The sequence below is a fragment of the Pholcus phalangioides genome, unplaced genomic scaffold (genome assembly GCF_987345545.1).
Source record: "Pholcus phalangioides strain wild (caught in Gottingen) unplaced genomic scaffold, Ppha-v1.0 ptg000007l_1, whole genome shotgun sequence".
In the NCBI taxonomy this organism is placed as follows: Eukaryota; Metazoa; Arthropoda; class Arachnida; order Araneae; family Pholcidae; genus Pholcus; species Pholcus phalangioides.
This window is the reverse complement of record NW_028301600.1, coordinates 62,187,947-62,476,304: the sequence shown is the minus strand read 5'-3', so window position 1 is coordinate 62,476,304 and position 288,358 is coordinate 62,187,947. Positions and strand designations below refer to the sequence as shown.

At 34.7% G+C, this 288,358-nt stretch overlaps 2 protein-coding genes and 1 non-coding gene across 5 annotated transcripts; all 3 read left to right on the top strand.

Annotated features, from left to right (window-relative positions):
* The first annotated feature begins 14,998 nt into the window (after positions 1-14,998).
* LOC149085604 (5S ribosomal RNA) lies at positions 14,999-15,117 on the top strand. Its single transcript, XR_016192895.1, has one exon. It is a non-coding gene; the product is annotated as a 5S ribosomal RNA (ribosomal RNA).
* A 36,053-nt stretch (positions 15,118-51,170) lies between these two features.
* Positions 51,171-196,628, top strand: LOC149085603 (uncharacterized). 2 transcript variants are annotated; one of them, XM_089233741.1, is made up of 3 exons: positions 51,171-53,284; positions 168,969-169,091; positions 195,971-196,628. In XM_089233741.1, exon 1 carries the CDS (start codon positions 51,682-51,684, stop codon positions 53,029-53,031), a length of 1,350 nt encoding a protein of 449 aa, XP_089089867.1. In that variant the 5' UTR covers positions 51,171-51,681; the 3' UTR covers positions 53,032-53,284; positions 168,969-169,091; positions 195,971-196,628. The 2 variants fall into 2 exon arrangements, with proteins under 2 accessions (XP_089089867.1, XP_089089868.1); XM_089233742.1 differs by lacking the exon at positions 168,969-169,091.
* A 65,900-nt stretch (positions 196,629-262,528) lies between these two features.
* On the top strand, positions 262,529-269,196 carry LOC149085602 (uncharacterized). 2 transcript variants are annotated; one of them, XM_089233740.1, is made up of 2 exons: positions 262,529-262,663; positions 265,585-269,196. In XM_089233740.1, the coding sequence occupies exon 2, from the start codon at positions 265,594-265,596 to the stop codon at positions 267,925-267,927; it is 2,334 nt and encodes a 777-aa protein (XP_089089866.1). In that variant the 5' UTR covers positions 262,529-262,663; positions 265,585-265,593; the 3' UTR covers positions 267,928-269,196. The 2 variants fall into 2 exon arrangements, with proteins under 2 accessions (XP_089089866.1, XP_089089865.1); XM_089233739.1 differs by having other exon boundaries at positions 262,529-262,764.
* The last annotated feature ends 19,162 nt before the right edge of the window (positions 269,197-288,358 follow it).

The window sequence follows — 288,358 nt, the reverse complement described above, 5'->3', positions numbered from 1 at the left end:
TAAGACGCAGCGAGATATAATACTCAGTAAGAAATTCCGATGTTTCTGTAACGTATAAACGCTGTAGCGAAAAAACGCTACTGAAACAACAGTAAACACACAAGCTCACAATTTCAATGCCATGTCAAGTCCTTAAGTTTTATGTGAATTTTCATTTATAGTCGGCGTAGTTTCTGCAATATTTTTTATACGCCAATTTTTCTCGTATTTAACAATTTTTGTTTCAGGTGTGCATTGAATGCTTGTTGACGTTTTCTTCAAAGTGCCCCACAGTCGGCTGAAGATTTTTTTTTTTAAATGAGATAGCAAAAGCATGGTGACATATTAGTCATTCTTACTGAATATAAATGTGCACAGTCAGGAATTTCAGCTACTCATTCATGTTGCAAGGGTTGTAATGTTATTAAAATAAAATAAACTTTTAATACGGACATCCTGTGCTCAAAAATCCGATTCAAAAGTTATTGCCCTGTCTTTCCTGATGATAATAATAAAATTTTCACCTTTCTAAGTGCAATATTTACCGAGATATTCAAATTCGAAAAACGGAGGTAAGTTGGGAAAGAACAACACACACACAAAAACACTAACAAACAACGCCTTTTCCCCAACTTTTCTCAGCTTTTTGAATTCAGATATTTCTGCGAATCTTGCACTTAGAAACGTAGAATTTTTTTTTTGGCATCAGGAGAAACGGGGCAACAACTTTCTAACTGGGCTTTTGGGCACAGGGTGTCCGTATAAAAGGGTTTTTTATTTTTATTTTAATAACATTACAACCTCTTGCAACATGAATGACGTAGCTGAAATTCTTGACTTCGCAATGGTATTCCACAAGAATGACTTTAATATCTTTCACCGTTTTCATGTTATCCCATTTTGAAAACCATCAGTCGATTGCAGGACACTTTGTACTTCAAAAACCATATACTAACTTAATAAATACGTTATTAGTTGTAATTTTGATTTGCTAGTGTATATTGTCAGTAGAATGGCAAAAATACACGAGCGCGGTACATCCCAGGTTGATAAGATCTCGCCTAAAGTACCAAAGGATGTTTAAGGGTGCCGCGAGTTCGATACCCGGTTCGTCCTTGTCAGAAAACTTTTCTGACACAGGGGTACAACAGAAACGGTGACGTGACCGCAGAAAAAATTGCTACCGTAGGGAGTGCCCCATCGAGGGGTTAGCGCACTAACCTCTCGATGAGTATAAAAACAAGCCTGCCGTTCGGAATCGGCAATAAATTGTAGGTCCCGATCTAAAATTAGCCGTCGTATGCAGAAAATGACCGTGGTGCGACAAAAATGGGCAAAAATACAAAATTTTGATTGAAACTTGAAAAAAAATTGTTCGCATTGGTGACATCATATTATGAGAGAAAAGGAGTAACTGTGTGAGGATTGAATGGATATTTTTTTATGAGCACGTAAGAGCACGTGCTTGAGTATTTGTTTTCTGAACTCAATTTCGAGTTAAAAACTGTTTCTTAATTATACTTGCGTGCTTGAATGACATCGTAATGAATGGCTATTTAACATTTTTGTACCTCATACAGAAGCATACGATTATTACATTATTGGTCTGGAATTACCTAAATATGTTACTTCACATTTGAGAGTGATAAAATAACATCATTTTATATAAAAAAAGATTTATGCCAGTTTATTTAATAGTTTGTTTACACCTTCCACCCCTGGAGGTTACAATATCTTTAGCCCGAGTTGAATGAAGAGTTTCGCCCACGGATATCATATAATATTTTGAATTTGTATTGCGCTAAAATTTTTATTCGTAGTTGCTTGATTCAGATAAAGTTCAAAAAATTAGTTATATCCATAAACTATATTGTAGAACACATTAATTTACGGTAGAAACTGTACACATATTTATCTTTTATATATAAGCGTGTGAATATAGAATGAAATTATATCTGACATGGTACATTATGAAATTTTTCTTTTGAAATAATTAAAAACCTTGCATTATTTACCGAGGATTAAGAATCAAAATTGAAAGAAAATGTTACTATTGTCAGTAGCGTTTTCTTTCCATAAAAATCTCTCGGTATTGTTTGAGACTTTATTTTAACGAGATCGATTTGAACGTCGTTCCATTTTCTCGAAACTTAATTATTATATTTATGTTAAATAATTTTTTGAAGAACCGGCAGACAAACAACGATGGACGGATCTTTAAGAAAGCTGGAAACCAAGAAGTAGAATCAAAAATCAAAACAAAAGTGTAACTCAATTTCCTTTCGTATTATCTGCGTTTGTTAGAATTAATAGCAAATCATTTCAACACGAATGAAACTACGAAAAGTCCGTAATATCTCATTTTCTCGGAAATTTTATTCATTTGTCTGAGTAGTGAAGTGGAAGAAGAATATCTCGATTGTTGTTTCAGTTACCTTCTCTCTCGCTTGTTTTCTAATGAAGCGAATTATCTAGCTTTGTTACCATTTTCTTGGAAGAAAATATCATTCAATTTTCCCCTCTTACGTTGATGCAATCTCTAAAATAATCTTGATTCTATTCATTCATTTATTCCATTTATAAGTAAAATTTTTTGTAATAGTCTCTTGTTGTGTGTGTTAAGTTTGTGTTTGTGAGATTTCATTTTAAAGAAAAGTTTTTGCACTGAAATCAGAAAATTAAAGCAAAAACGTTGCTTTACTTTTACTTTATATCACAGCAAAAACTCTGCCGTGATATAGGCAATAAAAATGGCATTGCGGGAGAAAAAGTAGTTTATTCATCTACACACACACAGGCTTTTGGTTTTTGGCGTGTAACAGTGTTTTAAATGAACGCATAGTAATGTCCTTATACAACTATGTATTTTTCATTTGCAGGTAGCTGGTGAGGTCTGGGCTCGAATAACTGGTAAAAGGTATGAAAATAGAGCTGCGTGTCACAATGCAGCAAAAAAATGCAAACTACGTATGACACGTTCGAACAATTCACGAGTACACGCATTAATTTAGAAACATTTTATACACAGCCCTTTAGAAAAGACGAAATGCGGATTTAACCATCAGTGTCTCGTGCCAGCCACAATATGTGGTTGTAGATAACTTATCGATGAAGAGCGATTTATTTACATTTCATACGGGGTTCACATCAATAAAAGACCACAGAAATAACGTGATTAAAAACATATTATTTTATTTATTTATTTTTATTCCAATTAATGTAGAACGCATATTAATCAGACACGGTACTTATTTTGAGGAAACAAACAACATTAGATGAAATATTTTTGGAGTTATTCTTTATGTACGGCTTTATCGAATATTTAAAATATGACCTAAATTTTGAATTCTCAAACATGGCATGAGCTGCCAGAGAAACAAGGGCGTTGGATTGAAACTAAATTAAACACACACACACACAGTTGCTGACAGCACACCTACGAAGGTTATACGATTGAAATACCTCGTTCCAACACTTCACATTTCACGTCTCTTCTTGAAAGAATTTAATTAAAAATTTTCGACTGTCGAGCTTCCAACCTGTTTTCGTTGATGCAGTTTAATTCCAGTATCACATCATTTGCGTCTTGTGTTCCATCTGCATAAGATTCCCTTGAATGAACCAAAATGGTTGTTTCTGCTTAGCTGAGAAATGGGTTGTCGGATTCGAACTGTTCCTTAAAAATTTAAATACGAAATTAAATTGGAATGTAATTTTGAGTGAAGACTTTTAATTGAAGAATTATTAGCAATGGAACCAAACCTCTTCACTTATTTGTCATTAACACGTAGTTATTAGCATTTTTCATTATAGAATGAAGGGCTGTTCATGGGAAGTAAAATGATCAAATGCAAATGTTTTAGAGATTAATCCCGCTTTAACGAACTTCAAGGAACCAAAGATTTAGTCCGCGGACTTTCTTCTCTCCCTGATTAACGAAATGTGTTAAAATCTAGTATGCTGTGGGTGGAATTATTAATAAATAAATTAGTAAACGGTAAGTTTATTATCTTCTAACCCCACCGTTGCCACAGTGGTGGTCGGCTGATGTTGGTTTTCTGTGGTTCTCAACTTCGATCTCCCCATTAAAAAGTCTTGCAACAGAGAGCAACAAGCCAACAATGGTACAAATATTCAGTCATTGCAATTCACTTCTGAAATATAGATGGCAGCACTGAAAAATTAGACACAACAATATACAGGGTGGTAACTGTCAATCGCTCAATCATTACACACGTAATTCCTTGTTAAAAACCTAATACGGAAAAGTGTTCTGTTTTTCGGGACCAGACGAATATTCAATGAGTTATATTATTCACGTGTGGTTTTGAATTTTTGTGACGTGTTACTTTTGTAACGGTTAGTTACGCGCCAAACAACCAGCGAAAGTAAAATTCTTCCACAGCAGAGGGTTGCAGACTTCTTCAAAATGAACTGAAATTTGCAATTCGTTGGAAGCCAAGATCAGTTATTTCCTTTCACGATTGGCGCCTTTTTCTCTTCGTGTAGAGGGATGTTAACATTGTTATGGCGTGTTACATTCGCCCCACCATATTGGCAAATGTATCACCAGATTTGCACAGCGTTAGCAAAACGAGACCTATTGGAATTTTTTTTTCCCCAAAATCAACGCTTTTTTTTGCAAGAATGTGGTAATTTGTTCTCAATTTGTTTGTTCTCTCCTTCAGTATCAACACAAATTTTTTGGAGGGAAGATGCATACAGGGCATAGTGTTTACTGCGCAATCGGTTTTTTTTCCGTTGTCGTTTTAATCAGATTATATGTTGATCAATAGCACGACAATATTTTTTTGAGTTATTTCAAAATTTCATCTAAACTATTACGCTTGGAAAGCTTCAATGAAGAATGTAAAAATAGTAACTTGACGAAGTTACTATTTATCGTAAAAATTTTAAACTGTATTTGTGTTAGACTTCATGGCAATCGATCGATTTCATTCAACAAGCATATTGTGTTAATCAAGTTAATTATATTGCAGAATTAGAATCAAAAGCGGTGGGGCAACCTCGCCCACACATCTAGAGCAGGGTCCCCGGACTGGGATCTTTATCGAGCCCCAAGCCAGAATTTTCACGGACCCTTCTATAGTGAATTTACAGCATGGAAAAAAAATGATAATTTTCTCGGGCCCACTCTTGCAGAAAGCCATGGATGCAGGATCATCTAAAGAGCACTATGAGCCCCTGGGCCAAGGGATTTTTCTGAGACCCTACCAGGCAAATTTGCATGCATATTCCTCCAAAATTTCAACTATATTCCATTTTTGTGAGGGCCCCACTTCTCTTGAGTGTCCGGGTGACCCCATGCGTTAAGACGGCACTGCATGGATGCAACATGTAAACCTTCGGAAACTTCGAATTTGGAATTGGAAAAGAAAATTTCATTTTAAATTTGTTAGCAAGACTATTCATTTAAACGAGACAAATCAAATGATCACAGAAGTGGTGAAACAAAAAACTGGTTTGATTTTTCTCGATTTCTCTTTAGGGTTATATATACCAATTTTATCCAGTTTCAAAAACACCAAGTTATACGTTTGGTGTACGGTCAGTGAATTTTGGAAGGATTTTGAAGTGACGTCATCAATCTTTAAAGCGTTATAGCTCATTAATTATAGGTCAAACCAAAAGAACTAAAACACTTTTCCATATCAGTTTTTCACAAGCAATCGCCTGTGTAATTATTAGGCGGTCGATAGTTACCTACCTGTATACGCACTCAAACTGTTCGGTACACACACTCCCACTTCCGGCACAACTCGGTAGTAAATTGCACATGGCGATAGACCGGGGGTTGTGCTTGGTTTGAAACTATATATCTCTTAATTTCGTACTTGTTTGATCTCTTTCTCTGAAAACACCCCCTGTCTAAAATTTCGCTCTTTAACCGAAATGATAATGAAATGTTCTTTTGGATACTGCGGCTTGCCTATGAGGACTTTGATCTGAAAACAGAAATTAAATGAAAAGTGGAGAAACGTAAAAAGGTATTGTCATATCAATTTTATTCAATACCTAAACAGTGATGGTTTTTCTGAGTTGAAAATTTTCAGCTGGGTGTAGGAAATTTACAAAAACCATTGAGCCTAAGACATCAGTAAACCTCGTTATATCACAATTTTTTGCAAATTTTGGGTAACGCTGTATCCAAATACAGTAGCATTTACGTGTATAGGAATTTTGACAGACCAAAAAAATCATTCAGCGCACCTGGGAGATTCAGTATTAGAGAGATTTTGCTATATAGCGAGATTTAATTGAAGATATAGTCTACCAAATGATTATACATTATTCGCACTACAATATTTAATATTTACGATGTTTTCATGTCTTTATAGAAATTTTCTAATCGCATATTATCATTTTTACTAATTACAGCTCAATTAGGAATGCTTTGAATGTATCGAAGAATAATTTTTGTGGTTCCGTGAGAACTTTCTCAGCACAATCTTTAATTTTGTATATACGATTAAATAAGGCATTTATCAGTCGATCACGCAAGATGAATTTTTATCATTATTCCAACAAAAAACAAGTCGTTCTATTATTAGAAAGTGACTTCGAGAAAATCATGTTCAATCAAGAAGTTCCTATCACACACACACATACCGTGTACGCCATCAAACTGTACGATGATCACGTATATAATTCTTACTTGAATAATTCAACACCAGCTATATTCTATCTCTGTACGGGAAGAATGAACTCGACATCATACCTTAACCTCATGTGGGTGACATCTCTAACAACTAACAACTCTAAGCAAGATTTTTGTGATTTTTATTTTTAGGCATCAACATCGTGGAAAAATCTTGCCGTCTCATAATCCAGAAGAAAAAAAAGATATTCCTGAAAAGCCAATAGTTCTTCTTTTACGTAACTTGCAGTTTTTACTTGAAGCAAAATTGGGGAAAAGCCATTATTTCTATGTTTCATGGACAGAACAACGTATCGTGAATGTAATTTCAGAGGAAATTCTCAAACTATTTTCGTCTTGAACCACTGATAAAAAATTTTCAAAAACTAATATATAATTCATTTCAGTTTTTTTTTATCATGTCTTCCATATTGTATAGTTTAGTTGAAATAGTCACTATCCAAAGAAAAAAACATTTATTCCCGTCCACAATAGCGAATGATTGTTCGAGCTACAATAGTTCAAGACAATAAATGAAGTTTACCATTCCAAATATAAATCGCTATATCTATACGCATTCTTTATCAGAAATGGATTGAAATATAAAAGCAGAAAATAAATTGAAATTCAAACTTCATTCGACAAATGAAGTATTGGTTTCTTTCTCCGTACATTCATTTATTCCAAAATAAATACATATAAGAAATCACTGTCAATTTATAACCGACTTCTATCCATTCGTGCTTGAGAAAAAAATCTTTTGATATAGTCTCTTCGATTTTTCCGTTTCAATGATTGTTGGTTTTGAATGGATACACAAAATAATGGAATGCAATAGTATGATATTAAATTCATCCCCATTAAATGGACGTAAACGGAATTCAAAAAACCTATTTAAGTATAGATTTATTGAACATTTCAATTATTATTTGATTTTTAATCGTGTGGTAGAATAATTGACAAATTTTGTTTCAGTAGTGGATACAAATATTGATACTTTAATATTATCAGAAATAAATGTTCGATTTCAAAGCAAGTATAAATACCGATAAATAAAATTTCCGTTCCCTGTATTACATTGACTGTATTTTACTCCTCAACGTTTAAATGAAAAATTCTCAAAATATTGAATAGTTGAACTTCTTTGGTTTCTGTCATTCTTTTCGAAACTTAGTCATTTCGTCGTGTAAAAATTGACAAAAATCAACGATTTCAACCATCGATATCTCAACACTCTCATTCAAACGTTACGAGGTCAATTTCTTTTACTATAGTATTATAATAAACAAATTAAAAATATTTAAATTGTAACTTTCATATTTCCCTATAAATTATCATTCTGTGGGATTGAAATCATATATAATTCGATTTCTCTGTTTTTGCTGATAATATTTAATTGTAAAATAACCCATAGAATTTCTAGTCCTTTTGCAACTCTTCGTTAAATTCTCTGTATACACTTTTATTCAATATATGACTCAAATAATAGCATCAAAGATACAATTTACATTGAATTTTATCATTTTACTAGCATTACTATGTTTCCGTATAGCCAAAAAAATATACCAGTCGGGGGGGGGGGGTAATATTAACTGGAGCACTATTTTGAATTGAGTCAGTTTCGAAAGATTAAATTCTGAATTTCGTATGACAATTTTGTTAAGTTTACCTACTTTATTATTCTTTTATATTCGCTAAGAAAACATGCGGTATAAATATTTATTATAGAACACATATATATAGTAGCATTTTTTTTTCATTTCTTTTATGTTGGTATAAAAATATGAGAGCAATATGTATTCGAACCATTTTAATGTTTTTCTTCTAGGTTTTGTTTTTCTTCTTTCCTGGTGTAATATATTATGTTTTGTAGCGAAACAACCCCCAATGCTCCGTTACTCTATTTGTTTCCCTTTCTCTATACGTTCTTTCAGTTTTTGTTTCCTCTTAAAGCAACGTGTATATAAATGGTTTTCTTTCTTTCAAAATATCATATCCACACGATACCCATTAGTCTTTTCAGTGTGTTGTGCTTCTATTCATCCAACCCTAGACATGTTTTCACACTCAAACGTTTTTCTTTCCCATGTATTTTCAATCCCAGGAATCCTGGAATTTGATGTACGATTAATTGCTGGAACTTGATAAAAAAAAAAAAACCTCCGTTACGTTCAAAGTTTATTGTGTAGAATTTATTTATTAAAATTTATGTTCTTTTAATTCGTCAAAATAACCTTCCGAGAAAAAAATGGTATTCCGTCCTGAATTGCTCACCTTAGTTTACGGAAAGACTTGATATCAGATTCCATGTACATTCTCTTAAGTTCATTATTATACAGCGTGTTCGAGCTAAAGTTATCCAAAAGTGTAAAGGCTTATAGTGAGAGAACCACACATGACTACTTATAAATTTAAGTTGCGGCAAAAGTTTGCCTCCTCAAGTTATGCTGCTTAGATTGAGCTTTATTAAGTGGATCCGCACAGTATTCGATCTCTTGCCAACATTAAACCAACTGCTGCAAACGCAATTTCAAATCATGTAGGAGGCTTTATATTCCACTCAATTCATACACGGCATTTAACATGCGTTACTGATTTAAATTCAGCTAGCCTAAGCACGCACTGAATCTTATGTTGTGGCATCCACATGCTACTACTACTACTAAATCATACATGCATCTCGTAAATATCGGATTGTTCGAAAGCATAAGGATGCAATTCGGATTGTGCAACGCTTCCGCAACCTTTCAGAGATTCATCGATGAGGTGACCAGAGGACTTCCTGGAGTTTTCGCCTTCATCAACGACATCCTGATTGCATTAAAAGATCCTGATGAACACATCCGTCGTCTGAAATTTCTCTTCAACAGACTTCAAGAATATGGACTCTACCGAAGTTGCACTTGGAGACATTCACGCAAAGTGACCATTGACTTCCTAGGATTCCGGCTATCTGCAAGCGGCATCGAACCTCTGACTGATCGAGTTCAGTGTAGTTTGGATTATCCACAGTCAACGACCTTGACACAACTTCAAAGATTTCTTGGTATGTACAATTTTTATCGACGTTTAATTCCGAAAGCGGTCGATTTTTTATATCCGCTAATACAATTTCTTGAAGGTCATAAAAATAAAAAATCATCTCGTTCTGCTCGTGCCAATTATCAACTCGCATGGACCGATGAAGCAACAAAGTCGTTCACTTTGGCCAAAAATGCCATGGCAAATGCTACACTCTTGAGACATCCAATCCATGTAGCTAAATTAAGATTTTGGGTAGATGTCGTAGTGAGTGGTGCTCTCATGCAATTAGCTGGCAAATAGGAACCCATCGCATTTTTCTGTATGAAGTTGTCTTGAAGTCAAAACAAATGGTCCGCGTACGACCGGGAACTGTTTGCAATTTATTCATCTATAAAACAAACATGCTCGAAGGCAAGGAGTTCATTATCTCTACAGATCAGAGGCCCCTGATTTATGCCTTCAAGCAGAATCCAAACAGATGTTCGCCACTACAACTTCGTCATTTGGACTTGATATCCCAGTATTTAAACAATATCCGTCACGTCCAAATCTCTCAAAATTATATCGCATATGCACTGTGGAGAATCTCAATCGACAAAATAACTGGTTTCAAGGACATTAATTTCAAAGAATTTAGGGAATGTCAAACAAGTAACCCGGAACTGATGGAATATTGAAGGGGAACAACACATCTCTACAGCTACTGGCCATATCGCTATATTGCAATTTACTGCCATTAGTGAGATGGGTTGGAAGTGAAGGCGCTGTCTATCGGCGGTCGCCTCGAGTTCGTTAGGGAAAATATCTTATCGATATCCTTCCTTGGGTTCGAACCCGGGACCCTGACGACAACCTTCACGATGGTAGACGAGCATCTTACCACCATACCACTCGGGCACCACATCTCTACAGCTGGAACTGAAACCATGTCATCTAACATGGTGAAATTATGGTGTAACATTTCAACTGGCTCACCCAGACCTTTCGTTCCAGACTCGTATCGCAAGCTGATTTTTAACCACCTTCACAATCTATCGCATCCCAGAATCACTGTAACGAAAAACCTCATTTGCTCACAATATGTGTGGCCAAACATGAACAAAAACATCACAACTTGGGTTCGCTGCTGCCAATCATGCCAGCGATTGCAAATCCAGAAGCACACAAAATCTCATCTGAGCACCTTCGCTCTTCCCGACGCTCGTTTTTCTCATGTGCACGTTGACATTATAGGTCCTTATCCACCATCAAACGGGAACATCTACTGTCTCACCATGATAGACAGATTTACAAAATGGCCCGAAGTGACACCGATACCAGACATACGCGCCGAAACCATCTGCAAAGCATTTTTTGATTCATGGATCAGTCGGTTTGGTTGTCCATCAACAATGACCGCAGATCGTGGAACTCAATTTGAATCTCATCTCTTCTAGCATCTCACAGCTCTACTAGGAACAGATCGCATACTTACCACTGCATACCATCCGTATGCCAATGGTCTGGGCGAGCGACTTCATCGCACCCTAAAAAGCGCCATCATTGCTCATCATTTCGCTCGCTCACTGGGGGGATAGTCTGTGGCGTCGCAGCCGACACGTCTGGGAAACGAAAGCCACTTCCCCAGAGCGATGATTGATGTACACACTCGAATCGCCATCGTGTGATTATTCGAGTCATACTCAGTTCGTTTCTTGTCCTGTACGTATTATGTTGTGAAAATAAAGTCCGTCCCTTCGTATAAGATAAAATGCACGTCTGTCTTGAATTTAACTCGCTCAACCGTCCAACACACTTCTAACATGCGTTCAAGAAGGGCCGTTATCTGTCTTTTGAATTTGGAAGCAAACATTTTGACAATTTATTTTGCCTGTATCATGTAGTATGGGCGAATTTTAAATGTTGTAAGACTGATTGTTTTGTCTGTGTGTGTATGTGTTTGGGAGAGCTTTTTTTATGAGAGATGGGCTTGAATTTTCACCCTGAAATTGGAAAACCGTAGAGGACCAACTGCAGCTTTCCATGGCGTCCCCATGCTAGCAGTCAGCGCAAATGTTGAGAAAAAACGTCTCAAACCAGCTGCCGACAGTGCACATGTGCGACATTGCTAGAAAACTTGCATAAAAAACTTGGAGCAATCCGCTATCGACGATGCAGCACTTTCATAACTAAATATGAGTGGTTCTCTGAATTACGAAATACTAAGAACTTTCAAAAGTCCTTACACTTGGACACCTTTAACCCGGACACTCTGTACATCAACAAACTTTACGAGTAAAATATTTTTTATTCTGTTAAGTGCAATAAAAATTGCACCAAGTCTCCCAATAGCTTTGCAGTGTGGGACCTATTATTTTTTAATAAATGATATTCATGTTTAAATTTAACACCAACCTCGATTTTTTGATTAGCCACCTCGTTGGGCATTTTGCCTGTTGTGGCCTTGTATTAGTATTAGGTAGAAATTAATAGCGTTTCATTGAGGTCATGGAATCATACGTGGATAAAAATTCGAAACAATGATAAATTATGAATGAACGTTCAGATTTCAGTCTGCTTAGTCCTTGACCAAATTTTTCCTCACGGAGAGATCACATTAATTCGACTATCCTAAAAATGTCTTCGTATCAAGTGATTACCAGAAAAATAAGTTATAAGAACTGTAGGCAATACATCCAAGTAGCCCTTTATATAAATTGACTTGATACAGCAAAAGAGATCAAACTAGTAGTTGATGCTTTAGAATGATGCTTTTGGACCTGCTCCACTTTGCCGTTGCTGGATTTGTGACTTGCCTGCAATGTGTTATTGCGGTCATGCGGAACACATACTGCTGTAATAAACGACTTGGAGGCATTCTGTTCGTTATTTGCGTATCTTTTCTTTGACTTGTGTACGTCAGCGCCACCTACCGGCTGTCTTAAAAAAATTCCCGTGACCTATAGTCCGTTTCAGGTTAACTTTGCAGTGGAGAGAAAGGTAGAGAGTGTATTCCTTCGCCGCAAAATAAAGTTCCCATAAATCGTAGTTTTATGATGATCATTTATGCAGAATATTTCAAGTTTTTTAATGATTTTGAAAAAATAATGAAAAAATATCGTTTTGAACCGATGTTTCTTCGTTTGAAATTTTTAAATTAGAAAAAATATTTTTTACTCTTATCTAAAAATCTATAGCAACCACAACGACATTTTGGTGCGATACCCTACAAATCGTCCATACCTTACCGAGGCCGCGTATCGATACATTGGTTAAGAGGCTTTTTTTGCCATAGCAACGAGTGATGAGGTTCCCTCGTAGCTTCCTCTTCACTGCAAAGTTAACTTGAAACGGACTATAGCGATGCTAACCCTGCGAACCGTTTTTTTATTTCGGTTATTTTTTCTGTTTTTATGAATTTTTAAAGTTTCTACTGACTTTTTGCCCACCCTTTATATGCCGATGACACACAAAATACAGAAGGTTATAATTTGTAATAAAACTAACGGGATTGACCTGTGACGCGAGAGTGTTCTGTGAAAAGAAAACGATTATGATGTCAGTTAGGGTGTGATTATATTAGGGTGTGAACACATAGTGCGTCCGTATTTCCAATTCTGGAAACCCGCGTCGTCTCCGATTGGTTAAAAACCCAAATTTTAAGCTAAAAAAAAAGTTGAAATTCGGGTTTTTAACCAATCGGAGACGACGCGGGTTTCCAGAATCGGAAATACGGACGCACCATGTTCACACCCTAAGACGACTCTAATGCTATTTTTTTGCTCATTTGATTTTATTTTTGTACAAACGCAGGTCGTCATGTTCAACTAGTCGTATTGATGGTTTTTTACAACTGTTAATTAATTTTTGTTACGCAAATATGTTCTTAGTTTAAATTGAAAAAAAAACTAATTATTAATAGAGTGCTGCACATTGCTTCAAAACGTATATTCTTTACCAATTCAAAATTGCCATAAAATTGAAATTTTTCGACGCAACAGGGCTCTGAAATTCTAAAGTTTCGTCCGTAGAAAATCTGCTGATTTGACGAAACCGCGACGTTGCTATTTCCCTGCAATATAACTCATCCTTTTTACCAATAACTTCATTTTCACGAAAAAAAGGTTTATCCACATGATACTCAGACGAAATTATAGCAATTTTAGGGAATGAATTTTTAAAAAATTCTGTTTCTATCCTATTCACTAAAATACGCTTTTAAGCACTTCGAGATCAATACTTCACTAGTTGGTAATTGCTTCGGAAAAGCTAAAAGCTTTGAAAGTTTTTGAAGTCTCGGAGGTTTAACAGGGATTGAAAAGTGTTTTGATGTCGCTTTCTCTCTAGTGCTGAGAGATATATCTTTAACCAATAAGCATTGTTTGGTAAATATTAGGAGAATTTGTGAAATTAATTTTCTCAACAAACTTGAAGGATGTGATGTTTTCTAAAATCACTTTTTTTAGTACCCGAGAAAGGGAAAAAAATTAATAATAGTTACTCAATTTTCATTTCACGAGAGCCTGAACTTAGTTTCTTTTCTAAGCTATTGATTGTGAACGATCTACGAAGCAGTTCATTTTCAGCATTTTGCATGTATCCCAAGATTCAAAAATGTTCAGGTTACGAAGATCAGTTTGCATCGGAATGTTCTCTGATATTTCATGCTGTTTTATGAAATAAATTGTGCACTTTATTAAATTGGGAAGTAGAAATGATGGAATCTTAGTATTTCAGTTTGAATTTTCATCGAAAATTGAGGATTTTCAAGCTCTAATCTAAAAAAGTGAAAGTTTCTGAATAACGGAAATTTTCATCGAATCAAATCAAGCTTTCTTTGAACACATGATAGTACAGATTGCTTCAATCGAATACAGATAACAGACTGTTTCAGTTTTGCAAGGTTTTTTTTCCTCTACGGTGCTGAATTTTTTGAAATTGTTCAACGATGGCAAACGAAATAAAAAATAAACGTAACTTTAATTTCCCAGAAACAAACAACTCTAAACTTTCTGCAGGTATTCCTTTGAACACTCAAAGCTGACAATCGCTTTGATTTTCTGAAATACAAGATGGCTATAAATAAACTGACATTACTCAGACGTATGTAGCGCCCATTCCGGTGGAGGTATTTTCATGAAACTTGGTATATAGGATATATATGAACTATGGAGTCAAGAAAGAATCAATTAGAAAAAAAGTTTAAAATTTTTGATCACTAGATGAAAAAAGTAGTGCTTTTTATCGCAGTTGTCTCTTTTTCCCCCATGGTCCAAATAACATATACCAAGTTTCAATGAAATACGTCCATCACAACGGGTGCTACATAGGTCGGAGAAGTACCGGTATAATTAAGCAGCCAACGGCCATACCATGCTGAAAACACCGGTTCTCGTACGATCACCGAAGTTAAGCAGCATCGGGTGCGGTCAGTACTTGGGAGGGTGACCACCTGGGAACACCGCGTGCTGTTGGCATCATTTTTTAGCGCCCGAGTGGAACAGTGGTAAGATGCTCGTCTTCCACTATGAAAGTTACCGTCAAGGTCCGCGGGTTCGAATCCAAGCATAGAACGTCAGAAGGACGTTCTTTACCTATCGAAACTGGGGCGACCACCGATTAATGGAGCCTTCACTTCCCACCCAGCTCCACTGGTTGGAAATTGCCGTATGGCGATATATGACCGGAGATGATGTGCGGTGAGGTAGTATAATTAAGCTGAGTAGTGTCAGTTGAATTATGCTGACACTACCCTGATCTGTGTACCACCCGTCGTGATGCACGTATTTCATTGAAACTTGGTATATACTTTATTTGGTTCATCGGAAAATGATAACTGCGGTAAAAAAAGTACCACTTTTTCATTTGGTGGTGAAAAGTTGAATTTTTTTTATTAAATCTTTTTCCCCTATAGTACATATATCCTATGTACCAAGTTTCATCAAAATACCTCTATCGCAATGGGTGGGCGCTATATACGTCTGAGTAGTGTCAGTTTACTTATAACCCCGCTGTAAATGACCGAAATTTTTATCATACTGTAGAAATTTCTTTTATTCCTCTCACCACATCAAATAAACAAAGTCGACATTCAGAATAATGAAAACTTGCGTATTTTTGCGTATCTGAAAACAAATTGTTATTTATTATTCATTCACTTAGTTAATGATAATCACAACAGTACTGACGGGGAATTACCCACCTCTGACTTGGATGGCTTCTCGATTGACAACAAACCACCGGGCAAATTAAAATGTGTGTTAATAAATGCCAGGAGCTTGGGTAACAAGAAAGATTTTTTAGAAACTATGATAGTTGTGGAGGACTTGGATCTTATAGCCATTACAGAATCTTGGGCAAACGATGGGGATGAATCTTTCTTACACATCTCCGGATACGATACTTTTTTGAGAAATAGATCTGATAGGAAAGGGGGTGGAGTGTTGATATACGTGAAATCATGTTTGAAGGCTAGAGAGTGTAACGTGCAGAGAAGTGATATTGAAACCATATGGGTTGAACTTGAGAACAAAAGACGTCATAAGCTTATTGTTGGGGTTTGTTACAATCCACCGAATAGGGATCAAAATTATATCGCCAAAATGCATGATGAAATTTCCTACATGTGTAAGCGAAAGAGGGTTCTCATACTAGGGGATTTCAATTACCCGGGTATTGATTGGGAGAACCTTTCATCTGGAAATCAGTATGAAAGAGACTTTCTTAAGTTGGTGATCGAAAATTTTTTGTATCAGCATGTATCAGAAGCCACTAGGGGTACTGCTATTTTGGATTTAGTTCTTACTAGTTCTGAGGATCTAGTTGAACATGTTTCGGTGGGGGAAGAGTTTTCTTCCAGTGATCATCGTATCGTCAGATTTCTCTGTAACTTTTCCTCGGGTAAGGTTGATAACAAAAGACTGGTTCCTTGTTTTCGGAGAACTAACTTTGATGTTTTGCGAAGAAGGTTAGCGGAAGTTTTCAAAGACCGGTTGGAATCAGTAGGGGTGGTAAGTCAATGGGAAGAATTTAGTACGAAGCTGTCCTCTGTTTTGCACGACGTCATACCCTTTGTTCGAAAAAAGCGTGTTTGTACATCACACCCTCTATGGTTCACGGATAGCGTGCGGAACCTTTATCTTGAAAAGAAAAGAGCATTCAGAGAGTATAAAAGTGGACGAGGTGACCTATCATTGTTTACTGATAAAAGAAGACTGTTGAAGAAAGCGATAAGGGATAGTAAAAAGCAAGTTGAATCTAGGTTGGCAGATAACATTGGCTCTGACCCAAAATCATTTTTTCGATACGTCAATAATGGATGTAAGGGGACAGTTGGCCCCCTCTCGATAGGAGGCTCAAAAGTAGAGAGCAATGTAGGCATGTGTAGTGCTTTCAATGACTTTTTCGCGTCGGTTTTTAATGGAGATAATGATATTCGATATACGGGTGTTGCATGGGGTAATAAAACGCTCAACGATATTCAAGTGGAAGACGTGGAGGTCCTAAATCTTCTAAGAAATGTATGTGCAAGCAAAGCACCAGGACCAGATGATATCTATCCCAGGGTTCTCAGGGAAGGTGCTAATGAATTGTTGGGGCCAGTCGCACAGATATACAGGAGTAGTGTTGCTGAGGGTATCGTCCCGAGAGATTGGAAACTGGCTAACGTTGTTCCTATATTTAAGAAGGGTATTAGAGAAGTGGTGTCTAATTATCGTCCAGTGAGTTTGACGAGCTCCCTCTCGAAAATTTTGGAAATTATCATCAAAAGGCAGTTTGTGAAGTGGATAGACGAGAATAATGTATTGTCGGATAATCAGCATGGGTTCAGGAAGGGGAAGTCATGTGTAACTAACCTCCTTTGCTTCTATGATTACGTGACTAAGGCTTTGGGTAAGAGCAAAAATGTCGACGTGGTTTACCTTGATTTCCAGAAGGCATTCGATCGGGTCCAACATGGCAAACTCTTGAAGCGTTTACACGAGATTGGAATAGGGGGCAACTTGCTGAATTGGATAGAATCGTGGTTAAGAGATAGGTCGCAACGAGTTATGGTGAACGGGGAATTCTCTGGTTGGACAGACGTCACAAGTGGAGTTCCTCAGGGAAGTGTCCTTGGCCCCATACTTTTTTCACTTTTTATCGATAAACTCGATCAGGGTATCGATGGAATTACTAGCAAATTCGCAGATGATGTGAAGCTAATGGGGGTAATCGGGAATGAAAGCGATAGGGAGTTGCTCCAGACCAACTTAAACAAGATTGCAGCATGGGCAAATGAATGGAGCATGACGTTTAGCGTAGATAAGTGCATGGTCGCTCATTTTGGTTCGAACAACCCACGGTTCTCTTACGAGTTGAATGGTGTCACTATCCCGGATGCAACTAGAGTCACCGATTTGGGAATTCTCATTGACGAGCGACTTAAGTTTTCTGAACATTGTTCAGCGGTTGTCAAAAAATCGAATAGAATGCTTGGTCTCATTTTCAAAAAGGTCTCTTCGCGTTCTCCTAAAGTCATTCTTCCGCTTTTTCGAGGCTTAGTTCGTCCTGGACTGGAGTATGCTGTAAGGTTTTGGAGACCATACCTACAGAGGGACATAGACTTGGTTGAAGGGGTGCAGAGAAGAGCTACGCGTGTCCTTATTGGCACACAGGGCTTGAGTTATGAAGAAAGACTTCATTTTTTGAATATGTTTACATTGGATGAACGCAGGTGTCGAGGAGATATGATCGAAGTGTTCAAAATTTTCAATGGGATGGATAGGATGGACCATGAACTTTTAGTACACCGCCAATCGACTGCTTTTACAAGGGGACACCAGTATCGATTGGTGAGGGACAATGCAAGGTTATGGTGTCGCAGGGAATTTTTCTCCAATAGGGTTGTTAATAGATGGAATAGCTTACCCCCGGAGGTAGTAAATTGTAACACAATTGACACGTTTAAAAAGAAATACGATAAACATGTTGGGGTAAATCGGGAAGCTATCCATTCTTAGAATAAGACAACCATAAGTATTCTTTATGGGCATTGTATAATATTTTATCATGTGTATATATTGTTTGTAATTTGTGTTAATTGCATTTTTAATTGGGTTGCTGTATTTTTGAAACATATGACAACCATATTTTTATGGGCATCTTTTTATCAGCCACCTCGTTGGGCATTTTGCCTGTTGTGGTGTTGTATTTGTATTTGTATTTGTATTTGTATAACTGTTCATTTCGCGTAATGTATAGGACAATATTTTATAACAAATATAGCAGACAAATTCGAACGAGAAATTGAGAAATGAAATGAATTCACTTTAAAACAGCTCATTCTACATTATTTTAGAGCCCATTTTAGCGATGTTTCTCTCTAAATTTCATGCATATTCAGGTTTTTACAATGTAACCATGGCATCAATGCTTATTCGGCAAACACACGACGATTTAAACTGAGAACTGGCTCTAATCTACCGCGTGCCACGCAAAGCAACAGCTCGAAGATGAAAGCGGCATGTTAGTTACACTTACAAAGCACTATGGGTTCTTAATTAAGCTCGAGAATTCTACTCGTTCGATAACAGTTGCAGTTGAAGTTCATAATTGGAAGACATTGATCATCGAAGAGGAACTTCGCAAGAGTTGTTCCATCCACATTCATTCAAGAAATGTTTTCATTAACTGAATTTTGATTACTTTGGCGGAGTATTGAAACGGGGAAACGGTTTGAATGATTAAAAACTGCTATTTAGACAGTATATGTATAAGCTCACCCTCTTCACAATACATAATGATACCGATATATTAAATTTAACGGGATATTCTTCGTACGATTGTTTTTTTTTCTCTCTTGAATATTATCTGCCTGTAATTGTCTTTTAGCTATAACGAAAATAGTCTTTCATTTATTATGAAAATGTATTCAAAATCCAACTCATATCAAATGAACGTAAATTCCAAATGGTTCTATGCCGACTAGTAATATGTCTGTTTGAAGTTTTTGAATCGTAAAAATTTTCTTCATCTAATTTTAACAATTAACATTTAAAAAATACCAATTTACGCTCATTATATTTCCTGAAAGTTAATTTTCCTAATTAAAAACTATGGAGTTAATGAAAACATAATGCTCCAACTTGCATTAATGATATTTTCCATTCATAAAAAAGTACGAATAATCCTAATCTCTAGTAGTTAATTTCTATTTTGTTCAGTATACGAGTATGTATAGGGATTAGTAACCAATTTTAAGATAATGATGGCATTTTAAGATAATGAGCCCATTTGATAATGATGACGTCATATCAGCAGTAGCACGCAGAAGTCGAGAAAACACCCTAGCTGCAGATGCATATGTAGTAACTAAACTTGTACGATAGTTATTATATTAGCTACAGCAACAAAAGAGTCAGTTTCCTGTAATTATTTCCTGTAAAATAGCGCAGACTATTTTTTATCAAATTGAATGGAAGTACACATCGAAAACTTTCATGGATACTGTGCACAATTAACTTAATAATGCTACATCTGCAACAATAGCAGCATTGTGTTCAATATGAATATGTGTACAATGTCAAAATTAAATCAACCATCATGCACAGAAAATGACTGTTGCGACAAAAGTTCAAAAGTTTGACAAGGCTGCGCGTTTTATGATTAACAAATACGTGGTAATTTTTTAACCACTTTACGATCGAGAACGTAATATTGCGTCCAAACACCAGTGGAATAAATTCAAACAAGTACGCTCTCTTTTCCTTCCTCTCGACTCGTCATCGCGAATTCTTTTTACCTCCGTTTATCTCTATACTCTGATTTGTGATTTTTTTTCTCCAAATATGATGTATCCTTCTACCATATACATATAAGAGGGAAAGAGAAAAGGAAAGGTCACCATGAAAAGAGATATCTACTTCGTACGTACTCTCTTATCTACTTATCTAGTAGGGTGGATTCACATCTACAGACACTAACTGTGTAATGTATGCCAGACCAGGCATACATTCTTTTTTAACATAAATAACTTTTTTAACATGTCTGTCTGCGCGTGCTCGGCCACGATACGATAGATATAAATACTTTCATTGGTTTTATGTTAAAGATTGTTTGCCGTGTCTGTAGATATGAACCCACCCTTATACTGTTTTCCTTTTCTTCTTTTTTTCCTTCTCCTTTTCTTGTTTCTAACGTGTGGTTAGCTTCAGACAAGGTTACTATATTTATCGCCGATTTGTCAAGTAGAGATAACCCTAATCTCTTGCCAATAGCTTCTAAGCGAAGGGGTTAATATGCGAGAATCGTTGATCGAATCCAACATTGCCTTTTATTTAGACATTAAACTGAAAACAATTAAAACTGGGGGTGGGGAGGAGCCTCTTCTGAGTAAAATGGCGTGTTCACGAAATCTAGCGTATTTGCGAAGTGGCTGGTGTCTGAAGCCTGGGCCATATGTGGCAACGCTAGAAGTCGCATTGGATTGTAACGTGAATACTATACAGAGTGTCCTGTAAGTCCTAATGCGGCTTTTAAATCATCAACCGTTTGTCGTAGAGGTATGGTTCTAATTAAAAAAAAAATACTCAAAATATATGTTCCAGCGAGGTGCCTTTCTCAGCCACCTCGCTGGGCATTTTGCCTGTTGTGGTGTTGTATTTGTATTTATTTGAAAATCACCACCTACGATTTTTGAGAGTGAAAATACAGTTGCCAAAAATAGAAAATGTAAATATTCATACATTTTTCTCCCGTTTTCTAATTTTCAATTAGAAATTTATCGCCCTGTTTCTTCTGAGGCAACAAAAAAATTTTCCACGTTTTTAACAAGGATAGGGTCCAAACGTGTCATCCTCAAAAGTTTTCTAAAAAATTACCACTAATTCTACTCATTAAAATATGCACAAAAATAAAAAAAATACGGCAGAATTATTGAGTCACTTAAAAAAAGTAACTATTAAAATATTTTGAACACCAATAGAGGCAAATAATGAATTTCAAAATCCCACAAATCTAGTTATACAGTGACGTCATTCAAGCAACACATGATTAGTTACAACAAAAACAATGGAAGAAAGAGAAATAACAGTTTCTGGGGTAAAAAGTTATACAAGAAAGAAAAGTTTTCTTTTATAGATATCGCCAAGAAACGCGAGTGGTGATAAGTAGCCTATTGTTTTCATTTTTAACAACTTTTTTGTAGCTATATGGGTTTCTCGGTGAGATGAATGTACTTGAATTTTTTCATAATTTTTTGAGCATGACACCTTTGGACCCTTTCCTTGTATGTGCAATATTCGCTGAGATATTCAAATTCTGAAATCGGAAAAAAAGTTATGAAAGAACCTCGAAAATGAGGGAAAGAAGCGTTGTCTGTTAGTTTATGCTGTCCTTTCCAGACTTTCCTCCTATTTTTTGAATTCAAATATCTCGGCGAATATTGCTGTTAAAAACATGGTATTGCATTGTTGGGCTCAGAAGAGACAGAGAAATAACTTTCTAATTGGAAGTTAGAGCCCAGCGGGGACCGTATGAAAATTAAATTTTTATTTATTTTATGTCACACTCTGTATTTTCACTTTGGTATAGAGTGATTCTCGGAACATATTTCGAGCATTCTTTAAATTGGGTCAGTACTCCTACGACGAACGGTTGATGAGATAAAATCCGCATTAGGACTTACAGGACATGTAAGTCCTTGTATATTTATTTACTTGTGATGTGCGCGAGCTCAAATTATTTGGATATTTGAAGGTTTTCAACAAACCAAAAAAGTTGATGAAAATCTTTGAAATACACCATGCAAAGTACACACATTTATAAAACACTTGACTGAGCATTTGGGTTTATTTAGTAATACGTAATACAGAGTATGAAGCAGATTTTCCACAGAATGAGTGTGAAAAATTATCTATTTGTACTTTCATTTTTCATTTTGCGTGTAGAAAATAACGGAAAATTCCACCTTTGAAGCAGCTCTATTGATCCATTCAAGCATCGGTTTATTGATTCCAGCTTATGCTAGCTTATTCTAGAAACCGACCGCCATAGAATATGACGCGAGTACTAATTGGAAGTAATTATTGCTTACACTCGACCGAACTTCCAGTTTATCGATTGATATTTTTCCAAAAGCTTTATTGGGAAACGATCCTTATGTAAAAGAGCATATACACCCCTTTCCCTCTCTATATGCTAAAGGATGAAAATTTCAAGGTGTTCATTGTTTTAAGTATCTGCTGCTCCTTCGATCAGTTATAGTTGCTTGCGAAGTACAAAATGAATGATGATCTGAGAAACGAAAATACACAGTGTTAATAACGATAAGGCCTTTATAAAGTAGATGTTCGTTATAAGAAAACCTACAATCAAACAAAAACCTGCCATTATAACGGGCTTCTCGTTATAAACGAATTTTGATTTCTTTTTATTCTATCAGTTTGTAAATTGTAGAAAATTTCTGCTTTACATGCATCATAATCGTCTTTTTAGATATTTTCGTTCTAGTAATTGCGCAGTGGTTTTTACCCGGGTTGTGTTCGCATCCCCAGCGGTACGTGAGAGCATTTTTGAGGGTGCGAGATGGAAAAAATAACACAACTTGCTAACATATTAATAGACGGCTTTTTCTCGGCCCAATATATCAAGAAAACATATATTTTCTGGATTTTATGCCGAGATGAGCTCGGAAAGAAAAGTAATCTGGTTTCCGCCGGAATTCGAGCCCGGGCATTCTTGCATTCCGGGCTATTGCGTGCTACCGTCTACATCACTGGAGACACAACCCTGCCTTCCTTATTTCACGCACTGTGGCGTGAAGCGATGAAGTAGAGGCATTAGTAGCCTCTCTTAACTTCAGCAAATGACCCCCAGGTGGGACGGTAGAGATAGAAAAGAACTTTTCTTTCTCTTCGAGTTCACCTTGGCATAAAATCCAGAAAATATCTGTTTCCTTGATATATTGGGCTGAGAAGGAGAGCCGTCTATATCTATTAATAGGTTAGCAGATTGTGTTATTTTTCCATCTCGCACCCACCAAAAATTCTATCCCTCACCCTTAGGAATGCGAACATCTCCGGTTAAGAACCACTGTACTATTACTAGAACGAAAATATCTAAAAGACGATTATGATGCATGTAAAGCAGAAATTTACTACAATTTATAAACTGACAGAATAAAAAAAATCTAAATTCGCTTATAACGAGAAGTCTGTTATAATGGCAGGTTTTTCTTTGGTTGTAGGTTTCATTATAACGAACGTCTATTTTATAGCCTTAGCATTATTAACACTGTGTATTTTCGTTTCTTAGATCATCATTTATTTTATACTCCGCAAGAAACTAAAACTGTTCGGGGGAATTGAAATGACGATAAAAGTTTCGTTTTTCAGTTCTCAAAAAATATGAATCACACAGATACTTTGACAATTCATCAATTAACTAACGCTTCGAGAAATGTGGACAGGAAATTTGCGTTGCAAAAATTTCTTTTTCGATTAGCGATTGTAATTATTCTCCATTTTCATTCATAGAAAATACGATTAATACCTAGAATATTTTGCAGTTGTTTACATTTGTAACTCGTGTTATTAGCATGATGCGCTTAGATTTGATACTGTTGTGAGCATGACTCAAGAAAAGTTAATCAAATGCTAAACGAGTATTTACAACTGGTATATTATAATTTTGTTCCGGCTGGAATCAATTAGTGGAGAATTCATTGAATCTTTTTTTCCGCATCTCGAAAAATTTTGAGAATAGTACATTTTTTGTTTAACTTCATTTTTGAGTTAATTAAAAAAAACAAGAAGCCAAAATTAAATATTACCCATAACTGGAAAGGGAATTAAGTAACTAAAACATTTTATAAAAATTAATTGATAGTTAATGCAAAAAACTATTTAAAAGTAATTACAAAAAAATAAATTTTCTAATAGATATAAAATGCATTATCTAAGGGGGTCCGGAATGGAAAAAGGGTTAAGAACCCCACTTAGCGAATGAAGAGGACTCTCCAATCGTAAAATTGGTTTGTATCTCACAGCAGTTGTCTAAGACATTTCTGCATTGAATTCCGTATTGTTATTGCGACTCAGCCGACTGACCAAACAACTAAAATTCCCATTTATTATGTCACTGCTCAATTCCACACATATTTGTTTTAAATATATTCATTTTTATAAATATGACCAGCCAGAGCGAGTCAACTCAAACAACAAAAAGACTGAAGCTAATCGTTAGCTAAGGTTCTCTTCTGGTAATCCGCCATTTAAACTATATTCCCACATTGCTCACCAAAATACGTGTTAAGTGAGGTGACTCTCTCGGCCTAGTAGTTATATAACAAATGTGTGTATATTCATGTGCATGTGTGTACACTGAAGAGCCAAAAAAACTGGTACACCTGTCTAATATCGTGTAGGGCCCCCGCGAGCCCGCAGAAGTGCCGCAACACGACGTGGCATGGACTCGACTAATGTCTGAAGTAGTGCTGGAGGTAATTGACACCATGAATCCTGCAGGGCTGTCCATAAATCCGTAGGAGTAAGAGGGAGTGGAGATCTCTTCTGAACAGCACGTTGCAAGGCATCCCAGATGTGTCAAATAATGTTCATGTCTGGGGATTTAGGTGGCCAGCGGAAGTGTCTAAAGTCAGAAGAGTGTTCCTGGAGCCACTCCAGGAACACTCTTCTGTAGCAATTTTTAGCAATTCTGGTTTAGCAATCAACGCAGCTTTGTAGCAATTCTGGACGTGTGGGGTGTCGCATTGTCCTGCTGAAATTGTCCAAGTCCGTCGGAATGCACAATGGACATGAATGGGTGCAGGTGATCAGACAGGATGCTTACGTACCTGTCACCTGTCCGAGTCGTTTTTCGGCCCTCAGTTTTTTTGGCTCTTCAGTTTATATTCATGTATGCGTATATATGTACGGTTGATCCTGCTTATAACGTTCTCTCTTAGAACGACTTACTTTCGTAGTCCCAACTTTTACTAACACTCATCAAGATACCCCGTTTAAAAGGTTCACCTATTTACAACATTACCCCTTGCAACATTTCTTTTGACGGTTTTCTCATTTTTTGAGGAGCGTTGTGGGCGGGATCCACTTTATATGCCTGCGTACTTGTGCATCGCTTTTTTTCAATTTTCGATACATTTCATGTACACAACACCCTCGCGTGCAAACTCACATTGTCGTATGATGCTCACCGAAATGAAGGTGCTAAGCGAGATGGCCCGGTTATCCCTAATTGTATATACAGTCAAATCTCGTTTTAATGAATACCGTTATAGTGAAAATCTGGTTGTAACTAAAACTTGTCTAATCCTCAAATAAAACTACAAAAAAAACTATGTTGCAAATTCCGATATTACGGAATGAAAAATCCGTTATAACCAGTGCCTGGATGTTGATAATATTTAAATTTTTTTGTATTTTTTACATTTTTCAATGCTTTTTCACTTTTAAGGTATTAGGATATTTTTCACTTTTGATTTTTTTTTCAGTTGTAGTAAAGTGGGATAAAAAAGTTTTTAAACAAAAAAAAACATTACTTTTATCGCTTAACTTGTATCTTCCTTTATAAAAATGACAAAGTTCATATAGAATAAATTCCAGGTAAATTTAGTATTCATCAAAAATTCCATTGGCCACAATGAAACAGTTGCTTGGTTCTAATCCAGAAATTAGTTTTGAGTTTTTGAATTTTTTAATTCAATGCACAGTCAGAACTGTTTAAAACACAGTGTGAAAGTTCCATAGAGAGATATATGTCAAGAACTTTTCAAAATAAGTTTTTCATGAAGTGAAAAAACAAAACAAAAAACAAATCTTCAGAAAACGCTTTTAAAGAGATTTCATTTTCAAACTAGATCATTAAACAAATCTTTTAACAGCTGGCTCATGCGAAGATATATTTAGGAAGAGAGAAAATTCAACTGCCCTTGCGGGGAATCGAACCCACGTACTTTTACTTGCGATTCCCGCGAGGACGCAGTCGAATTTTCTCTTTTCTAAATAAGCTTCGCATCAGCCAGCTGTTAAAAACCTTCATATACGGATAGCGGAGAGTGACATCATTCTCTGATAGATCATGAAAGTTGTTCAACTTTATTGGCAATAACTTCGCTTCTAGTTATTGCAGAGATTATTATTCCCCCATATATTTGATTGTATATGCTATCCTATGTTAGTAAATGCTAATATGCTCTCCTAAGCTGTTTTTAATGCATTTTTTCGAAAATTTGTAAAACATTGTGATGTAGATAAGTAAAATTGTGTACTGGTATAAGGATAGCACCCACACAATCAAATATATGTGGTAACAATTTGAAATAAATAAATTTATAAATAACTTTTTTAATAATGTATATTTCTACATAAGAATGTTGTTTACCATGTTAAACGGTAGGAACCTTACATCGTTCGAAATCATTGGTGGTCCACTGGTCCGAGACCACTGATCAAACAATCGGACCACCGAGAGAAAAATTGTGGTGGTCAAGGGGACTAATAGCGGAAAACTTTGCACTCCTCTCCCCGTGGTGATACATTGATCGCGGAAAAAATTTCCTATGGGAGTATCACCGATCTGCAGTGGATTTTTATGGCTTTTTGCACCCCGTTGGTGGTATATCACTCTTCTACGTAAATGCTAATGTATTTGGGAAATTTAATTATTATTTAAAACAGATTTTGTTTAGCGGATCAGTCTTGATATCTACGGACCAGTAGGTTATCGTATTCACTGGTTCGTGGGACCAGTGACTTTTATTTTTTAATCCTAACGCTGGCTTTAAGTTAAATTCTTGAGGAGAGAGAGAGAAAGAAAAACTGGCGTGTGTTTTCGAGAATTTCGTTGACATTAAAGCGAAAGTTTCTTAATTTTCTACTCAATATGATAACATCATAATTTTAGTATCTTCGTCATCAGCTCTTTGACAATCACGTCCAAACCACCTTTTATAGCGAGATCTTCGTTATACAATGGAACTTCTTTTAACGGACACTTTTCTGATTCCCGGTCCCGTGGAATAGGGCTTTAATGTATTAAAGGGGTAAATCGAGAAGCTATCCATACTTAGAGAGAATAAGACAACCATAAATACATTACGGGCATTGTATAATATTTTATCATGTGTATATATTGTTTATAATTTTAGTTTTTAATTGGGTTGCTGTATTTTTGAAATATATGACATCCATATTTGTTATGGACATCTTTTTCTCAGCCACCTCGTTGGGCACTTTGCCTGTTGTGGCGTTGTATTTGTATTTGCATTATTTGTATTTCACTCCCCGTTAGCGGACAGTAAAATTAGGACAACTCTAATTTTTTTCAAAACCCTAATTTATTAATTTTTGTCATAAACCAAGATTTATCACATTCAACTAAGGTTATGTTTCACCCCCACTCCCAAGCTCGTGTTGGTAAATATGACAAATCGTCAATTAATTACTTATTTAACTTAACATGACTATGGTCCAAGATGATGAATTCGAATGATGATGTGTTGGTTTTTTTATTGATACGTGTGAAGAGCCAACATTACAAGAATGATATGTTGTTATGAATGCTTTTTTTTTTCTCTATCTGTTCTTTATAGTTATTTTAATTTAATTTAATTTTTGTCGCAAAATATGTGTAGTGCCCGTATCATGCACAGGTAAAAATTATTTATTAGTTTAATGAAGAGAAGAAATATAAAATTTTTCCATATATTTATCAGACTTTCCAACTTTATTTAATAATTTTACATAATCATTAATAAAAGTGATAAATGTGCTGAAATTTAATCAAACATTCTTTATCGAGACAATTGGCGATTATGCATAACCACCGTTGTATTACTTTTACAGTAGCATATAGGAATCAATTGCGACCGAAGCCAAAAGTCGTATAAACGAGGTTCCATTGTGTATCATACCTCCACCACAGCGGACACTCCCCGTTAGCTGACAAATTTTTTTGATCCCATGGGTGTCCGTTATGGACACCTACAGGTTCTACTGTATGAGACTTTCACTGTATCAACATAAAATGTTGCACGCTGCACTATAAATGGTTAGAATTGATTTTTGTAAGAAATTTAAAAGAAATCGCCTTTTACAACTACTGTCATTTTTTCTTGGTAGTAGTTGTTTACCTGAGAAGGTATACAAATTACTAAGAGAGCTTAAGAAATGTCTACTTTGTTGGAAGTAAAGCAACTTGCAAGAAATAAGGTGAGCAAAAAATCTGAGAGAAGAAAAAGATAAATAGAGTAGAGAAAACATTTTAATCTGCTTGTTCCTGGTTATGCGCCAACTTTCCGTCAGTTCCGTGTTGCTACCAGTTGATATTAAAGTGTTTTGCAACTTCATTCAGCGAAACCATTTCGATTCACTTTTTTAGTTTGTATACTCATCTTACATAATTAACTAATTTTTTCTGAAAATTTCACCTGATTTCTTCATAATCTAAAAAAAAACTATATGCATTCGAGGTTTGTACACTGAAATAGATGAGAAGTTAATCTTTAAAAATTATCACTATTTCTCTTTAATTTGATTACGTAGTATCAAAAGAAGTAGTTATTTAAAGAAACAACATTATAATAATTCTTTAACCATTTTTTACGAATTAATATTGGTAATATTTTTCTTATTTCAGCAATCAATATTAATTAATTTAAATTAAATTATCGTTCATAAGTAAAATGATATTTTTTTAGCAGCTCGTTGCTAAAAAATCTGTTTTGAAAATAATAATTGAATGCATATATTCTAAAATAAGTTCCAATAACGCAAGCATAATTCGGTACTTTTCACGAGAACAAGAATATCACATTTTCTCAGGTAACTACTGAAAGAAAAAGTTTAGTTTTTAATTAGTTTCATCAAAAAAATTTAAAGAGAGTCACTTCCTTTCGTTTGCTCAAGGATCACATCATTATTCGAGGAATTATTGTTTGAAAACTCCAAAGTTCTGTGCGTAGCTGCAAATTTTCATGAAGTGCCTTTTCCTTTCTATGTGAAACAATGGTATATTATTCAGCGATATGAAACTTAAGTGAAGTTTATTACATTAAAATCGACCTTTTCTACGTCGATTTTTCTTGACACTTTTTAAACACGCGAATGAACGTACTTTCATAACACATAGATCACGAAGGATGAATAAATGGTATCAGTAGTTTCATACGCAAAATATTTAGCTAATAAACTTGAGTAAACCATGTTCTTTACAAAAGTTTCGAACAATTGAACAAGATACTCGTAATAACATTGAAAAAAATAGCAGTCGCATTCTAAATTAAATACATTCTTTGCATTTCTTAAAAATATCTAATTTGTACAATTTTTTGTTCATCAGTCAAAAAATAAGTAAGAATATAAAGACAGAAAAAAATGTTCACCAAGGAAAGTTGAAATAATGGAGTTTATCCGCATCTTCCGAGATTGATATTAATCGGACTGTTAAAGATGTGAAATTGTCATGTGAAAAGTGAACTGTCACTTCACTGTTTCCTCCGAGTGAATGATCAAGAATTCTGCAGTGGGAGTCGTCATGATCTTTAACTGATGTCTCGCTCGCTGAACATTTCTTTCTGAACGTTAAATGAAAAGTGGCATATACTGTTTATCTGGATGCCCGGGAAAATCTTTTATCTATCTCACAATTTTCGCAATTTTTATGAAACAAATTTCTCTCGTAAAGTTGAATCAAGTTCTATAGATAACAGTTTTCGTAAGAAACAGATGGAACTATGGATTTAAATTTGATGTGTTAAACTAATTGAAACAAAAGAATTGTTCTTTCTATCGAAATTTTGCTCTAAAATTTCTAAATATATAATTCAGTTTGACAATAGTTTTTAGATATTGTAATTTTATGCAGTTATCGCCAAACCTGTAAACCAAATCATTTTATAATAGTAAAAAGGATATTTTCATCTTTAGTTTGAAAACAAAGAAATAGCTCTATCATATAGTTTCGCAAAAATCATCATAAATGGAATTCGGATATGAATTGAACTATTTTGTTTCTATCAAGTTCTTTTTTTGCTACGAAATTCAATCGATTATGAGAGAAATGAGAATGAACAATGAACAATTCACATAATATGCAAATACGTTTTGAATTAAAACTATTAAATTGCCTTCATTCCGTGAAACACATGGGGAGAAACTTTTTATACAATACTAATTTCAATGTGAAAAGAAAAACTGTTTCATGAATTTTGAGTTATTATGTATATGTGGAAATATATTTTGTTATACTATATAAAAATAAGAGTCCGATGTGTGTGTGTGTGTGAAGGTGGTGGAATCAAAACCTTACAGAAAAATCTGATTTTTTTTAAAAATGCATCTCCCAAGATGAAAAGATTTCTAAGGATGTTGAAGCAAAGACACACGTAGACAATAAACAAAACGAACCTCATTAAACGACTGTTCCCGAAAAAGTCGTAAATGGATTTGAGGTTAGTATTTTTTGAGTGGAATACATAAGAGAAAACCATTTGACTTCCTTTTTCAGAAATTTACTTGCAAAAGAATTATTCTCACCATATCAGTTTTTACATTTATTAGAATTTTCTGTTGTGAATTCATCACTTTCAAATTATGCCATTTTTTTATTGTGTAGTTTTTTTAACCTAAGCCTTTCATTAGAGCGGCTCTCATGAAATCTGGGAATGCATGAGGATTTTTCTATTTTAGAATTGTAATTTCACGATGAATTTTTTGTATGTATACAACGAATATTTATGCAGCATTTCTGTTTTCGTAGAAATTAAAATCTCATAAAAAATATTTAATGCAGACAAAAAAACAAATTAGAACGAAATTGATTGAACGTATTTTGATGGAAAAATGCTACATTCACGGTGATTTTTGCAGTTGATAATACACTGCTGTGAAGCAGATTTAAACGTAACTGAGATGTACACGTGAAACTTCATGGAGTATGGTAATGTTTAAGAGGTATGCCGTACAAATTTTGACGTGAATACGTATTTCAAATCGACTCCCGGCAGCATCGACTGGATTTTCAAAACAAAAGAGACCATAACGTAACGAAAACAAATCATACTATGAATGCTTATATCTCAGAAAGTATACGACACGTGCGAAAGCTGAGGGTGTCTACGTATACATCTTGTTTAAATCCAACTATATACATGGTGTCCCGGTACCAGAGCTAGAAACTTCTATAACTTCTACAAGGAACTTCTTTATAGGACGGGTAAGGGGTGTACTCACACACAGGCGACGGAATCACATAGTAATGCGTGGTTGAAGATGCTTTCCCAACGTGGTAGTTTACACAGAAAATACCAGAAGTGAAAGGACGCCACTTCAGTAAATATGCGTTTTAGTTAATGTACATCAACAAAAGTAACAGGTTGAAGATGTTCAAAGGGAAAAACAAGCACGCATTGGACCCTGTAAACAGGGGTAGAATATTTCATAGGGTTACAACGTTCTCTATTAATTCAAAAAAATCGTTGAAATGACCAAGGCATTTTGTATGACTAAAAATTCAAATACTGTACTTCCAAAGAATCATCGATTGTATTCAATTTATAATGTCAATTCAATTTATAATTTTGACAGTGTTGTGCGAGAAAAAAAAATCCAATGAATCAAGTCGGAAAGTTTCGGCCAATGACATAAAATAGTTTTTGAAGGCCTATATCATCTGAAAAATATGTAATATACATACACTAGTAAAACAATATGTCACAAGAGAATAACCCTTCTTTTGACTGTTTATGGTCACCTCAACTTTACGATCGATTGGAGAGAACTCAAATGTAAAGAATAAAAAAAAACGTGAATATATTCGCAACAGAAAACAATATGGTGTGACTTTTATTCCCCAAAAGTAAGTTTTATATACATATTTGAAGAGCTGAAAAATATTACTAACTCCACTTTCACTGTCGCTATGTTTCTTTGAAATGTACTCTTAGAAAGGTTGATGAAAATGCCATAGATACTTTTAAAAGAAAAGTTCAATGTTTATTATTATTGTTATTAATAATATTATTATTATTAATATTTTTTTGAATGCTTAGAAATATAGATGGTGTAGAGAATTAGGTAGCAATACACGTAGTAATAAAAATTTTGCTAAATGTCTTCACAAAAACAACCTGACATACATCTTTCGTTTTAAACGAAAAGCGTTGCTTGATATAGAGTTTATAAATATTCTATTCATTATAAATTTAACAGGTGACTCTGCGTTGATATAAAATCAATATACTAGCCTGTTAGAGAATGTCTAATGGAATTTTCTTAGAAACAAAAAAATATACTTTTTAGCGTAAAAAATTGCAGCATCAAACCTTTTTTTTAAATTTGAAAAATAAACTTTTGAGACATTCCTTCAATTTTTTAGAAAATGTCTGAAAAAAAAATTACACTATAAAAACATTCTTTTGATCATTAATTTGTCTTTGTTTCTCATTTACATATATGCGAATATAATACAGTATTCGGGAAATACACTTCAGTTTTTATTTCGTTTGAAATTTTCTTTTTAGAATACATAAAAGAATTTTTGTTCTATGTGTAAAATACAAATTTTAGAATAATTTCTTTCATTCTTTTTTTAGAAAGAGTAAAAGTTTTTCCTCAGTTATTTTTACGTTCGAACAGATTTTGTTTCTGGATGAGCGAGGCATTTTACAGAATCAAGTTTCATCCTAGATATATGAGAGTTAAAGTGGAATGGAATTTCATTTGTGCCCCAATAGAAAACCATGCGGAAGTATTCGCAATTTCGTACAGAAAAAATATTAATAATAAAAAGTAAGAAAAAATGAATTCGTGAAACATATTAAAAATGGATGGAATGTGCGAGACATTGCGTTTTGCTGTTCTTCGACGCTAAAACATCTCTTACCAAGAAAGCTAAGCTTTAGTTTCCTATAAATATTATTCGTTATACAACTTTTTCTCAATTGAATTCTATATTTTTGACAAAACCAAACAATAAGAAAAAAAGACTAATTTAGAGATGTGAAAATAGTCAAGAGAGAAATTCAGAATATATATATATTCTATTTCCAATGTGTTGTTACCTTTGAAAGAAATATTGAGAATTTCAAATAGATTATTTTCAATTATTCTTTTGAAACAGAATGGCATTGAATAACAAAACTGTAGTCTCCGTAGTATCTGTAGATGGAACATTTTGATTTCTCTCTCAATTTTATTGTATTTTTTTAAATGTACAGTTAATAACAAATAAACGCCTATACAAATTCCTCCATTTCTCGAAGCATTCAATAGCTTTAGACTCATTTCTTGTATACCTCTGTATAAACAGGAAAGACGTACATATTTCATATCAAATTGTTAGGCTGTAACGATATTAAAACAAGAAGTGAATGCGTATTGCTACGGGTAGACATTTTTCAACGCTCCGCTTAGTGAAATATTCTTCTGCTTTGTAAGTCTAAATTATATTCGAAGCTTACGATCCACTTTGGATTACAAGGTAGGGTCTATGAACGGTAGTTGATCGACAAATTGACTTTAGGAGATATTCCGCAACAATTTTTTTTTATAAAGTCAAACTGCCTCGAGTTCATAACTTAGTTACTATAATTCTTTCTCGTTTCAGGAGTAGCTTTATGGAGCTCTATCAAGTTCTTTCCATGTATAACCCAAATAACCACCGCATCTCGTAACTGGTTTAACTTCGAAGAGCAGCACATTTCTCACTTAAAACTAATTACTGTAATTCGGGGCTATTTATTGCGTCCTGAACTTAGAAAGCGAACTCAGTAGCTATGGTATTTAGTACGTACTAAATAAAAAGTTTATTTCATATACCCCTTTATTTAAATACACCTAGACAATATGTATTTCATTCCAAAAACATAATATATCCTAAAAAACCAGTAATAAAGGAATAAATTTAAAAATATCAATAGTTGAGATATACAGGGTGCATAGCTAACATCTGGCACCACAAATTACTGGCGAACCGTTTATCCTAGAAGCATACTTTCAATCAGAAAATATATCCAAATAATGTGTGGACCTCAGATACGTCATTTATGTTGCAAGGTGTTGTACAGTTATTAAAATAAAAAAAAATACTTTTTATACGAGCACTCTTTCCTCAAAAACCAAATGGAAAACGTTGTTGCCCTGTCTCTCCTAAGGCCAAACAAAAAAAATTCCACGTTTCGAAGTGCAATATTCGCTGAAATATATGAGCTCAAAAATTGGAGAAAAGTTGAGGAAAAAAACAACAGAGCATAAACCAACTTAGAAACGTGGAATTTTTTTTGTTGGCCTTAGGGAAAACGGGGCAACAACTTTTTAATTAGGTATTTGAGCACAGGGAGTCCGTATAAAATGTAATTTTTTTTATTTCAGTAACTATATAACCCTTTGCAACATAAATAGCATATTTGAGTACTACATATTATTTGAATACTACATCTAATTGGAAGTATGCCTCTAGGATCAACGGTTTTCTAGTAATTTGCGGTGCGAAGCGGTTCATTGATAAAAGTGGAAATTTAACTGAAAAAGTAGAATGAGTTTTTCTTTTGTTCTTTCTTTATTTTCCTATAAAAATTTTCTTGGTGTGCTAGTGACTCTTAGACGGTAACAAGGAGACTTCATAAGGAGAATTTAGGCTTGTGATCACGTTGTTACACCTGTTGTGCCCTCTACATTGCAACTATTTCTGAAAATTCAATTTGATCTAATATCGATATTTCGATATCCTCTCTCATTATTTAGTCTGTCATTTTAATATAATCTTGATATTTCTTCAGGGAGAATAGGAATTGCAGAAGTTAAACTCTACCAGCGTTTTTCCTGTGATGGGGCAAGTGGAACCCAATGAACATATGCTAACCTTGTACCTACTTGCATTGAATTGGCGTTGTATTTGTATATTTGTATATTTGTATATTGTATATTGAATTTATCAACTGCTGTATGTAACTCTAAAGAAAAAGATAAAGCTCCTGAGTCAGCACAGATAGACCTAAAAAATGCGTGTCGAGAAATAGAGGAGGGATAAAATTTCATAGATATAGTGTTGAAACTATTCCAGAAGCAAAGGTTGGTGACCGAGTTCTTGTTAAATTCACAAAAAAAAGTCACTGATTATATTTGTTGGGCAACTAACCCAAGTTAAAACTCGTCGGAAAGTAAAATTTAGAAAGAAGAATCCGTACTACATTCACTTTTCAATGGTTCAACACTCAAGGCAAAAGTATGATAAAAAGTGATGAAATTTGTTGTTTCCTTCACCTCTCAAGTTTGATAGGAAAATTCACATTTCCCTTCTTATGTGCCTCCAATGTCAATTAATATTTACGAGGGGGGTGGGGAGAATTTTATTTGACAAGGATCGTCTCGAGGTGCTATGGTTAATGAACACTAAGTTATGAAGCACCTGAGCCAAACTAAATCGAAGTCAAGTCGTTTTGTCTGGTCAGATGAGTAACGTTCTTGGCACTTTACAGAAGATAGTTGTGTTCGTGCATGAATGAAACCACGAAAATCAATGAATAAGGAGTTACACAAGCTGGTAAAGATTATATAACCGTAGTGCGGAATTTCTTTTGTTCGAGCTCACAAGAATCATTAGCGAGACAGATGCGATACGTATTAATTAATTTACGTTCCATTTACACCGCTTTTTGCTCGCTAGGTTCTTCAATCAGAATGTTTTGTTGTTTAAAACAATTTCATTTGATTGCATGAAATTGATTCAATGAAATACCCCGCTGATGTCTAGTAACAGGATGCCACCAGATTCAAACAATGCTGAAGGATTTTGAGAGGCTGTTCGAACTTCATTTCATGCCTCACTTATCGAATATATTAAACTAAATAGAAATAATATACAGCCATTCATACGCATCTTGATTAAAATGCTTATGTTATAAGTTAAACAGTTCATTTATTCTGGGCCACATAAAAGTGGATGCATAGAATGGTTGTAAACAAATCGGGAAAAATGATAACAACAAGATATGACACCTAATAGCTAATGAAAATTAAAAAGTCAGGAATCAAATGATGGTATTTGCGAGACTTTATGTATAAACACATATTATCAATAGTATATATATTCACTTTTTTTTTCAAATTATTGTTATCCCCCTTCAGCCTGCAATTCTATTTCAAGCACTCTGAAAATATTACGCGTTGGGCACACAGTAAATAAAATTATCAGATTTTTTTAATGCTCAGTTTCCTCTTGACGAGTTGTGTGATAGCTAAAGTTTTCACGCTTCAAAGGGCTTGCCACAATTACCTCTGTGAAATGGATGAAGTTAAATGCTGTAATTTTGTGCCCGATGAAACATTAATCATTTCCTCTCCAGTGGATTTGTTACTTGAAATCATCCAGGCTTTCTAGATAAGCATTGGGAAACTGTTGAGCGTGAGTATTGATTCTACATACTTCGAGAGTGAAGGTGAATTATTTCGAAAGGAACATAGCATCTAGTGGTAGTCCGATAAAACGCATTAAAATTTGAAAAGCCTTTTCGTATTAAACTCGAATGCTTTCAAAGTCGGAATTACCAATTTACTCTTGAATTTAAAAAAAAGTAGTGCTCATTTAACTATCACTCATCATTGCAGAGCCTAATAACAAATATTATCACATGGAAAATTGCGTGTGCTATTAAAAACAAATTCCGAGATGCGCGATCCTATCAGGTTAAGCAGAACTGCAAATAACAAATACGATTGTGAATGGAAACAATGAATTTAAAACATAAGTATTAGTATCGAACCAAAGATACAATGTAACATATTATCAATGCATATTTTGTTTGAGAGTGTTTCAATTATATTCTAAAAAAAGCACATTTTAATTTTCAGAGAAGCTAATGTAAAAAATGAAACGAACAACACAAGTTTGCATCGATCCATAAAACTGAATAAGAACGGAAAGAGAGTATTTATAATTTATATGTATAGAAAATATGATGAAATTTTTTTCAATGCTTAGAAAAAGTAACATTGAGAAATTAATTAAAATTTCAAAAATACGTCAACTATATGAGAGTTAAGTGTGTATAATCTGTAAACCCGTTAGAATATCGGCATTCTGCTTTAAAAATGAGGGACGTCAGAATATTTCATTATTTGCATATAGTTATCAGGCAACGAAGTTACTATGTATCGATCATACAACCCATAAAGATTTTGAAGTTCATCTATAACAATTCACAGCTAAAATCTCTCCATTGTTGAACGATTACTCTTATCCTGGTCAAGTTTCAATATAAAAGGAAACATTACTCAAAACATGTATTCCAAACATGATTTTTAACCCCTTAGATTTAAAAATTACATGGTGCAGTGACATTTGCAAATTTCACTCAAACGCATAGTGTTCTATGCCGTTATTTCATATTCTCAATGTATAGGGTGATTCAGAAAGAATCATCAGATTTCAAAAAATGAAATGCTTCTTTTTAATTCACGACAGAGGTAAATAATACATAAATACAGAGGAAAATTTGTTTTTTTTATATAAATGTCCAATATGACTTCCTTTGGTCACGTGTAATGTCAAGGCGGTATGAAAAAGTCTTATAAAACAGTAAAACACGTTCCGATGGAGGTCAGATGCGAAAATTGTCAACCTCTATAGCCTCTTGCGTGTAAAGACAGAATGTCAGTCGTTTTCGCTCATCGTTAATACTTGTACGTTATTGCATTATATATAAATGGTGCATAATAAACAGGGGGTATGGCATTTCACTGGCGAATCGTTGATCCTAGAGGTATACTTCTAGTTGGAAAAAGTTTCCAAATAACGTGTAGTATTCAGATATTTCATTCATGTTTCAAGGGGTTGTATAGTTATTGAAATAAAGAAATTTACTTGTTATACAGTCTCCGTATGCCCCAAAACTCAATCAGGAAGTTGCTGCCCTATCTCTCTTGATACCAACAAAGAAAAATTCCACGTGTGTAAATGCAATACTCACACTGACATATTCAAATTCGAAAAACGGAGGAAATTTAAGAAATTTAAACAGCATTAACCGTGGATAAAACGGATTTTTCGCATTTACAGCTGGTTTTTTTTCCAACTTTCCTCCTTTGTTTGAATTTGAATATGGGAATGAATATTGCACTAAGGCCGGGCGGTCGCATTTTCTAGAATGTAACTAATAAAACCTTATTGGTTAGATTTTTAAAGTTTTATAAAAGGACTTTTATCAATTTATTATGGTGTAATCCCAGCCTAAGAAACATGGAATTTTTTTGTTGGCATCAGGAGAGACAGCGCAACAACCTTTTTATTGGGTTTTGGGGAACACGGGGATTGTATAAAAATTTAATTTTTTTATTTTAATAACTTTCTACCCCTTGAAAACATGAATGACATATCTGAGTGTACTACATGTTATTTTAAAACTTTTTTCTAATTGGGAGTAAATCTCTAGGATCTCTACGGTTCCCCAGTAAAATGGCATGCCCTTTTTGCTATGCACTTTGTATAATTGTTACTGCCAAAGCCCAAAGTGCGGCGAATTCGCGAATTGGCCAAGAGTTTTGGACATAGTCCGAATTGCAGAAATGATTTGGACTTTGACCGGCCATTTCACGAAATGGCAGGAGATCCCTGGTCAAAGCTCGTTGTGCTTATGTAAGACGGCTCTGTAGGAGACAAATCCATTTTCTTTAATCGCCAACGTGTGGTACATATGTCTATACCGGGTGTCCCATCAAGACCGTCCAAACTCTGCACAGCCAGATTCCTTGCTTGGAATACATAAAAAAAAAAACGCCCAAACTATCTGTATGACCCATAGTTTTCGAGAAAAATGCGAAAGAAGAGTAGGACGTCATATATCCGGTGCAAGAAAAAAACTTAATTGGAAACTGAACATCGGCATTTGCATATGTTTACTTAGGAAGATGTTCAAAATGTCCACCGTGCATATCGAGACATGCATGCGCGCACCGTGGAATGACTGACTGCACACGTTGCAGCAGCGTGGTTCCCCGTGGTGCAGCAGCGTCCACCAAAGCTGCATGAAGACGAGCAACTAAGTCACTGTCTATAGTAACTAGGTCTCGATGGACAAACTCCTTCAGATGACCCCATAGGAAGAAATCTAAAAGTGTCAGATCTGGCGATCGTGGAGGCCATAAACCCGGACCCCTTCGTCCAATCCAGCGGCCAGGGTATTCCATATCCAGCCAATCACGTACAGGAACGCTGAAATGCGCCGAAGCTCCATCATGCTGGAACCATAAGCCATGTATTGCCGCAAAGGGTATGTCATATAGGAAATAGGTTAATACATCACGGAGAAATACCAAGTATGAATGTCCTATGAGCCGTTCAGGCAGCAGATATGGTCCAATCATGCGATTGCCTAGTATGCCGGCCCACACATTTACAGACCAGCGGACCTGATGTCTCTGCGGGCGGATTGCGTGAGGATTAGACTGGCCACATATGGCTGTTGTGACTGTTGAAGACCCCCATCACGTGTGAATCACGCTTCATTCGTCCACAAGATATGTGCAATGAAAGCATTATCGGCTTCATGTTGTTGCGATAGCCATTCACAAAAGTCAGTGCGTCGCTGAAAGTCATCTGGACGTAGACCTTGCACGGTTGTGTAGCGAAATGGGTATAGTCCCTCAGACCGTAATAGCTTGTTCACAACACAGCTACTCGCATTCAGCTCCCTGGCTAGTGCGAGTGTGCTCGACTCGGGAGTTTCTCGGGAACCGCCGAAGTATTGCATCTTCCTGTGCTGGCGTAAGCGCGCCGTGGCTTCTTCTACCAACATCGTGGAGATTTTGTGTCGGGTCGACACTTCCAGTATTTCTGTCTATCGTCCCACCTGCGGATGACTTTGGCATCGGGCGGACGGCGTGATGGATAGTGACAGGCATACTCCTTAGCAGTTCGTATGGCCATTACATGTAATTACCATTACATTGATCGAAGAGAAAGTAAATGCCGTAATATTCACGAACGGAATACATTATCACCATGCGAAGATTACCGGTAGTTACTAGATGCAGCCTTGTAAATACGATTCAAACGACGGCTTGACGTCATTCCACGGCAAGCGCATGCATGCCTCGATATGCGCGGTGGATATTTTGAACATCTTCCTATGTAAACATATGCAAATACCGATGTTCATGTTTCCAAAAGTTTTTTTTTCCTGCAACCGGATATGACGTCGTACTTTTCTTTCGCATTTTTCTCGAAAACTATGGGTCGTACAGGTACAGTTCTTTGGGCATTTTTTATGTATTCCAAGCGAGGAATCTGGCTGTGCCGAGTTTAGGCGGTCTTGATGGGACACCCTGTATATAGTAGCTGTATTGGATTAGCTCCATGTGACGAGTGAAAAAACTCTAAAAAATATATATAATTATATATATAAACGTATATTTTTCCGACAAATTTCACAGAACAAAATGATTATCGCGTCGTGACTGCGGTTTGATGGGTTGCTATAACTAACGTGGACATAATTACCCCGAAGAAATACGCCAACTGGACGATGATCCCGAATCATGTCTTTTGTTATCGGACTTTGGCCAGGAATCACCGACCGATTCGTGAAGTGGCCGGCCCCATCGCGAATTGGCCAACTTCGGGCTTGAACATATATACAGGGTGCATAGGTAATAAGGAGTACGGCATTTGACTGATGAACCGTTGATCCTAGAGGCATACTTCCAATGTGAAAAGTATCCAAATAACTTGTAGTACCTACTCAGATATTCCATTTATATTGCAAGGGGTTGTATATCTATTAAAATAAAAAAATTACATTTTATACGGACACCCTGAAATTCCACGTTTCCAAGTGCAATATCACTGAGGTATTTTTGAATTAAAACAGAAAAACAGGGAAAAGTTGAAAAAACAGTATAAATGAGGGAGAAGAGAGAGAAAGAGCATTTTTTTCCATTGGTTTATGCTGTTTTTTCTCAACTTTTCTCCAATTTTTGAACTCAAACATTTCAGAAAATATTGCACTTAGAAACGTGGAATATTTTTTGTTTGGCCTCATTAAAGAAAGGGCAACTTTTTAATTTTGTTTTTGGGGAAAGTCTCCGTATGAAAGTTAATTTTTTTTTATTTCAATAACTATACAACCCCTTGCAACATAAATGACGTACCTGAGGTCTACACATTATTTTTATATATTTTCTGATTAAAAGTATTCCTCTAGCATCAACTGTTCACCAGTAAAATTCCACACGCCCTTTTACCAAGCACCTCAGATATGGCTTGTAACTAATTTTTTTTTCAACTTACGCCAAACAGTAGGCTGAGCTAGAGTGCCTTGACATCCCAGGCTGACCGACCTATCCGATATCTTTGAGCGAAGTATGACGTCAGTGTTATCGCTATAGCCTGTTCCTTATCCTGCTTTTTTTAACCTAACGATCACACGTCACTTTGAGCAAAACAGATTTTGCCACTCCAAGATGGAGGACAATGAGTCAACTTTGTTATACAGGCATATTAAGCTGAGAAACACTCTGAATGGTGAGATTACCGGCTGACATCCTGCAAACATAAGAACTCGGAAAGCTTATATATGTGCCATTTTACTTCATCAAAAGAGCTTTATAAATGCAAATAGAAATGGAAATATTTGTATTTGTGTATAACAACACTGTTTGTTGGTACAACACATTGCAACACAACACAATTTTGTAAACAACACTTTAGCATCACTGATTCTTCAAAATCTGCCTTAGATTTTTTTTCCCTTTATATCAATGTATGTTATACCATTCTGTGTTTTTAATTTTTAAAAGATACAGTAAAAAAACTCGATACAAAGGTACTTTGTAGACCAAGAAAAAATGTCGTTGTATAGAGGGATTATCTTTATATTGAGAGGCAACATTATTATCACGTGCCATCAAATTTATGCTGCTGTTGGCATATTTTCCGAATCAGCGTTGTCATTACCACCGAAAAAGGAACACTCTTGTGAGTATTAATTCGCTACAAAAAACTTTTAATTGTTTAGTTGATAAATAAAATTCAGTTATTTGTATTGCCCCTGTAAAGAGGTTTGTGGCAATATACTTTGATGTATCACACACAAAAAATAGCGCGATACCGAAAAACTTCAACACTTTTAGTGCTCAGATGGTGCCTAATACCGATATTATTAGACGTCCTCCGAAAGAACTGAAATATATGGCGTGTTAGAAAATATATTGTAACGAGATATATTCGAAAAGCAGAAATGTATATAAAAAAATATCGTTAGATTAACGGTTCCAAAATCTCCTAAAAATATTCCCCTAATATCCTCTCCTACTAATATCGTTGTAGAGGGATTTATCGTTATATCAAGTATCGTTTTAACGAGGTTTCGCCGTACAGTAAAGCCTCGATGTAACTATACTCTGCGGACGGAGAAAAATATCGTAGAGTGGTTACTCTTATATTGAGAGGTAGCATCAGGTGTGGCCAAATTTATGCTGTTGGCATTTCTTTTGAATTGGCGTAGTAAAATGCATAATGATGACATAAAATAAGTATTTATAAGCATTTATTCGGCATCGAAAAATTCCAATTAATAAGTTGATCAATAAAACTCAATTGTTTCACCCTGTAAAGTAGCTTACTGCACAGCTCTTTTGTGTAAATTTTGGAAGAAAAAATACTGATGAAAAATATAAAAATATATTTAAGGTGATTTTCACAGGGAAATGTAGAGAGTATCGTGGTAGCCGTTTCGTTTATAGTGGAAAATATCGTTATAGTGGAATTTATTGTAGAAAAGGATATCGTTGTATCAAGTGGAGTTTAACATTAGACTTTTGGCAATTCTAAACAAGATTTGAAAAATCGTAGAAGGACTTATCGTTATATTGAGTATCGTTGTAGCGATGTTTTACTGCATATAAGTTTGAAATCGGACGATTCTTTCTGAATCATCCTTTACTATTGCAGCAAGAGTTGAGGAACTCCTACTCTAAAAACGCTTTGTGACGAAAACATCGGAGTGTGCGATAGAGTTCGTTCCTAACTAGATTTTACTCGATTTGGCGCTTAAAACTCTCTACGAATCTTGTTACCTGTATCAGATGGTCGTCAACAGAACCAATCAATCATCTTTTGATGAAGTAAATTTTCGTGTGTAAAAATTTATTAACGTATTATCGGTAATAGTGGATATTTCTTTAAAGCAAAATGTCATGAGGGGAAAAGGTCAACGAGCCAGAGCGTACACTTTTAGGTATCGATTGTTCCTCAAGGTCCTAACTTCCTGTATGCGGGAAACGCCAGAATTTTTCCTCTTGTGTTCTGCTATCTCAGACGTATGGAGAATGGAGGGAAGGAATCGCTCGCTTTGCCGTGCGCCCAAAAATCAATCCTGAGGCGCGAAACTTCAATATCCCGGCAGTAACTGGCCCCCCTTTGCCTCATACCTTTTTTATTCCATTCTCCTCTGCTCTTCTCACATTTCTCTTCGGCATTATTTGCTCCACCACACTTTTCTATCGGAACGTTCCAGTGTTTCCTTAGAACCCCCTTGAGAATCCAATAGTCTTCAATACCCGTGGTAACAGTATTGTTATACTTTTCCAATGCATGCTGTAACGTAACCCTTATAGGAAAAGACTGCATCATTTTGCATCGTAACACCAGATATTGTCTTCAGACGTGGAAGTGAAACATCTTCTTCGTCACGAAAACGATCTCAATATATATTTTCTAGCGTCTCTCATCTGATATAAAACGAATATTTATATTGGAAAATAAACTGTGAACTAAGTAATTTAAGAGTAATATTATTACACAGCGAATTGATATCGATTGAAAACGAAACTCATTTGTAGTCATCATTTCAAAGGATACTGATGTGAATTGTTGTCCACCAAGAAATTTCCCATCATATTACAAAAGTTCACGTCACGTTTTTAATTTTGCAAATTCACCATCCGAGACAAAAAAAATATCTGAGCTGCTATAAACTTTTGGGAAACATGTCTAGAGAAACAAATACTGTCAAGGTAAGAAGACGTACGAAGACCGAGATGAGACAGATCATCTAAGGCTGTGTTTTTCACCTGGTGAAAGCAGCGAAATTGAATTCACGATCCTTTCTTTTCTAAACATTCTTCAATGAAAAAATAAATCAGGAGTTCTTAGCCATTACTCATGGGATGGTTTATTTTTTCGAAATGAGTGAAAAAAGTGACGCATTAGTGCATTTATAACAGGACTGTGGATTTGTGGGACCAATCTCGGAAGCCCATGCGAATTAAGTCTGGATCGTGGCCCATATGTTAAAGACCTTTGAACTAAATAGTTTATTGTCACCAGTGCTGCTTACAACATATTATTTCAATCTTACAGTAGTCAAAAATCACACAAAAGAATGAACAAACTTCCTAGACTCCTAGAAAGAATCAAGGATTTCTCTAGCTAAAACTCAATGCTGAATTCAATAGTAAAATAATGAATTTTACGTAGAATTTCTTATAATCAGAAGTCGATTTAAGAGGTCAGCATAAATAAATTTAATTGTATTTATTTGTGTTGTGTGTTATCAACAAGATTTATTTCACCCACTATAACTGATTGCTTCATATTTACGAAAACTATAGAATAACATTCTGTAAATACGAATACAAATACAAGGCCACAACAGGCAAAATGCTGAACGAGGTGGCTGAGAAAAAGATGCCCATAACGAATACATATGTCATATTTCTAAAATACAGCAATCCAATTAAAATGCAATTAGCTGTAGCATCAAATAAGAGATTTTAATTGATACGAGATAAATTATATTTTCTAATGAAGATTCTTAGACAGTAACTGATGAAGCGTCTCGTTACATTTTGATCTCTGCGCGGAATAGCCCATAAAAGATAAAAAGTCAGCCGTTCAGGATGTAAATAAATTTAATTTGTAAATTAGTTAACCACACAATTAGTTCGTAATCATATAAATAATGTGCAATTATTATTGTAATTAATTGTTTATTATTACTAGCTGTTACCCGTGGTTTCACTTGCGTGGATTCGGTAAGCTGAAAATTTCTCGGTGATTTCCCCCGTATAACATTTGAAACCCCTCATAACCCCCTTGGAGGGTTCGAATGTCCAGTCTTAGCGAGTGTCTGCATCATAAAATATAATACTGACCGAATTTCGTAGTTATAGTTTCAGCGGTTTGGGCTCAGCGATGATTGTCCATATAACCCTTGAATCCCCTCACCTTAAGGTGTATATACATTAGCGCACCGACCGTACCACCCTCTGCCACGGTTCTAATCCATTCGCGGGTAGAAAAACTTCCTTTGTGTTCGTTGAAAAAAATCGATTCCAGGTCAAATAGCTCAAGAATCGTTCACAACACCGTACAAATTATTGAACACCCAATTGTGAATGCTCACATTGCTTGATCATCCGCGCACTAATGTATGACGCCTATAGAGGTAGAATTCTGAAAAATCTCTCGTTAGTGAGTCTCAACATTACAAAGTAAAACTGATGATAAAATTTAATATTTATAGCTTCAACGGTTTCGACTCTATATAGCCTTTGAAACTCCTTATGACCACCTTAGGTGTTGAATTTTGAAAAATCCCTTCTTAGTGAGTCTTTACATTAATAAATGAAACTACTGAAAATTTCATATTTATAGTTTCAGCGGATTTTGCTCGGCATGATTTCTCTATATAAAATTTGAACCCCAATTAGGGTCGAATTTCGAAAAAAAAAACCTTGAGTCATCATAGGATTACGTCATAAAATAAAAATACTGACCAAATTTCATATTTATAACTTCAACGGTTCCGACTCGGTGATGATGAATCAATCAGGCAGGCAGTCAATCAAAACATGTTACTTTACGTACAGGGTACAGAGGTAACAGGGCGTGTGATATTTTACTGGTGAATCGTTGATCCTAAAGGCATACTTCCAATTAGAAAATAAACGTGTAGTACTCAGATATGTCACTCTGTCTCTTCTGATGCCAATTAAAAATTCCACGTTTCTAAGTGCAATATTTGCTGAGATATTCTAATTCGTAAAACGGAAGAAAGTAGGGGAAAAAATAACATAAAAATGCGGGGAAAACTGTTTACCCGCGTTTAATGCTGTTTTATCCCAACTTTCTTCCGTATATCGAATATCCTTCGAAAATCATATTCAATATTTCACTTAGAAACGTTAAATTTTTCGTTGACATCAGGAGAGAAAGGGAAATAGCTTTCTATTTGGGTTTTCGGGCACACGGGGATGGTATAAAAAGTCAATTTTTTATTTTAATAACTATACAACCCCTTGAAATATGAAGTACCTAAAGACCACACATAATTTGGATACTTTTTCTAATTGGAAGTATGCCGTTAGAATCAACGATTCGCCAGTAAAATGACATACGCCCTCTTACCTATACACCGTGTATATAGATTGCCTAATGAATAAGTAAACATTTACGGGATCTAACCCTCGACTCACAGAGACAATTTACAGGGCCGCGATCTGAAAAGATTCCCAAAGTAGTTTCATGAATTTCAGCAATGGCAATAGCTAGTCTTGCAGTAACGTGCATAATCTCTGGTAAGCCTATCATTTTTGTGTGGACAGTGTTTCTGGATATTCTTTCCTCTGTATATATTTCAATGCTCCAAAGTTTTTACAAAAGGTTTGGAACGGTTAACTGCTCGGTACCTGAGTACTGCACGTCTTTATGCCCTGAAAACAGTCTCTCTGATGAGAATAAACATGCATAAATACACTTTTTGTGTAAATATGATTTTATTATTCTCATTTTTTATTCGACAGCGTCATAATCATAAAAACTGGGTCATCGATCCAAAACATGGCAATATAAAAATCACTAGCCCGAACTTTACTAATTTCTTGTTTCTATTTACTGTAATCGAAAACTTCATTCTTGGCAAATTTCTTGCCGGGGAAAAGCTCAAATACATTTATTAAACGATTGGAAGAAAAGAAAAGTAAAACAGCTGAAAAATAGAAGTAAAAATTAATTTAAAGTGGCATCGAATTTCTGTGTTTTGATATTAAATATATTTTTATACGGACGAATTTTGCAAATACAGTACATTCTGAGGTGATAAAATAAAGAAATTACGTAAATAAAATGAATCTTTTCAACAACTAAATTTTTATTGCATTTAATGAATAGGCAAAAAAGTTTTCTTTGGAATTATAAAATTTACATCAATCATAATAAAAATGATTAAATAATTCTTTGGTACCAGAATCTCAATGTAACAGAAAGTCTAATTTATATTTAGAGCTAATACCGAATAATCTCAAATCAAACATATAAAGGCTACAATATAAATTTATTTTATCTTTCTCATAAAACATCGGATATTTAAATTAATAGCAAATTAATTTGTCTTATGTGAGTTTGAAAAAATGAAGATAATTTCATATCTGTTTGCGTTCCGCTTCTAAGAATGCAAACAGTATACATTTATTTTTTTGCTTTATATCAGATATCACGCATCATCATATCTCTGATATCATGAGAATTAATCGATTCAATTTCATATTTTATTACTGCATATTGCCGAAGAAGCCATTAAAACAACTTGAATGAAACGATTACACCAATGTTTACATAGATAATGGACGGCTCATTTGAGTTATAACTCTTGTTGATCGATGATGGGTATTCAATTTCACATTTTTTTCCCTTCACTATATGAGCCCGAGTCCAATATTATCTCTATTTAGATTTTTAAAGTTTCTTTTAGATAGCCTTGTGTTGCAATAGACTTGGATATCTATTTAGATCATTCATTGAATCATTTGGTAATACAGCGAAGCCCCTCTTTGCGGTCAGTTGTGGGACAAATAAAATTGTCCGTAAAAGAGAGATGAACGTATAGAGTGTTTTTTATTGAAGCCTTTAAATTAAAACTTAATTAATATTTGACCGTAAAAGAGGAGTGACCATTAACCCTCTGTGACCCCAGTGTATACAGTTGAACCGAGTTATAGCGCCAACCCCGCTTAGCACCACAAATTTTCAGTGAACAAGTCTTCCATATAGGATTATAATGTAAAAAAAACTCGTTTTAGCACCAACTCTTTATAACACCAACTATTGTTTGTATGTATACAAAGTCTATGTATCATTTTCCAAGAATTTCCACATTTTCTTCTTCCATTATATATTTTGCTTTTTTTTAATAGGAGTTGAGGATTTATCTTTTTCATCCCACTGTTATTATTCATCAGCATAACAACAGTTTAGAGCAAATGACTTAAAGAATAATGATATATGACAACCATATTTTTATGGGCATCTTTTTATCAGCCACCTCGTTGGGCATTTTGTCTGTTGTGGCGTTGTATTTGTATAAAGAATAGTGTGGTCAGGGGGTCTTAGAAAGCATATTGAGAATACCTGAACGTGTGTAGGGAATTTAGAGCTAAGCAACCAATGTATTCAAAGAGATGGATTTATTGATAAGAGAAAGTGTACAATTAAGGCGACTTGATAAGGACCTAGAAGAGTTGATCCACTTTGCCCAAGAATATTTAGAAGACACCAACATAAATAAATATTGATAAGGACCCTTATTCTTGTGGCTATATGTGCAATGAGCGTACTGCACTAGTTCGTTCAAGGTTGCCAAGAAAAGTTTTCAACAGAGCATGTTTTCACACTCGCTAGTCATTGCATTTCCAGTGGTATCATCTCCCTCGCATTTGCTCCGTTCAATAATGCCAACATGAATTGTTCTTTTAATGTCTGAAAAACCGGAAATTAGTGGTTATCAAACCAACCCGGACTAAAATCATTGCCGTCATTATTTCCCTTTGTCTATTTTGTTGTTGTATTTATAAAATGCGTCGCTAAATTTATACAGAATTAAAATAATTTCTAACGTAAATGTATGTTTTTCTGTTAAGTTTTATATCAAGAAATATTTAACTATACAGTGTTTACAATTTTACGAATTTTTACTTTTACAACTTAAAATTGAATGCGTATAAAATAAGTTATTCTATGGAGTAACACTAGTAAGTCACTGTGTGATATAGTGGTTCATAATAAACACGTGCATTTATGTAATAGCTTTTCTGAAGCACTATTCCAGCCATAGAACGATATAACGCCAAACTCGTTATAGCACCAAAATTCTTTGGACTGATGGTGACGTTACAACGGGGTTTGACTGTATTTGAATATACATGACAAATACATGTAAGTATAATGAGTATATTTTACCTAATTTATTTTCTCAATTTTTTTGGTATTCTAGAAAGTATATATTTTAGTGCCACATTTAATGTAACACATTTTTTTTTTTATCTAGAAAGAGTTTTTTCTGTCATTTTTTGAGAGTTGCTGAAATTTTAAGTGTTCAGAAATTTAAGATAACGCACCAAACTGTGAGAGGATTGGAAATGATATTCATGATGAAAATTATTCAACTTCGCTGAGCAAGATTTTATCTGTTTCTGATGATATTAAAATCCAGGTGAACTGTATTACCCCGTATTTTACTCTTAATTAGCCCACTCTAATTAATTAAATTGTTGAATTTATGTATTGTTTCAACTAAAATATATGATAACACCATTCATTTACATCCACTTCTGTGAGAAAAAAATTTTAGTACGTTTTTATGGGGGTGAACTATAAAGGGTTAAGAGTGGTTTCACTGTATTAGCATGATTTTCATAATAGTAATTTCCATCATCAAATAAGGTATAGATTTTTTCTTGTTCCGATGAATGTGACTCACGTTGATAATCAGGGGTAATTTATTTTAATGCGTCTTCTTTTAGTATTGTTTATATCATTTAAATTTTAAGATTGAGTTTTTGTATATTAAACATTTCAATGCATGCCAACATTGATAGTAGGCACAAGAAGCGTTTGGCACAAACAATTCGTTATCGATCGGCCACCCCAGGCAGTATGCACCTCCTTTTCCCGTCGCGAACTCTATTTCTTTTTTCTTTTTTTTAAGCTTAAGTTTCTTCTGACAGCACGTGTTTTTGTGTGTGCATTTGAGACCGTAATCCAGTTCTTATCCTGTGTTAATTGAATAAATACTACATAAAGAATCCACAGAGAGATGGAGTGAGAGAGAGAGTGAAAGATACACACACACGCAGAGGCAGACCCACACACACTCACAAGCAGAAGCTTTGCTACCGTCCGGACGACAAGATGCACTCATCGAACTCGAAATGTACCTACGCGACGACGGACGGCCTCAGCCAAGTTGCTCTCTTTCTTTATTTTCGAAGTTTTCGTCGAAGTTGACGGACCCTCCTTCCCACGACAATTGCATCACAAGGCTTTTCCTTTCTTTTCCCGCCGCTTCTTGTGCTGCTGCTCGTTGTTCATACAGCAGAAGATTCAGTGGCGGTGGCGGCAGCGAAAAAGAGCGCAGGACAGAGAGAGAGAGAGAGAGAGAGAGAGAGAGCACAGAGAAACGAGTAAATGTGCGCATGAGCAGGAACCTCAAGATCGTCCACCGACGAGTCGATTCAGAACCTCAGTTTACGTTCTGCCTTTGCGGCACATGTGGCGAAAAACCGCCGGTGTTTGTTCCAGGACACACGCATTTTCCCACATTTAGGAGACCCAATGATGTCACCGCTTCAAACTTCCTTTAACTCAAGTTTCTTCCTCGGAGGCTTCGACATTCGTCTTTCTGGTAACGATATTGTCCAATTCTGCTGGCTTCGTCCCGGATACGTATTTGCCTAAGGGTTTTCGACGTGAAACTGGAACTACTTCGGGTGGGACAAAAAATGACACATTCATGGATGAGGAGCTGGTGTCGAAAAAAAGGTCGGGAGTGAATAGAGGAAGACGTGGACGTTGCCGAGGAAAGTCGAGCAGATGTGACGGAGTAGGGTTCTCTTATGGGACCTTTTAGTTTAATGCAGTTATAGAGGTTCTAGTGAATAGGAATACAGGAGCTTTCTGTTAGTTGGCAGGATCTCTTTATTGTTTTGCGGCTAGATAGGTTGAAATAGAAACAGTTTGAGTGTAAGAGGTTTAGTATTTGAGGTCGTAAGATGAACAGCGCAGCGGTAATCGGTCGGCAGCTACGACAGCAAAACACAGGAAGAGGTCCCCCTCTGCCTGGCAAAGGACGCCCTAGAGCTTTATCCCATCAACCCCTATGTACACCCCAACAGCAGCAGCAACTGCAAGGTAAAGGCGGTAAAGACGACGAAAAAGAAAAAGTCGGTTGCATACAAAGCATAAGAAATAAGGTAACAATCGAGTGCTTGTGGCTGACGTGCAAGGCACTCAGTGGCGGCATGATACTTTTGATAATTGGCACGACCATGTCAGTTGTGGGCTTTTACGCTGACAGCCTCTCTACGGAGTTAGTCGAGACAGGCAACTCTACAGTTGAGGTAACTGACGAAGATCGGCACTACCATCTTCATAATTTAACATATGTTGGGCCTGTGTTCATGGGTCTAGGTGGTTTTGTTATCGTAGCCGCTTTTGTAATGACATTTGATGGGCACGATTCTACTGCCAAAGTCGTTCCCATTAAAGACGACAGAGCAACCGCTGATGGTGCTCTACTTACGAGCTTACTCGTAGATGATCATTTAACTAGAGATAAACAAAATGGTCCGTCAACTAGTGGACCGTATCTCTGCGTACCCAACCCCTACGACATACCTGCCGAATTGCGGAAACCTTCCGTCACACTGGCAGGCGAATCGAAAACGGGGGCAAGCGGTAGCGGAAGTGCGAAATCTAATAAGAGAGACCACGCCAAAGAGAAATCTAGTTCTACCACTAGCAACACAGGAACTAGAAGAAAAGATTCTTCCCAAGTATTTCAGGTGATGGTTCCCAACGGTCCGAGCAAAGAGGTGAAGCCACCGCCAAATTTGTCATTGGCCAAAACGAATTCACCATCTCTCTCTGAAATTCAGCAGAAGAACAGGGAGCGTATGATGATACAGTTGTGTTTAGGCGACTTTGTACCTTCGCCTCAAGATATCGAGATCATAGATCCAGATGGTTGTGATACACCTGTCCGTAATTCGACATCTTCTATGGACATGGAAGTGTACGTCTCGAACTGTCCCATCACAGTGCGAGTTCAAGTCGAGCCTCGTCATCTGGCTTCTATGGAAAGCGACGGTTTATCGGATAGTGATATATCGGACCCAGGAGAACTTGCGCGAATCTCGCGTCGAGATTTTGACTTTCCAGAGCAAGAGATGCCGCTTCTTGGCCGTTGCAGCCCGGCGTTCTCTTCCCCGGAGCCCCGTCGTGCTGAAACAGGACTCCAGCTTTTCAAGCGAGACAGCAACCGCAGGTTCCCGCTTTTAAGGCAAGGGGCATTGGACGCAAATCGAGTTCTGGATGGTCACAGCGAAGCCACTCTTACATAGAACCCTCGTCATATGTATACTTGTTCAAATTGTTCTTGTTTTGTGTCCGAATCTGGTTTTGCTCTCTGTCCTTTCTAAAAAAATAACCTACGCTCCAAAGAGCTGCTTTTTGAAACTGATCCCTCTGCTCGTAATATCCGCTTGAAGCAAGTTGTTCACGCCGTGTGCTTGTTTGTCATCGTTAGATGTTGTGTTCGTGAGGCTCATATGTTCATGTCAATACCAATGACGACGTTTGAACGCCGTTACCAAGGTAAAAACTATTTTTTTCAAATCATATAACTGCATGTGAAGTATATTTAAACTGATTTCTGAATTTGTTGTGCATTCATTGGTTCTTATATAATTTTTTTTTTTAATTTTTGAATAATGAACCAATCTGGTGATCAATAAATATTTTCTAATATTACTTCTGATGTATTATGCGAAATATGTGCAGACATTTTAAAGTTCTTAGAAACATTTTAAAGTTCTAGACATTTTAAAGTTATAAAAGATGCATTCGCATTATCTCACGTACTTACATATATTAGCTACTTATTTTCATACATTGCTGAAGCACTTACGGGTCTCGAACTGACCACATCACTGAATTCAATTCCAAATCCTTTAAAAAAATGTTGTTTTAATAGAAATATTGCTTTGATCAAAAATTTATAGCATTTGAAAATATATCTTGTTTTTACGGTGTTTTATAGTCACACTTTTTGTAGAGTATAAACTTCCTTATCTGATGAATCACTTATTGAAAAAACAACGCTTTCGCTAGGTGTAGTTACAGTGAATATTCATATTGACGTTATACCATTTATTTAAAATCAGTTCAACAACTTATGAATAAGTACCAATATAAAAACAGCAATTTTTTATAATATTAGCCTTTTAAGCCTTCAATTTATGAATTTGAAGTATCAGACAGTCACACATTTCGATCAAAACAGGATAGTTGGAATAAAAATAATTTTTTTAGCTTCTAATTTGTATTTCAATTCCTTCAGTTTTGTATGAAATTGATATGAAACATACGACAAATCCAATATTGACCATCAAGTTCAGGAAGACTTTTAAAAGTGACTTATTCGAAAATATATCATTTTGTGCCAGAAAATTACGAACTGAGTAATTACCAGAGTAAACTTCCATATTTTAAAAGTCAAATTTCATATTAACGTAAAATTTAATGGTTGAAAAACCTACATATATATCAGGAGAGCAAAAATTACAGACGTTCCAATTGTTTAAGAAAACTTTTTTTAAATGCAATGCGAATTTATCAAAATTACAGTTATTATAACATATAATGTTTGTGTTCTTATTAAAAATAAATAACACAGGTGTATCTGTAAACCTTAATAGACATAACTCAAACATAAAATATGTATATGTAAAAACAAACTAATATTTAGTAAATTTTTACATGGATTGAAATGGTTCATAAAGTATGTACGATGTATTAAAAACGTCTTTTTCAAAGCAATAGAAGTCTTTATTATTGTAAATTGAAAAATAATGGTTTCTCAAGAATTAAATTTCTTTCTCTTGGATTTTTTTTCTTCTGAAAGAAACATTGTCACGAGATAAAAACCTGGAAACGGTTTCTCGAGAGTTAAGATCTCCAATGTCTCTCGAAATATAGTGGTTTTATATAAGAGCTCGAATTTTCAGAAAGAAAATTTCAAACGTTCTATTTTTCGAATTTTTCCTCAGCCATTCATCATCGGTTGACATCTATTCGGGTTTTCGAAATGGATAATATGAACTGTAGGATATATTCGTGGACACAAAATATTTCCAATGCCGTAAAAGATGAAAGATTCTTCAAAACTTTAAGTACATGAAAGTCTTGTTTTGAAAACATTTTCTATAGGAAAATGTTTATAATTTCATGTCCTAATTTCAATGATCTTATAATTTACATGTTCCAGCATGTTTTCCCCATAGCTTAATAGTTTTAATTTATGTACTTTGTGTGAGGGGGAAATTGATATTTTGAAACATCTGAATCATGAACTTTTCGATTAGAAAACAAAAACAAGAAAGGATTTTTTCAATCTAAGAAATATGATCGTAAATTATAAATTATATTTTATTTTTTGTAGAAATCAAAAAGGAAAATAAAAGTGCACGCAAGAAGATTATGGGCACTTTTGTTATATGCCAACTCACTTTTAGTCAGAGATGGATGAAAAAAAATGACTTATCTTCTTTGGGTGTGGCACCAAAGTGATATTCTCATTAAAGAGGAAGCTAATAGATCCTATGTCAGCGAATGGGAGAGTACAAAAAATACTTGCACATATTATGTTAATAGTGGGCTTTTATTTCTTTCATAAGAATTGAAACATATCTAATCTTAAAAGGATTATAAATGAAACAAAATACTTATATTTTGAATTTAAAGTCATTTAATAAGAGAGAGAAAACTGACATCTCTTTTTTTTTATAAGGGAAATGGATGCTTTGAAAATAAGTTATGACAACGTTGTGAGGTTCTTCCTATATAAGAATCGTCTTAAAACGTAATTGCTTTACGTGAAAACTCTATCGAAGTAGAAATGAAAAGAGTTGTTATAGGAATAGAAACAAGGTAATATTATGCAGATTGATTCTAAATTCATTGGACAAACATTAAGAGGTGATATAAGACGCATAAAGAAGCATTTTCTGATTATAGAAGGTACGGTCGAATCGCAATAGCACAGGTGATATAGGGTGTTTTTAGAGACTGCTTAACAGCACTTCACCAAAAACAAATACTGTATATTTTTCCGACGGATTTGCTGCGATATGTGCCATTAACCATTCGAGGGCGCATTTTGGGTTTCTTTTTTATTGGTGCATGAACCATCAAGGTTATGCTGCTCCAAACAATGATCAAATGGTATGAGTGCTGGTAGAATTTGCGTTAGCTAGATTGCACCATGGGATGGCCTACCACATTACAATACCCTGCACCCTCGAATGGTTGATTGCACATATTTCAGCAAATCCGTTTGAAAAATATGATATTTGCTTTTGGTGAAGTGCTGTTGTGCACTCTCTAAAAACATCCTCTACCGGATAAGTTTCGTTAGAATCTAAACAAGATAATCTCAATAGTCTTAAACTTTATTTAAGTTCCTTCTGGTCCAATACATGTTTCACAAACCCTCTCTCTCTTTTATTTAATCATAAATATTTTCTTATTACAGTATATACTTTTTCTAGATATGACTAGTATTTCTAAAACTTGTCGAACGCGATTTAGCTTCTATTATTAATTGAACTGTGGAATGGTTTCTTATGTTCCTTTGTCCTCCCTAAAGACATTTTATGATAAGGATTTGTCGTTTGTAATGAACCATGATAAGTTAGGTTTTCATGCCCCACCCTGAATTTTAGCCCACAACTTATATATATATTCGAAAGCTTATGCACTAATTATCTTACTCTCAAGGTAGCTATGAAAACCAAAATATAGTCTGTGAATGCGTAGTATAATAATCTTCTCCCGAGGGAGAAAGCGATTTTTTTTTTCACTAGATATAACTTTGCATAGTACTTCGAAATACTGATATAAACGGGAAAAAGTTATTCACGCAACACTTGTACTTCTTGAATATAAAGAACTTATGGGAGTGATTAGGAAATGAATGTAATAAAACAACCTCAATTTCACTGAAGCGAACCAAACAGTACAGTAAACATAGAAGTAATATAAAATGCAAGTAATCATAACAATGAATTCTAGACTTTGACTTTTTAGTTTCATGGCAGATTTCCCCCCAAAGAAAATAGTGTTTCAAATGAAACCAAAAAGCCTGATGCAAGTTTGCCATTAAACCGCCCTCGATAATTATCTTTGTAGCACACCCAATGGTAACATTAAGGTTTGTTTTCGGAACTTTTATTTTCTTACTAGACTGTAATACGTCTCTTAGGGAAATGATGAAACGTGTGCAACAGGATAAATAAAAATCAAAATGCCAAAAAGGTTTCTAGAAAATGTTTAATTCGTTATATTTAACTCGTATTTATCCAGATTTTATTTTCAAAGTACGCTTTTCTCCACATGTTGTCATGAGAATAAGCTGTTGGTTTTTCCAGATTGCAGACTTATTTCGATTGCAACATACTGTATATTTACTTGCTCTAGGCAATGAAGTTTCAGACTAAGTTTGCGTCTTCAAAATATAATATGCTAAAGGTGAAAATGATAACAGAAAACTAAAATATTATATAAAAATTAAAAATCAGTGTAAGAATTGTAAAAAGAGTCTCAGTTGGATTTTCAAATATAAATAGTTAATCAATTTCTTTTATTCGTGCAATAAAGTCGAAAATTCCCATTTCATTCAATTTATAAGTGAAAAATGTATTTATCATATAGCTCATGTATATGCACTCAAAGAAAATTTTTATATCATAACTAGTATTATATTTAGTTACCTTTAATGAAGTTGAGAAAAGATTGAAAATTAATTTTTTTTTCAATCATAAGTAAACTTGGCCTATAAAATTCAGAATCATTATGTCAAAGTTTTTCACTTTTCTGGGTATGTATAGGTATTTTGTGATAAGCCAAATTTTATTTTAATTCCAATTTTTTTTCTTTTGTAAATAATTTTACTTATCTCTCTGATGAGAGATAAGTAAGTGGATGCTTTTTATGGAGCTTATACATGTGATATATTTTATACCAAGTGATACATTCTCACTTACGAGGTTGATAGTAAAACCATTCCAGATGCGATTAGGCCCACCGTTTTGGGGAATTTCACATTGATTGACTTTGGTTTTCTGAACATTCTTCTACGGTGGCCAAAAAAAGCAAATAGGATATTCGGCTTCATTCTCAGAAAGGTCTTTCCGTGTTCTCCTAAACTCATTCTTTCACTTTTCCGTAGTTACTGGTCTAGAGCAGTGGTTCTCAACCTGTTTTTACCCATGGCCCCCCTTCAACCATTTTTCATTCCTGTGGCCCCCTTCACGATCATGATTGATTTCCTATCCCCTACCCCCCTCCCGCTTTTTCATTAGAAGATAGTTATTTAGATTTTCTTTGCAGTATAAACATGCGTTTGCTTTTAATTAATTTTTAATTTATGAAAATAATATAAAAAGCAAAATAACCATACATACATTCATTCCAGAAAAATCCTACACTCAGTAATAAAACTGTTCATTTGGAAAAAAATGAGTTTAAATAATTTGTGCACATATATAATGATTCATTATCAGAATTTTAAACCCATCAGAAATTATAATTAATCGGATTTCAAATGCGAAATTATCGGTTTGTTGACTAATTTTGATACGGTGAGATTCACATTCATCGAGAAAATCTGATGTCTCGTTGGATGACAAGCTACCTCTAAGTGGCTTTTTGGTTCTCTCTCTTGCAAGCTAACGAAACAACGTGTGAGTTCGCTTAAACACAACACAATATTCCACATAATACATAAGTTCGTACTATAGTAAATGTTTAGGATTTTATATCCTAATTTCAATGATCTTATAATTTAGATGTTCCAGCATGTTTTCCCATAGCCTATAGTTTTAATTTATGTACTTTGTATGAGGGGAATTGATATTTTGAAACATCTGAATCATGTCCGTACTATATTTAATATACAGGGCGACCATAATTAAAAGATCCTATTTTAAAGTAGGCTACAGGCGAAACCAGTCAGCAGAAAATTGTGAAATTTTGTGGAGGACTTCATGAAATGATGGAAATTTGTTTCAGAGGGGGGGGGGGAGTTAGTTGAAAATATCGCCACCAGAGGGCGTTTCACTTTGAATACCTATAGTAAACATATAAATTTATATGATGTCACGTAGCAGCTGTTATAAAACCTAGAAACATTCGCGGAGATCTTGTTTCTCAATGTGTTTGCTGCTCACAATGACGATAAGTTTACGAGATCGCGCTTTCTTGGCCAAATTGCTTTACCAAAACAGTAATTGCGCAGTAACTGCTTTACGGAAATGTCGGACTTGGAAGAGGATTCGAAAAGTTCCAATGAATGTTAAAAACCTTCGGAGTATGATAACGAAATTTGAAACCACAGGATCGTTGGCTGTTCATCCCGGAAGAGGAAGGAAACCCGTTTCTATAGACGCAGTACAGGAGGTTTCGCTTCAGGTGGAAGAGGACAGACCTTCAAATTCTCGTGGTAGCACTAGTGTCAGGCATGTAGCAGAGGCGTTGGATAGGCCACGTTCAACTGTTCATAAGATCATGCGGAATATCCTCTGATATTATCCGCACAAACTTTCACTTGTGCAGCGGTTGCTTCCACATGGTTATGACGTTCGACTCCGGTTCTCACTCCAGTTTCTAGCTCACGTTGAGGTCGATTCAGAATGGCCTTGGAATATCCTCTGGACAGAGGAAGCGTATTTTCACTTGGATGGTGCAGTCAATACTCACAACTGCCGAATTTGGGAACCAGAAATCCGCATTCTATCTTTGAGGTTCCGTTGCATTCACCAAAAGTGACGGTATGGTGTGGATTTACTGCATCATTTATTCTCGGTCCCTACTTCTACGAGGAGTTTCGTTCTACAAGTCCAGTCACATGTTTGATCACCTGGAAGCGATATGCATTGCTGTTACAGAATGAAATTGTTCCGGCTCTGCAAGCACGTTACTGCCTTGCAGATACAATCTTTATGTAAGACGGAGTTCCCACACACATTACAGTGTGTATTTGTTAAGAATGTTCTTAAAACACATTTTACAGAAGAACGTGTCATCAGCCGGCACTTCCCTAATCAATGGCCTGCCTCCCCGGACCTTAATCCATGCGATTCTTTTTTGCTTCGGGGGCATTTGAAACGTCTGGTAAGTCGCGACAATCCAAGAACTACCTGACCTTAAAGGCAGCGTTTCACGCCACGTGCTGAGTATTTCCCCGCACACACACTTCGGTCAATTGTGGAACATGTTATCTTGTGATTTCACATGGTATCTGAAAATGATGGCCATCATGTGGAACATGTTTTGTTGCAGTAAAAATTGCAAAAGAGTTAACAATTATTAAAATTTTAAACGTTTGGTTTATACACGTAAAACCAAACCAGTGTATACACGAAAAAAGTGATTTCAGATGAAATATTAAGAAAAGATTTGACATTTTTGCTCTAAAGTTGTTGAACTTCAACAATTTGATGTGGAAACAAATAAAAGGGACTCTTATAACTTTAGGAAGGAAATAAAAGAAAGAAAGGGGTTAGGGGGAAAAATGGCCAAACCTCGGTTGTGCATAAATGCCTTCGAATTCCACTTGTGCGTAAAAGGATCCTCGGTGAGACCCTATTTATAAGTCTCAGTTACATGACTTTCACATTTATGAGACGTTTGACTTCGGTCATTTATGGAGCTTATGTAACTTTCAACGTTAAAATGCTTCATTTATGAGACGCACAATTTCAGTTTCAGTCTTTGGAATCTATGAACATCATTTCCAACGATTAAATCCGCCCAATTTTTGCAGCTTGTGAAAACGCGTCGCTGAACTAGTTTTGCAAGCATATTATCAACGCAAAAACCATGAACTTCAGGTTGACAGATACGAACAGACGCATTGAGACGGTTATGGACATTTCAAAGTGAATTTTAATGAAGTGAAATTAAATTTTTTTTTTGGTCGCTCTTTTTACAAATTTCTTCGTGGTCCCGTTATCAGTGAGCCGTGGCTCCCGTTTTGCGAGATTTTGATCAGTGAACCACGTGGAATATTCTTGGGCCTCCTGGGGAAAACATGGCCCCGGCTGAGAACCACTGGTCTAGAGTATGCCTTAAGGTTTTGGAGAGTATGCCTTAAGGTTTTGGAGACCGCACCTACATACGGACATAGACTTAGTCGAGGGGGTGAAACGAAGAGCTGCGCGAACTCTTGTTGGTACATGGGTTTAACACTGGAACGACGGAAATTCCGAACTATCTAAAACGATGGAAGCGGTCATTTTGACCGCAATAGGAAAAAATTAACATAAATTATTTTTCTTTACTGAAACTTTTTAAAACATTATCTTTTCAGTCTGTTTGACTTAAAATTTTGGACAAAATGGCTTGTTATCACAAAGGCTAATCCTGTGTTTTGTTACTTTAAAAAAAGATTCACACTATGATTTTTTGAGCTCTTTTAATTCGTGACTTCATTTTAACTTGGCAGTTCACTGACAAGGCTTGAAGTATAATACAATTGAGAAATTTGCGAAGAGATTCATGTGCAAAATGAAAAAACGTGAATAGCCACCAAATTCTGAGTAATGTAAAATACATACATAAGACATCTTCTCGATGCCAATCGCATTGTGCACTGAATGAGTTGATTGTGTTGAAAACATCGACGACAATCATTAGTAGAGCAATAAAATTTCATAATTTCTCGCAGAAATTTCCTTTGTCCGCGATTTCAATTTTGCGTGTACATGGCACTCAAGACCTAGATTATGTCTGCTTACTAACTACAAAATTATTTTCTGCTCAGTCGAAAGCATGATACGTGGTAAAAACAATGGCTTTCCAGACCATCCAGCAGTACCTTAGGCAGGGATATTTAGTGGAGTCCCCGGGGCTTCTCTTTAGTGAATTTATCGTGTGAAGAAACAAAAAATGATAAGAATCGTCTCGGCCCCCGAGATGGAGCTCTGTGCATGGGTAAAATCATGAAAAATGAAGATTCTTTTCACCCTGTGGCATTGTACCAGCGAATTCAGTGCAGTAAAACTTCAAAGATTCATAGAAATGCTAACGTACGGCGACGAGCTTTTTCAAAGGTGTAACTCTGAATGGTACAAAATGAATATTGGAGAAAAGAAAACACCATGATATAAATATATTCCCTCAATATAAATGTTCGCATAAGAATACTAACCATTTCAACATATCTTGCAATCATTTTAGTTAAATATATCTATAGATGCCAAAATAACAGCTACAGTCGTTCTAGGTAGAACTTAATTTTACCACTACTCTATGAAACCAACCTAGAACGTTCATATTTTAGAATTTTAAGAGCCTTAATAAGGTGAGAAAAGTCGTGAAATTTCAACAACCTCAGATAAACCGTTTGGGTATAATCTCATGTCAAAGTATCTTTGCTGTCAAAATGACCGCTTCCGTCGTTCTAATGCTAAGCTGTGAACAGAGACTTGATTTTTTGAACCTGTTTGCATTCGAAGAACGTAGGTATCGGGTGAAAATTAACGGTCGTCAATCACCACGTGCCGACTGGACATTTGTGTGAGAGTGGAGACCGAGATTTTTTGCTCTAGTCACCACTAATTTTCCTACAGTGTCACACTAGAAGAGAAAAAAATCAAATGAGCAGAAATGATTTCGTGGGTTATACCATTTTATAGTGGCAAAAATAGAGAAAAGTTTTTTTGGAGTGCCCTGGAAAATTAACGTGTTCGTATGGTACTTAAATTAAATACCCTCATGTTCCCTCAGTCAGACGGAGTGTTGCAACAGTATTGAAACAGTGAAATAAATGTGCCAATTATTTGGTATTCTTGAAGAAAGATCGCATTCCTAGTGGCAAATGCTCAGAAACATAATATACACAAATTTTAAATCATCAATATCTTTGGAAACACTGTTAGAGATGATTTCTTCAAAGTTCACTAGATGAGAATGATATTGCAAATTCTATTGAAGATTCCAACAAACAGGGTTTCCATAAAAAATGCTAAAATACCGCTAGAGGACTTGAATCTTGAAGAAAGCGTCAGTTGTGGTTGCAGGATTCCATTCGAAGCAGGCGTCCGTACATTAAAGATATGACTGTGTGGTATATTTCAATTAATGTGTATGTTACGGTAAATGTGATAAATCGGTTATTATAGATATTAACGCTAGGTTTACCGGGCGGGTCATTTTGACCTATTTCGATATGGTAAGCGATAGGTATATAAGAAATGTTGGTAAAGCTAGTGTTAACCGGTTTTTGTGCATACTTACCAATTGTCTTGGTAAGTTTGATAAATTTATCACTTTTACCAGCGAATATGCATAATATCCAATTGTCGTTGATAAATAATAAGAAAGTTATCACTTTTTTTTTTAACTGGAGATTATGCATTAAATTTGCTAGTAAATTTGAGTAATCGGAGTGAATTTGATAAATACTTTTAAATTTATCACCTTTATCTGTGATCATGCAGTGATCATCACCTTGGTGTAATTGTTGAATTCGGGAAATATTAAAAATATTTCCAAGTGAGTTCAATATAGTCGGACCCCGATGTACGATAACTAATATCACGATCGTACCCCGATATGATGATATAATACATGTATGGTGTATGATACACTGTATCATATAGTGTATCATGTTCAGCAACGACGCGACGCTTGGGTATTATGCATAATCACCGGACAAAGGTGATTTAGAAAATTTACCAACGACACTTGGGTAGTATACATAATCGCTGGTAAAAGTGATAAATTTAGGGAAATGTATCGAACTTACCAAAATGCTCGGCGATTATACATAATAATCGGTAATTATTATGTATAACCGTATTTATCACATTTACCGTAACATATATACTGACTAAAAATAAATGATAGATGATAAAAAATAGATGAGTGAAATCATTTTTATTTTGTTTGACGTGTTCAATATGAAAGTAATATCTGAGTGGGGTTCAGCCAAGATTGAAGTTATTGTTGTTGTTTTTTTTCGCTCGCGTTCGTGAGTGGCCACTGGCCAGTAGTATCGGTTGGAGGGGATATGATCGAAGTGTTTAAAATTTGCAACGGGATGTATAGGATGGACCGTGAGTGGAGTTGAGTTATATTAATACACCGTCAATCGAGTTGCTTCAGCAAGAGACGCCATCGGTTAGGCAAAATTCCAGCTTGTGGTGTATGTCTCAGGGAATTTTTCTCTAGCAGGGTTTCAAATAAATGGAATAGTTTACCATCGGATGTCGTGAGTTCTATCACAATTGACACGTTTTTAAAAAAGTACGATAACCATATTGGGATAAATCGAGAAGCTATCCATACTTCGATGCAGACCACCATAAATTATTATAGACAGTGTATTATACTTTTCTCATAGTTATTAGTATTTTCATGAAAACTGCTTTTTTGTGTTGCTGAATTTTTAAAGGTAATTGTCATCCATATTTTTCATGCGATTTTTTTTCAGCCATCTCGTTGGGCAATTTGCCCTTTTTTGGCCTTTGTTTTTGTATTTATGTAAAGTAAAATTTAAAAAAAAGGAAAAGAGTAGATAAGGAAGGTAATCTGACCATATAATTATTTCTTCATTTGATTTTCTATTTGAAAAAAACATTTTAAGGGCTAGTTATAAAACCCGATATTAAATTGTTTTATTGCTTGCAGTTTTGTGAATTTCGTGAAGGCGGTGAAAATGAAAAAAAACCCATTGTAACACACCAAGTAGCAATCTTCCTATCTCTGTGACAATGAAAATATTGATCTAACTCAAAAAAAAATGTTGACCCTTTCACTACTTACGATACTACCAAAGTGAAGTACACTATATATACGGGGTGATTATAAAAAAACTATCCCGCCATATGGGCCCCTAACTATCATACCATTCACAGAAACTGAATGAAATTTTGGCATAAGGTATTTTGAGGTATGCGCTCAAGAATGATATGGTAAACAACAGTGTCACTCTAACAGTTACGGTTACAGTGAGAAAATTTCGAAAATATCAAATGGCAACACCAAGTTTTTTGTATTGGAATGCGATCTCCATACTGAAAAACACTAAATAGCGTTGGAATGGCACCTGTAGCACGAAAATCCCCGGAGCTAGGCAAGGAAAAAGTAAAAAGGACTTTGCCGTGCACCAGAGCATTAATGTTCGTTTCATTCGTCACACCGTTTCTTCGGCTGAGATCCCAGCCTGATTAGTCCTCCACAAGGTCATGTGGAAAATTTGTGAAACACAATAAAATGCTTTATTTTATGCTGCTTCTCTGTCCTTATTGGTTGTCCTCACTTTTAGCCTATCTACCGCCGGTGATTTTCATGCTACAGTTGCCGTTCGAACGCTATTTAGGGTTTTTCACAATGGAGATGACATTCCAATACAAAAAACTTGGTGTTGCCATTTGATATTTTCGAAATTTTCTCACTGTAACCGTAACTGTTAGAGTGACACTGTTGTTTTCCATATCATTCTTGAGCGCATACATCAAAATACCTTATGCCAAAATTTCATTCAGTTTCTATGAATGGTGTGATAGTTAGGGGCCCATATGTCGGGATAGTTTTTTTTATAATCACCCTGTATATATGTATATATATAGGGTGATTATACTGGTGCATTTGCAAAAAGTTTCATAATGAAATAAGTTGAACGCTCATATCTCAAGAAGTATTCAGAATATAATAGTGTTTATATATATAAATAAATAAAATTATGTTTCCGGGTAGATCTCTTGTTAACATAAATCTAAGGATGCCAAGCTGGATTTAATACCTCTTCTGGTCTGGGCACCAAGCTCGTGGCCCGCTTTCGTAACGAAAATGTTTTACTCTATATATCGAGAGGTTCGCAACGTAAATAAAAGCCAGTGGTGTCGTCTATGGATGTTAATACGTCTGCCGGTCTGTGCCCGCAGCTCGCATTCGTAACGGAATTCTTTTACGCTATATCTCGAGAAGTTAGCAACGCAAATAGACAACATTGGTATAGTCTGTTAGCTATCCCAAAGTTAAATCCAATGATAGCAACTTCATTATGTCGGTACCTACCACGCGACTCAAAGCACAAAGAACGTATTCACGTCAAAATTTGCGGTCGTGTTTATGATCTAGTCTATCCCAAAAAAAAAATTTGTAATTATAATCCTATAGTGCTGATGAAACTTTCAAGTACCAGGTTAATTAATTCATTGTGTACTAAATAATTTTTCGGAAATTTTTCTCTTGTTTTTAGACTATAGTTAGAACTAAAATGAGCTTCTCCAAAAATTTACATGATAATTATTTTTATTTCATTTTATCATAACGTGGTAGTGAAAGGGGTAAGCAAAATCTTTCAGCTGCGTACCATCAAAAGTAGCTTTCAGCAAAGAAAAGATTTTCACGATACTTTTCCGAGTTACGATGTTTTCCTCTGTGAGCTTTCCGTAAGGTAATTGTCGGAAAAAAGCTTAACGAAAGAAAGAAAAAGGTTCTATGAGGCTAACCCAAGATGGACTTTTGAAAGGAGATGGTAGTTCTTCCCTCAGGAAATCCTTTATTGTGCTATAAGGAAGAATCGTGATTTGTTGTTGGTCGAGAAAAAATGCTTTGCTGCAATTTTAGGAATCGTTTGGTTTCGACGTGATTGATGTGTAAAAATGCACATTAGGAAAGTAAGCTTTATTGTAACAGCCATTATTCGTGTTTATTTAGGTCTCCAACGAACCTTCATATGAGTATCTATAGCTTGAAGCTAATGAACGGAAATGCGCTTGCTTCGAGATAGGATTAAACTGTTTCAGTTTTTAAGCATCATTAATGTTTGAATAATTTGGGTGGATAATAATGTAAAAAATAAAATAATGAACGTTTCACCATGTCAGCTGAAGACCATTAAATTTATTACGATAGGTTCGTTGATTATCATGTAACCATTAAAAAAGGAAGCATGTCAAAAATTCTATTCAAGGTATGCTATGTCGTGAGAAGTGAAATAAAAAGATCACTGGTGTCCCTGACGGTCAAATATATGTACTGGTTAGTTGTAGCTGCTTTGGATTTGAAGGCAGTGGTGTCGCTAATGGGTATTGGGTTGTAAAAGCAACAAATTATCTACGATTTTCGTTATCTCAAGGGTTGGAGGATAATACCAATTCTTTCAGATGTTTCTTTAAGAGAGGAAAAAGCAAAAAAAAAAAGTCACTTGGCTTCAAGGTCGGAGTGGCGTGGTGGGTGTTCTAGTAATTCCCAGTGAAATTTGACGAGAAAATTGGTTGTTTGAACATGTGGGTGGACATTATTGTGGAAATGAAGCCCCACAATCAACATCCCAGAACGTTTGTTCTTTATGAAACGATGATGCTGTTGCAATCTTAAAGCACACCTGGCTGTTGACGGGGGTTCTACGTTGAAAGAACTGTTGGCTTTCATCTTTATTGATCTGCTTCGATAACCAAAGACCAGGGCCGTCTTAAAAGTATCATGGGCCCCCGAGTCAAGTGATTTTTCAGAGGCCCTACCTAGCAAAGTTACATGCTTACACTCGAAAATTTCCGGATCTCATTTTTGTGAGGCCCCCGGGTCGTGCCTGGGTGAGTGCATGCGTTAAGACGGCACTTCCAAAGATCACTGCTTATTGAGTTCCTTGGTCATTGAAGAATGATCAAGCTGAAGTTAAGAAAGTGAGCTGGGTGGTCAGCCCACTAGTACTGCTTCTTATTAAACATTTCTCTCTCCAAAAACATAATGCCATACTGATGTAATGCGAGCATAACATCCTTTACATTGCGTGGTGCAAAACACTCCATTACGCTTCGGCCATATACTTTTATAAGTGAATTTCAACCTGTTGCTCTTGGACACTATGATGCTCCAAAGTTTGGGGGCAAGATGCTTTTTCTCGATTTTGTATACACGAAGTATTGATCGACAACAACCTATAACACCTACAACAACCTATAACACCTACTAAGGTGTATTTATTCATTTTGATAATTTGAGTTTGAGCATATATAAGAACTACCATACGGATGCTCTTCTTTTAATGATGGGCATTGGCAGTGCTCTAGCAATTTGGAAAAAAAAAATATTTTCTTAAACTGTGAAACCATTCCGTCACATTTTAAAGATAAAAAAAATCAATTTTCTAAAAATGATAAAAGTTTGCAGCGTAATTTCCATTCGTATATACTCTCATAGAAATTTTTCTTTACATCGTAACAAAACCCTTTCTCTCATCCTTCAGTGAGAAAATATTTCACTTTTTTTAGTTCCATCGGTTTCCCATTTTCCGTCTATTGTCAAATAGATGGAACGAATTTCTTAGAACTGCGGAAATAATGAAATAAAAAAAAGAAAAGTACCAACATAGGCAGTATTCAGCAGTAGATGAAGAATATTTTTGTACCATCTGTTTGAAAAGCCTCGAACGTTACTTCTTCTCATTTCCTCTCCACGCTCAGATTAAACTTTAGGGGGGAAAAATTGTAATTCGAGTATTTTCAGAGTTTTCCATTGCATCAGAAAATGATTCAAATTTTTCATAATGTTGGTGTGGTTTTGATTTTTTTTTTATTTCTCTCACAGTTGACTATAAGAAAAAAAATAAGTTTCAAAAACTTCTATTATTCACGGTTTTTCTATGAAAAAGCGCATCTTTATATACGTGTACATAAATATTATGAAATATAATACAACATAAATTTGTGGGAAGAGTGGGAAATTATTCTTTGAGCTGGTTGGCATATAGAAATATACAAAAAATACAGCTTATATATCTTAGATATTTTTATCTACATGTGCGGTCTACAGATACTGCTCATTGAAATTATCCCAATATATTTTAAAAAAACGATGAATCTAATTTCGATTTGTTTAATTTGATAATAAAATGGCATCGCCTGGTTGATTAATCCAACAATCTCCTCAACAGGTATGGGTTCGAAGCGGACTATGAGTAAAAATAAGCCTCTGAAATTCTTAGTGCAGATTATAGACCACTGCGTATTATCGGCTGCAATTTTCCAAAAGGTTGGGGGTAAAAATTAATATTTTTTAAAAATAATCTACAAAAATATTCTTTTAATATAACCGATGGCGTACAGATGCGAGTATAAAACAATCAATATTTTTCACCCTTAAAAATCCCTCTCACTGGTATTCACGAGACACCTCGCCTTCTTATTTATATAGCCTTTTATTTCCGCTATGACAAGCCGAAATAACTCGTAAAGCCAATTTGTCAAAGAAGTACATTTCCCTAATCCCTCTTAATTTGTCCCTTCTTAAAGTCAGAAGAAAGCCTGCTTCATAAAAAATATATGTGGCAATTCACGGGGGTTTAGGGGTTTCTGCTACACCGCAGAAATGTTAAGGAACGTGACCCACTATCTATTCCAATGGTTCTCAAACTTTTGTCATCCGCGGCTCCCTTGCAAAATTCATAGTTGACCTGTGGCTCCCCGGAATAATTTAATAGATATTTTCTCATATAAAATAACCACTTCAAGGCGTAAATAGGCACACAAATCAATGTCTCCAGCTCGCTGACAAAGGCTGGCAACACCCCCTAGGAGCCGAGACGCACACGTTGAGAAACATTGACTTATTTCTAAAGATTTCATTATGCATATGCGGATTATACGATGACATTTCTCCTTTAAAGTAGAGAAATTCGCATCTTCGCATTGTGCGCAGGAAATTACGATAAGTACTAATAATTTGAAAAACATTTAATAAAGTGTAACAATACAGGATATGTGTGCGAAATGTTGTTTAGAATATATAGTTCATTGCTACTTTAACTTTCGCTGAAATAATCAGTGTGTAACTCCCTGTAGACTATATATAATTATAAAGAATGTAAATTATATAAATGGAATTAGTAAAAGAAGGAGTCAGATATAAATAATAGATTGCAGAAATACCGCATATCAATTCCCTTCTTCAGTTTCAATTTTTTATGTCAGTAATATAGAGCTTCACAAAAAGAACGATAATTTATCCCTTTTTCTAATGACAGGATTGATGTATGTTAAAATGTTTTAACGAAATGTATAAAAAGCATCAGTTGTTTTATGGATATCCTGAGAGGTGTATTAAAATTTTACAAATGCAAGAAAAAGACGTAAAGCGTAGGAATGTGGGAGTTTTCATTTTGCTAAATGTGTTTATTCTAATGTTTTGGTGAAATCAGAAATCAGTTATTAACACTTTTTGTTTCGGCATGTACAAAACATTTATCAAGAACTAGCGTATTCAGAGTACGAGCTAAACATGTTCCCAGGGTAGAGTGTAGGTCACGCGGAACGTAGATGAGCGTATGATTAATTATTAATCGTAACTGGAATGACCGATTTCTAAACGTAGAACTGTAGGAAGAGAATAAAAAAAAGAAAGTGGTGGTAAGGGATTATTTCGACCAAAGTCTTGGCTTTTACATAGCTCGTTTAGATTTGCGCATCTTCTCTGAGCTAAACGGTGCGTGCTTGCCTCAGTCGCGATTAATTTTTCATGGAAATTGCTGCTGCTCGTCCCCATGGAGAGAAGGGAAAGATTCTTCTACTTTTATTATTCTACATTTTTTTTCAGGTGGAAATTTCTGATTTTTTTTTTCAGAATAAAGTCAAATTGCTAGAAGAGTGCTAGTGCAGGTATCGTTGTGGTATAACACAGAGCAACACATTCTCGTAAACTCTGAAGCGATCAAACTACAAAATCCCTAGAGTCACGATAGCGTATGAGATGAAATGGAAAATCACTAGTGGAATATATTAAGAACTAGACGTAAATAGAAGATCATTATCCTATCGATGCGCATACTCATTACTCCCATATTGAGCAATATTGAGATATATTTACAGAGAATGCCACGTGCTGGTACCTAATAAAAAGAACCGTCAGAAAAGGGAAATAACGCTTTAATATTGCTGGAAAAGCATCCAAAAGTTAACCATTCTTATTTGGTTAACATAAAATTAATTATACGATTTCTGTGGGTGATTATTATTTTTGTTACATTTAAAAAGAAGAAAGGAAAAAAGAGAGAAGATCCTATTTTAATATATTTTCTTGATTCAGATTTGCTGCAAATTGAGTCACATGAAAACCATATTGAATTTTAGACTCTTTTTCAATTTTTTAGGACTAAATTAAATATCATTACATTAAACCTATAGCCGTTTTTTTTAAAGCTCATCATTTTTTCATGTTGGTATACATTATCTGATTCCCCATAAATTCTTGTATGGATTTAAAAAGTGAATGCAGTCGTCCATCGCTTTATGCGATTAATTGGTTCCACAAAATGATCACAAGACGAAATCGCGTAAAGAGAGTTGAATTTAATGTGGGTAAGATAGGGATAGTGGTTTTTTTTTTCAGAAGTAGAAGGGAAAAAAAAAACCCAACTTCCACAGCGGCAAAATAATTTTATTTTGAATGAATTAATTATTAAAAATTATAAATAAATTGCATTAATCTGGGCAATATGAATACATTTAATTAATACTTTTTACTTCCCTCTCGCTGTCTTCAGTACTTCTGATTGATTTTAGTGAATGTGGACGTTTCCTTTCTTGCAGATAATGTAATAGGCTGGAAACTTTTTTAATGAAAACAGTCAAGATTCAGCTGACAAGCAGTATTCTTCGTCGCTTTATAAAAACTTTAGAAGCAAATCTCGAGAACTATGAATATCATTTTCAAATATGACATTAGGATTGTTTTCTTCGATTAAAGTTTAATCGCATTGTCGATGTGTTACCAGAAGTTGCTCATTAGTAAGATCTAGTGAGATGGATTTGATCGTTTTTCACATATTTGTCTCATCTACATCAATAAATCCCACGGATTTTTTCATTTTAATTATGTCATACTTCTAATTTGCAAGCCCGTTTTTCAGGACTAAAATCAAACTACAGACAAACTTCGCGGGTCGCAGTTAATGGTAGTTCTATATATGCCGTATGGTAGTTCTTATATATGCTCAAACTCAAATTTTCAAAATGAATAAATACACCTTAGTAGGTGTTATAGGTTGTAGGTGTTATAGGTTGTAGGTGTTATAGGTTGTTGTCGATCAATACTTCGTGCATACAAAATCGAGAAAAAGCATCTTGCCCCCGAACTTTGGAGCATCATAGTGTCCAAGAGCAACAGGTTGAAATTCACTTATAAAAGTATATGGCCGAAGCGTAATGGAGTGTTTTGCACCACGCAATGTAAAGGATGTTATGCTCGCATTACATCAGTATGGCATTATGTTTTTGGAGAGAGAAATGTTTAATAAGAAGCAGTACTAGTGGGCTGGCCACCCAGCTCACTTTCTTAACTTCAGATTGATCATTCTTCAATGACCAAGGAACTCAATAAGCAGTGATCTTTGAAAGTGCCGTCTTAACGCATGCACCCACCGAGGCACGACCCGGGGGCCTCACAAAAATGATATCCGGAAATTTTCGAGAGTAAGCATGTAACTATGCTAGGTAGGGCCTCTGAAAAATCTCGTTAAAGCGAAGGATACCTGTACAGTATTCCCAAGAACGAATTTATCTAAAGCAATTACTTTGTCAGTAACATCTCAATAATAGTTGAGAAATATATTGAAGGAGTGGAAATTTTTTTTCAAAATAAACTTTACATTTCCAGGGGGCACGCTTAGGGAGAATTTTACCAGAAACTTTATTGTCTACATTGACCCGGTAATTTATATGAATTGCAATTATAATAAAATTCTTACATACGTTTGTTAAGATATGTTTGAGTTCTTGCTCTTGAATACTAAAATAAATTTAAGAAATATTCAACAAAAATCCCATTATCCAATTCTCAGTCTTTACGCTTCTTTATCATAATCTGATTGTAAAACCTCTCGAGATAATACACTCCCAAGCAATTTATTCAAATTTTCATGCCGAGAAACTTGAAATTAATCATTTATTTAACGGAAGATGACGGGGCATTTTCTTTACAAGATTTAGGTATTTTTTTCATTTTTTTATTCTTTTTTTCGGAAAGAACAGATCACCACAATCAAGAAGGAAATATGCTGAGGAACGAAGAAAATACTTTTCCTTATATCTTCTTCTTTTATTTTACTCGTAAATTTTATTTTTTCCCCACTTTCATTCGGAAATTGTGATAAAAAAAAAAAAAAACCTTGAGGTATTGCGATCTTTAGTTCACACCGTATCGATTCAAAAAATTTCCAGTGAACTCAGAAACAGAACTTTATTACAAAATAAGAGATAGGTGAAAAACTTAACAAAAAAAGGTACAAAAAATCTTGCAAATGTCAGGTCGAAGCTTACGGTTACTTCACTCGTCAAACAGATACATTTCATTCAAACTCTCGCTTCAGTTCACATTCTTACTAGTATAACGGCAAAACTTCTTTGAGATTTATAGCTTGATGGAAAAAAAATCCGCTAGATTAAATCCAGCGACATATTTCGCACGGAAATTACTTTCGACGTCCCAAAAAAAAAAAGGGGGAATAAGAAAAAAAAAGATTACTTTCCAACAGCGCGTCTCAAAGGACGGCTCTTGGAAGGATTTATTGATGACAAGTTTTGCGAAACTCATTTTCGTTCCCTCAGGAATTCAAATAAGTGCCTTGAATTCAATATAAAAACGTTTTTCGGCAATGGTTTCGTTCAGTTTCTTTCATTTACGTCCTTTCAAGTGTTTGGTTTCAGGGTGACGATATAAGCAAAAGAAAATTATTTAAATGAGCTTATTTTTTATACACATGACCATTATATTATTTGATCTTAAGACAAATAATGATTTTAACTTTTATTTTATTTCCCCTAATTAAGCCTCTCCAGTTTAGTGTTTTTACTGTGATGTGTCCCAGTTCCGGCATCGCTGTGGTTGACCAATATGTATATTTTCATATGACTATAAATAGTCATATGGAAATTAATCGTAAACGTCAGGTATTTCTCGAGTTTTCGAATGTATGTCTTGTAATAAGGAATTATGAGGATCTTATATTTGAACACAAGAAGACGCATTTGGGACTAAGATTTTGTAAAAGAGACCGAGTTATTGGAATGGGACATCCAATGGTCATGTCACGAAAAATCACCTGACACTTGAGCCGTTCTGACCAGACTATTTAAAGGGAGGGGGTAGATTATATTCAGGGCAAGCTCCCTATCATGAGCCTTGAACAAAGCTACCTGATAAGGCCTCGTATTTAGCTGAAAATAAATAATTACGTATTTACATATTTACTCTCGGAAATCCTTGTGCCATATCTCATAATGTAGGCTTCTATAGACATGAGACCCCGGGATATGATTAGATGGGCTATATCCCTCGTTCTGTGGACAGTTCTGAATTCTAAAGGTAGCCTGGGAACCATTATATACGACAGCTGGCCAATTTTAGTCGACCATGGTCCAAGAGACAATAACAGCACAGCGTTCATGACATCCTTTTCTTAATTTTTTTTTATTGAACTGAACACAACACATAAAACATTCAATCAAAACAATCGAAAAAAACCCCACAAAAAATGACATTACAATAGCACAGACACTGTGACCCCAAGGGACTACAAGTCCTTCCAGTGGGTCAATATAAATTAGATTCGAGAGTTACATGGATTATGCAACAGCCTTGTTAATGTACTAATTGGTTAAATATTTTATAAAGTCGTATTTATATTTTTAGTTTTTTTTCCATTTTTAGCTGAACAGAAAAAACATACATATATATAGGGGCCATTCAAGTATTACGTAAACAGATTTTCAGCCATTGTTGACCCCCTCCCCCCCCCCTTGTCAGCAAAAGTCAGCAAAACACTAACCCCCCCCCCCCCCTCGTCAGCAAAATTTCGTCAGCAGCTTAGAATATTTCATATCTTCAAAAAGGGGTGATTGATGACGTAAGCAACCTTCAAACCCCCTCTCCCCTTGTCATCAAAAGTCAGCAAATCCGAAACTCCCTCCCCCCCTCGATGGTGACGTAATACTTGAATGATTCCATATCTGTAAATACAAACATAAAAAATTAATCAGTTGGCATACACAGAATTCACGTATGGTCATATAATCACGTGTATTTTTCAATTGATAGCAGGAATGGTTATATTTTTGAATTTTTCCCCTTTTTTTAGAGCAGCCTACAGCCACTTATGTTGCTTTCTCTGTCAGATCATGTAGAGGCATTTTCTAACAAGACGATACTCTTCCGCTCATAGTGAGGATGTCACAATTATGTCTCGACTAGGTTGCCATATTTCATTGAAATGTCTTGCCATCTCCAATAGAACATATGTGGGGACCATGTGAGATGCCAACTTTGACAGCCTATGAGTTTGCTCGATCTAGAAATCTGGTTATATCGGCTGTGGGGAAGTGATAGCATACAGCAAATTTGTGCTTAAGTTCCAACCCACATCCCACCTTGTATCCTGCCTAAAAGTGGACAACAGTCTGCTAGATGGGGTTTGGAACATAGTTGTACAGGACTCTCGGTTGCTCAACCCCCCATTAGGAAAACGATACGGTCGTCGTATTCAAAATTCTATAGAGAGATTTACAAAAAAGAAGGAATCTCTCTCTTCCTCTCAACTCAAACCTGCGGCAACCACAGGTATCTTATTTTCCAATTCACAAATGTAAGATGGTTCCTCAACAAGATTTCATCGCGAAGTCCTACCTTCCACATAAAAGATCCGAAGCCCTAATTTTGGCTACAATAACACGGAAACACAAATTGACGGGTGCACAAGTATCACCCCATCTGAAATTTCTTAAGCCTTGAGCTATTGGCATTCCATTGGGGTTATACCATACTACTTTTGCCGAAAGGCTAGGTCTGGGAGAAGAAAACAATTTCTATTTACGCGTGTACACAAAAAAATGTCTTCGCAACGAAACATAGGTCGAATAAAGAAATATATCTTCAAAAAATGAGATAAATTTTGAATCGCTTTCACAACAACTCAACTTTCCATCTAATCCGCCTTCAATACACGAAACCAAAATAGGCAGAGAAAAACGGTGAAATGATTGAAAACTACATCGGAAAAATTCGAAAGGGAAAAGTATAAGATAGGTTAAGAAAAGGAAAAATGGGAGTTGGCTTTTTTTCCTTGCGCTTTTCTAACAAATGCACAAAAGGTCGTTTTTCAAGATATTTCTTCAACATATTTTTTTTCCCTCCAAGCATACTTCCTCCCTGCGCTTCTTATTGAGAGGTTTGAAAGAAATCGATACTTTATTCAGAGTTTCGCTTCCAGAATGGCTGCCTCAGGCCAATGGCTGACCGGAAATAGGCTGTCTGAAGGAAAAGGAATTATCTGCGAAACCATCTGCTGCGAGTAAATCCGGCATCTGCCTGCTTAAAGCAGAAGGTATTTGAAGAGATAGCTTCAATTACTTAAGGTATCTTCAAATTATATGTCACGCCGACAAAGCATGTCCTATTTGTAACTATTTGCTACAGTATTGTTGTCGCAGAAAAAGAATAGGAACTAAAACAATTCTCGATTTACTAAACTATTCCTTAAAAAAATATCGCTTGTGTTTGATCCATCGCGACACAGTTATTTTTTGAACATAACGATTAATTAGACATTTATTGTTCGAAGTGAAATTTAAAAGCTTCCAATTTATAAACTCAGACATGTGAAACTGAAGCCTGGTGCGCTAATGAGATGCTTTAGTGACTTGAAAATACTTATTTCATATTAGTATAAATTTTATACGACGAAGTTAAGCATAAAAATTGAAATATAAGTTTATAAAACATTCAAGTGTTGCTCCACGTATGAATCATTGGTAAATATAGTTGGACTTCTTAAATCCGGACTCTTCGGGATGTAAGTGATTCCGGATTATGATCAACTTTTGTTTGTTTCCCAATTGTTATATTTAAAGCTCTCACAGCATACCTCTTTGAGCACTTGGATTCTCATTTTCCTTTAAAAATATAATAAAACAACATACAGGGTGATTCCATAATTCCACTTGCCACATTTTACTGGTTAACCATTGATCCTAGAGTCGTACTTTCAAGTAGAAAAATCATCCAAATAACGTGTAGAACTCAGATATGTCATAAAAAGATTAACTTTATTTTTGGGGTCCCTTATACATAGTGTTCTTTGAGACAGGGGGTGGAGCGGGAGACCCGTGCCTATAATGCAAAAGGCAGTCAATTTCAGCACCCTGGAAATTTGTGGGCAGGGTACTCCATTCGCCAATGCAAGAAACAGTCCCTGCCCAAGCCAAGAGTGCACGCGGTTTTGATGCTCCGGACACTGGACAAAAAAGAGCCGTGAATTTTCACTCTACTCTACACTTCACTCATTTTCTAACTACACGGGGAGGGGGGGGGGAAGAATTTGCAAAATGCATGCTTGCCTCAGCTGAAAGAGTATTTAGTTGAAACTCTATGCCAGTGTTTCCCAAAATGGGTAATATCGCTTCCTGCTGGGCAATAGTATGGTCCAGGGGGCCGATAGAAGCTACGGATTTAACATAGGATACAATGGGTTCACTTGAGTTGGGGGGCGATGAGAGAAAAAGATTTCTGATGAAGGGGGGCGATGGAACAAGAAGTTTGGGAAACTATGCTCTAGGCAGATATCGTTGTGGGGCTACAGATATTGTAGACATGGTACCCACATTTTGGCAGTGTTATTAGCATAGGCACCCAAACCTGGGGACTGAGGTTGTTTCAGCCCCCTAAAGGATCGAAAAAATAATTTCGGTGGGCCGCAAAGCTGTTTACGCACCGGGCCGCGAAATATTTTATGCCGTCCCTGCTTTTACCTGCCACATCACTTAACGTTTGCGGTACGTTTGGAAATTCACTTAGATAATCAAAGAAAAACATAGAACGCTGGACAAGTTCTAAAACACTAAGGTTAAGTGTATTACGCAGAGAAATGAAATGAAGACAAGTGTTTTTTTTTCTTCTGATCAAAGCTGTGACTTTATGACTAATCACATTCAGTGAGACGCATAGTTGCCATCATTTCAAAAAAAAGAATTAAAATACCAGATGTATTAGAAGGAGCCGAAACAAAATGTAGGTAAAGAAAAGTATCTAATTCCCCGGTTATTAAAATTTGGCAGAAGTGTTCGGCTTATAGGTTTCCGGATTTGTGAGGTCCTACTGTGTAACACTGTAAATAGCCAAATACAGTATAACCTGTTACTTTGAACACCTCTATATACTAGACACTCCCAATATATGACAGTTTTGAATGGAACCGGCTATAGTCCTGTATCAAACTATATCAAAGCATATATCCACGATACTCTATATCAGCGGTTCTCAACCGGTGCTCCGCGCACTCGAGGCAAATGAAATAAATTAGCAAATTTGATAAGTAAATTAAAAAAAGGCTTACAGGGTTTCACTATAAAAACTATTCACAAAAGGGCTCGAGTTAAGCAGGGCTCCGCGAATCAAAAAAGGTTGAGAACCACTGCTCTATATCTTGGACAGGTGCAGGTCATTCTCTGCTGATTATCTGATCAGTTGACCTACACAGGCGACCTGGAGGAAATGGTTTCTTCACTCGGAATATATAACAGCGTGTGTATGAGCTATCAGGTATAACTCCGCAGTTGCCCCCCCCCCCCTTTCGTACTGATAACGAAATTGGACAATGTTAACTCAGTAATTTGTTTTGGAGATGACTGCCGTTCAGAAGAAATTTTTTCTAATGGCGTAATTTTCACGATATTTCTTTATATATATATATATATATATATATATATATATATATATATATATATATAAATAAAATTTTAGAAATGTTTCTACTATTGTTCAAATTCGCAGTTTTGTCTCTAAAATTAGTCTATTTTCAATAAATTTGCCCGAAATCATGCACTAAAACATATATAAACTCTATATTCTAATAATGTTCTATGACAATTGTTTACTTATTATTTATAGAACGGGTTCTTAATCAGGAGTCTTTGGAGAGATTTCAGGGGCCAGTTAGGATGTAAAAAAAATTAACTCATTGTTTTACATAGCCTATATCTATATACTGTAGTTTATTGCTTTGAATGGCTTCTCACTTCTTCAATCCTCTCAGTAATTGAAGAAAACCAGGGCAGCGCCGGGTATTGTAGCTAGTACTGAATATTATTGGTGGTGTTATATTGTTAACGGAGTTGTACCATCAAATTTATTTTACAGGCACAAAGGGTCTGTGAAACACAAAAGGTTAAGAACCCCTGATTCCATTTTATTAATTGTAATTTCCTGGCCGTGGTCTGAAAAGATGTAGAACCAGCACACTAATACTAATTTACTTTAAATTTACTTTACTAATACACTTTAAAAAGCCCTTATAAAAAAACTAAATAATGTTTTTTGTTTTTTTTTACTCGTTTCCACATGCTGACAACAAACAAATCAGCTCAACTGTGAGAAAATTTCATTTACCTTCAATACGTGTTGTGTAGGCTTACAGATAAGTAAATGAATAGAAGAACTCAGTATCTACTTAGGTGTTATTTACAATGTGTTCGAAGATTTCTGAGAAACGGTTTATTGACTAAAAGTGAATACACTTATCAGACCTTATCTTTCTCTCAATAAACGGATAATCACGGATACGAATTCACAAAGGTTTTTTCAATTTAAAGGAATTTACTCATCCGGATTATTCTCGGAATCCGGAATGTACTTCAACAACAGTCATAAAAAGAACATGTAGAGGGGCAATCGGGACACTCCACCAGAGTTTAGTTGAGAGTTGTTTTTTCTTCATTAAAAAGTTTTAAAGCCAATAACCAATCTAACCACACCCAAAACATCATCTGTGGAAGTCATGCTAGAAAATTTTGAACTTTAAAGCGTTCGTATGAAAAAATCCGAATAGAAAGACCGCTGAAGACTAAATAACGCCCCCCCCCCCGATCACCTATAGAACCGGTTTAAGAAACTTCACCTGCACAGATATAACTGAATGGTGTGGATGCACTGAACTGTTCAGTTATACCTGTGCAGTTACACCTGTACAGGCGTAACTGTGCAAGTATAACTGAGCGTGTGTAGGGGCCTTAAATGTTGAATACCTGACAGTGTATATGAAGTTGTTTGGAGAGTAGATTTCCCCACTTCTCAGGCAGATTTAAAAAGCTGATTTATTTATGTATCTGACGTATCATTTTAGACTTCCTGCAAGTGTGAAAGTAAATTTTAACTTTGCATTGTGAGTAAAAGAAAGTTAGTGGAATTGGCCATTGAAAAGAAAAAAGAAGTTATTATTTAATTTAATTGTCACATTTAATTACTGCATTTAAATTTCTTAATTGTAAGATATTGTTATTAATCAAAGATATATTTTGTCACAATTATTTCCTAACGCCTATTAAAAATTAATGCTTAAAAGTAGTTATTTTTTTGTCAAATTCGACTAGTTAGAACCTTTTAATATTGCCGTAAAATATTTCTTTGTACCTCTATATCTTGGACACCTCTCTAACTTTTGCAGATTTCAATGGAACCGTAGGTGTCCAACTTGGACAGGTTTTACTGTAGTTTTTTCTTACTTTTTGAGTGGGTGATTCAGCGTTGCTCAGTAGATATGTACCGGTTTCGAATTCCTCATGAATTTATATATCTGTATGAAGATCAACTAGTTTTATCAACAATTTTAATATCTTATCAGTATGGTGCTTGTATCTTAAACAGTTTGCTCTGTAATATCTTTATAAAAGAATCCACAGTTGAATTTAAAAACAATGATTTTATCCGAGATTGATCGCTTTAGCTTGTTTGTTTCGGATCGAGTAAGATTAATGGTTCCAAAAGTTTTGATTTTCTTTCTTCTATCCGAATGGTTACGTTTCATTTTGTTGGTTTAGGATTTCTGCACTTAATACTTGACAAAAAAACCCTTTCTGTTCTCTACATGTTTTTTCTGCTTCTGAACAGAAAAACAAAGTTAGCACTTTCTTTTTCAGAGCTTCCTATTTCTTAAAATCAAGTGATATGTATTTTATTTCCCGTTTTATGATTTAAAGCCAAAATTTTCCTTTGGTATTTGATGCGTGCAAATTTTTAGGTATATTTTTCCCAATCAATGAATATTTTGAAGAAAATCCCATCTGACTATTTTGCATTTATCTGTACAGGGTGGTTATAAATAAACTGACACTACTCAAACGTATGTAACGTCCATTCTGATGGAGGTATTTTGATGAAACTTGATATATAGTATTTATAGACCATCGGGAAAGGAAGATTCATTAAAAAAATAGTTCAATTTTACCTTTTTCTCATGGTCCAAGTAACGTATAAGGATCGTTCAAGTGAAACATAGACTGGTGTCGGAAAAATTACTGATACTTTATTGCGAAATGAGAAATGAAGAAGCATAGTAATTAGGCTTCAAGAGCCTACACATAATCACTCACATTGCACACGCAAGTGTCCCGACGTGGTACAAGTTTTACGATACCTTCCGTTACGAAGGACGAAAGCTAATGATGGAACCATTCCTCCACAGCATCACGCACCACTTGATTGCAGGTGAAGCGCTGACCTTTCAGAGCCTTCTTTAATGAACCAAACACGTTTTAATCGCAAGATAATAAATCCGGACGGTAAGGCGGGTGATCCAACATTTCTTAGTGGAAAGCACGCTGAGTGTTCTTTGTTGCTTTGGTAGTGTGCGGCCTTGCGCTATCTTGAAGCAAAATCACACCTCGTGACAATTTGTCTAGCCGCTTGCTTTTAATGGCTCTAAGAAGGTTATACAATGTGTTGCAATAGCGTTGATTGTGGCCGTAATGCGCATCCACTCCAACATCAATGGTCCTGTTTTGTGCAACACCTTCTTTGCACAAAAATTGAATAACAACACGCTGTACTTGCGCGGACGTATCCATCACATACCTCCGCTGTTACAAATGGTTGCTGTACGTAGCGAGGTTGTCTATTGAAATTCACAATTTCCGCTCAGTATTGTCACATTGCCAGCTTCCTTATGCTGCCATCTAGTGGCCGCATAACAAATATTCCTGATCTTACAAGTTTTGTTTATGTTTACTGCATAAGGGTTTGGAAAACCATTATACAGGGTGAATCCGACATCTGTCAAACGAAACGGGGTTATAGACGAGCCAAGTGGATAATGAAACACCCCACCAACCCTGTCCTATCTCCGTTTTCGAGTTATGGTGGATAATAGGTTAGGGATAAAATATGTGTCAAGTCTAAAAAAACTGTATTTGTGACGTTTTTGAAAGAACTACACGCAAATATTAAGCAATCGTATAAGATGACATAATTTTCATCGAAATATCTGGATTTATTGGCAAGGCTACAAGCCCTGAAAGTTGGCAAAGTTCAAAATCGAATTGCCGCTAAAATTTTTCATCGTCAATTGCGCAAACACCCTTCTGGTTACAATCGGTCAAATTTACCAAAAACTTATCCATTGCACTAGCTTTCAAAAGAGACTACAATAAATCATATTGGTTGAGGTGAAATTCATCCTTTTGTTCGCAACACATCACTGAAATCCGCGTTCGTCGAAGTAATTTTAGTAGGTTTTGGCGACAATTCGATTTTTCACTTCACCAGTCTCTCAGCGATTGAAGCTCGCCATTAAATACAGATATCCTGTAAATGTCGATGATCCTGTAATGTCACCTCATATGATTTTTTCTTCAAAATCAATTTTATTGTTTTAGTTCCAAAATCTGTAACCTTCAATTCCGAATTTTCGTCGAACATCTGCTTCGACTAACATTTCAGTGATACATTACGAACAAAAGGCTAAATTTCTTCTGAACCAGAGCACCGATATAGTTTATTATAGACTCTTTTGAAAGCTGGTGCAATGCATAAGTTTTTCGTAAATTTGATCGATTGTAACTAGAAGGGTGTTTGCGTAATTGGCGATGAAAAATTTTGGCGACAATTCCATTTTGAACTTTTCCAGACTTTCAGGTAGCTCACCAATAAATCCAGATATTTCGATGAAAAGGATGTCATATACGATTTTTTCCGTTCTCTCCAAATATGCGCTTAGTTTCTTGTAGGTCTCTCAGAAACTTCACAAATGCAGTTTTTATAGACTTGATTAATATTTATTTTTTCCATGATCGATTATCCACCATAACTCGCAAACGATTTGAGATAGAACAGGGTTGGTGGGGGTGTTTCATGATCGATCCACTTGGGCTCGTCTATCACCCCCTTTCGTTTGGTAGAATAGGTCGGATTCACCCTGTATATATAACAAGTTTCAATGAAATACGTCCACCACAGCGGGCGCTGCATAGGTCGAAGTGGTACCAGTATAATTAAGCTGAGTAGTATCAGTTGAATTATACTGACACTACTCCAACTTATGTAGCGCCCATTGTGGTGAACGTATTCAATTGAAATACGTATATACAGAACGCTAGTTGGACCATGCGAAAAATATAACTGATAAAAAGCGCCACTTTTTCACCTAATGGTTAAAAATTGAATTATTTTTTTAGTGACTCTTTCTTCTCCGCATAGTCTATGTACAAAGACAAATGCGAATACAAAGGACACATCAGGCAAATTGTCCAACGAGGTGGCTGAAAAAATTATGCCCACAAAAAATGTGGATGTCAAATATAACCAAAATATCCGATATAAAAGCATATATCATCAAAACAAAATTAATAATACGTTACCCATAAAAAAGATTATGGTTGTCTTATACTAAGTGGGATTACTTTCTCGATTTATTCCACTATGACTATCGTACTTCCTTTTAAACGTATCAACTGTATCAGAATTCACGACCTCACGGAGGTAAGCTATTTCATTTAAAATACATCCTATATACCAAGTTTCATCGAAATATCTCCATCAGAATGGGCGCTACATATGTCTGAGTAGTGGCAGTTTATTTATAACCACCCTGTAGAATAACATTGTGTTACAATTTTAATTTTTCTCAATGGCTTTTATGTTGAAAATTCCTTTTCTTTAATTCTAATCACTTCAGAAACTAAGAAAAACTGCCTGCAGCTTAGAGGGGAAAAAAACACAAATCAAAACTATAATGGAGGTTATATATCTGTTTATGATTTAAACTTATGATGAAATAAACGTTAGATTTGCAATCTTTGAATGAGTAACCAATATGGTATTTTTTTCTTTTTCGAGTTATTTTTACCATATAGAAAAAACTCTATTTCAATAATTTTTTTCAATTACGTTCAATGTAGATAATAACATTTATTTATTTCATTTATGACCAACTTCGACATAAGCAGAGTATTAATGCCGATTATTATCTTTGATTAGAAAGTTAGAAAAGAATTATATGAATAAAATGAATATATATCTTGACTCTCCTCAGATCCTTTCAAAATGAATAAGAATGGAGTACGGTGAAGACAATTAATTAGCAGTGGCGCATGTCTCGAAGCGAAAAAAGATTTCTAATAAGGGTTTTCCTAACAAGTCACACGACGCTAGGCATCATAGACAATAAGAATTGACTCCGGAAGCGGTAAATGTGTTGCTTTTGCAGTCAGTGAAGCGCATGAAATTATTTGCATTTAAATTGTTGCTCGTACCTTGAGGCCGCTTTTGTGAAAAAAATCTAATTACTTCGTCGGAATCGAAATGATCTATCAAAAATTGAAAACAGAGAATAAATTCTCCGAATTATTTTTTTTAACGTTTGTGTATCCTATCTAACTTAATTTCAATCAAAAGTTTCATCAGCGAAACCTGATCTTTTCAAAACAAGTAGCTTTGATTGAATTTCTCTATAATTTTACCTTGTATTTTTTGGATTTTCTCACGCTTAGGAAGCGTATTCACTTTGACATTTCGTTCACGCTTTTATCTATTTATTGTTTGTTTTCCACGACTATTAACTACAAGTAGAGTCTTCAAACGAGGTTTGTTCAAAAATTATCGGATCATTATTTTTCGTGCTTGAATCAATAACTCTAGGGAGACGTGATTTGCTGTGCGTATTTAGGCAATCCTAGAGCTCACGCTTTGATTTTTACCTGCGTACCGAAGCTGCACGTCGCTTGCCGACCACCGATGAGTGAGGAAGTGTAAGTGAGCACCTTCGTATTTTTTGAAAAAACGGCAGGAAACACATAAACAACGCTACCTTCAAATATGAAGAAATGGGTAACACACCGATAAAGTAGTGGTAAAACCGCTTCAAAGATGGGCGCACATCAACTGATAGTAAAACATGGTCTGGTAAGCCCTCAACATCCAGAAATGAAATCGTTATTGACTAAGTGAGGACTCTGGTGATGCAGAATCATCATATCCCGATCAGAGAACTTTCAGACGAAGAGAGCATTAGCATTGGATCCGTTCATTCTATTTTGACTGACAATTTGGCTTTCAGGACATGCAATGTCAAAGTAATGCTGACCATCTTTTTTGACTCCACTAGCGTGGTTCATCACGAGTGCTCACCATACGGCACAACCATCACCATCGATTACTACCAAGAGGTTCTGCATCGCAATTGACAGCTCCATCACGATTAATGTAGTAGTGTTGTTTCCGTTTTTCCTGCCATTTTGTCAAAAATGAAAAAATGCGAAGGCGCTCTCTTGAGATGATGGAAAAAATTTAAGGAAAACTGAAAAATCGTCATACCTCAAAAACTTGTGGATGCAGATATATGAAAATTTTAGAGCGATAATTACTCGTAGAACTGAATATTTTCCAATGAAAATAATTTTGATGAGTGCTGAGCTGCTCCAGAAAAATGTTTAAATTATAGTAAAGGTCAAAACCTGGAGAAAAGTATAAGGACACGCGTGTTGTCTGACGTCGGAGAAAGAAATTCGCATTTTCTCTCATGGTGGCTGAACAGCCGAGTTTATTTTGGTCAGTCATGTGCTGTGGAATTGTTTTTTTTTTTCTGAAAGTATGAAGATGGCCAAAGATAACATATTTATTGAATATTGAAAAGGCAACATACTGCCTTTCAGAGAAACTGCGATGTCTAGTCATAAAACAAGAATTAAGAGATGAAGACTGTTGTGTTTTCATAAATGGGCTCGAGCATTATGGTCTAAAAGCTTGCACAAAAAGACTTCTTTCTTTCACCGTTCGTCAAAAAATAATATTCACAATTTTACGAGAACTCTGTGTGATTCAGAAGAAATACAACCTTCATTGCACACGTCGAACTGTGCCTAATGTGATAAAAAAATTCAAATGTCTGGTATGCAAAATTCGAAGTATTCGATGAAATACCTCCATCAGAACGGCGCTTCATAGGTCTAAGTAATGTCAGTATACTGACAAGCGCTGCATAGGTCTTAGCAGAAACTACCCAGACCAATGCAGCGCCGGTTCTGGTAGACGTATTCCATCGAAACTTGGTATATACGGTATACAGACCATGGGAAAAAAGAAAATGTAATAAAAAACTCCACTTATTCACCTGGTGGTCAAAAAGTGAAGTATTTTTATTGCATAAATCTCTCTCCCTTGCTCTCATTAAGATATCCTGGAAATTTGGCTGTATTCAGATAAATATTTGTAGAGAAAAATTACTCGGAGAGTACGGGAACTTTAATTATAATCACCCTATATGTGTATAGCATGTCCTGTAAATGCTAGCATGGCCTTTATCAGATCAACCGTCCGTCGTAGAGGTATGATTCCAATTTAAAAAAAGCTCAACATGCGTTCAAAAATTATCCTGTACCGATTTTGAGAGTGAAGTTATAGTGTAGCAAAATAAAAAATCTAAATTTTTAAACGGTCCCCCCTGTGTTCTAACTTGTTCTACCCTGTGTAATTAGAAAGTTCTTGCCCTGTCTCTCCTGATGCCAAAAAAAACAATTCTATGTTTCTAAGTGCAATTTTCACAGAGATATTCGAATTCGATAAACGGAGGAAATTTGGGAAAGAACAGCGTTAACTGCGGGTAGAACGGTTTTTTCCGCATTTAACGCTGTTCTTTTCCGAATTTCCTTCGTTTTTCGAATTCGAATATTTCTGAATATTGCACTTAAAAACATCCCATGTTTCTAAGTGCAATATTCTCAGAGATATTCAAAGGGGAATATCTCTGGATTGGTTAGAGCACGGGAGGGGGCAAATAAAAATTTAGATTTTTTTATTTTGTGACACACTGTATTTTCACACTCAAAACTGGTAAAAGGTAATTCTTGAACGCCTTTTGTGCATTTCTTAAATTGGAATCCTTCTTCTACGACGGACGGTTGATGAGATAAAGACCGTGCTAGCACTTACAGAAAACCCTGTATATATCAAGCTTAAATTTTGGTTTTTTCGGATGCTGCTGAATTCTTTTGCCTCAGATGAGCAAAATTGCATCCATGGTTGATTACAAATTTTCAAAGCCTACAATACGTTTTTCTCATTAAGAGATTTTAGACAAATTTTGTAATCGTCCAAGAGCTAGCTACCCAGCCATCAAATAGAAATACGCCCTTCGATAAACACACCTGAATATTTATTTTCAGAAATATAATAGTTTTGCACTGTTATGCTGTGAAAAGTTTTGTTTTTTGGAAACAAATTCATCATATGAGCGTGCTTCGATACAAATGAAACAAAAAAAAAACATGAAACGTCAATTCAAAAGGAACTTTACTCAGAGATGACACGAATGAAATCTTTTCACGTAAAAAAAGATATAAATATATATTAACATAAGATCTTCGAAAATACTATTGATATATATTTCGTTTTACAAACTTGAAATCGCGTGATCTAAAACTAACGAGTTTCCATTACATCAATCGACTGTTTTGTTTAAAAAAACATCTCACGCGAATCTCACGATTGGAAATCATTTTTGAGGTGCATTATTAAAACACCTGCGTTAGTGTTCAAATAAAGAGAAGAAGCTGATTTTTGAATGCAAAAAGTGTCACGCAAACGATTACGAATGATCAGAAATGAGAAATCATCGAAAAAAGAGCCCTTCTTTCCTATTTTCTATTCATTCTAACATTCCCAACTCGTTTTTCTACGCGAAAATGATTGGAATATAACATTGTTACATCAAACTTTTATCGTATTTTAAGAAATTTTAGTCGCACTAATTCTATTAAATAAATTTACATAAATTAGTTAATTAATCTTAAACTTATCCATTTATCGCCTTATGAGTAAAATATTTAGATGTTGAATCTCATAAAATAATTCAAAATCAAAGTTTCCTTGATGTTCCTGTAACAATGTTTAGATAATTATTGATCGCAGTTTATGCAGGTGTTGCTCGCGAATGGTTAATTTAACTGAATCCTCAAAGAGGCTACAAAATCTTTAATTATCCATACCTGATACATTTTAACCTGCAACATTTTAATAGTACTAGACATATTTTAATATATATACGCATATCCTCGAAATATAATATACTGCGGGTAAAAATCTTTGCATAAATGTTGTCGTAGTTATTTTTAATTCTCATGTCTATGCATTTTATAACATTTAATAAAATGTAAATTGGAAAACCAAAATCTTCATCGTGAATGATAAAACATTATATTCCAAATTTTGTGTGTGTTAGTATCTAAGTTTTTTACTCAGTTCTACAAATCACTGTCGAATTTTGTGAATTATATATAAATTATATATATACAGGGCGCAAGGTAACAGAGCGTATGACATTTTACTGGCTAGCTGTTGATCCTTGAGGCATAGTTGCAATTAAAAAAAGTACCCAAATAACGTGTAGTACTAACGTGTATATCTGAGTAGGCCTACTACACGTTATTTGGATACTTTTCCAATTAGAACTACGCCTCTAGAACCAACGGTTCGCCACTAATATGTCGTACGCCCTGTTACCTATGCACTCTGCATAAACTATGAATCCTCACTTCAAAAAGTTTATTTTTTGTTTCAAAACTTGCCGATTTTAGTATTTAAATTATTCAGGAATTATATTTCTGATTAAACGTTACTAACTTTAGCGCTTCAAAGCACTAACACCGTAAACAAATATGCATGTCGGAAAAAATATATTACGAATTCATGTATATAAATTTTATTTTTATCCAGCAGTTAAAAGCATGTTCTACCGCATGGAATATGTAAGCAACATTTTTTGTGAGGCAAAAAAAGATTTTTTTTTTCCCGTAAAACTTTGTGTCTTTCTTGCTGAAAACATTAATTAATTTCTAATCGATGCTTTGCTTTTTTTCCCCTATCTTTAACGCAAATGCTACTTCGGCGATAAAAATTCCATTGCTTGAGGGCAAAAATTTTCTCAGCTTTGCTTTCCCCCTAACAACTCATTTTTATTAATTTACTTTGGTTCTTTCCATCAACTGTTATTTTTTAAAAATCTTCGTACTCTCTTCAATTAAGCTTTTCTCAGCATTTCCTTTATTTTTCGACGGTCTTTAATCTTCCCAAAATCACCGAATAATTGATGAAGGGACGTATCTCTTCTTTTCTCATAAGAATTCTCTAAAGTAGGCAACTGCAAAGAAGATCTAAAAGCACTGATTTTATTTTCTTGAAAAATATATAATTTTAAGTCTTGTAAAGTGCTCCTCAATATACGATCAATCATACTGATTAGACAAAAGAAATGAAAATATATTTGTTTTTTCTTGCTTATATTTTCCTCAAACGTAAATTAAACACGTTTCCGTATTAAGCTCTGCTTTCTGGAAGATGGAAGTTATTTTACGTCTAGTAAACAGAGAATTATTGTTGATAAGAAATTGTAATTATGGGATACGTGGATGAGACAACGTTTAATCCCGCATTTCTGAGTTCAGTTTGTCATATTTTTTTTTGGGAATTTGCTGCCAAGAAAAATATTGCTTTTTCATAAAAATGGAAGTTTTTCAGCTTTTTCACAAAAATGGAAGCTTTTTCATCAAAATGAAAGCCTCTTTTTCTCTCTTTCGTTTTCTCAACATCTTTTTTTATGGTTTGTCATTTTCAGTTATTTAGTCCATTATGATATTTATGTTTTTATAAAACATACATGATTACAACTTTTGTTTTTGAAAGGTCCTACAGTCGCTTGCGGCTGAAATTTGTTGTAGATCGATAAATTCTAGGAGATCTTTTATGTTTTCAAAATTCTCTTCAATCAAATACTCAGAAGTTTTTAACGGATCCCAAATGGTTCACCTCAACAATATCACTTCGGCTTCGATTGTTTTCTGGTTTTTTTTATTTGTCTGAAAGATCATTTTCTTCTTGGTTCCTACATCGATTTCGATGCAAACGCCTACATTTAGTGGAAAAACTAATTCTTGGAACTTTAATCTAAAAAAAAAATTAACCCAAACTATTTTTACTGAATATTCATCGATTTTTTGATCGTTAGAAGGAGTTGATAGTTGAAATTTTGGATCGAAGGTCTGCATTGATCCTGAAATTAATATTTTTTTTTGGTCTACCTCCACAAACAGCTTCAACCCGTAAGAGAACAACGTTCGATAATATTATTGTTTGAACAAAACAAGACGGAGTCAATACTTTGAATAAACGTTTTTCAATATTTACACATTTAATGGAGACGCTCCAACTCTTTGAGAGTTTTAAGCAAGTTTTGAGATGTTTGACGAAGTTATCTTATTTCTTCAAAAGATTATCAGAGCATCGAGAAGAATTAATTAACTCGCTATCGGCTGAGCATACAAAGTTTAACGAACATGCTCTTGAATAAATTTGGATGAAAATTAAATTTGTTAATTTGCAGAGATGTACTTACAGAACGATTTTCAATGTACAGTGAAACCTCACTTTAACGATTACTCTATATAACGATAAATCCCTCTACAATGATATTTTTTCAAGTCTTGGTCTTAAATTTTTATACTCTAATGTTAAATTTCTGCCTCTCGATATAACGATAATCCGTCTACAACAATATTTTTTCTTGGTCCACAGATTGTCGTTATATCGAGGTGTCACTGTATCTCAATGAATATTTTCTTACAGCAGAATTTATTACGCAATTCGACGTACATGCTTCAAGGATTTTCGCTTGCCACTGAAGAGAATGGATATTGCATATCGTTTTGGACAGACATGTATATTCATATGCCGAATATACTAACTGTTATAAAAAGCTGTTATTATCCCAGGTCTTTTGGCATGAGATTAGAAAACTATTACAGTGAAGAATAATTCTCCTTCTGGATTAATCAATCTGAATACTGTACTTCATTTCTAAAATCAGAAGTTAATCCTCTCCTCTCTCTCTCTCTCTCTTCTCAACATTTCCGAACTCAGATATAAAATAATTTAAATATGGTTCCCGTTTTATAGTTTAATCAAATATTTTATTTTAATCTCAAAACTGAAGCAATCAAATTACAATTTTTATTAGAAATAGCAAATGGAATTACCATCGAAATGATCGCAAACAAAGAAATGAGCCGAAATTGTTTTTGTTAGAGGGAAACTGTTTTCAAAAGATTATATATAAAAAAAATTGTTTCCCCGTGTTATTTTTTCTGTTGCAGATATTGAAGCATTTGTTCTTGGATGTTTTAGATTATATTATTTTTTAACTTAAATCGCTTTAGATATCGGTTGTTTTCGACAATGGATTTCAGTGGCTTGTTTCAAATCTCTCAAACATTAAAGAGGAACTACTGCAGTATAACTTGCCCTTTAAAACTCCAATATATATATATATGCATTTTTATTATATATAAGTTTCCTTTCTATCAGTTCATTCCTTTCCAAATATGTAGAATGTGTTCAGATAATTCAAAATGATACATTATACGTTGATCATTTTTGTCTCATCACGGTCATTTTCTGCACGTGAGGGCTAATTAGACCGGGACCTATAATTTATTGTCGATTCCGAACGGCAGCCTTTTTTTATACTCATCGAGAGGTTGGTGCGCTAACCCCTTGATGTGGAACTCCCAGCAGTAGCTATTTTTTTTCTGTGGTCATGTCACCGATTCTGTTGTAACACCCTTTTTTCAGGAAAGTTTCTAACAAGAACGAACCCCCCGGGTATCGAACTCGCGACACCTCTAAACATTCTTTGGGACTTTAGGCGAGTAACTTATTGATTTGGGTTTTACCGCGCCCATCTGTTGTACTTCAGGAAGTTTGAGACTCTGAAAAAATACTAGGTACATAATTCCATTCTTTCAATTCATTTACTCGAGGAACGTCAGTAAATATAATATAATCCAGTCAAATATAATAGATGATCGCGGTAGCCCAAGTCAATAAGATACCCGCTAAAAGTACCAAAAGATGTTTAGAAGTGTCGTGAGTGCAATACTCGGTTCATCCTTTTCAGAAATTTCCTGGCTCACTGGGGTACAACAGAAACGGTGACATGACCTTAGAAATAGGTTGCTACCGCAGGAGGTCCCACATCAAGTGGTTAGCGCACCAACCTCTGGGTGAGTATAAAAAAAGGATGCCATTCGGAATTGGTAATAAATTGTAGGTCCCGGGGTCTAATCAGCCTTCATGTGAAGAAAATGTTTTCGAGCGACAAAAATGATCAAATGACCAGTAAATATTTGGATTGTTTCAATTTAACTGTTTCTAGACAATTATGAAAAAGTGACTGGAAAGTTTTTGTCATTCAGTCATTCATAATCAGCTTTTGTTCTTTAAGATGCTCTTTCAGAGCACCATAAAATGAAAATAATTCCGAGCCAAAACCATAATTTAGGGGTAGGGGTGGCGGTACAGAAATAATTTTGGTGGCCAAAATGGAATCTCCTATTTTCCATGTTACTAAAGGACACACTTTTACTAGAAAATCTATATTGTGAGATTTCTTTGGAAGAAAACAGCTTGGGGGGTGTAACTTAGCAACTACATCCCGTCGCTTTTTCAATAAATCTACGTAAACAAAACCAAATTTGGTCCTTAGAAATAGTTACCATAAACTTTTCAGGTGCTTTGATGAATTTTTTGATGAACTTATGACAGTATGCGCATCATTCAAGCACTAATAAATGTGCTACAATCTCTGGTTCAAACAGACATGAAAGCAAGCAATAAAAATTTCAGGTTGTTTTAAATCTATTTTTCACTAGAAATACTATGAATTGCATCTTGTTCTTGCATTAGAATTAGATATTGAGACGTCAGTGACAGACGAGAAGAGAGAGAGAGAAAACATGTATTATACTTTTTCAACACCTGAATTCAGTTCATATACAGTTCCTACCCAATATTTAATATAATCTCAGTTTCTCTCCAGGTTCATAGACCCGGATATTTTGTAAATGCCATACATGTATGGCGATACGTACGATTCAACTAATTGTAACGGAGTTTAAATTCTCATTTTACTATCTAAAAATGCAAGAGCGGTTCTCTTCCTTAAATCTTTATTGATAGAGAACGGTGTATTCATCTGATGCAAATGAAAGATTGCTAAAATGATATGAATTTTTCGTTCGAGCTGTCAAAAATATAAAACCAATTTTTTTCATACGAATTGAAACTTTTTGACACGAAGAATATATCAAAATTAAATGAATTACCTATCAAAGGGTTTATGTCCACTCAGGAAAACACGGAGAAATAACGGCTTTTTTCTCGACACTTTAAATTGACATATAACTCACGCAAGAATATGTACCGCATCTATTCTACTCGTTTCTAAAGAATTAAACCAAATAAGGAAATAAGTACTGCTCTAATTACATTAGCTGGCAAATCCAACGTGAATTCACGAATTCCTCGTTTCGGTTTATAGTCAACACTAATTGAATTCCAAAATCTTCCTATGTTCATCCGTTTTGTGCTAAGTGATATTGCTTCTCGTTTTGAATTAAACTTTTGGTTCTAAAAAAGTGTGAGGAGCTCATAAATCTTCAAATGAGTAATTCAACAGAAACTTGAACGAAAACAAAAATTAACAATCAGAATATCATAGTTTAACCACATGAACTTTTTACATTCGCTTCAGTTATAATGAATAGGTGCAGTTTTATTAGAGAAATATACGCATTTGCTCTATTCATTCCACAATACTTTCACTGCTATTCTCATCAGATACTTTTAAACAGGCTTTTATTAAAATATTTTGTAACGAGTTGAATTTTGAAGCGTTATATGATCGTTTCAAGAGAAGTTTGAAAAACTAAAAATAAAAAATGAGATTACACTACCCATAAAATATATGGTTGTCGTTGTTTAAGATCGGATACCTACTCGAATGTTCTCTACTTGATATTGCATTTCTTCTTAAACGCGTAAATTGTAAAAGAGTATACTACAATCGAGGGTAAGCTATTCCACTTACTTATTCATACCCTGTTACAACAAAAAACTTTCTGTGACACCACAACCTCGAATTGTTCCTAAGCGTTCGGTACTAGTGTCCAATTATCGAAGCACTGAACTGATTATATGTTCTAAATTCACGGTTCATCCTATCCATCCCGTTGGATATTTTGAACACTTCAATTAACAATATCCCCTCCCGACATTTACGCTCTTTGGAAAAAATCTCATTCAAAAAATTAAGTTTCGCTTTATAGCTCAAGCTCTGTGTACCAGCAGAGTCCGTGTAGCTCTTTTTTGAACTTCCTCGACCAAGTCTATATCTTTCTGTGAGTGTAGCCTTAAAACCGTAAGGCAAGGATGATCTAAGACATGGTAATGTGGAAGAATAAACTTAAGGAGAACTCAAAGACTCCTCTTTAAGTATGAAATCTCCCAAACTATTTGCTTTTTGACCACTGTCAAATAATGTTCAGAAAACCTAAGCCGTTCATCAATGATAATTTATGAATTGGTAAGTCTAGTTCCATCCGGAATAATTTTACCCTTCAGCTCGTAAGTCAAACGTTAGTTATTAAAAACTGAGTAACCAAGCACTTGTTAAAGATGGAAAACAGGCTCCATTCATTAACACATACCGCAATCATATTCAAGTTGATCTGGAGCAACTTACTATCGCATCGATTCCCATCAGATTCACATCATCTGTGAATTTACTAACTATTCTTTCGATGCCTTGATCAAATTTACAGATAAAAAGCCAAAAATGTCCGAGAACCTGACTAGTTCTTTGAGGGGCCTCATTAGTGTTCATCTGTCAAATCAGAAAATTTCCCCTTCACCATAAACATGAACCACTGTGACCTATTCTGCAATAATGCAATACAATAAGTTGCCCTCAATCCCAATCCTACTCTTCAAGAGTTTACCATGCTGGACCCCATCAAATGTTTTTTCCAATTCGTTCAAAATATTCCCTATACTTAAAACTTCAGCCACGTGACCGTAGAAGCAATGCAATTTGGATACACTTGACTTTCCCTTCCTAAACCCAAGTTTACTATCGAACAGTATATAATTGTCCTCCATCCATTTCACCAGTTCACATTTGATGATAATCTCTAATATTTTCAAGAGAGAGCTCGTTAAACTCCGTGTGCGATAGTTGGAGACGGTTTCCTCTAGTAACCTTTTTGAAAATAAGAGCCACGTAAGCAACTTTCCAATTTCGTTGTATTATACGAAATTGTTAAATTATACGAAATTTCGTTGTACCTCCAGCCACACTAAATCAGAAAATTTGAGGTGGCTGGCACGAACAATTTATATACTTCCCCCACTTTTGATGGAATATGAGATGGAATCCTCATAGTCCACCAAAAAAAACTGAACAGTTCCTTTGTGAAACCTAGTGCAGACACAAGTCAGTTTGATTATAAGAAATATATATATATAATGAGGAAATAAATAATTTAAATCCAAGGAATCCCCTCAATGTGCATAAAAAATCTTTCCAAGTCATTCGACTGTGTAGAATAAATATTTATTTCAGTGTCTCTTCAATGAGAAAGCCGATTAGTGCGATTTTGTACTTTGTTTTCCATATTGAAATATATAGTTCTAGCTGTTACCAGCGGCTTCGCACGCGTGGATTTGGTAATAGGAAAATTACTCCACGATGATTCCCCAATATAACATTTGAACATCTCATGGCCCACTTGACGGAAGAACTTTCAGAAATCCCGTATTAGTGGGTATGTAGTACATTATAAAATATAATACTGACTAAATTTCATATTTATGGCTTCAGCAATTTGATTATTTAATCATTTTTGTCGCTCCACGGTCATTTTCTGCACACGAGGGCTAATTAGACCAGACCAATTTATTATCGATTCCGAACGGCAGCTTTTTTTATACTCGAGAGTATGGTGTGCTAACCCCTCGGTGTGAGACTCCCTGAGGTACCAATTTCTTTCTATGGTCATTTCACCGTTTATGATGTACTCCTGCGTCAGGAAAGTTTCTGGCAAAGACGAACGGGCATCGAACTAGGGACCCCTCTATACATCCTTTGGTACTTTAGGCGAGTATTTTATCAACCTGGGCTACCGCGCCGGCTTCAGCGATTTCGACTCAGTGATGATTGCTCCATACAGCCTTTGAAGTTTATACATTACAATACAAAAATACTGACCAAATTTTATATTTATAGCTTCAGCGGTTCCGGCTCTGAGTGATTTCTCCATATGATCCTCCCCCATATTGAACCCCCTTTAAGACCCCCCCCCCTTATGGGTCGAATTTCTAAAAAATATTTCTTAATTACTCTTCGCGTCATGAAATAAAACTACTGACCAAATTTCATGAATGCTACATTTGAACCCCCTTTTCACCCCCTTAGGGGTGGAATTTCGAAAAACCTCTTCTTAGTTTCTAACTCATAAAATAAAACTTCTGATGAAATTTCATGAATATAGCTACTTTGGTTTTGTCTCTGTGTGATTTCTCAATGTTACATTTGAACCCTTTATGATGCCTTTAGGGTTCGAATTTTTAAAAACCTTTTTTAGTAGGTCATGAAGTCAAAATTCTCTTACCAAATTTCATGAATATAGAGTGTAAAATACCAGTTCCAGCTGTTTTGGCTCGGTGTGATTTCTCTATATTACCTTTGGACCCCCCCCCCCCTTTTCACTACCTTAGGGGTCGAATTCCGTAAAACCCGTTAGTGAGTCTTCACGTCATGAAACAAAAGTACTGACAAAATTTAATATTTATAGCTTCAGCGGTTTCAACTCGGCGATGATGAATCAGTCAGTCAATCAGGACATGTTAATTTATAATATATATGTGTTTTATTTTTTTATTTTTTTTTTTGAATTCAAGAAACCAATCCCATGAAATTTCACGAAAATAATCTAGTTTTTAGACAGTAATAAGCAATATAAACTTGATTTCTATCAATTTCAGTCTGGTCTTATTTTTAGGTATTTATTAGTATTCTAAACATTAGCTTGTTTTAATAGCTTGTTTTTTATATTCTTCAACCCAATATTTCCATTTTACATATTGAGTATTCTTGAGCAGATTATAGCTTTGATGAAAATTAAAGATTAAGATTTTTTAATTACTCGTTAAAAATGCAATTCCATCTCCTCCGTTTTCGTAAAAATGCTTATGTTGTGTGCGAATTATATTTCATCCATTAATAAATGATCACTCAAGAGGGTAATTTTACAGGATCTTTAGTTTACGGATAATTTTCTGAGGGAAGGTAAAGGCAAGAATCTGCAGCGCATACCAACATCGACTAATTCTTGAGAGAAAGCGTCACAAGTGTAATTGAACAATGCTTGAGGCCATGCTATCTTCCGTTAATTGCTGTTGGGATTTCAAGCGGGTGTGTGTCGCATATCAACTCAATTTGGGGAAAGCTTCCAGGAAGCAAATGAAATACATTATCCCCTGAACCTTGCGGTATGACGTAATCAGCATATTTAATAGCAGGCCTGCTACATGTTATTATTACAAAGGTTAACGCCATTAACGATGTCTGATATATTTCAAGTGAATCGAAATTTAACTCGCTTTTTAAAATCCAATTAACATATGATTTAGAACTCTATTGTACTTTGCTGTGTGCTACCCATATTCGCAGAACTTATCATTTAGTGCATAGGGAGAGCGGGTATTATGGAATAGTCGGGTAATATGAAATACCGTGTTTTCTTCGCCTTCAGGTGTGGCCCTGAGTGGAATAGTGATAAACTACTTCAAAATGTTCCCATGAGGCTATAGAGTCAATGCCGCTCGGTTGTCACCATCATCACAGCTGCTATATGAGATTTGTTTTACTTCTTCCAGAAAATAACTCGGACTAATTTTCAACAGGGTTTATTAATTATTGTTAATTATTGGAAGAGAGCCTAATAATTTGAAACAGAGCACAATGTACATCACAAGTGTTGCATTTCGTGTTCTGCTCTTTTTTCAGCTAGGAATTTTTCCCGGTTACATGAGACGCTATTTTTTCAAAGATTATGTTTCGGGTAATATGGGCTAATTCAAGTATCATCTGACTTGGTCTAGAATATATCTTCAAGTCGAAAAGTTTAGGAAGATAGTAAAGGAGATGTCTGGCAGTAATGTATGTGCGGTTGTTCTCTGTGGGTCCATCTTTACTATTTTAGGACAAAGATGGAAGATTACATCTGTGGATCTTGTAAACAGACTAGTATGACACCACCACATCAACTATAAAAAAAATGTAATTTTCAACTTTCGTTATTATTATAAACTCATTGAATCCCGTTTTTGATCGATTCGAATTAGGTTTCTTCATTTTGCTCCCCTATATTCCATATTATCGTTTGAAAAAGATTTTTTTCAATGAATTTTTTCTCAGATATAACATTCATTTTTAAGTGTTGTTAAAAATGTTTGTCAATGCAACGACAAGAATCCAAATTTTATAAAAATGAAGGTTTCAGGTTTTTATAATGTTTTAAATTAGTATAATCGAAAAAAATAAAAATAGTATTCTCCGTATTTCCCGAAATTCCGATATATATAAAATGTATAACCAAAAACAAATTGGGAGAAAAATCAAAAAACTTCTAGCACCATTAATCCGTAGTCTTTATTTTTTAATTTATACCTTATTTAATCAATGTTCATGTGATTTTCCGAAAACCTTACGAATCGCTTATTAGAATGCCTAATGTATTTGATGTTTATTATTTTTATAAACTAATGTTATATTCAAAATTTACATATATAACACTTCAAAATCTCATAAACTTTTTGGTTTATAACTCAGTTTCTTGTGTTCTCATATCATTCTCATGTATTCACGTATCGTATCCTCTTCACACCTCAACTAAAACTGGCTATACATTTTTTTATTTATTTATTTGTGTCTATTGTATGTCCAAATGCCCTTTAAAAAGAAAAACAAATTCAATTAAGTAGTTAACTAATTAATTTTAGTCGATATCTTTACTAGGGTCATTTGAGTTAGGTACATATATTTGTACCTCAGGTCTTAACTTAAAAATAAATTAACACACAGATATATATTTAACATTCGTTAACACACTGCGTACTGCTTGTGATAATTCTCCTATTTTCAAGCAGTCCTTAATCCATTAAAAACGATTTAAAACCATTAAAAATGAAAATGAGTTACACATATGTGTACTTCTGGAGCAAAGGGGTTAACAGATAATAAAAATTGCTATAAAATCCAAAACAATTTTTTCAAATATACAAGGCTTTATGACCTTAAATGAAGAAACAATGGAATCTCTTTAAACTGTTTGGCCATCGTAATTGAGGGACTTCAATCGATGGTTAGCTCACTTGTGTGTGGCATCATTATGACGTTACGGATGTTCCTCAGCGGTTATATAATAAAAAACATTTTATCAGCATTTATAATTAAAAATAAAATTAAAAAAAACATTTATCCGTATTTTCTCTATTTTTGATTGTTGAAAGAACTATTGTCAACATGTTACAGTAGATATGACAAATTAATACGTATTTCTTATGGAAACATTAAAAAATTGAAAGTGAAAAAAATTACAAAAATGGTTGGAGGCAAATACATTTCTAAAGTAATTTGAGTTTTGTTTGCGGAAATGATACAATTGTTTGGGAAACCATTTTCACAATTATATACCCAAAGAAATGATGAAAGCATTTGATACCCACTGGTGCGAACAAGAAGATAATGCAATGCATGTAGTTTGCCGTATGACTGTACTCATATGGTATTAAGGTATCCGAATTCGTTGAAAACGTCATTTTGGAAGAAAATACCAATTTTTATCTTCACTTATTATTTTTTTATGAACGCCCCATTTCTTGTGATTCCAAAATCGGTCTTGTTTTGCTTATATAACGCTCAGAACTAAAGTTACGTCCACTTTAGTGGTGCTTTTTTACGTACAAGTAATCTGTGAATAAAAACTTTATAATATGCGTTTAACGAAGAATGCTATTTTTGATATTTTACTTCAGTTTGAAACATGATTCCTAAAAATATGTTCAATACATCATTACAAAATCTTGATACAATCTTTTACTGTATATTTTGAAGGTTATGAACCATAATCTAAGGACTATCACGTATATTTGTCTAATTACAGTGTTATGTAGATGATATGTAGAATGAAATTTCAATAAATTCGCACGTACATCAACAGATTTGAGTGTAACTTATCAGCATATCATACAATCCTTTAAATTTGATTCATAGCCCGCATCAAAACCAGTTAAATGTACTGTGAAAATTGCAAAACATTCCATTCATAGAACTTTTTGCAATCGTGCTTGGAATATCACATAAATTTTGCTTCAAATTTTACCCAAAAATGACTTTTTCATAGAAAATGAGATAGGTAGTCCTAAATTTATAATTTTTTTCATTATTTTGGGACACGTTCAATCAAAAAAGTTTTATTAAAGTTCACTCCAGTACCATTTTATGGAAGAGTGCTAAGAAAGGTAGTCGGATATCTTAAGAAAATAATTTATGCGCTGAACTATTTTTTTAATATTAATGATTTCACTTAGTTTTAGAAATAGGTTGGTTGAAAATTGAAAGGTTATAAGGACTAAAATCTTTCAGAAATAACTCGTGGGAAAACGGTTGTTTTTCTTTTCCATCCATCATTTTTATTGGTCTTCAACCAATGGCAAGAGATGAGATTAGTAAATGATGCTTAACTATATATGACCTCGTGGTAGCAAGTTGACGATGTTCTATCGATCAGACTACCATAGCTTGTAAAAACGCACTTGTTTTTCTTTTTTCCGAGAGATTCCTAAAATTTCGATAGACATTCAAAATAATTTCATGACTATGCAGTTTCTACAATTTTGAACACATTTCATTACCTAAAATCAAATTAAATCTTCAGTTTTAAGAAGAAAATAAGTCCAAAAATAAAGTTTTTGAGAAATTGTAAAAAATTGATGAATGGTACATTAACTTCGTAAACCTTACTCTTTTCCAAGATCCCATATTTGCCACTAGGGACTAGTTTTTTTTTTTCTTATCACTCACGTGTCGAGAAAAGCTTGGAGATACTTTAGTGAACAAAAAGCAATGTTACCATTTTTGGTCTTTATTCCCTTCTTACTACTGACGATTCAGTTATGCTCATTCGTTAACACACTGAATACCACTTGTGATAAATCTCTTATTTTCAAGCAATCCGTAATCCCTTGTATAAAATTCTATTTGATGAAACAAGTTTTATATGTATGTATTTTATGTTATTGAATTTGGGTGAATATGAAAGAATAAACTGAATCTTGAGAAATATTCGAATAATCTCAGTTATGTAGTGAGAACCATTTATTTATTGTTGAAACTGGTATTTTGGAAGTGGAAATAATAATATATGGACCTACTCGCAAAGATCGATTCTTCAGTGTTGGTTTTTCCTCATAATACATGTTATAGCAAAGAAGATCAATTCACTGGCGAATCGCTATAGGTTTTTATTTCGTTATTTTATCAAGCATTAATTTAATTAAAAAATGAGAACATTAAATGATTATTGCAAATACCATTTCAGTTATTGAAGAAAATTCTGAGATTAAAGTCATTTTAAGAACGAACGATTTCAACACTAGAACGGCCGGAGCAGTAATTTTGACGGTTTTTGATTTTGAAAACGCTATATTATCGGCAGTATTTGACATACACACTCCTTTTTTGGTGACTTTTCATTATTTCTGTGCTTGTCTCTGTGTACACAAAATTGAAAACATTGAAAATTTTATTCAGGAGATGTCGACGTTTATACCTAGAACAGCCAAGAGCAGTCATTTTGACTGCTATATGTAAATTGTATATATTTTCTCCTTGTGGTGGGCGTTAATATAAACTTTTGGTTTTAGGTTTATTCCTTATCATTCCCTGATGGCACACACAACACAACATATATTCAGGAGTAACATCAATAAGAAAAATAAATGAAATAATGCTATTTGTTTTGCATCATGTACTGGGCAATCTAAAATGTCTATTGGCAGGGACAGTGTGTATCCACAATCAAAACACTATATATTATTTAGCTATAGCCTCTGTTATCAAAAGAGAGGAAACTTTTTTTTCTGATCGTCTACCTGGCAAGCTCAGTTTTTGTTTTAGTTTGACATTTCATAACTCTTCATGTCACGATCTGCTTTGAAAGCTTCCTAGGAAACATAGATTGATTCACGGTTTGTAGAAATGGCTCTTAGACTATTTTGTTCTAATACAACCTTTTTCTAACTTTATCAAAGCTAAATGATATTTCGGACAATAAATCTGAGGCTGAGGAGATTTACTGACAACAAAAATCATGATTTCTGCTATTGTTTACCAGAAAGAGAAAATAGTGATTCCGGAAGTGATTGGTCTGAACCAGATAATACTGACGAAAAAAAAAAGACAAGGATGTATTTTTTTTAAATTGTATATTTTTAATAAGTTAATTTGAGTATGGAATTTTAATAGTGCCTTAGTTTTTCCTGGATAGTGCTAATTTACAGTGGCATAATAGTATATGTTATATACTATTATGCATTATAGCATTATGCTATTACATATATAGACTATTATGTCATAGCGTGCGCGAACCACAAAATAAAGTGAATAAAAAGAATGTGATATACATACAAAAATGTGTACATCATCAAAATGCAGCAATGTACGATGTGATGTAAATGCAATGTTTTTCTTTTTTTCATAGTAAATTTTATCTACAACTGCCCTCTAAATTTTCATATTTATAAGTTGCAAAGTCATTTTATGGACACTGTATGCTTAAGAAAATGCAAATTTCTTCAAATTAACAAATTAACCATGTGGGATAATGCCTGTTGATTTTTATTGTAAACATTAGGTGTAATTAAATGTATTGCAATAAAAAGAAGCAGCAGTCAAACTGACTGCCAGCGGCCTTTTTAGCTTTAACGCATAGTCCGGCCCTTCTAGTATTAATTCCAACAACGTGAAATACATATATAATAGAATGTGTTTATTTTCGCTCAAAATTGGTTCTCACAATGTTTCAAAAACAAAAGGCATAGAATATTTTTAAAAACAGATCATAATAGCCATAATTTGCATGTAACTTTCATTTTTGTCAATTATTTTGATTTTTATTTCATTTTTGTAAATTATTTTGATTTTTATTTCATTTTTGTCAATTATTTTGATTTTTATTTCATTTTTGTAAATTATTTTGATTTTTATTTCATTTTTGTCAATTATTTTGATTTTTATTTCATTTTTGTCAATTATTTTGATTTTTATTTCATTTTTGTAAATTATTTTGATTTTTATTTCATTTTTGTCAATTATTTTGATTTTTATTTCATTTTTGTAAATTATTTTGATTTTTATTTCATTTTTGTCAATTATTTTGATTTTTATTTCATTTTTGTCAATTATTTTGATTTTTATTTCATTTTTGTAAATTATTTTGATTTTTATTTCATTTTTGTAAATTATTTTGATTTTTATTTCATTTTGTCAACTGATTGCTTTGTTTTAGTATGCTTTTTATAGCTATTTATTAAATCATCCTTTTCAGTTTAAAAAATAGAGCCCATGTATATGAAGGGTGTTACCATGAAATGGCGACAAACTCAGAAGGATATTAGACATCTTTTATTTTATTTTTTTGCACTCAATTATTGTACTTTATTTTGTATACCACAGGCTGTGTTGTGATCATGCTGTTTAATAATTTTTTTCTACTTATTTTATTGGCCTTTTTGTCCCACTCGATGCCACACCCTTCATAAGTATTTTTGTGATTTTTACCGACCAAACGTGGTTTGCGATATCATGTTCTATGGTGATTTCTGTTTCTCTTCATGCCTAACATCATCATTCCGAGTTTTTCAAGTTTTCGAGTTCTTTCCTCTGAGTACAATTTTCGTAAATGATTTAAATCCCTTGACTTCTACATTGTGTGGACGCGAAAAGAAATCTCTGTATCGAATAATATTTAAATAATTATACCGCATCTGTATATTTCATTATGTACAACATCCGCAATTTTTAGTCAGTCCCATATCCGAGAGTTTCGTCGAAACCTCACGGTATATGAAAATGCTAAATCAATTATTAAAAGACAGAAAATGTCTGTCACGCAATAAGATAGCAAAAAAAAAAGAAAATAATAATTGAATTATGTTTTTCTCGTAGTGAAAAACCACGTGCCGCAATTTTTATCATTTGTCTTTTTTTTTTCAGTCAGGAGATAATTACCTTGAGTAAGGTAACTCACAGAAGTGCAGATATAATGATATATATATATAAATGTTACAAAAAAAACCCCTTCTTTTTCGTAGACGGCTTGACGGTGAAAAGACGTCGTTCGGAGCGAAAATTTCAAACTTCAGATCAGCATGAGTGAAGCAGTGAACATTAACAAACCAACGCATTAGTTACTTTCACTCACTCTCTCTCTCTAAAAGAAAATAATAAATAAAATATCGTTCCTTGTCAATTGTTAAAAACGCCATTTATTTCCATCCTCTGTTACGAACAATAGCAAATGTCAGTGCTTTTTTTTTTTTTTTTTTGCTCTGCCGTTGGCATGGAACGCTTTATCGATTTCATGTGCTGGCTAATGAATATATGGCTAGTGTGGTGTTGAGAAGGGCCTGTCATGATACTATTATTTCGAAGATGTATATACTTTTTGTATTTTTTTTTTTTTCATGCGCATTTTTTCTTGTTCGCCGAATCTCTACATTGTTATTGCATCTCAAACTGATCTGTTGCATATTTCGATGCGATTGGATTTTATACACGTTTTTCATTAATAGTCTTTTTATCCGACAAATATTTTAACTTTAAGGTATCCGAGTGCGTTTAAAACGTCATTTTGGAATAAAATATCGATTTCCTTATATTCGCGTCTTATTAAAGCCACATTTCATGTGATTCCAAAAACAGGACTAGTTGCGTTTATATCACACTTAGTTCCAAACGTACGCCCACTTTAGTGTTGCACTTTTACATCGAGTAATCTGTGAATAAAAACTTTAAACGCGTTTTACAGAGAATGATATTTTTGACATTTTACTTGAATTTGGAACTTTATTTCTAAAAATCTATTCATTGTATCATTACGAAATTTTAATATGATATTTTTCCATATATTTTTAAGGTTATGAACCAAAATCTAAGGTCTATCACACGTATTTGCCTTATTATACACGATGATTCTAAATTCATGGGACAAACTTAGTACCTGCACCCTCGAATAAACCATTCGAGGGTGCAAGTTTGTCCCATGAATTTAGTAATTAACATTTATTGCAGCAAATCTCTTAGAAAAATATGATATTTGCTTTTGGTGAAGTGCTGTTTTGTGCACTCTCTAAAAACATCCTCTGCCGCCTTTGCATTTGCGATTCGATCACACATTCCAAAAATGCTTGTTTAGGAGTCTTATATCACCTCTTAAATTTTGTCTAAAAACTATGAATTTAGAATCTCCCTGTTGTGTTTTACACACGATATGTTAAATGAAATTTCAAAAAATTCATTCGTGCATCAACAGATTTGGGTGTAACTACATATTATCCTTTATAGCTATATTAGCTATATATTAATCCTTTAAATTTTGGTTCATAACTGCATTATCACTAGCTGAATGTACTGTGAAAATAAGAAAACATTTCATTCCTAGAATATTTTGCAATCGTGTTTACAATATTGCATGAATTTTGCTTAAAATTTGACATCAAAATGACTTTTCATAGAAAATCGCATACATAGTCCAAAATTTATTATTCTTTTCACCATTTTGGGATACTATCTATCGAAAAATGTTATTAACTGCAGTACCATTTCATAGAAAGGTGCTAAGAAAGGTAATCGGATACCTAATACTTTTCACTTTCAAAATTGTCTAGTTATTGCATTACTTTTTTTTTTAAGCTCCTAATTTGATAATTTCATCATGCATGTAAAATATCATCAAACTCAAAGTATCAATAAAATGAATAATACGTGAGTTATTTTAGATTATTATTAATACTTTTGCAATATTATAATATTTATTTATATGATATAAATCGACATAAACAAACAATATACATAATAAGCGCAAGACATTGAATGATTGAACGTGAATTCTAATGAAATAAAAGTTACGTAATGTATAGAATCTACGTATTTTGACACGACTTTCTATAGTGGCCAAAGAAATTATGGAAAGTAAAATATATTAAATATTACAGTTTTAAATTGTTTACAGCAATTTTCGATGTTTAAAGATGCTTTATTGTCACAAGCCGAAAACGAACATTATGCAGAAAACATCATTGTTAAATCACTATATGTACACTTTCGTAATGAAATAGTTTCCCGCTTTTATTGTTTTCATAGCATATTCATAAAATTTATTTGCAAATAACTTTAAAATAACTCGTTTATTTTCTTTCCTGCAAAAACAATCTATTAAAAATTTTGTCTCGATATTTAAAGAAACGCTAGTATTATTTTGAGTGCGTGTTAAAGACTTTTTTGAAACATTTTACTGTTTGATGCTTCAACATTTACAGATCCATCAAAAAACAATATCTTGTACATTGTTCTCAAGGTGCAAATCGTCTTTTTTCAATGCATCAAAACTTTCAATTCGTTCCTGAAATCTTTTCAAATTGTGTTTTTTTTTTTCATTTCTTTTGGTTGATTTTTCAAGGATTTCTTTTTCCTTTCTTTTTTGTGTATATATATATATATATATACACACATATATATATATTGGCAAGCAGCCATTTCTTTTGTTTTGTATCCATTTTTTTCCCATTTGAGCTATTCAAGAAATTTTCAATGATTTTTCCCCAAAAAAACCAGGCTAGACAGATTCAGATTTGATAGATGAGTATAATGTCTTGAAAAACGATAGAAAATCAACAGGCATTTGTTCAAGACTCTCCGTAGCCCATTCGTATAGAAACGTTTTTTTCGTTTTTTCATTTGCATTTTTTGTGGTCTGATCTTTGTCAGAAGTTCACTTTAAAGCTTGTGAAAGAATCAAGCTGACTGCCCAAAGAAAGATTTGTGGCTTAATGACTTCGATACATACTTTTTTCTATTGGAACTAGTGTGATTCTCTTCAACCTAAGAATTTGTTTGATTGATTTATGTTTCCGAATCATTTTTATTTGGGAAAATAATTCCGTGAAGTAAATAATTATTAGCAATGAAACCACACCTATGAAATGCATCCAACGAAATCGAATGAAAGTATTTAGGGTGTCTAATAAACTTGTAGCAATCAGTTTAAATTGTTCACATGTAAAACAATTAATAAAATGGAAATGGATTTCCATGCAATCAGTTGCACTGTAAAAAATTCTTTACACTCAAACACACAGGCACTTGAAGCTTGCATGATTAATTTCATCACTTTTTTATGTGAATTAATTTGATTCACAAAAGAAAATTGAGTAAAAAAAAACGTACAATGAAATAATCATATTGGAATTGATGACTCAAATTCTGATTTTGTGTAAGAATGATTCGCTCGATTTGCTTATATTTTAAACAAACTCAACAGGTTGTATATATATAATACAAATGAAAACGTTATTTTAACGATTAATCAAAGCATCAAATACGTGTCTTTAATTTTGATCGCTATTTAGTTTAAAAAAAAAGACCAATATACTCTTACCATCACCATTTTTCTATAGTTGTTAAAAATTAAACAAAATGAAAGGTGAAACCATAATATAACAGATATAATTAATTTTCAGACTGGTGCGTGTTCAACGCCCAGAGTTGATCTTTCTCACGCGTATGATATTTAGTTGCTACATCGGTCATATGAATAGACTATTAAAAATTCTTATGTAGTCTCAGAGTGGGTTGCGTGCATGTTTGGAGACAGTAAAAAAAAGTAAAACCGGAAGACCTGCAAAAATTCATGATACTATTGGTCCTTCTTTTTGAAGGTACCGTGACCATCCTACTGTTTGTCCAAACACTTGCGATCAGTCACGCAATCAAGTCTACGTCCTTGTTACGTTTAAAAAATGGAAGGGAAAACAATCAAAAAAAGAATAAAGTATAAATAGACCAGTTTAAAAGACTAGATGTATTAATACAGATTAGATGTAAGAAATGAACGTACAAGCTCTCTTTGAAAATTACTTTTTTAAAATCGGACAGTGTTCAAATTCATCGTATATGTATCAAAATGTTGTTATATTTTTTTTATAACAACAACAATAAAAGTTTCTTGCGCACGCGATAAACATTTTTAAGATGGAATAGTATCATAAAACGTAATTTAACGTATTTAACTAGCAGCGATTTATGTCATCATTTTGACATATTTTTCTATTCATAATTATTACATAAAAATTCATTGAATATTATGTTCGCATCTTCATGCATTGTATAATCAATATTATTTACATATATGTCTGTCTTTTTCTAATTTCTAATTAATCATCATAATATAAATGATAACTATTTGTCCGGTATAAACATGCAGCAATGAAATATAAATATTCATGAGGTTTTTCCTTACATTTTCAAGATAGTCAATGTCTTTTGGATTGGTGATCAACAGGTATTGTATATGGACGTAGTCCCGATAAGGCTCAAAGGATATGTCAATCATAGATATTGATCTTTGTATGTATAACTTCCTTCTTTTTTGAGTTCAGGATTCAAAGGAAATCATGTAACAAATTAACGGCAGTTTTTTTTTCATATTTTGCCAATACTTTATTCACTTTTTATGTAAATGATCAAAATAAGAAGAAAGGAAAGAGACTCTTTTGAAGGATTCGTTTTCAGGTAATGTATATATCTAATAAGCATTACCCACAACTTGTATTTCTGATACTTCTGATGATCCATAAATTTATAGAAAAAAATCTGATTCTCAAGATCATCATGCATATCGCACAGGTAAGATGTAAAAAATTACTAATTTTCCCCGACAGATAAACAAATAATAGTACGTATACGTGTATGAAGTAAATTTTTCACCACCGTTGGTTAATTAAAAAAAATATTTGAAATACAACGTGTGTGTGTCTTATATATGTTTAATGAGTACCTCGTAGAAGAGTCAATATGAGTATGTAAATAGTGAACTTTATTACCAAGTTTCCAATCAAGCACGTGCTAAGAACATATTGCAACACTGGGTCTTACTTATATAAATGATCTTTTAATTCAGATGAACTTCCTCTCCCATATGAATTCGATACATTTTGAATACGAGCTTAAAATTAACGAATGAATCAGAACTAAACTTCAATAATCTCGTTTCAAACATCCGATTCCTAATTCGATACTAGTCATTAATTTTTGAGGGATGTTTCTCAGTGCAAATATTTCTCTAAGATCAAAGACCACGAATGAGGACATCTCTCGCAATTTGAGTGAACCAGAAAATCTCATTTCATAAAGTATTCTTATGCTAATTAAAATACTTTCATGACGTGATATGTTTAACTTTTATTTTTTCGACGGGAATAGCTCATTATGCTATTTATGTACTCAAACAAAAACAGAAATCATCGAATGAACGTTTTTAAATGCAAAACATAATTTTAATAGTGTCGTGTATTACAGTAAATATTGCACAGAAGGAAAGGAATCGAGTAAAAAAGGGGGATTAAGAACTCTACGTATAGTGAAACTTTCGAAATATTGGTAAAAGCAATGAGTTCCAGCGTATAACAAAACAAACTACATTGCTTCTTCCACCACAAACGAATTAGAAGCTAACAGATTTAATACTTCGATGGTGAAATATAAAGCTGCATCATTAAAAGAGGATTAGGGAGATATTGTGAAAAAAGAGGATGTTCTCGAAGAGGAAGCAATTAGTATCTCTCAAAGGAGATATGAACAGATGAAATATTTATTAGATTTGTTTTATAATGGTTCACATCCAGTAAAACTGGTGCTTCGATCACGAGCATTTCTCATCATGTGCTATAAAGTTCAATAGAAAATTGTTTTTTTATTATTATAAATTCATAAATCCTTATCAAAATAATAAAAGATTCACTTTTCCACATTATTGACTCGCATAATATGAAAAGACGCTATTGTTTCTTTATTAGAAAACTATTTAACTAAATTTATTTAACTTTATTAATAACTATAGTTTTAACGTATTTTTAACTTTTTTTCCGAGTGCATGTGTACCTGTATTAGAACGAACGCTGTTGAATCATGCACTTAAAAAAAGTTACAAAAAGCATTTCCTTGAACAAACGAATTTTTGGTTCAAATTAAATTTGATTTAGAATGATTATAAGATAATTAGTACATAATTATTCAAGTTTTTCTCTTGATGGGTTCATACGCCCCTATGGAATAATACGAAATGTATGTTTATACACCGACTAGGTCGTTCAACCAAATTAGAAATTTGAGTTGAAATCTCAACTCAATCTTCAAATTTCGATTTCTCTCATTTGAGAAAAATCGGCATATTTACAAGCTTTTGAAATTTTTTGAAACACGTATCACAGTTGATTTTTACTTAGAAACGTAATTACTCTTGCAACATATATGCAGTGTGATTGTTCATGTGATAATATTTATTAACATCACTTTATTCGACGTCTTTTGTTCAAAATATGACATTTACAGAACTTTCTTAGCTGATATTTTCAGTCACGAAGAAAAACTGCTCGATACGTGTAATATTTATGTACATCCTAGTACTTAATCATGCCTCACCTCAGACAGGAGATGAGGAATGTGAAGTCTGTCAAGAGCAAGTAACCTGCGAAGGGTGATAGGAAAGCTTTAGTATATGCGTTTCTATGTTTTTACCATTTTCTCTATTTGTTTTTTTTTCTCCGAATAAAACTTATTCCTCCTGGAGCGAAAAAAATGCAAGGAGAGATATCGCGAGGAAATGGTGCCGACATTAATCATGTCACCAACGAGCTGATCAGTCTGTAGTCCTCTGAGAAAGCGAGAAAATCTTCAGCAGATTAACATCAGGAAAAGAGAATATATATGGGTAAAAAACTAGTCAACGATTGGACGAGAGCCAGGAATGCAAAGCAATAGAGTTAACTTGGTAAACAATGGCTACATTGCTAAAAGTGCATAGATGACTTAGTTCCTGACGTAGGTGATTGGAACAGATTCCAGTGTGTGTGTTTTCCGTCGAGGAAAAATGTGGTGTATGTGTACGAAAGATAAAAAAAGAGAAAGAACGGTATTTTTTTATTGCAGAAATTTAAGAGAGAGTGTTCCGTTTGAATATAGTGAAACCTGTGTTGGACGGAATCAAAAGATAGTCCCATCGATGGTTAGTGCTTTAATGTGCACCTTTAGAAAACGGAAATCTGGCTAAAATAGAATATTGTTTCGGTCTCTTGACGTTCCGTTTCATACAGATATGCTGTGTATGAAACTCTTCAATTGATGGTTATAAAATTTATCACCATGGAACTATTCGCACAATATGCGAATTCAAACTTTAAACGGTCCGGGAAAGCAAGCCGCACGTGTTAATTGCGTGATTGGTGAACGATACATTTTCAACTATGCAAGGAATTATCACATATATCACACATTTTCCTCCACTCTACTATTAGTACTCGAATGACACGTATTTTCCTCTACTCGCATACATCTCTACGTAATTTGGCAGCTTTTGGTTAGCTGGATATTCCTTACACAATTCTGTTTAAATAGAGGAATATGTGTAGTCGCTCGATGTTGGTTCATGATGTATGCCTCTTCACAACCAATTCGTTAGCACATCAGACTTCGATTTAACAAGTATGGATTTGAATCATTGTGAGAGGAATAACCATTCGGAATCATCTTCGAAATGTATGTTGACCTAGCAATTGCGTTTATAAACTGATCTCAGGCTACAAAATTATCCAAAATATAGATCTAATCAGCCATAGAAGCATGAAATGGTATTGGTGTAACGAAATATTGCAATAAGCTCCCCAGACTTTCCTCTAAACCTTGCGTTATGCAATGAGAGCCTGTTCTTGTGTGTGTCCTCAATTTTATTTTATTTTAATTTTTTTTGCAGAAAATGTTTTATAATCAGCAAAGCGTTCATATAATTTTCCTTCTGTTGAATCTTTGTCAACATCAATGCTGCATAAAAGTACTGCCGAGTATCAAAAACCAAAAAAAACACAATTTTTCGTAATGTTTATAATTTTATTTTCATTTTTTATTTGATTTGTGCACAGAAAGAAATACATAAAGAGCAGATAACAAAGCTTACTTCAAGCTATTGGCTAGTTAGCTACGAAATGATATCCAATTGGGAAACTTTGCACTTACGATGATGCATTGACTCACCCGATAATCGAATGATTATATTCATAGTTGGGAAACAAAATAACACGATACTTCAAATTTGAGCAACCTGCACACATCTGTTGTTCTTCATATCTAATATACGAAAAATTATGTTTCAGAAAATTCCTTTTTGAGCAAAACTGTGGTCCATTTTTTCATTAATCTTTCCAAATTAAATAACTAAAGCTTATGATTAGAAAATAGTAAAGCTTCATAATTGAGTTTTCTTGTTTTTACTTCCAGCACAGGGAAATCTAAAACATTCCAACAATTTAAAATGTCTGGCTTACATGGTAATTTCATTTGATTTATTGGTTAGTTGATTTCCATAGTTTCATTTATTTACTATTATTATTAATTTATTCTCTAGGTTGAAAATTTCCCTAAATGATCGCAAAACTATTCCATAATGACGAACGTTAAATACTACTCGAAATCATATATCGTAGGACTCTAGTTATCCGAGCTGATGTAGGCCTAACCTACCTCGGATAATAACGACCTTATTAGATTTCGAGGTTGAATAAAATAAAGACGCGAATGATTGAAATTACGAGATTGTGCAAAGACTATTTCAAATTAAAATACAATAATATTTATAACATTTTTATAACTTAAATACAGGGTGTCCGAGCTAAAGGTATCCAAAAGTAACGGTTCTTAGTGAGAGAGTCACACAAAATTACTTATAAATTTGATATTCATTGAAGAAGACAACTCCTCAAGTTTATTTGCAATTTAATAAAGTTCAATGTGAGCACTTTTAGTGACTCTGCAAACGTCTACATGGTAGTCGATGTCTAAGTGTTTGATAGATTTAAAGTGTTATTAAATCAGCTGCGGCAGACGCTGTTTCAAATCATGTGAGAGGCTTTACATTAGTTAGTAAAGGCGTTCAACACGCACCACTGATTTAAATTAAGCTAGCTTAAGAGCACACTGAATCTTATGCTTTAGCGTCCACACGCTACAACCAAACCACACATGAATCTCGTAAACATTCCTCTGAGAAACTTCAAACGAATCGGTACATGTCGGAATTTAACGCATGTGTGTTGTGCATCATTGTTAAATTTCTTTTTGAATAATTTCTTTCATGAAGTGCTGCCATCAGTCTTCCAAATTCAGAAGTAAACACCTCGGCAGTTCATCTTCCCTGTATTACGTACTGCAATGCGTGAATTTTAAATGTTGCAGGCCTGATTTTGCGCTCTCTGTAGAGAGATTCCTTTAGAGTGGGAGATCAGCTCAGTTTTTTCAACGCAAATGCTATGAAAAACGTCTCAAAGCAGCTATCGGCAGTCACGTAAACAACCTTGTCAGGACACTTGTATATAAAAGTTAGAACCATCCCATATCGACGTTATAGCACTTTAATAACTGAGCATTTGTGGTTCTCTCAATATACACCACTACTTTTGGATACCTTTAGCCCGGACACTTTGTATTATAGAATGTAATGAAAATACTAAAAGTGAATACACTATAAAGTTACATTATATCAATTATTGTTTAGTTGTTTGTTGTTCTCCTAAAACGTTTTGTAAAATGTGTTTCACTATATCAAGGGGACTCACATTTGCGTTTCTGGATAACTCAGATAGCAAAATAAGTGATCCAACCAGCTGATAAACTCAAAAGTGAAAATTTGCTCATTCATGTCTCTGGTATGAAAGGGACGGTATATGCTGAAAGTGTTAGTCATATTCTGGAATTTCTTGACTTGGATCTTATCGTTTTTTTCATAATCATTAGTTTTAGAAATCATCACTAGTTTTCGTTGAATCGACTTGTGCTGCCTCATGTCGAAAAATTTGATCAAAATATTAATTCAAATATTTTTAAATGTGGTCGCTTATCTGAAATGTTTTGTGACATTTAATCGGTTTAGTCAAATATATCAAGTTTATAATACAACTTTTCAATCGATAACAATTTCAATCGAATTTTGATCGCATTGATCGAGTCGATTAACTCAACTAAAATTCTTATCTGCAATTGACAAACAACTAGTTTGTTGTAATGCAAAGCGTTTTGTACGTAATTTTGCTGCACCTTCTTTTTCTAAATCGAAAACAACTTGAATAAACCGATATTCCGTTAACCGAAGCTGGTTTAATAGAGGCCCAACTATAGGTAATTTTTATTTTTAACTTCTGTTCTCATATCACTGGTTCATTTATATAGATGAGCAAGCTTGCTGAAATCATTTGATGTTCATAACGGTAGCAGATGGGCTCAAATTCTTTGCCGCGTGGGAGTCGGTTGACTTCAAAAATCGTCTCATGTTTTCTTTTTCTTGACTACGTAAAAGGACAGAAAAAGGTGATCGTATATCTCCTGAACTTTTCATCCACAAAGTAGAGCAAAATGAAGAAAGAAAAAGGTTTCAGCAAGAGAACACATAATTTCAGATCTCACTTATAGCTACTTGGGCTATTTCTCTTTGCTTTGTTAGTTTCACTATAAATTCCAGGTGGACGTTGTTTCCTTCTCGGGAATATAAAAATCCATTTTCTAGATTGCCTCCTTTTTTTTTATTGAAAATGCATAAGACCATGTACTTCTCAGAATTTTCTACTCACTGTACTAAATTATATTTATGTGATACATACGTAAAGAAAATACTAGTTTTATTATTGAAAGTAAGCGAAGGCACCATCGTCGTTATCATCTGCGAATATTATTATAATAATGCACAGGTGTTTGGTTACGGATTGTAAATTAATTACTTTGATGGGCCTTGATTGCTTCTCGGATTACTTGTAAGATTTATGAGATTCACATATTGAAAACTCGATTTTTTTTTTCAATTGAAAGCACTGTTTTTAGATACGTTTAGCTAATGACAGATTAGTGAAAAAATTACAAAGAGGGAACTATAAATACTTGTACTTACAGTACTGAATAATGATACTGTGTTTAATTTTAGGTACTGAGGTGGAATCGGTGATATGCTTCTGTAGAAAGCTACAGTTTATCACGACCAAAAATGCTTGTTTAGGAGTCTTATATCACCACTTAAAGTTTGTCCTATGAATTTAGAATCACCCTGCATACAATCAAATGCTTCTGTAGAAACCTACAGTTTTTGATTGTATGCAGGGTGATTCTAAATTCATAGGACCAACTTTAAGTGTTAATATAAGACTCCTAAACAAGCATTTTTGGTCGTAGTATATGTGATCGAATTGCAAAAGCGAAGACGGTAGAAGGTGTTTTTAGAGAGTGCTCAACAGCACTTCACATGAAAATAAATATATTTTCCCGAGATTTGCTACAATAAGTGCAATCAACCATTTAAGGGTGCAAGGCATTGTAATGTAGTAGACCTAGTGCAACCTGGTAACGCAAATTATACCACAAGTCATACCGCTTGATCATTGTTTGGTGCAGCATAACCTTGATGGTCCTAATGAGGCATATGCACCCTCGAATGGTTGACAGCACACATCGCAACAAATTCGTCGAGAAAATATATTTATTTTTCGTGAAATGCTATTGAGCACTCTCTAAAAACACCCTCTATCGCCTTTGCTATTGCGATACGATCACATTCTATGATCAAAAATGCTTATTTTGGTATCTTATATCACCTCTTAAAGTTTGTCCCATGAATTTACAATCACCCTGTACATCAGGCAGAAATATACAAAATAATTAATTTGGTTATTCATGTAGTACTTAATTGTAACCCAGGATGAAACAAATTTATATGTTTTTGAAATTTAGTGAAAGTGTGAAGTTGAATGAACCTGAAATTCACTTCAAGAAGTCTCGCCTTTTTACATGCTCAAAAAGCCTAAAAGCTATATTCTTGTGGAAATATTATTTGAGTCGTCCAGTTGCAAAGCTCGTTAAGCACCAACCCAATTTTTTTTACAGGAAGTGAAAAAGAAACTTTTGTAGAGTATATTTTTTGAGCTGACGCTTGTTAAAATGTTAATGTTATGATGTTAAAATTTTAAATTTCAAGCAGTCAGCTCGAAAAATACACTCTACAAAAGTTTCTTTTTCACATTCTGTAAAAAACTGGTTGGCGCTTAACGAGTTTTGCAACTGGAAGACTCATTTAACCATTGACTTGACTCAAATACTGTTCACACATTTCTAATTGTATATGGTATTCTACGCCAATACAATGTTTCACATAACTCGAATATTTATTATTTTATTTCATTTGTTTGCAAATTTTCGAACATTAAAATAAGCATTATTAACTCTTGCATGATAAAATATCATGCTATTTATATATATAGTTGAATAAAAAGTGATTCAAAATAAAGAAAACTGTTTACTTCATAAAATGAGAAAACATTGAGATTGCATTGACTCAATGCAATGATGGCCAGGAGCCATCTTATTTAATATTATTATTATTCAATTGAAAATTCAAATTTTTTTAAAAGTTTAGGAAAAAGTCGATTTTTTTATAAATTAAGTTTTTATGATGGATCTCAAATATTTTGCGTCATCATATGAATTCATTTACATTGATATCGTGTTATTTTCTCTTACGCGCTCGGTGTTATTGATATATTTGAAAATTTGCAAAAACACAAGTTTTGAAAATGTGTAAAACATTGTGCTGACATAGCATAGCATATAACAATCAAAAATAATTGTACCAAATTTAAATTAATTAAAGGTTAAATAATATTTTCAATAATATTTCTACTAGATCATAGTTTTTGAGACTTTTCTACAATATTAGAAGTTATGAGAGACTCGTTTATGAGAAATATTGATATACCAGCAGAGAAAATTACTGAAATAAATAAAAATACAGTAAATAATTCGACAAGGTGTATTGAGGCTTTAAAAATTATGGCATATCCGAGCAATTGAAGTGTAAAATTAACTTCAGAAATCGACTCAGAAGACGCGTACAGCGTACGAGAGTCCTTAATCTCCGTAATATGATAAACCGTATGTCCAGAGAAATAAGAAACAGCCTCAAGGAATACCACTCTCAGAGATGGGATGAATTTCTTGACGAGGTGGATGTTTTGGATGGATCCCATCTGGAAATAAATTAGAATTTGTAAGCCAGGAGCCATCAATATTAACAGACTACATGGTACAAATGATCTTGTACATTTATATACTGATGAAGAGTCATTCACTAACACACGTGAAGACCAGTGAGATCCTCGAGATAATTAAAAATATTAAAAATAAAAAGGTCCCCTTCTTGGGTAATGACAGTATAACAAACATGATTTTTTGAAGGTTCTTCCATCTAATATTATCAACACATTGGTAAACATCTTTGATAAGAATGTTGATATATTTTATTAGAACTGGTCCGATTAATCGGGTCAGTTAATAGATCAATTGTTAATCACAATTAAAAATTTTAGTTCAGTTAATCGATTCGATCAATCCGATCAAAATTCGATTGAAATTGTTATCAAAAGTTAAATTATAAACTTGATTTATTTGACTAAACCAATTAAATATCTTAAATTATGTTCCTATACAAAACATTTCAGATACGTGACCATATTTAAAATTACTTGAATCAATATTTTGATAAAACTTTTCGGCATGAGTAAACACAAGTCGATTCGACGAAAACTAGTGATGATTTCTAAAATTACTGATTATGAAAAAACGACCAGATTCAAGTTAAGAAATTCGAGAATATGACAAGAATGTTCAGCATATATATCGTCCCTTTCATACCAAAGACATGGATGTGCAAATTTTCACTTTTGAGTTTCAGATGGTTGGATCACTTATATATTTTGCTATCTAAGTTATTCAGAAACGCAAATGTGTATCCCCTATCGAAATACATTTTAGGAGAACATTTTCCATAGAGTAACATGGGTAGAGTAAACATTCAAAAGTCTAGAAATTTGCGCATTAATTTTTCTGGACAAGGGGGAAAAGATATTAAATAGCTTCGAGCATGCGCGGCCTTTATTTCTTAATCTATTTCTGTATTTGTTTACATCCATCCAGTGGGTAGATACGTGAAATAAATAGAATGCATTTTTATAGCATCAATTGATGTTACCAACACTACGTTTGCTAGGAATGAATAGCATTTGAAGATATTCGCTTAAAATTCGATTAATTTATTAACATTTTTTGATTAACCAGTTAAAAATTTTAATCGAATCCCAGCCCTATATTTTATACAGAAATGAAACGCTATTCCAGTTAAACACCAACACATTCAGATCTTCTTTCACTTGAGCAACACAATTATTTTTCTCTATTTTTAACAAGAAAATTCCTAACAAATGGAATTGATATGAAAAGGATAAATAAAAATGTCTCAAAAACAGCCATTTATCGATTTCTATGTATCAGAGAAGAATAAAAAAAAAACCCCACACACATGCACAAGAGAAAAATTTCCTTGGAATACGTTCTTGAATGTGTTAGCTTTTCCGAGGGAATGGGAAGAAATGTATATATTGGACCATTCTTCATTCTTACATTCGAGAATACTTTCTTTGTAAGTCGTACCTATTGGTGATATAAAATAAAAAGATACACGAGAAAGACAGAGGAGAATGAAAAAAGAAAAGGAGGAGTAGATGGAGAAAAAGCCTTTCGCTGTAGAACGTCAAATGGAAATGGCTGTAAAAAGGAAAAGGACCGAGAGGGCAACGAGATAGAAATGGTAGAGCAGAACTACTGCTGCTGCAAACTTTCTGGTGACTTAAAAGCAGTATTTTTCTTTTGTAAGATGGTTTGGTTTCGCAAAAACGCAAGTTATTTCGCAGTTTGACTTAACGTTCGGCAGAGCGTACATCGAATTTAAAGATGGGAAAAAAAGGACACAAAACTACACATATATGATATTTTTCCCTTTTACCATTACCATGACTTTTATTTTATAGATATATATACATTTCTGAATTTCTTCGAAGCATGTAAATTCAAAAACATCGTAGTATTTGTCATGCAGTTTTATTGTTCCGTTTTTCACTAGATAACGAAAAAAAGTATTCGCATCGCAATTTTATACTAACAAAATGATGTTTTTTCTCAAAATTTTATTCGCTAGTAGCAAGAAAAAATGTGATAATTTGACATATTTTCTGTGATATCGATTTCAGTTTAGAGACGATGTACTACAATGTAATAACAATTTAGTAAATATGGTCTCTTTTTCTTATCGTTTTAGAATATTATCTCGTATAAATATAAGGGCTTAAGTACCTTAAAAACAACATAGTTCAAAAAATGTGTTCTTATCCATTTGACATACAAGAAGCATTTTAGAATTTTTATCAATAAAATAAGGATTTAGTGTATCTATAAGTATTTTGAAACGTGGATGTTAAATTCTGACCAATAGAATACTGATATATTTCAGAATATGCAAATATTTCTTTGAAGGAATGCTTTATGTCTGTCTATTATAGTTATTCGATAATACACTCTGTTGCAAAATATTTTATGCGCCCGTTCAGAATTAAATTACAGCCTATGCAAATATTTGGTATGTAAATGATCAAAATTTCAGTACTAGCGATGGTATGTGATTTATTCTATGCGCGAGAGAAAGGCTCCTCTAGCAGTATTTGGAAACGCTATTGTATTCTCTCACCGGCAGTTGCAACATGATTTTCCGTTTTGTTACTGTGTACAGAGATGCCTTTTTGCTTTTTTGACCCATAGTTACGCTGTTAAGGTAATAAGTCGAATTGGCGAAAGTCGGAGTGCTATTTTTCATACAAAGAAATATAACTAGTTAATTGGAACGAAAATAAAAAAAAACACCTATCTTTTGGTATAACTTACAATCAAAAATTCATTTATTCCTGCACAACGTACTAAATTAAAAGTAAAAAGTCAATCAGATTCCTTAAAAAATTCCATGTTTTCTGAAATCTGTGCAAACAAACGTCATGTACTACATATGATGTCTATGATATGTAGTATATAGACACACCTATTATAAAGTTGTGGTTTTATAACACTTTGGTTTCGGAGGCAAGAAAAAGCTTTCACTCGTGAGTTGAAATTAAGAGATACAGACCCGGTGAGTAATTATTGATTCGCGTTGATGAATTTTTTAAGGCTGACAATGGGATTGGGTTTCAGATATGAAATCGTGACCAGTCGGCAAAAATGACAGATGGCATAACAAGCCTTGAAATAGCGTTTCTAAAAATCCGTCAAAGTTTTTATCTTCAACCACTTGCCCAGGTTATACTGTAGACCAGTGTTTCCCAAAGTGGGCAATATTGCCCCCTGGTAGGCGATGAAATGGTCCAGGGGAGCGACAGAAGCTACGAGTATAATACAGGATCATATCGGTTCACATGAGTCGGGAGGCGATGAGAGAAAAAAAATTCTGAAGAAGGAGGCGATGGAACAAAAAGTTAGGAAAACTGTGCTGTAGACTCTCACAATACAGCGTAGTTCAGTAGAAATACTCTGTTTTGATCAACCAAACAATTCTTACTTTATTATAACTTATCTTTAACAATTCAGCAATTCTAATCTTTTGCTTTATCAAAAAAACCGTAAGCAAACTCTATAGGGAGCCAGCTATATAAGTCTGGTAGAACGGCTTAAAAATAAGGTGCCGCTGAACCAGCGAATCAATTTTAATTCAGTTCAGTTCACAATTCAGCAATTATCCTGTGATTATGCTTGCGTTTAGGAAAATGTACATTTTGTCACAAAAAAATCGCGTAACTCTGAGTTCACGTTTCTCGGGATATTACTGTACTTGGCAACGTTACCACCTACTGAAAAGTAGTCGGCTTGCCCGATAGAGGTCGCAAACTTATACGTATGTTAGGGTAATCTGGTGTTAGTTTGCAGAATGTAGCACATGGTTCTCGACTTGGAAGCGCGAATGCGAGCCGATCTTCCCGTTAAAAAGTCTCGACACAGAAAGCAACAGGACTACAACGATACAAGTATTCAAGTATTACACTTTACTCATTGTTAAAAAAAAATAGATAGCAGATGGCAGCATTATAACAAACATTATACAGACACAAATTTCTGGTTTGGTTCACATCAAATACATGCACATTCCAACATGTACTTATTCGTTAGAAATTCCATACAGGAATTTGGACGAGTCGCGTGTGTGGTTTAGGCCCTCCTCACACGGGGAAACTAAAATCGAGCTCGAGTTGTCTCAACTTGAGAGTTGAGTCGAGTTGCCCATCCTCCCTCCCACGGCGCTCCTAAAAATATTCAAAGCCCGGGAAACTGAGTAAAAACAGCACAGTCTATAGTTCTCCTTATCTTCCGGTACTATCTTATTAACCGGGATAGGAAAAATCTATATTTATCGAAAATAAATAACAATAGTTACAAAGAAATAAGTAAAATAGTTTTTATTATAAAAGTGTAATCTACAGAATTTTAGCTCACAGGGTAAATACACAATTTCTTTATTCAAATTGATATCATTTTGAAATGACAATAAAATGGTTAAAAAAATTATATAATTTTTTAGTACATTTTCATTTGCTTTGAGTGATTTCAACGGAAAAAAATTAGCAATAAAATGTCTGTTTTTCCTCAATAAATATGCCTCTCAGTACGTTATATGTTGGATTTATCATTATATTAGTTTATTGTTTATTAAAGTATTGTCACGTAGGATTTTGAGTAGTTTCATGAGACGGCTAAAAAAAACAAAAAGACGGCTTTCCAAGAGGGAAAAAATAAACTGCAGGCAAAACTACAGACAAACAACATGAATTGTTGTTTACGTTAAAGGGAATGATTTTTCCCGAATACTCCCACACACAGATGTGCGTGTACGTGACCTAAATTACAGACATTCCAAGCAAGGGGGAAAATCAGGGACCATCTCTATAGAACACGTGCTTGTCTAGGTGCATGTTGTGAAAGTAAACCGTATTTTGAAAATTTCTGGAGGCGCTTACCCAGGGCCATCTTAGGAGCATCATGGGCCCCCGAGCCATGTATTTTTTTCTGAGGCCCTACTTGGCAAATTCACTTGGTTACTCCTGAAATTTTTTACCAGATCTAATTTTCGTGACGCCCCATCTACTTTTGAAATCCCCCGGGGGGGGGGCCGTGCCCAAGTGGGCCTATGTGTTTACCACAGACCCGTCATTTGAGGGATCAGGGGGCTATTACGCCCCCGGCTTTCAAAAATACACTAGAAATGGTATATATATATATATACATACAGTGAATATATGATCTTTGCCCCGCCCCCCCCTCCCGGAAAAAGTTGAAATGACAGGCCTGGGGTTTACCATTTCATTCAGTGACGTCGGAGCCGGGGGTGCTCAAACAGCCACGGTAATTTGTGGCATGGATCTCACCTCCCCCAGAATTGATTCAGAAATTAAAATTTCCGATATAAAACTAAAGACGAGCACCCACAGTTTCGAAACGATTCCGACGCCCCTGATTTCATTATAATTTCAAAATAATATCAATTTAAATAAAGAAATCTTGTATTTACCTGTGAGCTGAAATTCTGTCGAAATTTCATTAAATGCTTTTTCGGTGATCTCTTTGAGTATCCTTTCAACTGATAATTATTTATATATACTCTGAATTGTGCTTTTCAATTTAAGCCGGGTCCAAACTCGAATGACGAAAATATGAAGGAATGCTAGAGGTGGTTTCTTCAACAAAAGATATTGGCGACTAGCATGCCAGTCGCCAAGTGACTGAGTCGCGTTCGATATTTCGTCGCCAATACGCTAATTTCCTCGTGTGAGGACCTCTATAGCAATATACGTGTTCGTCTTCTGGAAACGGTTTCTCTTATCAGTTGCCGGACTTTAGTTTCTCCTTGTGAGGAGGGCCTTAACAGTAGTAGTTGCGTGTAGCAATGGATCTGAAAAAGCACCTATTCCCTTTATTCTAGCAAGGACATCCGGGTCATCAAATGTATTCACAATAGAGCACGTTTAAAACAGCCTAAAAAGAAAATTTTATAATACTTAGAATATCACCGATTTAGCTGACTTTGCGTAGAGTTTTTGCATAGTTCAGCACACACACAAACACAAAGCGACTTCATCGATTCCATGCCACAATGGATATCAGTATGTATTGTTAAATTGCAGTATGGCAATATGACCGAAGTTGGTGTAGTAAGTTAGCACGTATTGTTACCAATAAGCAGATTCACCAAGTACTAAAATACAAAAAGTGTGTAGAAACTTTAAAAATTCATAAAAACCGGAAAAATAACCGAAATAAAGAATGGTTTCAGGGTTAGCATCACTAGGTCACGGGAATTTTTTAAGACAGGAAAAAAATAAAACAACAAACAGCCGGTAGGTGGCGCTGAAGTACACAAGTCTAAGAAAAGATACGCAACTAACGAGCCAAATCTTCGGTATGCGGCCATCTGCCATCTAACCTCCAAACCAGCGGTATGTGTTTCACATGACCACCACAGGGAATAACACATTGCAAGCGAGTCACAAATCCAGCAACGGCAGAGTACAGCAGGTCCACATACACGGTTTATAACGGTGAACTGGTTGTGCATTAGGAGCGCAAGTACTTATAACCGTCTCATTTGCATATTTCCACCAAAGTCTCTCGTACCAGCGCAACCTATCTGATGTTTTTTTAAGTTATATTTCCTATCTTAAAAAATTCCCATGACCTAGCGATGCTAACCCTGGAAACCGTTTTTTATTTCGGTTATTTTTCCGGTTTTTATTCATTTTTAAAGTTTCTACGGACTTTTTGCCCACCCTGTATTATAATCTTGTGGCCATTTTCTCTTAAGGGGTCTCATACCTTTTAATATGGTGAAAAACTCTAGCAGAAATATCATTAAAAATACTATTTAACCATTGATTTATTTTAAATTTTCTACACACGTTTGATTACACATATAATATTTCATGTCAGTATAAAGTTTTATATATGTCTAATTCTTAACTTTTTGCAAATTTAAAAAAAAATTAATTAAAAACAGCTTGCGCGCATGATAAAATAGCGTGACGTCAATTGAATTGAATAAAATGATTCAAAATAAAGGACACTGTTCACGAAATGAAGTAAAAGATTGAGATTTCATAGACTCAATTTTATTAAAAATTTAATTTTAAATTCAAATTTGTGTTAATTTCAAAATTTAAAATTTGACATTTAATTTTAAATAAGATTTAGCCAATTTAAATCTTAATCTTTTGCTTGATTCCACGAACTGAACAGTTTTCTTTATATAAATTTTAAATATCTTTGTGTGTGTGTGTGTGTGAATAAATTTTCATTCAATTACATTGATGCGTTTGACACGTATATTGCTATTTTATCATGCGTGCAAGCTGTTTTAATGCATTATTTTGAAAATTTGTAAAACAACTCAAGTATTAGAGGTTTGTAAAACTTTATATTGGCACACACAGGATAGCATATACAATCAAAAATATGAGTAAAAAATTTGAAATAAATCAATGGTTGAGTAGTATTTTTAATGATATTTCTACTAGAGCATAGTTTCTCACCATATTAAAAGGTATGAGACGCCCCAAAAAAACATCCCCCCCCCAAACGTTTGACCATTTGCCGGTTTTTTCAGAACACATATACCATGCCATTTCAGATGCCACACATACTCTCTCTCTCTCGCTCTCTCTCTCTGTAGCTTTAAATACTTTTTTATTGTATGCATATATATTCTTTTTACAACAGTATGTACATGAACGTTTTATTAGTCTTTTTCAATACATCTGATCATTTAACCAAGATTTTTCCGAGAGATTTAATAATTTATTTTTTCACCGCTTCTTAATTTTCATTAGTTTTAATTTAATTTAAACAAAAAAAAATTTAAAAAAATCATATTTTACTCTATAACTAATAGAAACAGTATATCTTCTAATTTTCTGGATTTTTATTATGACATTATTTTTTTTAGATTGTAAATATAAAAACACTGTTATAGCAACAGTCTCAAATACTACTATCTTCAAAAAGTTCCGAGACTTATTTTATTACGGAAGAATGAATACAGATAGAACCTGTTTATCTGGTGTTTCTCCCTTTCAAAGCAACTACCCTGTGCAGTTATGCATTTTTGCCATTGTTCATACAAAGATGTAAATGCGAATTGCCAGCTTTTTTTGTCACATCTTCCAGTGCCTTCGTCGCTGCTCACTGTACTTCTTCGGAACCTGAGAATAGTTGCCACTTAAGCAAATTCTGTATCCGAGGAAAAAGAAACAAGTCACATGGAGAAAGATCAGGGGAATAAGCTGGTTGTTAAAATATCGGAATGAGATGTTTTGACAGATAAATCGGAGACCAGGAGAGAGACCTTAAGTCCTTAAACGTCTGCAGGATTCGGTGAGACGCAAGCAACCAGATCTTTGGTTGCAATTTCATACCACGTCAAACAATTTCCACGAATCGGAGTTCACAACGTCTCTGACATGACGTGAAATCACATCACGTCAGTGTATTGTGTTTCGGCCTTAAGTCTCGAAACTTTTTGAACGTAGTAGTATATCTATGTCCCCAATAAGTTCCCTACATAAATTACCATAAATATATTACTCTTGATTTTAGTCTCTTTGATTGATCCAAAACAAAAATTTTATTAGAACTTTAGAAAGACAAGTGCAGTTTAACTCGGCAATGGTACGATCTCCCCCCTCCTCTTCCGCCTTCTCTTTTGAGCTTTTAAATTTATGCTTCAAGCACACAGAGTTCGAGCTATCTTTTCTTTCCCAATAAATCACACGTCCTATCTCACCAAAGCAATCACCTAACCATTATGAACATTCACTCTTGAACACAGAGCAAAAAGCAATTGCAGCTCTGAATGAACCTCGGAATGAAAATAGCGAATTTAAATTCCGGCGATAAATGGCAGACTCGACGTCACCAATCATGACCACCTTCGAAAATTGCTTTTATCCTTCATTTTTCTATTTTATTTTTCAACATCCTTTTTTGAAATATGATGGAAAGTACCTTGACGATAAAGAATAATTTGACCCCATTTTCTTTTATGAGAATAACTTCTGAGATAAATATAAAATCTAATAACATCGTTAAAAGCTATTCATTTTTTGCTTTGTTTTACTGAATACCCCTTTCCCTAATTCAAACCAATTCAAGTTATAATAAAGCAGAAAATAGATAGTGAACTCTGCGATTTGATTGCTGAATATTTCACGGGATCTTTGGTTAATCAGGAAAAAAATCCAAAGATAAATCGATATGAGAAAGGAAACCTTGGCATACGCATTAATAGGGAACAATATCTCTGATCGATATCAGTTCAAATTTTATTCTTCAGTTATCGATTTATGAGGTGGATTTAACTGCCGTATCGTATAATTTTTGTTTTTGAAGAATACAGGGTGTTTTACCAGTGTCCAAAAGCAATAAAAATTCTATGGTTCATTTTTCAAATCCAACTACAATATGAAAGATAAATTTTGCTGTGATCATTCAAAGTTTCCAAAAAATTTATTATTGAGGAAATTATGAAAATTTAAATTTTTATACTGCCTCTAATCAAAAAAGTTTTTAACTTTAAAAAAAATTGTGCCTCATCTGTTAAACCGAAAGAAATTTCCACCATAGCCATTAAATAAAAATTTGCTGGGATAATTGTTTTTGAAATTCTTGATTTTCGCTCCTTTAGAAGTCCTGAAGATTATTGACACTTGGTTATTTTAGCATTTAAAAAGAGGATGAATTTCAACCAACAGTATATCAGCGAATTTTCATATGATGGTTATGGGGTAAGTTTTTTTCAGTATAACAGAGAAACGCAATTTTTGCATATAAACATTTTTCTGAGAGAGAGATTAAGGGCTGCCTATAAAAATTTTAATTTCTATTTTCCCCAATAACCGCTTTTTCAGGGGGGGGGGCTCTATCTATCACAAAATAGAATTTTTAGAATACAGAAATGTATTCGATTTGTTGAATATGCTTGCGTATCCGTAATGTTAATATTGAACTGTTCTTAGGTAAATACATAACCCAGAAAGGACGTACAACACTTGGTAGACCATGTTGACACCCATTTGCTTGAAATATTCGTGTAATAATCCATTTTTAGTCAAATATTCTAGTTTTTTTTAATAAGTTTCAGGTTTTAAAATTTTTTCAAGTTTAAAATGTTCTAACTTTAGAAACAAAGAAGAAAAAGTAGTAAGGCAGTTTCGGAAGCACATTCAATCTACTTTATGCATATTTTTGACTATTGTTATGCTCGAGAAGAACCTCTTTGAATATATCAAATCACAGCCATGCCATTAATTTGGGCTTTCCCAGTGGAGCATTTCATAAACTGCACTTGCGAGTTTCTGGTATGTTCTAATATTTTGAAGCAAACATGTTATTAAATACGACATTTGTGTTCAATAATTAGATTCTTTTGACGTCATCAATCGCTTTGACAAACTGATAAGATCGATGTCGACACAGAACATAAACCACTCATGCCAACAACTGTAAGCCCGGTGTGACTCAGAAACAAAATCCAATCATTTCAGTTTACACAGGTATTCTCTCTCTCTCTCTCTCTCTGTGTGTGTGTGTGTGTGTACATATGAGGATCCACTGAACAGGAGAAACACTCGTTTTTCTCGATACGTATTAAATTTTGGTGTTGAAAAATTTTCAACGCCTTGCTCTGGAGCACATGTCCAATTATAAGTTCGAAAACAATCCTAGATATTAAAAAAAAAAAAGACAAAAAAAAACTGCAAGAGAAACAAATATTCTTAGCGTACTATTTTTTAACATTCCCGGATTAACTATATCTCTAATTTGTCAGAAATTTCCATGGGTCTCATGACAATCGTAACTAAATTGGAATTTTACTGCATATGTTACCGTTAAAGTGTGGAAATCAGTTAATGCAGTTAATATGCATATTACTAGGTAATCTGCAGAATATCTAGACCAACCCATTGAAGTGCGGAATATTGTTTCATTTCTGAAATTACCTAACTATAATCTGGACTTTACCAACTTGACGGAATACGTTAATGTGCACATTATCTGGGTTAAATTGCGAAAAAACTCCTATTTTGTTGGTGGTTCCGCACTTTAACAGATCGGAATAGTTAATCTGTAAATTACCTAGGTAATGTACGCATTAACGGCTTTCGAGCTTTAACGGTAAAGGATACAGGCTGTCCCAAATTGTTTGCGCAGCAGATATCCCTGTTACAGTTGTCTTTAGAGAAGCACACATTTAGCTACAAAAAGTTTTCAAATGATGTACAGCTACTCAAAATTTGTTTGACGGGTCATATAATTGAAAAAATAAAGACATCAACTTTTTATACAGTCACCGTGTGCTAAAACTTCCAACTACTGAAATGTAGATCCTATTCTGAAAATGTTTTTGAATGCCATATCATATTTATCGAGATAATATATAAAAGGTGGCTGGAAAAAAAGATGCTCATAACAAATATGGATATCATATATTTAAAAAAAACAAAAAAAACCTCCAATTAAAATTCTCTGTGGTGGTCGAGTGGTCATAGTGATGTACTCGCATCGCAAGGGTTTGATCCCCATTGGCGCTATAGTGGTTGTCGGCTGAAGTTGGTTTTCTGTGGCTTCTAATTTCGAGGCGCGAATGCGAGTCGATCTCCCCGTTAAAACGTTTCGTCACAAAAAGCAACAGGCCTACAAACGGTAAAAATATTCAGACGTTACACTTCACTCATTTCACTTCTGAAATTTAGGTGGCAGCACTGAAAAATCTGACACAACACTAGATATGCACTCAGACTGTTAGGTGCACACACTTGCACTACCGGCACAACTCACTAGGCTAGGTAGTAAATTGCCGATGGTGACAGATCCAAGTTGTGCTTGGTTTGAAAGAAAAGAACAAAATGAAAAGTGAAATAATAAAAACAAACTGTATTTACAATTAAATTAAAGTTGCAGTTAAATTAAGATTATAATTATAAAGTCCCCGTGTACTTTGAGTAATTTTTCTTAAAAACTGCTTATCCGAATAGAACTAAATTATTAGGATATGTTAATGAGACAATGGGAGAGATATTTATGAAAAAAAGTTCAATTTTCGATCACCACGTGCAAAAATGGCACTTTTTTATTGAATTTTTCTTTTTCCCCATAGACCATGCAGCTTATATGCCAAGTTTCAATAAAATACGTACTGCAGAACGGCCGCTATATAGGTCAGAGTAGTTTCAATATTCGGATACTGCTCACAGAACCATGTAGCACCCGTATTAATAACTCATGATCCATTCTATCCATCCCGTTGAAAATTTTAAACACTTCATATTCCTCCCACGACACTGCGCTCTTCCAATGTAAACATTTTTAAAAATATAAAGTCTCTCCTAGCTTAAGCCCCGTGTGCCATCAAGAGCACGCGTGACTTTTCTCTGCACCCCGTCGACCAAGTCAATGTCCCTCTGTAAGTATGGTCTACAAAACCTGACGACATACCCCAATTCAGGACGAACTAAGCTCCGGAAAAGTGGAAGTATCACTTTAGGATAACGCGAAAAGACCTTTTACAGAATGAAACCGCGAATTCTATTCGCTTTCCTGACCAACCACTGAACAATGTTCAGAAAACCTAAGCCGCTCATCAATAAGAATACCCAGATCCGTGATCCTAGTTGCATCCGGAATAATAACAACATTCAACGCGTAAGTGAAACGTGGGGTGTTCGAACCGAAATGAGTGACCATGCATTTGTCAACGATAAAATACATGCTCCATTCATTTGCCCACATTACAATCCCGTTTAGGTTGGTCTGGAACAACTCCCTATCGCTTTGATTCCCGTTTATTCCCATTAGCTCCACGTCACCTGCAAATTTCCTAATAACCCATTGATACCCTGATCGAGTTTATCGATAAAAAGTGAAAAGGTATGGGGCGAAGGACATGTACAATCAGAGAATTTTCCGTTCACCATACCATAACCCGTTGTGACCTATCTCCTAACCACAATTCTATCAAATTCAGCAAGTTGCCCCGCAATCCCAACCTCGTAAAACGCTCCAAGAGTTTACCATGTTGGACCCGATCGAATGCCTTCTGGAAATCAAGATAAACAACATCTACATTTTAGCCTTACCCAACGCATTAGTCACGTGATCATAGAAGCAAGGGAGGTTGGTTACACATGACTTCCCTTTTCTGAACCCATTCTGATTATCCGACAATACGTTATTCTCATGTATCCACTTCACCAATTGCTTTATGATGATAATTTCCAATATTTTCGAGAAGGGAGCTCGTCAAGCTCACGGGACTACAATTAGACACGGTTTCTCTACTACCCTTTTTAAATATCGGAATGCATTAAGAAACTCCCATCACTTGGAGCGATACCCTCAGCAATAATACTCCTGCAAATATGTGCGACTGGGCTGAACAATTCATTAGTACATTCCTCGAAGACCCTAGTATAAATATCATCTGGCCCTTGTTTTACTTGCACGTACATTTTTTATAGTATTTTGGACCTCCACATCTCTGCCATTTGAATACCTTCGAGGACTTTATTGCCTCATGCAACACCCGTATATTGAATATCGTGTTTTCTCTATTAAACATTGACGCGAAAAATCATTGAATGCACTACACCTGCTTACATTACTCTCTACTGTAGACTCATCTATTGATGGGGGGGGGGAGCAACTTTCGCCTCACATCAACTACAGACATACCTGAAAAAGGCTTTTGGGTCAGTGTCAATGTTATGTGCCAATCTAGATTCATCTTCCTTTTTACTATCCGTTATCCCTTTCTTCAATGCCCTTCTTTTATCAGTAAACGATGACAGGTCACCTCGTCTACTTTTACACTCTCTGAATACTCTTTTCTTTTCAAGATAAAGATTACGCACGCTATTTGTGTACCGGAGTTGTTGCGATGTACAAACGTGCTTTTTACGAACAAAGGGTATGACGTCGTGCAAAACAGAGGAGAGCTTCGTACTAAATTCTTCCTATTGACTAACCACCCCAACTGATTCTAGCCGGTCTTTGAAAATTCCCGCTATCTTTCTCGCAAAATTAAATATAAATATCAAATATATAAATCAGTATTAAATATATAAAAAAAATTACTGTTTTAGTAACTTATCACTATAACGGCAAGTTTTCATTACCTCTATAGTGGCAATTTTTACGGGCTGTACACAAATCGAACGAACTCACCCATTTTATTTTCTTAATCACAGTAAATAACAGTTACATTTTTTAACTATTATTTTGACAATTACATAATTTTTGCAACTTTGAAGTTAATTCAAGTTTCGCAATTTGTGAACCACAATCATTGACGATAAATATTGAGATGTTCACAGCAAATATCTCCGTTAATATTGCACTTAAAAATATGCAATTTTTTGTAAATGATTTCTTCGGGCCTCATTTACATTTCAGGAATTCAAAGTTTTAAGACACAGAGTCTAGATAAAAAGGCAATTTTTCTATTTTTTAATGTATACGACCCCTTGGGAAATTTAAGACATTTTGAGTAACCGTACGTCATTTGAAAACTTTTTGTAACTGAAAGTATGTTTCCCTAAAGTCACCTCCAGCAGTACTATTATGTCCCATTGTGAAACCTGTCTTGCACACCCCCATGGATTCATTAAAATATCCTCTAACCAATAGACACCCGATTTAGGAAGAATCTAGAATTTGATGAATTCATTAATAACATGACACACTCTGCCAAAGTATGACAATTAACTACGTTTATGCTTTATTGCTAACAACATTCATCATTGAAGAACTGTAACAAAATTATGAAATACATGTGCAGCTTTGCAAAGAATAATAAACATTTCATCGTCTTCAGTTAGTATAATATATTTGTAATCCAGTTGAGATTTTTATGGTGTTCATTAGTAAGGAAAAGCTTAAGGAATATACATGTATTAGGAAAGGAAAGACCAATGGTTTGATTCTTATTTTTCTCGTTCACACCAAAGCTGTTTTAATAAACCTATTTAAAGTGATATATAGGCTACCCGACACTCCACATTTTTTTAACAATCGACAAAACCTACTTTTCTTACCCCTTTCGTGAAGACCCGGTCGATAAAAAAGAATTCTTCCTAGTAAAACCGTCGGCATCTTTCTATCTGAACACTTTATTAACAAGCTTGCAACCGGGTGTCACCGTCTCTCGTTTAGGTGCCCCAGAATTTAACGCTTTTGCTGTGTTTCAATAATGTCGCTGTTGTGTTTTTCCCGTATTTCCCACTAATCCTACTTGAATTTCTTTATTAAAATCAAGGATTGAAATTATTTTTCATCTCATAAATTATTTTACGACAATTACAACTATCAATAAGAATATTTACTTTACCATAGACATAAGATTGACTAGACTGTGCATACTATTGTCCGGTCCCTTCTTTTTTTGAAGCACGTAACCCCTTGTGACGAGTTGAATAACAAGACCATGGTATCCATAACATGGCGTGAGTTCTTCGTACTTGGCAACACATTCTTTGTAATGCCTGAAGATTAAAGAAAATTTAGATTCGCGTTATTTGTGTCTTTATTTAAAAGCGGAAATAAAGCGCATTTTATTATATAAGAGCAATAAGTATACGGTGCCTAACTTTCACTGATGAAATTCCTAATCAAAACTAGTGCAGTAATTCTATTCTTGTGTTATGAATTTGAACACACAAATTTTTAAAATAACTTAAAACTGATGCTGCACTCTTTTTAACCATGTTCCACTCAATTTGGTTCTGCCAAAACAGTCATCATCGAAATGCTTGGAGCATATGATTGTATGGTCTCTCTCTCCTTTGCAACAAAATCTTTTAGTAAAGCTTTCTCCCACAATTCTTTTCTACTTTGTCTTTGGGAAATCTAGAAAAATACTTAGGTGCCAGCCCAATTTCTTGGGAACCAAGCATAGTATTTTACTCAAGAAAAATCACCCTGCTTTACCTCAATTAAATATTAGTAATTACACACCGAAGCTTCATATTGCCTACAAGTAATTTTCTTTGAAGAACTAAAAAAATCATCAACATAAAAATAAAATAAAAGGTTGTGCGTTTAGTTCACCAGTTTTAGTTCTCTTTGAGAATTTTATAATATTGTGCGACAATTTTTGAATTAAACATTTATCTTGCGGATGGATTAAAAATGAATATATGAAAATTTTCCATCATGAAAATTAATTAGAACTTCTTGAAGACAGAACCATGACCCCCATCTCCTGCAGCAGCACTCTAGGCTGAGATTTTTGGTGGGGCCCTAACGGTCGTACGCAGGATCGACTTTTGGAAGGGACACAAAAATTTTCTTCCATAGAAATTTTGAGAGTGAAAGTTACCACCCTTCGAAATGCATTGAAGTTTTTTAAATTAACAGAAATTGGTTGAATAGCACACACAGATTTTTTTTCGATATTTCAAATTTCTTTACCGAAATATTAATTTCTTTTTTGTAATTTTTTGTTGGCTTTGGGGCCATGAGCTCCCCATGAACCCCATCCCTCGGGTACGCGTCTGGGCCCTAGGGGGCAAAATTTTTCACGAAACCCTGTTTTGTGATTTTAAGTGAAAAAAAAAATGTGAATTTTTCCGGGCTCCCAAGCTCGAGACCTGAGAGCCATGGCCAAAATTTGAAGAAAATCAAATTGGATGAGCCATGGCTATGAATTAGGCATAAGAGCTGAAAATTTAATTTTCATGGACATTCCACACCAAGAATGTATGCATCTGACAAATTGTCAAAATCTCGTGAACTTAGCGCGCCAAACATTTCTCATTCGAAGACCCAAAATTATCAATTTCAAAAATGTCAATCGCAATATATTCATTTTAAATTAATATATGATGACAATAAACATTCTTATTTATCTAAATAATGTATTTTAACGCATAACAAAGCAAAAAAAAAATTCATCGGAAACGAAATTGTGCGTCAGTCTTCTATAGGTGGGACACTTCGCGGAGCAAAATATCCAATTAATAAATATTAATACAAAAAAAAGGAAACGCGCCTGTGAAAGGTAATGTTACCACCTTTAATAAATTTTTCATTGACACTAAAAACATAGCAGGAATTCAGCATATCGAGCGATTTCTTAAACATTCACGATGTCCACCCAAGGAGTGGCCATTTAAATAACAAGGAATTTCTTCTTACCACCAGTAAAAGTACCCACTCGTCACGTGGTTAGGTGCAGGAAACAATAAGCAACCCTGCATGCGCGATCTATGGTTATATTATATCTATGCACTATTTACTTATTTAATTAATTCATTTTTTTCTTTGTTAATGTGATCCTCACGTATTCTCAAGAGGTCCTGTATGATCTGTCCAGGGAATTCGTTAATGTTAGTAAACATCCATGCCCGAACCGGGATTCTAACCTAGACCTGCACATTGAAAGGCTAGCTCCCTAACCACTCCACCGACAATGGAGGTAAACATTAAACTTTTGTTTAAACGTTTTCCTCTTCAAACGTTCTATTTCGTTGTGTTAAAAGTTTTACTTCGTGGAATCCATTTTAATCTACGGAAATTCGCAGTAATGCTTCGTCTCCCGCCATTGACATTTTTTTAATGATTTTCTGCAATAGTTGGCATTTTTCCTTACATTTGGCATCATTTATGACGGTAATTGGCGATGACCCATATTCGAAATCTCGATTTCCCGTATTTTTCTCGAAGAAATTTGGTCAGCTTAAATGTGCGAGAGAAACTTAGCGACGCGTTTTTACAATATACAAAAATTACGTGAATTCGTTGGATAGTAATGAAATTCAATGAAAATCAGTATCCAAAGCTTTGTGGTTTGCGTCAGTGCTGAAATAATTGAAATTATGCGTCGCATCGGGCCCGTAGCCATAAATTTCATTCGGAGGGGGACCACTTGCATTTCGGGGGGAGGAACCAAAGTGACAGAACAGTGGTTCAAAAACTTTTTACGTCACCGAGCACTTTTCAGAAGACAACTTTATCACGGAGCATTAATTTTGACTACACTTACACGTTGGTGGCATGTATAAGTTACAGTAATTGTGATGAATCAGGTTATTATCCATAATCTTCGGTTATTATACAGAGTAATTGCATTCGTTTTCATCGGAGATTAATCATAATGACCGATATAAATCCGGTGATTATGCGTAATCACCCATTTATCACCGTTTTATTTCAAATCAAATAAATTTATTCATTTTCACACATGCATAAATATTTAAAATTAATTTTTGTAAAATATATTTACCATCCAGAGGCAATGATGCATGTACGGATAATTAAAAATGTACATGGAAATTAAGGAATAGGGTAAAAAATACGACATGAACAGAAACATTAGAAAGATTACATATACAACTTAAAAAAGACAAAAATCTTAATGTATGACGAGAAATGTAAAATAAACAAAACAATAAGTAAAATATAATAATATATGGGGGAGCAATCATACTTACTCATACATAGACAACACAAACAAGAGCAATTTTTTTTAAACTAAAAAAAATTAAAGTGGCAAATCTATATTGGATAAAATATTATTTCTCCTCCTAAATGTCAAATTAAGAGTCTACATCGTCTATTCAAATTAATAATTTAAATAATGCTTTTTTTAAATGCCCAGTGTATAGGTAAATTCTGTACTTCTAATGGTAATGAATTTTAGAATTTCTGACTGAATAATATAAATGTTTACGAAAAACGAGTATTATGACGCAAAGAAAGTAGATTAAGATTTCGAAATATTGTAGAAGAATGAGACTGACCTTGTCTCAAAATTTTGAAAACACTTTTTTGGATTGAAAATAAAGGCAACAAATTAGTTTTATAATCATCACCCCGTATAATTGAACCATAATTTATAAGTGAATAAAACCATGCATAGTGCAGAGCTTTTAAAAAATTAGCGGACACTTTCAAAATGAGTTTTTAAAGTAATTCATGAACATGAGATTTCCATTTTAAATTGCTGTCTATATATTTAAACCAAATATTTAATACTATTATTATATACTACACCCTAATATTTAATACGTGAAACTGAGATTTTAAAGTAATTCATGAACATGAGATTTCCATTTTGAATTGCTGTCTATATTAAAACCCAAGTAATTAATACTTTAATACTATTTATTTCTTGAATTGAATCGCAATTACAACGGGGTTGCAAATCACAAGCAAGGGTGTGAAGCTTAAGATTAAGATGGGAATTAGTTTGAATAAGATTAAAATTAACGTATTTTGATTTTTGTAAATTTAATTTAATCATTGGCACAGAACCATTTTTGAATTGATATCAAATCGTGTTTAATATGATTCCTAAGACTGTCAAGATCATTACATGAAGATATTAATACAGAATCATCGGCATAAGTGATCATGGAGCCGTAAAATTTCAAATTAAAATGATCATTAATGAATATCAGAAAAAGCAAAGGAGCTAATACAGATCCTTGTGTGTGGAACTCCTCTATTTACACTGCTGGCCACCGTAAATGCAACAACCTGAAGGAAGCATGCAAATAATATGAAATTTACAACATGCATTAGCGGAGGTGAGATATGCAAATGATTAAAATTTCAGCGCAGACGCATATCACGCGCGCCTGTGGCGCCACTTCAAAGCGCTTTTTAAGGCTTGGAGATTTTGACGATTTGAAGTACGGTAATTGTATTTTTCTTGTGGTTTTTTAAAAAAAATGATCAATTATGCCTCGTAGAAAACAGCGATCATCTTTTGATCAAGTATCCGAGTTCGACAGAGGAAGGATAGTGACCTACCGAGATTGTGGATTATCTTTCAGGGAAGTCGGTAGTCGTGTTGGACGAAACCAAACAACTGTAATGAGGATATGTGATCGTTGGATGCAGAAGGGTACGACGGACCGACGTGTTCGATCGCATCCACCTCAGTGCACCACTTCACGTGATGACAGGCGTATTGTGCGTATGGCAGTGACGGATCGCTCAGCCACATCACGAACCATAGCACAGCACATTCAGTCTGTACCGCATCATCCAGTGTCTGCGCGTACCATTCGACGCCGTTTACAGCAGAGTGGTCTGTCCGCAAGACGTCCATTGCTTCGTCTACCCTTGACGCAGAACCACAGACGTCTCCGCCGCCAATGGTGCGATGAAAGAAGGATGTGGACTGCACAATGGAATGAAATTGTCTTTACTGACGAGTCACGCTTCTGTCTGCAACACCACGATGGTCCGATTCCAATCTGGAGACACCGTGGAGAGAGGATGCTGAACAGCTGCGTTATGCACCGCCACACTGGTCCTGCACCGGGTATTATGGTATGGGGCGGTATTGGATATCACTCTCGCACTCCTCTAGTACGCATTGCCGGTACTTTAAAAAGCCAGCGCTACATCTCCGAGGTGTTGGAGCCAGTTGTCCTTCCTTACCTTCAGGGCTTGCCCACAGCCATATTTCAACAGGATAATGTGCGACCACACGTGGCACGCATTGTCCAAAGGTTCTTCGTCAATCGCCAGATTGAATTGCTTCCCTGGCCAGCTCGCTCTCCGGATCTTTCGCCAATAGAAAACATGTGGTCCATGGTTGCTAAACGACTGACCCAGATTACATCCCCAGCTGCCACACCAGATCAACTTTGGCAACGCGTGGAAGCTGCTTGGTCTGCTGTACCCCAAGAACACATCCAAAGTCTCTTTGAATCAATGCCGAGGTGTGTGGCAGCGGTGATCTCCAACAATGGCGGCTACTTTGGCTACTGATTTTGGCAGGAACCACACTTCACAGAAGTCTATAAATTTAATCATTTGATGCTTGGTCAACATGTTATCTACAAAATAAATATTGTTGCGATATCTCTTGTCTTTCTTGGTGTTGCAATTTGGGTGGCCAGCAGTGTATTTAGACATAATTTCTCAAATTATCCCGTATTTTCACTCTCTGTTTTCTATTAGATAAATATGAGGTGAACCAATTTAATATATGACCTCGAACACCAGCTGACTCAAGTTTTTGAATAAGATTATAATTGTTTACATTATCAACAGCCTTTGAAATATCTAAAAATATTGCAACGGTAACTTTGCTCTTGTCAAAACCATTACAAATAAATTTCGAAAAAGTGTCGAAAGAACATATTTTCCCGTCCTCGTTCTTTTATAAAACCAAATTAGTTTTCAGCAAAAAAAATTGTAGGATACAAAAAATTATATATTATAATTGAAATAATTTTTCAATAAGTTTAGAAAAAAACAGGTACAATTGAAATATGTCTATAATTTAGCAGAGAATTTTTATCACCTGCTTTAAAAACAGGAATAATAGTGGCACGTTTCATTGACTCAGGAAAGACGACAAGTTGAAATGAGGTATTTATGAATTTTGTGATGAATGCAACATTAGAATTTGAAGCATACTTTCCCAAACTTTTTGTCTCATCGCCCCCTTCTTCAGAAATATTTTTCTCTCATCGCCCCCTACTCAAGCGTACCCCATAGGATCTTATGTTATATCCCCGTAGCTTCTATCGCCCACTTTGGGAAACACTGATTTAAAATATTATGTACCTCAAGTATACCGACCATATCAAAAAAAGCAAAGGAATTTATGGTTGGCGAAAGGTATTTTTAAAAATGATCATTGTTACCAAATAAAGACGTATTGGGGTTTATATGATCAAATTGGGTGTTCAACTGATTTGCAAGTTCTAGAGCATAGTTTCCCAACCTTTTTTGTCTCATCACCCCCTTCTGCAGAAATGTTTTTCTCCCATCACCTCCAACGCAATCTAACCCATAGGATCCTATGTTATACTCGTAGCTTCTACCGCCCCCCCCCCTGGAACATTCCATTGCCCCCCGGAGGCGTTAACGCCAACGTTGGGAATCACTGCTCTACAGTATCAACAGAATCTGGAAAAAACAGTAGTTTTATTTTGGTTTTTGACAGTACTGTTAATAAACGCCCGTTTCTGTATACTTTATTTGTGCCGCATTTCATAAACTGTTGCTTGTAATATTAATTTTTAACTACTTTAATACGCATTTTAAGCTCATTAGCTGTGCACTGGTATGCTGTTCTGTAGATTCTGTCGAAAGGATATTTCCGAGAGGGCTTCCCCACGCAAGATGGATCGACGAGATTAGAAAAGTGGCTGGAGTCAACTGGAGGGCAAAAGCATGAGACAGAGTAAAATGGAAAAATTTAGAGGAGACCTTCATCCATCTGTGGATTGAAAATGGTTGATAATGATGGTGGTGGTGGTGTGATGATGATGATGATTATGACGATGCAAGGCATTCCATTAAAACTGTCCGAAAGTGATAAAATTCTGTGGTCCGTTTCAGATTTGAAGTTCCAAAAGGAAAATTACCAGCTCAAAATTCCAGTTGTCATAATTTTTATTTTCTTGACGAATTAATTTTAATTTCACGAAATATATAATATTTTATATCGTCTCTGAATATTTCCCTTCTCGCGAGAGCCAAAGAGAAACGTTTCCGGAAAAAATTAACGAAAATTGTGTGAAAAATTACAATTTGACGAAATTCTGATATTTTATTTCACTCTTCAACAAAACATGCTCACGAGAGGCAAAGGGAAACATTTCCGGGATAAAAAAAAGCATATTATGCTGCTTATCTACCAAAAATCAATTGAAATTTATAATTTAACAAAAATCTCATTGGCGCATTTGACATCGTGCGGCTTAGCTAATCAAAATTTTGTCAATGTTTTATGGATGAAAAATTTCATACTTTGCCTAAAACGACCAGGCATTCTATATAGAATGCCGGATTTCACACTTCTTCGGTAACAGCTGTATCATCATCGACTATTTTCAATCCACTGACGGATGAAGGTCTCCTCTAAATTTTTCCATTTTACTCGGTCTGATGCTTTTGCCATCCACTTGACACCAGCCATCTTTGGGATCGCATTGCTCCATCTTGTTTGGAGACGCTTTCTCGGACGTTTACCACCACGGGTACCAATCCATAATATTTGTGGTCCATCTTTTGTCCAATCTTCTTGCAATGTGTCCAGCCTATTTCGATTTTAGACGTTAAATTATTTCCACATCATACTTTTGTTTGGCTGTTTATTCACGTGATTCGTGTTCTGCCTCTTCTTGTGATGCTTAACATACATTTTTCCCCACTCCTTTGTACAGTCTGTAGTTTTGTATCGTTTTGCTTGTGAGTGCACATGTTTCAGCTTCTTAAGTCAGTGCTGGTAGCATACACTGGTTAATAACATTTCTTTTCAGGCATAATGACATGTGACTATTCAGAATTACACAATTTTTGGCAAAAGTGCTCCATCCAATCCTGATCCTTCTGTTTATTTCATTAAAGATTCCGTTGTCCATGGTATATATATATATATATAATTTCTTGTTCAACATATACATAGCTTTCTACTTCTTTCGTGTCTGTTTTTTGTCGAGCAAAATCTTCTTTTTTAAAACAAATGAGTTGAACATAACTTTAGTCTTTTTGCAGATTCATTTTCAAACTTTCCTGAATTTTTGCTTTCTCAAGTTCTTGTATCATTTCTTCTAGTTCATCTGGATTATTACTGATGATAACAATGTAGTTGGCAAAACGCGCGTTAGCGGTTGAAAAATACTTCATTGATTTTAATTTTTTTTAATAAATATAGAATTTCTCAACCATTTCCTTTTTGGTGACGACATTGTTATTATCAGCAATAATTCAGATGAACTAGAAGAAATGATGCAAGAACTGGTTACATAGTGCATTTTATAATTGTAAGAACACCTTAATTTTTCTATGGAAATCACGATTGTTGCTTTTCATGGGAAAACCTATGGAGTAATAACAAAATAATAACACTTTACGGTTTGGAGTTCATTTAAAAATATCTGTATTTTTTAAAAATCTAAATTCATTTGTCGAATTTTCTGGTACAGTATTTCAAACTGACAATATCTTCTAACTTGAGGGTTATCTATGATAAAATATTCTGTTAATAAATTCCTTTTTTAGTTGAACTGTTTGTAATACGTTGAGGGTATTTCTTATAAGTAATAGTCTTTTTACAAACTATTTTTTTGAAAGGCGGCATCGAATGTTTAAAAAAAATCAGTTTCTTGTGATTTTTTTTTTTTTGATAAAGATTCTTGAAAAGTATAATGTATGATACTTCATAATCAATGACGTCGCAAAGGACTATTACTTTTCATAAATGTCTAAAATATTATAGAAATTTCTAAGATGGGGTTTTTTTAATCCAGTTCAGTAAAGTGATTTTTATTGGATTCAAATCTGTCCATTTCCACCGTTCGAAAATCTTTGAGATTCTGAAATGCATCTGTATTTTTGCAGAAAATAAATTTGTTTTCCCCGGCTGGAGACAGAAGAACATTTGTTAACGTCTTTTCAATCGTTGTGGTCGTTGTCATCTGAGTGTTGCGATCGTAATATTACGGTAATGATTGCAGGTGCGTGTTTTTTTTTTTCCTTGCTCTCGAACAACTGTTCTCAATTTGCTTACAAGCAACATAACTATAACTAGTTCCCATATATTTTTGCTCTAACATTTATATACGTTTGAGTCCATGGGTGTATTTTCCACACCCACCACGCCCTTATCGGATAAATAGCAAATTCTCCAGAGTGTGCTCCCAACTCTATCCCCTTACTGATGTTAAAATAGAAGGTCATCGCTCTTTTAGCTAAAATGGCAAACATAACCTACTAAGATGCTCATTTTCTTTTATGGAGTACTTTTTTAATCTTTAGTTTCATTTTCTGTTCTGAAGTAATAGTAGAATATTCTTCTTCATATTACGCTATGAAGAGAAACTGAATTTCTCTTCAAACTATAGTGGGAAATATTATTTTAACTGTTGTTGTTCGTTGTGAAATTTGGTAGAAATAATCAAATTAAAACTAGTCAACTATGACTACACGTCTAAAGATGTTTGGTGACTAGTACCTTTATCAATTTTAAAGGTAAACTCCGCTAATGATGAATATGGCTCAGAAAAATTTTGATGTTGTTCAATCAAACTAAAATCAACAATTCTGGACACACATTAATCGGAATATAAAGTAACTCTTTCAGAATTTTCGCATAAAATATAGTGATCTATATCAATTTGTAACAAACTATTAGATAATATGAAGAATGCTCATTTGTTAACCGTCAAGTTTTGGCATTGAATAAAATCATGGAATTTCTTAAGAAAAAAATTAAAAAATTTTTAAATTGAAATACAAGATAAGTGTAATGATTTAATGATGCTTTTTAGGACATAATTTTTTTCACTAGTACATAGTTTAAAACGGGAAAAACTCACCATAATACCACGCGTCACCATCACCACTAAATAAGTGTAAATTTTAAAAAGTGCTTGGAAGTACGTTCATTAAACAATGCAGAGCCTGTATTTAAGAAATCATAAATTTCCTTCCTTTTTTTCTCATTAGATTTTCTGGTCATTTTTCAGCGAATTTTACGTCCTCTTATGTTCTTTTATTCAGATTCAACAACGAACTTCCATCCCAACTTCTTTCCAACTTATAAACTCTAATCCATTAGGGAGAGAAAAATATTCGAACTTGAGTCACATTGATTCTAAGGATAAAAATCTAATCAGTATAAATTAATCCCGCTATTTTCCAGTATAAGTATTACGTATCTCTTGAATTATTTGGTGATTCCAAGAATTGATTCACAAAAATACTAACCGTGGCAAGAATTTATTGCAGCAATTAACAGCTCCCTTTCTGCAAGGAAAAAAACGAAGGCTAGTGAAAGTAAAATATAAAACATATAAGCGACAAAGAATTAATGATCTTTTTATGAATCCACGTACTAAACATCTAATATAGGGGTCTCATAAATCAGACTTTTGATGTCATATATACGTATATGGTATATGTACATATATTTGTAGTAGGAAATGAAGTATTTATACGACCAGGGGTTTCATGCTATCAAAGTTTCTATAGTTGGTCGTTCGTTTGGTCATATATTGGAAGACTTGCCCAAAAGAGAAAGAGAGGTTCCATTTTTAACGATGGGGTGAATTTCTGTTCTAAATCTTATTCGAGAGATGCGCAAAGCAATCTGGTCAACGATCAAACGATAAGAAGAGAGTCACCCATCTTGACGCCACGAAGATCTGTTATATAAGGCGTTCGTAGCTAAAGGGACGTTTCTTGCAGAAATAGACTAAGATAGGAAGGTAGAATAACAAGGAAATAGTCTGTTCGATAAAGAGAGAGAGGCTCTTCTAATGGAGATGGCTGAGTTGGTGTGTAGATTATGGCAAAAAAAGATGAAAGACAAAAAAAAAACACAGGGAAGAAATATTTGCTTACTTGTTGTCTCCACACTCAGCAAAAAAAAAAAAATACTGGCATTTACCGTACATAAATATAACTTTCTTTCATATTGGGAGAACATTTTTATAGATTTTCGTCGTGAAACGTTCATTTTTTCCCCTATCTGAGTACTGTTTTATTCATAAGCCGTGATTGGGAAGTTTATTAAGTTTTTAGGACGATTAAATTTCTGAGCAATAATGATAAAGTAAAACTATGACTATTGATGTTCGACATACAAAAAAGCCCACTTAAAAATAAATACTTAACCAAACGATACCTGTACGTCTCCATAGTAGTTTTAAACTTCCATCAAAACGTTGCTAGCATATTTTCAGATTTTACACCTTTCGATTCGTACATCGTCAGAGATGAACCAGCATGTGTGTATGTTTAACCCTTTAATTGGCAAGCATTGAAACACCCAGAAGAGAAACAATTTGAGGAATTATATTAAACAGATGATGTACCGTAAAAATGCTATTACATCACAAAAAAATTTATTGTTAATATTTAATACCACATTGTCAATATTTAATTTGACCGTGATTTTCCGTGCTTTAACCAATAAAGTTAGGGAAGCGTGGTTTCATGCACGTATGTAGGTAATCCTATTGTGCATGCTTGGATTTTTTTTCCTGCCTGCAGAAGCTGCCAGTCAGCTGCCGATGAGTGAGGAAGTGTAAGTGAGCGCCGTGTGTCGCATTTTCGATTTTTGACATCATGGCAGAAAAGCTTGAGCAATGCTACTGCATTAATCGTGATGGAGCTGCCAATTGCGACGTAGAACCTCTTGGTACTACTTCTTGGTGATGGTTGTGCCGTGCTGTGAGTACTCATAATGAACCACGCGACTGTAGTCATAGAAGACGGTAAGCATGACTGACATTGCATCGCCTGAAGACCAAATCGTCCGTCAAAATAGAATCCAATGCTAACTTTCGCCTCGTCTACAAGTTTTCGATCTAATTTTTGAATGTTAGGGCCTACCAGACGTGCTTCACTATGTATTGATGTTCGGTCATGTTTGAAACGGTTGTACCACTCTTTTATTTATTTGCGGTGCCTTTTTCTTCATCTCCGAAGGTCTGCTGAATCTTGCGGATTGTTTCCATTCAAAGCTTCACACACAATTTAATGCAGTAGCGTTGTTCAAGCTTTTCCTGCCGGTTTGTAAAAAACGAAAATACGACGGTGCTCACTTACACTTCCTTATTCATTGGCGGTTTTCTGGCGACTTGCTGCTTCTCCGACAGCAAAAAATTAAAGCATGAGCACTAGGATTGTCTACACACATACACCAAACCACGCTTCCTTAGCTTTATTGGTTTTTAAGCACGAAAAATTATGGTCGTATACTTTTCAACGAACATCATACATAGATTTGAATAGTTAAAAAATGTCATTTATTGTTTGCCAACTTACTTTTCTATCATTATTGAAGAATGCACAGCAATATGTCTCCTCCACACATGATAATTTCCTCGAAAATTCAAGGCCAAACATCGTTCTTGCTTGGCTTGTCAAGAAATAGGAGACGTGTACATTTGAGTCATTCTGCTGGTAATTATAAACACTTCGTGAACAGCTCGTAGGTAAAAATCTAATGTTTAGAAGTTGTTTAGAAGCATCAATGCCAATAAGAAAATATAAGAGAACCATGTTGCTTGAGAGCACGACTGCCAAATGAAGGGTTTTAAGGGGGTTTCATATCTATTAAAATTTTCAAAAAATCTCAAAAACTAGGCCTCAATAGAAATATCATTAAATATATTATTTAACCTTTGATTTGTTTCAAATTTTATTCATATATATTTGATTGTATGTGCTTTAGTATTCAACATAATATTTTACATATCTTCAGTGCTTACTTTTCTGAAAATTTTCAATCACTAGGAAAACAATGTATTGTTAACATATTGCGTGCTTGATAAAATAGCATGATATCGATATAATTGAACAAAAATTGATTGAAATAAGGAAAACTATTCAGCTCATCAAATGAGGCAAAATTATGACACTTCATTGACTTAATCTTCTTTAAAATTCAAATTTTTCAAAATTTTAATTTTTGATGAATCGCATATTTATGAATGAATCTCACTTTTTGCAACATTTAATGAACTAGACAGTTCATTTTATTTTGAACAAAACTCTATTGAATTACACTGATGTCATACTATTTTATCATGCGTGCAAAATGCATAATAATACATTTTTTTCATAATGTTCAAAACTTTTCAAAAAATACGTATTGGTAGTTGTATAAACTTAATTTATTCTTAACACTTTTTGGCAGGCAATTTGTCACGTGTCACCGCGTAAGTTTTTTTGGGTTATTTGAATAATCCCCCTCAAAAGAAATAAAATTTTAAAAATTCACATTTTTCATTTCCGGAATAAAATATATATGTTTATGATATGATTGATCATTCTCTATTTTTGATGAAACTTTTATTTATCTGTAATTAATGAAGAAACAAAAATTCAAAATAAAAAACCTCATACTTGTAAAACACCCTTTCTTGCAATAATAAAAACCTAAAGGAGAAGCCAACGACAAAGATCAGATCCCTGAAAGTAATTTATTTCTATATAAACTAGTTATCTTCAGTAAGCGCGTACACAAGACCGACATTCGAAGGAACACGATGGGTTTTGAAAAAAGGCATGGGAATCTTTTATACAGAAGTTTTGAGTTAGTGACCATGAAAATGCATTTCAAATCAACTGTGTGTGTGTGTATATATATATATATATATATATATATATATATACATTATATTATATATATATATATATATATATATAAAATAGTTCTTTTTGTGTGTGTGTGTGTGTGTGTTGTGTTGTGTATATCACAAAAAAAGGACTATTTTAAGAAAAAGGGAAAAAAAATGAATTTTTTATGAGAGTGAAATAGAACCTATGGAGTGGGTCGTCATCAGGGGAACCCCATACATGGTTCGAAAAGTGTAGGCGTTTCTGAAGGATGGCTATGCCTAATTGCATTAAAAATGCCAACCCTTGTACATATATATATAACCTCGAGCACATCCAATTACTATACAAAAAAAATTATTTCTGGAAATGGCAGTCTGAAAGTCATTGTTCGTGTATCCTAAATATATTTTGCGAAATAACTAACACATGTCAAGTACATCTCAAATCAAATTTTCATAACGAATTTGATTTTTCACTAGACGAAGTCGCTGCGTAAATTAAAACAACCAATTTAAACTAAAAAGTATAAATCTCTATACATATATATAGACGTGCGCGGGATTTCCTCGGGGAGGGGGTAGGGGAATTAAATTTTTTTTTCTTCCGAGGAAGGGGGGTTATGTTTTTTCCCTGCAAAATAACACTATAATTTCGACTCAAAGAGGAGGGGCTAAAACCCCCCTCCTTTTGTATACGCGTTGAATGGGTATTACTTATACTATAGGGTGTAAAGTCATAATCGTTATACTACCTTCATCTTTTCAACCGTTGGCATGGGCGTCAAAGGTGAAGTCGACAGATCTAATGTATATACGTACATATGAATTGACATCATCATCATGCCCCCCCCCCAGACTTCCAAGTCTATCTCCGCCTATGACTGCTGGTGATAGAAACACACTTTTGGTTAGAAAAATTATACAAATAACTTACCCATTTTAAAGATATCATTTATTCCACTGGGGCGGTATATGTATACAAATACAAATACTCTGATAAAAATTTAAATTTCTTATACGATCTCCTTGTCGTCTAACTTTCTCAACTAGAGAAAGTTATTAATGTCTCTTCCGAACCCAACAAGACTCTTCCATGATTCTAAGGGCTATATTCGTCGAGATATTTGAGTTCAAAACTCTATTATAATGAGGGAAAGAACAGCATATATTTAGGAACGACAAAAAATTCGGAATATTCTTTTGAAGTTGCAGTTTATAAAACTTGTCTAAATTCGGAAATGTCCTTCAACTTTTAGTCAGCAATATCTCAGCGAATATCGAATTTGGAAATATGTAATGTTTTGGTAGGCTCAGGTTAAATTAGGCAACAACTTTCTCATTAGAAGTTAGAGGACAAGGGGATCGCGTAAACAACAAATTTTGTATTTCAGCACACATACAGTCGCTGGTTAAATGAATGACTCATTTAAAGTGGACACGTTCTTTGAATACCTTTTTAATTAAAAGCATGTTTCTATCACCAACGGTTCAAAAGATAAAGGTGTTTAAGGATATGACTTTACACTCTCGATAAATGACATTAAAAACAACTGATTACCGTGGAATCACGAAATTTATTCATCTTTAAATAAAAAAGAAAGTGGGTAGGCATCAACATCACTATGTAGGTATCGGTATAGCTACTTTAAAATCAAGGGAATCTTGTTGAAATTATATTTAAAAAAATTGCTAGAACATAGAGAGAGAGAGAACATCCATAATTTCATTATGTGATTTTTTTTTACGTTTACTTTCTCCGGAAAGAATTTATGAAATTAAAACAAACAAAATATATTATTATCGGTTTTTGGAAGTAGTATTCTAACCAGATTAGTGGGTGTTATGTGAGTTTGCAGTAAATAAATTCATCCGTATTTTTCTCGTTGACGCAGTAAAAACGCAGTTGATTGGGAAAGATTCTCTTATGTGCCGCGTTACTTAATCAGATAAATGAACTCTCGCTAGCATACTGAAGCTATTTATTTAAAGCACGGTCAATTAGTTGTCCAGCAGCAGTAGTCAGTTTGGCTGATAAGCTGAAATAGGGGGGTAATAAGAAGTGCCGTCCTACCAGCATCGTCCGGAGGGAGCACAAGCGACCGATTCTCTTTTGGTGGTATCGATCAGCTCCGGTGTGGGTGCATCTCTCCTCTTTCTGGAGAACTACTGCAGTGTCAGGATTTGTGACTGGAGTGTTTTATAGTTGAACCGGAGGGCAATTTTCATGGTCTGTTGGTTTTTCTCCTTCTTAAGAGGTTTATCATAAAATCTACGGGAGTGTGAAATATCAAAATGTGTAAGAAGCATTTTCCACTCTTTGATAGATGTTTCTCTTACCCCTCACTCTAGAGACCACATCGCGTTCCCGCAAAACGAATTTATCGATATCCTTGAAAGGTTTTCTACTTATGTTTAAACAGTTCATATCTATCATTTCCTCGTATGAAATATCCTCTACACAGATTCATTCGATCCACGCAGAAAACATATTATCAATTCGATCCAAGTGCATAGTGTATCTTTCATTTTTTGGGCTTTTCTAGTTATCTATATAAGAAGTGCGGGTAATACGGGGATTACTTCAATTTAAAACATGACAGAAACTTAAAATCTGGTTTTTTTTCAGAAAATTTGAAATCTTGTCTTTGCATTGACAAGTTTATTGTATTTAAAAATACATATCACGTCTGAGAAAAATGGCATTTAAATAAATCATTTTAGGTGGTAATATGGAATAGAGGGGATTCAAAATGAAGAAAAATAATCCAAATTGATCAAAAACAATGTTTAATGAGTCTATGACAATGAAAAAAATTAACATTTCATCGTTTGTAGTTGGTTATGCGATTTTGTCGTAGTCTGTTTACAAGAGTTACAAATGCAATCTTCCTTCTCTGCCCCAAAAATGTCAAGATGGGCTCACACACATTATTTCTAGACCTCCCCTCTTCTGCCTTCCTTTTGAAAAAATATTCTAGCCCAACTCAGGTGATACTTATTGTATTGCATATTCCCCTACACACCATCTTTGAAAAATATCGTCCCATGTAACTGGAAGGATCGCTGGCTGAAAAATAAGCTCAGTGAAATGAAATGCACAACACACTAGAGCGATGTACATTATGTTTACTTTCAAATTATTGAGCACATTTCCAATAATTAATAAACACCTTTGAAAATTTGCCGTAGTAAGTTTCGGGAAGTAGGAAAAATAAATGTTCTCCTATAGTATCCGTGATGATGGGAACAACCGAACGACACTGACTCGATAGCATCACGGGAATTTTGAAGTAGTTTATCACTGTTCCATTTCGCGGCCATCCCTGAAGGCAGAGAAAATACCATGTTAGGGTACGCGCATACTGCACGCGTGTTACCGATTCTGGAAACTCGCGTCGTTTTTGATTGGTTAAAAACCCGAAATTTGTCAAAACTTTGTACATTCCACCAGCTTCTGAAAGAGCCTACTATAAACCATATCGGTTTTCTGGTTCAGGAGAAATTTAGTCTTTTGTTTGCAATACATTACTGAAATCAGCTTTTGTCGAAGCAGATATTCGATGAAAATTCGAAATTGGCGGTCACAGGTTTTGGCGAAAATTTGATTTTGCACAAAAAATCCAATAAGGTGATACTACGTTAATCTACATGATATCCATATTTAATGGTGAGCTACAACACAAGCACTGAAAGATCGGTGAAGTGAAAAATTGAATTGTCGACAAAAAAAACCTACTAAAATTAATTCGACGAACGCAGATTTCAGTGATGTATTGCAAGCAAATGACTAAATTTCTCCTGAACTAGATGACCAATTTGGTATATTCTAGACTCTTCCGAAAGCTAGTGTAATGGACAAGTTTTTGGCAAATTTGACCGATTGTAGCTAGAAGGGTGTTTGCGGAATCGGCAATTAAACATTTTGTCGACAATTCGATTTTGAACTTCGCTGATCTTTCAGCAGCTTTAGCTCGCCGTTAAATTCAGATATTTCAATGAAATTGGTGTGACTTGTAGGATTTTTTTTAGCGCTTGCCAAATATGCTCTTAGTTTGCATGTAGGTCTCGGAGAAACTTCACAAATACGGGTTTTTTAGACTTCACGCATTTTTTTTTCAGAATCCACCATAACTCGAAAACGATTCGGATAGGACAGGGTTGGTAGGTGGCTTCATGATCCACTTGAGCTCATCTATCACCCTCTTCCGTTTGGCAGAATAGGTCGGAGTTACCCTGTATACAGTATAATAAAGCAGCCGAAAACCGGTTCACGTATGTGCATCCTCCCATCGCGAGTAAACCATGCCCACTACCTGGATCGGAAACACGTGTGCACTATGAGCTTACCCTTACCCAACTACTCCATAATCTATGCACTTCCTATACTTGTTCTTTTTATCAATACAGTAACGCCACTTATTAGAATCATGAATAATGTTATAATTCGGGCATTTTCATCACTTTCCTCAAGTCCGAAACAGACCAATATCATAACATGGGAAAAATTCGTTTATCAGGCCTTCGGTTTATGTGATCAATTTTTTTCTTCGAATGTTTTTTTTTTTTTTTGCATATTTTGAAGCTGAGGTTGAACCAGACTCATTTTTTCCCTATAAATTATCGTTATCAGTTTTCAACACCGTCAGAAGAAGGCGGAAGGTCAGAAGGCTCCCTTATTGACAAAAACTTCCATACTTAGTGCACAATGTCCTAATCGAAACGTAATAGTTACTATGATTCATGTATGTGTAGCGCTGCTTTTACAATAATTTTACTATAATAAAGGAATTTGTAAGGTAATAAAAAGTCCCTTTTTTCAGTTCATGCTCGGTTTCTTTTAATTGACCACATTCACAGTTCCTCGACCTGAAGACTTTAACGGGGGAATCTATGTACGGCACATTATAAAAGGTATCTAATTCGTAATACACATTTAGACAATTCCATTCTAACATCTCACAATTTTTCAATTAAAGAAAAAGATTTTAGTTTAACGCGAGGAAAATCTTGTTTTAGAACAATTGAAAAAAAAGAAGATTTAACATTTTGAAACCTACAATGTTGGGAAGAAAAACGGAGATGACCCGTTTTTCCCTACGGCCTGTTCTATCAAACGGGACATATGGTCATTGTACTTACAACAGGAATCAATAAATTATTGTTAACAAAAACCCTGAGTTCTGATGTGATCACATGTGAGGATGATAAAAAAGGGGTTCCATATCTGATTATAAAAAAGGAGCCTGTTTCAGATAATAAACGAATTAGGGATATCTATGGGTATACATTAACTATTTTCGATACAGTTCCAAGATCGATTTTGGCAATTATCTTATCGTAGGATAAACTTTTTCATCCCATTTGGTGAAAAATCTTTTTCCTGCTATTTCAGCCAGGTAGTGGCAACTGCTAAAGCACGTCATTGTCAAAATGAAATCAGGTGCCAAACGGACTTTGAGGGAAGGAAACAAGTAATAATCACTCGAAAGCCGGATCTAGAAAGTATTGGAATTCCCATTCTATTTCAGTATTTAAATCAATACCTCCGCGCAGGAACTTTCTGATCCGATCAGAGACTACTTTTATAAACATCTCTTCGTTTTGATTTCATAGTGGCGCAAAGAACACGAGGCTGATAAAACAGTCATATGGATAACTAGCATATTCTGTTTAACTTGCAGGGAAAGAAGGGTAGCGGTACGTACCTAGTGGATTTTTGATCACAAATATATATTTCATTTAATCAGACATAAAGGTACAGGAAATGCAAGCAGTAATCTTATAAATAAAATCACTTACAAATCTCCTATAAAAAAATGGCAAATGCATACGTTTTTCCTCCCCGTCCGTTCCTGTCGGGTACGAGTAGAAATACAAATGCAAGGCCACAACAGGCCAAATGCCCAACGAGGTTTTTGGCTGAAAAAAGATGCCCATAACAAATATCAAACCCAACGAATGCCACCAAACGAAAGTCCTCGTACCTTCGTAACCAAAGCATTCCTCGTGCACCCACTCCTTTTGTTCGCCAATACGCATCGAGATGCGTGTTCACGCGTCAAAATTCAATTTCACTCTACTGAATTTCATTGAGGAGTGAAAAAATACTCCTTTCAATTTCAGATAACTTTTTTTTTAATATTGTAAGTTCCTCTGGTTTAAGTAAAAAAATATCCCTATTTTTTGTTTTTTTTCTACAAAGCTACCCATTAAAATTTTGTACTTCCTTTTCAAAAGGAATTATTCTTCAAAATTATTTTTTTCGAATAATACTACTACTTACTGATTGTACAATGAATGCAATTTTCATCGAAGGATTGTTCACAGGCTGTGTAGATGGACTTTATATCGTATGTTTAACTTGTTGAGAGAATCGGTATTTTGAAGTGTTTTTCCTGTGATATCAGAGCTTTTGCTTTTCTTTTTTTAATGTCATCACTCTTTCTCACTTGCTTTTATGGACTCGATAGGCCTTTGGTTTCTTCACTTACAGATTTCGCTTCATTTTTGAAAGAGAAAACTCGCATCGCGTTGTTTGCGTATTCTTAGTCGCCCGTGTATTGTTTTTTCTGAATCACTCATAGATAGCATAACCTGCAACAGTGTTTCCCAGTATTTTTGATGATGGGGACACCCCCCCCCCCTCAGTGAAATTCAGTACATCGTGGACCCCCTTATAGCAGGCATCTTCAACCTGTTGCTCGCGAGCAGCATTGTGCTCGTTGAAGAATCAGGAGTTCTCGACACTTGTGCCCAATTTGGTGCTCGCGAGCACCAAAGTCGGAACTGTTTTAGACCAGTGGATATCTAACTAAAATTTTACATGGGAGATTTCAATTTTTGGATTTGTTAGAGTTTCTCAAAACGAAGGGAAAACTAAAAAAAATGTTAAATCGTACTTGCTCAAAGTGCAATTTGCCCCTTCCAGTACATGAGGAAAATGCGCAAAATTTGTATGTACAATATTGTTCCCTCTAGGTAAAGAATAATACAGTGCCTAGAGAATGAAAAGTGCATAACACATTTTACTGCAACTAACTACTTTCTGTGCAAGCTTCGGAATGAAGGTTATCATCAGGGCCGATTTTCTGTGGTTCTGGTAAAGGCTCAGCAATAAAATGTCGTCTACTGAATGTTTTTTCATACATAATGATCATTGACCGTATATCTATTGATCAATATATGTTTTCTAATCTGAAGACGATGGCATGCTCTAGGATTAAGGTCATCTTATTTTTTGTCTTTAAGAGAGACAAAATCCAAACTTACTGAATTCCACTCGAGAGCCTACCGAACTTGATGCAGTGGTATCTCAAGATAATTAATTGTTAGAGAAGAAGTTAAACTTTTTTTAAAACATTATTTTTAATTAAAATTTTCGAAATAAAAATTGGTTTCCAAAGGGTGGGGTGGGAGGGTGGTTGAAACTCCAGGAAACTCTGCTTCTGATGTTGAGTATAAACGGTGCTGGCGAGACAAAAAAAGATTGAATATCCCCTCCTTATAGTGAAGGTCAATTTTCCGCCTACCACCTGACGCGAAGATCAATTCGGAGTACCTCCCTTCCATAAAATCCAAAATGTGTGTTTATGTGTCGTTCATGCAGTGATGGTGATGAATTCAATTTTAGTGAATGAAAATGATGCCGTAGACCCCTTACTAATTACTTACGGACCACAAGTTGGAAACACTGCCTTACGATACAGTTTAATTCTAATGCCACCATATTGTTCGGCAGAGAATGTTCTTCATAGTAATTTAAACCTTGGTACTTTTGTCAAGTTTCTATCTACAGAAAAAATTGAGACACCTTTACGAAAAGTATCATACCAACCATAACAAAATCACAACTCACCTAATAAATTGAAGACATCATAGATCAATAATGACGGTTTCTTGAGACTCTTCAAAACGCGTGTTGACTTGGTCATGGTCATATTGCCAACAGCAAAGAATATATATGCATACTCTTATTTTCTTTTCCTCATGTAAAAAAGTGTGTACCTGCTTCATAATTAATTTAGAGCTGTTTGGAGCTTACTTTTTCTGATCTCTCCTTCTATATGCGGGTGTTTGAACTTTCATCTGTATTTTACTGCTCGTGAATTACTGTATGAAGCTAATCGAAAATAATAATATTTGTCACCTAAGTATTTCATGCTTCATATAAAAGATGATCCAGGATTCATAAGTTTTAAGAGGTAATATAAAACACCTAAACAAGCATTCTTGGTCATAGAATTACGTGGGTTGGAGTTTGGTTATTATTGATGCAAGGACCATCAACGTCATGCTGCGTAAAATAATTGTTGGGATGCAATTAACGTTGTTTAATTGATGACATAACAAACCTTTTCTCTTTTTGTACTATAGCCATCGTCCGGCACATTTTCCCTTCTTCTTCAAAAAACGACCTTCTTCTTTGTCAACTTTTCCAATTAACTTACCTTCTTCGGCCACATTCCCATGCCAGCCAGCTTAAACCAATTGTTCTTTTCCCATTTTGTATTCTATCGCCTGTTTCTGCACACTTTCCACTCCTTTCTAGAACTCAAATAGGTGCCTTGTTCGAGAAACCGTTTGTTTTTCGATTTTCTCCTATGTGTAGTGGTCTTCTCTGTTCTAAACTACACCCTTTTCTTCTAACTCGTTTTCCTCTATTTTAATTTCAACAACTTTCGTATCTCGGAGATTTCAGCTCTGGTCACAGCACTAAATGCTGGGTTTTTTTGCCAGGGTTATTTGGTAAGGGCTGTTTCTTCTCTTTGATATTCGGTTTGCCACTTTGGCTCAGTGGGCATGGTCTCGGAGGTGCTTTGTGACGTCACGGCCCTGCTACTTTTTAATAGCAGACGATATCAGCATAAAATTGAGGGAGATTTCTCGTTTGAGTTATTTTTTAGTGTCCCAGGTATGCGCATGTGTAGTATTTTTATATTACCCTTATAATCTATAAGCTAAGAAATGAATTACATCCGAGCAATAGTCGGTGTGTCTTTGATATTATTATAATGTCTTTTGATATTAGCATTCAATAATAATAATAATAACTTCAAATATTGTATATTAGGAATTTTACAGTCGACGCTCGATTTTATGAACCTCTAATTTGCGAACACGCTCTTTTTTACGAACTGGTCTTCTGTCCCGAACACCACGACATATAACTAATGTTAAAATCTGCTCTATTTCAAGAACTCTCATTTCTATTAACTCTCTATTTTACGAACTTCTTTTTTTCTCCGTTATTTTGTTTTCGTTGATTTTATTCACCCAGCTACCTCCGAGTATTTTGCAATCAAACGTAAATTTCAATTTGTATGATTTTCTCTTAAGGAAAAATAGAGAAGGAGAGTGGAGGTGGGGGAGTTCACCTCCCAATTTGTCATCACCAACATATAGGTGTTTTGTGAACACATGCCGGGAAGGAGGGCTCGATTCATGGCGGGGGATACCATGAATTGAAGAAGGGCTGACAATTCTTTGAATGAATAATGTGTTGTTGTGAATAATGTGTTGTTGTGAATAATGTGTTGCTGTGAATAATGTTGGATAAACTAGTGATTTTAGAAATGGTATGATTCATTAGATTATTGATAGGCCATTTCTAAGTCGAGAGTTGATCGAACTCTATTTCAGTTACTTGTTCGTCTGCTTTTCCTTTTCACAATGTCAACGAAACGGAAAAGATCGTGTTTGACAATGGATGAAAAAAAATATTTTGAATGAAATTAATGCGCGAAATCTTACAAAGACAGAAATTCCAAAAAGTGAGGAATTCAAAAAATTGCATTGTATAATGCCTCCTCTATATAATCAAAGATCCGTAAAATATCGTTTCTTCGCAAGTGGTTCTAACGTCATTCCACTATCCTGAAAATATTTCAGAGAAGCAAGATTTGCGTTAAGAAATGTTATCCTTCATCAGTTACATGGAATCTTCTATTTACGAAAATGATTCGATGAAGCAAACAAAAATAAGTAATTTTTATGGAAATCATCAGTAAATGACTGACTCATTTTTTTATTTTCCTCATATTCATATTATTACTGACTCATTTTTTATTTCTTTGGAGAGACCTTTTAAAATTTTTTTCCTCGTCTCTTCCATTTACGAACTAATAATGAAGTCTGTACGAGTTCGTAAAAACAAGTGTCGACTGTGTTTGTTTCCCGCAGGGCGTCGGAAATGTTTGTAACTTGTGGGTGCTTGTCTTGATTTTTGCATACGAAATCCATATTTCTGAATCATAAATTCAGCTGGATGCTCCGAAAAATGCTATAATTTAAAGTGGGTTCTTGAGCACCCCACACAACGCCCGTCTCAGACGCCACTGTCTTCCCATGTTTTTATATTGCAGTTGTAGTGGTAATAACGAAGTCAACACTTCTTAAAGCTACACCTAATTGAAATGAAAACAAAAAGACAATTTAAAAATTCCAGAAAGTTCAGAAGATAATTGGAATTATCTGTCTCGAGTTAGCTTTCGATCAACCCAATTAAGGTTAACTGACGTACGTGATTGAATTGAAATTGATCAAAAAAAAAAATATTATTAATGGAAGTTACCTCATAAGCAAATGCAAAATTTCGTATTTTAAACGTTTAAATAGCTGAACGAAGCAAGCTAATAATATACAAATACTAATGACAATAATCGGAAAGGTAATTTTGGAAATAATTCAGCAAAATGGTCATTACAGCGATTGTGCTACAGCAAACTACCGTAATTGACAAGGTTGCAAAGCGAGCGCACTCGTTTTTGAAGGGGTTTGCACAACATCTGGTACGGACTCCAGCGCCTCATGAGACAGCCTTTGTTATATGGCCCTGGTCTTTCGCCCCCTTCCTAATAAGTCAAATCATTTAAGGAAAACAATTTATAATTGCGAACAATAACCCCAAGCAAAAATAAGGATGACTGGTTTTTTGAATATTAAACATTTTAAAACTAAATGAGAAGCAAAATGAATTCTAAAATGGAGTCAACAGAACTATCAAGGCACAAATAATAAGTCCGAATCTTCGGAACCGGATGTCGTCAAAATTATAATAGACAGAAACGAGTAAAAAGAAGGGTAATTTAGAACAGAAAAGATCACCACACAGACAACAGTAGGAGAAAATCGAAGAACAAACGGCTTCTGGAACAAAGCACCTATTCGAAAGTGTGCAGAAAAAGGCAATAGAATACAAAAGTGGGAAAAGAACAATTGGTTTAAGCTGACATAGAAATGTGGCCGAAGAAGGCAGGTAAATTGGAAAAGTTGATAAAGAAAGAAGGTCATTTAGAAGAAGAGAGAAAATGCGTCGGGAGATGTCTACAGTACAAAAAGGGGAAAAGTTTGTTGTGGTATTAATTAAACTACTTTAATTGCATCACAACATAAAGACAAGAAATATGATGACCTGTGTTAGATTCTGCATAGGCTTTTTCATGGTGGGCAACCATGAAAAAGCCTTCCACATTACAACTCAACTCCAATGGTTGACAGCATACATCGCAGCAAATCCGTCGGAAAAATATAATAAAGTACTTGCTTTTGGTGGAGTGCTCTGTTGTAAAAATTTCTAAAAGAACACCCTCTCTTTCTTTTCTTTCGAACCGAGCACAACTCAGATCTATCGCCATGGGCAATTTACTGCCTAACGAGTTGTACTGGAAGTGCAAATAAGTGTGTTTACCTAACAGTCTGAATGCGTATCTAGTGTTGTTTGATTTTTCAGTGCTGTCATCTATATTTCCCTCTAGTGAAGTGAGTGAAGTGTAATGATTGAATATTTGTACCATTTGTAGGCCTGTTTTCTCTCTCTTTGGCGAGACTTTTTAACGGGGAGATCGGCTCATTGGAAACCACATCAAGACACCCTTTAGTGCATTTGCTATTGGGATTCAACCTCACACTCTATGGCCAAAATGCGTATTTAGGTGTCTTATAACACATTTTGCAGTTTTTCCCATAAATTTAGAATCACCCTGTAGTACAAAATGACCTTCTTATAAACTTAACTTTCAATTCTTCGGATAACAAAGATGTTAAATGTACAATTGCTAGATAAAAACAGCTTTTGATCTCTGATGTTTTTGAGGCTAATTAGACATCGTATTCCGATAAATAATTGTTATGAAGGTTGTGTGAAACCCTATAAAAAATTTAAATTTTGAATACATCATTTTGAACGCTTGAAACTTACAAAAGCATTGAAATTTACAATTACACAGTGATGAATTCGAATTTTCTTCAAAGCTGGAATATCTCTGTAATTCATTTATATATATAATTCCAATTATCTTGATTTTATCGGAACACTTAATTTTTATTTATTCTGAAATCGTTTAAGTTTTTTTTTATTCTGATCATTTGACATTTTATCATCCGAATCATTCAACATGTAATATTCTGATCGCGCGGTTTAATATTTATAATTCAGATCATTTTTGATACTTGGTATGGTTTTCCTCACACAATCCCTATATTATTCAATATATAAATGCAAAAGTAAAATTATTTAATCATAATTCCTCATTTGAAATTTCATAATTTATTTCGAGATTAAATGAAATCTAATAAACTGGAGTTTTAAGAAATAGTAATGTGAATATATATATATATATATATTTGACATAGTTTTACGATATCTTTAAGGTAGAATGTACTTGTCGGAAATATGTACAGGTCACTTGACGGCCAATAAAGATACCTTCAGCGGAATGAAAAAAAAAAAACATGACGCGATCAATAAGATAGTTCTTATATTTCACTCTATTGACGGAGTTTTTTGTCCATTTAGTGACAGTTGAAAAGATGTTAGCAATCGCTAAATCAAAACATTGAAACACATAACAAGACATATCACCATGGGAGTGTCCACCTTCGTGTCTGATATGAACAAGGACTGCATTTAGCGAATGAATCAAGCTCAAGGTACCGAGAAATATGAAACCATTTATTACTTTGAAAGGTTTTCCTTGCGTGGGTGTGGATTTATATCGGGCACTAAAGATTTGTCCACGTTTTTCGTTGGAATGCCAGGTTTTCTTTGTTCACTTCGCAATACTTTAATGCATAGCAAATATTTTTCTTATGCACCCGTTTTAAATGTACAGCAAGTCGTTTGAGTTGCTGAAATTCAATACATTTCTCTTTCGGTTGAAATCATGAACGATGCGTTTTTCTCTGCTATTATACAGTACAAATACTAGTAGATAAATTTTTAAATCATTTCCTTGCCATATTTTATGAATGATTTGTGCATTTGAAATTTTCTTCATATCTGTAATAAGTATCATTTGTCAAACTGTTGACAAAACTTTCATCTCTAATCTGTAATGTATATTAGTCAAGTCTGCAATTCATATTAGAATGAAAGTAACCACATCTTGTTCGAGCCTTTCGATTAGGTTTTTCAACGAGTTCTATATGAAATAACTGCTTAAAGATTTTGTAGAAAATATTGAAAAGTTTAAGAGAGATGATATGATAACTTTTACCAATTCTGTTTTAGTTTTTCCGATTAGTGATTCAAATGGACAAATTTCATAAATTGGGAAATAGGCTTGCGTTTGGGTGGTGATTTTCTATGGTGCTTTGATAAATATCATATAAAAGCTTAGTTTCAATCGCAATAATTATGTTTGGGAGTAGAAATGGGTACTTGAACTATATTAGTATTAATTCTTGAATCTACCAGCAACTAATAAAATTTAAATGCCTATCAATATAATAAAGTACAGAATGCATAAATACATAATCTCAATTATTGTATTAAGAGTATAAATTAACGCATTTCCCCCCTGAAAATATGTTGATTGCAAATTAACAAATATTTATACAAATTTCAAGACCTATACGTACTTGAGTAATTCGTTTTTAAACAGTATTACATTCTACCCACGTTACGTCACCGATTCGATTTTTAAAGCCTTCTCAGCTGTTTTGTTAAAGTTTTAATCACAGCTTCAAAATCTTTTCATACTTGGTGGGATTTTTATTGATCCTTGCTTATCTCATATCACTTTTTAAATACCTAAAGCGTCTTATCTTCACAGACTACTCCTTATCTGATTTTAATGGGGGGGGGGGGCGGAGAGTGAGATATAAAAAAGAGAGAGGCAAAAAATTTTTTTACTGTTTATCTTCTGGAAATCTCGCAGACTCCATTTGCTCCTCAGTAATCCCTTGCCAAAAACTGTTCTTCCGGATTACGCTTTTTGTAAACAACATGCCACCTCCATTACAGCGAAATCAATAGAGACAACGTTTTTCTTAAGAAATTTCTTCTACCTTACTTTTTAGACTATACACATTTCATTCCATCTCAATCTCTTTACCTAATTCAAACCTGTTTCACGTTTTCAGAAAGCCAAAATTGCACTAAAAATTGTAAAGTTGCTTTTTAAATTTTATATATAATTACTGTCTATATATAGGCCCTGACACAATTTTATTTATTTTTTACTTTCGACTGTGTATGTGACTTTTCTTCACTTCTGTTCAGCCTATAGTTTATCTACATCCTCACATTCCTGTTTTCTATTTAGGATTAAGAATAAATACTTTGACAACACCATTAAATTTAACCACGTTTGAAAAAACTTACTGTTTCCACTTATAAATTAATGTTCGTACATGTTTCTGGTAAATTAATGTTCGTACATGTTTCTGGTAAATTAATGTTCGTACATGTTTCTGGTAAATTAATGTTCGTACATGTTTCTGGTAAATTAATGTTCGTACATGTTTCTGGTAAATTAATGTTCGTACATGTTTCTGGTAAATTAATGTTCGTACATGTTTCTGGTAAATTAATGTTCGTACATGTTTCTGGTAAATTAATGTTCGTACATCTTAATAATAATTCATTGATTCGTATTTCGATTATTTCTAATGCGAGTTATTTATACACGCATTCGTCTTAAGGTTTTTAATATAACCAACGTAACGGAAGGCTTACCATAAGAACAAATAATCAGTATTTTCATAGATGAAACAAGATATATGTGATGGTTTAGGTGGATTCAGTCTTAAGGTGCCTAAGGTGCTCTGGCGTGACGTGAGATCGCGTAGTAATTTGTGAGATATAAAATTCTACCTATGAGTCTTCTGTAGGAACCTTCACACTGTGCTGACGGGCCGTGGGAATGTGTCATTTCAGCAGTGTGAACGTGCCTACAGAAGACACATAGGTGGAATTTTATATCTCACGCGTTACCACGTGGTCCCACGTCACGTCAGAGTGGTCTGTAGGCACCTCAACCGACTAAACACACTACACTGACATGACGTGAGTGACGTCAGTGTAACGTGTTTCGGCCTTTAGACACACTTTCAGAGGCATCATGTCGAAAATTTATATAATCGTTCCTCTTTCTTAGAGACAAGATAGCAAAGCTGATATTTATTCATTTGGATGATATGATAGAAATATTTATTCGCATAATTCAAAAAACCCCTAAAATTACAAAAATGAGCTGCAATGACATGTTCTCTTCATTCTTATGCGTTTCCAGTTATGCAAAATGATGCTCAATTCATATCATTCATTCTAGTTCTATAAACACTATATATATATAGATCTTAATCCCAATCTAAATAAAAAACCCTCATCTGCGTCCATTATTTTTCCATGAAAATTGAAATACGATCTCAGTGACAGTTTTATTTTCATGTCTTGAGATGGGTCTCGGCCTTTCAAAGATTCTAAAAGGCAAAGTTTGGATTTGCGATTACGACTATTTCAATGATGCACCGGGAGTAAAAAAAAATTCAATAATTGTATCGAATATTGTTATATCGCCGCACAAAAATATAGTTTCTTCGATATGAGTCAACGCAATCTTAGTACTGTGGTTGATATCCACGTTATAATCTTATCTTCACCAATTAAAGAATTGTGTATTCAATTTCAAATTATCTCATGATATGATTGTTAACTCCATGACTGTCAGGTGTGTCTCTGTATATTTTATGTCCGAGTTTTGGGTCCATACATTAGTATTTGCCTAGAATTATTAATAAGGCGCCTGGTGGTAGTACGACCATGTTGGTAATAAGGTCAATTTATTTTTGTTACTTCGAAAGGAATTCGAAATTTGATGCTCTTATGCTGTTATTCATTTGGACACATGATATATATTTTTTTGCTTTTGTGATACAGTTTCTTACCAGTTCGCCATATTGTACCGAAAGTATCATTCGGAAAATCACGTTGTTATTTTCTTACGATACATTCGTATTTCTTCTCAGGTTCAATTATTTCATAAATTTAGTTCGCTGACCAAGTAAGTCATGTGCAGTTTTTAATGCTTTTTCAACTGAATTTATTTTAATTTAAATTTGTATAAAATTGTGTCCGTCATGTAGGTTTCTTTAGAATATTTGACAGATTGGTTTTATGGCCAGGTGTGATGGCATTTCGTAAAAATCCAGGTTCGCGTTTTTATATTGCTTGTCTACAGCACAAAATGCTATATTCACTGCGCATGCCCGAATATCAATTTTTTTGACAGAAATTTCACGTGACCAGGCAGATCATTTCTTTAGGGTATCCTTCCCCAATTTCTATCCACCAAAAAGGAAGGGAAACAGATTTATCTGTCCGAAATGCGTCTTTTAATTTATTTCAAAAAGTTTCAATTTTTGATTCGTTATTTTAATTTAGTTGAAGATTACGAAATTTATTTGCTGTGGACGAAGTATATATACATATTTTTTTTATTCAATTTTCAATTGAAAGTTTGCTTCGTTGAATAGCTTTTTTAAATCAATAAGTTTTCGTGAGAATGCCTGTTAATTTGTTGTGATTTGTACATTAAGGATTTCGTTGGTCATATTACCTTCACTCGTTGGGAATATGGCCAAGAGGTAGACTCTTTGAAAAATACGATTCTTTCATATTTTTCGTTGATATATACCGTGGATCATTATTTGCTTTTCTTTTAACAATTCTTCAAAATGTTTTTTAACACATTGTCTGTTTTTTAGAATTTATAATACAGACCTCAGCAAAAATTACTGAAGCTTAGCATGTCCATATTACTCTCACTTACCTTATATGATATGATAAATGTGATAAATCGGTAATCGTGCATAATCACCAATCGTCTCGGTAAGTTTGATCAATTTCATTGCATTTATCACTTTCACCGGTGATTATGCCTAATTCCCAAATTGAGTTGGCAAATTTAAAAAATATGCAAGAAATCACACAGAAATATCACTTTGACTTAATCACTTAACAGTTATGTACTGTATTTTGTCATAAAAGTTAAAATAAGTATGAAAAAAATAGAAAAATAACTTTTTCTTACCAGCCTTGTTAATTTTGACTTCTTACATATTTACCAACATGTGCAAGCACGCATACCCAACATTATCGATCAAATTCGTCATCCTAGACTGAATAAAGTTTATGTATAATGTCCGGAAAATTTTAATAACTGATTGAGACGATTTATTATATTTATTAATGCGAGCTGGGAATTATACGTAATCACCGGCAAATGAGATAAATCCACCATATTTATTCAAAATTAACAAAATGGTCGATGATTATGCATAATTTCCGGACTTATCATATTTACAGTAACATATACGTGGCCAGAATGTTACCTCTGAATGGCATTTCGTAAAAATCCAGGTTTGCGTTCTTATATTGCTTGTCTACAGAAAAAATGCTCATTGATTACCAAAAAAGAGTTCTGCTATGTAGTTATTCTTTCAAAATCCAATAAGATTTGCTGCGAATTCACGTAACTGCATTTGCTTCTGGCTACAATTTTTGTATTAAGGTAGTCTCCGTACATCAGGATCGTGAAGAAGCTTGACGGATTTTTATTGCTCCATCATAATAATATTTTTCCTCAATTATTTTCTACGATGGCGATTCTAGTTTCACCAGCGCATTCACTACTCTTTATCATGGCTTCTTTGGAACGAAGCCTCGTTACTGAAATATATGACACAACGCCGTTTCACGTGTGATAAGAAATATAAGTTAAATTTATGGCATCGGTTCCATCGTAAAGCGAAATATTCGCATAATTATGTTCTTTTAGGGACTTATGGCGGTCCCCCGGGAATGACCTCGGCGCCTTCAGAGAGCGCAAAATTGGCAATAACGCCACCGGGGCATTAAATCACCTAATCATGAAATCTTGAGCTCTCGAGAACAAAGCATCTTCGGCAAGCAATAAAAATAAAAGCTCTCAACCTCAATATAGAATAGGACTCGATTTTCTTTTTTATGCAGAAAATGAGAAACCTCATGGTAATGAAGTGAGCTCTGTTTAAATATATATGCCGTAACTATATTTACGAGATGCCAATTAAGTGTCGATGACTACGACGAGAAAAACTGTCACAAAAGAGCTCAAACTATATATATATATCGGTAATGTTTCCCTGATTGTACCCATAAAATAGCTTAATAGCCCTGTCATTTATGTATTTAATGTTATTTTAACTTCTGTTTATGTATCAATAATAAGACACAAAAATTTGTGAATACAAAAAAGAATAATAATAATAAAGAAAAACGGATGAATAATATTTTTCACTTTTTGAGACATAAAAAATATCCCATTATGTATGTGGAGGCTCATAAAATAAAAATAAAGAAGCCAATTACGTAGCATCAGAATATATAAAAATGTTGAAAAATAGTTTTTATATGCTTAGATGAGTTCATGTTTTTAAGTCTTAGTTTCACAAAAACAACGTAATTGGCTTATTAAGTCACATATACATGCATGTTCTGACAAGTTTTCTCTTTCATCATTAGTCTTTGTATATTATAAGAAAGACTGTTGATGCGAATTGTTTTTGTTGTATCGCGTTTTAACAGACTTTATCATATTTCTCTCTTAGTAGTCTCTGTAATTTTTTTATTATTTCCGTTGTAGAAAAAAATCCTTTGTTTTCCTTTCTTTTTTTTCCAGTTGAAACTTCTTATTTATAATTTGACTTCGTATTATTCTCTATTTTTTTTTATCCATTCTGGCGCTTTGGTTTAACGTGTATGAACCAGTCTTTCAATTCTGAAAGCCATCCACAAGAAAAACTCTTTCAAAACTGCGTGTTATGATTGTTTCCACTTCGGAGATTTCGGATGTTTAATGCACTTGTCTGGAGCAAGAAACTGGAATTTTTAGGAGAGTTTTAGAAAGTCCTAAATGATACATCTCCACATTACTTACTCCCTCATATATAAGACATACAATTTCCTTGACAATTTTTTTTTTTCCAGCAAAATCTATCACTTTTTTTTTTCTTTCATACGAGAGCTTTGTTTCTTAATCTCAAGAGTTTCTTTGCGACAGTTGGAGCTCGTGAAGTTGAGAAAGAAAAAACAAAAGTTGTTTTTAGCCGTTTTGTAAAATAATTTATGGAACAAATTTTCAATATTTCAGAGGGAGAGAGAGAAAGTGTCAGAAAATTATATAATAGAAACGCTGGAATGGATCGATGAGCGCTACGGAGTTCCAATACTGTTTTGTTTTTACGAATATCTAGATATCAAGACTGTTCCTTCAATACATTTTGTTTGAACAAACGGTTCTATGGCTTGATTTTAGCGGCTGTTGTCAGTTGGAAGAGAAGTTCTCGGGGCAAAAGGTCGTAGTCGATATGAGTTCATTTCGTTCAACGTTTCCCCAACACCAGCAGTTAGCATCATTAGGAGATGTCGTAACTTGATAATAAATTCATAGATTTGTTTTTTAAGGTGGAAATCCAAGACTTTTCAACAGCTAACCCACCAATGATTGCAGCCCGTGCTTATTCTCTTCCAGACTGTCATGCGCTGCTTCTTCTGATTGGTCGTATTGAATATCATATTGCTGGTATCACGTGAGTTGCTTCTTTACGTCCTTGGACAAAAATAAATTAGACTACCTATTGACTTTTCAGCTGATTTCGTTGATGACCTCGAATAAAGACGGTCTGATGTACGTCATAGTCGGGATTCACGTCCTGTTGAGCTTCATTGCTTCCTCTCTCCGATAATAGAAATTTTAATGTTTAATTATTTCAATGAAGAACGACCACTAAAAAGAAGCAGAGTTTGGCAGGGTTGGGAGAGTATGAGCGCACGCTGTGATCACTGGTGGGTTAGCTGTTGAAAATTCTTACATTTACGGTCAAAAAATATATCTTCGAATTTAGTTACGACACTTTCTGATGATGTTGAGAAAACGTTGAGTAAAATGAACTCATATCGACGATGACCTTTTACCACAAGAACTTCTCTTCCAATAAACTGTTCTATATTCTTTTGATTGCGACTTCAGGTATTACCTGAATTTGAAGGATGTTGACGTTGAGAATAACTTTAACCCTACTAGAAAACAAAGTTTCAATAATGAAGTTGTTAAATAAGTTAAATTGCAGCATTTTGTTTGATAAACCGAAATGAAATCTGTGAAATGTCTCTAAAACAGAAGTACTATCTTTCGTTGTGCAACAACTGCAAGAGTTTACGCTAACAACAGAAGCTTTTTTAAGATGATAAAATTGTATTTATGAAATATCAATGTTAGAGTCAGCCAAATGATTAGCGCAAACAAATTGGTTCGATGTCTTGGTTCGAATCCCGTTGAGAGACGTGAAACCGGACCCTTGAAATCGGTTTTAAACAATAGATGGTTCATCTGGTTATTCAGTTAAAATTACACGTTTCGCAGAATATACAAATACATAAAGCATCGCTATTTCCTAAACTAATTATTCGGAACTGATGTAATTTAGCGCAATCTGTTCATATATTAAGAGAGAGTGAGTAGCTGAACGCCCTTCATATTAGTTTCTCAATGAACTAACCCCTCATTCGAAATCGTTATTTCTGTTAAGTAGCACTTTAAAAGCAATTTATTTACGCTTTTGCGTCATAATTTCTCTTTAAAAATAGAAAATTATGAGCAAAAATTCATTTTAAGTGTAGCAATCGTACTCAACTATTCGTTCCTTGAGCGGATCATGATACAAATCTTAGCAACGTTTCCCGAATCGTGATAAAACGTTGCGTGCTGAAGTTGTGTTATCGCCAGACTTTGCGTGTATCAAGACGATTCCAGCTTGGCTTGCAAAGACTCCCAGTAAGTGGTAAAAGGCCATTTGCCGTCGAGCTTCAATCTGCTATCGATGTAGTGAATGATTTTTTAAGCGTTTTAAGCGCAGAACTCTTATATTGGATAAATTATATCAGAAAATCAAAAAGAACCGCACGTTCTTAGTATATTACGTGAATAGTCATAATTTATTGTTGCGTCACAGGCATTCTGAAGCTCAATTAAATCTTTTACCATGTGACATTCGATCAATTTCTGTCTAACTGATGCTGTAAGACAAGAAGTCTTTGTGACTTTGTATCGGGCTGCACGTGCGGTTTTATAATAAACAATATTACGCTCTCATATAATATTTATGATGGAATGATTAGAAAACTATTAACGATCACCCATCGAGATGCAAACCTTGTTCATTAGTATAATCCGAATTTCAATAAAATACATATTGAAAAGGGTTGTATAGTTATTGAAATATAAAAATTAACTTTTTATACGAACACCCTGTCCGCAAAAATCCAATTAAAAAGTTGTTGCCATATAACTCCAAGGCCAACAAAAAAATTCCGCATTTCCAAGTGCTTTCCAATTCACGGAGATATTGTAATTAAAAAATCGGAGAAAAAAAATGGAAAAAAACAGTATATAAACTAATGGACAACGGTTCTTTCCATCGCTTTTGCTGTTCTTTCTCAACTTTTCACCGATTTTTAATTGAAATATCTCAACGAATATTTCATTTAGAAACGCAGAATTGTTTTTTGTTTGTCACATGATATACAGGCCAACAACTTTCTAATTGTGTTTTTGAGGACAGTGTCCACATAAAAAATTTTTATAAACTATGCAACCATTTGCAATATGAATGCCGTGTCTGACGTCTTGTGTGTGTATATATATCAATAAAATAACTTTTATTATTTAAGATAAACACAATTTCTCAGATAAGTAAAAAGCACGAGTTTTTTTTCTATTGACAATTCTGAGTTACAAGAAAGTACATAACATGGTTCTTTGATTTTTTTTTTTTTTTTTTTTTTTTTTGAATCAGAAGTAGCACTTAAGCATTTTATGAGCAAAAAAAGTAGCGTCGAAATCTGTTTTCCAAAAGAATCAGAAGTACTTGACGTTTGTTGGTTTTATCTTTACCCACGGGAGAATTATTAATTCAAGCAAACTTTATATTTGATAACACAGTCAAGATATTAAACATATTTGGAAAAGAATTAGAGTGATTTATCTTTTACCAGTGTTTGAACTATTTATTATTATGTTTTTTCAAGAGGATAAAAATGCATTCCTTTGACTTGCCAATAAAAATCTGTGAATTTATTTTTCCATCCTCCTTAGACATTCATTCCCAAACCACTAATCATTACGATTCTTTTGAACAAAAGATTTATAATATGTTCTCCATTTCTTTCTTCTTTGGATGTGTTTCTTAGTGATACACACACACACACACACACACACACATATATATATATATCTTTAAAATGAGTACTGTATTAAACAAAAATTGTGATATTAGGTGAATCGTAAATTTGATGTGAATTTTTTTATTGCTTTAATATTTTCAAAAATATAGAAACACACATATGAATCATAACTACATAATATATTTACAGATTTTGAGTATCTTACTCGAGTCTGATACATCAAGAAAAACATCTACGCCATGAAAAAGAATCACACCAGGTTACTCTGCGTGCTAAACATGCATCAGTTCATCTGCGAAAGAAAATCAAGTCGTGAGTTTCATAAATCCTGTATGCTTCTAGTTGGGGTAAAAAGAAAAAAAAAAGTGTCAACCCTATACAGTTATTTCTATATACGCTTTTTGGTGCTAAAAGAACATTTTAGTATTTCACGTGAGTGGCGAGAAAGCTCTTTAATGTCAATAAAGTGAGTGAAGAACAACAATCAATCTTTTTACTCCTGTGTGAGCATGTCTGGGAAAAAAGTAAATATTTGAGGAAAAGTTTTCGATTTCTTGAAGTTTCCTCTGGAATTACAAGTAGCTCTAAGACTATATAAATAGCCCTTCCACGACGGAAACCACATTTATTTGATACTTCCATACACGCGAAAAATGAAATTTTCTTTGCATTTGAAATGTTCTCGACAGTATAAAAATAAGTTCGTAGGATCCAAGTTATGGAATTATTCTATTTCAGGTGTGAATATTTCATTTTAGACCAGGAGGTAACTAATATGTTGAATATAAATGATCGATTTCAAGATGTTTAAAGTATCGAGGTACTTCCATGTGCTCTTATCAACATTTTTAATTAAGCCTTGAAAATACTGCGCTACTTCAGCTTTAACTCTGGATTTTATACGACGCTATTTCATTTTCCATCCTTCATACACTGGAATTTAAAGCTTGTAAGAGTATGCTGGAAAATTATTATGTCCATGATATAGTATGGTGATTCTAAAAGCGAAATACTTGGAACGAATAAATACGCGAAGGGCTGTAAGACTAGTTGTAACCCGCGGCTTCGCTCGCGTGGATTTGGTCATTTGATAATTGTTCTGCAATTATTTCCCCCATATAACATTTGCACCCCGTTTGGGGTTAAATTTTCAGAAATCCCGTCGTAGTGATTCTCTGCATTATAAAATATAATACTCATCAAATTTCATATTTATAGCTTCTGCTGTTTGGACTCAGCGATGCTTGCGCCATATAACCTTTGAAACCCCCATATGACCTCCCTGAGATGTTGAATTTTGAAATATCCCTTTTTAGTTTGGTGTGTGTGTGTGTGCGTGCGTGCGTGTGTCTACATTACAAACTAAAACTACTGACCAAATTTCATAATTATAGCTGCAGCGGTTTCGGCTCGGCACGATTTCTCTATGCAACCTTTGAATACCCTTATGACTCTCTTAGGGTTCGAATTTCAAGAAAACCCCTTCTTACCGAGTCCTTACATTGTAAAATGAAAGTATCAACTAAATTCCATATTTATAATTTCAGCGGTTCCGGCTTGGCATGATTTCTCTATATAACCTTTGAACCATCTTTTGACCCTCTAAGGGGTCGAATTTCAAAAATCCCCTTCTTAGTTTTTATGTCATAAATAAAACTACTGGCCAAGTTTAATAATTATAGCTCCAGCAGTTTCGGCTTAGCATGATTTCTCTATATAACCTTTGAACCGCCTTATGACCCCCTTAGGGGTCGAATTTCAAAAATCCCCTTCTTAGTTTGTTTTTACGTCATAAAATAAAAGTACTGACCAAATTTCATATTTATAGTTTCAGCTGTTTCGCTCGGCGTGATTTCTCTATGCAACCTTTGAACCGCCTTATGACCCCCTTAGGGGTCGAATTTCAAAAATCCCCTTCTTAGTTTGTTTTTACGTCATAAAATAAAAGTACTGACCAAATTTCATATTTATAGTTTCAGCTGTTTCGCTCGGCGTGATTTCTCTATGCAACCTTTGAACCGCCTTATGACCCCCTTAGGGGTCGAATTTCAAAAATCCCCTTCTTAGTTTGTTTTTACGTCATAAAATAAAAGTACTGACCAAATTTCATATTTATAGTTTCAGCTGTTTCGCTCGGCGTGATTTCTCTATATAACCTTTGAACCGCCTTATGACCCCCTTAGGGGTCGAATTTCAAAAATCCCCTTCTTAGTTTGTTTTTACGTCATAAAATAAAAGTACTGACCAAATTTCATATTTATAGTTTCAGCTGTTTCGCTCGGCGTGATTTCTCTATGCAACCTTTGAACCCCCTTAGGGTTCGAACTTCGAAAAACCCTTTCTTACTGGGTCTTTACTCTTCATGAAATGAAACTACTAACCAAATTTCATGTTCATAACTTCAGTGGTTTCGGCTCGGTGATGATGAATCAGTGAATCAGGGAGTCAGTCAGAACATGTCATTATATATAAATATATATAGATTGTTTACAAAACTAGAAATAGATGGGGAAAAGGTATATATATTTGGCTACAAAAGTAGATATACACAGAATCAAACTTGGAAGAAAAAATATAAGAGTAAACTTCTATAATTACTGTATTTATCATGTTGTACCGAATAAAAATACTAAGATTTAAAAAAAAACAGAAAATGCAAATCGATGTGATTTCAAAAACAAAAGTAATGATTCTGCTATTAAAAAAATTCCATAATCATCGATGTTGATAATATTGAGAACCACCCCTGACGCCTGTAGTTCCCCAATGCTTTTGATCCGAGGGCTCTACTATGAAGATTAATTTGACGCGTGTAATGTACATGTCACACCACCTGGAGTTTCTTAGTCCTAAGTGTCATCGCATTGAAAGAGATAATTGGATATGGTAAGTTCCCCTTTCTTAAAACTTGTCTATAGTCCGTTTCAGGTTAACTTTGCAGTGAAGAGGAAGCTACGAGGGAACCTCATCACTCGTTGCTATGGCAACAAAAGCCTCTTAACCAATGTATCGATGCGCGGCCTGGGTAAGGTATGGACAATTTCTAGGATACCGCGAAAATGTCGTTGTGGTTGCTATACATTTTTGGATAATGGTAACCAATATTTTTTTCTAATTTAAAAATTTCAAACGAAGAAACATCGGTTCAAAACGATATTTTTCCTTTTTTTTTCACAAAATCATTAAAAAAATTGAAATATTCTGTATAAATGATCATCATAAAACTCCGATTTATGGGAACTTTATTTTGCGGCGGAGGAGTACACTCTCTACCTTTCTCTCCACTGCAAAGTTAACCTGAAACGAACTATAGAAAGCCTGAACTAAGTCGGAACCTCCTGTTGAGAGAGGAAAACAATAAGTAATTTAATTATAATATAGCAATCTCAATATTATAAGAACCTAAAATAACAAAAATATTTTAAAAACTATAATAGTTAAAATGGCATAGTTATACAGGGTGATTCTAAATTCATGTGACAAACTTTGAGAGGTTACATAAGACTCCTAAACAAGCATTTTCGGTCATAGATTGAGTGGTTGAATCGCAATAGAAAAGGCGGTAGAGGGTGTTTTAGAGGGGGCTCAACAGCACTTCACCAAAAACAACTATCACATTTTTCTGAAGGATTTGCTGCCAGTAAGTGTAATCAACCATTCAAGGGTGCAGAGTATTGTAATGTGGAAGGCCTTCGCGCATGGTGCAACCTGGGTAACGCAAATTCTCCCACTCGATCATTGTTTGGAGCAGCATAACCTTGATGGTCCTTGCACCAATAAAAAAAGACATTCCGATCCAGTCCGAAGGTGCATGTGCACCCTCGAATGGTTGATAGCACATATCGCAGCAAATCCATCGGAAAAATATGGTATTTGTTTTTGGTGAAGTACTGGTGAGCAGTCTCTAAAAACATCTTCTACCGTCTTTGCTATTGCAATTCGACCGCACCTTCTATGATCAAAAATGCTTCTTTCGTTGTCTTATATCGCCTCTTAAAGTTTGTTCAATGAATCACTCTGTACTACACACGTGAACTTGATATAGCGAAGTTCAAGGAATCATGGAATGTAGATGAAGTCGGGAATGTAATCCGAGATAGTCTCAGCGCCAGGAATTCTATCATGACTCTCCGTCAATAAAACAGGAATTCACCAACGCTCATACAAGCCAATACCAAGAATGTTCAAGTTCGAGAATTTTGGGCTTGATTGGAGCGGTAGACTGGCAGAGAAATCAACACCAATTGTGTGAGACTTATAGGGTACCTAGGTCCATTGTTTGATTGAGAGGGTTAATTTCGCTTAGGTCAGACTAAACAGATATTTTACCGACAGCTTTATACTGGTGCAAAATCTTCCGATGGAGGAAAACCTTTTTTTATGGTAATAATGTAAGTAATATAACATAATTCATGTCTCCAAGTCCTCTCGTGTGCACGTGAAAGAGCTAGACAAGAAGACGTCACTGTGATGAATTATGATATATGTTTGTCAACTCTGCAACCGTTATTTCATAACTGGGCTTTTGGCAGCATAGTGTAGAAAATGAATTATGAGTATTTTTCTGTTGTGCATAGAACTTTCCATAACCTTATATTCTTCATTCCATTTAATATCAGTACCGAAAAATGGTCAAATACGATTAGGCGACGATAAATTGTTTTTCCTGGAAAACCTCTAGCTCCAATCATATGCGCTCTCGTATAATCAATTCAACATTGCGGAATCGGAGTTGGTAAATCAGTTTGCAGGAGGTAAGACCCCCCATTATGATCGTTCTCTGTATACTGAAATTACACGCGAAGAATTTCTTTTAAAGAGAACAAAATGTTACTCAAGAATATAGATTTTTTTTCAGAAGATTGTCAGAAAATATTAGGTTCTTGAGAAAATTTTCACATATATTTCATGTGGTCTAGACACTGTGTAAAGTCAAGCCCATGTACATCTTTTAATCTTTTATCTTTAAAACCATTGGTGATAGACTTTCAATTAGTAAAAGTATTCAAATTATATAATCATTTTTGGTATTTATTTCCTTTTTCAGGAACCGTATATTTACTGAATTGCACAATTAAAATTTTTATTCGCGCCCCCCCCCCCCCGTCTTCCAACATCCAATTAAATGTATGTCGCCGTGTGACGCTAACAAGAAAAATCCGTATATCTAAGTGCAATGTTAGCAGAAATCATATATGTATATAGGCGGAATGGACTTGGAAGTCTGGGGGGCACGATGATGATGATGATGCCAATTCATGTATACGCATATACATTAAATCTGTCGACTCCACCTTTGACGCTGGGGGAGGGGGGGCAATGCCTCTCACGGCCCCCCCCCCGTATCTCCGTCCATGGCAGAAATATTTTGGTTCAAAAATCATTGAAAAAGAAAAGCTTATAGAGGGCGTTAACTAGTGACCGCCCACCCAATAATTACACACATGATTCCTTGTGAAATAATATGGAAAGGTGTTTCCTGTTTCAGGATCAGATGGATATTTAATGAATTATAACGTTTTGAATTTTTGTGATGTGCATTTTTGTAACGGTCAGTTAATCACCAAACAACCAACGAAAGGAAAATTTTTCCTCAGCAGGGGGTTGTAGGCTTTTTGAAAATGTGAACTCTCACTGATATTGATATTTATATTTTTGTATTTATTAGATACAAATGTAATCTTTTTTTTCTCTGTTTTTGTACCACTTATTGTAATAGGCCGACGGCCTTTAATACAATTAATAAATCTATCTATCTATATTGTTTACAATTTTTGTTAATTGCATTTTTAATTGGGTTGCTATACTTTTGAAATATATGACATCCATATTTTTATGGGCATCTTTTTCTCAGTCACTTCGTTGGGCACTTTGCCTGTTGTGGCGTTGTATTTGTATAAATGAGATACCGTAAAAATTTGAAACTATTTATTAGACATCAAGATGACAATTTGTAACTGCGATCGATTTCATTCAACAAGCCTATTGTGTTGAGTTAATCGAGTTAATTGTGTTACAGAATTACAATCACAAACGTGGTGCAACCACTGTCCCAGCGTGCAGGGCAGGGCCACTAGACTGGGATCTTTGGCGATCCCCCCCCCCCAGACCAGACGTTTCACGGACCCTTCTATACTGAATCTATATCATGAAAAAAATGAGTAATAATTGAAATTAAATAATTGTCCCGGGCCCAGGGCTAGAGCTATATCAGCCCCACCCGTGTGGGTAGGGGGCATAGATCCATGGATGTAACATGTAAGTCTTCGGAAACTTCTAAGTTGGAACTGGAGAAAAAATTTTCACATCGATGTTGTTAGTAATATTTAATTCATTTAAACGAGGTAAATCAAATGAACACAGTCGTTGATCAAAGCAAAAACATTTTTAATTTTGGGTATAACGATCGCGTAAAAATTCAGAAGTACAGACACACACACTACAAAGGAAAAAAACTGGTTTGTTTTCTCGATTTCTCCTTAGGGTTAATAGATTATACAAATACAAGGAAAAATGACCATCGAGGTAGCTGAGAAAAAGATGCCCATTACAAATATGGATGTCATATATTTCTAAAATACAGCAGCCCAATTAAAAATGCAATTATGAAAACTAAAAACTATATATACATAATAAAATATAATACAATGCCCACATAAAAAATATTTATGGATGTCTTATCTAAGAATGGATAGCTTCTCGATTTACCCCACCAAGTTTATCGCATTTTTTTTTAAACGTATCAATTGTGTTAGAATTTACTGCTCCTGAGGGTAAGCTATTCCATTTATTAACAACCCTATGACAGAAAAATTCCCTGCCACACCACAATCTACAAATCCCCCTAATTAATCGATACTGTTGTCACCTTGTCAAGGCAGTCGATTGACGATGTATTAATAATCCATCATATCCATGCCGTTGAAGATTGTGAACACTTCGATCATATCCCCACGACACCTGCGTTCTTCGAACGTAAAAATATTCAAAAAAATCAAGTCTCTTTTTATAGCCCAAGCCCCGTGTGCCATCAAGAGCACGCGTGGCTCTTCCCTGCACCCCCTCGAGCAAGTTAATGTCCTTCTGTAAGTATGGTCTCAAAACCTGACGGCATACTGCAGTCCAGGACGAACAAAGCCTCGAAAAAGCAGAAGAATGAATTTAGGAGAACGCGAAGAGACTTTTTGGAAATGAAACCGAACATTCTATTCCCTTTTTAACCACTGCTGAACAAAGTTCAGAAAACCTAAGCAGCTCGTCAATGAGAATTACAAAATCGCTGAACCTAGTTGCATCCGGGATGGTGACACGTGACACCATTCAACTCGTAAGAGAAGCGTGGGTGGTTCGAATCAAAATGAGCGACCATGCACTTTTCATCACCAAAGTCATGTCCCATTCTTTTGCCCATGTTGCAATCCTGTTTAAGTTGGTCTGGAGAAACTCCCTATCGCTTTCATTCCCGATTATTCCCATTAGCTTCACATCATCTGCGAATTTGCTAGTAATCCCATCGATACCCTGATCGAGTTTATCGATAAAAAGTGAAAAAGTATGGGGCCAAGATCACTTCTTTGAGGAACGCCACTTGTGATGATTGTCCAATCAGAGAATTCCCCGTTCACCATAACCCGTTGTGGCCTATCTCTTAACCACGATTCTATCCAATTCAGCAAGTTTCCCCCAATCTCGTGTAAAAACGCTTCAAGAGTTTACCATGTTGGACCCGATCGAATGCCTTCTGGAAATCAAGATAAACGACATCTACCTTTTTGCCCTCCCACAAAGCCTTAGTCACGTGATCATAGAAGCAAAGGAAGTTGGTTACATATGGACTATGACTTTCCCTTTCTAAACCCATGCTCGTTATCCGATAATACGTTATTCTCGTCTATCCAGTTCACCAATTGCTTTCCTTTTGATAATAATTTCCAAAATTTTCAAAAGGGAGCTCGTCAAACTCACTGGACTAAACTAATTGGACACAGTTTTTCTACTACCCTTTTTAAATATCGGAATCGCATTAGCAAGCTTCCAATCTCTTAGGACGATACCCTCAGAAACACTATTCCTGTAACTCTGTAAGAACAATTCGTTAGCACATTCCCTGAGGACTCTAGGATAGATATCATCTGGTCCTGGTGCTTTGCTTGCACATAAATTTTTTAGAATCTATCAATTTTTGAAGCGTTATAACTCAAATTATGGGTCAAATCAAAAAACTGAAAACACTTTTCCATATTAGTTTTTCACAAGTAATCACTTGTGTTATTATTGAGCGGTCGACAGTTGCCACCCTCTATTAAGAAACAAACTAGAAAAAAATGTGAAACATTCTCTCTTTTGTGGTTACATTTATTAAAACTTTTTCAACTTCTGAGATGCTTTCTCAACTTTCAGTCAGAAATATCTCAACAATTATTGCACTTGGAAATATTGATTGTTTTTGTTGGAATTAAGAGAGGCATGGCAACAACTTTCTAATTGAAAATAAAGGTTGAGGTGACCTATAAAAAAATTGAATTTCGTATCTCAGCACATGTACGACTCCTCTAGTAAAATTAATGACAAATCTTAAAAGGACACGTTATTTGGATACTTTTTCGATGTTAAGAATGAAGCTACGAGAACTTCTAAGCTTATGTACAAAACATTTTTACATAGTTTTATTTCTAATCATAAATACCCATTCACTGGCTTCTATGAAAATGACATTGAGGCTGGAAAACTATGTTCACTGTAAGCGTAACCGCATCGAAAAATATGTTTCAAAAACCTTACAAATAAGCACACAAGTTAACAAATGATTTTCACTCTTCAGAAATGGTGAAAATTAGCTTGCAGACCAACCTAGCTCAGGACTACTCTAGACCTTATTACCCACAGACTTCTCGTTTGTCTGCTGCACGTTGCTTGTCTTGCGATAATTGCGAAATTCCGTAAATATTAACTGGAAGTTCAGCAAATCACTCTAAGACAATGCATAGAACGTACGGTGTAGACGAGCCTTTATAATACCGTCGAAGTATAATTGAAGACCTGACCTTGTTGACTTGTGAGGTGTGTCCTAGTAATCCTCTCAAAACGTATTTTGAGCGATTAATTTGAAATGAAAAGATTTTCAGCAAGTTGTTTTCAATTCACAACACGCATTCGGTCGTGACTGCTTTTGATCTGTCGTGAGCACGCCAGGCATAAATTTTTCCGGAGAAAAAAACTCTTTTCATTTTCTATTCCTTGCTTAAAGCACGTTGACAGGAACTCTAGAATATACAACAGACCAATCAACAAGTTTTTTCAATCATTCTTGGACGGTCTTTTCAAGATCCGTCCACGAATTCTCGCGATCTCTATTTCAGCCATCACAGAAATAAACGAGCAACAAGAGATGTTTAACAAAAAGAATTATTACGTGCCACTATGATGGCGGTCGACAGAGAGTTTCCCGTCAGAGGCTTCTATCTGCAGAAATTGTACTAAAACGTTCTAGACACCCACATAACGATTGCAGGGACTGTTTGTTGCCCTACGTATACTTCATGTCTAGCCTTCCGTAATGAATGAATGCACTTTTTTTCTCTTCCTTCTTTTTATTATCCACACACAAACCGGTTGCGATCGCACTGCCGTAGTCTTCACTATACGAAATCCAAACTACGCAACGCAAGATTTCGATGCACCAACCATCAACGGGTCATCACAAGTACCACTTTAGTTTCTTGTCTCGTAAATCATTGCAATCTGTCATCCTATTCACAAACGGGAGCTCAGCCCATTGCTTAAAGAAAACGAATAGCGCGAGTGTATGTGTGGACGTACCTTTAAAATACTCATAACGAACAATGGAGAATTGATTCATCCTAGAATATATCAACACATTTATTGAAAGTTTCATGCGTTTAAAATATTTTGGCAGCTCTTACAATTTATAACCAAATTTTGGGCATCAATTTAATATTTTTTAATTAATATAATTTTCAACTAACTAACTTTATAATTGCTATAACTTTTAATAAATTTTATTGAATTCAAATAATTATGATCGCGTGAAACCATTTGACATTTGAGAAAAAAAATTAAAAAAACCAATTTTTTTGAACACATTTTTTTATACGTTTAGTTAGTTTCACACAACAACATATACACATATTTTTATAAACTTACTAGTAAAACCATATCTTGTTTTTGAGAAATATAGACGTTCAATCCTATTGTCAGACTTTCTTCCATGATGGGGTGTTTTTGTCAAAAGAAAAAAACTTTATATACTGTATATTTTTTTTCTACGACTATAGGGGGAAATATTGAATAAGTTATTAATCGCATTTTCTATGAATATAAACAAAAATATTTATTTTGTGCAAGAAATTCGGTGAAACGCTAGAAAAAATAATTCTCCAACTATTTTTTATTACTTATTTCTGAAGACGGTTCAGAATGAATTTCTTTTGCATTCATTCACTTGCAAAAAAAGGTGAGAGAAAAGAAATTTTTTGTACTCTCGATACTTTCTCTTCTCTTTTTGTCGTCTTTGAATCAAGTATATTGCTTCTTACATAAAAGACACTTTCTTTCTTTCCCTTTGTATCTAACCCTACAGTCACGAAGACCAATTGAAATTTTGAGTAAGTTCCATTCTCTGTCTCTTTCCTTGTGCTTCAACTTCCAGGGTTTTAGCCCCAAGGACTTTGAAAACGCTCGTCCCTTCTTTTATTTTTCCTCCCACTTTTCTCATTGTGTACCACCACTACCTTGTGATCGATAAAAGACTTTTCCTTTCGGTTTGCAGCCTACGGAAACCACGATTGAGCCCCCCCCCCCTTTTTTTTTTTATCTTTTATCTCATTTCACTTGCTAGGGAATTTTCGTCTCGCTGCAAAATCACAAGAGCCATCGTTATAAGACGAGTGTGTGTCATCATTTTCTCTCTCTTTTTCTCTAACTAGGTCTGATTACCTTTTCTTGCTCATGTGAATGGAGTTGGGCTTTTTCTGTGTAATTCGTTTAAGGGAACAAATGCTTCATGCATTTTTTCCCCCCTTGCTTTGTACTTTTTCTCAGCATTTTACTTTGTTTTTGTATGTTTATTGCAATAACTTACAAAATAACCCTTCATATTCGTGGGTGCTCTTTGCGTAGATTTATACGCCTACACACATTTAAGTGAGATTGCAAAATCCAAATAGAAAGTCTATATAATGTGTCTGATGGTAATATGGACAATTTTCTGTAAATTTTTTTATTATTTGATCATTTTTGTCGCGCCACAGTCATTTTCTGCACACGAGGGCTAATTTTAGACCGGGACCCACAATTTATTGCCGATTCCGAACGGCAGGCTTGTTTTTTATACTCATCGAGAGGTTGGTGCGCTAACCCCACGATGGGAGATTCCCTGCGGTAGAGCAATTTTTTCTGCGGTCATGTCGCCGTTTCTGTTGTACCCCTGTGTCAGGAAAGTTTCTGGCAAAGACGAACCGGGTATTGAACTCGCGACACCTCTAAACATCCTTTGGTACTTTAGGCGAGTATTTTATCGACCTGTAGGCTACCGCGCCCAAAATTTTTTTATTTCGAGATGAATTCGAAATTTCGTGCTCTTATGCTGTTTTTTTGGATGACCTGATTTTTTTTTGCTTGGGTGATGCATAGTCTCACGCCATTTCGCCATATTGTGCCGAAATTGTCATTCGGAAAATCACATTATTTTCTTACGGCACTATTTCTTCACGGGCTCAGTTGTTCCACAACTTTAGTTTGTTGATCATAATACTTATTCAACTGCATTCATTTTAATTTGAATCCGTATAAAATTCTGTCTGCATCTAAGTTTCTTTAGAATTTTGTGAGGTTGGTTTTATGGCCATGTATGATGTATTCACTGCGCATGCGCGAGTATTAAATTTGTTTTGTCAGAAATTTCCCGTGACCAGATCTCTAGGGCCCCTTCCCAATTTCTATCCACTAAGAAGGAAGAAAATTTATTTATCTGTCCAAGATGTAAATTTTTTTTTAATTAATTAAGAGACAATTTTGGATTCGTTATTTCAATTTTGTTAAAGCTTTCGAAATTTATTTTCTGGATGAAGTATATTTCTTTTTACATTTAATTTCCAAAATTTTGGTCATTTGAATAAATTTTTTAAATCAATCAGCTTCTGTGAAAATGCCGGTTAATTTGTAAGATATGTAGGCCTACGTTTAGGACTCCGTGGGTCATATTACCTTCCCCAGTTGAAAATATCGCCTGAGACTCTTTGAAAAAGTCAGTAGACTCTGAAAAACACTACTTTTTCATATTTTCCGTTGAGATATACCGGATATATCGTGGGTAATTATTCATGGTATTATTATTTAACTCTTCAAAGTATTTTTTAGCATTATCTGTTTTTCATAATTTATAATACAGACCTCAGGAAAAATCACTGAAGCTTAGCATGGCCATATTACCCTCACTTACCTTATATGTATTTCGACATTGATTTTTGTTTTCTATTCATGAATTCTTATTCGTCATAAATCTTATGTTTCTTCCGAATCTATATCATCAGAAAGAAGAAAAAGTCTAATGTATGTAATGTAAAAGTCTGACGTATGGAGAATTTTCTTAACTTTTTAATTTTCTTCTTTGCTATACTTTCTTCCACATAAATACAGTGGGTTCTACTTACAATTTGTACCCACCGGAAAAGCATCATGAAGTTAGTATCAGTGTGCATATATGTAAAAAAACACATGTCTGGCTACAATAACTGATGTTCGTTTCACTATATTCTTTGTGACCTAATGAAGCATTCTGCGTACAAATTGTGTCAGAAAACTGAAGCTAGTTTATTCGCCTCTTTGGTCTGGCATACCAGGCGTCTATTTTCGTATGACAAAATTATGTAGGTTTTTTTAGAACTCCATGTTCGGTAATTTTGGCTACATAGAACATCCACTAAGATGAAACCATGCTTCACCTTTTATTTGTTAAGAGAAAGCGAGAAACACATTATATATAATGGATGGGCCGTCTCCCGTTCCCCAGTCATGTTTACCATTAAAAAATTTTTTTATGAATTCTGTCGGATACTCGTCAATGTACAGAGTGCGGTACAATTTTGAATTAAACGCACTGTAAAATCAAAAAATTTGACAATTTCTCCGTCACAGAGCTTATATATCCCCCCCCCCCCCGGAAGAAATACCAGACTTCGATATACAGTAAGACTTCGGTATAACGTGGATGATTCTTAATGTCAATCTGATTTTATAAGTTTTAAAAGTCTCGACTGATGGAATAGAAATTCTTTGACATACTTTCCTGTTTTAACTTCATTCTTAAATTCCAGAACCACTTATAAAGTCACTTGTGACTCGGAATGGAAAAAATGGTTCTAATCAAGGTTTAACTTGAACTTCCAATAAGTTTGTAGTGAAGCTACACTCCGGTGAAATTTAATATGCGAACAACAGCAACTTGCTTCATCTGAGGTCTCCCTAACACAAATTGTTGCACAGGTGGCAAATCAAAATAGATTTTGATAATGATGAAAGTGACTGTAAATCTGAAATTCAAATCGCATTTCACGTCAGAATCTCTCTCAGTGCTGAATATTGTGAAAATATTGCTCAGAACATTCGAGAGAGTTCAACGAAAAACATTTCAACATTATGAGACAATCAGAAAATTTGATTCAAGTTATTAAGCCTGCAGGGAAGCAATCTTGCATAACAAATTTCTTAGAGTGTGGACAAAAGTTCAATGAATGTACTTTTCTATTTATTTTTCATTAGATCACACAATTATTCTCACATAAATTGTCTTTTTTTTCGTTGTGTAAGTAAGTAAAATCTACATCTCTAAATATGTTCTGGTCCAACCTTCCATTTCTATGCTTAAAATGAATTTTGAATGGGGTGAATTTTCCGATATGTACCTTCCCAGAGAGGATTTTGACTTGTTAAATCAGACACTCACTCGTTATTAATTAATTCACTCTCTTCCTGACCAACCGGGCCCCCCTCCATTCTGTCCCCCCCCCCCCCAAACCTAGGGGATATCAACTTCCCCGTTTAAGAAATCACTTTTTTTCGGTTCCGAGAGGTGACGTTATACCGGGGCCCAACTGTTTTTCTGCATACAACTATTTAACAACGGTTGATTTGTTTCTTCCATCGTGATGCTTGGAACTAGGTAGGATATGGTGCGATTGTATAGAGGCAAGATATATTGAGAATGTAGGTGTATCTCGGAGAAGCCGAATTTGCAACGAACGAAACTGTCTGACATGCAATTACAAATTTGAAATCGGTATATCAGCCAGAAGGCTGATATCGCTTTAGAAGCTTATGAGTGAATGGATTTCCCTGTAAATGGCGTTCCTTCTCTGAGTTAGCGCTCACCTCATTTATCGAACCGAGCTGCGGGGTAATTTTCAGCTTCACTCGCCAGCAGAGTGGTGAGTGTGAATACTTGTAAATGAGGTTCAGCCGGGATGACAAATTACCAAAATTACGCAAGTTCCCGCAGCGCAAAACTTTGCTTCTCTTTACTAATAAGGATTTCATTTTGACTGAAGTAATTGCTCGTTGCGCTTTCTTTACTGAGTAAACTATTCTTCTTCTGTTACAAATTCTTTTTTGTCTAGTTTTAGTGTAAACCGCATTGATTATTGCTGCGGGCAAAAAAAACATAACAAAAACAATTATCTGTAAAACAAATACAAGGTCACAACAGGCAAAATTCCCAACGAGGTGGCTGAGAAAAAGATGCCCGTAACAAATATGAATGCCATATATTTCTGAAATACAGCAACCCAATTAAAAATGCAATTACAAAAACTATAAACAATTTATATGCATGATAAAATACTATACGATGCCGATAAAATGTATTTATGGTTGTCTTATTCTAAGTATGGATAGCTTCTCTATTTATCCCAACATGTTTATCGTATTTTTTTTTAAACGTGTGAATTGTGTTAAAATTTGCTACCCCCGGAGGTAAGCTATTCCACTTATTAACAACTCGATTAGAGAAGAATTCCCTGCGTCACCATAACCGAATTGTCCCTTACCAAACGATAGTGGTGTCCCCTTGTAAAAGCAGTTGATTGACTGCTTATTAATAATTCATGGGCCATCCTATCCATACTGTTGAACATTTTGAACACTTTGATGATATCTCCCCGACACTTGCATGTTATCAAATTTAGTGGTATATGCTATTAGTTGATAACATTTCTTTAAATCAACATAGAAAATTTTTCGTTTAGTGTATCGCGTGCTTAAGAACTAAAAATGAAATGGCAAACGTAGTTGATTTGATTAAATGTTGCTAAATAATTTGATTTCAATTTTTTAAAAAGAATTTCTGTGCAAAGGAAACTCAAAACTATTGAAAAATATACGATATTTTATTCGAAAGTTGATGTGCTGGAAAACTCAAGTGTAATGGATTCACTTGCCTGTACCGGGGGTTTACTAAAAAATGTTTTTCCTTCATTATTGCATTAACACCTCATTATAACTCCCTCACTATGCTTAATGACATTCGTCAATATATGTTTTAACGTCAACGCGTTCTCATTAGATATTGTTTGAATCATTAAGAGATTTTTTTCTATTTTTCAAACCGTGCATAGCCCATTCTCTGCCAACAACTGTCAACTTTAGCTATTGTTCCTGTTGAGGTGCGAGACCATGTACAAAAATCTTCGTTCAAAAAATAATAATGATAAAATGATACGAGGAATATTTTAAAACCTCTCTAAGATCCGTTTGACTATTGAAGAAATTGCAAATTTGATTGTCAAAGCCTTTTGGAGTACTTCTTGGCACCTGGAGAACAACTCTAACAACGCAAGTTTATTGTGAGATACTCTCACAATTGTGGCTTGCTATTCATAAATGTTGCTGAAGTGGTGGAAAACTCCCTGCAGACCGGATTTTGAAAAAGTTTGTTGCACGGTATGAAGTGTTTTCTCGCTCTAGCCCGAGGGTCATCCAATATTCATCTGTATCCATCGTCCCGATAAGAACTAATCTTCAATATCTGAAATACGAAGAAAGAAGTCGTCTGGCTGCCAAAGTATCAGTACGGGAAGGGGTTGAGTGTATTAAGAGGCTAGTCTGTTGAATTCATAGGATGGTTAGGTGAAATGGAAAACCACTGACTTTTTCTGTTGCAAAATAATGTAACACAGGACATGAACGAAGATGATGACACAAAAATGAAATGTTTGCAGTAAAAATATGCATGAAATGCAGTGTTTACAGTCAAAAGATAAAATTTATAGAAAAAATTACGCTGAGAGAGAGGAGGGAAAGAAAACAAAATGTGATGGTCAAGTATGGACTTGATGACATGTATAGATGAGCATCCGAAATGAGGAATGTAAGAAAAGCTGTATGTTAATCAAACGTGACAAAACAAATTCAACTTTCGAAGACACTTTTATGAAACTGATACGCACAAAACCAAACAACGCAAATTCAATATATGGTTGTTAGAGCATTTGAGCTGAGAAAAAAAACATGGATATATAGAGCCTGAGGCCGGTCGTCCACTGGAAGTGACTTGAAGATATATAAACAAATCGCTCGCATTTGTCTGTATTCGCAAGACTGATTTCATTGCACAGAAAAAAGGAAATCGTCGTCCCCTGAAAACTATCTTTTCCGGTGACAGTAGCAGACGACCGACCAAATCCGAATAGAATGGGATCTTACGCTTTTTTTACCTTAAATGCGCAGATGCACTGAAGTTATTTACTTTTTTCGTGTCTCTTTCTAGGTTTTTTCTTTGGTCGGTCTCTCTCCGGTTCCGCGTGAACATAGGAGCCAAAAAATTAGGCAATTGTTGTTCATGGATTGTAATGGCAAGTAGTAATCGATTATAAATAATGTTATTTATTTATTCACAATACGAGCGCCTTCGCCGCGTTTGAGTCATGTGTCTCATCAAGTATGGACTTGATATATACAGGTGCTCTTTCTCTATTTCTCAAAAAAATATTCAATTTCTCAATATTTCCTCAAGATTATTGGCGAAGACACTCGTCTGCACGGAGTAGTCATAAATTCAGTAGCGTGTAATGGTCGCTTTCAGTGGACGACGTCAGACGCCCCTAGTTGTCTGTCTCAGTGTGGGTTGTTGTCGCTTGCCACGCATTGTCGCTTCCAGTGGACTACCGGCCTGAAGTGTCTCGAGATTAGGCAAGAGTAGCTCAAGATATTTAATATTCTTAAATATTTTTCCGAAGTAATTAATAGTTATATGTACGAAACTTAAAAATTTTCGGAATCCTTGTTCACGATTCTCAGAACTAGCTCATAGTGATACCTGCAACTAGCTTATAGCGAGCGTGAGACTATGCAGAATATGCTGTGATTTTGTAGACAAAAATAACGGTAATTTTATCTTTGGTACAAAAAACTGACACGCTTTTAAGACATAAAATTTTAATTGGCCGACGCGTTTCGGCTCTACAATGGAGGGCCGTCATCAGGACCTCGTGGTCAGAAATCACACAAATGAGTCGTGGAGGGGTGATGTTTATGTCTGGTCGTCCGGAGAGTTCGCCTTTGTATTTGCTGAGTCCGAGTGGTCTTTGGATTCGAATTGGGGCACCATCTGTAGCAAAGTGTTGACAATTCTGTCTCGAATGAGGATAATAAAGTCTGTCCAAGCTAACGAAATAGGTGGCGTGGTTCTTCCATCTAATCCTGACAAGTTCTGATGAAGTGTCCCTAAAGAAAATTCAGTTCGGAATTATGTGTTGCTTTTTTAAAAGCAGACACTTTCTAAAAATCAAAATTACGTGAAAGTTGCCAACAGTGTTGGGAAATAGCCGAACTATTTGTCTGTCTCTTCCAACATGCTTTCGGTTTTCGAGAACTCGAATATTACGATTTCTCCTAGTTTGGCCAATATACCCTTTTTCGCAATTCTTGCATGGGATGAAGTAGATACCAGATTCTTTGGAGGGTGAGATAGGATCTTTAAGTTGAGAAAAGGTGAGTTTATTTATTGGCTGGAATATTGTATGGAAGTAGAATTTCTTTAAGATGGATGAGATCATGAAACTTGAAGAATCGAATGGCAGAACGACAGAATTAGAAAACTTTTTTGAGTTAGCTGGGAGAAAGTTCTTGGTGCGTTTCAACGCACCACGAACGGCCCTCCATTGTAGAGCCGAAATGCGTCGACCAGTCTACCAATTAAATTTTTATTTGTCTTAAAAGCGTGTCAATTTTTTGTACAAATTAAAACCTGGCAAAGTTCTAATTTTGTGAAAATGATAATTTTATCACTTTACAACAAACAAAAACTGTGTAATATACTTTATAACGATAATTATTATATTCCAACCATAGGCGCCGACATGAAGAAAACATTGGGGGGGGGCGGCTGAAAGTTTCTGGCCGTCCCGTATATACGGGACTCAAGTGCGGACGCAGAGGAGAGAGTGCATTTTGCATTGTTTTTTCAGAAATTACTGGCGTGGGGCCTCAAAGAGCTTCTGCCCCTAGGTTCCGGCACCAACCATTTTTTCATTTTGCCCCCCCCCCCAAGTTCACAAACAGCTTCCCACAAATATAACGGTGTTAGTTTTTTACTAAGCAAAAAAAACAATAATAATAATATAAAATAAATGATATTCTTCGCATGCGGATAGGATATAATATCGTATTGTGTACAGTAACTGATAATTATCAAATAGTACGACGTATTTGCAAAAAGCAACTTCAATTCAACAAGGTGAACAAAGGTGTATTTGAAGAATCAATGCCCCGTGTAAATAATTTCCCAACCCGAAAACTATTTTCCTTTTTAATTATTTTTTTCCTTTGTAATATGTACTCATTTTACTCGACTTTGTGATTTAATTTTTTTTTTCTTCTATCATACGTGTGTAACAATTTTCTTCAAATTAAATATAATTATAACCCCAGTATTGGCAGCTATTTGCATTTTGGGAAATGAAATATGATGTACGAATACGTGGTCTAGTTAATGAAATGGAATGGAAAAAATTAAATTATAAAGTTGAATAGAGAAAACACTCTTGTCGTATTTAATTTTTTCGAGTTTATATTTTTCGAAAATTTGATTAATTAATTAGTAACGTTGTCACAAGCAAATGGTTATGTTTTTTGTGGATTTGAAATATTTTCAGAAAAGGTTGCATTCCGTTGTTTATGATATGTTACTCATCATTTAAAACGTGTACGAAGCGTACAATCAGTTCTCATTGGTCGTTACTGATGGTTTGTCAAAACCACGTCCTGACAGTCGCTGAAAACTAGAAACTAGAAATATTTTTCATTTCCTTTAAGCTTGTACATTTTCAAAAGCATTAGTGAACGTTTTCAGTCACGATCGTTTTATCATTATTCATTGAAATCAACTCGTAAAGCCGTTAGCATAATAGCGGATGACAAAGGTTAAAAAGTACAAATGTGACGCTAAATAGTTTTCGCTCAGTTTCACATGTTCAACATATTATTTTTATACAGGGTGATTATAAAAAAACTATCCCGACATATGGGCCCCTAACTATCATACCATTCACAGAAACTGAATGAAATTTTGGCATAAGGTATTTTGAGGTATGCGCTCAAGAATGATATGGAAAACAACAGTGTCACTCTAACAGTTACGGTTACAGTGAGAAAATTTCGAAAATATCAAATGTCAACACCAAGTTTTTTGTATTGGAATGTGATCTCCATTGTGAAAAACCCTAAATAGCGTTCGAACGGCAACTGTAGCATGAAAATCACCGGCGGTAGATAGGCTAAAAGTGAGGACAACCAATAAGGACAGAAAAGCAGCATAAAATAAAGCATTTTATTGTGTTTCACAAATTTTCCACATCATCTTGTGGAGGACTAATCAGGCTGGGATCTCAGCCGAAGAAACGGTGTGACGAATGAAACGAACATTAATGATCTGGTGCACGACAAAGTCCTTTTTACTTTTTCCTTGCCTAGCTCGTTGACCAGGTGAGCCCGATGTGAATGAGCGTTATCGTCCATGAACAGGAACCGAGGCCCAACTGTGCCCCTGAAAAGTCGAACATAGGGCTCTAAGATCTTCTCTCTATACCTCCTAGCAGTCGGCCGTCCAACATGATGCCTGCCCAGACCATCACACCTCCACTACCAGATGGAGCACGGTGCTTCACTGAAGTCTGGTCCAAGGCTGATGTTGTCTGCACCATGCTAAACGCGATCTCTTGTGTGTTGCAGTTAACAGCAGGTCGCAAACAGCGGGTCTTCTGGCATAAAGCCGTCTCTCATGAAGCCTTCGGGCAACAGTAAACCGTGAAACTCAAGTTCCAGTGGCAGCATGCAGCTCACGTGAGAGCTGCAATGCTCTAGTAGTCCTGTGGCGCCACGCTGAAAGTGCCAAATAACGATCCTCATTGGCCGTCGTGGCTCTTCGACGACCTTGTCCAGGTCGTCGCGATATGGATCCAGTGTCCTGAAACTGTTTCCACAAATTGCAGACAACACTGGGCGTAACATCGAGCTCTGTAGCCACCTGCACTTGTTATTGACCTGCCTCCAAGCTACCGACGATTCTCCATCTTATTCCGCCATCCATACGTTTGTGGCTACTCATTTTACCTGATAGCTTATAAAATTTACCAAACTCTTGCAAGAAACACAGCGAATGTCGCCGAACAGTACGAGCACACGAATCGTGGAAAACGCCTCTTGCCCTTATTATCCCCTCCGTGGTCACAGCTCCACCCACACACACGCGTACGCTTACGTATTCGCCAATGAAAATTTGCATACTTCTTCGGTGGCATTATTAGTACCTTTGAATCAGTACTTTTTGTGAAAATAGACACAAATGTGCAAATTCTCTTAATTTTGCACACGAGTGTTTCAAAGATGCCATGATATTTTTAGTGCACACAGATGCACATTATTTTCAAGAAAGACAAAAATATCTAAAGTGAATCAGTTGTTTTTCTTTTAAATGCGCTGCCATTATGCTATGAAATATTGTTTGCTCGTCTATTACGGAAAATCTCTCACAGTTATTAACGATCACATTATCGCTGATGATCACTTCATGACACAAATCTTCATAATCATTGTTTACATTATCTGATTTCAGTGAATTTTAGAACCACTCGAATCTGAAGTACGTGTATTTTATTGCAAGTTGAATGACATCTTTGAACTTTTTCGCTTGACGCATAATTTTTTTAATGAGGAATACAGTATTATCTGGTTATAGCAGTGAAAAGTTCGGAATTCTCTTGCCTAGCAGAAAAAAGATCTCTAATCAATGAACACGAGGAAGATTATTTTTATTGTATTCGATGCATCTGTACTTGAGGACTGTAAATTTGGCACCCTTTCTGACCATGCCGATATTCCTTTGTTTACTTTCTCCACCGATAGTTCTCTCGTTGACTTTGGATAAACAATGTACTTCGCCCGGGGCAAAAACCAGAGCTGTCTGGTTCCTATCCCGGTGACAGCATTAGTACAAATTCTGGACTATTATACCTCGTCGACTATTACTCGCTGTAATATGGTTGCTTCATCCAAGGAAAGATGATATTTTTATGAAACAAAAACAACGAAAAACCTGAAAATAACAAAAATGTAGAGCTTCCTGGATCTTGCATCATGCTCATCCATTGAGTAATTCAACAAAGTGGTTAGCTTTTTCGTACTCTTAAACATAAAATTGAGGGTATCGTAATTACTGTATTTCCCCTGCATTAACCGGCATGCTGTGAAAATTGGGGCACCAGCTTTTTGAATGTTTGAGTCTGGTACATTCTCGGCAGCCCGGAGAAAGCGAGGTTTCGTGAGAATCACGTGATACATTAAGAGGATATCTCGTTATCGCAATCTATATTAAGTACTGAATGAATACGTGAATCTCGAAATAAAGCATTAGTTTTCACTGTATCAAACGTGTTTTGTTTAGGAATTTGATAACAACAATAAAAATTGAGAATTTCATTACCGTTCTAACCTAATTATCGCCAGCCAATGAGAATACGGATACAATACAAATACTGTGTTTTGCACTTTTTTTTTGCATGTTCAAAGATTAAAGAAATATGCTGTCGCTTTAGTATAATATTACAATATTATGTTTTGCTGCGCAATGGTGTAAGTTTTAATGCGTTTGCTCTACTTTTTCATACCTTGAACACATGATTAACGAATACAAAACTACTTCGCAATCTACTAACTTTTCTAATTAGCTCATCTAATCTACGTGAACGAATAGCGTTAACATCCGAAATGTGCAGTAAATCAAAATTTATGGATGAAAAAGCAACCATGAATCTCGAACAATTTTTGTAGTTGCAAAACGGAAAATACTCTTAAGTGCAGAAAACAGACAAGGTTCATACCAGATAATTCAATCGATTCGTAGTCCATATATTTGGGAATTTTCTGGAATCTGTGATAGAATTTCCCCGGCATGCTGGTCTCCCTCGTTGTTTTCCTGCATGCCGGCTAATGCGGAGATTTGGTATTTCGATTGTAGCTACTTCGGGTCTATTATTTCAGTAAATTATTGTTTTTTTCTGCTGCGGCTACTACAATGTTTTACTTCCCAGAAAGTAGACTAAAGCTTCGTTATTATTTTTCACTCTAAAAACAACATTAACAAAACGTGTTCGTTGACAAAAAGATTAATTTTAACAGAAATTTTCAAAGTTCTGGAGATTACATGCTGTTTATTTTTGTATGCTATCCTCTGTTGTGTTTCGCTTTCAAAACTCTATGTTATTGCTACGTTGTTCCAATAGAAAGTCTGTATTGAAATATCACAAATATCACGTAAACGTACGATGCATATCGATTACTTTTACAACGTGTTCTTTTTTTTTGTAATGCTTTGTTGAGAAATGTTTATTTTCGTGTTATTGTAAATGTTGATATGTCTGAGGATATAGTAAACCGATAATTCTGTCATAATAATACGGAGAGGAAAAAGAAACAATAACAATATTGAAATTATGTTTTACTACATGCATATAAAGAACTCAGTTTTCGCTAAAAAAAAAATTTGCATCTTGACGAGACACACACAAATCTTGTATTTATCTTAATAAAACGTCATCTTCATGATACCAAACAACGAGAGATGAATCATTCTTTCTTAGTATTGGTTGCAAAACAAGACAGTTATGTTCACTGAACAACTAAAGTGTGTTACAGTACGTGTTTCCAACGTGAAAAAGATATGGGTTTGTCTGTATTTTCTTGTCATCTATTATTACTTCTTTGGGTGTTATGGTTGAATCGTTACGTCTGCCGTTGTTATTGGATATATGACGATTCTCTCTAAGAAAAGTTCTTGGAAGTTGGCCGAAGAAAAGCAATCTTCTTTTTTCAATGAGAGTCGCACCCCTGTAATGGAGGCTCATATGTTTGTTGTAGGATCGTAGTGGCCAACGATGTTCTTAAGAAAACTCTTCTTCCATTAAAATAGCAGATTGATGCAACAACATGGAATCCTTTTTTTGCGGGTCAACGTCACGATGTCATCATTACCGCCCATTCATTGTAATGAATTACAATAGATATGTTAAGGTAAATGTAATAAATCAGTGTATGCATAACATCATTCGTCTCGGTAAGTTAAATAAATTTAATTTATCACTTTTACTGGCAATTGTGCATAATTTCCAAATGCATTTAGTAAGTTTGATAAATATGGGAAAATCATAAAAAGCAATATTACCCTCTAATTCAACCATGTATAAGTTTTGCCCATACGTCATACGTACATTCCACGTATTCTGCCATAAAAATCAAATTAAATGATAGTAAAAATGTTGAGATAAAAACCTAAAAATTATTATCATTCTTGTAATGTTGGCTTCAAAATGTCTTGTCTTGTAATAACATCACATGCATCAACAGGTGCAAACAACATAACCAACATTCGAAATTTATAGCAACTGTAGGCGGTGATAGACTTAAAAGTCTAGGGGGGCACGATAATGATGATATGATGATGTCAATTCATATATACACATATACATTAGATCAGTCCACTCCAACTTTGACGCTGGGGGGAGGGGCAATACCCCCACGCCCTCCCCTGTGTCTCCGCCCATCATGGCAACTGATGCGAAGATGAATTAAAGAAAGAAAATTCAACTTCCTCTGCAGAGAATTGAATCCATGTTCTCTCACATGCTGGGTGAACTCGCTAGACCACTGCGCTATATAGGCAACGAACTTCTTTCCTTAGAGCGCTTGTATGCTTCAAGGAATACATACAAGCTCTAAGGAAAGAAGTTCGTTGCTTGTATAGGGTAGTGGTCTAGCGCGTTCACCCAGCATGTGAGAGGACACGGATTTGATTCTCGGCAGAGGAAGTTTAATTTTCTTTCCTGAATTAATCTTCGCATCTGAAAGTTGTTAAAACCTTCGTATGAATAGCGGAGAATGACATCATTCTGCAGATAAGCAACATTGCTGATCGTATTCATCATCTCCTAGATCAGAGGTCTTCAACCTTTTTCTGGTCGCGAGCACTGCCTGTACCCGTTATCAAAAGAAGAGCACCCCCTTACGGGAAGTTTAACATACGAATGCATGAAACCAGGATGATTACAATCCTTGAATGTAATTTTTACAAGGTGTTCTCATTGGAACGTTGATCAAGTGCTCGTGAGCACGCAATCGAATACGGGCATCGGGTACTTCAGGGAGCACCGTGGTGCTTGCGAGCAACGGGTTGAAGATGCCTGTCCTAGATTGAATTTTACTCAAATTCAGGTAAATTTGAGAAATTTCATTGACGATTTATCATATTCACTAATACGACCTCTGATTATACATAATCAACGGTAAATGTGATGAATTCGCAATTTATGAACAAAATTCATCAAACTTAGCAAAAATTGGTAAGTGATTATGCATAATCACCTGCTCTATCACATTTATTTACCATAAAAGATGCATAAAAGCATTTTTTCCGCATAAATATTCAAGACTTGATCATGTTTTTGAAATCAGTTTAACTTTGAAATCTAGATGTCAAAAAGCACTGATCGAACAGATGTAGACTAATACTTTTCGTAGCCATTGTATTATTGAGTTCAAAGATTAATTTATTAAAAATTTTATTGAAGTTCATGATGTGGACAACAAATACAAACACAAAGGCCACACAGGCAAATTGCACAACGTATTGAAAACAACGGTCAACAAATTGACCAATCTTTGTTGGTCTATCACTTTAATTTCCGATTATCCGCATTTGCTTCACGTCATCTGCGAATTTGCTAACAATCCCATCGATACCCTGATCGAGTTTATAGATAATTAATGAAAAAGGCATGGGGGGCCCAAGGACACTTCCTCAAGAGACTCCACTCTTTAATATTTGTCTACTCAGAAAATTCCCCGTTCACCATAACCCGTTGTGACCTATCTCTTAACCATGATTCTATCCAATTCAACAAGTTGCCCCCAATCTCAATTTCATGTAGCGTTTCAAGAGTTTACTATGTTGGGCCCTATCGAATTCCTTCTGGAAATCAAGATAAACAACATCGACATTCTTGCCTTTTCCCACAGCCTTAGTCACGTGATCATAGAAGCAAAGGAAGTTGGTTACACATGACTTCCCCTTCCTGAACCCATGTTGGTTTACCGGCAATATGTTATTCTCGTCTATACACTTCACCAGTTTTGGCTTTTGATAATTTCCAAAACTTTCGAGAGGGAGTTCGTCAAACTAACTGGACGATAATTCGACACGGTTTCTTTACTACCCTTTTTAAATACCAGAACCACTTAGCAAGCTTCCACTCCCTTTACTGTATAGTGGCAACTTAACAAGTCTCAAATTTTAGATCCCGCAATTCACAGGAATAAAAGCGTAGGCACAGTCTGTACAAAAATTTCCCTGATTCAGCTTCTATAGAAATTGCGTCATCTATTGAATATAGATGGCACTGAATATTATGAAATACCAACACACTACCCCCCCCCTTTCAATATTTGCATTCCGTGATAAATTATTGTCGTTTATTCCTCAAAAGATTTTTTTTCTGCTCTTCACTATTTAAATTTCAGCAGATAGAGACAAAGCTGTAGTTTTGTTTCGAAACGTAAGAATTTTGGATTTTGAAAACATGTGAGTTAATAAGGTAACCAGAGGAACTGCATAACCTACCATCTTCAGCTCATAAGTTTTTAATCTAAAATGTTTCGTCTCAAGACAAAATTTGATGACTCAGTTTTCTCCCTCATATCAAAAAAAGTGACGAGATAAAAAGCTTAAAATTGATAAGCAACAATAGCTTAACACAGAATAAAAACAACACAATGCAAGTATCGGGTCAGGAAGAGCCTTATAGATGGCATTTCATACCACTTAATGAAATTGATAACGCAACAAACGAGACCACCAAAAAGAATCAGTCTGTAAACTTTTCGTGCGTGTTTTTTTCCTGAAAAATTGAGTACTCATTTTCACCAAATCTGTGGAAACATTTAATATGTTCATATTTTTATGAGCAGAATACAGATGTAATTTACTGAGTTTTATTCTTCTGATAATAAATACCGTTATCATATTGAATCAAAGACCAAGTGCTTTCATGAGCCATCCTTGTATAAGGTTGTGATAATTAGCCCACCATTAAATGTTTTTTCATCGGTCTTTTATGTATGCATGAAGACAAAAATATGTATGCCTCTAGTGTCTTTCATTTAAGAATAATGATTACAGAACATGATATTACGCGCTTTTGTTCTTTCCGTAAATACTAAAAGAATCTTAGTTTTCTTCAAGACACATAAATGGCGTGTAAAGATGATTTTATTTTTATTTCTGTACGTGTGTTATCCACTCATTGATTCAAGAAAACTCTAATTTATGAAATTAAACCCTAATTATAATGGACTTAGGTAAACTAGAAGGCTTGTGAATTTTTTTGTCATCCGTTTTGTTGTTTTTCTTTACCAAAAAAATATCAGAAAATCTCTTCCTAAACACTTTGTTCAAAGCTCCCGCTAATGATGCTTTCGAAGTGTTCTTTAGTTCATCTCGTTCGGTTACATCGGTGACAATTAGGTTTCGTTAAATAATGCAGTGGTTGCTTAGCTAAAATGACAATAGAATATGTGATTGGTTTATGTTTAAATTATTGCTTTCTTTTTTATGTTTTTTTTTTTTTTTGTAGGTACCTCTGGCGGGATCATGACTGCATGCCAAAATACTCCTGGCCTACATCCGAAGGTACGACGTCCGCGCGCACTTCGTAGACCTGATTGCTGTTTGTTGTATTGAGCCTATTTTTTCTTCTTTTATATAGCCAAGCTTTAAGAACTTTAATTGACGCAGCTCTACGGAATAAGAATAAAAACACAGATTGTATTTATTATATTGTCTTAAAGTTTTAACATGTATCGTGGCAGTTTATTAAGAATTCCACGACACAAATTCATCCTTTTTTTTCATTTTACCTGAATTATCTGTACTTTATTAGAAAAAAAAATATTTTGCACTTATTATATTGCTTGAATGTTTCGTTTCCTTCGAACAATAAATTTGGTATTGGAAATCTGTAAAGAAGAAAGATCAAGCACATAACGTAACAGGTGGAAACTTCATGAGCATTCCTCACCCACGGAGCTTACCAATTTCATATACAATATATGAAAAACATAAATTCATCTTATCTATCTTCTTTCTGCTATGTAAAACAGATATAAATGTTTTAATAGAAATATAAAAAATACAAGTTTTAAATACAAGTTAAAGAAGTTAAAGTTATCTGAGCATCAAACAAAATTTTTTAAAATAACAATTTTTTAATCAATTAATCTTTATTTCAGACAGATTACCGGTATGATATTTACATGAAATTTTTATGAACGTAAAAGTAAAATAATTTTAGAAATTAGTCAACGTAATCAATCGTATAACAACTATCAAAAAATTTTAAATATTTGTTAATTTATTTATATTCCGAAATAAAATGAAAATACGCTCTAAAATATCGTATTAAATATTTTTTCTTATAACTCGATCATGAAAACAAAATACTTTCTGGCAGCCAAAGTATTAATATCGCAATTAATATCCGCAGGTAATGAAACTTCAATTAAGAGGATCAATTCGATGAACATCCGATTCATTTTCTCTGCTGGTAAAAACGAGTATCTCTTTGTAAAGAGAGAACTTTGCATGAGTAGTCGATAAACGAAAACCCATTGCGAGAAGTTCTCTGTACGTTATACGAATGTATTTCGATTAAATTACTCTAGGATAGTGTGAAATATGAGAGACTGCTTTCAATAAGTGCACAAAATTAGCAAATATTATGCGTATGAAAGTGTGTACACAAAATAATAATTCATTACTTTATATGCATATACATAATATGGCACGATGCGCACCGTACATTAAACGACGCATTCCGTTTTATTGATAAGATTTTTTCCCAAAAAAAAACCAAAAGAAAAAAACAGAATATATTGATTTCGAAACACGTATTTAATATTCGTACGCTTGTTAAATATTATATTTATTTTTTTATAATTACTTTCTACTTTTGTAGTTTTATCAATTTAGGAAGAGTTTATAAAAGTTCTGCATGGCGACTGAATATTTAATACTGGAATGTTGTTGTTATTGGCATTTGTATCAGGCATGTGTAAATTGAACTCGCATCTTCATTATTTTTTATTTTCGTTTAAAATCCTTGTAAATCAAAAAAAAAAATAATAATGATATACATACAACGTGTTCTAATAGGTGGAGTGCAAAATCACGTACATGGTTTGTGATTCTTCCACCCAGCTTCACCTTTTCCATGTTGCATACATGTATATATATACATTTATTGTCTGTCATCTTTCATGTATGCATGTTAATTATGTACATAAGTTTTTGCTTCGTAACATGGTGCAGATTATTTATAAATTTGTGCAGTATATATATGTATATATATATAATATATATATACATGAATGATATTGTATTGTTGTTTACTATTTTCGAGCATTGCTGCGAAGCAGAGGGGGGTATTACTATTATTTTTTAATATTTATTATGTTTTCGATAAGCACTTCATAATGTAACTTAACTAACCGTTGATTAAAAAAGACTTCGGTTTTTCAAACGTGTGAAAGAAACGAAGTGTGGGAAGCAATAATGTAAGGAATGGTTCCTAATCCAGAAAGTTTTTAGAGGTTCTAAATCTTTATAGATTTTATATAAAGAGGAACTATTTTCTGTGTATCCATCCTCAAGATTGATGATTGGAGCGATAACATCGAATGTACCGCTCAGAATGTAATTGTGAAAAAGAAAGTAAAGGTCTATTATATATAATAAATATATATTTTGACGAAAGTAAACGAACACATGTACTTAGCAAAAAAAAACAAGAAAAAAAAAGACTTTTACCTATATATAACTGAAGCCAAAAGAAAAAGGATATCAAAACATACGATTCCGTGTGCATGATATAAAAAAATAAACATATTGTATAAGAATCATGAGTATTTCTGCTTTTTACGCATTTTAAACGACTATTATTTCTAAGCAAACAAACGAGAGTTGTGCGCTTTATGCATATATATACCTGTATACATCCATACATATATATGTGTGTAATATGTATGTATGTGTATATTAATGTATGTACATAAAAACATATTGTGAACAACTCAGAGGAACTGTCTTCCGTCAAATGCCCTATCATGAAATCAATAAGGTAAAAGCCCACATGTGAGAAGAGAAGTCAAAGGTTATTAGATTGTTTCTTTTTTTTTATTGTTTTAGATAGATAGTTATTACGAAAACGAATTTGAAATTTTTTCGATGAAGTGTCAGATGACATGATGGGAGTTGTGTGTTTGTGTGTATATATATAAACTTTTTACAGTGCTCATCGTCCAATCCCATGTCCAGTATATTAGTCTACTTGGTGACAAAAACAAAAATGCTAGAACTGTTCAAAGGCCATGATGTCCCATTTTTTTGTCATGTGATTGTAAGTGTAAATAACTCCATTGTATTATTCTTTGTTAGTAATGTGATGATGATGAAATGACGAAGAAGATTATGTCACTTTGACAAAGAACAAAAGCCAAAAAAAAATCCCTACTTGTTTGACTTTGCCGTCGAATTTTATCTAACCCATGCATATTGTGTTTTACATGTCGCATGTTGGTATTATGTTGTGATATATTTCTATGTTGTGCTTAAAACATGTCCAGTGCTTAGAGTAAACGTGAGGTGCTGATGTTATTTGTGATCGTCGCTTCTCACCGAGACAATATTATAGCTAAATAATGTTCTTTCAATGATTTTGATGACACGATATGAAAATGTGCTGAAATGTTGCGTAGTTTTAGATAGATAACAACTATTATATTAATTAGAAAGCGTAGAGTTGTAGTTTTTAACAGTAAGGCACCTATCATTTATTCTGTTTACCTCATACCTTCAAGTGATAATATCGAACCTAATTATATCGCGGAGGCCGAATAAAAATCAAAGTTTCAGGGTAATAAAAAAATGAAACTTATCAAATGGATTGAGAATTAAAAAAAAACGTATATATATTATATCAAAATTCAACATAAGCTCAATACTGAGATATGCTCATTTGTAAAATATATTTTAACATCCATATATTTACAGTATCATATACAACAATGACGGCAACAACTTTTACTTTCCATTACTATAATAAAATAAACAGTAGAAGTTAACACCTGTGGTATTCTTAAATAAAATATATTTAATGATGTGTTGGAACTTAACTATGGAATGTATTTTTAGCAATATTTTTTTCATTTAAGACAAGAATAATTTTTTTTATCTCAACAAAATTTACTTTTTTTATCTCAACAAAATTTATTTTCACCATTTAATAACTTATAATTTAAAGTGTATGTTTGTTTTTCATTATTTATATTACCTTTTTGAAATCCATATAAGATTAAATATTTTTTTACCTACTTCTGCAAAATTAGCTTTATATATAAAATTGTAATTTTTTTCACATAATTTGTTTTTATTCAGTATGTGGATAATGTGAAGAAAAATTCTCCCAAATAATAAATTTTCGTGTAAAAATAATATGAAATGTGAAAAAATATCTGATCATTCTTGCCGCACCACGACCATTTTCTGCACACAATGCCTTTTTTTGACCAGGTTTTACAACTTATTGCCAATTTCGAATAGCAGCGTTCGATATTTTGCCTTTTTTATACTCACCGAGAGGTTAGTGCGCTAACCCCTCGGTGTGGGACTCCCTGCGGTAGCAATTGTTTTCTGTGGTCATGTTGTCGCCATTTCTGTTGTACCCCCGCGTCAGAAAGGTTTCTGACAAGGACGAATCGGGTATCGAACTTGCGACACCTCTTTTGGTAGTTTAGGCGATTGTCTTATCAACCTGAGCTACCGCGCCAGTGAAGAAAGGAACTTTTTGGCTAATTCAAAGAATCCATGAGAAGTTGGAAAGTTTTCGTCACTACGGTCATTCAATGGATACGGGGGCTAATGTGACCAGGACTTGCGGCTTATAGCCAATTTCGAATGGGCTTTTATTCCATGTCTCTCACCGAGAGGTTATTAATGTGTCATGTACTTGTGCAATCATCTTTTGGCGATATCTCTCTTCCCCAAGTGGAACTAGTAGAACCTCTGTGACAGAGTATATTCTAACAAAGACAGAGCGGATTCCGCCATGATAACATGAAAATACAAAATCAAGCAGGCATGTTTTTTGGCTTTGCATGCTAGTATTTAAAGTTTGAAAACAGCTGGCCATAAATAAATGTTCATATTTTAACTTTATTTTACTACCAACGTGAAAAAGAAACATTAATTCGTTTTAATAATTAATTACATTTAGTAATACTATGGCATGAGAGTCTAGCTAGATAAATTATTTCTACCAATATGGCATTCTGAAGAGCACAATTTTCTCACACGCTTCTTTATTATTACTTTTTTTAATATACTGCTTTTTTACGTATGTTTAAATAATTTCACCAAAATTATTTTAAATATTTGCTTATGACATTTAATGTAACTAAACAGCTATTATCTTTCGACTGTGTAATAATAGGTGCTATTTTTACTGTTTACGTTTTTATGAATAGTTAGATATAAAATGAAGTTAAATATGAAAAAATAAAAATAAAAACTTTGAGGGATAAATGGCATTATAAACACACACAACGTTATTGGATCTCAAATAAAAACTTCAACAATTAAAGTCCTCTTTCAACGATTATGTTAAATTAAAAGTCTCTTGAGAGACATTTCAAAATTTTAAATAATCATATTATTTTTATTTATTTAAAACAGGCTTTCAAACCCTTAATGATTTTTTTTTTAACTGGGCGAAATTTCTTCACGGTGTATTGTTTGAATTATTCATAATTTTTTTTCTAAGGAATGTCTGTTTGAATTGAAATTGGATTATATAGAAGGGAGTTGCTTTTTAAAAGAAATGAAACTTTCATTGCTCTTTTAGAAAAGTTTACCATAGATATTTTCCTAAAAGTAGTTATTATATATAAGCCATTTCAATAATTTTAAAAACTCAAGAAAAAATTTAGTGTAGTGTATTTTTCCATCGTTATACTCGTTAACTACTAGAAAATAATCAAAATGAATCAAGCTTATATTTTTGAAGATGCAAGTCAGGTGAAATTTACCTCAACAAAATTATTCCTCATAACGAGCGTAATATAATAAGTATGTTTTATCATGAAAGTGACTATTTTGAAATGTGAATTTCTAAATCTTTCTAATTTATGGAATTTATAAAATTTTATTTACGCTAAATAACCTCTTTAATCCTAATTTTTAATGAGCCATAAATTGAAATCTATTGTTTGATAAGTTTTCTAAAAACATTTTCATCTTAACTAAAATAACATAAAACATATCAGAAGATGTATTTAATGATAAAATAAAACTTGAAGGTATAGAGTGAATTTGCAACAATAATATAAGTAAGGTCTCATAAAGGTGTCTTTTTGTATCATATAGGAAGGTGCATTGACTGACTATATTCAATCGCGCTTGGTTACAGTTTGAAATCTTAGCAATTAAAGCCAATGCAACTTCCGTCATGCTGGCTTACTGTTTTTTGATTATTTATCACAAAATTTCTACGTAGTCACGATATTTTTGCTACAAGGAATCCGTGTGAGTTCTGAGCTTTGAATGTTCCTTGCACGGCGAACTGAGCTTACACTGTAAAAGGAGCATTGACGCTCTAAAACCCTATAACACCAGAATATTTTCTTCTCCCGAATATCCCCTTGAAACCTGCTTTGTGCTCCAACCAAATGTAAAGAAAAGAATCGAAACTCAGAATTGTGTTGCGTGCATATCAATCCAAATCTCTCTAGCCTGCCACAGCCACACCACGCAATCGCTCCATTAAGATTCAGACGTGGGTACTACATATAATCGTGTTTCTCACTTTCAGATTTCTTTTGATGCTCAATTCGTTGGCTCAAAATTGCGAAGAGTGAGGCTCGTAACAATTCTGTTGAATGGAGAATGTATTCTTGGTGATTCGTAAGTTTTATGGCCCCATGGTGTCTTTCCACAGTTCCTTTTTTTACTTCCACGCGCTGTTTGAAAAACATGAAGACTTTGGGAAGCACCTTGTGGTCTGAAATGAAGTATGAAAGAATCCAAAATACGACTCGAAAGAATTTTTTTCTATGTTTTGATATGACTCCTTTTATATCGTCATATTAAAGGCAAGACATGGAATACATTTACACAGTTTGAATATAAACTGTGTTTATGAAACACGGTTGTTGTTTTTTTATCAACACATGTCTGATGTTCCATGAAATAGAAAAAAATCAGTAAAAAGCAAAAAAAGGACATGTTTTTTTTAGTTTCCCTTCCACAGTAAAGGCATGTTATTCTCTCCTACAAACACAATAAAATTTCGATTCTTTCCTTCAAATATTTAGCTGCTATCGCTCACTTTGTAAAGGCTGATTGTTGAAATATTTAATGTATAATTAGAATGTATGTAACGTTGTAGCTGATACTTACAAATTTATGCACAAAATGTTGATTGAACGTTTTTAAGGCGTAAATTTGTGCGCTATATTTTAGCCAAGTTATTGAATACAAAGATTAATTTCCATTGTAATATCAGGGAGAAATCGGTAATTAAAGAAAATTTGTAATGAGAGAAATATAGCAATTTCATGTTTGTTTAAGCATATAACTTTTCGAAAAAAAAATATATAACTGTGGCACAAATGGGTTCAGTACAATTGGATTGCTTGTGTTTAACGTGTTTTGTATCATCATAAACCTCTAATTACAAAAACAATTCACAATGTTAATTTTTCACTTTCATATCTTATCATTAAATTGTCAAACATTTAATATCGGTTCAATAAATGTGAGGTACTGAGAGAAATTTTTGGTACTGATCCCGTTCACTCGCAAAATGATGTACTAACTGATAATGCATAGCGATTCCTAAATTTCTTTTTTGGCTAAAAATAAACCAAATGTATTTCTATAAATTACGCATGTGAACTACATATATACAAATACGTACATATTATACACTGCATTGTAACTTCAATATATGATGGAAATATTTACTAGTTTTACTACAGTCAAAGAAAATAATGAGTGCATATATGCGCATCATTTGATTTATAAATCATAAATAAAGTAATATTCAGCGGAAAATATGCATGGATATAAGTATATAAACTTGTGGAAACAAATGTCGAATAGAAAATGCACTACCGAAGTGACAAAAAGAACCTAAGGTTTTCCTCATGTCCGCAGCAAGTCCAAAGTTGTTTACCATCGCAAATCCTGTGTATCCGCTTAACGATCACTTAATGTATTGCTATGTCCATGGCTTAGTGCTTTCGTAATTCAGCAACGAGGTTCCTAGGGACCAATGCTTTACGAAGGAGATAGCTTATTAAATTCATATATAAATATCTCAACGCGAAATAAAATGCTTGTTTGAAGAAGCGTTAATTCTGTCGCGGCCGAGTGTACTAGCCTTCATGTGCCTCATTCATACTCTGTGATGTGCTGTATTATTGTGAGTTACAGATGTTAGAATATCTGGTCTTTTTTGTTCCTTTTTGTTGTGAATGGGAAAATTAAAAAAAAAATTATTTGGGGGGTGACAATCAGATTTGAAAATAAAAATGTTCGCATCTGTGCCCGTATCCGTCTTGTTTTTTATTGAATTTATGACTCATGACTGTTCATTTCAACGAAAGTTGTTTAAATTTACCTGTGTATATATGTATCTAATGTAGGTCTCCGTTTTTAAAATTTTTTCACATTGGTTCAAAATAATCTTATTCAAAGCGCTAAACTGATATATTTTATGACAAAAATCCTTTCTTCTATGGGCAGGTATTTCCCACCACAAGCATAAGAAATGTAGATTATTATACTTAAAATCCGATTGGGAAACAGGAAATTGTTTCACTCATACTCGTGACTCGAAAAAATATCAAAATATATGAAGTTATTTCCGAACTCTCTCTCTCTCTCTCAGAATGCGTGCCCAGAAAGTCTTTAGCCAAGCTTTTTTGTTCTCAACTGTTGGTGATAGAAACATACAGTACTTTCAACTGGAAAAAGTATCCAAATAACGTGAACGTTTCAGATGTCATTCATTTTACTAGGGGCCATATATGTACCGAGAAACAAAATTTAATTTTTTCCCGCTGTTCTCTAACTTCCACTAGGAAAGTTATTGAATGAGAACCGTCTCTCTTTTAAGCTCAACAAATATATTCCATTTTTCTAGGTGTAATATTCGCTGAGATTTGTGTGCGTGTGCTTGCTGATTGAAAGTTAAATGTGCATCTCATAAGTTAAAAAATTTCTAATAAACTGTAACTGTAAAAAAATGTTTCAAAGTTTTTTTCGAGTTTTTCCCTTAATATATGTTGTTCTTTCACTCATATTCGGCGATTTTGAAATTGAATATCTCAGAGAATATTACACTTAGAAACATGGAATTTTTTTATTGGGTTAAAAAGAGGGGGCAACAACATTTTAAGTGGAAATTAGAGAACAGTGAGACCGTATGAAAAATTAGATTTTGTACCTCGGTACATATACGGCCGCTGGTAATCTAAAATGAGTACGTTATTTTAATACTTTTTCTAATCAAAAGTATGTTTCTATGGCCAATGGTTGAAAAGAAAAACGCCTGGGAGGACTTTCTGGGCCCGCTATATAGAAATGATTGTGTATGATGTCACTCTCCACTGTTCATACAAGGTATACAGGAACCTGGATGCAACGTATGATACTGAGACTGGATACTGAGCAATACTGCGAGGATGATTTTCGAAAAGATAATTCCCCTGGTTTCATGAAGAATCCGAACCACCATTCCCTCACAATCAGGACGAGAAAACTAATATATACTAGCAAAGAAATTGACACTCATTCTAAAACACCAACCTCTCACTGTCCGGGCGAGTGCTCTGAGGGCGAGAAGTTGGTGGTTCGATTCCCCACAGAGGAATGTGAATTTTCTTTCCGAACTTCATCTTCATCTCCGCTTGGTTATCAAAGCTTTCGTACTTCGTATGAACAGTGGAGAGTAACATGGTTTCTCTCTCTCTCTTTATAAGTGAATTGAGTTTTCCTTCTGAAAATCATCATCTCTACACTGTATATCTTGTAAAATGTCACACGTTTAATTAAATTATGCTACGTACTCATATTGCACATTCATTGTTTAGGGTTTCATAAGAAACTTTGTGCAATCAACTAAAAATACAGTATTCAACATATCGGGGATCAAGTTAAAACAAAAATTTCCTTATATCTATAAAATAATTGAGCATTTTTTCCATTGGAAGACGCCGAATCTTTATCGGAAATTCGTTAATAATTCTAAATTTAAACTAAATGTAAAAAACTGATGAACCAGAGATCTTACCAAACGTTATTACAGTTGTTAAGAAAAAATGTGACTGATATTTGAGGAAATTAGATTACAATTTATAGAGTTGTGAGTAGGATACAAGAATTTGTAAATTAAGGTTATGCCCAACACAACTCAATGTTTTTCATATTCATAACGTTTATTAAGAGACGATTATGTGATGTTGTTAGAGTAACCACTATTAAAAACAGGAAACTGTATTTTCATAGTGAATCAGCTGATGAAAGTATATAATTAAATTTAGTATAGAATAAGCAGCAGGATCCATTCATCATGAACTAAGATATTTCCTGTGCTGACTTCTCTTGATGATCAAAAATGTTCCGTTCTCCAAGTTCATGAAAACCTGGTGAAAATACTCATAATGAATTGAAAATTTAAAAAAAATTTGGTTCTTAGTCGAAGGAAGATCCGGAAGCCATTTTGAAAATGGATCGTGGTTAGCACATTAATCAAATAGAGATGAAGTTTATATAGTAGTAGCATTTCAGCATTTTTTCAGCTAAACGATTCGACGGTGGATGCAAAGACAGCAGTGAAAAATATACATAAATCATAAAATAGATTTATGAAACCCACACACATCGTTGTATGCATAAATCTTCTAAAATGTGATTAAAGCTAAAGATTTCTTACTATTTACGAATTTCTATCGACCAGTTATAAAAGAATAACTTTTAAATAAATTCTAAATGTTCGTACCTATATATATTACTAGTTTTCTATTTTTCAACCAAAGATAAGCTTTTATATAACTTCCCTTAAGCAAATATATTTTCGTAACAAAATATCCGGAAATGATAAGAATATAATCAACCTAATTTTTTGACTATTCTAATAAATTCAAGTATTCAATTGAATCATAGGCGAAGATAGACATGAAAGGATGGGGGGAGGGGGCGCATGATGATGATGATGCCAATTCATTCATATATATGCATATACCGGCGCCGTCATTGACGTTGGGGGAGGGGCGATTCCTCCCCCCTCCCCGTATCTCCACCTATGAATTCACTGGTTATGGGAATAGTTAAAACTGATCAAGTTATTGCTATTCAAACTTGGGATTATTCAGATAGTTCAAAAGGAAATTCAGTGATACATTGCTTAGTCTTACGTATTAATATTAGTGGAATATGTCACGTGCATAACTTCATCTTACAGCAATATCAATCTGCTACGATTTAAGAATTCAGTATCAGATAGAAGGCATGAACATTTTTTACTTTTATTAGTTGAATCGAAAGGTTTTTTATTAAGACACGAACATTGCTATTTACAACCTTCCAACTAGATATAAATTTCCATCACGTGCGTGTTGCGCCATCTCTTAACACCTTCCATCATTATAAACTGATGATTAATTGATGATGATTTCAAGTTTTATCTAAAAATCGAGTGTTCTGATAATAATGAATTTCGAAAGAGATATCGTGATAGTTATACGAATAGCGAAGTAAAAACTATTTATTTTGCCAATTACGGTCTCCCTTTTTTAATTCATAGTCATATAACCATCAAAAATACAAGGGATGGTGTTTAAGAAGTTAATCAGTTCCTATAAATGGTCGGGAATGTGATATCACACACATGCGAATACAAATAGGAAGGCTGCAGCAAGCAAATTGCCCGGGGGCCGAAAAAAGATGCCTTTCATATACACGCTACATACATGCATGCCTTTCTAAAATTGTGAATTATATTATTAGGCATAAGTATATACATCGCTATAACTTCGATTTATTTTTACAATAAAAGTTTAAGTAACTCAAATACAGTGCATAGTTTAGAACTCATTGCATACGGAATGCTCACTTCTATTCGGAGGTGCGTAATCTCTTGATTACGTACGCCACGAAGTCACAAATCAAGATCATTCAAGCTTTGAGTGTTAAACTCTCAAAACATTTACGTCATTATCGTATAGTCGTCAAGTTTGAATACTAGATGCACGCTTATTGCGATGAATACACCCTTGTCCGTAATTACCTCACGAATCTCGCGTGGCCATGATCTACGTTACGACGTTTGCCCATTCGTTTCAGAACACACGAACTTCCAGCAAAATCACTGGTCGTTAAGTTTCTACGCTTCTCTCTTCACCGTGTTGTATCGACTTAGACCTATATAACACGAAATGCTTCTCAAGAACATTTAAATGGTTAAAAACCTTCCTGCTATGATTTGATCTCTCTGCGAATTTTCCTTAAACAATTACGAAATTTCTGCATTTAAGTACAATTGTTTAGCAAATTATGATGCATTAAATAATAGTTATCATACACAAAATTCAGCGGTTAAGTAATTAGAATATACTGTAATATATATGCATCTGACCATATGTTAAACAAGAACCATAGCCATTAAGAAAATGAGAAAGTTGACATTTTTTTATTTGTTTCCAGTTTAAAAACCTTTGAATCATCAAATTTAATTTTTTAACTAAAATAAATACCCATTACTTCAAGAAAACTTCTCAATATCGATCAAATTCCATATGAAAACGAATTCGATACCATCACACCGATACCTCGGTACTCGTCGGTAAGAAATAAGAAACGCAAGATGAATACCGAACGCATCCATTAAATCTGTAAGGCCTATTTGAAGGACACGCAAAGGGCGAGCAGATTATTTTTTATAACTAACAAAGCTCTCAGAGGCAGGTTATATTTTTTTAAATGGCGAAGTGAATTCCAAACATTTACCGTTTGCCAAGAATTTTTATTCCCATCAAAATGCGAAGAGTGCCGAACTTGACGAGTTTAGAGACCATCGAGTACTGATGTATGTGACTGTAGATGACTTAATTTATGCAAGGACTGATTTCAGAAGACGCTGACGAAACCAAACAACCTTTTTCCTCAAGGCAGAAAAATGTGTGTGAACCAAAAATATCTTCAATCAATCTTTATTTTTACCTCTTTCAAGCAATTGCCTATTACAAAAGAAAGTGAAGTGTGATTAAAGAGCAAAATAAGAAATTCAAAAGGGAAAAAACAATCTCACGCAATGAAAGGTATAATATTAAATCGCATAAAATGAAATGAATACACACATGGGGATAAGGAGTAAATCAAGCCAGGTCATGGAAATTTGCGCAAAGTTGATCATTGGATGCAGTTTGGGAAAATTAAAAATTTATGAAAAGAAAAAACCTGTGAGATCCAAACTTGATAAGAAAGATATACAAATTTCTGCAGTTAACATTGAATTTTTTTAGAAAATCAAAAAGTTTATATTTGTCTTAGCGGGTACTAGAAAATGTCGCCTTAAAGTCATCATAAATGGGGCAAGAAAAAGTAATGTGGGGCCACGTCTCTAGTTCATTTTTATTGCGTATAGCGCAGATATTAGGAGTGAATTTCATGTTTTTTTTTATTTGAAGAGATCTTATTAAATTGAAGACACAAAGGTGCATTATAGTAATCTTTTAACTTAGTGACTCACATTAAAATTGAGGTAATCCTCTGCCCCAAAGCTTTGCTTGACAAATTTGAAGGTCGAAAAATAAGAATTTTCAATATGTGCCAAGTCATCCTGCATAGAATTATCTACTAAAACAGAAATTATTCTAGGCAATTGATTGTTCAAAATTTTAGGATCCTCATACTATTTCAAATAAAAAAAGCCCATTTCATCGAGAATTTTCCAGATCGATACAAATGCAAATACAAATACAAAGGCCACAACTGGCAAATTGCCCAACGAAATGACTGAAAAAATTTAGCCCATAAAAATACAGATGTCAAATGTGACCAAAATACAACAACCCAATATAAAAACATATATCACTAAAGAAAAAATTAATAATTAATACTATATAATGCACTTCCCATAAAAACGATCATGGATAGCTTCTTGATTTATCCCATTATTTCTATCGTACTTGAACGTTTTATTGATACAAGTCAGTTATATTTGGTATTAATAGAACTCGCGTTTGCTGACTGAAAAACTTTTTTGTAGCGTTGTTTCTGAAGTCTATTACGCTCTAAACGTAGTAGACGCAGCCAGAAGTTTAGTATTCGTTTTTTTTAATTAAAATTGACAATGAGGGCTATCACAGCTTCGATCTCTATGAATCCTGGAATAATTGTAGACAGGCAAAAGAGTCTTTTTGTAAAAATGCGAAATTTGCTCCATCTCGGGAATATATCTCAGCCCATATCTTGGATCCGTATGAAATCATCAATAAAACTATTGAGTGAAATAGCCAAAATGCGAGCTGAACACTAGAGAATTTACAACTAATCAAAACGGGCAAATTTAAGGATGTTGAAATAAACCAAAATATCAGGAGAAAGATTATCTCCTTCTCTTTTTTTACTCTTTTCAAACTAAGAATGCAATAGTATGGAGCATTGTTATTTATGTACAATTTGAAACAAAAACGCTCGAAATAATTTCACTATCCAGGCGCTTACGCTGTGCATGTTCGGCCTTGCTGATCACTGATGATATATTTTCTCACCATATTGTTTGGAAAAGATTCTGTTTCAGCCAAAAAAAAGCCTACATTTTCTATCCTTTCATTCATGTTAGCTTTTCTTCAGATATTTCATCTCTGTCAGGTCTCGTTCGAGGAATCGTTTGTACATTGTATTATTCAGACCATCTGCTCTTGGCGGTAATCAGCTAGAGAGGTATTCCATTATACACTAACACCACTGTCAAGCAATGTGATAATTCTCCTATCTACTACCCAACTAACTATTCACCTAACCATTAATAACAAGATGTGAAAGCGATATCCCAATAGGCGGATTGCAGCTTCGATTACGGATTCTGCAGGATTGAAATATATTACTTGATCGTTACATCCTAAAGGCTATATCTATGAGGACAGGACTAATGCGTTCTCTAGTGATAAATTAGTAATTTATAAGTATTCATGAAGAATCATATGCCCCTAACTTTTAATGACAGTCTAGATTTCCTAAATACACAAGAATGTAATCATTATTCTCATTCAGACATGTTTTAAAATTTGCAAATTTATAATTGTGAAACTATACTCTAAAATGTATAAATTATGTATAAATTATGATGTAGAGTCTACATCATAATTTCCCAAACTTTTTGTTCCCTCACCCTCCTTCTTCAGAGAAAGTTTTCTTCTCATCGCCCCCAACTCAAGTGGACCCATAGGATCCTATGCTATACCCCCATCTTCTATCGCTCCCCCCGAATCATTCCATCACCTACCAAGGGGTGATATTGCCCACTTTGGGAAACACTGCTCTACATCAACGTTTCTAACCTTATAGTCCGCGGACAAAAGGTGGTCCGTGACTATGAGAGAGGTGGTCCGTGGGCAGACTTGATCATTTAATTTTAATTCAATGAAAAATTATTAAATTGTTGCAATTTTTATTAGTAATAGCTTTGTGAGTGAAAAATGAAAAGTTAGAACCTTCATATTGGTGATAAAAATATTTCATCGGGAAAAACATAGAAAATTGTGAGCCTAAATATGGGATATCGCTTATTGTAGCGATAACAGAAACAGAATTTTCGTGAAAAATGACTAAATTGCTGAAGAACGTGGAAATAAAGGATTGCTGTGCAAATCGCAGTAGACAAAAGTGTATTTCCCCTACAAAATAGATCATATAATTAAGTGACCATATCATTCAGAAAAATACGAGATAATGGGATCTTAAATTAGCAAAATACGGAATATCAACAATTCCCACCAAAAACTTTGCCGGTAAAATGACCAATTGTGTTGAAAAATTAACAATAAGTGGGAAATGAAAAGTGCTGTACTGAAAGTCGAAGTGAATTGCAGTTGAACTAAAGCTCGCTGAAACGTGTTGCTTGTGCCCGATTTGTTGCTCGCGAGCCCAAAATCTGCAACTATTGAACCATTCAAGCTGTATTAATGAATTTATTTTAAACTTTAGCATACACTCTGTATATCTTGAGGATTGATGATGAAAGTAACGTGAAATTTTTGCAAACAAATCAAAAAATCCTCAAATATAGTATTAGTAAATTTTTCAGTTTTTATGGTATGCTGTATATGGTTTAGCAGAAGTTGTTAAGCGTTAGTAAATGTTTCAGATCTAAAAATTTATCACACACATATAACAACTACTAAGGCCACAACAGGCATACTGCCCAGCGAGGTGACTGAAAAAGAAATGCCACAAAAGTATGGGTGTGAAATATATTTAAGAATACAGTAACCAAAATAAAATCAATTTTCACGATCAAACTAAAAACATTATGAGAAAAAATATGAACATTTCAGTATTTCATCCTATACAATATATCCCATCTCAATTTGAAAATAAATGTGTCCATCTGAAAACATGCTCTGAGCAATATTTCCAGGGCAATGGTCACAAGAACTCCTTAAAACTTCTCATGATTAAAATAATTTTAGAGAGTGGTATGGTTTTTTTACTACTATTTATTATTACTGTATACTGCTATATGCATTAAAACATCCAAATCTCTCAGTAGCTAATATTATCTATTCGAACAATTGAAAGTTTTGTATATATTGAAAATACACAATCTTAATACAATATATAATAATGTGATTCTTTTTTTGACTTGTAACAAATATATACAGGGTGCATAGGTATGACAGGGTGATTTTACTGACATTTTAAAGACGAACCGTTGATCCTAGAGGCATACTTCTAATTAGAAAAAATATGCAGGTAACGTGTAGTACTCAGATGTCATTCAGGTTGCAAGTGGTTGTATAGTTATTAAAATAAAAATTTTAACTTTTTATACGTACATATTGTGCCCAAAAACCCTATTAGAATGTTTTTGTCCTTTCACTCCTGATTCCAACAAAAAACACTCTGCATTTCTAAGTGCAATATTCACTGAGATATTCGAATTTGAAAAACGGACGGAAGTTGGGAAATAACAGCATTAAATGTAGGGGAAAACGTTTTACACCCGCATTCAATGCTGTTTTTTTCACCTTTCCTCCGTTTTTCGAATTCGAGTATCTCAATGAATATTGCACTTAAAAACGTAGAACTTTTTGTTGGTATCAGGAAAGACAGGGCAACCACTTTCTAATTGGGTTTTTCAGCACAGGGTGTCCGCATAAAAAGTGATTTGTAAAAAAGTTAAATTAACATTTTTCTTTTAATAACTATAGAACCCCTTGCAACATGAATGACATATCTGAGTACTGCACGTTATTTGCATATTTTTTCTAACTGGAAGCATGCTTCTAGGATCAGCGGTTCGCCAGTAATACGTCATACACCCTGTATGTTAAATAGTTCTTTATTAGCTGAAGTTTGTTTCAGTATGTTGATTTTTTCATTTTGCTGAATCAAAAAATATATATATTTCATCCAACATATATAATTTGCTATTGATGCCTTTTCATTTACTATCAAAAAATCGATGATTCCAGCGTTGCAGTTGGAATTGCCACCAGCAGTCTTGAAATGGATGTTAATGCCATTCTGGGAGAAATTCAACGCCAACGATTGTTTGAGGGGGGAAAACTTTTCTGTAATAAACGAAAATATGTGTTGGAAGTGTTTCAGACCTGCGGATGCTCAACTTGAGTTTCATGTAGGAGATTTTAGATTTTTTCAATTTTTCATTTCTGAATTAAGGATCGAGGTGCTCAGAATAAAAAATTCCACGACAAATGTGTGTTTAATTTTTTGTTGAAAGTTTTACAGAGTGCGACTTTCATCTAAGACACAGCATACGGTTATAGTGATTATTTGCTCGATAAATCAAATTCTTCATATTTTACGGAATTAAAAAAGAACCTGTATCACCTAATTAACACGTTGTGATTTGTGCCCATACGCGACCATAAGAATTAAATCGATTTCCAAACAAAAAGGAAGGGGATACTTCTTTCCTTTTCGAAAAAGATTATTATTTTTAATATGAAATTTTTGAATGGAAAATGATTTTCTGAACAGGGGGGGGGGCGAGGAAGTGGGACGCTGTTCTTCTGATGTTCAGTATAAACGGTGTTCACCAGACCAAAAAGGGTAGACTGTCGTAACCAATACGCACATACACCCATATATTCTACTGTATTAGGTTCTTCGTCTGGCTAAAGGGCAAATATTATACTTGTAGTCGAGAGTCATTTGAGACTATCTTTGATTTTTTTTTTTTTTTTCATTTAGTTGAAATAATGGATCAACATAATGACATGTTCGGTGCTATGTTCATTTAAGTTAAGCTGGAACCTCAATCATTTGTGGAGTAATGAGTGATCATGCTCACTTCTTTCTGAAGACACACCTTAAAATCCATCACCCACCTCAGTAAAATAATTTGAGAGACTAGTAGTTTTCTCTTCTTTTTAGAATAAAAAAAAAAAAAAAAAAAATCGATATCTCGCCTACATTTTCCGTCTAAAGAGCTTCCACATCTCACGCACATTCTCTCTTCTCTTCTTTTCATCTCTTTCTCTTTCTTTTCTGTTAGAGAAAAAGCGCTTATGAAGTCCCGCTTGAAGGGTTCAAATTTGCTGTCAACTGCAGACGCGCTTCTTTTTCCACATCGCTCTTAGAAATTACGACTCCTTCTCTAGTATTGCACTGTTGCCCTAGATGAAATTTTCAAGACAGACATCGAAAACATTTCATAAAGAAATTCTGAATATATTGAATTTCATGAAAGAAAAAGGAAAGAAATGAAATACAATATGTGTATATAGAATTTGATACTGAGAATATTTAAACTAAACAACACGGAGTCTTCAAATAAATAGACGTTCTGGATATTAAGGCCGAGGTGAACTTGGGAAAAAAAGCTCCGTTGTTCCTGGCAGGAAACTAACCCAGGACCTTTTCGAACCGGGAAAGCGCAATAGTTATTATTACCATAGAGCAGTTTTCCAAAATTTAAACGACTTAAATTCATTTTATTCTTTCGCAACGTAAATAAATATGTCAAACCTAAAACATAACTCTTGGCTGAGCTACTTATTATCCATATACTCCCTCACCATTCAGAAGTAAAGCGCAAAACTAATAAATTAGAAATTACAGGGTGTCTGGAAAACAAAACTTCCGCATTAAAACTGATTATCATAAAGACGGTTAAATGAAAAGAAATCACTCTTTTTTCATGCTTGCTGACAGCCCTGTACAATTTTAATTATCAGGTTTGAGTCGTTTCACGAAATCATGTAATGTCAAAGTTTGATGATAGGAAGCCCTACAATCATACAACTTCCATTGGTTGTCAAACACAGGTTGATGTATTCGCTGCACACACATACAAGTACGAGCACTGACGTATCTCGATCTCTCTCAGAATGTCGGTTTTTCAAAAAATTCGAAAAATGCACAGTTTATTGTGCACATATAAATAGTATCGGTGCAGCGCCATTCATCGATTAAATTTTAACTGAAGTTGAAAAAGGGGGGGGGATCACCAATAAACTTTTTGTCAAAAGGGGGTTTTTGCTCCAAAAAGTTTGAAAATCACTGCCTTAGAGGACCAAAGAGTATACCATTGACCATATACCCATCTCTACTTCCGCCACCTAGAGGCCATTCGCTGCTGCAGTCTCTACTCAGCAAGTCAGGCTATTGAGCTTGTTTTAAGGGAGAAGCGACGTCATCTCTGTGGTATAATGGTTAGAGCACTTGCCCGTTTCACAGGAAATCCTGGGTCCGATTCCCGGTAGAGGCAGTGGAACTCTTTTTTTTCCAAGTTCACTTCGGCATGATTATCTAGAAAGTCTATTGATTTGATGTATAGCGTGGGCCGAGAAAAAATCATTATCCATCTCAATACACAGTCTTATTTTTATCCAATATAATTCCCAAACTACTTACCTATAAGTACCTTACAATCACGAAGAAAATTTAATGTTTTCACTCTTCATAGAAGCCGTTTAACTACACTCATGTCCGGAAATTAAGGATAATTCAGAATCACACGGAAATCGAAATCTAAAGTAAAAATTTCACCTGTAGAATTATTACACACATCTGCAAGAATGATATGCAAATTTCAGGAAGCCACCAGATAACGCCGATAGTACGTCACAATGACGAGAGTGTAAGAGGGGGGTATATAAGGAATGGTGGCAAAGAAGTGAAATTGTTCACAAGAGTTCTGTAAGGTGCTCAGTGCCATAAGCGAATAGTTATGACACAGAGGACGCATGTGGATGATTTTTTACGTGGTAGAATTATCGGCCGCATGGAATGTGGGCGTACTCAGGTGGAAGTATCCGAGGAACTTGGAATTGCCCAAAGTGTCATCTCTAGGCCTTGGCAACGATTCCAAGATAACGGAAATGTCAATAGACGTTACAGTACAGGTCGCCCCCGAGTTACAACGCCGAATGAAGACCGGTATTTGGCAATAACTGCCAAAAGAAGCAGACGGAGCACATCCGACCTATCTCGTCAGCTATCTGCAGCCACGGGTACCACAGTTTCAAGGCAAACCGTGTACAGACGTTTGGAGATATTGGTCTATATGCTCGCAGGCCTGTCAGATGTGTTCCGCTCACGGCAACTCACTGTCGGCAGCGATTAGCCTGGAGTAGAGAACATGCAATGTGGACATCGTCACAGTGGGCTTGTGCGATGTTTTCCGACGAGTCCAGGTTTAGCTTGCAGTCTGATTCTCGTCGGACTTTCATATGGAGAACGCCAGGTACCCGTTACCACCAAGACAACATCATTGAACGACACCGTTACGGTGGTGCAGCATTGCTCGTTTGGGGTGGAATTATACTGGGTTCCAGAACAGATCTGCATGTTCAAACCGGAACCATGAAAGCCCAAATTTATCGGGACATCATTCTGGAACAACATGTACGTTTGTTTAGGGGTGCCATGTGCGCAGAATTTGTGTTTATGGATGACAACGCCCGTCCTCACCGAGCAAACATCGTAAGCGAATGCCTTGAATCTGAGGATATAACCCGTATGGAATGGCCAGCATTCTCACCTGACTTGAATCCGATAGAGCATGTGTGGGACATGCTTGGTCGACGAGTTGCAGCCCGTCAACCACCTCCTACATGTGTACCGGAACTTCGCAGAGCATTGCTTGCTGAGTGGAGTGATCTTCCACAAGATCAGATCGATAATTTGATACTCAGCATGCCTAGGCGTTGCACGGACTGTATTTCATCGCATGCGAGACATGCAATGTATTAACCATCATACCAACCATGTAATAGTAAGTTTTTGTAAAGGAGATATTTTTTACAATTGCTCCAGGGAGCAAAAATCGTAGTTTTTATGAATGGTATCATACATACACCATCGTTTTTGTTCTTTATCTTTTGTTTAATAAATGGGCTTTATGAATAAGTAACGTTTGTTTTGTTTCTGAACCTTTATTCGCCGGAGCTGGCATTATCCTCAATTTATGGACATGAGTGTAAAAGAAAAAGCAATAGTTTCTTTAAAATTTATGAGATTTATTTTTTTTATACGTTGACTATGTCCTATAAGTCATATTTAGTAAAATTTTTCATGCACTGCTACGAGAAACAAAAGAACATTGATTCTTTTATAGACAAAACTGACTGAGTAGTAGCTAATTAAAGTCAAAACACTTTTTTTGCTAAGAAATGGGAATCACACGCAAAATTACTTCATAAGCAAACAAATTTAACTAGTTTAATTTATTCATTAAGAGCACCCTAAATAAACTCCTTATATATTTTATATCATTCAATGGAATCTAAAGAAAATTATATTCGTTATTAGCTATAAATGTTTATATTTCCCCTTACAACTTCGCCGTAATGTTGCGTTTTCTGACGGGGAAAATGCCTTAAATTCAGTTTCAGCGGTTCATAATTTTTTAATTAATGGCCCGAAAACTAAATTTCGTAACTTTTCAAGAAATTCTTAGTTACTTGAATCTTGCCCTTTCCGACTTCTTATAACAATGGCCCCTTTTTTTCAACAAAGCTCGCATTAATTTTAATCTTTACTAGAATCAGGAATGAAGGTAGTTTGCATCATTTATATAAATTGTGTTGTATAAAATGACCACATTATTTGCCCAGTTTCATTTTTCTCCTATGGAATACATATTCGCAGACTTGCCGTAACAAGCTAAGGGTTTTTATACGTGATATTTGGCACTTTCGCCGACATTTGACATCATTTTTGGTGAGACTCGCGATGTCTCATTAACTAATCCAATTTCTTTTATTTTCTCGATCATATACGGTCATCTAGATCATACAGAAATAAAACTTCATGCACAGTACTTAGTTTAAGTAGTAATTAATTAATTTAAATTTTTCGTCAAAAAATGCTTTCAAAACGTCAACCTCGGTTATAACGACAAAATTTCATGTAATCTTCAATGTCGTTGTAAACGAGTTTCACTGTATCTATAGCATCACGAAAATTGGTATGCAATCCAAACATATAAAACAAGACATAATTTTTCCCGTTTCCTAGATACAATCGTAACTTTCATTTTTGGGGAATTTCTACCCGGAGAAAGATAAAATACATTTCCTTGAAAGAAGGAAGAAATATTGAAACATCTCTTACGGGTTAATAAATAAAGGGGACAAGATGAGAAACAAGCTCTACGAAATACACATTGAAAGAGAAAAGGTACAATAAAAAGCAATCGGATCACAAAATCATTCTATTAGTAAAAAAACGCAAGTCGTTTCTTCATATGTATGTTTGGTATTCTTAAAACGAAAGAAACGTTACTATTGATTTAGCTTTTCTCTCATCCACAGCACACACAACTCTCTTTGAATACCCATAAGTACGAGGAAAAAAAAGGCTGATGCCTCTTACGGAAGGTGTAATAAATAACACACAACTGCGTATCAGCAGTAACCCAGTATTTTTTCCAGATGGGGAGGGCAATGCACGGGAAAAGGAGAACCGAGTTCTTTCTGTTTCGGCATCAGGTGCAAGAGAAAACGTCTTTGTCAATACCCATTCGCAGAATCACAGACTACTTTGATCATACATTAATCTACGATACGATTCTGTTCATTACTGTACTTTTTAAATGAAATAAAAAAGTCAAAAGAACTGCGAGTATGTACAGCAACAAAGATACTCGAACTAAACTAATTTTCCAGTACTAATTTCGTCCAGAAGAGTCTCATAAATACAGTAGTTTGTTTCTCAACTTTTGAGAGATCGTTCGTGGTTTTCATATAGCACTATGTATTAGGCTTTTTTTTAGAAATACAGTCGAACTTGGTTAATTCGAAGTCACTAGAAAAAAGTTTGAATTATCCAAAACTTGAATTATTCAATTAATCTATCATAGATCTGTAAAGTAAGCACAAATTGCAGCCTTAATCATCAACATTCACATAGGAAAGTAATTATCAATTGTTAAAGTTTTATCATCAGTTACGAAACTATTTCCCAAGTTTTATTCATTTCTAATTGTAATAATTGATGTTAGCTGCTACATTATTCCATTTTTATAAAATCGGCATCACTGCAGATTTTCTTGACCATGCTTAAAATAGTTCATGATTATCCGTCACGAAACTGTTTTCAAAATTTTGTTTATCATTCTCATGCTTTTCAATGAAATATACTTTCATTAACATATTGCACAATCTGAATTTTCCGATATTTCCCATGCTCCTAATAACGACAAAAAGATTCAGATTTGAATGATATCCTGAAAAGAATAATCGGTATCAAGTGGTACAAAGTCTCGATGCACTCCAGCTGAACAACGTTAAAAATGGGCATCAAATTATCAACAGCAACAAAAAAAAGAGTAGAAGAAAAACAGAATTTTTCAAACTTTTATTAGTCTTGAAAATTTGTTGTTGAAGAACTTGATCGAAAAAGCAGTCTGACTTTGCACAAAAACTAAATTTGTTCATACAAAAAAACATGATTTTTTTCCTCCAACTTCGAATAATCCAGAAAATTTAAACAAAATTCGAATTAAACAAAAAAGTTTGGCATTAAATTAGATAGAAAACTCAAGGGAAGTTCTTAAAAGTTCGAATTACCCAAAATTCGAATTAATCAAGTTAGAATTTACCAAGTTCTACTTTATATAGTCACAATGTTTAATGATTTTTCCTGCTAGTAATGCTGCATTTCATCTCGAGCGTAACAAATACACATGATTTAATACCTAAATTTGAATGATAAAAATAAGTAAAAACAAAATTTAACTTAATAACTATGCCGAATGTAAGGTCATATCCTTTATCGTTTGAACAGTCAGTGATAGAAAAGCTAAATACAGCTAAATAAAGTATCAAGATAACCTGCTCAGTTTAGATACAGTAGTCTCTCACTTATGCGTCAGTGCAAGGGAACAAGAAAAAAAAGACGTATAAGTCAGATAGGGGAAAAAAAATTATTTAAAAAATATAAGGAAAACAAAATTTCTTCAGAACTTCATATGCCCTCTGAATAAATTATTAACTTGTTATATTTTTAATTTTTAAAAATAACTTGAAATTGAAGATTGTTTTCGTTACTGTCTATCCCAGATAACTGTTTTTTCAAGTTCGTACGATTGGAAGAAAATCGCATTAGTTTTTGAAGGGATATTGTGTAATGACGAAGAGTTTTTTGTGCTTAGCATTTTGCAAATATCATGGGAATATTTTTTTTTTAATTACTGTCTGCGTTGATTGTCATCCTTCGCGATATTTTGTAATTCTCATAACGTAGTTATCATCTAACTCATGCGTTCATTTTGAATAAAACTGATAACTATTTCCTCATTTACTCATTCTGAAACGTAGCAGAGTTAATAAAGGCGGGAAAGATTAGGGGAACTTGACATACAGTTTCTAAAAAAAAACAAATTGTGTCACCTTTCCAACATATTTGCCATTCGTTGCAACTTCTTATCCCTATTACCATTCTCTCATCACATCAATTCAACTGACCCCTTCAGTTGAAATTCCTAGCACCTGTGGACCATCTGGTTTATTAATTCTGATGAACCTCACTGAGAACAGAGGGGTGATAGATACCAGAATTCTACCGTGAGGGACATACAGTGCAAAAAAGAATCTCCAAAAAACAGATTCCAACGATGAAGCAAGGAAGGAAGAGAATACATTATTTAGCACAAATATAGTTTTGGCCATTATAGCTTCTTCATTCCAAATCTTTTTTAGATATTTTTTGAAGAATAAAAAAAGCAAAATAATCAAATTCTCTGCGACTCATAACTGAGAGGCGCGTCGCACATTTTGTGTCTGGAAAAAGTCATATAAGTCAAAGTCACATAAATTAATAAGAAATATCATTATTTTCCTATATCTCAAGTCAGGAGTGCAGCAAATTGTCTTATAACTGAGAGAAACGTATAAATAAGAGGATGTACAAGTGAGAGAATACTGTATGTCATTCAGTTTACTAGGAACCGTATATGTACTGTAAGATTTAGTTTTTTACGGTCCCCCCCGTCTTCTGAGTTCAAATTAGAAAGTTGGTACCCTGTCTCTCCTGAGCCCAAAAGGAACATTCAGTATTTCTAAGCGCAATATTCGCTTACATATTGCTATGAAAGTTGAGGGGACTTCTTACAATTTAGAAAAGTTTTAATAGGCTGCACACACAAAAGAATATCTCCAATTTTTTTCTCGACTTTGTTCCTTAATCATTTCAGACCCGGTTCTCAAAAATTTGTAGATTTTTTTTTCTCGCCGTAGACATTCCTTTTTAACGTCAGGGAATTCAGCCCTGACTTCAACGATAAAACCCCCATAAATCTTGATGTCAGGGCTGAACCATAGCCAACAATGTCTAGTCGGCCGTGGCTGAACTCCCTAAAGTTAAAAGAACAATATCCACAGCGAGAAAAAGCAACCTGCACATTTGTGCGTACAGGGTATGAAAGGGTTAATATATGCTGTTCTTTCCCTCATTTTCAGTGATTTTGAACTCAAATATTTCGGCTGATACGGCACTTAGATTCGTGGATTTTTTTATTTATCATTATTTTATTATTTATTTATTTATTTGTTAGACTCAGAAGAGCAGGGCAACAATTTTCTTGTTAAAAGTTCGAGGACAGGGGGGGAGTACCGTATAAAAAATTAAAGCATCAAGGTACATATACGACACCAAGTCAAAAGAAATTCTATATCTAAAATGGGCACGTAACTTGGATACTTTTTCCAGTGTTTTCCTCATGTAAAAACTTTCAAATCCGGAACCACTAATAGCAGGTTCCTGTACGCACTATTTGGTTTCCTTCATGGAGACGCAACATCGAGCTCGATCAACGCCATCTATAACAGGAGGCCTCCGAGCAAAAAGTTATTTAACCTATACTCATTGGATATACTGCAAAAAAAGGTAAAGATATCGCATGCGTCGGCCTGCTGTGTCCAATGGCTACAGAGGAAATAACTTTTTGCTGACTTTTAATTTCAGTGACGTCACGAGCTTCGCGTGGAGGCCTTCTGATATAGATGGTGTTGGTTCGATCCACACCCGCAGCGCTACGGCTTGCCGATTGGTTTGGCTTGCCCGAAAAAACCGGTTTCTTGAGCGGTTCGTACCACTGCGGGTCTGGATCGGGCTTTAGAGTTGAGCTATGATGTAGCTGTATTCTTTCAGCTACGTTTACTAAAACTTTGACCATAATAAAAAAATATGGGCAAACAGGCAACTTGAGGACAAAAAATCTAATTCCCATTTCTTTTGGACTTCCCGAAATTTAAGCAAGGCTTGTATCGTGGAAGCAGTGAAACTACAGCAGCACAAAATAAAGTTGAATTCGTTGTATTTTGAGTCGTCATGCAAAGTGCTATAAAACCGAGAAACCCAGCATCTGCATCTCGGAACAAAATGTAACTGCAAACGCTGTACGACAAACATAGTGACTATTTCATCATGGGTGAAGATGCTGTACCCTCCCCCCCCCCCCCCCCAACATCAGAAAAGTGTGAGCATAACCTAATATACAGGGTGTTGCCTTGAAGTAGAAACAAAAATTGCCATAGAACATGGTATCGCAAACCACGTTTAGTCGTTGAAAATCACAAAAATACTTATGAAGGGTGTGACATCGAGTCGGACAAAAAGACCAATAATAAGTAGAAAAACATTTATTTGACAGCATGATTACAACACAGCCTGTGTCGAACAAAATAACATATAATAATAAATACAAAATCTCCTGTAATCAGTTCTCTTCATCTACTTTCTGACATTGAACTGTGCTGCACAGGCTGTACTGTAATCGTGCTGTCAAGTAAAAGATTTTTGTACTTAGTTGGTACTTATTATTGTACTTTATTTTGTACACCACAGGCTATGTTGTAATCATGCTGTCAAATAAATGTTTTCCTACTTATTATTGGCCTTTTTGTCCCACTCGATGTCAAATCCGTCATAAGTATTTTTGCGATTTTCACCGAAAACGTGGTTTGTGATACCATGTTCTATGGCAATTTTTGTTCCTCTTGATGCCTAATATCACCCCTCTGAGTTTGTCACCACTTCATGGCAACACCCTGCATATGTGTACACATATATTGACAAAATCATTATCCTGCCTCAGCCCCAAATTTTCAAATCTATCTCCACCTATGTATTTCATATAAAGTGCTGTATTTCTTTCTACAAGCAAACTCTATTCCATTGTTTAAAAAAAAAAACCGTATTTCGGTCGCTTTTATAAAACTGTCCGCTGTTGATTGCTTCTTTATTTAAGTAAAATTCGATTATTTTAAAAAAGATAAAAACCGGTTGTGATCAACCACATTTTATCAGGTTTTTCTTTAATAATCTTTACGCACACATCTTATGAACGATGATTAGTTTTAGTTGTTTGTTTTATCGCAAACGTGGCAATATCTTGATAGAGCTATTATTTCAACGGCTTTATGCGGAAAATAAGTTCGATCTTACGCGAGTCATTTATTATTCGCAGAACGGTTTTCGATATTTTTGAAATCTCCTATAATGTGAAATTTGCGCCTTGAGTACAGCAGTTATTCCAAGTAGAACGCTTTCACCACCGACGATCGATTACTTTACCCTCTCTTTCTCTCTCACCAGTTCTTCTTTAAAACTCGAATGCGTTTGTTTTCCTGGGTAATTTGCATAATAGTATGAAATACCCACTACACCCGCTCCTCTCCCCTCATTCCAACCCTTGTCTTCAATCTCATTTGATTTATGCTGGTTGAGAGATGGTCTATCTAGATAAAAGAGTCCTGTGTTTGTTCAGAAAACTGGATATTTCAAGCTAAATTAGGTACCCTTTCTCTAACTCTTATAGTTGTGTTACATAAAATTCAGTTTCCTAGTCTAAATTCCTCATCTGCTTCTTCTGCTCATATATGCGTATTCTCTCATGGGACTTAAACTCAGTCGTGAAAGACGTACCTAAACACTTGGTGTCATAATAAATTTTAATATTACCTGCATATAGAGACTAGTTTGTTCATATTTGCACTTCGAATAAATCGTTCTTCAATATAAGGGAATGAAAATAACTTATACAGTATAATCGGTCGAGTTTGTTGCTGAGGTGATTTTTCCGTCGGAAACCGGTTTTTGTGCAGCTCAGAGTTGCGTAGCTTGGTGAGTCTAGACACAGCTTCACACTAACGGTTTACGAAATGACTATTGGATAACAATAATAGTGGTTAACCGGCATATTTACAGTTTATTGAGTTCCATGAAATAAACTTTTCTTTGATTTATTATACCTGTGTAGATAGTTATATGCGTAAATATTTGATATTTAAACTTACATTACGTATTTGTAACGTAATTTAAATAGTGACGAAGTAATTTTTTTTCTCCTACGCTATCGATGCATCTTTCAACATCTTACTTCAAATATTTTGATACCATATTTTTTAAATTTTACGAATCCGGTTAACCCTCTAGATCCTGTGCATATTTGAATATACATGGCAAATACATTATTAAAAATCCATATAACAATTTATTTTCTCTTTTTTTTTATGTTTTAGAAAGTGCATCTTTTCTAGTGTCATTTAAGTACAAAATACGGCTTTATAAGTGCAACACTTTTTTTTTCCAGAAAGAGTTGATTCGTTGTTGGAGTCATTTTGTAAGAGCTGCTGAAACTTCGCATGTTCAGAGTTTTATCAAATCGCACCAAATTAAGGGAATTGGAAAAAAAATTCAAGGTGACTACTATCCAACTTTGCTAAGCAAGATTTTATCTGTTTATAGATAACTAATTAAAAAATCCATTCTAGTTAATTAAACTGCTCTGTGGAAGTATTGTTTCAATTAAACCGTAGATGGTTAAAAATCCTTTTAATATTTACTTTATAATGAGCAGTCGCAGCCACCCTTGGAGGTGTGCGACAGGTACGGTCACACCGGACCCCGCTCTTTCGGTGGTCACAACACTCGTGGTAATAGAAATCAAAAATATATTCATGTACAGAGTGCTGTATATCATTTAAATTATTTGTACTTGTAAAGCAAGGGGCTAAGCTTCATCTATGGAAATACTGTATAAAAATTAATATTAGGGAAACATTTTTCGCACGAAAAGGAAAAGCAGACGTGATTTTTGCCCTGGGTGTCGAATTCACTCTTTGTTCGTCAAAAATCATAGGGGGAGGTGCACAAGCATGGTCACTTACCCCAGGTGACTAAATGATATTTTGTGCCTACCTGTGGGGCTGGTCATTGAGACCTTAACGTTAAGGCCGAAGAAGCTGTAATCTTGAAAGAGGAACCTCAAAAAGAAGACTTTCATTAAATTTTGAAGTTTGATCAATTCTAGAATTATTGCTTTCATTAATTTTGGATTTTCATCAATTATAAATTTTCATCAATTCTGGAACGTTTCTTTACTTCTTTCATTAACTTTCAATTTTTATCAATTCTGAATTTTCATTACTACTAGGATTATTTCTTTCATTAATTCAAACTTTTCATAAATGCTGGAATCATTTATTTTAAATTCTCAAATTCTGAATTTTTAATTAGTTTTAAAATAATTTCTTTCATTAGTTTTAAAATAATTTCTTTCATTAGTTTTAAAATAATTTCTTTCATTAGTTTTAAAATAATTTCTTTCATTAGTTTTAAAATAATTTCTTTCATTAGTTTTAAAATAATTTCTTTCATTAGTTTTAAAATAATTTCTTTCATTAGTTTTAAAATAATTTCTTTCATTAGTTTTAAAATAATTTCTTTCATTAGTTTTAAAATAATTTCTTTCATTAGTTTTAAAATATTTTCTTTCATTAGTTTTAAAATATTTTCTTTCATTAGTTTTAAAATATTTTCTTTCTCTCATTAGTTTTAAAATAATTTCTTTAATTTAATTTTTTTTCATTCCTGAGTTTTCATCAATTTTTGTGTTAATTTACATTGAGTTGCGTGTTCAGATTTTTGTGTGGATATTTTTCAGCATCTCCTTGAAATCTCTCCTCATCCTCTGTAATAACTTGTGTTTTTTTTTCGGTACCAACTCTCCCCCACCTTTACCCGTGGACAAAATACATAAAATCAGGATTTAAGGGACTCAAAAAATAACTGCAGAGAAAAGGACACTAGAAACCGTTAAGAAGTTCTGCCACTAAGTTCCCCACTATTTCTCGCACCGAACCCCGCGTCTGGTAAGGACGCCCCTGTGAGCAGTTGATATTGCCGGTATTTTATCCCAACTGGTGTTTGGAACAGCAAATACACAATTCCTGCTCAACCTACAGATTTTGCTTGTATTTTTTTAAAGAAAAATTGTGTAATGATTGCCAAATGTAGCGTGACTCCATAAAACTCAGAGGCCTCGTTACTGACAAGCATTTAGTGTAGTTTGTGAAATTATCCCTTCTCTGTTTCACGCATCACATCGCGCATTCACGCGGTGTATGCCTCATTAACTCTTGGAGCTCTATGCAAAATTACCTCTCCTACGCTTCATAAGTCGAAGAGAGGTAAAGCGTTGATGATAATAAAGCAGTAAATATACAACACTACCTACTATGCATCCAAAAAAACAATAATTTTCGATCCAAGTGAGAGATGCAACAGTACAAATAATGAATATAAGAAACGAGAATCATCATGCGGAGAGAAACAATGAAAATTCCAGATTATTTTACAGAAAAAAAAGACAGAGTGGGCGAAAAGTCCTGAACATATTTTAAAAATTTATAAAATATCAGCCAATTGACCTAAAAGGTGCAAAGGTTTGCACTTATACTTATCACGGCCAAGAATTTTTTTGTTTTTTTTTGGGTTTTTTTTGATAAATTTACAAAAAAATTTTCACATTTTTACTCAAATATAGTGGTGTATAACGGACAACTCGACATAACACACAAAATACAAGTCAAAAGTGCATAATTAAAGTTTAGGACATTTTGAATCACAAAAAGCTACCGCATTTTAATATGAGAACCCTTTGTAGCTCAAGTTACATCTAAACTGGAGAAAAAGTGCTCATGTTGAAATATGGTTGTGTTGTATTTTATCTTAGTATATGTAACGCAAATTGTCACAAACATTAATTATACACTGCATGTGTTGTATTTTGTGTTATGTGAAATGTTACGTGGGACAGCGCCATCTGTGAGTGAAATTTTTAATTTTTTTTTCTAAATTTATCAAAAAGAATTCTAGGCCATGGTATTTTAGTGTAAACAGCGCGTTTTTATGTCGATTGCTTGATTTTTTACTTTTTTGAGATTTAAATCATCTGACGATACTGGGAGCATTCGCAAAAAGTTTCGTGACGAAATTCTCTTTAATGCTCATATCTCAGAAAGTACCCAACGCAAGTCAAAAGCAATGGTATCGTCACATGCACATAGTAAAGATAAATCCAATAATATTACTACGGTTTCAATATCTCTTCCCGTCTGGGCACCAGGCCCGCAGCCCTGATTCATAACAAATTGTTTTCCGCTACATCTCAAAAAGTACGCACTGCAAGTCAAAAGCATTGGTATCGTCAGATGCACATTGCAAAGACAAATAAATCAAATAATATCATTCCGATTTTAATATTTCTTCCCGTCTGGGCACCAGGCCCGCTGCCCCAATTCCTAATAAATTGTTTTTCGCTATATCTCGAGCAGTTTGCAACGAAAATAGACGACATTGGCATCGTTCGTTAGTTATTCCAAATACAAAGCAGATGATAATGACATAATTTCATTATGACAGTGACGCGATTCAAGGCACAAAAAACGTATTCACGTCAAAACTTGCAGTCATGTCTATGATACAGTCTACGACAATTTTCTTAATAATTTTTAAAATGTGTCTGTCGCTCACCCTGTGTATTCATTGTCGTGAGTGTATAGAAGTTTTTAATCAATAAAGTTCAAAACTGTCAGTGATCCTGGGTTGAAAAGCATTCCCCGTATTCTGTTATGCTTTCATCATGCAATCTATTAGATCATTGTCAGCTTGGTACAGTAGAGTCCGAGGTAAACCTGGACCGAAGACCACCTCGAATTACTAAAAACTTGAATTATCCGAAAAACCTTAGAAAACTACTTTGGGGAGGTTCCCCCTATATTGAGAGAGATTTTATGGTAAATATACAGTGAAATAACGATACTCTGCGGACAAAGAAAAAATACTGTTGTTGGGGGATTATCTTCTAGTTTAATATTAGATAATAGGCATTTCCAAACAAGTCTTTGAAAAATATCGTTATACATGCATTTGTGGTTTATCGACTATCGTTGTAATGAGGTTTCACTGTATGTATTTATTTAAAAAATTACGAAATGCAAGGTTCATTCCCGGATCACCAGGCCAGAGCCCAGTTTGCCTCCCACTTGAATTTACTTACATTAAAAGACAGTGCATTCTCTAATCGAAAAGTTAACGTTTGAAAAGAAACTTATTCTTATTTCACGAAATACAGTTATTATAACTTGTTTCATTTGAACCTAAGTATTCGTACTCTTTATTCTCTTACCTGTTTTATTTTTAATTCATCACGGACTAGGGCTTTTTTGTGAGGGAGGTTGACACACACTGCAAACTACACCCACTGCTCTGTCCTCGTAGGGGATATAAGCTGGAATCCTAAGAGGATTTGAGTCCTGGTGGAAAAGGGAGTTGATAGGCTTCAGTTTAACGGCCCGAATGGGCGTTATTTTTTGGTTTTTTTGCATCATACATGTTCAGTCCATGGCAAGTGGGTCAAATGTGGCCCTCGATGTCATGTGATGGGGTCCATGAAATCAAACCTAATATTTAAAAATGAACTAAGCCGCACATTTTTACAGATCACTCGAGTGACACGCGGCACAGTTCATATCACTGTAAGTAGTCCACGGTATATTTTAAGATCACTTGAGTGACCCGCGACACATTTCCAGAGCACTTAAGCGGCCCGTGGTGCAGTTCCACATCCCTTTAGTTACCCGTAGCACAGGTCCAGATCACTCACGTGGCCAACGGCGTATTTCCACATGACTTAAATAGTTCGCGGCACAGTTCTGGATCACTTAAGCGGCCCGCGGTGCAGTTCCACATCACTTCAGTAACCCGCAGAATATTTATAGATTGTTTAAATAACTCGTGACACAATTCCAGAGCATTAAACGGCACGCGGCCCATTTACTGATGATTTAAGTGGCCCACGTTCTAGTGAAGGTTGAGTACTCTTGTTTTACACCAGCGGTTCTCAACCTTTTCTGACTCGCGGAGCCCTTTTCATAATTTATTTTGAAAACCTTTAGACTTCTGTTTTTATTTATTCATAAATTTATTGATTTATTTTATTTTCCTCGAGCGGCTTCCCCTGGGAAGTGCGCATGGAGCCCCAAGGGCTCCGCGGAGCACCGGTTGAGAACCATTGTTTTATACTATTAATTTTAATATAGAGAGATTTATGAGACATTCTGACGTGAGGATCCTTCGAACATTCCAGCTTAGGGATCCACTTCAAAGTGTGACAAAAATTACAAAATAAAACCGCGTTCTTATCGAAAGACAGAGTTTATCAAAAGGAGTTTCACAAAAACTTTCCAGCAACTGCCATCATGTGGGAACTCGAACTTTCGAGATTCGAGTTATTGAAATTCTACTGCACCATGCTGAATTCCTTGTAATCATTATTCTTCACCATTGAGATAGATGGCCATAAGGTGACCGTAGAGAGCATTGCTACAGCAGGAATTCCTAAAATCATCGAGAGGTTTAGACCATTTGATCATTGTTGCACACCGCGGTCATTTTCTGCACACAAGGGCTGATTAGACTGGGGGCTGCAATTTATTGACGATCCCAAACGGCAGTGTTTGACATTTTTGCCCTTTTTATAGGTCTCGTCCAATAAATCGATTATTCGTGTCGGTTAATCGATCAATTGTTAATCGCAGTTAAAAATTTTAGTTCAGTTAATCGACTCTCAATCAATTCGATCAAAATCCAATTAAAAATTTTAATAAAAATTAAATTATAAACTTGATGTATTTCACTAAATCGCGATTAAATGTCTTAAATTATGTTCCTATGCAAAACATTTCAGATAAGTGACTGTATTTAAAAATATTTGAATCCATATTTTGATCAAATGTTTCGACATGAAGAAACACAAGTGACGATATTTCTCTCTAAAATTACTGATTTAAAAAAACTACACGATCCAAGTTGAGAAATTCCAGGATATGACAAGTATGTTCAGGTATATCCTCCCTTTTTTGGAGACATGAATGTGCAAATTTTTACTTTTTTGGCTTTATCAGCTGATTGGATCACTTACTTTGCTAAGTTTTTCCAGGAAGCAAATTGTATCCCTATTGAAACAAATTTTACAAAGCATTTTATAACAACTTCTATAGAGTAACATGGGTAAAGTAAACATTCAAAAGTCCTTTTCCAAGTTCTAGAAATTTGCACATTCATGTTTCTGGCAAAAGAGGACGATATTAAATAACTTCAAGCGGAAGGTTTTTTATTCTTAATATAATTTCTATATTTGTTTACATCCATTAAGTGGATAGATACGTGAAATGAATGGAACATATTTTTGTAGCATCAATTGATATTATTATATGTATAGTTATATACCAACACTACGTTTGTCATGAATGAATAGCATTTGAAAATATTCGATTAATCGATTAAAATTTTTTGATTAACTAATTAAAAATTTCAATCGATCCCCAACCCTACTTTTTTATACTCACCGAGAGGTAGGTGCGATAACTTCTCAGTGTGGGACTCCCTGCGGTAGTATTCTTTTTCTGTGTGGTCATGTTATCGCTTTTTCTGCTGTGCATCCACGTGAGAAGTTTCGGACAAGGACGAAAATCGGGTTTCGAACACCTCTAAACATCCTTTGGTACTGTAGGCGAGTATCTCATCGATCTGAGCCACCGCACCCTCACGGGGTTTAGCTACCAATCTCTAGGTACGAAGACGGAAAAATATTTTTTGGAACGACGTTACCAAAATATTATAAAATGATCAAATGGCGATTCAAATCATTGGTAAATGTGACCAAAAGTGAACGACGTATGAGCAAACGTAGGATCATAATAGCCTCGTTTCTACATATGAATTTTAAAAAAAAACCGCAATTTTCACCAATATTAGGCATTTTCGCTAACACCGATTTACATGGCATTGAAATGTTCGACCGTTCTTTTGTATTCTCCCCGCAAAATATTATGGGACAAGAGGTATGAACTCTATAGAGGGCTTCCTGTAAGTGCTAATGTGTCTTTTATCTCATCAACTTCGTCCTACATGTATGATTCCAGTTTAAAAAATGTTCAAAAGGCTTTCAAAAATTACCCTGTACCAGTTTTGAGAATAAAAAAAGTGTTAAGTGAGAATAAATACAGTGTACTACAAAATAAAAAAATCTAAATTTTCATACGATCCCCTTGTCCTCTAATTTCCAATTAAAAACTTCTCCTGTATCTCCTGAGGCCAACAGAAAAAATTTCATATTTCTAAGTTCAATATTCGCTAAGATATTTGAATTCAAAAATCAGAAAAAAGTTATGAAAGAACAACAAAAACTAACGGACAACATTCCTTTCCCTCATTTATGCTGTTCTTTGTTAATTTGAATTTTGGATAATTCGAACTTTTACGAACGTCCCTTGAGTTTTCTATCATTTTAACGTTGAAATTCCTTTTTCGAATTTTTTAGATAATTTGAAGTTGGAGGAAAAAAAATCATGATTTTTGTATGAGCAAATTCAGTTTGGAAAGATTCTACAATAAGCCAGACTTTGCTTTTCTCGACCAAGTTGTTAAACAACAAAATAAAATTTTGAAGACTAATAAAAGTTTAAAAATTCTGTTTTTTTCTATTCTTTGTTTGATAAGTCCATTTTAATATTGTTCAGCTGGAGTGCATCGAGACTGTGTACCGCTAATACCGATTATGCTTTTCAACCTATAGATCAAGGCGCAACATTCAAAATCTGAATCTTTTTGTCATCATTAAGAGAATGAAAAGTATCGGAATGTTCAGATTGTGTAATTGGGTGAAAGTATATTTCTCCCTGATAGCATAAGAATGGTAAACGAAATTTGGGAAACAGTTTCATGGCGGATGATCATGAACTGTTTCTGTAAATCAGGCTTTGAACATAGTCAAGGAATTCTGCAGTGATGCTGATTCAAGAACAGTGGAATAATGTAGCAGTTAAGATCAATTATTGCAATTAAATCATTTTAAAATTTTGGAAACAGTTTCGCAACTGATGATAAAATTTTAATGATTGATTATTAATATCTTTGCGAATGTTGATGATTAAATTGCAATTTGTGGTCATTTTACAGATCCAGGATAGATTACTTGGATAATTCGAACTTTTTTCCAATGACTTTCGCCTTCGAATTAACCACATTCGACCATATATCGTAAACATGTTTCTAAATACATTGGAATCTTTCCCTGATTTTGTCTAAAATAAATAAAAGAGAAACGAAAATGGTAGTTGTGTGAAACTGTTTTTCTCTCAATAATACTCTAAATAAGATGGAATTTATTAAAAACTGATTCTTCAGAGAGATAACTGTAATGAAATTATCAGTGAATGAGTGAAACGCACGGAATGAACTCGAGAGAAAACAAAGTGAAATCATATTTATTGGCATTTGAGGAATGAATCAATTTCGTCAAAAAAGTACTTTTTTCTTTATACAAGATGCCTGTAGATAATTTACGAATATTTCGAAACTATTTTCAAACGAATTTATACTTCACTAAAGTATAGATGAACTACCCATTCCAATAGTTTACGAGCTCCATATGCACATTCGTGGAACATTAATGATGTAATTATGCCCTGCTGATGTGTTTGAACAGCTTGGCACATCATCAGAGTTTCTCTAATGGAACAATTTTACTTATAATGAGATCAAAATTTAGTGAACACTCAAAAAAATAAACGTACTTTGATGTCCCAAAGTTTGCATTATTGCGTTTTTCGGGCCCATTTTAGGGTAAGCCATCTTCCTTGCACGAGTGTGATACTTCTTTATATTACGCTTTCAAAATCGAATTAATCATGTTTGCCTCTATTAGACAGATGTCGGTTGTCCGTGACGTGGGAGGAAAAGTTGTTTATCGACATTTATCTCATTTAAGAAAATTTTAGTTTGATGGAGAATATAGAAAAAAAAAGGATGACAATTGACTAGACATCAGAAACGATGAGCAAAAAATGGAAAATGGACAACGCGTTTGCCCACAATACTTCATCCTCTTCATATGTGTCTTTTTAGGAAATCGATCTTCGATGAAATATGTTTTCAATTATCATTATTAATATTTTGGCAGTAACAGAGATATAATATACATTTATAGATTTTTTTTCTCATTCGATAAGGGCATTTAATTGTGGAGTAGTTTTCTATCATCATAACCTATCAATAAGACGAAATATAATATTTGCTCTTGTGTCTACTAGAATCGCAACTATCAGTTTTTGCCAGTTCCAGAAAATATTTTTTCAGGGAAAAACACATCATTCAGTTAAATGCATCGATTTGTAATGGTAAGTACGTTGTGTTGTGTGTTGAATGATTCACTTATCTTTTTTATTAGCTTGTTGAATACCTGAAACATCATTAGTAAGGTATTAAAAATAGTAGAGAAGGACCGATTGATATTCAACGATCGAGAAAATGGGCGATAGTAAATTTTTCTTTCCATCTTCATAATCCTCTTTTGCCATTAACTTTTACGGTTGCTATTTTTACATACTATTTTCTGCATCGTTCTAATTTACCGTTTATTCTAGAAGATTAAGGAAAATTTATGAGTTCTCTTCAAGGGGCTTCTTGATTATTTCTTGAAGTATGAAAGCCATTCTAATTTCCATATAAATTAATTTTGTTTGAGAACTAACCAATCGTGATTTTTGCCCCGTTTGTTTTCAACTTTGACATGATCGGTTTCGTTTGAAAACCTAACACAGTCCCTGGTATTCGAAGTTCATTTTTGCATACACAAAATAATAGTCTCTTAGTTTGAAATTAGGTACACCTGAGATATATATGAAACATATTTTCTCATTCATCACTAATCTTACTGATATAAGTGATAATATCTTCATAGAAATAATGAAAGCAATAATGAAAGCATTCAGTTAAACGTTAAAATTTTCTCATTTCGAAGCAGTCATTAGTGATTTGGATTGATTTCTACATGAAAGAAATTTGAATTATAATGATCAAAAGTGATAATTTATTCTTGTTTTAACCCTTTAATTGGCAAGCACTTGAATATGCAGAGGAAAAAAATTTTGAGAATTATATATCAAGCAAATGAGATACCCTGAATGTCACCATAAGACACAAAAAATTATTGTCAATGTTTGAAAACAATATGGGATGTTGCACTACAGGCAAAAAATTGTATATACATGTATATGAATTTATACATAGATTAGGATAGTATGAAAATGTGATATATCATTTGCCAACTCATTTTTTCTATCATTGTTGGTCATTTTCTGCACACAAGGGCTAAATAGACCGGGATCTATAATTTATTGCCAATTCCGAACGGCAGCCTTTTTTTTATAGTCATCGAGAGGTTGGTGTTCTAACCCCTTAATGTGGGACTCCCTGCGGTAGCAATATTTTTTTGCGGTCATATTACCGTTTCTGCTGTACCCTTCTGTCAGGATAGTTTATGACAAGGACGAATTGGGTATCGAACTCGCGACACCTCTAAACATCCTATGGTACTTTAGGCTAGAATTTAGCTTAGGCTCAGCAGATTTTTAGCCATTTTGACCCCCTCCCCCCGTCAGCAAATTTTCGTCCGCTCTGCCTTCCCCTCAACGTATATTGGGATCAAAGACGTACGCGGGGGTTACACGAGGTCCCTATGCCCCCCCACACGCGATCAAAATTTATTTTTGATGCAATAAAATATTTCTTTTTAAAATTGAAATATCGGAAGGGAAAATACATTTACATGTTATTATAATCAGTTTCTATTAATAATGCTATTTGAAGGTTAAGAGAACTCAAAATTTCTCTTCAAGAAATTCATTGCGACCCACCCCCTAACTCTTTTGCGCCCACCTCCAAAGGTCGATTCGGCTTTCGCCTCTGATTGGATTTCCATTCGAGAATATACATAGGGAGAGCGATTACAACCGTTTGACACTGCTGTAGTGAACTTTGCTATGTATTCACGGGGATTATTTTTCACATGATTAGACTGAACACACTATATTTTTAGCTTGTGTTTTAAGTTTCCTATAATTACTGGTTTAAGTTAAGCTTGTTATACTCGTCCACATCATACAGGGGCATAGACGGTACAGAGGTGATGGAGGGAGGGGTGATGATCCACTATTCATGAAAAATTGTATCATTAGCAAGGGCGGCAGGGCGAAAAATTAGACAATTCCCCCGATCATCATGCACACCCTCAGTGAACCACATCCCTTCACACGTTTGAAGAACATGTGTTCGCTTACGTACGGGAATCCAGAAAATTACTCAAGGACACAAAGTGGACACTAACACACAGAGTGGCACAAAACAGTTAGCTGACCACCCTCCCCCCCCATCACTATAAGTGAGACATGACTGGGGGAGGGGCGAACTGTAGAGGTCTGATTTGTCCTTACTAGATAAGGAGGTCTATAGAGTACTTATCAATAGGGGGAGGGGAATGTTTGTTGAGATGCCTACAAACTAGGGAAGGTTTTTTCTCGTTTTTGGCATTCCCAGTAAAGATGTCATGAAGAATATTTCATAAAGGGTGGTTGATGAAGTAAGCATCATTCAAATTCGCCCTTCCCCAACGTCATCAAAAGTCAGCAAATTCGAAACCCTTTTCCCCCCGCCCTTCCCGAGCGATGCTGATGTAATACTTGAATATCCTTTTCAATGATTAGCCCTTTATTCAACTTTAAGGGTTAAGAAAATGTCACACAGTTACCTGCTCCTTTTCAATACACACTCTTGTTGATTCAATAGTTTTACTTGTATCAAGCGTATAAGCAAGCTATATAATCTACCATTCAGTATTAATAAACACTTTTTTCACTCTAAATTTCCAATTTTATTATTTAAAAAAATTATCCAAATACTTAGCTGTATTTTATCTTCTTTTTCTTCAACTGTCCATCAGTATTTTTCAAGATAATTGGAAACTTCATAAACCGATTTGTTCATTTTGATGGAGCTGCTGTTAAATAGAAATATTATTATTTCGGAGTTTTACTTAAATAATGGGGAAGGAAGAGGTATTTAGTCAAAACAGATGATGATGATATACAATCCTTCAAAAAGGGAGAATTGGCTGAGTGTTATTGATTATACCTGAAGGGAATCGATCACATTCCTAATCGTTGCCTAGCAACATGACTAAGGGTCATCGGAAAGCTCGCTTCGGAAAAAGAGGACGCAAAGAAAACAAATGTAGAAAAACAAAAACAATACATCTATCTCATAAGACGTGCTCTCGGTGTTCAAAACTTTATCGGGAAAAAAATAATTTGTGCCACTCCGGCTGAATTTAAAAGTAAAAAAGTCAACAAAGAGCCCTGGTACTCGAATCGGTGTTGAAAGTTTTCACTAAAGTGGAAATGAAGAGTTGTTTTTCTTTCTTATTTTTAAGAGCATGAAAATCAAACAATGTTTTCTAATGAAACGTCTTGAGTTTTTTGTATCAACTTTGAATATTTTTCAACAAACTATTGAAGAATTATTTGTGTTCAAATATACTGTTTATGAATGCTATCCGGACACTGTGGAATTAAGAAGAAATTCCAATGCTCTATTAAAGCAATGAATTTTATTTTTATTTTATAAACACTTATGTTAATTCATTTTGTTAATTATTTTACACTCCGTTCATTTGTTTATTTGCTTTGCTTAGATATTTGTCTTTTTAATATTCTGTGTGTTTGCGTGTTTGAGCTTCTCAAAATATTTTTTTAAGAATTCTCAGCAATACAGATATTTATCCTTATTTCAAAACTCTCCAATACAAATGTCCAACATTTAAAATTACTGTTTGGTTAAGTTTTTCAAAATAGCACTGATATAAACATAATCAGTTTGACTTTTATTTCACGTTAGTCAATAGTTAAATTATTTTGTTATTAGTTTAGTAAACAAACTTCCAATCGTGTCGAAATTAATTAGTTTCAAATGAGTTACCGGGTTTTATTAAATAAATATTAAATAGCATCATTTGGAGAGAGAGAGATAGCTAACCGTTTTAAAATTAATAAAAGCATTTTTCAAAAATGAAAGGTATTTTTCCAAGTGGCCGAACTAATTTCCAAAATATCTGGCAATGTTCAGATCTTAGGCTGCTTCTCCTGTTTCTACTTTTAGTACTTTAAAAAACAGCTCAGTTTGAATACGTGTATTATTCTGGTTGAATGGACAATATATTCTTACTTGATTATCACATCGTGATTATAGACCAGTTTCTCAAGGAAAAGCTCACTCATCACACCGGCTACGTATGAGTATAAAAACACGAATTAACTCGTGACTGGTGAACATTGTGTTAAAATATTGTTTCCATTGCAGCTGTAATCTCGTAACGCTTATGTAATGTGCTGAATTCAAAAACCAGAAATTTTCACGGAAAATCACGTAAATCGGGGTTGCCGGGGTTTCGCGTAAATCGCATAAATTATAGGTATGACTTTACATTTCTAATCGGCTTTAAATTGTAGGTCTCTGTTCAGGCGCAGATCCAGGGTGATGTGTTGAGAGAGGGACAATTTTTTGGAGTGAATGTGTCGATCAGTAAGACCCAAGTTTCCTGGCATGCCGGCTAAAATGTGGGGGAATATGATATATTCATTACATTTGAGCTGCATACGATTTGTTCAATAGAAATAATTTACATTTTTATACGTTTTCATTCCTTTTCATACTTAAATGGAAGGTTTTCAAGCATGTATCTAGTAGGCGCATTGCACCCGATCTTGCAACTTTTTATAAGCTTACATCAAGACACATAAAATTGGAAGAAATTTTTCGTGTTTATGTTTGATAGCAGCTCAGTAATGTCATAAATGATTATTCTTATCAAAAAAACATGAATACCAGAGAACAGATGGTTTCCAACTTTTTTTTAACACTGGATTTTTTTTCAGAATATTATTCTGTGGAGAAGCCCATTAGACCTCTTTTGTTTATATTCATTTTTTAACATGCTTATTCATTTTGTTTCTTGAAATATCAGGAAGCCTCTGAGAACTGCACGTGGAGGGCTCCGGGGAGCACAAGTTGAGAACCACTGCTCGAAACTCAAGCGTCCACAGCCGAGCTCCACTTACTCAATTTCAGTAACTTTTAGTGTTCACGTACACGCTCTGAAGACTCGTCGATTTGTTTTGGAAAAATTAAGCATTTTTCTTTTTATTTCTCCCGTTCTAGACAATTAATTTGTCTGATGAATAATTTTTATCTTCTTTCTGTGAACAATTTTAGAAATTCAAAGAAAATTCCATGATACACCAAACACTTGTATCCCCTCTCAAAATGAAAAGAAACACTAGAGTACAAACACTAACCTCTTACCCATTGACGACATATAATTTTCCAAATAATACCTTTAACTCCCTCATTTACCTCTCCTAATTTTCAAACGAGATCATGAAGTCTGGAAAATTCATTAAAATTTTTCAACTTTGTACACCCGATTTATGAAAAATTACGAAAATGTTTGCTTCGGAAACCCATATTCTGTCTTCAATTAAAGTTTCCCATATTATAATAGGCCTACTACAGTAGATTCTCGATAACCCGGCCCATCCAGTAATCCGGCGTTTATAGACCAGTTCTCTTCTAGGTGGGGGGGGGGGGGGGTATCAGTGCATGTATATGCGCAGAGAGTTTGCGTTATTTAAATAGGCTTACTTGCAGTAATCCGGTGATTTCGGTAATCCAGCCCACAGTGGTCAGATTAGGCAGATTAGCAAGGATCTACTCTATACTTGTAATTCATATCTCTACTACTTTCAGAAATTATTCATTTCAACCTGCGTTTGTTTTCCTCTGCTATTTTTTCACTTTTTTTTCCTCAAACACCCAGATTTTAAATCCGCAGGCCCCACCACTAAAAAGCATCAAAATTATTTCCAAACCTAAATTTCTCGTTGGATTTCAAATAAGCAACTCATAAAGGGAATTAGAAAAAGTTTTAAAGTAACGTGTAGTACTGAAATAATTCATTCATGTTGAAAGGGGTTGATTAGTTATTAAAATAAAAAAAATATCTTTTTATACAGTCCTCGTGTACCCCAAAACCCAATTACTAAGTTGTTGCCTTGTCTCTTCTGATGCCAACTAAAAAATTCCATGTTTCTAAGTGCAATATTTGCTGAGCTATTCGAATTCGAAAAAATGTGGGTGAAACGATCTACCCGTATTTAAACCTTTTCCCCCCCAACTTTCCTCCGTTTCTCGAATTCGAATGTCTCAGTGAATATTGCACTTAGAAACATGTTTTTTTTTTATGAATGGCATATCTGATATCTCAGTACTACATGTTATTTGAAAACTTTTTTTAATTGGAAGTATATCTCGAGGATCAACGGTTCGCTAGTAAAATGCCATACCCCCCTGTTTGCTATGCATCCTGTATATAAAAAAAAAATTAGGTAACAGAGTTAAGTTTTTACTTGAAGGCTCTTGGGGGGGGGGGATCGCACCCATCGCTCCTCCTTGGATCCGCGGCTGTCTCTGTCTAATTAGCTCTGATGTGCATGGAATGACTGCGATACGTCAGAAATAATTAAAATTCCCTAAAAAAAGAACTCGAGCTTAAACAATAGAAACGTGTTTCTTGTACACCTCCGTGAGATGAATTTGAATGCGTTAAGATCCCTTTGACTTGATAGTAGCTGTGGCATATCGCTTTTAATTCTCATTTCACCTGGCATTCATTCCTCACACCAGTTTCTCCCGTTGGTTTCCACATTAAGCAAATTGCACTTGAAGTTTAGAATGTTTTGGGTTATGTGTTTTTCAAGTGTTTTTCCCATCATCTAGGTTCTCAAACTCTGAGGAATGCCATAAACGTGTTAATCTTCTATTCAATGGCTCAGTTGGGCTTATTCAAAAATTAGATCCAAAGTAGTTTTTTTTTTTTCTTTTGCCTCTTAATTCTTTTATGTTCTCCATAGATCCATAGCTATTCTCACTTAATGGGCGACAAGACCCTTGTTATTGTTATCTTCTAAGAATTTCTCGAGTGTATTAGCGAAATAATCTTTTGACTGTTAAATAGGACAAAAACTTCCTCTTTGCATGCAAAGAATATATATAATAGTTTAAGTTTGTTTTTTTTTTTCTTCCACTCAACTTAGTTTCTACACCATTCAATCAGAGAGCTTGCTTTTCTGTTTTCTAGAGAGTGTATTTTTTTTTCTTACAAAATGAGTCGAAAGAAGGAAAAAATATCTTTTATCTGTAGCAATTTGAGAGTTACTAGACTTTCAAGCTTTTTAACAACTTTTCTTATCTTTTCATGTGTATGGATTGTTTCATCATCATTCTCCGGGTGTGGATTTTTTTTTTTTTTTACCTGAAATTTCATAGCATACGAGAATTAAGCTTCATCGGGTACTTTTACTGTCAAAAACTGGAGTATTTATTTTCCTTTAGCAAAAAAAAATCTTCCGCTTATCAGTCTTCTATGTGATGGACGATGTCTCGCCAAAAGCTCTCATAGGGCGGAAGTGATCCTGTCTCCTTCGGGTTTGCATTCTGTCAACTTTGCGATCTTTTTTTTTCTTATATTTATTCGTTTCGTACTCTGCAGTGAGTGTCAACCTAAAGTTATAGCAGCGATTACTCCTCGCCAGACAGTGATTCATTTCACCAGAGTTTCCCTTCTTCCAAAAAGAAAGGCGAATGTTTACGGGTGCGGTATATAACATTTTGCTATAAACGTCTCGGATAAGACAAAAAAAGAACGTATAGTAGACTAACTTCCACAAAAAAATATAGTTATATTGATAACAATTTTTTCATATGTATTTAAACGTATATCAGGTAGTATATATTTGAAAGTAAACCGTAAGACTTTCAAAATATTGAAGGTTCGTAATCTACGCTGCCCGTGAAGTTAAAAGTTATGTGTATTTGAAGGAAAGAAAAAACACGTCGGAAGTTCATAAATCTAACTACTTATGCTTATTGGACCCGACAACCCGTGACTGTGGAATATTTTTTTTTGTGTAGAATAAGATCTCAATGTCTTTCGCTATATTAAAGCTGTAAAAAACAATTCGGTATTAAATCCTGTACAAATACAAAGGCCACAGCAGGCAAAAAGCCCAACGAGGTGGTTGAAAAAGATGCCCATAAAAAATAGGCTTGTCAAAATATCTAAAATACAGCAACCCAAAATCATGATTTTTATGTTAAAATTTCTATAATATGCAGTGTGCATAGCTAACTCTTCTCGCCGCAAATTACTGGCGAACCGTTGATCCTAGAGAGGCATACTTTCAATTAGAAAAAGTATCCAAAAGTACCCCATACGACCTCAGATACGTCATTCATATTGCAAAGGGGTGTATAGTTACTAAAATAAAGAAAATTAATTTTTTAAACAGACACCCTATTCTCAAAAACCTAATTAGAATGTTGTTGTCCCGTCTCTGAGGTCAACAAAAAAAATCCACCTTTTTAAGTGCAATATTCCGTGAGATATTTTTGAATTCGAAATCCGAGAAAAGTTGGGAAAGAACAGTATAAACGTGGGAAAGAAGCGTTGACCGTTACTTTAGGCAGTACTTTCCCCATGTTTTCTCAGATTTTTGAATTCAAATATCATAACGAATGTTGCGCTTTAAAAACATGGATTTTTTTTTGGGCTCAGAAGAGACAGGGCAACAACTTTCTAGTTTGGTCTTTGAGGACAGGGTGGCCGTATAGAAGGTTATTTTTTATTTCAATAACTATACAATGCCTTACAATATTAATGACGTATCTAAAGTTATTTTGATACTTGTTCTAACTGTAAGTATGCTTCTAGGATCAACGGTTCACCAATAATTTGCGACGAGAGGACTTAGCTATGCACCCTGTATGTGCGAGATCCATTAATTATAAGAAAGAAGATTTAACTCAAATCTAAACATAATACCTACGTTATTTGCAGTACCGAATGTTTTCCTGTTCAAACTACGGTATTTTTCATCCAATATAAAAACCTGCAAAGATCGTTCAATCCAATACAACGTGCGTCCGAACGTTGTATTCATGTTTAACACACTCCTTTTTGCAAAGAAATGAACAAAACGTGTGTCTGACGTTTGATATTGTAGAGCAGCGGTTCCCAACCGGGGTATGCGTACCCCTTGGGGTACGTGAGAGGCTGTTAGAGAGTACGCGAAAAGAAAATGATAATGGTGGCCACCCCCATCTAAAAAAAAGAACAAAATAATTAAAAAAGATTTTAAAAGAATTTTAAAAAATAGATAGAGGTTTTTGCTGATATTGTCAGATGTAATATTGACCTCCCTATCAATAAAATCTTCTATGAAAGAGGGGTTGCGTCCGCTGGAAGGATTGGCGTTCCCTCCTCCCGCCCAACCTATGATCCGGATTCACCCACTCCTTTCTCTCGGCTCACTTTCTTCGGCGTTTTAGATATGATTGTTGACGCATGCCGGTCTGTGCATAAAAAACGAAGAATTAACTAATTCGTGTTGTGTTTAACTTTTGTTGTGGGTGTTTGTATTGAGGCTGTGCTATTCTCACAATTTTTTACGTCAACTCTTCTACCAAGCACCTAAGCACCTATTACGTAATTTACGCTATGGATCATTGGTTAAAAACTAGATCTGTGCGGAAGCGGAAGTTGACCTAAACACCAAAATGAAGTACCGTGCACCAGAGTTCTGTAAACGTGAAAACATTTTTTGAATCTGCCAAAAGTGATTCTGTCAAAGCTACCGAGGCCTCCTACTGCATTAGCTATAGTACTGAGAGACGAGGAAAAAATCACACCATTGGTGAAAATTTAATTTCACCGTGCATCAAAGATGCTGTCAGATGCATACTTGCAGAGGGAAGTGCTCCTATGATGACTTTAATACCTCTGTCAAATAATACGGTGTCTGGAAGAACACGGGACATGTCAGGCGATGTTGAGAGCAGTCATAAGTCACGTAAAAGGTTGTGAATTTTCTCCTATCCAAGTCGACAAAAGTACCGACGTTTTGCGCAACATTCCGTGCTGTTTGTAATTGCTAAGAGCTTGAAACGAATTCGAAGAAAATATTTTTATTTGTCACCCATTGAAAGGGTCGTACGTCGTTAAATACTTATTTGAATCAATTGATCATTATTTCGTTGAAATAGAAATTCAATGGTCAAAATGCATTGGGCTCGGAAAGTTGCTACTCAGGCCTTTGTGCACGCATGGCAGAAGTCGCCCCCAAAATGGAATGGACTTACCGCTGTATTCACAGACAAAGCCTTGCATCGAAACCTTTGCCTCCAAATTTGCGAACCGTTCTTCATGAAGCGGTCAAGGTTGTCAACTTTATCAAGGTGAAGCCTGCCAACTCCACGTTGTTTAAATTGTTGTGCGAAGACATGCACGGCCTTCACAACACTTTGCTATTGCACATGGAAGTTAGGTGGTTATCCCGGGGTTAAGTCCTGACGTGGCTGTTCGACCTTCGGCACAAGATAGCCCTTTCTTTGGAAATGGTCGACACACTTCAAGATTTCTTGTCACAAGCCGAGCTAAATTTAACAGTCGATAACTTGGAGGGATTAAAATCCTCGTTTGAAAAACATGTTTTCAGAGCCGAAAGTGGGTTATCGGTGGATATCTAATACTTTCAAGGAGTATTTTGAACCGGCTTCATTATTGATTCCAGAAAAGGAGAAATTACTAGAGCTCGCATCAGATAACCACTCTGAAGATCCTCTTCAATGGCGGAATGGTGAACCTAGTCAGTTGTTGGGCTCGTCGCGGTGACGAATACAGTGAACTTTTTAAAAAAGCCATAATGTTTTTGTTGCCGATTGCGAGCACGGATCTTGCTGAACGGACGTTCTCTTCGTATACTTATATAAAAAATAAATATAGAAGCAAATTGAACGCAGCACCGGATTTGAGTTTGTATTTATCCTCTTTTGAGCATAATTTTTCAAAACTTTGTAATTCAATACAGTCCTTAATATCACATTAATTTTTTAACCCAATCTTTGAGTTCATTTGTTTGCTTACTTTAAAAAAAACTATATAATGAAAAAGTAGACCATTTAATTTAATTCAATATATACCTTTTTTTAGGGACGTTTTCGGAATCTGTGATGGGTGAAACAGATTGGGTGGGTATGCCTGTAGAATTCTGGGTTGGGGGTACGTTGAAAGGAACCGAACAAACTGGGGGTACGCGTACTGAAAAATGTTGGGAACCGCTGTTGTAGAGAATCGATAGAATCTGTTTGTAGTGCCGAGAGATACGATCGGATGTCTGATTCTTTCTGTCACTATTATATCACGCGTGCATGTTACATGACGTGTATCAGTTACATGGCTGGTCCCTCCATTACACGACGTCGGGTTTCCTCGGAATCCATATTGAGGAGGAGAAAGGATATGAAAGGCTTTGGCCACGACATTGCACCTTAATCAATTACTTCTCTTCAGATAAAGAAAAAATATACAGACAAGTGCACTTTCTTGTTTACATCCATTCAACATGGCTGTATGAAATGAGTGGAACACGATACCCTTAGAATTAAAATTGCATGTACGTAAGTGTGAGCATGACAATTATTGCAGTTTTATAATTATTATTAAAAACCTGATATATTTTCACTGCGATTATTTACATGGCAAAAGAAAATGCATAATATAATTTTTTTATTCTATTCAAATACGGAATTCTCCCAAGAAACTAGTTTTTTTCTCAAACTTTCGATAGAACAACCTCCCGATATAAAGTCCATTTTCTGTGGAACGATAGGGGTCCTTATAATGAGCGTCGACTATAAAATCGAAACAAAAACACAATACATGGAACAGGAGCACGTCTTTAGTCTGACTTACCCCTCTCGTGGCACAATCACAATTCTTACTCTGTTCCCTTTCTGATAAAAACAACTCCGACTATCGTTTCAGCCTTCTTTCACATATATCATTACTAATTAATTTATGTATATTTACTAAATTTTAATTTTCTTTATTTCAGTGACTTAGAACAAGAATGAACAAGAATTCGTGGTCTAAAAAAATTGTAAATTTCACGCACAACGTGCTTTTTCTCTGGTACAGTACACCGCAAAGGTTTAGACCCTAGTTGAGATTACACAGTTCTGAAATCTACTAATTGCAAAATAACAAATTAATTACCACTTATAAGGGTGAATATGTATTTTATTTTCAAAGTAATAAAATAGACTGTACACTTTATAGACAACATAATGACAAAATAAAAAATATCACAAACAATTGACGCAAAAGTTTTGACAAAGTGAAATTTTCAGAAATATAAAAATTATTTAAAATGTGGTGGAATGTCCCTTTTCCTTAATAAGTTTGTTAATGGAGATAAATAGAGTTTTGCATTATCTGCGGCTCAAAATTAACAGCTGTGCAGCATTTGTCTTTTTTTCAACTATTCAAGGTATAGCAATTCGTACTAACAACTATGTGTGAACATGAAACAGAAAATTCTCCGTAGATTTTTATTTTTAATTACTTGTTTTTTACATTATATTTTCTGTATATGAAAAGTATCAGTTACCTAACACTTTATTGTTATCAAGTCCATATTGATAACACTAAAAATCACAAAGAGTGATTTAGTCTTTTTACCACGTCAATTTCATATAAGAATCATTGCAACCAAATCACATAAAAAATTCCAGAGTTCCCCGACTCTCATTATTTTTTTTCTTTTGAATAGCAGTATTCATTATCAGGCAGAACAATATGGGAAAAAAAGGGTCGTTACCGTACCATTCGTCGTATAGTATTTCTTTGTTTCCTCATAAGACCCCCGAGACATTTAACGACTCTCACAAGGAAACTAACCTAGCCGACTGTAAAAACAATGTGGGGGGGAAAAAAGGATAAAAAAAACTTGCTTCTCTCTCTCAGGTTGACTATTCTTTTTGCAATATATTTCATAAAAGCTCCTTTGTGGCTTATATTTCACGGCTTAATTAGCAGATGATGAAAAAAAAACACACCAACCTTCGTGAAGAAATGCTTTTGTAGCTTATAAGAGATTTACCAAGAATACGAAGAAAAAAAAAACAGATTCGCGTTTTTATGCGTATCATAAACTTTTATAACAGTGATCCAACATTGCAGAACTACAAATTCTTGACCTCATCAGAATAAGCTAACAAACGTTTTGTACGTCCCGAATCAATACTTCATTGGTTTTCCCCTCTTCGATAACACTAGCCAACAAAGTAAAACAAAACTTTTTTTTTTGTATCTGCTTAGCTAATAGGTGGATTTACCTATTTGGGAGTGCTGAATTCTGTAAAAAAATCAGTTTTTCTTTATAACGTCACAGTTTTGAGATACGCGACAATACCAAAAATGCAATATTGACTAATATCGGCTAGTTATAAATAAATTTCTCAGATGTTTTTCAGTCAATGTTTCTTCAAAAGCACTTAAATTAATAATATATTTCAAAAGTTTTAGGTGCATTTTATTTTGAAAGACGAGATGAGAGACTGCTTTTCCTCTTGTGAAGTGCATCATCAATCTCCCTGATTAAAAATCAACAGTAGTACCCTATCATTGAAGGATTTCAATGTCTCTGATAACGATGCTCCATAGTCAGGATGCCTTGGTAAAAGCGTTCGCATTGTTCGTTGCTGAAAGCACCTGCAATTTTTGAAAGAAATCAAAGTAAAAGTGAATTTTTTAGTAACACCTTGGATCCCATCTTCTTGTTGTTGTCTAACAAATTACTCACTATGGAAATATAGTTATCGTCCTTTCTATTGCCAAGAAAACCGTATATAACCATTTTGAAAGAGGACTAAGCAGCTAATTCATGAATTCTCAACTTTGTATTGAAAGTTGGATCTTTCAACAATTTTCTTATTTGACGTCCAACAAATACGCTCCCTTTCAGCCATGGGCGGAGATACGGGGGGGGGGGTCATGGGAGGAGGGCAATGACCCCCTTCTCCCCCCCCCCAGCGTCGAAGGTAAAGCTGACTGATATAATGTATTTGCGTATATATGAATTGACATCATCATCATCATGCCTCCCTCAACAATCATCGTACCCCACAGACTTTCAAGTCTACCTCCGGCTATGCTTTCAGCCTTCCCTCTCTGAATTTGAGAAATATTTCGTTCAAATGATGAAAAAACTGACCTTCATCAAGATATGTTACGAAATTCTCAATTAGGCCCAACTTGATATGAAATGAAGGTAAAATGGTGTTACTTAGCTCAACCATTGGAGTATTTTTTTTTTACATTATCCTTTCCAGTGATATATGATTTTCTTACGGGCTACTCTTAGGCTTCGTAGTGGCTTTTGGTGTCTCTGCTGTCCTATAGACAGAAAAGGAAGTAGCAGTATTTTATTAATCCATCCTGTAAACATGTAAAAAATGCAGCAACCATCACAACATGTCTGCACTCATGATCTTCATATCTGATTGCCTCCAGTAGCAGAGAGTCATGCCTTCATATGTTTCTCTTTTATCCACTGCATATAAGCCCCAGAGACACTTCACTTGAATCAATAGTCTTTCCTCCTGTGGGTTATACTGAACGCCCATTTCCATCATCAGACCTTTTATGTCGAAATACACACACACACATTGAATTCCTCATTTCAAACTGTATAAAAAAATAGTCACTTCTTAATCTGAAACTTGAATCTTTGTTCTTTCAGCAGAAGGCTTCATTTTTTCAACCCAGAACTGAAAATTTCAGCTTGCTGTCTAGAAAGCTTTAAATCGAGAAACGAAATTACGAAGTCATTTCAGACCCTCCTGTTTCATGATGTTGCGTGATGTGTCATAATCAGGTCTGTACTCTTCTGAATATCGTACGTCTTCGGATTTACTCTCCTCTGACATTTGTGATTCAGTGCTTTCCAAATTACACTCACTGTGTAGTATGCGTGATTACAAATAGTTTATGATAGTCACAGATTTAATTTTAGAAATGTATTTCGTCACGATAAGCATTGATGTATCACATGCCAGATACAAAATGGCTGTTTACAAATGTAATCTTATGTGAGAAATTTTCAGAAAGTTTATTGTTTTTGTGTTATTAACATTGCATATTTTATTTCATATCCATACTTTTTCATACTACAGTCGACGCTCGTTACAACCTTCATCGTTCCACAGAAAACAGACGTTATATTGCAAAATAGTTGTATCAAAAATTTGAAAATAAAGAATTCTTAACAGCATTCTATTTTTGGACGAAATAAAAAAAACCTGTTATTAATTTTGTTATAGTGTAAGAAGTCGCAATAAAGTTTGTCAGGTTAGAAAATAATAATAAAATTGTAATAAGGTGTTTGAGATGGTAATGTGTTCAGTTTTCTGTATTTCTTTTATTTCGAAAGGAATTCGAAATTTTGTGCTCTTATATACTGTGTAGCTATTATTTTAGACGCATGACCTAATTTATTTTTGCACCATTTCGCCATATTGTGCCAAAAGTGTCATTCAGAAAATCAAGTTGTTATTTTCTTACGATACATTTGCATTTCTTCTCAGAATAAATTATTCCACAACTTTAGTTCATTGACCATGACGTTCAGTTTCTAATGCTTTTTTAACTGCATTCATTTTAATTTCAATCTGTATAAGATTCTGTTTGTCGTGTAGGTTTCTTTAGAATATTTGACAGGTTGGTTTAATGGCCAGGTATGATGTATTCACTGTGCATGAGCGAATATTTTTTGTCAGAAATTTCATATGACCAGGTCTGTATAGGGCCACCCTCCCCCAATTTCTATGCACTAAGAAGGAAGAAAATGAATTTATCTGTCCAAAATTTGTCTCTTAGTTAACTTAAGAAATTTTCAATTTTTGATTCATTATTTTGATTTAGTTGAAGTTTACAAAATTTGTTTGGCGAACTATATTTCTTTTTGTATTTAATTTTAATTTTCAAAGTTTGGTTAGTTGAATAACATTTTGAAATCAATCAGTCTTCGTGAAAATGCTGGTTAATTTGTTGATATATGTACGTTGAGAGCTCCATTGACCATATTCCCACCAGGTAAATGCAATATGGCCGAGAGAGACTCGTTGAAAAACTATTTTTTCATATTTTCCGTTGAGATATATACCGTGGATCATTATTTTTTCTTTCAACAACTCTTCAAAGTATTTTTTTAACATTATCTGTTTTCCAGAAATTATAATACAGACCTCAACAAAAACCACTGAAGCTTACCATGGACATTTTACCCCACTTACCTTAATTACTTTAATGAATGCATTGCATGTATATGCAATTAAATGTCGATGGTATCGCGTTGTACTTATTTCATTCATGTTGAATGAGTGTAAACAAGAAAGTACTAATTTTCAATATGAAAGTCTAAACGTAAGTAATATTCTCCCCTTATCCGGACGAGAAGTGATCCTAAGTATCCATGTTCACGTGTCATGATCAGAACCTTTCATACCCTTTCTCCTCAATCCGCTATAATTCAGAGAAGTCACCATCTCGAGAAATGGAGGGGTCAGTCATGCAACAGTCACATATAGGTAGATATCCCATTGTGTGTCTCTCACCATTACAAAACGATTGCACCTAATTCTGCAATATATGAGAGTCCAAGATGTTCAAACACACTTAAAAACGGATTTCGTTTGTTTCTGTGCAAAAGAAAGAGGGGATAGAGCTGAGATCGGTTGTTATATTGGATAAAAATAACATAGGATGAATAGGAAAATATCTAGGACTTATCGTGCCTGTCATTTTAATGGAACAGTCGCAATAACGTGTGGTTATTACAACTAGCGTCGACTGTGTTTAGTTATTTGATTTTCGTTAAATCATACCTAGACATTAGTAAAATGTCAGCCCTCTGTAGCTTAATGGTAGAGCACTCTCCGGAACTGTGAGCAGAGGAGTACGCAGGAAATGCTCAGTCCCTTCCCCAAAGCCAATCAAAAATTGGAAGAAAAAATATTTCGGTGAAAAAATTGCAATATCGAAAGAAAATACCCTTTACATGTTATATATTAACGAATTTCTGTTAATTTAACTGCTTTTTGAAGGGTGGTAACTCAAAATTTCTAAGAAAAAATATTTTTGTGCCCCCCACTCGCAATCGTTCTGAGCCCCACCCCCCCTCCAAAGGTCGATCCTGCGTGCTCCCCTGACTGTGAGAGGTTGGTGGTTCTATTTCCCCACATTGCAAATTTTCTTTCCTAACTTCAGCTCAGCTCTGTAACCAGTCTTTCGTACACACACTTCGTAACTTTTTCATTATTTTATTTTTATAAAATTTGTATCGTTAATATATTTTATATAGTATAAATACTCAGGTTTCATTGGTTCTCCTTTGGTAGTATGTATACCTGAAACCACTGAAGAAGCAATGTGTGCTTACTCGTGAATCATTTTGGTAGTTGGAAGTATGTCAGCATGGTTCATTGAATGGTTTCATACCAAAGAAAAGCCAAAGAACATTAATAAAAGGAAAAGGGAATTTGCCCGACCGACGGTAAATAAGAATAAATCACTTCCGTCTTCATTTAAATTAACTGAGAATCGCAGCAAGACAATTTCCGGCGGAAGATATTTATCAAATCCTAGATGCCTGAATTAGCCTACGTGCTGTCCTTTTTGCATGTAAGCACACGTAGTACCACATCCGTAGCAATCAACGGCGTAATTATTTTTACCATTATGCAGACTCGGAACATTTTGGCACAGCTCTTTAGACCATGGATGACTTGATAACCCAACGAGAGAAAACTTTCCTCGTACAAAACGCTGAGTACGCCCTTCACTTCTTCCATCAAATATAGAACTTGACAACTTTATAGCAACTTGAGAAACACAATTTTGCACATTTTAGCTTCGTAAATTCAAAGACACATCGCTAAATTTGGATAATTATTCTTTTTGGAAAGTTTCCTTTCGCTGGAAAGTTTGATAGCATTTTTCAAAGCTGGGATTTATACAGGCTGTTCCAAACTGTTTGCACAGCGGATATCTCTGTAACCGTCTATTTTCGAAACATACTTTCAATTACAAAAAAGTTTTGAATGATTCGTTAAATGCGGGTAAAACGGTTTTTCCGCATTTAGAGCTGTTTTTTCCAGACTTTCTTATGTTTTTCGAATTCGAGTATCTCGGTGAATGTTCCACTTGGTAACATGGAATTTTTTTCTGTTGGTCTCAGGAGAGACAGGGCAACAACTTTCTAATTGGGTTTTTGAGAACACGGGGACTATATAAAACGTTAGTTTCTTTATTTTTTTATGTATAGGACCCCTCAAACAAATTTTGAGATTTTATGTAATTGCACGTCATTTGAAAATATTTTGTAATTCAAAGTATGTTTCGAAAGTCAACGGTTACAGAGATATCCACTGTGCAATCAATTTGGGACAGCCTGTATAGCTCTCATTTAACAATGTAGCTCTCGGCGTAGGCTCTCACGGCTAGCGATTGGAAACAAGAGCTTATTGGGCTGTTTGGCCGTGGTCTTCTATTTATTTCTAACGTTTCATCCGCAGCTGTAGCGGTCATCTTCAGAGATGAAAGTTCGAGGTGCCCTCTTTACTAATTTTTTCATTTTTCAAAAAAAAAGAATAGAATACTCGGTTTCATTCTTAAAAAGGTATCTTCGCGTTCTCCCAAAGTGATCCTTCCACTTTTCAGTGGCTTAGTGCGTCCCAAAGCTGCTTGAAACTCTTAATGTAGTTTTAGTTCGTTCTGGATTAAATTTATGCCGTAAAGTTCTGGAGACCATACGTACAAAAAGGCATAGACTTGGTTGAGCGATGCAGAGAAGAACCACACTCGCTCTTGTTGGTTGATTGGGCTTGAACTATGAAGAGAAACTTGATTCATAGGCGCTGAAACCTAGGAGCTGAAGCCATTTGAGCCCTTCCCCAATAAATTTTGTAAGAGGGCTGAGCCCCAATAATTTCTGAAAGAAACAATGCAATGCACCTTCCCTCTCCTGTGTACGCGCTCGAGTCCCGTATATACGGGACGAACAGAAACTTTCAGCCCCCCCCCCTTTCCGTCGGTGACTCTGACCTTGATTTCTTGAATATGTATACATTGGAGGAAAGCAGGTGTCGGGGGTGGGATATCATCGAAGTATTTAAAATTTTCAACCACCGGATAGAATGGACCACAAATAATAGTTATTGTTATTAATACACCGTTAATCGAGTGTTGTGACAAAGGGACACCAGTATCGATTAGTAAGGGTAATAAATGTGCCCCGGGAGAGAAAGAGAGTGAGAGAGAGAATTGTGAATTCTACCACAATTAACACGTTTAAAAAGAAATGGGATTTTTATAATGGGATGAATCGAGAGCCTATCCATCCTTAGATAAGACAATCCTTATTTTTCATGGGCAGTGTATTTTATTTTATCATAATCATTAGTTTTTATTGGTTTTATTTTAGCGTGTCGTTAGTTTTTTCAGGATAGATTGCTCTTATTTTGGGCTGCTGTATTTTAGTTATTTTTGACATCCATTTGACATCCATTTTTTACGGTCATATTTTTTCAGCCACATCGTTGAGCATTTTGCATGTTATGGCCTGTTGTATTTGTATTTGGAGCATTAGAAATAAATAGAAGACTATGGCCAAACAGTCCGGTACGTCCTTGTTTACAATTTTCAATGTGGCTCCCGTTCTGTTTAATACTTAACCCTCTCTGGTTCACCCCCCTCCCCCAAAAAAAACGTATTGAAATTTTTTGTACTGCAAGCACGGATATAAATTTATGCTCTATTGGCATTTTTTTAATTGAAACAATCACACAACACAACAATTAACACAACAATTTCATTGATTAAAAAAATATATATCTTTTAAATGAATTACAATGGCCAATTAAAGGTAAAATATACAATTTACTTTATTTTACTGTTATACAAGGTGTCCTGTAAGTCCTAATTCGGCCTTTATCTCATCAACCGTTCATCGTAGAGGTATAGTTCTAATTGAAACAATGCCCAAAATGTGTTGAGAAATCAATCTATACCAGTTACTTCAATTTATCCAGTTCCGACGAACTACCAGAGCATCCATCGGAAAAATTGCCGAAATAAGTATATGCGTATTCTAAATTAATACGATTTTCAATATTTAAAACATACAGTCAAACCTCTCTTTCTCGAAAAACTCCATATCTCAAAAAATAATAAAATCCTTGCATTTACTGTACTAAATCAATGCATTTTCACCTCTCTCTGTCTCGAAGTGATTTTCGAAAAACGCTTTAACTCGAAGGCTTAGCCCAATGACAGTAAAAAGAAAACACGGAATTTCCTTTTCTTTCGCGAAAATCCGGTTTTCTCAGGAGGTTAAAAAGAAACATAAGAAAGGATTATTTAATAAAACAGCCCATTGTGTTGATGGGTCTCTTCAATCGTGGGTGGATATTAACAGAGGGTGGATGCCATGTGGATCGCTTGTTCAGCATGGCAAAAAGTCAGCCAACAGACAATTCAAAATTGCTTTTAGAAACTATGGGTTTGGAACCAGTCATCTCAGTGATGAATCAGATCAGATCTGGTAGTTCACTCAAATTTCAATCAATCTCAAAACAATGTGTTGAAGATGAAATTTCAGAACATTAGAACATTACTAAAAACATTTAAAGCTAGAAATTTCATTTTCCGATTTTGTGGAAATGGACAGTTCACTACAAACTAGCAGCACCTTTACTGATACCGAAATTATTGCTCAATGTATGGCCCACTCGGATGACAAAAATACAGCAGAAAATGCTCCGGAGGAATTAGAAAAAAGTAACAGTGAAAAATGCTGTATAAGTATCATTTATACAGCATCGTATATCACCGTATCATTTTCTGGAGCAAACTAAAAAGATAAAGCCCGAAACATTTGCAGCTCCCGCTAGTATAGATGGAATTGTGAAGGCTCAATGAGCAAAAACATATGCATAAAACTAAGCTTACGGATTATTTCAAATAAGGTATATAAATAAAATTGAATCGAACAAAAAAAATCGAACGTATTTTACTGTATTTGCATATAGTGTGATTGAACATTGATCGTGTAACTTAACTAATACGTAACTTCATTAGTATGTAGTAAAATGGTATTTTTTAGTCCTTATCAATCGAATTTTTCACCATTTTTGGCGTATTTTTTATTTCTTACTGAAAAAAATTATATTTTTCGAAAACACTCCATCTCGAAATTTTTTCGGTCCCGGCAGTTCGAGATAGAGAGGTTTGACTGTATTATCGTTAATTACAGCACATGCAAAATTTAGTTGGTTTTTCACAACCAATACAGTATATTTATCTTCAGTTTCATTAAGCTGGCGCAGAAAATATATGAATTAACGTTATTTATTCATAAGCTTTAAAAACTGCTTTTATCCAATATTCAGGCACATTCAATCAAAAAATATATTCATATTACGGACAAATATATTGTTTTTATATATTCATTTTTGTTTAAATAGCTTAATAAAAAGAAAAATCCTTTTCAATGAAGATGCAAGTTTTTGTTTGTTTGTTTTTTTTTGCTTAATTATAGGTTTTAAATTGAAAAACTTTTAATTAACATATTTTAGATCTTATGAAGTATCTCACTCCACCTAGAAAATACCCTCCTCTTTTCTAAAATACAAAATTATCTTTCCACGATTAGATGAGTTGTGGCGTCATCTAGCGGCAATAACTCAAATATGAAATTGAAGTCTACCTCTTTCCGTTCGATATAAAAGAATTATAAAGTCTTTTTAAAGTAAAACCAACTGAGCGATTAAAAGAGGAGAAAATAAAATAAAAATGTTCGTTGGAAATTTCAGTTTTTGTCATCTCATCGCGTTCGCCGATTACTAATTCTTACTTTGACAATTTTTATATATTTTTTAATATTGGCTCCTTTCTCAACTCTATTTCTTTCTTACGTCAAGAAAACCGAGTTCAGACTTAATTAAAAACCTTTCCTGGCGCATAAAATTCTAAAAAAATAATAATAATAAAATCCTTCTGAAAAAACGACAGCAGCGTGTCTAGAAATGATGACTTCCTCTTCCCGTATCAATTTTCTCCGCTTTGCGTAACAAAAAGAAATAGATAAGAAATACCGAAGAGTGCTCTTAGATATCAAAGTATAACTGTAATATATTGCAAAGAAACTTAACTGAAATTCTTTGTTATTTCTTATCTTTTCTTTTCCATAAAGTTTTCGAATTATATTAGACTTTTACAAACTTTTTCCTCTCAACAGATAAGAAGATCATTAACAAGAAATAAGTTTTTGATTGAAAATCTGCTAAAATGTAAAATTGTAAAATCGAAATATCGTGTCTCCGATTTGATTTAATTTGTGATCGTTATATGTCTGACTTATTCCCAAGCTGTTGCAATATATTTTAACAGATGTTTGCTTCTTGATTCTTTAGTTTATAAAATAAATACTCATATTATTAAATTTCTTCTCCGTGTTCGTGAATCTTAGACGTTATTCATTAGCTATAATTATTTGCATTTTCATTCTTCTGTCTGCTAACATGTGACACAGACATCGTGATTAACGTTGCTGTGCGACTTTTAATTAACTCGTAGCAGCTGCTGCAACACAAACTGAAATGAAGATATTGCCACGTTCCTCGCAAAAGTCAGCAATTGGTAGTAATGAATCTGGTCCATAAGAAATGACAGACACAGAAGCATGTTTCGAGTGGTATCACAGATAACGGACAATAAACATCAAAAAACGCATATTTTGTTCTATATTAACCTCTCATATCTTCATGATACTTTAAAGCATTCATCGAGTAACATGATAATGTTCGCAGATGTACTTTAGTTTCATATAAAAGCATATAAGAAAAATGTCATTTCTTTAATTAAATTTCATGACCGAAGAAAGCTGTTTTTTGACTGAACTTATAAATTTTATTATGTTAGAAATCTGTGACGTATGTAGCGAAAAACATACCTTTGTGTCAAAAGTTATGTAGCTGTCTAGTACAAGACTGACACCTGGTGTATTGTAGGTATAAAAAATATATGTGAGTTTTGTAGTTTTTCAGGGGGAATACAAAATTTTTTTTAACATACGTCTTAACAATTCATACTGAAAATCCAAACTATGATATAAAAGTATGGGAATAAACTGACTTCGTGATGAATAAATTTGTTAAAAACTGCTTTAAAAATTCACCTAGTCTATCCAGAAAGACTTGATTACCCTGGGCATAAATAGTGTATATAGGGTAAAAACTCAAGTCCATTTGAGCTGAAATAACTCGTAAACCATATAAGCTATAGAAACATACTTTAAATGAGAAAAGTGTCTATTTTAGGTATGTCATTTTTTACAAGGGGCCATATATAAACCAAGATAGAAAAAAATTTAATTTTTTATACGGTCTCCCGTCCTCTAATTTTCAAAATTAAATGTTGGTATCCTGCCTCTTCTGACCTCAACCAAAAAAATCATATTTCCAAGTGCAATACCTGCCGAGATATTGAAGTTCAAAATTGCTGAACATTAGGGAAGGAAAAAAAACAGCAAAAAATCAAGGGACATGCATGTTTTATGCTGTTCGTTTGCTTTTTTTTCCTCATTTTCAGCGATTTTTAATTCAATATCTCGGCTCAGAAACATGAATTTTTTATTGAGCCCAGGAGAGACAGACACCAACTTTTAAGTTGGAAACTAAAGGACGGAAGACCGTATAAAAAAACAAAAATAAATTTCGTACCTCAATACATGCACGGCCTCTCGTAAAAAAAATGGCATACCGACCTAAAATATGCAAGTTATTTCGATATTTTTTAAATTGAAAGTATGTTCCTCTTAACCAATTGCTCACGAATTATTTGAGCTGAAACGAACTCAATTTCTCACTCTGAATATTTTGCATACGTGTTTTTCTTTATAATCATGTCTTGGCTTGTTTATGCGTTAAGTTTTTGAAATAGCTAAGTAATTGATCAAGCTTTCAAAAAGATTCTTTGTGTAAAACTACCTCAAATTGGGAAAGTTATCATTTATTCGTCTATTTGTTTTTTATAATGGTCAAGAAAATAATTGGTCATAAATGAGTCTTAGTACATAGTTTATGTAATTGAATATGTTATTGTTGAACAACTTATTCGCACCTCGTAATATATCAAAAAAATATATATCAGGGCCGGCGCCAGGCATGAGGTGACGAGGCAACCGCCTAGGGCGGAATATTTTTATGCCAGATTTGTTATGACGCTCTTGTAGATCTTTAATCATCAAAATCATTTTGAGGGGTAAATTCGTGTGTCAAGGATGGCAAAATATTATTCGCCTCGGGCGGCAGAATTTCTGGGACCGAGCCCTGATCGAAGTGAGAATATTGATATCACAGTGAATTTCAAAGACCCTTGGCATATTAACATTTTCTTTCATAGTTGTAGTCCTTGTGTGTATATGTTAGCTCAAATTTTTAGTACAGTACATGATCAAAATTATTGTTTTGAAATTCGTTCAGTTGAACCAACTCAGTTTCAAGTTCAGATCACGTATCTGTGGGGGCTTCCGCCATCAACCAGTTGCTTTCGCTTCGCAGTCACGTATATTTCGATCCATAGCCACGCTATTTCCGTTAGCTTGACGTTCAATGTTTATGTCACGATATGTGTTCAGGGGAGAGTCGCTCGAAATTACTTTCTAGCGCATTTCGTGCAGAAACACGTAATTCAACGAGGATTCTTTCAGTAAATTGTGGGTGTCTATTTTCAGGAACATGAAAACAAGAAAAAATTATCTTCAAACAAGAGTGTTATCTCCGTACTAGTTCCTGTCCTGTTTCAGACTTGATGTCAGCAACGAATTTAATTAGGAAAAATCTGTAATTATGATATACACCTATCGTAGAGACATTTGGAATCTGATGCGTTTTAATCCCGGAGTTCATTGTTGCCAAACATGGCAGTAGGAACCATTCAGGACATATAATTGCCATTTTTTTTCCTACTGCCAGCTCAACGACACTCCCATAATAGTAATCGTAATTTTCTTTTTTAATTAACATTGGGTCATGCGAATTACCTGCTCGTCTCCATGAATTTGATCCTTTTCTGTTTTTGCCTTTTTTTAATGAATTGTGTTAATATTGTATGTATGATAACACGAATGTGTAAGACAGTGGTCTTCAATGGACCATGGACCACATTTGGCCCTCTTATCTTTTTGCTGTTGCCCACCGATCATTTTTAGAAAATGGTTGAATACATTGAAAAACGATTAAATCTAGAACTAATGAAGGAAATAATTTTGGAATTGATGAAAGAAATAATTCTAGAACAAGAATGAAAGAAATAATTTTTTAAAATAAATGATAAAAAGTCAGAATTAATGAAAGATATAATTTCAGAATTGATGAAAATTCAGAATTTGGTGAAAGAAATAGTTTTCGAAGCAAATAATTTCAGAATTAGTGAAAAATAACATAAATCAATAAGAGAAATAATTTCGTAATTACCGATAGAAATTATTTTACAATCAATAAAAGAATAACTGCATAATTATTGAAAGAAATAACTTCAAAATATATTGAGGACGAAAATAATTTGAGAATTCCCGTAATAAATAATTACAGAATCATTTAAAATGATTTCAATTTGTAATTAATCTAATCAGTAATTAATAAACACTTTTTACTTTTTTTCACTTTTTCAGAATTAGTGAAAAAAATTATTTAAAGAATGTGATGTATTAATGTAAAATGTTATCGTGTAGGGCCCCCGCGAGCACGCAGAAGTGCCGCAACACGACGTGGCATGGACTCGACTAATGTCTGAAGTATTGCTGGAGGTAATTGACACCATGAATCCTGCAGGGCTGTCCATAAATCCGTAGGAGTAAGAGGGGGTGGAGATCTCTTCTGAACAGCACGTTGCAAGGCATCCCAGATATGTTCAATAATGTTCATGTCTGGGGATTTTGGTGGCCAGCGGAAGTGTCTAAAGTCAGAAGAGTGTTCCTGGAGCCACTTTGTAGCAATTCTGGACGTGTGGGGTGTCGCATTGTCCTGCTGAAATTGTCCAAGTCCGTCGGAATGCACAATGGACGTGAATGGGTGCAGGTGATCAGACAGGATGCTTACGTACCTGTCACCTGTCAGAGTCGTATCTAGACGTATCAGGGGTCCCATATCACGCCAACTGCACACGCCCCATACCATCACAGAGCCTCCACCAGCTTGAACAGTCCCCTGTTGACATGTAGGGTCCATGGATTCATGAGGTTGTCTCCATACCCGTACACGTCCATCAGCTTGAAGCAATTGGAACCGAGACTCGTCAGACCAGGCAACGTGTTTCCAGTCCTCAACAGTCCAATGTCGGTGTTGTCGGGCCCAGGCGAGGCGTAAAGCTTTGTGTCGTGCAGTCATCAAGGGTACACGAGTGGGCCTTCGGCTCCGAAAGCCCATATCGATGATGTTTCGTTGAATGGTTCGCATGCTGACACTTGTTGATGGCCCAGCATTGAAATCTGCAGCAATTTGCGGAAGGGTTGCACGTCTGTCACGTTTAATGATTCTCGTCAGTCGTCGTTGGTCCCGTTCTTGCATGATCTTTTTCCGGCCGCAGCGATGTCGTAGATTTAATTTTTTACCGGATTCCCGATATTCACGGTACACTCGTGAAATGGTCGTACGTGAAAATCCAAATTTCATCGCTACCTCGGAGATGTTATGTCCCATCTCTCGTGCGCCGACTATAACACCACGTTCAAACTCACTTAAATCTGCCATTGTAGCAGCAGTAACCGATCTAACAACTATGCCAGACACTTGTTGTGTTATATAGGCGTTGCCGACCGCAGCGCCGTACTCTGATTGGTTCCATATCTCTTTATTTGCATACGCATGCCTGTACCAGTTTTTTTGGCTCTTCAGTTTAGATTTATATATATGTGAGACAGACATCAATGGACTAGAACCCCTTCCGCCACCTATCAAATAAAGCTGTTACAATTCTCTTCGATAAAAAATCAGCAACCGGATTTTGATTAATGTGCAGCATGACAAAAGCAATGTTATATGATATAAGTTAATATTTTATAAGTAATAATATTAGTTAAATTATCAAGTTTGCCTCGAAATTGTAATAGTTGTTATTTGTATGTGGTATAAAACTGCGTCAATAAAACTAGCAAAGCCTAGTAACAATTCGAGGCCAAGGGTGGTTATACTTTGCGAGTTCTACTAACGTTGTTTTATCGCATACAAATAACTGTTAAAATTTCGAGGAAACTTGATAATTTAACTAATATTATTGCTTATAAAATATTAACAATAATATCATATAATATTGCTTTCTTCATGCGGCACATCAATCAAAATCTAGTCGCTGGTTTCAATCGAAGAATTTCAAGTTTTATTTGATAGGTTAGCGGAAATGGTTCCAGTTCATTGATGTTTCTCACTTCTCCATCTAAATTCATGGGATAAACTTTAATAGGTGATATAAGACACTTAAACAAGCATTTTTGATCAGAGTGTGCGGGCGAATCACAGTAGTAAAGGGGGTAGATGTTGTTTTTGGAGAGAGTGCGCAACAGCACTCTTTCACCAAAAATAAATATCATATTTTTCCGACGGATTTGTTGTTATCTGTCATCAACCATTCGAGTTTGCATATGCACGCACCTTCAGATTGGATTGGAGTTTGTTTTTTATTGGAACAAGGGTCATCGAGGTTGTGCTGCGCCAAACAATGACCAAGCGGTATAATGACTGGTGGTAGAATTTACGTTACCCAAGTTGCACCATGAGAAGACCTACCACATGACAATACCTCGCACCCTGGTCACGAGCATTGGTGTATGGGAGATAGACCTTTGGGAGGGGGGCACATTGGGTTGGGGAGCAAAGGGAATTTCTCCCTGAGAAATTTTGAGCTACTAATTTTCAAAAAGCATCTTCAATTAACAGAAATGGATAAACATAAGATACAGTGTAAAGGTATTTTCTTTCGATGTTTTAATTTTTTACCAAAATATTTGAAAATATTTTTGATTTTTGATCGTTTTGGGGAGGGCACTGGCCCCCTATGTTCTCTCCTGCGTACGCTTCTGGTCACAAACGTATGAACTTGGAGATGTTACTTCTCAAACAAAATTTCGCAGTAATGTATAAATAAAAAGGTAGGAAAAAACGTATCTTTACGCTACGCGTGGATGGGCAACATAACGCAGGAATCTCTCTCGCGCGATTTCAAAAATTAGGCAATAAGAAGAGCGATTCTTGGATTTTCAGTAAATAAATTTTGTCTTTGGATTCAGAATATTAATTTATTAATGTTCATGTTTTTTCACAAAAGTTCGCAAAAGCGCATTTGTGTTACTTGATTGAATAAGATTTTTCTTCAAATTATTTTTAATAAATTTATGTAGAATTTTAAGGCAGTATATGATATGTATTTCTAAATAACGAAATTAATTATTTGAAGGGCAGATACTTTTTCCAAAACCCATAGGAAAAAATGTAAACTGGTGTGGCCACTATGGGGGGAGGGGCACGCTTACCCTTCAAAGAAGAGTTACATTGATTTGATATATTTACTCTCATCAGGACGGTTTTATTTGGGAAATTCTCTCGCGACATCTTAAATAATCAACGTTACCCCCCTCCCCTAAGGGGGCCGTGACCAATACTTTAGGAACCAGTGTATCAAGATAATAGAGAGAAAACTCTTTTCAGATAGTCGCATTTTAAGGGCGGCAAAATATTATTTCTGGGACCGAACCCTGAGTGTATGCATAGAACTTTCTTCAATTTCATTTGTTATATAAAAACGTTTAAATGGTCCGGAATTCGGTGAAAACAATGTAATTTGTAAAGCACTTTGAAAGCCACCGTGAAAATATCGTGGAAACCACTTCAGTAAAACGTAAAGATTAAAATTAAAATTAGAATAGTTGTAATGATGACAATAGAAAGGCCTGGGGGAATTCAAGATTGAGGGCATAAATTAATCTCGGCTTGGCCAGTGAGGCCAAAAGGCATTCTTTCCTTTTTAGCAAAACTCTTTCACACGTGAACACGATGACATGAGTCTGCCCTCATCGACCGCATGGCATCATGATGATGGGGATGATGGTGGCGCTGCGCATGCTCTTCCTCAGCCCCCACAAAGATCGATCGCTCGTCTTATGTTTTCCTCTTGCAAGGCGGCCCGCAAGTGAAACCTATTCTTGGGCGCCATGTTCACTTCTAAACAAATGGCTTCTTTCTAGTACCTAGGTGTACCTAGGTTCTTTTAGAAACCCTTGTCAAGGTCATGCAAATACACTTATTGAAAGAATATTTCTTCTAATGTAAGGTATGTCATTTGCGTAGTTCATTAACAAAAATCGTAAACACGAAACAAGTTCTTCTTCAACGGTAGCACCTGATGAAACAAGTGACTGAAACTTTCGTCAAGTAAGTAGAGTCAGAAACGTAAAATAAGAAAAGAAATATATCATTTAGTAGGTCTACGATTATACAGCTCAATCAACTTCAATTTTGCGACAATGATCTCACAATCCTTAGTCATCTTAATGCATGTCATCTTAATGTGGGCGCTAGGTGTTCATCTCAGTCTACCTGTTGAATGCCGTTAGCAACAAGCTGTTGATAGTTTTTGCGATGCCAAGAAAGTCAACCAAATAACGCGAAAGATTTCAAAATTTTCTAGCTAGGTTATTGTTTAACAATAACAAATCGTTAGCCATGATGAATCATTTTCAATTTGACGTTTCTCGTCGATTTTCCATCAGTAAACAATTTAATTTATGTTTATAATTTTAACTTCAATTATATGAAGTTGAAACTTTTTTGCTTCTTTATGAGAATGTCATCCTTAATTTTAGTTGGTTCATGAGTATTTCAAGTTCTAAATGTGTTTTTGGACGTTTTCACACATAACTTATTTATTTTTTAATTCAAAGGAAATAAATGCGCATGTACTATCCTTTGATACCCCAATCACGTTCACGAACATTTAGTAAATACGTCACCAATGGGGATGCCACATCGCAAAGAGGCATTATTTTTCAATTTATGTGAATGTAGCATTTACTATAAATTGTCTTCAGAAATTTTGCTGAATACATACATATAAAAATGGTGTGAAACTTTTCGGAATATTAACTAAAAATTTCGATGGAGTTTTCTTTTTTTACTGCAATTTATTTTCAACATATACCAGTAATATATATTTATAATATCGATGAAATGAAGTATACCAAAATAAATGTTATAAACATTATACTAATACTATTTATTAGTATTAACATTACCGTTTTAATATGTTATCGTATACTATTTAAACATTATATTATATTGAAATGAGCTTGACATCCATTTTATAAGCAGTTTACACACGTTAAAAATCTGAATTTGCAAAGGTAGCTATTTTATATCCGAGCCAAAAGTTTTTAATTGCTATCTGATCAGTATTTTTTAGTTTATAAAGTAAAGGATGATTTTTTAAGTGACTTCATTTTCAATTCCTACGAAAATTCAGTTTCTACTTTGGTTATAATTTCAAAATCTCTCTTATTAGAAAAAATAATTCTGAAACAAAAATCGTACAAGATTAATTCATATTCTATAAACTAAAGTGAATAAACAGTGTGATTAGGAAGTGCGTATTTTCATTTATATGCAGCGTATTCATTCTTATCGTTATCCTTTAAAACAGTGGTTTCCAACCTTTTTTGTTTTTTTGCCATTCCCCACCTGAAAATCTTGTGAAATCCTGATGGCCCCTTTGACAGACACGTGCGTAGGTTGGGGGTTATGGAGCCCATGGAACCCAGTCCCCAGATGATCCAAAATTGAAAAAAAATTCCATGAAGTCCATTGTTCAGTAAGTCATACTGTGGTATCTCAACTCAGAGTGGCACCTTAACGGTTCATTTCTCTCTCTCTCTCTCTCTCTCTCTCTCATTAAATAATAATTTTCATTGATACTTAGATTGTTTCCTTATCATTTTTATTATATTTATCAAATATGAATTTTCATAATTCCTGATTGCTGGGTCGTGGGCCCCACGTTGAGAATCCCAGTGTTAGAAGTAACTTACAATTTCGAAAAAATGTTTCAAAAATCATGTCATTCCTACATTTCAAAAATCAAAAATATTTTCATTTAATGAGCTACAAAATTTAAATTTCTATGCGGGTTTCAGCCCCACAGTTTTTTTATTCACATCTACTGAAAAAATTCCCATACACTAGCAGGACCGGAACTAGAGGGGGCAAGGGGGATCAACTGCCCCGGGCGGAAAAATTTAGGGGGGTGGCAGTTTTAGGTGGGAACAAAGAACACCATTATAGAATTATCGAATTTTGAAGTTGTGGGGGTAGCTGAATCATGTTTGCCCCGAGTGGCAAAAATCCTAGTTATGGCCCTGTACACTGTCTGTTACACAAAAACATCCATAATTTTAAGACCGAAATTGACTGAGTAACGACACGTTATGCTTTGAACTTCATAAATTTTTGGCACATTACTTATGAGAAAAATGTTTTATTCCAGCCAAGCTTTAAGGACCACACAAAAATGGCCATCTAATAACCATATGATTTTCATTTCTCATAAAAATGTGCTTCAACTTTGAAGAGCTATAACTCGACTAGCTTTGGTCATGCAACTATAGGTTTATTTTCTGTTAACATGGTCATTGCATGAAGATTGGTTCAATAAATAGAACCCGGCGACCGTATAAAAATTTAATTTCATATTTAAGAAATACAATTTGTTTTTTACTTTAAAGTATTATAGGATGATTGGTGAACAACATTTGAACTATTTTTCGTTACTGTCAATTTCCTCTAAGACACGGTTAAAGAAATAGCCACTAGACAACGACAAGAGTAGACACCCTGTATATACACTTTTTATCGTTTGAGTATAAACTCAAATATAAATGTTGTAGAAGAAAAGACAAATTTAAATTTTGAAGTTAATTCTATAAACATGGGCAACAACCTTATACTTACAAAAAAAAGTTAAAAAACAATTAATATTACATTTTTAAAATAGTTTAAAATACTCTATCTTGGTCAGACTTTTCCAAATTTCTAAACAATAAATATTCATTTTTGTGTTATGTGAGACAAAGAAGCAAACAAAAGATATAATGATCTTTCAAATATCTTTGAAACGTTCTTATTTTCTTTTCACCTAATTCCTTGGAAACAAAATTGAATACTTTCCAATAATTTTAGTCCTATTTATTTGTATCATTACAGAAATTGAATATGTCTGTAGCTGCTGCAAAAAAGCCTGTCTCATGTGGGAGTGCATCTGTCGGAGCGTCAGAGTCTGTAGATACATCACAATCAAAACCCATCCGCCCCACGTGGAGCGTGACTGGTATGAAAGGCAAAGTAACAGATAAATGTTTGTGGTCTGCATGTAAAGCAATGACCGCTGGAGTACTTTTAATAGCAGTAGGTGCGGGCATGGCTACACTTGGTTTTTACTCTGATCAACTATCTACTGTCGAAAAGACAGAAGGAAATATTACTATCTTTGTTAAAAATGAGAGCAAAGACACACACCTTGGTAGCCTAACATATTTGGGGCCAATTGTTATGGGAGTCGGCGGTTTTACAATAGTAGCTGCTTGTGTTATGACTTTTGAAGCTAGGGACACGGCTGCTAAAATAGTTCCAGTTTGGTTTAGACGAACAAGGATTCACGTTGTCTCTGGTGGAAGTGGCAGTACACCCTCAGGACGATCCAGCAAATCATCGTGGGAAAGAGCAAATGCACAACCAAGAGCAAGTAATGCAGCTGACACTAGGACAGAAATTACGCAAGCTTTTGTCGATTTCAGTAAATACCTTCAAAATAACATAGACGCGAATAAAATTCTCTCCCGTAAATCACAAATGGATCAAGGAGCTTCACTCAGAAAATGTCCATCAGAACCGAACTTGAACAAATTACTCAGAGGAAAGGGAGACGATAACTGTCCGGAATCTATTGCATTGCTGGAAGCAAGCACTCCACAACCGGCGCAGAGAGCTACTTACGTAGCTGGTTTGAAAGCTATGACAGGGCCATCAAGACCACAATTGCTTTCCGTCGCTCCAAATACATACCGACAAGCGGTGTCTATGGATTGCCCAATACCCGTTAGCATGCAGGATGAAGAGGGCAGCAACAATCAGCCGGCTGTGACTGCCCCCAGTGTACCAATATTGACAGCTGACGGTACAGCGGTTCAAACATTGATTTTGCAAACCTCGTGCACTACAAGTTCTAGTGGTTCAATGTCCGTGGACATTTATTTACCACAGGGTAACGTGACTTTGCGTGTATACGATGAAATGAAAGATGCCGCGAAAAGATCTCCTCTTTTGGCGAAAGATTCAGATGAAAGTAGATCAGTACGATTTAGCGAGCAGAGTGACGTACGCTCTTTCGGAGATGAAGAAGATTTCGCATACGTAGAAACTGATGATAGCGTATTTATAAATCATGATAACAGAGTGACTGCACCTAAAATAGTCTTGGAAACTCTAGATAATGAACAGCCAAATAACATGATTGTTTCGGATGCTAATGACAATCTTTCACCCCCGATTTCATACGGAGAGCAGTTATCAACAGAGGATTGGGTAACATGCGTTGGGACTTCTCCAACTCGAGAAGCTTCTATCGATTCTTTAGAAATTAATTTTTCGCAGGATAGCCCACGATCTATTAGTTCGGCTACTCCATACTCCTTCGATTACTCGGATTTGGATTCTCCGGGTATGAGCATAACATCTCTGATGTCAAACGTACCATCATCAAAAGTAATGGATCAAAAGTCTTTTTCTCAAACAGACACAAGTTTCATTAATGTGAGTTCCTTGAACTCTTTAGGGTCCTCGCAAGATCTGTATTCCCCTATAGCATTCACCAGTAGTCCTCGAGATAGACAAGAATTCTTTCCTCGAACGGATAGTGCAGTTTCAGATAACAGCTTTTCTCAAGAACTGACAAGATCACTTTCAAAAAGCATTGATGCAGAAGATCAAATGATGTCCGAACAAAAAGAGTCCTATAGTGATGATTCGATCCAGAAATCAGAAAGTTTAAAAACATTCCATCACACGACAATTGATTTTGGAGATTTTTCTACCGACACAGTGAAAAGAAATTCGAATACGAAAAAAACATCTCAAACAACTGATGCAACAGAAAAAGAACAAAATGTCGAACAGAGTGCCAAACAACAGCAACATTCCCTTGAAGGCGGCAATTTTAATTTATCACCTTCAAATTCTTTAGTCGAGTCTACAGACTCCACAAACCCCAGGTATTTGTCTCCACATTTTACGGGGGCTTCTACTTCTTCAGGAAATGCACCTCCTTCTCCTAGATCAAATCCTTTATCACCCAGAAAAGTGCGATCTGAAAGTTTGCCTGAAAGAAGAGCTCATGGTAAAACAGCCAGCCTGAAGAGATTTCCACTTCTTCGACAAGTTGCTCTCGATGCATTTGCTGAAGAAAGTGGTTCCAGCGTGAGAATCGACAAGGCACCTCGGTCTCCGATTCGCAAATCCCCAACCAGTGATTCGTGCTCTTCAAGTCCTTAGGTACTGTGATTCGATATAAGTGATAGTATGTACACATTGACGTTAGCATTCACAAAGTGAAAGCTAACGTGGAACCGAAAGTGCATTCGGTTCACCAATGTTTTTGAGTATTTTCAGAATAAATCTTTCAAAAGTGAAAGATTATCAATGTTCCATGGTAAATATAACCAGCAAAACGAAATTACTTGTCTTTCTAATCTCACCAGTTACCGTGTGTGTTTACAGAATTGTGCATCACGTTCTTTACAATGTAGTGAATTCATCCTTTTAGAAAGTTTTTTTCCTAAACTCGAGTTTGGTATTTTGCTCTGGGTTTGGTTGTCATCAAAGAAAATATTCATATCGAACATATTTTACCGGATGATGTGTATTTGTTTCAACTCATCTTTTACATTGAAAACTTAGGCACTTATTAACGTTCGCACGATATATGCGTTGATACACATGTTGCAAAGTATACATATGTGAAAATGATGTTGTAAACGCTTTGTCTTAATATTTTTTCATTGATTATTCCACTAAACGTGATTTATAATTATCCTGGAAATTTCGATGAGATAAAGTATAAAGAGAAGGCTTTTTTGGGGGCCACAAGCCAAATAAAAAACTTTTCTCAGTACACGAATAGAACTAATTATTCTAATTCCGATGAGACTTTTAATTAATCTTTCAATAGTCGTGGTGTACATACACTCCAAATAAAAATTGGAAGGAAAATGGCAATTTTCATTTAAAGCACATTGTTTCTAATCATATTAACCATATTCGGCTCATCTGACATGTGCAGAGGTATTATAATGTATGACTATGATAAAAAGAATACTAATGAAGTCTCAGTATAGACTACAGTATGTTATACAGGGTGCACAGGTAACAGGGCATATGGTATTTTACTAATGAACCGTTGATCCTAGAGGCATATTTTCAATTAGAAAAAGTATCCAAATAATGTGTAGTATGTAATTTATGTTGCAAGGGGTTTTGTATAGTCATTAAAATAAAAATGTTAACTTTTTATACGGACACCTTTTTTTTATACATAAATCCAATTGGAAAGTTGTTGCCCTGTTTGTCCTGTTGCCAACAAAAATAATTCTAATTTCTAAGTGCAATATTCACTGAGATATTTGAATTGGAATATCTCAGTGAATATTGCACTTTCGAAACGTAGAATATTTTTCTTTTCTTTCAATTTTCGGCATAGGGCAACAACTTTGTAATTTGGTTCTTCAACACAGTGTTCGTATAAAAAGTTAACACTTTTATTTTAATAACTATACGACCTCTTGCAACATAAATGACATACTACACGTTATTTGGATAATTTTTCTAATTGTATGCCTCTAGGCTCAACGGTTCGCCAGTGAAATACCATACGTCTTGTTACCTATGCACCCTGTATATAGTATAGTATAGATTATATTATGTATGGCGTGGTTTTTGTACTAAACTGATTAATTTTTCATTTACTATGTTCAAAATTCCAAATACGCTGGCACTTGATGAAACAAACACACGTGAATATCTTTTTAATGAAGATGCGAAACCAGCAAAACCAAAAATCAAACTTATACGAAAATTTCTTTGCCTAATATATATTTATTATTGTTATTATTTTGTATTTTCTGAAACATTTAAATTCAGGTTAAAAGAAGACGCATTTTAAATTAATATGAACGCACTTTTATCAGCATGGATAGCATTGCATAATAAAGAAAAATCGCTTACCCCCTTGATCTCTTATTGAGGCATATTTAAATATACATCAAACTTAAACTGCGTCTTCCAGATAACTGATACTCGTTCTCGGTTTCGGTGATTTCTAACGTAGATTTAGTCGAAATATATATACGTATATCAATAGTATTTTTTGTAAGTACTATGCTACGACTATATAAATAGCATTTATAGAAATAAATGTCATAAAGACATCTTATCCCTCTATTAAGATAGTTTTACTCACCGTTTAGAGTCTACTGGATTCGTGAAATACAACAAAGATATACTTCGATAGATTTTTAATTATGGTTTCTCACTTTTTTTACTATCCCTAAGTGATTTTTAGGACTCATGCGCTCCATTATAAGAATGTTTTGAAGAAAAATTGACATTTTCATCTTCATTAATTTGGAACTCATGTGTAGTTAGCCATACGTGAATCACTGCAGTTCTAGATGCTGTACCAAGTAGCCAAGTTTGTTTGTCCTTACTGTTGAGAGTTTTTTTTTACAATTAAATATCATCAGGAGAATTAATTTCCTCTTAATACATTATTCTGGCATGTGAACAGATCAACACTATAAAATTGCAATTTTTTTCAGTCTAATAGGTGACTTGAAGAATAATTGCTTAACCCTTTCTGTCCTGGTGATTCCAATTGAAATTACTAACGTTTTTTGGGCTTACATAGCTCATTCTCCGTAGGGAACGATATCAATTAGCATTGCCTACTGCAGTTTCATTCTTTGCCGATAAATTGCAGGGTTTACTGTTCCATTGCGATCGGTTGTGTGAGCTCAACGTCATTCTCTTGGTTGGTATGTACGTTATGATTTCTGACTTACTGTGAAACTCGAAAATTACAACAGGTATTTATTGCATTTTTGAATGATACCAACATTTATTTCTATTTCTCATATGATCAGAGAATGATACACATTAATAATATAATTTTAAATTTAAAAAAACATAAGTCAAATTTTTGCCTCCAATGATGCTAATTGGAATCGTTTCGAAATTTCGACACTGAAAATTTATTTATCGAAAAAGTGTTTGATATTAATATTTTTTTTTTGGACCTAAAGACGAATTAAATTGATGTAAAAAAAATTTCGAATTGTCAAAAAAATTCAGGTCAGAAAGGTTTAATCGTAATAAAATATCTGAAGCGTTAGATGTTAGAAGAATCAATGGTCGCTTGTTAACATCACTAATATTCGTTTAATACAGTTTCAATCTGAACCTGTGCCCAACATGGCTAAATCATTTAACAAGCTCTTAGCATTCAACTTGCAAGGAAAGTGGAAAGAAATCAAGTGTAATTAGTTCTTGTTAATCTATATTAATTCCGTATCCTGAAACTGGTAAATTAGTTGTGCAGTAAATGCCATGACTCGTTTACTGTAAGATGATTCACCTACTTGTGTTGAAGATCTAAATTTAGTCAATACTGCGATTCAGATCCGAAAGAAATTTCGAAATTTTCAGGAAACAGAGTGTTGTAATTTGATTTCTTACTGAAAACTTTTATTTCATAAAATATTTTCAAGTCTATGTCTATTTTTGTCGGATGTAATCATTGTATATAATTTATTTGCATAAGTTTTTTATTCGAAAATTTTCAATACCCAAATCACCAAAACATATCGATTAACATGGCCTAATGAGCTTTTTCAATTCCCCCCCCCAAAAAATCTAGTTAATTTCTTTTACGTAACAGAAAACTACTTTCACAAGCCGTACGGTCAGTTTACGACGAAAGTACACTGTCAAGATGAAGAGCTTCAATATCGTTAAAATTTTTACGACATCCTATAAGATAGGCACATAAGACATAATAAGACAAATATGTCTTATGTGCTTGAAATTGACACATTTCATGCAACATGTTCATAATTCTTCTCGTAACTGAAAATTCTCATGATGAAGCTAAATCCACGTCGTGATATATCAGCTCTGCTCACGTCGAGCTACTTTTTCTTGATGAATGAAAAGTTTTTAGCTTGTCCAGCTCTCATTGTCCGGTTCTCAATGTCCGACCACCTTGGTGGGAAATTAGCCTGTTGTGGCTTCAGATTTTGTATTTGTATGTGCCAAAACAATATTTGTTGTAGAATCACATTGAACACATTTGTATAATTAAAATTGATTATCCTGTACACTGTTCAAAACAATTAGGGGAGCAAGCAAAAAAGTGAAGAAAACCGTGCGAGACAGCCACGTATTGGTATACAATGGATACCACACGCGTATCAATGCGCAATACAGAAAAAAGACGTAAAAAAATTTGGAATTAAGCTTTAATTCTTTGAAAATATGGAAAAAACATGAAAAGATGATTTAGGGCAACAATTTGGTTACATGTAAACGATAAAAAAAAAGTACTGTTTAGACATGATGCACGAGTTTTAATAGAGCGTGTGGTCTCCTCGAACAGCTAAGACTGCTGCCACCTGTTTGCCATGGATGCGATGAGGTTATCGATCAGACTTTGGGGAATACGGTTCCACTCCTCAAGAAGTGCAATCTGCAAGTCTCGGACAGTAACAGGCGGCCTTGGTCGCGCAGCAATGCGTCGTCCGAGCATGTCCCAAACATGCTCGATTGGATTCAGGTCAGGAGAGCACCCTGGCCATTCCATACGCTGTATTGTTTCAGCTTCAAGCATGTTCTCCACCAGACGAGCTCTATGCGGTCGGGCATTATCATCCTGGAAAACAAAGGAATCTCCAATGGCTCCAGCGTAAGGGATGACATGAGGTCGCGGTATTTCGTCTGCATACCTTCGGGTCGTCAAAGTGCCATTCCGAATGATATGCAGGTCCGTACGTCCGCCTATGCTGATTCCACCCCATACCATCCAACCAGCTCGTCTGTATTGTGACCTTTCACGAACGAATGCGGGGTTATTTCGAGTGCCCCTGTCCCTCCATACCAGAACACGTCGGGTGTCACACTCCAGACTGAATCGGGACTCGTCTGTAAACAGCACTTGGCTCCAATCATGTTGCTCCCAATCTCGATGTTCAGCAGCCCATCTTCTTCTGGCCGCACGGTGGCGTGGGGTCAACGGAATGCAGACCATTGGCCTACGTGCATAGAGCCCTCCCTCATGAAGGCGATTGCGTACTGTTTGGCTGGACACCCTTCGTCCTGTTGCCAAGAGCAACCGTCTTTGCAGCTGCGTAGCATTCTCTGTTCTGTTTCGACGGGCTGTTAACCGTATATACCGGTCATCAGTTGCTGTAGTGGCGCGTGGCCGACCTTGCCCTGGTCGACGTCTAACATCTCCTGTTTCTTGGAATCGATTCCCCAGCCTTGCAACAACACTTCTGGCGACTCTAACAGCGTCCGCGACACTACGTTGTGTTTGCCAGGATTCCAGTCTGCCTATAACACGCCATGCCATGGATTCCGGTAAGTCACCTTGTCTCAAAAAAAAATACTGCGCAATCGAATTTCACAGTTACGGCAGTAAAACAGACGTTTCTGCAACATCCCGATTTCTGCCCTTATCTCCTTTTTCTGGTTTTTGACGTCATGAACTTTGATTTGCATATGAAGTTTTCTTCTTCCGTTTCCTGCTAGGCTTTAAATTATGGATGATTCATTTTATGTTATATCGGTATACATCTTTGCGTAATTTTGTTAAAACCATGTGCTCCCCTAATTGTTTTGAGCAGTGTAGATATACAGCAAAGCGTGTTCTGCTACTGGAGAATGTCTCCAGTAGCAGACTACACAATGTCTTCATATATAACTGTAATTTCAAAATATTTTTCAAGTAACATTGGGGAAAAAAAGCCGAGGTTTTAGTTATTTATTGTACTTTGTGAAAGGGAAATAAGGAATTATGTTTTTGGAAATATATTTTATACCTGAAGAGCCTGCATATGACTTAATGTTTGGTGAAAACACTTTTTTTAGGGATTATGAGCTTTCGAAGATTTTTTCCACAAAAATCCAGATATCTGAAATTATTTCTCAAGAAAAGCCAAATAAAGTTCAAAAGCATTAAAAAGTCGTAATTTCAAATATTTTAACAGAATTGGACATTTCCAGTAGTAAAATCTGTACAATTCACTGCATTAATCAATGTAAACTCAACAAATTCACCCCTTTTCACCATAAAAACATATATTTTCTTTTCGATTTGTGAAGTTTTTTCGAACTAACAATCTTTTTTTTAGTATTTTTATCTTGAAATCCGGTTACTTTCTGTACAAAAAGGGATTTTGGTTTTGCATTAGCAAATCTCCAATCCATGGAAAGAAAAAAAGTCTCTTCTAAATTTTATTAGTCCAAGATCCTTATTACTGAATGGAAAGCTAAAATATGAATGTTTTTTTAGATTGGACACGAGAAATTTACAAAACTGCAAATTAGTCGCATAACTCATTTTTTTATAGACACAAAAAATATTTGTTTATACAGTATCATATTCGAACACGGATAACAGATATTATTTCAATATTTTCTATTGAATTAATTTGAATAAAATTGTCAACATAGAGCACATGTAATTTTTATCAAATTTTTATGCCATTTTCGTCCGCTGAAAGCGGGACGTCCTTATCGAGTGGGAGACAAAACATCTTGCTAACTAGTTAGAGAAAAAAAATGTATTTTCGATACGATAAAGAAATCTCAGTGCATTCAAAGATATTTTGTACCAATATCAAAATAAGAAAAAATATTCAAAACTCAGTATTACGAGTTGAGTAGAAAATGGAATTCAGGTAAATAACGATTACATGTTTTTGAATATATAAAACAAATTCACAGTGTTTCTCACTGATCAATATGTGATTGAAAAGTAATCTATATATAAAATTTTGTTTATTTATAGAATATAGGAAATTTTAATCGAATAAAATTTTGTAAATAGATATTTATTTATCTGTGTTGTGTGAAAACTCGTGTTGATACTACCCATATCCTCGTTTGAATAATTTAAAACATTATACTTGTTCTAAATGGAGTCGTTTCTTCTTATATGTTGCACATATACAGAGTATATATATATATATATATATATATATATGTACGTGTGTATGTATAATGTTCGTTTTTAAAAATTTCGAAAAACATGTTCCATAAAAAATCTTTGTCCTTGTTGAAACGTTCGGTGAAATGTATGTTGTCAGATTTGAACTTACTCGTTTTATGTTGTTAACAATTTTTTTATTGTTTTACAGATAAAAATTAAACATCTTACATATCTTGTGTTCGCTTTAGATTGTTTATTTCATTCACACAAATACATCAATATCGTATAGAAGAATATTTAATTGCTAAAGTAGAGAGAGATCTCCAGGATCAGAATTGCGTCTATACCAGTGTTCTTCAAGCGCCGGTCCGTGGACCAATCGATCCAGAGGAACATTTCGACCAATTCATGTTGCTACTACATAATTTTAGAGATTTAATATAAATAAAATAACGTTTCTATATTTGTTTTACTTGCCTCACCGTCCGCAGATTATGCGCATTTTTCATCCCATTTCCATCGGTCCGTGAAATTGTTCGACTACTTTTAGCGGTCCACGGGTGTAAAAAAAAATTAAGTATAAAAGTAAACTATATATATATATATATAAATTCGTAACAGGAATCGTATTCCTTTTTCCATTATTCTCAAAAGAGATGAAGTTATAGCCGATATTTCTTTCAATTTCACATTTTATGCAAACAATAACTATTTTTAAAAGGTTTAGGAAAATTCAATGATACCTTTGTATTCAAAAAATACAAAGGCCACAACAGGCACAATGCTCAACGAGGTAGCTGAAAATGATGCCCATAAAAAATATGGATGTCAAATATAACCGAAATACACCAACCTTAATATAAAACCATATATATCCGAAAGAAAAAACTAATAATCTATACTATATAATACACCGCCCATAAAAAAAAAATTACGGTTGTCTTATTCTACGTATGAATAGCTTATTGATTTATCCCACTATGTTCATCGCACTTCTTTTTAAACGTGTCAATTACGTTAAAATTTACGACACCCGGAGGTAAGCTATTCCATTTATCACGTCAGTACGTATAAGTAGATTAAAGAGGTTTAACCCTTAAATGCGTAGCTTTGCATATATACAAAGGGTTCTTTAAACGTTCTGCAGCCAGTTTGAAGATTAAAATTGCCTTTGCATATAAAAAGGTGGTCATATTCTTTCAATTTATATACTTAAATTGAGCTGCTAGGTGTCACAATCAACGACAAGCCAATAACACTTTGTTTGTTGCAGTGCATATGTGGCCATGATTCTGCTAATTTGTCAAAATGTGTTTGTAATTCTTTTTTTTTTTACCTTGAAGAGTTTAGTCCAAATTTTTTTTCTTATATATACAAAAGTATTACTTCAATATATTTATTTTATTTACGATTTTTGAGGCTTTGGAGGTCTTCAATAAAGCTCTGTATTAGCGCTACCTGTCGGCAACTGCGTGTGTGTGTGAAACTCAAGATTTCCCTTTTCCTACCTATACATTATTCGATCAAAATGGTTAAAAGCTGAATTATTTTTTTTTAATCGGATTTTTTTTTGAAACACTGTATTTTTCCGGCATTCAATACATGTCATCCACTATGAAAAAAACTATCAGCTCGAAAAAAATTTAACATTTAAGTGTTAACAATAGCGAAACGTACGTATTAGTCTTTTTGGCTTTTTTCCCCTCGTAATTCATATGTTTATTAGTTACACAATAAAAGGTTTCTTTTTTCACAAAATGTAAAAACCTGTAAAATGGTCTTCATTGCAGTAACATGTTTTATGAGGAGAAGCTATTTGCTAAATCTTTGATTTCTGTCGATTCGGAGAACTTTCATCATCTCCAATTTCATTGAAATATCTGGATTTCATGGTGAGCTACAGGAGCAGAAAGATTGGCAAAGTTCAAAATCGTATTGTTGCCAAAATTTTTAATTGCCAATTCCGCAAACACCCTTCTAGCTACAATCGGTCCAGTTTGCCAAAAACTTGTCCATTCCACCAACATTCGAAAGAGCCTAAAACAAAACTAATTGGTCATCTAGTTCAAGAGAAATTAAGTTGTTCGTTTGCAATTATCACTGAAATCTGAGTTCGTCGAAGTATTTCTAGTAGGATTTGGCAACAATTCGATTTTTCACTTCACCGATCTCTCAGCACTTGTAGCTCGCCATTAGATACGGATATCCTGTAGATATATATATCCTGTATATCCTGTAGATATCCTGTCACCGTATAGGATTTTTTGTGCAAAATCAAATTGTGCCAAAATCTGTAACCGAAAATTCCTAATTTTCGACAAATTTTGATTTCTGTGATGTATGGCTAAATTTCTCTTGAAACAGACCACCGATATGGTTTATTGTAGGCTTTTCGAATGCTGGTGCAATGGAAAAGTTTTTGATAAAGTTGACTGATTGTAGCTACAAGGGTGTTTGCGTAATTGGCACAATGAAAACTTTTCCACAAATCGATTTTTAACTTCGCCAATCTTTCAGCGCTTGTAGCTCGCCATTAAAATTAAAATGTCATGTTATAGGATTTTTTGAGTTCTTTCCAAATGTACCTAGTTTGCCTGTAGGTCTCTTAGAAACTTCACAAATGCAGGTTTTTTTTAGACTTGATACATATTTTTTTCCATAATCGATTATCCACCATAACTCGAAAACGGTTTGAGATAGTTCAGGGTTGGTGTGGTGTTTCATGATGCACTTGGGCTCATCTATCACCCACTTTCGTTTGGAATAGGTCGGATTCCCCTTGTATAATCATTTTTCGTAAGCAAAATATACCGAAGTTCTTCAGAACGTTTTTATATCTATAAAAATTTTACAGTAGCATCATTCATTCATGAAGTATAACCAAGGCCATTTTAAGAGCATCATGGACCCTCAGGCAAAGGGATTTTTCTGAGGCCTCCCTTACCTTTCTAGAAACGATTGCCTACCAGTTGACACACATACTTTCGAAAATTTGAACCGGATCTCATTTGCATGAGACTCCTCTGCACACTTGAGACCCTCCGACCGGATAGGCCCATGCGTTAAGACGACACTGAGTACAACTTCGAACACTCAAATTCTAGTGATATGGCCTATCGGAAACTTTATGCGCAACCATCAATTCAGACGATATAGTCAATCAAAATGTTAAAAGGGGTCCAAAATGAAATTCATAAATTTACTGTAAATTTCACAGTTCCGAGGAAAGTAAATAATTTGTTTTTTCGTTGTAAAGGGTGTCTGTAATTAAGTTTGGCATGTTTTGAGCTGTTTAGAGCCTTAACTACCCACCCAACTTCTGTTTGGTAGTTATCACAAAACTTTGGTAATAGTATGTCCAAATGGGGAAGAAATTAAAAACGAAAAAAAAGTAGTTGCGATATTTCATCCTTAGAGGTATTCTATGAAAATTGTAGTGTACATGCTAATGTTTTTTTCACAAACATGTGCCCAAACTGCTGTAGCTGGGTGTCTTAACACATTTTCCATAGAACCATATACTCATTCTCATTTCTCCCCTAAAGATTATGACGATGAGTTCAAAAGAACGTGCTTTGATCGAGAATTTCTTTCGTGAACAGTGATCTCACAGCAAAAAAGATATGTGAAGGTTTTCAGTCTTTACAATAGCTTCGAAAAAATTCTTCCCATCTCTTTATTAAGTTCCTAAATTCTCAGGATTTTCTGGTAAGTTAGAGCTGTAGACAGTTCAGAACAAGTCAGCTCTAATTGTATTCACTCTCTGCAATGAAGTTTCAATCTCCAGTAGATAATTAATTTGCATTAGAAATTATTAATTAAACCTGCAAAAGTAATTATTTGTAAACATGGGTAGGTTATAATACGATATAATGTCATCCATAGGTGCCAAAACCTGGGGCCTCAAGCTATTTGAGCCCCCATACAATTTATGAGTGGGGGGGAATTATTAACAAACACGATGCAACGCACCTCCTTCCACCTCTTATGAATGCTTTCTTCATGACAGCGGCTCTGATGTTATATCACATAAATACGCATTAAAATTCTATGCTTCTGGGTAGCACGAGATTAAACTTTAATTTTCATTGTCTCTATGGATTTTTACGAAATCAAATATTTCAGGTCCCGTAAAATTCGTTTGGTTCTGTGCCGACTGCATAACCATGTGTGTGCAATGCAGTACAAAATATATACAGGGTGCATAGCTAACTCCTCACCGCAAATTACTGGCGGACCGTTGATCAGAGAAGCATATTTACAATTGAAGCCGCCTGACAGTCGGTGGTTAGGGTTCTCACTTGAAGGTCTGGGTTCGAATCCCGGTTCGGGCATGCATGTCTACTAAAGGCTCAATTGCATTGGGCGAGTTTACTAGCTACTCGCTGCTACTGAACTTGCTCTGTGTAATAACGTTAGCAAGTAAAATCGCCGCTCGCTCTGCTAGTGCGAGAAAAGTTGAAGGGTAGGCTACTTTTCTCGCTACTCGGCGGCATTTTTGTTATCTCTCGGGTGCAATATGGGCGTGGCTACTTTTTTTCCCTCTCGCTTTGGCTCGCAACAAAAGAGAAAGACAACAATACGCAAAAAGGAAGGGAAAGAAAGAGTTGCTCGCTCATCTATAGTGAGCGATTTTACTAGCCCTGTGTAATTGAAATTCGCTGCGCTAGTTGAAACCGGTTCGCTCGCCAGCTACTTTACTCGCCAGAAAATAGCTAGTAAACTCGCCCAATGTAATTGAGCCTTAACAGAAAAAAATTCCCTGCACAGATCGTAAAGATCTCTTGGGAATATGTGATACATTATTTACTTTAAAAAAAACGTATCCAAACAACGTGTAGACTTCGGATACGTCATTTATATTGCAAAGGGTTGTATAGTTATCAAAATACAAAAATTCACTTTTTATACGAACACCGTCCTTAAAAACCCAACTAGAAAGTTATTGCATTCTCTCCCGAGGCCAAAAAAAAAAGTTCCACGTTTCTAATATGGAAAAGGTCCAAAGGTGTCATCTCGTTCTCAAAAAATTATCAAAAAATTTAAGTAGGCTATACAGTATTCATCTCACCAGCGCCGTCATTTCAACTTTTCCCGAGGGGGCAAAGAACATGTACTCAATATATACATATATACGGGATGATTATAAAAAAAACTATCCCGACATATGGGCCCCTAACTATCATACCATTCACAGAAACTGAATGAAATTTTGGCATAAGGTATTTTGAGGTATGCGCTCAAGAATGATATGGAAAACAACAGAGTCACTCTAACAGTTACGGTTACAGTGAGAAAATTTCGAAAATATCAAATGGCACCACCAAGTTTTTTGTATTGGAATGCGATCTCCATACTGAAAAACACTAAATAGCGTTGGAATGGCACCTGTAGCACGAAAATCCCCGGAGCTAGGCAAGGAAAAAGTAAAAAGGACTTTGCCGTGCACCAGAGCATTAATGTTCGTTTCATTCGTCACACCGTTTCTTCGGCTGCGATCCCAGCCTGATTAGTCCTCCACAAGGTCATGTGGAAAATTTGTGAAACACAATAAAATGCTTTATTTTATGCTGCTTCTCTGTCCTTATTGGTTGTCTTCACTTTTAGCCTATCTACCGCCGGTGATTTTCATGCTACAGTTGCCGTTCGAACGCTATTTAGGGTTTTTCACAATGGAGATCACATTCCAATACAAAAAACTTGGTGTTGCCATTTGATATTTTCGAAATTTTCTCACTGTAACCGTAACTTTTAGAGTGACACTGTTGTTTTCCATATCATTCTTGAGCGCATACATCAAAATACCTTATGCCAAAATTTCATTCAGTTTCTGTGAATGGTATGATAGTTAGGGGCCCATATGTCTGGATAGTTTTTTTTATAATCACCCTGTATATGTATATATACTGTTTCTAGTGTATTTTTTAAAACCAGGGAGACAAGCGCGCCCCCCCCCCCTTAAATGACGGGCCTGCATCTCATCCAGAAACACTTAAGAACAAAAATTTAGCGGCGGAATGCAATTATTAAAGCTACAAAAAATTATTAAAAATGGCAACAGTTGGCTACTCATCTCCCGTGCTTCTTGGCGATGTCCAGAAAAAAATTCTTTTTACTCTTTTCCCTCTTAACAAAAATGTCATTTATTGCTTACCAACTTACTTTTCTATCATTATTGCAGAAGTCAGAGCAATATCTCTCCTCGGCACATGGTATTTCACTCCAAAAATCATTCTTGCTCTGCTTGTCGAGAAATAAAAAATGTGTGCCTTTGAGCCATTCTGCTGGTAATTATATAAACTTCATGAACAACTCACAAGTAAAAATCGAATGTTTAGGAAATGCTCAGATGCATCAAGGCCAAAGCAAGCTCAAAATATAAAATTAATTTACTTGAAAAATATAATAATCAATAAACTCATGTTGCTTGAGAGCAAACATTACCAAATAAATAGTTACTAACTATACAACCCCCTTGCAGTATGAATGGCGTATCTGAGATCTACACATTATTTGGGTACTTTTTTCTAATTAGAAGTATGCCTATTGGAAGTTAGCTAAGCAGCTTTGATTATAAACCTCACTACAAAAAAAGCACCCGTAGATGAACTCTGACAAATGCTTCAACTTAAATAATCATGATGCTAATTAAGGCTGATCTGATTGAGACGGTTAATCGATCAATTGCTAATCACACTTAAAAAGTTTAGTTGAGTTAATCGACTCGATCAACCCGATTAAAATTTGATTAAAGTTTGCAGAAAAGTTTGTAATTTAGCTTGATTTATTTGACGAAACCAATTTCTGATGTCTTAAATTTATGTTCCTCAATACATTTCTTCCACACAACACTTACTCATACACTTTTTCACCTCACATCAAACTCAAAGTTACCTTAGCCAAAATTCCAATTGGAGATCCCAGCTCGTACCCTTTACGAAGCGAACAAGGGAGCATTTATAAGACACTCGTTACCTCCTAGAGTCACATTCCACACAGTCAGTCAGACATAACATTTTAGATGAGCGACCATATTTAAAAATATTTGAATCAATGTATTAATAAAATTTTTTGGCATTGGGCGATACATGTCGATTTAATGAAAATTGGTGACACAGAAATTTCAGTTTCAAATTGAGTTTATTGGGCGTTTCAGAAGACAAGATCAAAATTTATTGTCTCCACAGTGAAAATAACAGTTTTCGTGTATTCCGTATATCAATATTGCGATTCAAATATGTATAAATAGCTATAGCCAACCAAATTGATGGTAAATAATGCTAACTTTACATTTCAACACTGCGGGAACAGATTTAAAAGCTTCCACACGAATGCGTCTAATGTCTATCATGTGATGTACGCACTGTGGATGCAACAAATGATATGCGTAGGGGATGCCATGCTACACGTGCATAGTCCAATCTCACTTTAAAATTTAGACACAAAATAAATCAAGTAGTGAAATTGATCACTATGATGGAAGTTTATCCTATGTGATTCACAAGTCAATCAATAATAATAAAGAATCCTTAGTGTGATCCAAGCAAATGGAGTCTTGAAAGACCTTTCCTCTACTGATATGCTTACATTACAGTCAAATTCTTTACAGTACTATTATTTCAGAAATATTTACTAACTTGCATCGTTAAAGTAACTAATGCACTCATTATTGAGAATAAACTTGACTGTGTGTATATGTTTTAAAATTGTCTGTGTCAATCAAATTCTGAAAAAGAAATTGGTACAGCCTAGTACTTGCCAGAAATTATAAGTTAAAAAATATCTGAATCTGGATTATACAGGGAGGGTGCGTAGGTAACAGGGCGTATGGTATTTCACTGATCCTATAGGCATGCTTTCAATTAGAAAAAGTACCCAAATGGCGTGTGGTTTTAGAGAAGACTAAAATGTTTCACAATATAGGTCTTACCTTGAAACAAAAGGAAATAACAAGAAATACCACAAATATTACCAGGAAAAGAAATACGAGTAATTTTTCTTATAAATCATGTATTGAAATACAAATATATTAATATATATATATATATAATCACACAAACATAATTGTTAATACGTAACACACAAATGTAACAATAATGCAGGTGAGAACATATCTATATAAAATTAAATGCTTAATTCTTTTACATTACATTTATATAAAAGGAGATTGAATGCTTACATTTTTAGTTCTGCCAGTCATGGCCTCACATCTTGCAACCGGGGCCCAGAGGCTGCGATATTTCACGAGCCCCTGTGTAGTAAATTTATAATAAAAAAAGGATAATCATTCTGGGCCCCCAGGGTCGTAGGCAGAGATAGACTTGGAAGTCTGGGGGGGGGTGCAAGATGATGATGTCAATTCATATATGCATATATACATTAGATCAGTCAACTTCACCTTTGTCGCTGGGGTGCCCCCCCCCCTCACGGCCCCCGTATCTCCGCCCATGCCCAGGGTAGAACCTTGTCAGCCCCACCTTTGTGGGGAAATGCTAATGCCAGTGCATTAGACCTGCAACATCCATAATGTCAGAACTTGCTATGCCAGGGACTAATAGATAATAAAAAAAAAATTCCCACCTCTCTTCCTCATAGTTAATTTTAAATTTGTTTGGTGAAAGTTTTTGTTCAATGCAGACCACATAGCAGATTACATGTTTTTAACAACAAATCTGACAAAGGAAATAACTAAATATTGGATGAAAGAGAAAAAATTAAGGTAGCTCAAGTTCTAATTAGGATTCTAAGGTTCTTAGAAGGCAAATAAAATTGTGAAATATTAAAAAAAATGGAATAAGAAAAGTTAAATAAGGGTATCTTCGAGTTTTATATTGTTTCAAGGTACACATACTCTTGTTTCATGAATTTGTATATGATGTTCCTCATCGGTAAAATATATTGAAATTTTATTCACAATGCTTATGATTGAGCACATGTATGATGTTTATCATGTATCTCTGCATAGATTACTATTACTACAAATATTCCATCCACTAAACCTGCAATGTTGAGAAAAAATGCAGCAAAAACAAAACACAATTTAACCTTATGTGTGTGTGGTCTGGTGGATTATCCATAATTTTTTGAGAGCTATTGAAATTTTACATGTTTAGAAATTTATAAAATCACACAAAATTAAGGGAATCTGAAATAAAGTTCAAGGTAACAACTATTAAATTTTGTTAAGCAAGATTTTACCTGTTTAAAGTTGAGTAAAATAAAGGCAAACTCTATATTTTACTCTTGATTGTCCATTGTAACTAATTAAAAAATCCACTCTAATTAATCAAATTTCTGTGTTGATGTATTGTTTGAATGAAAAATATGCTTAAGATCACACCAGTTTACATCTACATTTATAGAAGAAAAAAATTAATGTTTTTTTATAAGTGAACCACATAGAGGGTTAATCTCTTACTCCAGAAAAATCAGTTAGTATCCAATACTGTGTTAAAACTGTTTCACTGTGCTCAAGGTACAACAGTTTCCTTTACATTAAAATCTCCCCCAGTGCTTCGTATACAGGAAATATTATTAGTATAACTCTTCCCTTGAAGTTTGATATTTAAGTCATTCACTTGACTTTTAATATCATTTGAGAAAGCAACACCTTGAGATCATGTCTCATTGTTACAAAAATTAAACACATCTTGATATTTCATTTCTAAGAAATTTTTTATATTGTAAAATAAAAATAGTTATCAAGAACTTTATGACAAGATAAAAAGTTCTTATATAATCAAGGGCTTCGAATTCACTCTCCAAGTTTTTAAGAATTGTGCAAAAAAGACAGAGATTAAGATCTGTCTACAAATTGAATCAAGTAGGTTTGAGAATGCTGCAGATTACCAATATGTAATTCACAGCAAAAAAATGCTTTTTCATTACCAATCATAATTTTTTATGGTGTGTGAGACATGGAGAGAAGCAATTAATTCCTTTGGGAACCACTAGTTTGACACCTCTGACCAATACATTTCTATCGCCTTCAAAATTAAGTCATTGGGTTGAATTAAATAAGATTTAATTCAGTTAAAATACTTAAAGTCAACAGGTCTGAGAAAGTTGTGCTGGAAAAATCTGGATTTAAATGCAAGGATGAATTTTATACTTGGATCAGACTAAGTATTGCCTTTATAATTCTGTTCAATTATTTTAGAAGTACTCTTTTTCACCAACACAGTGAAAATTAATTAAATATGTAGGCATGTATTACTAAATGCATGTCAGCCACCTCGTTGGACGTTTTGCCTGTTGTGGCGTTGTATTTGTATTTCTCTCAAGCTTTTCAGGCTACATGGTCATTTAAATAAATTGGATGCCTGCAAATTCTTCCAAATCCAGTAGTTGTCTGATTTATACCTATATGTAGTGCATGAGGATCATTTTGGGTAAATCAGTTTCCAGAACTAATACTCAGGTCATCAAACTCTTGTGAAGTATTGTACGTGAAAGTTTGGCACTGTGATGGTCGAATATGACTTCTGTTTCATCTCAGAATTCTACCACAGGATGTCTTCACTATGTATGATCTTGGAGATTTGTGAGCTGAAACTATCTGCTGGTTCACACTGTTTCTTATTGAAATTTTAAACTCTTACTCTTTAACCATTGTTTAGAATTCTTAAGGGTTGAGCATGTCTGTCATAATATAACTTCTGCTTCCTTTGCTTTTCTTTCAAGAGGTTCGTCACATTCTTGTTTAGTTTAGTGTTGAGCAATTCTTCTGAAATGGGTAATTTTGTTTTCAGCTGACAAACATTGATTGAGCAGGAGATAAATTCATGTCAGGAAGAGGTGTATTCCGATATTCTATTAAACTAACCGAAATCTTCTATTTATCAACATTTGACTTCCTAAACATGCTTTTGGCTTTTCCTGCTGATCTTTCTGTCATTACTTACTCCTAGCTCAGCGGTTCTGAACCGGTGCTCCGCGGAGCCTTTAGGGCTCCTTGTGCACTCTCCAGGGGCTCTGTGGCTGCTCAAGGAAAATAAAAAAAATAGTAAAATTTAAAAAAATAGTTATATTTTTAAATAGTAAAAATAAATCAGTAACTTTGATCAGTAATTAAAAAATTTTCCCACGGGGCTCCGCCATTGAATTTTTTTCACTAATAAGGGCTCAGCAAATCAAAAAAGGTTGAGAACCGCTGTCCTAGCTTGCAGTACTGTTTGACAGTGCTCGAGCTGTGTCAGTGGGCTAACCATTCTTATTACAGTGGAACCTGTATTAAGCGGAAACCTGTCTTGAACTACAAAAAATCTTGGTCCGGTGATTTCAATGCCAAAATACACATTAAAAATCTGGATCAAACGGAACCTGTGTAATGTGGAAATGGAAAAGAAAATTTTATGCTCTTAATGGAAAATTTCACACAAACACTGTGAGTGTTTCCCAAATCGATAAATCAAGGGAAGCACACAAAATGTTGAAGCGTTCTGAAATTTTTTAAGCAATCTCTGCTTGCTGATGTGAGTTCTGCATCATCCAAACCCCTACAATAGCAAAAAATGTTTAAGTACTTAATGCTGTGATTTTAATAAGCCATATATAGTAAGGTAGTTGCTTCCTGAAATTGTTACAAAATTTTTCAGAAAAGCAGGCTTTTCTGTGGGAGAAACTAGTGCAAAGTTTGAATTTCCAAATAATATGCAAGACGTGCAAAATTACATGCAAGGTACTTACTGTGATCGCAGTGCTGAGGATTACATAAACATAGATCACCAATGTACCAAATTGGGTGCAATATCCCAGGTTGGTAAGATACTTGCCTGAAGTACCAAAGGATGTTTAAAGGTGTCACAAGTTTGATAACCGATTCGCCCAAAAAGATTGCTACCGCAAGGAGTTCCACACCAAGGGGTTATTGCACCACCCTCTCAAGGAGTATAAACAATTCTGCCGTTTGGAATCAGAAATAAATTGTAGGTCCCAGTCTAATTAGCCCTCATGTGCAGAAAATGACCGTGGTGCAACAAAAATGATCAAATGAACCTGACATGACAAATATAGACACTCACTGAAAATTTTAGTCAGTCAAAAATAAGAGGATTAAAATGAGGTAAATGTCATTTTGGAAAAACAGGGTAGGGTGAAGTTTTATACAGATACTGTCAAAACCTTGAAAGAACTGCAGCACTTTGCTTTACCATTTGACCATTTTCGTCACACCATGGTCATTTTCTGCACACGAGGGCTAATTAGACCCCCCCCCCCCCGGGACCTACAATTTATTGCCGATTCTGAATGGCAGCCTTTTTTTATACTCACAGAGAGATTCGTGTGCTAACCCCTCAATGTGGGACTCCTTGCACGTAATGTTTTACTGTGGTAATGTCACTCTCTCTGACAAGGACGAACCACGTATCGAACTCGCAACACCTCTAAACATCATTTGGTACTCTAGGCGAGTATCTTATCGACCTGGGCTACCACGCCCACTTTGCTTCACAGCATAATGACTTGGGCATGTTTAGTATGATTTCTGAAACAAAACTGTTTACTGAAAGTCAGGCAGCAAAGGGTGTGAACTGCATACAGAAAACTTTTATTAACCTCTGGAAAAAATAAAAATTTATTTATTTATACAGTACTGTTTTTAATTTTTTACCCACTATTTGGTGATGAGAATAGTTAATGTATGTAATGGACTGTATACAGTGTAATGTTAAATTAAATACAGTACGAATTTTTAATAAGTAATGTATCATATCAAGTGATAAATGTTTTAAAATTATAGTCAATTATGTACATTATTTTTTTTTTTAAATATTATTTACTTTATTTTCAATTAATTTATTTTTATTTTATTTCAATTTTACACAAGATTGTTACATAATTTTACACATTATGTCAATTGAACCTCTATTAAGCGGAAACCTGTGTTCAACAGAAAAAATCTCGGCCCCTTGCGATTCCATTTTGAAGGCAGGTTTTACTGTATAACGAATTACCTTTTGAAAGGTTGGGTCAAGCTCAGGACATTTTTGGAACTGTTTCAGTTTTTTCTCACTAATAGGCAGTGATTTGGAAATTTCATGCACAACATGTAACATTTCTGGATTGTCCACACCCGTGTCTTTAATGTAAGTCCTTGACAATGCATCAGCAATATGCATTTGACAGCCTGGTAAGTATTCAACAGTATCATACTTAAGTAATCTGAGAAATTTTTTTTGTAATTGAGTTGAGATCTTGCTGATGGGCTTGTGAACTATGGAAATTAATGGTTTGCTGTCACTTTGGACAAGTACTTTGTGGCCATAAACCACATTGTGAAATTTCTCAAATGCAAAGGCTATGACAAGTAATTCTTTCTCAATCTGGGCATACTTTTTCTTCACTTTCTAGCTGACAAGTTTCTGGATGCAAAGGAAATTGTATGACCTTCTTGCAATAAGCAAACACCGAGCCCATCTTTGAAACTATCACATTGAATAACAATAGGCAAGGAGTCGTTAAATACTTTGAACATAGGAGTTCAATCTTTTTTTCAGATTCACAAAGCTTCAATCTTGCTCATGGTTCCACTGAAACCCAATGTATTTTATTAGCAGTTCCTTTAGAGGAGATGTTAAAACAGACACGTTTGGAATGAACTTCACCAAAAAATTAACCATACCAAGCAGTCTCTGTATGTCATTCTTGTTGGAGGGTTTTTCAAACTCAATAATTGCCTTCATGTGGCTTGGATCAGCTTTTATTTCAACTTTAGAAATT

Bases quoted from the DNA above. Each gene is read 5' to 3' on its own strand.
- LOC149085603 (XM_089233742.1), top strand. From the start codon at position 51,682: ATGAACAGCGCAGCGGTAATCGGTCGGCAGCTACGACAGCAAAACACA.
- LOC149085602 (XM_089233740.1), top strand. From the start codon at position 265,594: ATGTCTGTAGCTGCTGCAAAAAAGCCTGTCTCATGTGGGAGTGCATCT.